This window comes from Aquarana catesbeiana, linkage group LG11, assembly GCF_042186555.1.
Source record: "Aquarana catesbeiana isolate 2022-GZ linkage group LG11, ASM4218655v1, whole genome shotgun sequence".
Lineage (NCBI taxonomy): Eukaryota > Metazoa > Chordata > Amphibia > Anura > Ranidae > Aquarana > Aquarana catesbeiana.
The window spans coordinates 83,279,139-83,546,336 of record NC_133334.1 but is presented as its reverse complement, the minus strand read 5'-3'; the positions used below and the strand labels follow the sequence as shown (position 1 = coordinate 83,546,336).

Below are 267,198 nucleotides of genomic sequence, written 5' to 3'. Positions count from 1 at the left end.
ATTTGATCATCCTGACATCATATTAAGCATGGTGTCGGGATGTTTTCATTGCCAGCACCAGCCATTCACCCAACAAATCACCCGCACCGCTGAATTCCCCGTCAAACCTGAGACTACACCCCCCCCCCTGGTCCTTGGCAAAATTGTCCCTGAATGGCAGTCTGGAAATGTGGTCACCCTACCGGGGGGCAAGGTGTCAATTTTCCCCCGGGTCGCTCTGACACCCCATACAAAGGCCGCACCGCTTCCCTCAGATCCATCCCAAACTCAATAAGTACCCATATTGCTCAAATGCGTATAGTTTTATATACTGTTTTTGTGCATGTTTGCAAAATTAAAGTGGGCTGCTCTGGGTGAAGTCCAGGGCCAAATTTTTGTCCCTGTCCAGCCCTGCATGTAATATACATGTTGGGAGGTTGTTTGGGAATGTCGCCCCCCTGGGGACACCTCAGTATTATTCTAGCTATGTCAACTCAAATATGACTCTTACTTCAGGTGGCATTAACACTTTTAAAGCGGAGTTCCACCCATTTAAAAGTCAGCAGCTACAAAAAGTGTAGCTGCTGACTTTTAATAAACAGACACTCACCTGTCCCACGGTCCAGCGATGCGGGCGCCCGAAGCCTCACTCCTCCCCCCCTCCTTTCTGCGGGGCCGGCATTGCAAGTGTGGGCGCCCGGCTGTGGCTTCACAGACGGGCGCACAAAGCGCATGCGCGAGCCACACTGCGCGTTGTGAATGGCTGGGCAATGTTCTGGGACCTGTGACGTGTCCCAGAAGATTTCAGGGAGGGAGGTGAACTTTCACTCTGCGCCGCGGCGCCAAGGGAGTAAGTAGGAGCTGGGTACCTGTGAAAACTAGGTACCCGCTCCCCCTCCCCAAAAATAATGACATGCCAAATGTAGCATGTCAGGGGGTCACAAGTACTTAAAGCGGAAGTTCCACTTTTGGGTGGAACTCTGCTTTAAGTTGGAAGTTCTAAGACGGTTATGGTAGCACACCCTTAGAGAAGGGCCGCACCTTCCTTTTCATCCTCCCAGCCAGAGACATGGTCTGTTCCTTCCTGCCCCAACGTATGACTTTAAAGCATTTTGAGAAAGTGTTACCAAGCAAGTATTTAACTCCACCAGCTTGTCTAACTTTTTAAATTTGCATCCTTGGCCATACCGGAAAGACTTAATACTTCACTTCACAAGGCCTTGCACACCATGACACCAAACTGGGTCCCTGGGTGGATCCTGTACTGAAGTGGGCTCCAATATGGAGCCCACTTCAGTATACTCCTGCTACTAAGTGGGGAACATGAAGTACAAAGCTGTTCCCTCACTACCTGTACACCTGTCACCTGCCACTGTCACTGTTTCCTCTGTCAACCAGTTGCTTCTCTTTCTGGTACTCTTTCTGGAACTCTTCACACACACTTTGTACATAACCTCAAGAGTTGACTGGTCACTCTCATTACTGTACATCTCACTTTTCTTCTTAACCTGGAGAGCTAAAAATTGTTTTAGCCCGGTTTCACACATGTGCGGTGCGAACTGAAGCTCGGGTTTCACCGGGGAGATAAAAATAACTTGTTCAAAGGTTCATCTGCGTTTCAGCTGCGGATCAGAGAGCAGGGAGAGGGGAGGGAGGGGGGGGGGGTGTAGTGAGGAGAAAATCCATGTTCAGAAAGCAATGCATCTGCGAATCAGATGCGTTCCCATAGAAGATACTGGGCTTGTAATTCGCAACGCAATGCCCAGAAAACGCACACGTTTTTTGTGCAATGCGCAGTGCGAATACAACGCACATATGTGAACCAGATGCATTCATATAAATATATTTTAAAATGTCCTGCGAATTGGATGCGTTGTAAGCCGCATCTAATTCACATAGGTGTGAACCCGGGCTTACTCCCTGTTGTCATTATGATTTAAAAAAGAGTAAACACAGTTGTTTGATAATAAATGGCCTCAGCCAAACACTAACCATGAGTGAAAGAAAAGTTTTTGTGTTATCATTCATATTCTCTGAAAAATGGCCAAGAAATCATAAATTCTGCCAGGGTATGTAAACTTATGAGCACAACTGTAAACTTTGCAGCTGAATTGGAGAAGATGCATGGATGAAAATAAGATGGCTACTAGGGGCTGTTTCTCAGACCTAATGGTCTAGACCCCAAGGATTATGGGAAGCTACAGTGGCTTTTAAGCAACAATCTATCTACCTACAGTAAATAATCTATAGAACTATAAGTATTCAAAAGAGCCACTAGATGGCGATATTACAATTTACTTTACATACTATTAGCATATTAAACAATTAACAGAAGAACATAAGAAGCACTTGCTGAAGGCATGACACTCCCAGTTCCCAATAATTGCTACACATTATTAAACCATTGATCTCCTCTTCCCCAGTAAATGACACAGACATCTTGTCCTTTGCATGAATACTCCATTTACTGTTTGGTTATGTAATTTACACTTGAGGTAGAACATTACAGTACAGAACGCTATGTATCTGAGTCCCTGATCTCTTGTTTCTATAGGCTTTATCAGATGATCAGCCGTATGGTAACCCTTATGAGTTTATGTTATTTGAATACTTTAATAGAAATCTATAATAAGTTGATCTCTTCCTTTGATACAAGTTTAGGTACGTTGGAGGGCCCTTTAGCACAGTGGTCATCAACCCTGTCCTCAGGGCCCACTAACAGGCCAGGTTTGCAAGATAACTGAAATACATCACAGGTGATATCATTTGCTGCTCAGTGATTGCAGTATTCTAGTCTGCATCTCCCCAAGGTAATACATAAAACCTGGCCTGTTTGTGGGCCCTGAGGACAGGGTTGATGACCACTGCTTTAGCAGACCTTGCCTCTGTGTTGTGGTCCTCACCCATTTTTACCAAGCCTTGCATTTGTATGTTCCCCGTTGTACACTTGGAACAGACGAGGATTGTTCGCTGCTCCACTAAATGATCAATAAAAACTATTGAAACAGAACATTACAGTACAGAGCATAATCTTCAAATACATGGCTGCACAATGCTTTCAATTGGCTGTGCTTAAATTTGGTTGTGCCTAGATTGGAATACCTTTCAATTAAAGAAGTTCTTGCAACAAGTCCATACATGTGGATGCCCTAACACATGCAGGGGAAACTATGTCACAATTTACATTTATCTCATTCCCCCTCTCTGTTAGCCAACTGCTGATACCAGACAACATCCACACATTGAATTCAATAAGTCAGTCAACCCATAATCTGCAATTGCGTAAAGGAGCAGTTTAAGCTGAACTCCAGTCTTACTTTCAGTCTTGCTCAGTTGTTCTCCTGTACTGAAATTTCTTTCTGTGATTCCACTGCACTCTGTGGGTATCTCAAAATAAACATCAGCTTTAGGTTTGAAGCTGTTCAAAGCAGGAGGCAGATCCTATTGGATAGGCTAATATAACTGCCTCATGTACAGATATGTGAAAGAAGTATACATAGAAACAATTTTATATATACATAGAAACAAGCTAAACCTAACTAGTCTTAACCCCTTCTCATCACTGCCTCCCGGCCCTTCAAGAGGTTCTAAATGCCAGGAGACGAAGGGGGGCATTCTCAGGGCCGTTTTTAAGGCAGGGCAAAAGGGGCAGCTGCCCTGGGCCCTGTCATTGTTGTGGGGCCCAAAGCAGCTGTCTCATACTTGCCAACTATCCTGGTTTAAATTCCCTCATCCCTTGAGGTTTTAGTCCTGTGGTGTGTCCCAATATCTCAGTGTGAAGTGCAGCTACTAATGCTGCCCAGCTCTGCCCAGCTCTGCCCTATTGTTGTGTAAACCAATCGCAATAGCTGCATGATCTGATTCAGTAAACTGATTTTGAGTCTAGCTGCTATTTATTCAGAGCAGGTGGAGAGCAAAACTGCATGGGGGGGCCCCAAGAAAAGTTTTTCCCAGGGTCCAATCAACATTAAAGATGGCCCTGGGCATTCTGATCATGAGACCGCTTTGATTGGCTGTCAAGTAGGCATCGGGAGCTTTCCCGTACCTGCCGGTGACTGCTGGGAGCGTGTAGGGCACATGCTCTCAACACAGAAAGGTTTACATTTTGGACACATATATGCAGTCTCTTGGTGTTAAAGCCCACCTGCCGAGAGGCCACATTTATGCATACAGCCGGCGGGAAAAGGTTAAAAATGCTCCCCCTCTCAACACCTATGCTGACTTACCTGTGTAAGAAGGAAGTATTTACTTACCTATTTTCAGTCCAGCCCATTCACATGATCCAGCTCCTCTGTATAAGTCATTGGCGACTGTAGGGCAGAGGAAGGAGCCCCAACAACAGATGGGTCATGGGAACCTATGGGTGACATCACCATCCCTAGGCATTCCTTGTCGAGCACTCTCTCCCCTGCTGCTGGCTGACACGGGGGATCCTGTAACAGGACCAGAGTGGACTTAAAATAGGTAAGTACAGTATATACATCTTTCTTACACAAGTTAGTCAGCATAGGTGTTAGGAGGGGGGAGTGAGCATTTTTAAAGCGGGGGTCCACCTATCTATCGTTTTGGGGTTTTTTTTAGTTCATTCACAAACTTTTCTTCTCAGCATTACATACTCACATATTGTGTGTAGTATGTCCGCCTGTCTCAGATTTCGTCGGAAAGAATAACTTATATTATTCACTGCAGGCGGTTTCCATCTTTATTGTGGGCATTTGAAGCCCACAAGCATTTATTTCCTGGATGTGGTGAATGCTGTGCTCCCAGCATTCACCGCTCGTTCCCGCACATGCTCAGTGGCATCCTGGGAAGCCTGAGACTAGCTCCCAGTAGTTTGGGAGAGGCTAGAAACACGCCTACTCCCACGGGAGGAGAACCAGGAAGTGCAAAGAAGAATAGAAAAATAAAAGGTAATTACGGCGATTTAAATTTTTTTAAATGGCATGTCAGCATCTAGGCAAGGAAGAGAATACATACAGATATTGTTCAAAATTTGGGTGGAACCCCGCTTTAAGATTAGTTAGGGTTAGCCTCAAATTCTACATTAAGGCTACATTTACATGACTGCACAAGGGCTGCCACTGGTTAGAATCAGTAGATCGTGCTGGCGGTACTAAACACTGCCTGCACACTCAGGGGTTGATTTACTAAAGGCAAATAGACTGTGCACTTTGCAAAGTGCAGTTGTACTCTGCAAGTGCAGTTGCTTCAGAGCTTAGTAAATGAGCAGAAGCTCTGCTGACTTCCATCATCCAATCATGTGCAAGCAAAAATGCTGTTTTTTTTTTATTTTCCTTGCACGTGATTGGTTAGTGAAAGTGAAGCTTTACCTCATTTACTAAGCTCTATAGCAACTGCTCTTGCAGAGTGCAACTGCATTTTGCAGAGTGTACAGTCTATATTTCTTTAGTAAATCAACACCTCTGTGTGTGACCAGCAGCATATATTTGTACTCTGTATAATTCAATGGCCAGCACTGCCGCTGTTTCATCTGAGTAGTTACATGCCAATAGAGCCTACCCCCGACCCTGGACAGATACAACATACATCCAGGGTCGGCATTTCTGTGGAGTTCTAGGCGCATACAAATTGGTTGCAGTATGTATGGGACCATAACACACCAGACCATAGCACATAGGGGCCTGTTTGCTAAAGGCAAATAGACCTTTGCAAAGTGCAGTTACACTCTGCAAGTGCAGTTGCTCCAGAGCTTAGTAAATTAGGTAAATCTTCACTTTTCAAAGAATACCCAATCACATGCAAGGAAATAAAAAAAAAAAAAAAAAGCATTTTTGCTTGTACATGATTGGATGACGGTAGTCAGCAGAGTTTCTGCTCATTTACTAAGCTCTGGAGCAACTGTACGTGCAGAGTGCAGTAGCACTTTGCAAAGTGCACAGTCTGTTTGCCATTAGTAAATCAACCCCATAGTGTTGCCATGTCCCTAGGCAGCGCTGAGCTGCCTCTGAAATGAGCAAATTCTCCACATCTATATGGCATTGTGATCATTGCCTAACATGCATTGATAACATAATTTAGACCTAGCTGATCTTTTATATACCGTATTTATCAGCGTATAACACACACTTTTTTACCCAGTAAACAGAGGGTAAACCGTGCCTGCGTGTTATTCGCTGATATCTGTTTTTTTTTACCAACGGGGGCAGAGATCGGGCGTTCCGCCCTGGGTGCCACCCGTTGGGAGGGTGTCGGGCCAGCCGCCCCGCCTCTCCTGGCCCTGGGACAATGCTGCCAGCATACTTTAAACTTCAGAAAACATTACTGCCAGCCCTTTCTCATATACCATTCCGTCTATGTCACTATCAATGTCAATTTAAGCCTCTAAATCCCTCTATTAATGCTGCTCGTTCTGGCCGCTCTCCTCCTCCCATTCCACCTCCTCCTGGAGTGTAGCTTTTGATTGGAGGAGGAGACCGGTCATGTGACCATCAATGAAAGAGAGGAGAGCAGTCACATGATCTGATCCACGGTGTTAATGGAGGTATTTAGAAGCTTTGATTTACAATGAGTGACACAGGAGGAGTAGTATATGAGAAGGGGTTGGCAGTGATGTTTTCTATACTTTAGAGTATGCTGGTAATGCTGTCCCAGGAGACCGGAGGTCTCCTGGAAGTGCAGAGGAGGAGGAGGGGGCTTTATAATAAAAGGGGGTCTGTGTGCTATGTGGGGGTCTGTGGACTATGCAGGGGGCTGTGTGTTATGCAGGGGGCTCTGTGTACTATGCAGGGGGCTGTGTGTTATGCAGGGGGCTCTGTGTACTATGCAGGGGGCTGTGTGTTATGCAGGGGGCTTTGTGTTATGCAGAGGGCTCTGTGTACTATGCAGGGGGCTGTGTGTTATGCAGAGGGCTCTGTTTACTATGCAGGGGGCTGTGTGTTATGCAGGGGGCTCTGTGTACTATGCAGGGGGCTCCGTGTACTATGCAGGGGGCTGTGTGTTATTCAGGGGGCTCTGTGTACTATGCAAGGGGCTCTGTGTAATATGCAGGGGGCTCTGTGTAATATGCAGGGGGCTCTGTGTAATATGCAGGGGGCTTTGTGTTATGCAGAGGGCTCTATATACTATGCAGGGGGCTGTGTGTTATGCAGAGGGCTCTGTGTACTATGCAGGGGGCTGTGTGTTATGCAGGGGGCTGTGTGTTATGCAGGGGGCTCTGTGTACTATGCAGGGGGCTGTGTGTTATGCAGGGAGCTCTGTGTACTCTGCGGGGGGGCTGTGTGTTATGCAGGGGGCTGTGTGTTATGCAGGGGGCTCTGTGTACTATGCAGGGGGCTGTGTGTTATTCAGGGGGCTCTGTGTACTATGCAGGGGGCTGTGTGTTATGAAGAGGGCTCTGTGTACTATGCAGGGGGCTGTGTGTCATGCAGGGGGCTCTGTGTACTGTGCAGGGGGCTTTGTGTACTATGCAGGGGGCTCTGTGTACTATGTGGGGGGCTGTGTGTTATGCAGGGGGCTGTGTGTTATGCAGGGGGCTCTGTGTTATGCAGAGGGCTCTGTGTACCATGCAGGGGACTGTGGAAAGTTTTTTTCCTGAAACTTCCCTCTTAAAGTTAAGGTGCGTGTTATACGCCGATAAATATGGTAATTATTATTATTATAGAAAAGACAAATCATTCCCTTCAAAACAACTTATCCATTAGTTTTATTCATCAGGCTGCAATATACACTGGAAGGCCGTTGGATGTGGAGCCGTGATCTGACCACCTCAACATTCAGAAAGCTTCATAAATATATACACTCAGATCTCCCAGTAAACATGTGTCTGTGATCATCTTAGTTCTTCAATGACCTCAGAAGTACTTTCAAAATTTGTGATGTTCATAAAATATTTAAGAAAGCAATGGTACTCCGCAACTGTGTTTGTTGTGTAAAGTCACATACATACATTGCAACTCTTCAACCAGAAAAATTAAAAATTATTTTGGCATATGCTTGCCAGTATTCATATTTTAATTCATGACAATGTATTCGTGATGTGTCCACTTGTTTGTATTGTTTTGCTTGGGGGCATGTGCCAAAGCTACAACAGCAAATAAAAATCATTGCATACCTAATCCCTGGAGGCTGCTTCAATACTTCAGTAGAAACCACAAGATGACAGAGCAAAGGGTTGAGGATTTGAAAATGTTTTTATTTTATTATGAAAGCATATCTGCAGTCACTTGATTCTGGTCACATCTTTTCAGTATGCAGCACTCTTTCAAGTGAAAGTAGCTTTCAAAATTAAACCTCTAATTTCAGGTTCTGTAGAAAGAAAGTCTTTAGAAAATGGCATCTGCATTACTATTAATTTTATTACTCTTTACCTTTACAGCAGTGACATTTCCCATGGGCATTTAACTACACAGGTTATAACACACAATAAACATACAAGAATTTGTGTTATGTTATTGACAATGAAATACAAGATTGGAGGCCATACTCTTGCTTACAATTTAAAGCTGACCATAAACAGTAAGATTTTGATTGGTTAATTCTACAAATGTCATTGGAATTTGTATAAAAGGAAGACTAGTGTTAAATTTTGTAAGATGGCAAACACCTTCCTTAAAGAGGAAGTAAACCCCGAGCTTTTACTTCCACTTTATTCCCCTGCAAAGTAAAAGCATAATGGGCTAGTATGCATCGCATTATGTTGCACTTACCTGCAAACAAAGCCTGCGATGTCTGCGATGTCCCCGCTGGTGGGCGCGTCCATCTTTACCTCTCTCCCTTCCGGGGCCGTGGACTCCGACTCTGTGACTGGCTGGAGTCGCGTGACGTCACTCTAGGGTTGCCACCTTTTCTTCAAGTCAAACCTGAACATTTTAGGGGCGCACAGCAATTTTTTTTTCTTTTTATAGTAAAAACTATACATATTGTATATTTTGCAATTAAATAACATTTCCAATCATATGAAGTTAATCACAAGAGCCCCCCATTACATCGGAGTCCACAGAGTTCACCTTTTACATCTGAATCCACAGGGGGGGATGGGGGACTCTGATGTAAGGGAGAACTCAGGGGACTCCAATATAAGGGATGCTCTGGGAACCCGGATTAAAGGGGGAACACTGAGAACTCTGATGTAAGGGAGGGACACTCTGGCCTCTGGTGTAAAGGGGAACTCTGATGTAAGGGGTGCTCTGTGAACCCAGATTTACCTTAGTGTTCTCACTCGAATACAGGTGAGAGAAGGGGGGTTATAGTAACAGACAGGGATGGATGGTGAGCTCACTCACCCCTTGGCAGTCAGCACCTCTCATCCAGATGTATCTGAGGCTGCTGGACTTCAAATTTCCGGCCCCTACTTTCCTTTTCTGAGGCACAGCGCCGGGGATTGGAGTGTGAGCAGACACAGAGGGATAGGGGTGGGAGGAAGAGGAGTAGATCTCCTCTTCCCTCTGCATGTATGTGGGGGGGAACTGTTAGTGCTGGCTTTGGGCAGTGTGAAAGACTGTAACAGACACTCTTGGCTTACACAACTGCGTTGTGTAAAATGAGAATCATGAGGTCAAAGGAACTGCCTGAAGAGCTCAGAGACAGAATTGTGGCAAGGCACAAATCTGGCCAAGGTTACAAAAAAATTTCTGCTGCACTTAAGGTTCCTCAGAGCACAATGGCCTCCATAATCCTTAAATGGAAGACATTTGGGACGACCAGAACCCTTCCTAGAGCTGGCCGTCCGGCCAAACTGAGCTATCGGGGGAGAAGAGCCTTGGTGAGAGAGATAAAGAAGAACCCAAAGATCACTGTGGCTGAACACAGAGATGCAGTCGAGAGATGGGAGAAATTTGTAAAGTCAACCATCACTGCAGCTCTCCAACAGTCGGGGCTTTATGGCAGAGTGGCCCGACTGAAGCCTCTCCTCAGTGCAAGACACATGAAAGCCCACATGGAGCGTGCTAAAAAACACCTGAAGGACTCCAAGATGGTGAGAAATAAGATTCTCTGGTCTGATGAGACCAAGATAGAACTTTTTGGCCTTCATTCTAAGCGGTATGTGTGGAGAAAACCAGGCACTGCTCATCACCTGTCCAATACAGTCCCAACAGTGAAGCATGGCGGTGGCAGCATCATGCTGTGGGGGTGTTTTTCAGCTGCCGGGACAGGACGACTGGTTGCAATCGAGGGAATGATGAATGTGGCCAAGTACAGGGATATCCTGGCCGAGGGAATGATGAATGTGGCCAAGTACAGGGATATCCTGGCCGAAAACCTTCTCCAGAGTGCTCAGGACCTCAGACTGGGCCGAAGGTTTACCTTCCAACAAGACAATGACCCCTAAGCACACAGCTAATATAACTAAGGAGTGGCTTCACAACAACTCTGTGACTGTTCTTGAATGGCCCAGTCAGAGCCCTGACTTAAACCCAATTGAGCATCTCTGGAGAGACCTAAAAATGGCTGTCCACCAACATTTATTATTCAACCTGATAGAACTGGAGAGGATCTGAAAGGAGGAATGGCAGAGGATCCCAAATCCAGGTGTGAAAAACTTGTTGCATCTTTCCCAAAAATACTCATGACTGTATTAGATCAAAAGGGTGCTTCTACTAAATACTGAACAAAGGGTCTGAATACTTAGGACCATGTGATATTTCAGTTTTTCTTTTTTAATAAATGTGCAAAAATGTCAACAATTCTGTGTTTTTCTGTCAATATGGGGTGCTGTGTGTACATTAATGAGGAAGAAAATGAACCTAAATGATTTTAGCAAATGGCTGCAATATAACAAAGAGTGAAAAAATTAAGGGGGTCTGAATACTTTCCGTCCCCACTGTACATGTAAGGGTAGGGTGAGTGCTACAGTAGTAGATGACACCGCCCTTATATGTTCCCCATTAACTCGTTGGGTGGCAAGTGTGGGTTACATAGGAGGCCTACCCCTGGTTGGGTTCTTTGGGCTATGTCCGGCGATGAACGGGGTCACCTTGCTCAAAGGTGTGCCCTCCAATGCCCGTGACCAGGCGAGGGCCACGGTCATGTGAAAGACAAACATTAAGGTAGTCCCCCAACTCATAGATGAGCCACTAGTGTTATGCGGAGTTCTTTCAAAGATATTGTCCATTGTCCTACACACTTGAACAGGTATATGTGTTGCATTAGGAGGGACATGCAGAGCCTATGTCCACTCCACGAGTCAGCGTACCTCGCTTACCTCACTCCCAGTAGCAGAATGGGTTTTCACTAAGCGCGGACCTCCTGCATGCTCCAATTAACCCTTCTTGTTTTGTACTAAGTGACCAGGTATTAGATCTTAGATAATGCTAATCCACTCCTGATGACTGAAGGAGACAGACACCTAGGGGTGGAGCTGAATGCCAATCTACCTCACTACTGGAGAACCTGCCAACTATTAAGGTATCACGCCAACGACCGGTTACTGTTCTTCCTTCTGGTTACTCATAGCAACTCCTTTGCAAGTTAACCTTCTGTTGTAGAGATGTTTTACAAACCCCAGTGTGCTAGTTCAAACCCATGTTCCTTTGAGAAATATAGCAGGATCCCACACGCACCCATTGAGTAACTTCAGACCAGGCTTTGAGCAGTGTAAACAACTTTACTAAACATTTGGCAAAGCATGTAATGCAATAATGTAATTTCCATAAGTTAACTATGGCTGCCCCAGGTTACCTGTACTGGTGTAGTATCTTTAGGAAAAGTCCAAACTGGCAATAACTCGAACATAGGAGATCATATCCTGGGGAGTATTCCAATGAGTCGGTGTTCCAACAAGCTTCTTAGGACATAATTCAAGGTCTCCATATGTGCATTCGAGCCTGTTCTAGGTTTCCCACTTTCTTGTTCTAGGTGCCCCCCCCCCCACCCCCCGGGCCTTTTCCCTTTATATCACACAGAAAGAAGGCTGGACCCCAGAGGAAAACCTGTGAACACACAAGGAAAGGCAGTACAAACATTAACCCCTTCCTTCCCAACCTGGGCAGCCAGGTACACTGACTAACCAAGAGTAGGCAACCTACCTACATACACCTTTACAGTAACTACAAGAAGTCTCTTAAGTTTTCAATTCCCGACTCCTTTAGGAGAGATAACTGTACAAAATCTAAGATCCTTGACCACCAGACACTATTGTACTGCTATTTCTGTTCTTTCAACTTATCTTTCTTTTGCAGTAGAGAAGACACAGCATTCAGCAACGTTTGTCCTGAAATAATTCCCAATTATCTCCCTCAAATCTTTCAACTAACTCATATGAAAAGACCTTTTCCACTGCCAAAACACTCTCCGAGACATAATTACAGCTCACAAAATGAAAGAACATTACATAATTTATTGTGGAACAAAATTAGCTATGTAGCAAAACCCCTGGTCCTTTAGCACACTGTTTATCAACTCCAGTCCTCAAGGCCCCCCAACAGGTCATGTTTTTAGGATTTCCCTTAGATGAAACGGCTAAGGTAATTACTGAGGCAGTGAAACTGATCTAATCACTTGTGCAAAATAATGAAGGGCCTGAAAACATGACCTGTTGGGGAACCTTGAGGGCTGGAGTTGAGAAAGACTGCACTAGCATCCTTGAAATGTTTATAGAAAGCCCCTGTTACATTGTAGGGTACTTCACTCTTTCGCGTGGGCGGGGAAGTTATGATGTGTAATATTTCAAGAAGGGAACGAGTCTCAGAAACACCCAGTTTAGGTGTGGGCAGTTTATTAGACCTCACTTATGAATCTTGATTAATTAGGTATTTGGGGGGTAGTGGGGTTAGGGATGTCTGGGCAAATGCTATAGATGTTAACATGAAATCTATGAAAAACAGAAGCAATTTCTGTAGCCTTGTAGGAGGCAGCACTTTTGCTATATAAGTCTGTGATTAGATAGACTGTAAATTAAGTCTTCCATATTTGTCTGCATGTTTGTACGTTGTTTGAACAATGCATTCTTTGTAAAGGAGAAATGGTTGGTCCAGAAGTGTTGAAATTTGACTGTTTTTGGGGGGCAGGAGGCGGAGCCTAACGGAGCAGACATGCATTGTTAGAGCTCCACACCGCTGAGGAGAGAAGAGAAGGACAAAGCGGAGCCTGCAGACTCAAAAGGTATCCATTTGAACCTTTTTGCCCCTGGGAACAAACTGTGAAAGTTTGGGCAGGAAATATGGTACTGGGAGGAAACCGTGGCAGAAATAAAAATCACCTCACAAAGAGCTCACAGGCACTCACTGCAGCTGAAGCAGCTCCAGTCACCTCACAAGATACAGCATCAGGGCGCTCTCACAGACAGAAAATGTCACAGCAAGACTCTCCATTTGAGTCAGATACAGAACAAATCCTCTCACAAACTTCTCCACAAGCCTCCTCAGTATCCCCAGTAATATTATTACAATTTGAAAAGATGCTTCATAAGGCTTTAAAACAAACCTCAGACCAAATAACAAAAAGCCTAACCAAAGAAATAAGAGAGCTGGGAAACCGCACCGCAGCCTTAGAAATAAAAATGGATGAAATTGAAATTACAACCCAAGAAAATATAACAGAATTGGAACAATTAAAAAAAGAGAATTTAATACTTCAAACTAAGCTCGAAGATTACGAAAATAGAGCCAGACGTTCAAACTTGCGCATAAGGGGAATACCTGAAACTGTGACAGACCTGCAATCTACTATTACTGCTCTATTACAAGAACTAAAGCCAGATATCCCTATTGAACGTTTAGAACTGGACAGAGTACACAGAGCCCTCACAGCCAAAAAGAAAGATGGACCCCCACGTGATATAATCACAAAATTTCATTATTACAGAACGAAAGAACAAATACTAATTGCTGCAAGAGAAAAAAAGGAACTTAATTTTCATGGACACAATTATCAAATTTTTGCTGACCTATCCCAACTTACTATTACTAAAAGACGATCCATGAAACCCCAACTAATGGAACTGCAACGCCACAACATTATGTATCAATGGGGCTTCCCCTTTTCAGTCAGATTTAACTACCAAGGTACAATTTACAGAAGCAGATCAGCAGATGAACTACAACAAACCCTTTTAAAATTAAATCTGACAGAACCCACAAGCAGCAACACTCCCACACGCAGAAAAATGGCATCATCTTCACCTTCAGGCAGCACTCAGAAAATTTCAGAACAAAATGGGAATCATCATTCTCACAAAAGAGGCCGTTATGCCACATCATCCATGGACCAAGAAGATTCAATGGACTGACATCCTAATTCCTGATATCTCTTCATTTATTATACTAAGAGATGGTTCTCTATAAAAAAAACTGTATTTATAACTGAATGTAACTGCATTCTGATAGTCACACACTGTGTGGGATCATGTTACATTCCAGTTATATTTCTTATTACTTCTGATTCATATAGCCTTTGAATATATAAGTGAAATAAGGAAATTCTTGTTCAGTTATATATTATCAGGTAATAATAATAGATTTATTACTTTTTAGGACAAATATGTTCAATAATCCAGAAGTAATGGAAGCTTTTTCTTTCTTTTCTTAAAACAAATATATTATTACCTAACTAGTTCCTAGAATTATGTTTTGTTTATTCTAATCTGAAGCAATACAACCTCAATTTTATGAGTTAACATATCTAAACAGTTACATATGAATAAAATATGTAATTATTTACTCTAAAAGGGTTAAAATCCCAAAATAATTCAAACTATCTTCATTAATACCAAAGTTATTAACAGTACCTTTCTAACTGAATTATTTAGCCTAGGGCAAGACTAACCATATACAACCACCCTGGAATAAATAATTTCAACAAAAACTATATTCTGCACTCCAATTAATGAAACATCATTTTGATGTCTTTTGACATAGCACTTCTCTCCTGTAAGCGGAAGATCCGTGTACCCCCATTAGCCCTCCTCATTCTCCCAACCATATTATGTGGGAGTGTGACGAAGGCACTTATTCCCCTGAGAGAGATATTTATTCTCTTTCACGGGTAAATTGTGATTACTTGCAAAAAATAATTTATACAATGTATCATCTAATCTCATATGTTTTTTGTTTACTCTTTACTCCAGAATTCACTGGTTTCTTTTCTATCTATTCATCTCTTCAGTCCACACAGGTTGATCTGCGCAGTCAGCTCTGCATAACAAAAAGTAAGTCAAAACTATTTGATCTATTGCCATGGCACCACTGAATATACTTTCCCTGAATGTTCAGGGAATAAATGTCCCTCAAAAAAGGACCAAAGCCTTCCGTACTTTCCATAACAAGAAGGCTCACATAGTATGCCTCCAAGAAACACACTTCACCAAAGATTCTACTCCAAAATATATTTCTCCTTTTTATCAACAAATTTACACGGCTTCTGCCTGTACCAAGCAAAGGGGAACTCTAATTGCATTTCACCGATCCACACCATTCACCTTATCATCAGAAATTAAAGACCCAGAAGGTAGATACCTGATACTCATGGGTTATATAATGGATACAGCAATCACGGTGATTTCCTACTACGCTCCTAACAAACAACCTACACCATTCCTCTCACATATATTACAAGTGATTAATACACACAAAATAGGAACAGTGATAATGTGTGGGGATTCGAACCAGGTCCTCCTCCCATTTCTAGATAAATCACCTTTTACACCATCCAAAATAACCTCTAGATTACCTTTTTCTCAACTTCTTTCCAAATACAATCTGGTAGATTCATGGAGAGAAAGTAACCCAATGAAAAAGAAATTCACTTATTTCTCGCACCCTCATCAAACCTTCACCAGAATAGATCATATTTTTCTAACAATAGGAATGATACCAGAAATTATTGCATCAGATATAATTCCGATTCCGTGGTCTGACCATAATGCAGTATACACTACTATAGCCTCAGCCATACCAAAAGCGCATGACCCAACGTGGTACTTACCGGACATAATGCTCAAACACCCACTACATCAGATGGCCATTGAACAAGCTTTAAAGGAATACATATCAATTAATAATACAACAGACATCTCCCCAATAACACTGTGGGAAGCTCATAAGCCTGTCTTGCGTGGTACAATACAAAGACAAATGGCACTATTTAAACGGGAACGCAAAAATCTAGCAAAAAAACTAGAACTCAATTTTAATGCAGCCTACATATCATTTCAAGATAATCCATCTCAGAGTACAAAATCTCATCTGGAAAAATCTAGATTGGAATACGATCTATTTCTCACTGAGTCAGTTGATAAATCCCTCAAACGCTCCAAACACAATTTCTACATGAATACAAACAAACCAGGTACATATTTGGCTCGGGCATTAAATTCAACTAACAAATCTTTCAAACCAATACGTTTGAAATTATCAAAAAATGTTTACACTTGTAATCCAGTTAAAATAGTCCATAAATTTCACTCACATCTCGCAACTTTATACAAGACAAACAATGAATTTAATCCTACAGAGGCTGAATCCTTCTTCTCAAAAATAACCTTACCTGAGTTATCTCAGAATCAAAAAAGCAGTTTGGATGAGCCTATAACTATAGATGAAGTTGCTAACGCCATAAAAGACCTAAAACTTAACAAAAGACCAGGCCCAGATGGCTACTCGGCTTTATACTATAAAACATTCTCAGAAATACTCTCTCCCATTCTCACTAAAACTTTTAACAAACTTCTAGATGGACATTCTTTTCGGCAAGAAACACTAATGGCAATTGTTTGTATGATCCCAAAACCCCTTTCTGATGATACTTCCTGTGTGAATTATCGGCCTATCTCTCTGTTAAACCTCGATATTAAATTATTAGCAAAAATAATAGCAAAACGCCTCAATAGCATTATAGGAAAATTAATACATAGAGATCAAGTAGGCTTCATGCCAAATAGACAGGCAGGCGATAATATACGCAGGGCAGTGTTATTGGCACATATTGCTAAAAAACGGAAAATCCCTTTATGTTTTCTATCTCTCGATATTAAGAGGGCATTTGACACAGTATCCTGGCAATATATGCAATATTCATTACAAAAATGGGGTTTTGGACCCCACTTTTTAACATGGATCAAAGCATTATATAATAAACCCAAAGCCTATATAAAATATGCTGGATACAAATCTGAAGCCTTTAATATCGAAAGAGGTACCCGACAGGGTTGCCCATTATCTCCCTTATTATTTGCCCTTATACTCGAACCCATGGCCCAATACATCAGAACAAACCAAACTATAACTGGCATTGAAGTAGGAGGTATTACACACAAATTATGTATATTTGCAGACGATATATTACTTTTTCTATCATCACCACAGGTCTCTGGTCCTAACTTAATACCAGCTCTTGATGGATTTGCAGCCCTATCCGGCCTTATGATTAATCCTAAGAAATGCCTAGTGCTTAATATTTCACTCACAAACATGGAATTGATCCCGGCTAGGGCTGCACTCCCATTCACATGGGCAGAAAAATCAATCCCATATCTTGGAATTCATTTAACAGCATCTCATTCTGATTTATTCTCAACCAATTATCCTCCTGTATTAAGACAGATCACAAATCTAATAAAACAATGGTCGCAACTTCCTTTATCCTGGATGGGGAAGATTACTGCAATCAAAATGACTATTCTACCCAAATTGCTTTATCTATTCAGAGTCCTCCCTATTTCAATTCCTTCCTATTTTTTGAGAATAGTACAAAAAAGAGCAACTTCGTTTATATGGGGCTCTTCTAAACCACGTATACCTATACACACACTACATCTTCCCAAAAATAAAGGAGGCCTGGGATACCCTAATTTTACTAACTACTACAGAGCAGCACATTTGGCCAGTCTGTCCAAATACCATGCAAAACAGGAAATCCCATTATGGGTATTTATAGAGGCTTCAGAAAATGACCCTCTATTAATATCAAATTTATTATGGCTTGATCCTAAAGACCGCTTTAAAATTCATAATCCCATAACTAAACACTTCTTATCTCTCTGGGATAAACTAAAAACCAAATATCAGTTACAATCTCCACACAATCCTCTCCTTTCTTTTATCAGAAATCCGGCCTTTTATCCGGCATGGATCTACCCAAATTCTTTTAAAGCTTGGACAACATCAGGCATTCAGACACTAAATGACTTCATAGCATCTAAATCATTCCTTTCATTCCCATCGCTTAGAGAAAAATATGATCTACCAAACTCTGAGATATTTAGATATCTCCAAATCAAAAATTTCTATACACCATTCCTAAAGGGGGATACACCATTATCCCAATTATCCATTTTTGAATCAATCTGTACAAAAGATCCATTTGCTAAAGGTACAATTTCATCACTTTATAATCAATTATATGGAGTAGCAAATCTTAATAGACCCTCTTACGTTCAGAGGTGGGAGGAGGACCTGGGACGAACTTTAGAAGACACGGACTGGTCTAACATATGGCTCACATCTAAGTCATCTTCACCCAACATCTTAGCACTGGAGACAAATTATAAAGTCCTAACTCGCTGGTACCTTGTACCCGCTAGAGTGGCAAAATATTCACCTAATACCTCAGCTCTTTGTTTTCGAGGATGCCCAGAAATAGGCACATATTTACACATATGGTGGACGTGCCCAGTAATCCAAACCTTCTGGAAGGAAGTCTTCGTGATTGCATCTAAAATATTTCAAAAAATAATACAACCAGATCCATATTTAACTTTACTTAATCTAAAACCGGAATGGTTAACACTCTCTCAATTCAAACTAATGATCCAACTAATAACGGCTGCAAAACAAACAGTGGCCAAGGCATGGAAATCTCCTACATTGGTACTAGCAGAAACAATTCACAGAATGAATAATACAATGTCCCATGCTAAGATGGTAGCCATCGATCAAAATCAAATTCCAAAATTTGAAAAACTTTGGCATCCTTGGATAAAACAACAGTTCCTGTCAAACTTCAATGACTCTGTCCTATTGCCATGGTAACAGATTAAATGACTTACAGAGACACCCATTCTAAGGCTTCAAAGAGAACTAAAAAGAATAATAAACTGACGACTGGGACAACCTTGTGGACCATACCTCTACCTTTCAACCCTTTTTCTTCTTTCTCTTTCCTTTTCTCCACCTTACGATTAAAGCTCATTATCAGAATTTATTTGACCTATATACACTCTACTTGTAAACAATATGTATAGTAGGTATAAATCATTTAAATACCTACAAAAGTAACTAAGGAAATTATATATATCTTTAATTTAGGTTTACGTGAACCCAATGTTTAATATTTGAAATTTCATGATATTTATCTATATAAACCCTACTGTAAAACAATGAGCTTACTTTATAGATCCTTGTAAACTTACTTTATGTATCTTTATAACATTGTATACTCAATAAACTTCTTTTGACAAGGAAATTTGACTGTTTTTGAAATAGGGTTTGATGTGGAGGGGGTTATGGTGGTGCTTGTGGACAGTTTCCAAGGTTTGCATTTCCTATAAAAGAAAGGAGATTTTTTGGTTAGCGTACCTGGATTATTGAGCTGTACCCAGCAATCTGAAAAGGTAAGCACAGTAACCTGCTATTAAACAAATTCATATTGGTACATAGTTACATAGTGTAACTATGTGTGAGATTATGTGTCAGTATTCCATTGTATATCCCTGTATGTTGTGGTTGTTCAGGTGCTTATCTAATAGTTTTTTAAAACTATCGATGCTTCCTGCTGATACCACCGCCTGTGGAAGGGAATTCCATATCCTTGCTGCTCTTACAGTAAAGAACCCTCTACATAGTTTAAGGTTAAACCCCTTTTCTTCTAATTTTAATGAGTGGCCACGTGTCTTAAACTCCCTTCTGCGAAAAAGGTTTATCCCTATTGTGGGGTCACCAGTACGGTATTTGTGAATTGAAATCATATCCCCTCTCAAGCATCTCTTCTCCAGAGAGAATCAGTTCAGTGCTCGTACCCTTTCTTCAAAACAAATATCCTCCAGACCCTTTATTAGCTTTGTTGCTCTTCTTTGTACTTGCTCCATTTCCAGTACATCCTTCCTGAGGACTGGTGCCCAGAACTGGGCAGCATACTCTAGGTGTGGCTGGACCAGAGTCTTGCAGAGCTGGAGAATTATCATTTTATCTCTGGAGTTGATCCCCTTTTTAATGCATGCCAATATTCTGTTTGCTTTGTTAACAGCAGCTTGGCATTGCATGCCATTGCTGAGCCTATCATCTACTAGGACCCCAGGTCCTTTTCCATCCTAGATTTCCCCAGAGGTTCCCCAGATCTTTTTGCAAGGTTTCCACATCCTGCGGAGAAGTTATTGCCCTGCTTAGCTTAGTATTGTCTGCAAATACGGAGATTGAACTGTTTACCCCATCCTTCGGGTCGTTTATGAACAAATGAAATATGATTGGTCCGAGCACACAACCCTGGGGGACCCCACTACCCACCCCTGACCATTCCAAATACTCCCCATTTATCACCACCCTCTGAACTCGCCCTTGTAGCCAGTTTTCAATCCATGTACTCACCCTATGGTCCATGCCAACGGACCTTATTTTGTACAGTAAACGTTTATGGGGAACTGTGTCAAATGCTTTTGCAAAATCCAGACACACCACGTCTACGGGCCTTCCTTTATCTAGATGGCAACTCACCTCCTTATAGAAGGGTAATAGATTGATTTGGCAAGAACCCATGGTGATTACTGCTAATGATACTGTTCTCATTACTAAAATCTTGTATATAGTCCCTTATCATCCCCTCCAACAGCTTGCATACTATTGATGTTAGGCTAACTGGTCTGTAATTCCTAGGGATGTATTTTGGGCCCTTTTTAAATATTGGTGCTACATTGGCTTTTCTCCAATCAGCTGGTACCATTCCAGTCAGTAGACTGTCAGTAAAAATTAGGAACAATGGTCTGGCAATTACTTGACTGAGTTCCCTAAGTACTCTCGGGTGCAATCCATCTGGTCCCGGTGATTTATTAATGTTAAGTTTCCCAAGTCTAATTTAAATTCTGTCCTCTGTTAACCATGGAGGTGCTTCCTGCGATGTGTCATAAATACTGCAGTTTTGGTTACTGAAGCCCCCCGATTCCCTTGTGAAGACTGAGGAGAAGAATAAATTCAATACCCTCGCCATCTCCCCATTCTTTATAACCAGATGTCCTTCCTCATTCTTTATGGGGCCAATATGGCCTGTCCTCCTTTTTTTGCTGTTTACATACTCAAAGAATTTCTTGGGATTTTTTTTGCTCTTCTCTGCTATTTGTCTTTCGTGTTCTATCTTAGCCGCCCTAATTGCACTCTTACAATTCTTGTTGCATTCTTTATAAAGTCTGAATGCTGATGATGATCCCTCAACCTTGTATTTTTTGAAGGCCTTCTACTTTGCTTTTATCTGAATTTTTACATTGGAGTTAAGCCATCCAGAACTTTTGTTCACTTTTTTTAATTTTCTTACCCAATGGAATGCATTAGCTAATGCCCTTATTTAAAATGCTCTTAAAGCAAACTCATCTCTCCTCTGTATTATTTGTTCCTAAGATTTTATCCCAATTTATGCCTTCTAGCAAGGTTCGTAGTTTAGGGAAGTCGGCTCTTTCGAAATTCAGTGTCTTTGTATTCCCCTTATGTTTCCTATTTGTGTGATTTATACTGAAGCCAATTGACCTGTGATCACTGTTTCCTAAATTGCCCCGTATTTCCACATCCGTGATCAGGTCTGTATTGTTGGGAATCAGTAGATCCAGTAACGCTTTATTTCTAGTTGGTGCGTCTACCATCTGAACCATGAAATTGTCCTGCAAGGCATTTAGGAACTGGTGAGCTTTAGACGAATGCGTGGTTCCCTCCGCCCAGTCTATGTCTGGATAATAAAAAAATCCAACATTATAACACTTCCCATCCTTGCTGCTAATCCAAATTGTGATAGGGGATCGGTCTCCCCCTCCTCCCTCAGGTTGGGGGGCCTATAGCATACTCCCAGTATTATTTTCCCCTTAGCTTCATACCTTTGGAGCTCTACTCATAAGGATTCCACCTCCTCCCTAGCTCCCTTAGTGATGTCATCTCTCACATTCACTTGTAAATTATTCTTGATATATAGGTATACCTCTCCCCCTTTTTTACCCTCTCTATCCCTGCAATAAAAGGTATACCCTTGAATGGTTGATAGCCAATCATGAGAGCTGCTGAACCAGGTCTCTGAAATTCCCACAAAATCCAAATCCTCCTCGTACAACAGAATCTCCTGGCATTGGTGAACATGCCACGTAGTTTAGACCGGTCGCATATTATCCTCTTATTGGGCGTTCCGAGATTGTAACTAGGACTTGTTACTATACTTACCTTGGGTTTATGTGCTTTAGTCAACCTACCACTAATGCCCCCAATACTACCCACTGGAATATGTTCCGCGCTGACTATCTCTACCTCTGGGCCCTCCCCCCGTTGCCTAGTTTAAAAACCTCTCTAACTTTTTTGGCCATCTTTACTCCCAGCTGATCTGCACCCTCCTCATTTAGGTGCAGTCTGTCCCTTCTATAGTACTGGTGACCAACTGAGAAGTCGGCCCAGTCCTCCAGGAACCCAAACCCCTCCTTACTACACCAGCTCCTCAGCCACTTGTTTACTTCCCTAATCTCCCTCTGCCTTTCTGGTTTTGCTTGAGGTAACAGTAGTATTCCTGAGAATACTACCTTGGAGGTCTTTTTCCTCAATTTAGCTCCCAGGTCCCTAAAATCGTTCTTCAGGACACTCCATCTGCCTTTGACTTTGTCATTGGTGCCAACGTGCACCATGACAGTTGAGTCTTCCTCAGCCCATCCCAGTAATCTGTCCACCAGATCTGTGATGTGCACCTGGTAGACAACATACAGTTCGGCACTTCAGGTCTTTGTTACAGATTGCCCTCTCTGTCCTTTTAAGAATTGAGTCCCCTACCACCAGAATCTGTCTTTCCTTTCCTTTCGCTTCCCCCCCACTCTCATAGGAGGAGTTCTTCCCTCGGCAGCTAGGAGAGTCCCTCAGCTCCAGCAGTGCTGGTCTCTGACTGGTTTCACCAATGTCACTCCATGGAGCATACTTATTGGGATGCTCCAGCCCTGGATCGGCCTCCCTGGCAATTCCCCTTCTACCCTTCCTGACTGTCACTCATCTATTCTTTTCTAGTGCCTGCACCTCTTTGTCTCCACCCGCCTCTGTGTTGGCCTCTGCCGGCACCTGCCGGGTACATTCCCGGCTCTCCTTTAGTGGAGGGTCTTCTCAGTGCTGACAGTTGCTTCCCCAGATTCAGAACCTGGGCTTCCAGGGAAACAATGTGCTTACATTTTGCACAGCAGTATTCGCCCTCAATTGGATGATCAAGGAACGCATACATGCCGCAAGATGTACACCGAGTCGCATCTCCACACCTGCCGGGCATCGTACCTACTAATTTATTGAGGATTGGGGATTATACCCTGTCCAAATTACCTAATAACTAGCTTCCTAACGCTAATACTCAACAAGATAATACACAGGTATTCAATAAGACAATACACAGGTACTCAACAAGATACGTACTTAGGATAAGTCCTTTATTACAAGCCCAGATGTGAAGATTAAACAAGGACTCCCAACAGTATTTGGGTCTTTCAGAGAAGCTACAAATTATTGGGCTTTGGCCCAGCTGTCCACACACCGGTTCTGACAGTGGAGAGCCATTCTCCTGGCCGCAGACCACTTGCTACCTATGTCTCATCAGGTGTGACCTCCCTGATACACTGAGGAAGGGAAGCAGAGAAACATATCTTCCTTGGGCGTGTCTAAGAACCCAGTGAGTTATGGGAAAACAATTTAAAGGGGCCTGTGCCTGCATCTGAGAATGGTCAGTAAATGTGCAAACCACTACACTGGTATCATTTGTTTTTGTCATCCAAATTGAAAACCTTGTCCCAGGTAGCCCCTACAGGGCTATGCCTGAGATGAAAGTCTCACCTTTCTTATTAATAGGAAAAACCTGTTTAATGAACGGAAAGTTTATTTTTCTTTTGTATCAGATAGAATTGTTCTATGTGATCTCCTTCTAAATTTCTTATTTGTGTTTACTGGGTACTTAGACAGTGCTATGTGAAATGTAATACACATTTCACGATTCCCAGGTGTCAATTCATCACACTGCTGCTACACTTCCCAGGAAATGACAATCAGCTTTAATGAGTTTCTGGGCCATTAGCAATGTGATTGTTCCCTCAGGTTGAATTACATATATTTTTTCAATATCTGTGCTCCATGCTCTACTAATTTTTGCGCATCCGATTTGTACCTAGACAAGGAATACATAAGTATAACATTTAATGAAAACAACAAGTATACAGTATAAGGGTGGAAAAGTGAAATAAAGTCACGTATCAAATTAATTAATTTCAGCCTCCTGGTCATAAAATAAATCCCCCTTCTGTGTTACTTTTTCAAGTGCAGTTTGGTATCCGCGTTTATGTATATGATATTTTGCTTCTCAACGCCTACACCAAGTGATGTTTTGCCCATAAATCTGGAATAATCATATTGTAATAAGATAGCATTATGTGTTTATTGCATGCTATAATAGTGGTTTATGATTCTGTTGTCTCCTGAGATTTCTCTGTTTATGTAAGTAATTAAACAACATATTAGCCGACTTACCCAGAAGGGGTGTAGCAAAAAATAAAAGGGTTCTTTTGAGAAAAACCTTTATGATGTCCTGTGGCGCAAGATTCTTGCTATCATTATTCTTATCCTGGGGTCTTTCTATGCACACATTTGTAGAGCTGTAATTGTAGTTAAAGGATATCTGAATCAAAAAAGTAATATATTGCAATTTACCAGTCCTATTCCTTAGATGTGGTGGCTACATTTTCATTTTTTAGGCTCAAAATATTTATATGGTGCAAGTGGCACCGCTGTGTGGATGTAATACAGCCTTCCAAAGTTTTTATTTATGTTTTGTTCAAGTGATAAGCACATTTTTGTAATGTTGTATATTTTGTAAAAAAAAAAGTTTGTAATTTTAACCTAGTGTTATGTCCTCTGATGGTACCAGGTAAAATGCTGTTGCCCCCCTTTTTCCTCTTTTTGTTTAAATGCTATCATATCTTAGGATGTACAGTATCTCACAAAAGTGAGTACACCCCTCACCTTTCTGTAAATATTTTATTATATCTATTCATGTGACAACACTGAAGAAATTACACTTTGATACAATATAAAGTAGTGTGTGTACAGCTTGTATAATAGTGTAAATGTGCTGTCCCCTCAAAATAACTCAACACACAGCCATTAATGTCTAAACCACTGGCAACAAAAGTGAGTATACCCGTAAGTGAAAATGTCCAAATTGGGCCCAAAGGTGTCAATATTTTGTGTAGCCACCATTATTTTCCAGCACTGCCTTAACCCTCTTGGGCATGAAGTTCACCAGAGCTTCACAGGTGGCCACTGGAGTCCTCTTTCACTCCTCCATGATGACATCATGGAGCTGATGGATGTTAGAGACCTTGCGCTCTTCCACCTTCAATTTGAGGATGCCTCACAGATGCTCAATAGGGTTTAGGTCTGGAGACATGCTTGGCCAGTCCATCACCTTTACTCTCAGCTTCTTTAGCAAGGCAGTGGTCGTCTTGGAGGTGTGTTTTAGGTCGTTATCAAGTTGAAATGCTGCCCTACGACCCAGTCTCTGAAGGGAGGGGATCATGCTCTGCTTTAGTATGTCACAGTACATGTTGGCATTCATAGTTCCCTCAATGAACTGTAGCTTTCCAGTGCCGACAGCACTCATGGTGCCCCAGACCATGAAATTCCCACCACCATGCTTGACTATAACAAGACACACTTGTCTTTGTACTCCTCACCTGGTTGCTGCCACACACGCTTGACACCATCTGAACCGAATAAGTTTATCTTGGTCTCATCAGACCACAGTACATGGTTCCAGTCATCCATGTCCTTAGTCTGCTTGCTTGTCTTCAGCAAACTGCAGGCTTTCTTGTGCATATCTTTAGAAGAGGCTTCCTTCTGGGACGACAGCCGTGCAGACCAATTTGATGCAGTGTGCGGCGTATGGTGTGAGCGCTGACAGGCTGACCCCCCACCCCTTCAGCACTCATATGTCTATTTCCCAAAGACAACCTCTGGATATGATGCTGAGCACATGCACTTGACTCGTATTAGGCAAGTTGAAATAAGGTTAGGGCGAGTGTGAAGCGGCATCGGAGGGGAGGGCGGGGTTGAACGGGAGCCAATTCTCCTTCCAGCCTCCTCCCTCTGTCATTCTCTTAGCAAGGCCTGGCCTACAGCGGGAGTCAGCAAAGAACTAGATGAGTTGGGGGCAAGGCGGGGGCAAGGCGCAGAGGGAGATTGGGCAGGAGCTGCCAAAATTTACTTCTATTAACAAGCTGGTGATTGGTTTCTGGGACCACTAGCTTGTTAATAGGAAAAGTTACCATTGGCAGCTCCCGCTCCCCTGTCCAGGGCTGTGCTCCGCTGTAAGTCTCTCTGCATCCTAAATAAGCGAAAGTGTGATTTATTGCTTTTAATTTTTTATAATGCTATATTTAATATTGCATTAAAATATTTACTTAACAGACAGTAATGATGTGTACAGTGCCCATATAGTAGCCAGTCATATTTTATCCTTATTTTATTTATCATGGTCAGATCAATGAAATATGCTTTATGTTAATATTGTTAAAGTTGTTGTTGTCAATATTTATTTTTGTAACTTAATTCTGCATAAAACATTTAACAGTGTCATTTCATGAGATCATTTACGAGGGGCGTGTTTAGTGGCAGAATTAGGGGTGAGGCACAGTAGGGATTGGGTGAGACAACTGATGGCAATTAACTCTTAAGACCTGGCTAGTAGCTCAGGACTTGAAATTTTGTCATACAGTAATGTTTTGGGGCTATGCAGAACTCCTTTTTCAAGGTGACAACACCTTCAAATTGTTGAAAGCCTCAGACATGCAATATGAACAAAACATATCCCAGTATAGCAGTGGCAGCCGGTGGTAATTTTTTTTTTGAAGGGGCGGCAAACAGTTTTTACATTAAACAATCAAAAGGTCAGCTTAACCTATGTCTAAAATGAAGAGGTGGCAGAATTTTTATATAATGAACATCCTCATCTACCCATTATGTGTGGACTGCCGAAAAAACACAAGGAGACTTCTCCGCACAGGGTCTGTCACCCAACCTCCTGATCAGATTATTGATTTTTAATTGCAATCATTATTTAAGACAGGGGTCACTAAACTTCCTAAAACAAAAGGGCCAGTTTACTGTCCTTCAGACTTCATGGGGGATGGAGTGTGAAAAGTGGGAGTAGATAATGCCTCAGGCTTTGTCACGAGGGCCACGTACCTGAGGTGAGACCTAAGTAGTGGGGAGGCCTCCCTTGCACCTCGGGTCCTTGAAGCCTCTGGAGATGGAGACAGAGACTTGGTGGACACCGAGTGGCATGGGTGCCAGGGGTGCAGAGCACTGTGTAAGCCTTAGTCTAAGATCCGAGCCAAGGTCAAGTCTAGTTTGGCAACAAAGTATAAAAGGGTTAATCAGAAGAAGAATGGTTGAGATCCAAGCCGGGGTCGGTTCCAATCAGGCAGCTGAGTACAAAAGGGGCAAAGAAGTAGAATGGTCAAGGTACAAATCCGAGGTCAATGGCAAGCAGCAATCAAGAGTAGTCAAATAGGTTTCCAGGTCACAACAAGTTCAGACAGATCACACACTACCACAGGAACAAGGGGGGGACTGAAGATAATCCAGCAATTTGGCAGTGTCTGGGCTGGACTTATATAGGGAAGTTTGAGGTCACTTCCTGTGCGCCTCCTGGGCATTTTCCCGCCTTTTTCCATCAGGTTGAGGTCACTTCCTGTGCACCTCCTGGGCATTTTCCTGCCTTTTCCATCAGGTTGAGGTCACTTCCTGTGCGCCTCATGGGCATTTTCCTGTCTTTTTCCATCAGGTTGAGGTCACTTCCTGTGTGCCTCCTGGGCATTTTCCAGCCTTTTTCCATCAGGTTGAGGTCACTTCCTGTGCGCCTCCTGGGCATTTTCCTGCCTTTTTCCTTCAGGTTGAGGTCACTTCCTGTGCGCCTCTTGGGCATTTTCCTGCCTTTTTCCATCAGGTTGAGGTAACTTCCTGTGCGCCTCCTGGGCATTTTCCTGCCTTTTTCCATCAGATTGAGGTCACTTCCTGTGCCCCTTCTGGGCATTTTCCTGCCTCTTTCCATCAGGTTGAGGTCACTTCCTGTCTGCCTCCTGGGCATTTTCCTGCCTTTTTCCATCAGGTCTTCTGCGCAGGTGCGGGTTGGCGCAATGATGTGTCTTTGTCGCATGCTCAGTTGGCACGGATTTCCTCTTGTGGCAACGAGCCATTGGTGCACGTAGTAAGCCCTGGACTCTTACAGGCTTGGTGGTCAGTGGGATTGAAAAACTATGTAGCGCCCCTGTGGTTAGGTGGAAGAGGAATAGTTCCCAATCATTGGTATTAGTGGGAGGAATAGTGCCCCATCATTGGTGTAAGTGGGAGGAATAGTGCCCCATCTTTGGTGTTAGAGGAAGAATTTATGTTTTATTATTGGTAAGAATAATACCCCACTGTTGATGTCACAGGGAGAAATAGTGTCCCAAGGGCTGGATAAAGGCAAACAAAAGGCCACTTTCAGCCCACGGGCCATAGTTTGGAGAGCACTGATTTAAGAGATTACCTGCATAGGTACAGGACAGAAATTACTTCCTAAATAAACTTAAAGCACACCACATCATTTAGGATGGTTGGCATTCAATTACACGCATTACTTTTTACCTGTGTTCTGAATGAAATTGAGCTGCAGGCAGTGCAACATTTGTTTAAAAGTTTATTGTATGTGGCATGATATATGGATTTTTGCTTGAATTTGCTTGGGTTTCTTATGTATTTTTTAATATATTTTTTGCTTTTAAAGGAACGCTATATATACAAACTCGTGGTACTGCCATGGGCAGTTCAGCTGCTCCCTTTTTTGCTAACCTGTTTGTTGGCTACTAGGAGGTGTGTTTAATCTATCCATTTACTACATTCAACAAACACTTTAAGACTTGGGTGCAGATGATAAATTCTTTATTTGGGGTGGGAATAAGTCAGATTTCAATACATTTGTAGACTTCCAGAACAATATTTTCTCTGAGATTGTGTTTAATTCTAAACTGTCTTCAATCTCGATAACCTTTCTATATATACAGATTACAAATTGTGAGGGTTTCTTGGGCCATATCTATTTATCATTTATTTACATGAAATCTACTATACTACTACTACTACTACTACTACTACTACTACTACTACTACTACTACTACTACATTATCAGAATGTCCATCCCAAATATCTTTTGGACAGTTTACCTGTTTTCCCATTTGTTGGAGTCTTATGCATCTACTCAGATGAGGTAACTAAAAGAGAGCAGATGACATTTATATATAGAAAGTACTTGGACATTGCTACCCCATTTAGGTGCTACAATATAGCTTATAGCTGTAGCTCAGAAAATGGTGGCTGAGGACATCAGCCTCAAATGCAGGATCTAAAGATAGACACATATTTGTACAAAGGTTCAACCTCAAATCCAATTATCAAGCAACTTAATTATTAAACACTGCCCCCTAAACTCAAAGTGCTGCAACTACATTTTTACAGGCACAACAGACTGGCTAGTGCAAGCTGACCCCAGATCTAAATATTTACAATGCTAGATTATCTGTGATGATCTGCCTTATGAACTGTTTCATATCAATAACCCTGGCAACTAGAGATGAGCTGAACACCCCCCCCCGGTTCGGTTCGCACCAGAACCTGCGAATGGACCTAAAATTCACACGAACGTTAGAACCCCATTGACGTCTATGGGACTCGAACGTTTGAAATCAAAAGTGCTAATTTTAAAGGCTAATTTGCATGGTATTGTCCTAAAAAGGGTTTGGGGACCCGGGTCCTGCCCCAGGGGACATATATCAATGTAAAAAAAAAATTAAAAACGGCCGTTTTTTCGGGAGCAGTGATTTTAATGATGCTTAAAGTAAAAAAAAAAAAAAAAAAAGTGAAATATTCCTTTAAATATCGTACCTGGGGGGGTGTCTATAGTATGCTTGTAAAGTGGCGCGTGTTTCCCGTGCTTAGAATAGTCCCTGCACAAAATGACATTTTTAAAGGAATAAAAGTCATTTAAAACTGCTTGCGGCTTTAATGTAATGTCGGGTCCTTGGCAATATGGATGAAAATCAGTGAGATAAACAGCATGGGTACCCCCCAGTCCATTACCAGGCCCTTTGGGTCTTGTATGGATATTAAGGGGAACCCCGCACCCAAATTAAAAAAAGGAAAGGTGTGGGGCGACCAGGCCCTATATACTCTGAACAGCAGTATACAGGAGGTGCAAATAAGACAGGGACTGTAGGTTTGTTGTTAAGTAGAATCTGTTTGTAATTTTGAACTGGTACATTTTTAATGTGTTTAGCTCCAGCAAAAAAATCTATTTTAAGCTTTTTGAAAAACATAGGGAAGGGTTATCACCCCTGTGACATTTGTTTTGCTGTCTGTGCTCCTGTTCAGAAGATTTCACCTCACTTTTTGTCCCAATGACAAATGTTTTTTGAAAATTTGGGGTTTTTAGTGAAACAAGGATTGGTGATAAAGCATCAGTGGAAAGGAGAAACGTTTTTCCCATATTAACTCTTACAGGAGAGAATTTCCCTTCCTAGGGGTAGATTTCATCTCACTTCCTGTTGTCTCCTTCCGTTTGCAAGTAGGAGTCGTTTGTAAGTTGGATGTTTGAAAGTAGGGGCCTGCCCTATATACTCAGCAGAAATTTGGGCCTTAGGTGTTGGTGTTGCCACAAAACTGTAAGCCCTCACAGGGCCCTGCTGTGAAATATTATATCAAGTATTGTAATTACATGCCCCTGTTGAACAGGGGCAGAAAAATTGGTCCTTTGGTGGTGGTAGTGGTGCTGGTGCCACAACACTGTAAGTCCTCACAGTTACTCTTGGTGGGGGCAGAAACGGGCCCTGCTGTGAAATATTAGATCAAGAATTCTAATTACATGTCCCTGTTGAACAGGGGCAGAAAAATTGGGCCTTAGGCACTGGTGCTGGTGCCACAACACTGCAACCCCTCACAGATACTCTAGTTGGAGCGCAGGAATGAGCCCTGCTGCAAAGAATTGCATCAAAAATTGTAATTAAACGCCCCTGTTAAACAGGGGCTGCAAAATTGGGCCTTAGGCACTGGTGCTGGTGCCACAACACTGCAACCCCTCACAGATACTCTAGTTGGAGCACAGGAACTAGCTCTGCTGCAAAGAATTGCATCAAAAATTGTAATTACACGCCCCTGTTAAACAGGGGCTGAAAAATTGGGCCTTAGCCACTGGTGGCGGCGCCCAGAACCAAAAATGTTCTTACAAGCTATCAGCATGATCATTGAGGAGGAAGAGGATAATTACTCAGCATAACAGGATAGTCACTCAGCATCAGCATAGGTAGTCTTTGAAGGGATCTGACATTTCAAAAAAAATTATTCGGTTACACCAGCATCAGGTGCTTGGTAGCTGGTGGTGATCCAAGACTGATTCATTTTTATGAAGGTCAGTCGATCGACCGAGTCGGTGGACAGACACACCCTGTGATCGGTTACAAAGCCTCCAGCAGCAGTGAATGTGCATTCCGAAAGAACGCTGGATGCAAGACAGGCCAGTAGCTCAATTGCATACTGTGCAAGCTCTGGCCAGTGATCCATCCTCAAGACCCAGTAACCCAGAGGATTTTCGGTGGGAAAGGTGTCCAAGTCAGATCTTGCCCCTAGGTATTCCTGCACCATGTAAAACAGACGCTGGCGATGGTTGCTGGAACCGATCATACCTTGGGGCTGCGGACTAAAAAATTGTCTGAACGCATCGGTCACGTGGCCACCTTCTCCACCGCTCCTTCTTTGACTGTCCGAAGCCTCAGCAACACGTTGTCCAGGAACAGGAGGTTGTAACCTCCCAGTCTCTGGGAACGCGTTGCACAGACCTTTCTGCAAGGCCTCCCGAAGATGTTTCATCCTTTCATCCTTCATCCATGCAGCGTAGGTTTGCTGAGGCATTCAGTCCGGAGTCCTCTGGGTCACTAAGGACGACATGACCCAGCCACCTCCTCCCAGCCATGTACAAGTACATGGGTTTCTTGGGACTGTAAATGATCCCTTAAAGACAGCTGCTGATGCTGAGTGCCAGGCTCCACCTCCATGCTGACACAATCCTCCTCCTCCTCCTCGTCCTCTTCCTGTGTGATCGGCGGGCACGCAGGAACACTGTCTGGATAAAGGGGGCCTTGAGAGCTAAGGAAGTCCTCCTCTTCCTGCCTCTGTTCTACCTCATGTGCCCTGTGCCCTGTCCATTATTCCACGCAGCGTGTGCTCCAACAGGTGGACAAGGGGGACAGTGTCACTGATGCATGCACTGTCACTGCTCACCATCCTCGTGGCCTCCTCAAATGGTGACAGGACAGTGCATGCATCCCTGATCATGGCCCATTGGCGTGGGGAAAAAAAACAAGCTCCCCTGACCCTGTCCTGGTGCCATAGTCGCACAAGTACTCATTGATGGCCCTCTGCTGAGTGTGCAGCCGCTGCAGCATGGCCAACGTTGAGTTCCACCTGGTGGGCATGTCACAGATTAGGCGGTTCTTGGGCAGGTTAAATTTCTTTTGGAGGTCTGACAGCCAAGCACTGGCATTATATGACCGGCGGAAATGCACACAAACTTTCTTGGCCTGCCTCAGGACATCCTGTAAGCCCGGGTATCTGCCCAAGAACCGCTGCACCACCAAGTTAAGGACGTGAGTCAAACAGGGCACATGGGTCATTTGTCCCTGTCGGAGGGCGGAGAGGAGGTTGGTGCCATTGTCGCAAACCACCATTCCTGCCTTAAGTTGGCATGGCGTCAACCACCTCTGAACCTGCCCCTGCAGAGCTGACAGAACCTCTGCCCCAGTGTGGCTCCTGTCCCCCAAGCACACCAGCTCAAGCACCACATGGCATCTTTTGGTCTGTGTACTTGCGTAGCCCCTTGAACGCCTACGGAGCACTGCTGGTTCCGAGGACAAAGCACAGGAAGAGGCCATGGAGGAAGAAGAATAGGAGGAGGTGGAGGAGAGAGGTGTGTCAGAATCACCAGTAGTGGCATTTTGGAGGTGTGGTGGCGGAACAACCTCCAACACTACTGCACCTTGTCCTGCATCCTTCCCAGCTGCCAGCAGAGTCACCCAATGCGCCGTGAAACTTAGGTAACATCCCTGTCCATGCCTGCTGGACCATGAGTCAGCAGTAATATGCACCTTACCACTGACCGCCCTGTCCAGCGAGGCCAAGACATTGCCTTCCACATGCCGGTAGAGAGAAAAAGTGGCGTTTAAGAACCTGCCACTGAGGAACTGCACATTCCACAAACTCTCGGAAGGGGGCAGAGTCTACCAACTGAAAAGGTAGCAGTTGTAGTGCTAGCAATTTTGCCAAGCTAGCATTCAACCGCTGGGTATGTGGATGGCTGGGAGCAAACTTCTTTCTGCGGTGCAGCAGCTGGGGCAGGGAAATTTGCCTGGTACAATCTGACGTCAGTGTACCGATAGCAGATTGCCCGCAAGTACTTGGCTGTGACACACCTAATTCTACACCTTCATTCCTTCATGGGTCTTTTATGTACGCTTGCCAACGAACTGCATGGCAGGTCAACATATGTCTGGTCAAGCATGTGGTGCCCAAGCGGGAGAAGTTTTGGCCACGCGAGATACGCTTGAGACATATGTTGCAAATAGCAGCGGTGCGATCTGATGCACTCATCTCAAAAAAGGCCCACACCAAAGAACATTCGGAGCTCTGCGGTGTGTGCTGCCCTTAGGCTGGCCCCTAGAGGGCATCCTGCCTTGTTGGTGATGTGCCCCCTCCTCCTCCTCCTCTTTCCTATCAGGCACCCACGTTGAGTCAGTGACCTCATAATCCCCTCCCTCCTCATCACTGGAGCAAAGCTGGCAGTATGCTGCAGGTGGGGGAACATGACTGCCAGATTGCTGTCCTTCTTGGGCACCCCCTCTGTCCATGCTCACGTTACTGCCTTCATCTAGCTCAGTATCATCATCAGAGCCTTCAAAACGCTGGGTATCCTCCTGGAGCATGTACCCAACACTGTGGTCAAACAGTTCGAGGGACTCCTCAAGAGGACATGGTGGGGCTATGGAAGGAGTCACTGATGCCATTGAGCCGAGGGAAGAGGCCGCGTTGGCAGCTGCTTTGCCAGACAAAGTACCCTGAGCCTGGGTGAGAAAGGATGAGGAGGATGAGGACGGCTTGGTCATCCACTCGACCAAGTCTTCCGCATGTTGCGGCTCAACACGGCCAGCTGCCGAAAAAAAGGCCAAGCGTGTCCCACGGCCACGTGCTGATGAGGATGCACCGTGTCCACGACCAGCACTGTTGCCTCTAGACACAGAGTCTGCTTGCCCTCTTTTATTGGCTTGTGACTGTCTGCCTCTCCTGGTTGGCCTTCCAGACATACTATTGGCCTGCAGTGAGCTGCACAAAACTGGGATATATATATATATATATATATATATATATATATATATATATATATATATATATACTGTATTTATTGGCGTATAACACTCACTTTTTCACCATGAAAATCGGGTGCAAATAGCGTGTGCGTGTTATACGCCAATACTACAATTTCAGCTGCGTCGGAGGCAACGGGGGGGGGGGGGGGCGGGACGAGTGCCATCAGATTACATACAGTGAGAATCTCCTGTTTACTTGGCGGCCTCTGTAATAGGAAGTCAATAGATGGCAATGGCGAGGCTGCTGCATTGATGGCAATGGCGAGGCTGCTGCATTGATGGCAATGGTGAGGCTGCTGCATTGATGGCAATGGTGAGGCTGCATTGATGTGGACTAATAAGGCTCTATTGATGGCACTTGTGAGGCTGCAGGTGGGCATTGATCAGGCTGCATTGATGGCAATGGTGAGGCTGCAGATGGGCACTGACCCTTATTTTGATTCAAAGTTCCTTATTTAAAATTTAAGTTTTTTTCCTGAAATTTCCCTCTTAAAATGAATGTGTGTGTTATACACCTGTGCGTGTTAAACGCAGATAAATACGGTATATATATATATATATATATATATATATATATATATATATATATACATATATATATATATATATATATATATATATATATATATATATATATATATATATATATACCGATTATACTGCAGCTAACAGAATCAACTGCCTGCCTGTAGTATTATTAGTATGATAACACCTGCACTTGTCTTCAGGTAGCTATACTGTAGGTGCAACTGTGAAGGGTACACAGTACAGTAACTGGAAATACGTCAAGAGCCTACACAAGCACCTGGCTGCAGGTAGCTGTACTGTAGGTGAGACTGTGCGGGGTACACAGTACAGTAGCTGGAAATACTTCAATGAGCCTACACAAGCACCTGGCTGCAGGTTGCTATACTGTAGGTGAGACTGTGCAGGGTACACAGTACAGTAGCTGGAAATACTTCAATGAGCCTACACAAGCACCTGGCTGCAGGTTGCTATACTGTAGGTGAAACTGTGCAGGGTAAACATATATATATATATATATATATATATATATATATATATATATACACAACACCTGGGATACATATATATACACAATACACTGTAACTGCAGCTAACTGACTCGACCTGCCTACTCTATCTAACTTAAATCAAATGACGCTGTCTGTCTCTCTCTCTCTATCTGAATGCCGGAACACACTACACAGGGCCGCCAAGAAGGCGGCCTTATATAGTGTGGGGCGTGTACTAAACCCCCAGAGCAATAATTGGCCAAAGCCTCCTTGGCTTTGGCCAATTAAGGCTCTCTGTTCAGACGGCGCTGTGATTGGCCAATTATAGTTATAGTGCATGTTTGGCCAATCATCAGCCAGCAATGCACTGCGATGCCGCAGTGAATTATGGGCCGTGACGCACCACTCGAATTTGGCGCGAACGGCCCATATCGTTCGTAATTCGGCGAACGACCGAACACACGATGTTCGAGTCGAACATGGGTTCGACTCGAACACGAAGCTCATCCTTACTGGCAACAAGTCTAATTTTTACCAGCCAGGGGAAACCAGTTTTAACTTAAAACCTTTATTGACCAAAACCATAGAAAATAGCAATTTAAAGATAATCATTTTTTTTTTTTATTAAATAGACCCTGCCACCAGACCATTCCTTTCAATCAAAAATCTTCCCATAAGATTATATATGCATGTAAGATATTTAATGCATGTTATTAATCTCCTCCTCCCATACTCTGGAATGCTCTACCTCAGTTTGTTCTGTTACAGTGCCTCGAAAAAGTATTCATACCCCTTAACTTTTTCCACATTTTGTCATGTTACAACCAAAAACGTAAATGTATTTTATTGGGATTTTATGTGATAGACCAACACAAAGTGGCACACAATTGTGAAGGAGAATGATAAATGGTTTTATTTTTTTTATTTAAAACATTTTTTTACAAATAAATATGTGAAAAGTGTGGCGTGCATTTGTATTCAGCTCCCCTAAGTCAATACTTTGTAGAACCACCTTTCACTGCAATTACAGCTGCAAGTCTTTTTGGGTTATGTCTGTACCAGCTTTGAACATCTACAGAGTGACATTTTTGCCCATTCTTCTTCGTAAAATATCTCAAGCTCTGTCAGATTGGACAGAGAGCATCTGTGAACGACAATTTTCAAGTCTTGCCACAGATTCTCAATTGGATTTAGGTCTGGACTTTGACTGGGTCATTCTAACACATGAATATGCTTTGATCTAAACCATTCCATTGTAGCTCTGGCTGTATGTTTAGGGTCGTTGTCCTGCTGGAAGGTGAACCTCCGCCCCAGCCTCATGTCTTTTGCAGCCTCTAACAGGTTTTCTTCTAAGACTGTTTGTTGGTCTTATAGCAGCACCATCTTGAATTTAAATGCATTTTAGGGTGTGCCCCCAAAATATGTTTTTGTATATTGTAATAGACCCTGACCAGGTTTTTTTGGGCTGGAGCACCCCTCCCCCTCCTAATTACCTCTTTATTAGTGGTCACCAGTGCATAGGAGGAATCCCTTCAGTTTTCCCACATAGAGGAGTTTGGCTCCCATGGTTGAGACGCAGGATCTTTCATTCTATTACTAGGGTAGGACCCACTAATTCGGGGTACTTTGTCGCAGTAAGTGGGCTTAGCACTATATGACCATATAGTGTGAGCAAACCCCCATATTTTTTGGAATATGTTCAGGTGTTTTTAACTAGCCTCGCAGGATAAATGTCATTCTTGAATGTGTACGCTGTAATGTTTTGTGCTGTTTGTTGGTCTTATAGCAGCACCATCTTGAATTTAAACGCATTTTAGGATGTGCCCCCCAAAATAGTTTTGTATGCTTTGATCTAAACCATTCCATTGTAGCTCTGGCTGTATGTTAAGGGTCGTTGTCCTGCTGTAAGGTGAACCTCTAACCCAGTCTCATGTCTTTTGCAGACTCTAACAGGTTTTCTTCTAAGATTGCCCTGTATTTGGCTCCATCCATCTTCCCATCAACTCTGACCAGCTACCTTTCCCTGCTGAAGAAAAGCTTCCCTACAACATGTAAAAATAACCAGAAACCGGGAAGACAATAGCAAGAGACCACCCGGTCTGGAAAAAGGATTTGTCTAAGAGGAACATGCAGGTAATAAAGAAGTATAAATAGAATTCTTTATTAACAAACAATTTCTTCCCACAGTAAGACTAATGCAAACGATACCTCCACCAATGGATAAAAGTGGTTATAAAGTAGACAAATTCCAGACATACACCACGCACGCACTCCTCATACATACAGGCTCCCTAGGGAGGCCAGCTACCAGTTGAGACAAAAAATACTGAAGGGCTATTGTTTAGCAGCTAGAAAACATTGTGAGCCACAAAAGTTTATGAGTAGATCCTCAGCTTAAGGTAGCAGTCACTGTTAGAAAATAGTTGGTGTCTATCCTGCCAGTATGTAGTGAAGTGGAGTGAGAAGAACGGGACAGCCAAAGGTAAATTCAAATTACGTCCTTAGGAGTCAAATTGCACACATTCTCTTGTTTGCAGCAGTAAAGGAGATCAAGAAAGTCATGTAAAGATAGCAGTATTATAACATCAGCGGTATAGTTGGAGTAGACGAGTACCTGTACTCCACTATGCAGAGGGCTGTCAGTACGTGGTGGAGATGAGCTTACCTCGCCTGCTGGCTGGAGATCCTAGTGAAATTGTGGAAATATCACCTGTGGTGAAGCGTCCCAAAGAGTTCCAAAGAAGGGGACGATTCCGTCGTTTGTTCCCAGCCAGGGGGTCCAGCCAGAGCGGTAAGGAGTCTTCGCTGAGCCCGGCACACACTGCTCTGTACACGCTTCCCACTGACACGCCAGGCTCTATTTCTTCAGAGGAGAGAGGTGCCTTAGGCATTAATATTACAATTACAATATTATAACCCTACCCTCCCCCCAGACTGACAATGCTGCTGTCTGCTGTGCCCCCTGGGCTCATTCATCCAGAGCGGGGGGCACTCTACAGGAGGAGTGGTACTTACCAGGTGGAGACAGATGGAGAAAAAGCCTAAAAAAAGAGGAAAACAAAGGCATCCACTACATCTAATGATTGGTAAGCTGCAATATATTTAATTTTTGGTTTGGAGTTTAATGCCACTTTAATGTGAAACTACAATCTACAAAAACTCACTTCCCCTAGCAACTTTACTGCCATCTTTTCCCTGCCTTCCACTGCAGTGTCTTCAGCAGTCTTGATTTGCCATTGTACATTCTAAAGGTTAGGAATAGGCAGGTACCTTTGTTTTATTGAGGAAGAGATATAGCCTGTTTCTTTTGTGATGTCTGCTTGCAATTTTTTACTTTGTCACTTTAATTCTGCTTTTACTTGCTTTTCTAAAAATATGATTGTGTTTGGTTAATATCTATTCCAAGTGCTTTAGAAAAATTAGACCTCATTCAGTTTCTTCGGATTCTGGCCTGTACAATCATAAATCCCCTTAGATCAAAATATAAGATTTTGAGACTCTTCTTGGAATTCCTGGGGAGTCTCCATGTGTTTATACCCTACAAAACGGTCACAAATCCTTTCAATTGTCAGCTTACCTACTTTACAAAACACTTGCAATACACATTTTACAAGAACATGATTAGGAGAAACTTATAAAAATATATTTCAATTTCATTCCTATGCTTTCTGGACTTCTGTCTTCATTAACCTCCCTGGCGGTATGATTATTTCGGATTTTAGGTGCTGAAAGCGGTACAATTATTTTGCATGGAAATTTGGCGTTTTATATTGTAGGTCTGTAATTCTTAACAATAACACACTTAAATCTGTCCAAACAAGAGTCTAGTAGATATCCCGGGTATGATAAAGTTTGAAACACAAAAACATAAATTATAATATAATAAATAAAAAAAAATAATTAAAAAAAAAAAAATAATAATAATAAAATAAATTTCCCCACGATTCACTATCGCTCAGTTCTGCAAGTGTTCTAATTTACTATCGCTGTTTTCTAGCTGGTCTAAAGCCACTTTTGATGTAAGGGACACTTTTTGGTTGCTATGGACAATCTCCAGTTTCCAGGCAGAAAGAACAGTATATATAACATAAAACTGCATGCAGGGCATAGGACAAAGCACTGGGGAGAAAAGGGATGTGAAATAATTTCATACAGTACTGTAATCTGTAAGATTACAGTACTGTATGTGTTATGATTTTACAATTTTTTGAATTTGCCGCCAGGCTCCGCCCCCGTGCGTTGCGCCGCTCGCAGGGAACGGAGCCTGGCACGGAGAGGCTTCAGAGGAGGACAGAGCCCGCACACACAGCGGGGGACATCGCAGGATCCCGGGGACAAGGTAAGTAAAGCCACACCAGGATCCTGCGATGTAATCCCAAGTGTGGCTCGGGGTTACCGCTAATGGTCCTGAATTTTAACCCCGAGCCACACTCGGGAAAACCGCCAGGGAGGCTACAGTGGTTGTGAACCTCAGACATGAAATATGAACAAAGCACATCCCTCCATAATTTGTACTTGTCTCAATTAAAAGCACTAAGTGTCATTTCTGTCTGCTGCTTTGTTCCTCTGCTATCAGTGTAATTCACTTCTGACAATTTTTCCTGACACCAAAAGAAAAATGGTGACAAGGGAAGATCTCCAGCTGATTGACAGCCTCAGCTCTGTTCCTGTGTGCTGTGTGGAGGGGGGCGTGTCCCTTCCTTCCAATCAGCTCTCAGATCTCCCTCACTGAGCTCTGCAGAGTGTAACTTCAGCTCTTTTCAATGCTGTATCCTGGCCTAGGCCGACAAGGCCCAGACCTAGGGCAGCACTTTGCAGGGGGGCAGCACATAAAGAGTCCCCGCCGCCTTGCGCTGTTAGTGTAGAGCCAGTCTTATGGGGCGGAACTCGGCTGAGAGGCAAATAACTCTAGCGCCCCCATAAAGTGGACGCACTGCTTCCGGTATGTGGGCGGCCGGCATTCCACAACTGTGGGGGGGGAGGGCGCCACTTCTAATTTTGACTGTCCTATCATCCTGGACCACAAACCTTCCTCACTGTGCTATATGTTTTCTGCTGCACCATTGGCATGGTTATCTCTTCTTAGTACTCTCCATAAAATTATCAGAAATTTGTGCTTAAAGTAGAACTATAGGCAACACTTTTTTTTCATTTTGGATAGAGTAAGGGAGGTTTATAACCCCAGTCAGTTTATTTTTTACCATCCCTGTCCCATTGCAGAGATTTCCCTTCACTTCCTGCCCCATAGCCAAACAGGGAATGAGAGGAAATCTATGCAAATTAAAGGAATCAATTCCCCCCCGCCCCTCAGAACTAGTGTCCCCACTCAAAAATTTCAGGGCGGGTCTTAAACAGGAAGGGGGGTGGCCTTGACAGGAAGGGGTAGGTCATATTTAAATTAGGGGGTGCACGAGCTTAGTCAGGCCTAGGGCAGCACAAAACCTAAATACACTACTGGCTCTTTGTCCCTTTTTTTTTAACTCTCAGACAAGTTTAGAAATTCAGCACTTTGAATGGATGTAGAGAAGAGAAGATAGATACAACTTATGTAGAAGGATTTGTTTCATCACCCGAGACCAGTCGCTTCACTGGGTATATGGAAGGGTTTAAAACCACTTTAACCACTTCAATAAGGCCCATTGCCATATGACGTCCGCAGATGGAATCTCCCATCCTGGGCGGGCGTCATATGACAGCCTTGGCTTCCAGGCGGCATCGGGGGTGCGCGCCGGGCACTCGCAATCGCTCGTGACATAGCAGGAACGTGGATCTGTGTGTGTAAACACACAGATCCATGTCCTGTCATGGGAGAGGAGACAGATCGTGTGTACCTAGTGTAGCAGGCATGTTGTAATGCAATTTCTCCTTTTGGCCACAAGATGGAGACAGAGAGATGCTGACTTGTCCAGAAAACTCAGAGACACAAAGTACACTGGGAAAAAAGGGGAGTTTTCAGGGAGTCCTGAGGTAAATGAGGAGAGGGAAGTGCTGAGGTGAGAGAAAAGAGTGAGAGAGACAGGTTTTCCACACAGCACTACAGAGAGAGTGCTGACAGAAGATCTGAGGAGGTCTGTCTGAGGAGAGTGAGGAGAGCGGTCTGAGGTATCAGCATCTGATTGAGGGGAGAGACACACGCTGACACCAGGGACTGTGTGACCCAAAAGAGGGAGAGAAAGCCACGTTTCTCTTGAGACTACCGGGGAGAGTTACCGTCAGGAGATGGGATAGAGGACAGGTGTGGTGAGGTGACGGGACTGTGTGGTGGAATTCCACCTAAGAGAGAGAGAGCCACACTGTACCAGCATCTGAGAGAGAGAGCCACGCCTTTCCCGAGACTGCTACCAAGAGACTGAGGATAAAAGAGCCAGGAACAGTTTCACCCACACGGTCCTCCACCTTTCAGCCCAGGGACCCTGCTCAGCAACTCAGCACCATCTAGCCCAGCGGAGACAACCCACACATCGCTTTGGAGATCACAAGACCCATCCAGGTGTCCTGTTGGCCATTGTCCCATCACCCTGCCAGTTTAGCTACCAGCCATCCTGAATGGCCGACAGGAGGTGATCCAGTGTCGTACAACATTGCCAGGAGCCTGGACCACCATTTGGGACTTCCATTGTGTCATCACCCAGAGGATTTGTGAGCGGGAGTAAACCCAACATCTTTCTTAGCACAGTACAGACACTGCATGCAGACACCTATTCCCCTTTCTAATGTCAGAGGATGCTTGTTTGGAGCTGCCACTTTTAGCCATTCTGTTCTTACAAACCACTACTTGAGGGGATTTCCTAGGGGATTACTGTCTCACTTTTGATTGATTAAACCTACTCTCTTTATAAAGGGCCCCAATGTTTGCTAGCAGAAGACACTGGTACCCTTCAACTCAGGACCTGTAGCATTACAGAACTCTGCTTACTGTACCTGTTAACCCATTTCTTCTTTTTGTGTTGTTACTTTCAGTGGTGTTTGTGGCCCAGAAGCAGCTGAGAAGTTGATAGATCTTCTCTCCTCCCTCTCAGCATCTGTGTTATGGGCATATAGATTACTGCTCTTTTCTAAATTTACAGTTGTTAAGTATTGAAGGTTGTCTTTTCTAATGTATTAATTATTTGAAGAAAGGTTTAACAGTGTTGTAAGCTTCCATATGTTGTGAAAATAATATAATATATTATTACCGTGATAATATATTCAATTTGTTGATCACTAGCAGGTGTGTGTCTGTTTTCTGTTTTTGGTGATAATCCACAGCCAGGATAACAGTATTTTCCACAAGTGTCTTTAAATGTGTTTGCAGTAATTTAATTTAACCAGGTGTGCCAGAGGGGCTGAAGTTATTCTTGGGGTTGTGGCGGAGATCAGAGAACCCAAATGTACCAAGCGGCTCCTTCGGGGGTGGTGCTACACTAGTATATAGGAACAGGTCTCCCCCCTCTTCAGTCCCATCCCCCCACAGTTAGAATCACTCCCTAGGTAACACATTTAACCCCTTGATTGCCCCCAAGTGTTAACCCCTTCCCTGCCAGTGACATTTATACAGTAATCAGTGCATATTTATAGCACTGATCGTTGTATAAATGTCAATGGTCCCAAAATAGTGTCAAAAGTGTCCAATATGTCCACCGCCTCCATTACTAGTAAAAAAAATAATAGTAATAAAAATGCCATAAATCTATACCCTATTTTGTAGGCGCTATAACTTTTGCGCAAACCAATCAATGTACGCTTATTGATTTTTTTTTTTAAATTGGGATATAGCAAAATGTAAAAAATATTGTGTTTTTTTCAAACTTGTTGTTCTTTTTTTGTTTATAGCGCAAAAAATAAAAACCACAGAGGTTATCAAATACCACCAAAAAAAGCTCTATTTATGGGGGAAAAAATGATAAATAAAATTGAATTTGGGTACAGTGTTGCATGACCGCACAATTGCCATTCAAAATGTTACAGCGCTGAAAGCTGAAAATTGGCCTGGGCAGGAAGGGGGTGAAAATGCCCTGTATTGAAGTGGTTAAGGAACCCATAGCAACTGACTTGGTTTAGATCATTTAGGAGGTGATGTCACTTCCTGGACTCAAAAGGAGATGCCTAAGCACTTCCAATCAATTTGCCTACCTTCTTAGCATGCTAAAGGTCTAAGTGAGGGTTTTTCCAATGTCTGAGGTAGGGTACATGTTCTGTATACAGTATATGGGCGAGGGACAGTCAGATTTCATTTTATTGGGCTTGAAACCACACTCATAGCTGTATTTTGCTGCCTGATGCCCCCAACCTATCACCTCAGGCAGAGGGTTGTCTTTACCTCAGGGCAAAAAGGGGCAGCTTCCCAGGGTCCTGTCATTGTTTTGGGGCCCAAAGAAGAGCTGCCGTTTAAGCCTGTGCTGCCTGAAAATCGGGATCCCCATTGGTGCTGCAAATCCACCGCTCAGAGTGACACAGGCAGCTGACATCAGTGTGCAGTGCTGCTGCATATTTTCGAGCAAGGAGAGGGCGGGTGGGGCCTTGAACTCCCCTGACGCTCTGACCCACCCCTCACTATATGTGCTGCCTGTACACTGGAGGCCTCGGGTAGGACCACGAAGTGGAGCCGATATCAGAGTGCTAGACTACAGCACTGGTGTGAGCCAGCCCATGGATGGTGATCAGAGATGAGCTGGCCAGGACCAGGTTAGTCTTTCTCCTCCACTGGCTCTCCAGGACCCCACATGTAGAGTTTCAAAACCCTGTCCAGGCTGTGGCTGTATTTATTACAGAGCGCACAGCATGGGCCAGGCCACAAGACCACACAGTGCTGTATACAGTATTTCACTGCTTGATGGGCTTATATTAAGCCTGGTTTACGTGTATTCGAGTTTGCACAAGGACAGCAGCCCACTCATTTGAATGGGCTGCCATGCCTGCGTTTCCTGCAGAAAAAAAGGTGCATGCAGCATTTTAAAAATGTAGTGGCCTTAAAATCCATTCTGCTTTTGCACCATGCATAAACCCTACAGTTTATGCACTGGCAAGCTTGCTGCATTTTTAGATGCATGGGCCACGCTTTCAAAAACAGTGCTTTTGTGTGTGCAGGAACTGCAGGTAAATCACATGGTGCAAAAGCAGGATGCGATTTCAAGACCACTACATTTTTAATATGCTGCATGCACCTTTTTTCTGCGGGAAATGCAGGCATTCAAATTAATGGGCTCCTGTGCCTGTGCAAATGTGGGTTGCCAAGCCACATACATGTGAACCAAGCCTACTGGTAGTAAAGTAATTTACAAATAAAATCACTGACATGAAAATGGCTGCAATGTAAAGGGGCACTGTGATGTTATAAGGGGTACTGTGATTTGTAAAGGGGCACTATGACGTGGAAATAGCTGCAATGTAAAGGGGCATTATGACGTGGAAATGGCTGCAATGTAAAGGGGGCGCTGTGATGTGGAAATGGCTGCAATGTAAAGGGAACTATGACGTGGAAATGGCTGCAATGTAAAGGGAACTATGACGTGGAAATGGCTGCAATGTAAAGGAGTGCTATGATGTGGAAATGGCTGCAATGTAAAGGGGCACAATGACATGAAAATGGCTGCAATGTAAAGGGGTGCTGTGTTGTGGAAATGGCTGCATTATAAAGGAGCCTTATGATCTAAAAATGGATGCAATGTAAAGGGGCACTATGATGTGAAAATGGATGCAATGTAAAGGGGCACTATGATGTGAAAATGGCTGCAATGTAATGGGGCGCTATGATGTGATAAGGGGTACTGTGATGTGTAAAGGGGCGCTTTTATGTGAAAATGGCTGTAATGTAATGGGACGTTGTGATGTGAAAAGGGGTACTGTGATGTGTAAAGGGGCACTATGACAGAGTAAAGGCTGCTATGTAAATGGGGCACTATGACATAGAAATGGCTGGGTTTTTTTTAGAAAATTTTGTATGTGTGTTTGTTTTTTGAGATGTTGGGGTGAAGAGCAAAATTGCATTGGGGGAGCAAGAAAATGTTTGCCCAGGGTCCAATCCACATTAAAGGTGGCCCTGCTCAGGAATGTCAATGCCAAAAGCCTACTTTTTGGTAGTGCTGAAGCTTTCCCATTCCTTCTTGTCTTACTAATGTTCCATCTAATTGTAGGAATAGGCCAATACAAACATATTAGAGCAGAAAAAAGCAGGAAATCTCTGACACTACCATAAGGCCTCATATACAGTGGATGTTAAAAAAATGCCAATAGCTTTAGTGAGTTTTGCCTCATTTTGCATTAGTGTTTTTAAGCGGTTTATTTATTTATTTTTTAATGTTCGCGTTTTTTAGCTTATGGGGGCATCTTTAACTTCCTTAGCAGGGGGCATAAATGCTGGTGATACACATGGATTGTGACCATGCACCTTTTATGATGTTTATCATTAAGTATATGGATGTCCTATTTTTATAATTTTTTGTACTAATAAAGAACCAAATACTTTTTTATCAAAGCTTGAGTATGCGTTGTATAAGTTGGTACCAAGAGTCCTTTTAAAAATTCCCCTTATGAGTGATCGGGTGGGGACTGATCTCCCAGTCTTCTTTCCTTCCAAATTGGATGATGGTACACCATACTTATTTTATATGTAATCTATGTCAACAGAGGCTTTAGTTTCTTTCTCTCACAGTTATTATACCGTAATCGTAAAAGATTGCCAGTAATAAGGCAATGCCTACACAAACAATGTGTGATTACACATACCACCCATCATGACCCATCCTCTGGGGTTTTTTACAACACAACTAAATAATGAGAGCTATGGATTACAGTACTAGGTCCATAAATGCACCATGAATTACTGCAATAAATAATAATAGTCTCGATAAGAAAGCATTAAGGCGTATTGGGTAAAATATGACTATAGAATGGATTTTTTTCATTCACATCCTAGAACTTTAGGTTTTGTCCTGTAGAAAGCAACAAAGCTATATGTTTACATTTGTACATGTAACTGGGTGCAGAGACGCTGGCGTAACTGCATTCAGTGCACCGATGCTGCCACTGTCTTCTCCTACTTGTTTACATCCATCTATCCCACTCACCAGGCTGTCTTCCACACATTAGGGGGAGCTGGAGAGACAGAAAGCACTAGAATGACTATGATGGAGACACATGGAACCCTGAAAAATACAGTTTGCAAGAAGAGCTGCACTGTAGAGGTGAAAGCAGCTGCGAACTACAAGAGTCACAAGGGCTGGGAACTCCTGGGGACCCCCTTGTTAAAGGGGGCTTCCAAAATTTAGATTAAGTCACCCCTGTACCACTACAACCACCACGTCAGGGTTGTGGGGAAGAAGCCCTAGTCCTCATCAACAGGGGTACAGGGTGCTTTGCTGAGGGGGTCCCCCCTATGGCATGGTAAAGTCCCACCCATATTGAGGGCATGTGGCCTGGTATGGTTCAGGAGGGGGGGGGGGGGGGGCGCTTGCTCGTCCCCCCTCCTTTGCTGGCCTGCGGGGCTGCATGCTTGGATAAGGGTTTGGCATGGATTTTGGGGAGAGGCCATTTTTTTTCTCTCTTAAAATCCATACCAGACCAAAGGACATGGTATGGACTTTAGGGGGGACCCCACTCTTTTTTCTTTTGGTATGGGGTCCCCTTTTAAAATCCATACCAGACCCAAAGGACCAAACCAAAGGGCCTGGTATGGACTGGGAGAATGGCAGCACGCCATATATTTTTAAGTCGGCTCTTTTATTTACATTCTGCTGTCATTGGAGATTATTTGTTGACATCAGCAGTGACAGCAGGAATGAGTCATTGGTTGTTAAGGAGCTGGCACCTGCTGGTATCCTAACAACGATGAGTCATCCCTGCTGTCTGTGGGGGATTCCCACTAACTGCTTGTTAGGACGCTGCTGAGTGCCTGCCCCTTAACAATCCATGATCCATCTCTGATGCTGACAGCAGGGATGAGTCACTGGTTGTTAGGAGCTGACACCCACAGGCATCCTAACAGCCAATGACTCATCCCTGCTGACTCCCAGCAGTGATGAGTTGTAGTAAACACGTATTTAAGGGGGGCGTGGCCTGGCGAGCAATGGAGTAGGTCGCAGGTTGAGAGAGCTCTGCTGACCCAAACTCTGTTTTCAACATCCTGATAGCATCCTAACCATCTGACACTCTACACTGCATCTGGGGACAAAATCCATCTTCTCTCCTGCTTTTGCAGCCTGCAGCCTCGCTGGAACGCTGAAGCGCCGCCCGGAGCCTCCAGACCGGTAATACCCATAGGAAAGGCTGCGGCTTCGGCCTAGCCTCTGGAGCGGCGGCCATCTTGCTGCACCCGGCGGCGGCCTGGACAGGTGTTTCGGGCCTCCTTGGTAGCCTAGCACTAGCCCAGCTACTAGAACAACCTCCAGACTGCCTGAGGCCCTGATTGCTGTACATCCACGTTCTCTGGTGCCCCAGGACAGGCCGCGGCTTCGGCCTACTCCCCGGAGCTGCGGCCATCTTGCTACACCCGGCGGTGGCCACAGTGTGTTCTCCTGACTTTCCTGTCCGGGCTGCGCTCCGCTCCATCTTAGAGGGGCCTTCAGATTGTCTGCACCCACAGCCTAGACATACCCACAGTCTGTAACTGTCTTGAAAGCGGAGCGTGGCTCCAGCTTAACCTCCGGACCAGCGGCCATCTTGCTCCACCTGGGGAGGGCCTGGGAATACACATCCCGGAGCAGCGAGGAAGCATGTCTCCACCGAAAAGGACCTCCGAAGTGGTGGATAAGTTAGCAAAATACCGCCATCAAGACCCACAGGCCAAGGATGGCAACGGCACGTGCTCAGCAATGGACCATCAAAGCACAGACACAGCTAAGGTCTTGGATGCTATAGCGACGCTGCAGGGGACACTCACCGCCAAAATAGATGAGGTCAAGATTGACATTTCCCTGCTGCGTCAGGACTTATCGAAGGTAAAAGACAGGGTAACCAAAGCCGAGACACGCATTGGAGCAGCAGAGGATATCCTGCATCCGCTGAGCCACACCACGGAAGACCTGCAGCGCTAGATCCACCAACTACACGCTCACCAAGATGATATGGAGAATCGTTTGAGACGATGCAACCTCCGTTTCATCAGTTTACCTGAAAAGGCTGAAGGTACCAACCCTGCTGGATATTTGGAATCCCTCCTGATCCAACATTTTGGAAGAGAAGGCTTCTCAGTCATGTTGGCAGTGGAACGGGCGCACCGCATCCCAGCTAAACCTCCACCGGTGGGAGCCCCCCCCCAGGACCTTCATTGCCAAGTTCCTCAACTTTAAAGATAGGGATAAAATCCTGCGGCTGACCAGAGTGAAAGGTAACATCGCCCTGGGCAACGGCCATGTTGCGGTGTTCCCTGACTTCTCTAATGAAGTTCAAAGAAAGCGAGCACAGTTCCAAGATGTCAAGAGACGACTCAGGGTGGCACACCTTAAATATGCTATGTTGTTCCCGGCCAGACTGAGAGTGGAGGATGGCAAGGCCTTATTATTTGAAGACCCGAAGGCGGCAGCACACTGGTTGGATCGGTGCAGACGCCCAGATGGATGATCGGATACTGTGAGTACTGTTGCCTTTGACAGAAGATATCAGGCTCCATTTTTCTTCTAACTGTCCCCCTTGCTGTGGAGGGGTAAATTCACCTCATCCTTTATTTTTTCACACAAAAGATCGAAAGCCCCCCCCCTCTGTTTTTCACCCCTCCCCCCCCCATCCTTACGACCCACGCATTACTGAATGTGAAACTGGAGACTCCCCCTCCTGAAGATAGAGGGTCCGTTCCCCTTGCAACATCTCTGGGGGGAACGGGGAAACCCTCAGTTTGCTGATATTCCTGTGTACACGGCTTTGGTCCTGCATATACTTGAACTACAGAGAGTATCACCCTGTCTATTGTACTGCCCCCACAACGCATTTATGTAGACACTATAGGGCTGCGGCTCCAAATATCTAGCACACCAGGATGACTACATATTCTTGCAGCAGGAGTCTCACTCAGACAGAGCAAGAGACACATAGGACATCCCTTGTGCCCTATCCATGCCTCACACAGTGAATAATCGCCCCCGTTTTGTATGCAACCCCTGTTTTTTTCTTCTCTTTTTTATATTGAACTTTCCAGCTCGTAATACCCTAAGTACTGCACCTCCAGCCAACGTTGACTGCTGGACGCTAAGTCATACAAAGGTTTCTGGTTTAAGTAGAACACCTCCAGTCAGTTTGGAAGGCTGGAAGAAAATTCGAACACTGGTTCATGGGTACAGTATGCTTTCACCAAGTTGGGGAGGTGAAAAGCTGGGAGGGAAGGAAAATGCCAGATCAGTAGATCAGAGCATTGGGAAATGTTGCACCGTTGTGCGCAAGTTATTGTGTTGGAAAAAGAGCCCGAAATTATACGGTTATTGTGTAAATTGTAGAGATATTCTTAAAATGAATAGGCAATATGTGTTAATAGGATACGCTACCCTGCCGGTATATGTACCCCCAGTAGGTTATGACCAACGGGACAGATATTAAATTTATGACATGGAATGTGCGTGGTATGCAAGATAAAATTAAACGAACAGCTATACTAAGATTTCTTAAAAGACAAAAGGCAGATATTGTTGCACTGGTGGAGACACATGTTACTGGGCATTTGCAGGCAGCGCTGAGGCGCCCCTGGGTGGGATGGGCATATCACAGCACCCATACGAACTTTTCCAGGGGGGTCACGGTGTTAGTGGCTAAATCCACCCCGTTTGAATTAATTGCTCTGGAGACTGACCGGCAGGGTAGATATATCTTTATGCATGCACTTGTTGGAGGAACCCCTTTGCTAATCATAGCCAGCTACATCCCCCCTCCATATAAATCTGATGTAGTTACAGAGGGCCTAGCGTTTATAGCGCAGCACCCGACAATACCAGCAATTTGGATGGGAGACTTTAACAGGACAATGTCTCCATATCTAGACAGACCGACACAAATAAGGGATCCCCTAGGTGCACCCATGCAGACCAGACTATCTCGCACCATGACAGAGTTTGCCCTAGTAGATGCGTGGAGGAACAACAACCCTACAACCAGAGCCTATTCATGCCATTCCACAAGCCATAATACCATGTCTAGAATAGACTTTATATTGGTGTCCCAGGTTCTACTGCCTAAAGTCACGGGGTCAGGGATTGCACCAAGGATGCTATCGGATCATTCCCCATGTTGGGTGACAGTATCTCTGGGGAATGCCCTCCCTATACGCACATGGAGATTGAACCCCCACTGGCTGTCGGCCCTTACAGACCATGACTCCATTGAAAGAGAGCTTAAATACTTCCTGGATAGACCTAGAATCCCACCCTCCCTCAATACATTCTGTGATGACTTTAAGGAACAGGCCAGATGGATTCTTACCACCAGAATAAATAGACTAAAACAGTCATCCAATCTAACACTACAACTAACATCGGATAAGTTACAAGAGCTGGAAACAACTTATAACTCCAATCCCACCCCTGAAAACCTAGACAGGGTAAAATTACAGTCCCACTTGGTAACGCAATTATGCACTGAAAAGGCCAAGTGTATTTTTCTGTAAGCAAAGAGTTTATGAACAGGGGGAGAGGGCAGGCAGGTTGTTAGCCTATCTAGCTCACATGGACGATAGGCCCCCGGTAGTACTCTCCCTAAAAGACACTGAGGGAAATATCATTACAGACCCCTCTCAAGTAGCATCCCAGTTCTTACAATTCTATAAAAACCTATATAAATCCCATACAACACATACACAAACGGAACTTCAGGTGTACTTAAACACCATCCAATTCCCTAGATTGAAACCAGAACAAGTGAAATTGCTAGATGCACCCATAACTACACAGGATATTATCGACACGATTGCCCAACTGGCCAAGTCCAAAGCTCCAGGACTAGATGGGCTACCCCTGGAGTTCTATGCAACATATTCGGATATGTTCATACTTAAACTCAAAGATCTCTATCAATCCATATTTGACACAAATTCGCTCCCTTTATCCATGTAAGAGGCCCAAATAATTGTACTCCCTAAACCGGGCAAGGACCCCCATTACCCTGAGTCAAATATTATTATTATTATTATTATTATTATACAGGATTTATATAGCGCCAACAGTTTACGTAGCGCTTTACAACTTGAGGGTAGACAGTACAAATACAATACACTTTGATACAGTAGGAATCAGAGGGCCCTGCTCCTTAGAGCTTACAATCTAAGAGGGAAGGTCAAAAGATACAAGAGGTAATAACTGTGGGTGATGTGCTGATTGAGAAGATAAATGTACAGTTGTTAGGTGGGGGCCAGATAGGCTTCTCTGAAGAGATGAGTTTTCAGGGATCGTCTGAAAGTGGATAAAGTAGGAGAAAAATGGACGGATTGGGGTAGAGCATTCCAGAGGATGGGGGAGGCTCTGGAGAAGTCCTGAAGGCGAGCATGGGATGAGGTGACAAGGGAGTAGCAGGAGGTCTTGGGAGGAGCAAAGAGAACGATTAGGTTGGTATTTTGTGACTAGGTTAAAGATGTAGCTGGGGGCCAGGTTGTGGATGGCTTTGTAAGTTATAGTTAGTATCTTGAATTTAATTCGGTGATTGAGTGGCAGCCAATGGAGGGATTGGCAGAGGGGTGTAGAAGATGCTGAGCGGTTTGTGTGGTGGATGAGCCTGGCAGCAGCGTTCATGATGGACTGAAGTGGGGATAGCCTATTTAGAGGTAAACCAATGAGGAGGGAGTTGCAGTAGTCGAGGCGGGAGATGACCAGGGAGTGGATTAGAAGCTTTGTGGTGACATTGGTTAGGAAGGGGCGTATCTTGGAGATGTTGCGGGGATTGAGGCGGCAAGCTTTGGATAGTGATAGAATGTGGGGTTGAAAGGTTAGTTCAGAGTCCAGGATTACACCTAGGACCCTGGCGTGGGGAGATGGGTTGATAGTTGAGCCGTTGATATTGACAGGGAAAGCAGGGGAAGTGGCACCTGAGGGAGGAAATATCATGAGCTCGGTTTTGGATAGGTTGAGTTTGAGGTAGTGATGTGACATCCAGGCTGATATGTCTGCTAGTAAGTTGGTAATGCGTGAGGAGACAGATGGAGAGAGCTGGGGGGTGGAGAGATAGATTTGGGTGTCATCAGCGTAGAGATGATATTGAAAGCCATGGGAGGCAATCAACTGACCCAAGGAGGTGGTGTAGATTGAGAAAAGGAGAGGTCCAAGAACAGAACCTTGGGGGACCCCAACGGAAAAAGGAAGAGGAGAGGAGGAAGTAGAGTTGTAAGTGACACTGAAGGAGCGGTGTGATAGGTAGGATGAGAACCAGAGAAGAGTACAGTCATGGAGACCAAAGGAGTGGAGTTTTTTGAGGAGGAGGGGGTGGTCCACTGTGTCAAAGGCAGCAGAGAGATCCAGGAGAAGTAGTACCGAATAGTGTCCATTGGCTTTAGCCATTAGTAGGTCATTTGAGAGTTTAAGGAGAGCAGTTTCCGTGGAGTGTTGAGGGCGAAAACCGGACTGGAGGGGATCTAGAAGTTTATTCATGGTCAGATGGTCCCTTAGTCAGATGTAGACCAGTCTTTCAAGAAGTTTGGAGGAGAAGGAGAGTAAGTAAATAGGCCTATATCACTCCTACAGGTGGATATAAAGATACTAGCTAAAATACTGGCCAATCGATTGAACACAGTTATACTTACATTAATACATCCTGACCAAACAGGCTTTATGCCAGGGAAAAACACTGCCATGAACATTAGGAGACTATATATGAACATACAGGCTCAACATGACGATTCCGGAACTAGGGTGGTGGTAGCACTTGATCCGTTGAATGGCCGTATCTGTGGGAGTGCTTACACAACTATGGCTTTGGTCCCCAGTTTATACAGTGGGTTAAGCTTCTTTACCAGACACCTAAAGCAAGGGTATTTGTTAACGGCTGGCTTTCAGAGCAATTCCCTCTGGAAAGGGGTACAAGACAGGGATGCCCCCTGTCCCCCCTACTATATGCCCTGGCAGCAGAGCCACTGGCAATTGCCATCAGAGCAGACACTAATATAAAGGGACTGAGAAAAGGTCATACGGTAGATAAAATAGGTCTATATGCTGACGACACAATTCTGTACCTGGCAGACCAAGGACCTTCACTACAGACAGCACTCGAAATTATTGAAAAAATGGGTAGCTACTCGGGATTGCGTATTAACTGGAACAAATCTCAAATCCTCCCACTGGACATCTCCCCCCCCCCCCTAAAACAAACCCAACTCTTCCATTATCCAGAGTATCCAAAATTAAGTATCTGGGGGTGGAGATCACCAGGAACTTGACGGACTACACACACCTAAATGTTACACCCCTATTTGACTTGATAAAGTCCAAAACACAGACATGGTCCAGGCTGCCACTGGGAGTAATGGGATGAATAAATATAATAAAAATGACTTTGTTACCCAAAATACTATATATGGTTTGGCATGCCCCTCTCTATATCCCTTTAAAAGTTTTTAAACAAATGGAAGCCATTCTAAACTCATTTGTATGGGATAATGGCAGACAAAAACTGGCTTGGCATGTTTTAAAGAACCCCACAGACAGGGGTGGAGTGTCCCTTCCTGATCTACAAGATTATTACCTGGCAGCTCAACTCTCCCATATATATCACTTTAATAAAGAGGAAATGCAAAGGTATAGATCCTTAGTATATAACAAACCGGGTCACCCAGCATTTACCCCGCTGCAAAGTATCCTTAGAGGGAAACAAATTACTAAAAAAAACCCAAGGTATAATATGGGAATGCTGCTCCATCATCAAAGAATATGGGAAATCACGCTGAAAAAGCAAAACACTGGGAAAATTCACACCCACACCCCACTATGGTTTAACAAACACCTACCAGAGTTAGAATACCTCTCAGACTCGACAGTATGGGCTACATATGGCATAATATACATCCATCAGGTGCTATATGACTCCAGACTCAAGCAGTTTCAGATGCTTAAGGAAGAATATACACTCCCTAACCAGATGGCCTTTAAGTACTTGCAACTTCGGCATGCATTAAAAACACAAACACCAAATATGGAAGTAGTGTCGGATTCTCCCCCAGTCCTGGATGTAATACTGGGAGAAGAACCCTCTAAACTTATATCGACTCTATACCTAAAGATTAGAAACCATAGTTCAAACGCCACTGCACAAAAGGCAAAAATGGAATGGGAAAAAGACATAGGCCCCATAGGGGAGGAAGACTGGGATGAAATATTGGAAGGGACCAGATTGACGTCCCCTAAGTTATCAGACAGACTGACACAAATATACATTATACACAAAGCCTACTTGACTCCCCTTAAAAAGGCAAAATTTCTCCGTACATATGACCCAACATGCCATTTGTGTCATGCAGCACCAGGTACATTCTTTCATCTCATATGGAGCTGCCCAAACATTCAGACATATTGGACGCAGATTGTCCAATTCTTACATGACAATATGGGATCCCCGGTGGTATTGGACCCCAAATTATGTCTTCTGGGACTTCTGCCAGATGAAGAAATTGACAAATACCAAGCCACATTTCTAAATGAAACTCTGTTTATGGCGCGTAAGGGCATAGCCAAGGTATGGATGCAGGCTCAGCCTCCCTCCATACATCAATGGAAGAGGGATGTTAATGATGCACTGCCATTTAAAAAGTTAGTTTATGCCCATAGAAAATGCGCACATAAGTACTCAAAGGTGTGGGATAGATGGTTAGAGGATGGAGAAACATGTGCTTAGAACAGCCCAATGCCTCGCAGACAGACCTACTTAGATAAAAGTAGAAGGTGACTGTCCTAATGGAGGTTTAAACCAGGTAAATCTTATTCAGAAATATATTGGTAGTAGAATGACATGAAGTCTCTTATATACTGGATGTATTCACCATCATAACCTTGTACCTTAATGTGTATGTATGAAGAATCTCACACAAAATGACTGTTAGAATGTACTGTTTATTATCTTACATACGTAACTACATTGTAAAATGACTTTCATTCAAATAAAGTTGGCTTTTTCCAATTAAAAAAAAAACACGTATTTAAAACCATGTCAATATCGAATCAAGTCAAACTGCATCTGGACTAGAAAATCACTTTGAAAATTTGGATCAAAATCGAACTGTACCAGTGTGAACCTAGCGCAATACATGAAATAGGGAAAAGATGGGGAAATTACTGTGCTAGACCAAATACGACAAAAAAGATGTTGACACCGAAAACAAACAAAGTCCCAACCAAATATGAAAAAAAACAAAGTGCAGCGCTAAATGTAGCAATATGACAGTAATAAACTGAAATGGTTAATATGTGAAACATATAAGCATTTAATGCAAACATGCAAAGTGCAAATCTAGTATTCCCATGACAAAAAAGGCAAATCAGTAAGAATAAAGTTCAAATTAAAATACACAAAATAAATGAACTTCCAAAAAAATGTGTCCATCAAATATGTGACTTGTGAGTCCTCAATAGAGATGGTGATGGTGCACCAATATAAGTCTGACTATGAGACTGTTGAAATAGGAAGGTCTTCTGTTAAAAAGATGTAGATAGGTAATCTTATCAGATAAGGTGGGCCCACTTGCCAGCGGCAGTGGATCAGTCAGGCTCATGTAGGCCAGACGCCTCAGGATTAAGAATTGCCTGGAAGATGGTCACTCTAAACAGGGTAGGTCCGCTCATCAGCAGTATAAATTCAGCCGAAGGTCCAGGATTCTGATAACTCTCCAGGAAAAAATGGGACTACCACCCAATGGAAGAGCCGTCCGGCAAATGAGCACCACCTCCTCTTTGCTCAAAGAGACTCACAAGTCACATATTTGATGGACACACTTTTTTGGAAGTTCATTTATTTTGTGTATTTTGATTTGAATTTTATTCTTACTGATTTGCCTTTTTTGACATGGGAATACTAGATTTGCACTTTGCACATTTGCATTACATGCTTATATGTTTCACATATTAACCATTTCAGTTTATTACTGTCATAATGCTACATTTAGCGCTGTACTTTTTTTCAATACATGAAATAAAATATATAGCTTTGGTCTGTAGTTTCTTTTCATCAGGAAGCTGTTCCAGAGCAATGATTTACAGCTGACATTGGCGCAAGCAGTGCTGTGTCTTGGCCTAGGCCAACAAGGCCCAGGCCTAGGGCGGCACTGTGTGGGGGGGCGGCAGAAAGCCGCCCGGCGGCACTGTGCGGGGGGGGCGGCAGAAAGCTGCCCCCCCCCCGAAAATGGCAGCGGCGCCCTCTTCCCGACTCCCGCACAGCAGGGAGTACAGCTTAGCAGTGCAGTACAGTGGCGTCCCGGGTGCCGTCAAGCCGCCCCTCCGTAAAGCTGTGATTCTGTCTCTGATTGGCCCTCTGCTGTGGCCAATCATGGGGAGGGAAACAGCGGTCAGGAAGCTGGGCGGCGGCACGGTAAAACCAATTAGAGCCGCTCTCTCTCTCTTCAGCTGACAGAAAGGGGAGGGGGGGCGAGCGGGGGAGTTCTCTGGCAAATGGAGCAGCAGATCTGTGACAGGGAGAGGAGAGATGCGGGTTGTCTGTGTATCTCCCCCGCACGCCCCCCCTCCCCTGACAACCCGCATCTCTCCTCTCCCTGTCACAGATCTGCTGCTCCATTTGCCAGAGAACTCCCCCGCTCGCCCCCCCTCCCCTTTCTGTCAGCCTAAGGGAGAAGAGAGAGAGAGCGGCTCTAATTGGTTTCCCTGCGCCGTCGCCCAGCTTCCTGACCGCTGTTTTCCTCCCCATGATTGGCCACAGCAGAGGGCCAATCAGAAGACTCTGGGGGGCATCATGGGAAAAGTAGCCCCCACAGACATGCTACAGCCCCCAGCATGCATGCACTCTGCTGAGGGGGGGTGTTAGAGGAGAAAAAGAGAGTACTGTGCTGGGGGAAGCCAAAGAGGGAGCCACGCTGTACCCGCACCACCAGAGAGCCACGCTGTACCCGCACCACCAGAGAGCCACGCTGTACCCGCACCTCCAGAGAGCCACGCTGTACCCACACCGCCAGAGAGCCACGCTGTACCCGCACCGCCAGAGAGCCACGCTGTACCCGCACCGCCAGAGAGCCACGCTGTACCCGCACCGCCAGAGAGCCACGCTGTACCCGCACCACCAGAGAGCCACGCTGTACCCGCACCACCAGAGAGCCACGCTGTACCCGCACCTCCAGAGAGCCACGCTGTACCCGCACCACCAGAGAGCCACGCTGTACCCGCACCACCAGAGAGCCACGCTGTACCCGCACCGCCAGAGAGCCACGCTGTACCCGCACCGCCAGAGAGCCACGCTGTACCCGCACCGCCAGAGAGCCACGCTGTACCCGCACCGCCAGAGAGCCACGCTGTACCCGCACCGCCAGAGAGCCACGCTGTACCCGCACCGCCAGAGAGCCACGCTGTACCCGCACCGCCAGAGAGCCACGCTGTACCCGCACCGCCAGAGAGCCACGCTGTACCCGCACCACCAGAGAGCCACGCTGTACCCGCACCACCAGAGAGCCACGCTGTACCCGCACCGCCAGAGAGCCACGCTGTACCCGCACCGCCAGAGAGCCACGCTGTACCCGCACCACCAAAGAGCCACGCTGTACCCGCACCGACAAAGAGCCACGCTGTACCCGCACCACCAGAGAGCCACGCTGTACCCGCACCACCAGAGAGCCACGCTGTACCCGCACCACCAGAGGGGGAGAAAGATGAAGCCACTGCCAGGGTACAGACATGCTACACTACTGACCAGAGTCAGCCTGGGCAACCCAGAGTGAGCGAACGTCCAGCCGGAGGGATCACTGTTGCGGTTTCACCGGGTCTGGTAAGAGAGCCTGTTGGCCATTATTCATTACTGTTCCCAGGGACTGAACCATTAGGAAGTGCCTAACCTGATATCCTCTGGGCCTTGTTGACCGCCACAATGAGCTCCAACGCTGGGCCTCCAGTCAAAAAATTAAGGGGGATGACACAATTTTTACAGCTCCAGGTGACACCAAACCTAGTGACGCCACTGTCCCAGAGCCCACAACAAGTTCCGGCACTGAGCTTCGGCAACTGGCAGCCAGAGTGCGCTAGCGTGGGCACCCAGGACATCTGCCACCTGGGGTCCCACAAGCGGCGATCGGCTTTCCGTAGCAGCCACCACCTCTCTCCCCACTGTCAGCCACACACACTCCTCGGCTCCTCCTCCTTCTCATCTCCAATGTTCTAGTGTACACAGCCAGGAGGAGAAGGAGCCACAGAGGAGGGACACGACTTCAGTGTAAAAGCCGCGCTTCTGCTCTGAGGTCTGTGTATAGTTTACAGTGGAGGGGGACACAGTAACCGGGAAGGAGGCAGATAACAAATGCACACATGGATGAGGGGAGGGGGGGTAAGGGGATATGTGCTGGGTGCTTTGGGAGGGGTCTGATCCTCCCCTCCCAAAGCAACCAGCACATATCCCCTTACCACCAAACGAAAAGATGCTGCATGCCTCTCTGTCCTCTTCCCGCGGCGTCCCTCTGTCCTCCTCCAATGAAAATGACAGGGCGGATCTTTAAAAGAAAGGGGTGTGGCCTTGACAGGAAGGGGTGGGTCATATTTAAATTAGGGGGTGCGCAAGCTCAGTCAGGCCTAGGGCAGCACAAAACCTAAATACACCACTGGGCGCAAGTAGTGCATTTAGATAGGAAGGGGCATGAAAGAGCACCATACTGATCAATTAATTCCTGTGCTCTCCCCTCCTGTAAGCATGTTCACACTGTAGACTGACAGAACTGTGCTAAGCATTCCTTTTTCCAATCTGGGGGCCCTGTTTAAAAGGGGAGAGTGGATACTGCCATCACCTCTCAGCTGGATCACACAGTATTACTTCATGCTGCAATCTAAATAAACTAAAAGGATTATATTGTATTATTCTCAGTAAAAGTGGAATCATATTTTATTCATTTAGTTGTGTTTTATTTGATGTCGATTGAGGACAAAACTGAAATTACCTAATTACATAGTGCTTCAAGTTGAAGAGCCTCTAGCTTTTGCATTATTTCTTTCCTCTAGGCTCTGAACCAGCCGTCAAGGTTAGGTGAACACAAAAAATGACTTTGACAGAGAACACACTATGTAACATACAATAAAGTCCACTATTATGAATTTTACCGTATTTTAGTAACCGTAAGAGATTAATATCTTTATTTTTTCCCCACCTTTACATGCAAGCCAAGCTGTCCAGCAAAAGTGACAAAGCAGGGGTTTGGACAAACCATTACACATATGGGGGTAATTACAGATATCACCCTTTATTCATATAAATTTAACCAGTAAATCACTTCTGGATTTTTTTTTTTTTTATCTTAACTGTACAGGACACAGGAATTGATTCTTAGATCTTGGAATGTCCACAGGCAAAAATTTGAGGGGTGGGCAACACATACCCCAAAACTAGAAATTCAAGAAGGTTCAACAGACCTGAACAGAGAGTTGAGAGCCTAAGCACTTTGCAGCTGAAGCACACATCAGCAGAGGCTCAAACAGCACTCCTTTTCAATAACTGTTCTGAAAACTTGAACAGAAGAACAGGTGGTGGCCCTGCAACTTGTGAGAAAAACAGATGTTAGATGCTGTAAAAAGCCCAAGAACCCCAAAATCTCTGGCAGAATGAGCTCAGGTAGGGAAGGAGGGACTTGTTCCCAGAGGGCAGAAGCCCTAGGAAAAAAAGGCAAAGTAACCATCCAGCTGGGTGCAAAAGGAGGAAAAGAATCCCCTAGAGGGATCACCCTGTGAGGAAACAGAAGAAGGGATCAGTCCCCAAGGGGAAACATGGTAGGTAGTCATAGATGACAGTCCTGACCCCATCCATAAGGCAAGCTGTAAATTGTCTGACATGTCTTTAAGGAAGGACATAGGGAGGGAGAATGACATTCCCACAGAAGATGATCAGAAGAGCACCTGGGAAGCAAGAAGGACTGACTTCCAGGATTCTTTGTTCCCATGTAACACAAGAAAAAGATGGTTCCCTCAATAGCAAAATAGAAGAAGCCAAGACAGAACTATGGCTGCTATGTATTAAAGAGAGAAAAGGTTTTATTCTTACAAAAGGACTTTTTAAGGTTATCAATACCATTTAAACACAAGGAGAGGGCTCAGCTTGTGCAAGAATACCTGAAGGAAGCCCCAGATGGAACCAGAAGGACTCAGCAGGTGACAGAGTAGCAACATCTTTCAAAGAATGCACAGGTAGTGTGAGAGTCAAGGTGTTAGGAAGAGGATATACAAGGCTGAACAAAGACTTGCAGGGCACCGAGGTCTAGGTGTTTGGTGATTCCAAACAGAATAATTTGCAGAATGAGGAACAGGAACAAGTTCTGGGATGCTGTTCCCTATCATAACACTAGGTAAGAACTACCTCACCAAGTAGATTTGCAGAGTGTGGAGGACGTGTTCTGCATGCCTGGAGGAAATAGAAGAACTCAACCTAGAGGCTGGAATGTGACTAAATGGTAAGTAGCTGAAGCTTAGCTACTGCAGACGACATTGTGGCAGGTCTACAGAGACCTTAAAGGAGTCTAGATACTGCAGTCATTAGGGACAAGCATCCCTAAACAGACAAGGGTCCCTGAGTAAGATTTGGAAAGTCCTTGCAAATCTTCCTAATAGGGAAGGAGATGACAAAACATTACCGGCCAGCCCTGCTACCGCAGGATCCCAGTATGGTTCCCAAGGTATGCCCTGAAGGTAACCAATCTGGGAATTGCTAGTGAGCCATAGGGCAAAAATTAGTTAGATCTTTGTAGAACTGTCAATCAAAGGAAGAAAAGAAATCTGGTGAAAATAAGAACAGCCTTCTCTAACAGAAGAAGGGGTCTATTACTTAAGGACACAACCAAAAACTGGAGATTCACAGTGGGCATGGTTATACTGATACATTGGTGGGGGGCAGTCCCAGCAAAGCTTTTGCCAGTGTTCAATCACAAAAGTAGCAGCATGTAACCCATGGTCTAGGAAACTATTCTTGTGATCTGTACTGTGTGAGTGAGATATACTGTTTGACCTGGAAAAAAATAGTCAAAGTGCAAGATGATCTAATGCACAGCTTCCTAAAGCGGTAGTAAACCACCATTAAAATAAAAATAAAGCGGGTCCCTCTGCAGGGTTAAGACATAATGTACTAGTATGCACTACATACTAGCACCTTGTGACAGACTTAACTGTAAAGCTGATCTCTCCCACGCAGCACTGTCACAAAGCCCTGGCGTTGCCATCTTCACCCGGTCTTCCTTCTGGTTCGCGGGCTCTGGCTGTATGAATGGCTGGGCTGCAGCACTGAGCTTTGAAGGTACGGCATGGGAATGCCGTCCCTTCAGAGTGCATGTGCTGGTGACGTCACTGGCAGCATTCCTTGTGCATTTCTCCTGAACAGTGCAAGTTTAGGAGATATTCAATGTAACTAATGGTAAGCCTTATTATATGCTTACCTGCAGGAACAAGTTCAAAAGTGGAGTTTACCTCAACTTTAAAGCAGAACGTGCATGAAAATGTAAGGCCCGCTTTTTTTTAAGTAATAATCAACAATTCCACATTTTCAAATGTGCACATGTAAAATTATGTATTTGACTAAAAAACAAGGTAATTGGTGCCTGATGTATAACCGTGACTTTAGGAATAAAGAGCCTTACCTACCAGTTAAACTAGTGCAAAAAACAATCAGCGCAGTCACCAACCAAAATTATTATAAATGTTTCACTAATCGTTAATGTTGCTAAATATCACAAAGTGCTTTTCAATATACTCCTCATTAGACATGTGCACAACCAAAAAAATTTGTTCATTTTCGTTTCATTAGTTTATTATTTTTTTCGTTTTTGGGGTCATTCGTTATGATCGCGATTTGTAAATTTGTTCATTCGTAAATTCGTAAATGAGTTCATTCGTACATTCGTTCATTCGTAATTCGTACATTCGTTCATTCGTACATTCGTACATTTTTACATTTGTACATTCGTAAATTCATACATTTGTAAAATCGTACATTTGTAAATTAGAAATTTCGGAAATTTGTAAATTCGAAGTTTGAAAATCCAAAAACCCGAAAATTAAAAAATCTGAAATAGTAACTAACTATTAAATTATAGGTATTGTAATTTCCTTTCAAACTTGACTGTCAGTGAACGTAACAAATACAAATTTAACCAAAGTTACGAATTATCCAAAACGAATGCTGCACCTAAACAAATGGAATGGAACAAATTATTAATCAATAATAATAATAAAACGTTGTTATTATTATTATTGTTATTTATTCATTACGTTCCATTCCGTTTTTTCGGATCATTCATAACTTCGGATAAATTTGTACGTTACGTTCACTAACAGCCAAATTTAAAAGGAAATTACAATACCTATAAATTAAAAGTTACTAGCAATTACTAATAGTTAAGTTATTATTAGTTAACTATTATTTCAGATTTCCGAATTTTCGAATTTACAAATGTACGAATTCACTCATTTACTAATGTACGAATGCACGAATGTACGAATGTACGAATGTAAATTGCGAATGTACGAATGCCCGAATTTACGAATGTCCAATTTTATCGAATTTACGAATATTCAGAAAAAATTCGTTAAATGGGTTTTCGTTAATTCGGATATTCCCGAATTAACGAATTTTTCGAAATTCGTTAAAAAACGAATTCGGAACTAAACGAATTGCACATGCCTACTCCTCATAAACCACATGAATACCTTGATGCAGCACAATGCACAATAATAAATTAACCGCCTGCCGACCAGCCGCCGCAGTTACACTGCGGCAGAATGGCACGGGCAGGCGAATCGCCATCATGCTATGTTGGCTCCAAAGGAGGCCACTAGGGGCGCGCGCGTGCGGCACCCGCTGCTCTCCCCCGGAGCCGATGTGAGTGCCTGGCGGTCTCGATGACCGCCGGGCTCACGCGATTTCTCGTGACACGTCGAGAACCGGGAGCTCCTTGTGTAAACAGAGCTCCCGTTTCTCTGAGGGGAGAAGTAACAGATCGTCTGTTCATACAAAGTATAAACAGCGATCTGTCATGTCCCCTAGTCAGTCCCACCCCCCCCTTCAGTTATAACACACATTAGGGAATACAGTTAACCCCTTGATCGCCCACTAGTGTTAACCCCTTCACTGCCAGTGACATTTTTACAGTAATCAATGCATTTTTATTGCACTGATCGCTGTATTAATGCCAATGGTCCCAAAAATGTGTCAAAATTGTCCGATGTGTCCGCCATAATGTCGCAGTCATGATAAAAATCGCAGATCGCCATCATTACTAGTAAAAAAAAAAGTAATAAAAATGCTATAAATCTTTCCCCTATTTTGTAGATGCTATAACTTTTGCACAAACCAATCAATATATGCTTTTTTGGCAATTTTTTTTACCAAAAATATGTAGAAGAATATATATCGGCCTAAACTGAGAAAAAAATAGTTTTTTTTTTTTTTTTTTAAAATGAGGATATTTATTTTAGCAAAAAGTACAAAATATTGTTTTTTTTTCAAAATTGTCGCTCTTTTTTTTGTTTATAGCTCAAAAAATAAAAACCGCAGAGATGATCAATACCACCAAAAACACTCTATTTGTGGGGAAAAAAGGACGTCAATTTTGTTTGGGTACAACGTCACACGACCGCGCAATTGTCAGTTAAAGCGACGCAGTGCCGAATCGCAAAAAGTGCTCTGGTCAGGAAGGGAGTAAAATCTTCCGGGGCTGAAGTGGTTAAACACTCCCTTAATTAAAATAAATAATCACAGAACATCACACAATATATACTGTATGTTAAATCAAGTTATATGTCCAAACTGTATATTGTAATCCAATGAAGAGAGTTCTCCACCAATGTGCTGTGAAATTCTATTCTCAATGTCTTCCTCTTGTTTTTAGTGCAAAAAAACCTCATAAAATGAAAACTCACATTAAAAAAACCACCCAAAGTGCTATGAATCGGGCATATCATAAAGGCATGGGTACATTAGGCATCTTCCTTCATACCACAGAGCATAGAACACACCCCCTGCCACGCCCCCTTAAAGGAGAATTATGCAAAAAAAAATAGTTAAAAGTGCTTTTTACCACTACTTTTCCTTTATATTGGCTATTGAAATTTACAAATGCAGCAAAATAGAAATTGGATAAAAGGTTTAGCACTGGGAAACATATTTTGATAGATCAAAAGTGCATTTTATATATAGATCAGACCAAAATGAGGGACAAATGAGGAGGAAAGTGGGATAGAGGGACTTTGTTCCAAATCAGGGACAGTCCCACGAAATCAGGGACTGTTTGTATTAAAAAAAAATTTAATAATGTATTAGGGCCCTTTCACACTGGCAGAGTCCGGCAAAGGATCTGCCTGCTCAGCGGGGGATCTCTCCATTGATCCCACCTGAGCAGGTGGATGACAGGTCCTGCATCAGCAGAATGGACATGGACACAACCCACTTTCCTCTATGGGCGGTCAGAAGTAAACGGACCATCCAACTGTCATCCAATCCGATCCACCAGACAGACGGGTAACGGATCCCCCATCGATCGAATTAGATGTTGGCACTCGGCAGGTGTTAACGAACATGTCCACTGACATCCGTCGCTCCCTAGAGGGCAATGAATGGTCTGATCGGGTCCGCCTAAAAAACTGACAAGTAGGCCTGATCAGTCTGCTTGTGTGAAAGAGGCCTTACTGATCACAGAGTTGCATTCATTTGTGTTTTTTATATCTTCTTAGATATAAGAAAAATAGAAATAAAATGTGTGAACAGAAGAAACCAATCACCAAACGATCAGTTCAAAAGTCCATGTATCCTTTATACTTGATAGAAGTCACAACCAGATGAAACATAGTAGTCATTGCATTTCAGGGGTCAAAGAATTCCCCTTCATCAAGGCTAAAATACAAAGTCATATAAATGATGGATGGTGCAAATAGAATGCATAAATAATTTATAAAGTATAGGATGAAAAAAAAATATTTTAACACTGGTCAAATGATACAACATATAAAAAAATAATCTTTCAAAAAAATTAGGAATTTACTAGACTGCATATAATGTAAATATGATGTGTTCTATAAACTCAACTGTAGATGTCACCAAATATGAAAAAAAAAGAAAAAAATATAATATATGGAAGTCCACTAGAGGGTGCTCACATTGTTCTCAATGAATGTCTCAAAATGATACATAGTAAACAAAAGTATTTTATTGTAGGAAATCCGTCCATCCGTCTTGGTGGCTACATTGTTTACATACACAGATTTATAATGCAATTCGTTACAATTTTCAAAGCAGAATTAATGCTACTCCAGGGCTTCAAGGCTACACAATACTGTAATCCTATTTTGACCCTATTTTAAGTGTGATGATGTAGTGTGACTTGTTTGCAACTTGGTTGCATTTTGGATGTGGTTTTTATATTATTTGGGGCTAAAATTGTGCTGGAATCAAATTAAAGTAGTACAGGACCCTTTCCCAAAGTCACGCTGTGCTGAGTTGCATTGATGTGAATGGACACCATTGAAAACAATGTGTCATGAGGTCATGTGTGAAGGAAATTTTGGCCCCACAGGGACCGATTTAATGGCAGCCAATTTTCCCAGGGACGGGGGGGGGGGGGGGGGGGGTTGATTTACGGGTCAGGGGAAAGGATGTTCATGGAGTCTGTCCTCAGCTCCCTTCAAAACACAACTCCCCTTTACAGCACAGTCGTCTCCCCCGTTATAATTGTATCCTCAGTTTCCCTTCACATGACAGCCTCCCTTTACATTGCAGTGCCCCTTTACAGTGCATTACCCTTTACATCACCATGCCCCTTTGCATTAATGTAACAGGGACAGATCTGTAGAGGGGACCACTGTAATGTAAGGGGGGGGGGGGCTGTGATGTAAAGGGGACTGCTCTGTAAATGGGAACTGTAATGTAATGGGGGCTGTGATGTAAAGGGGACTGCTCTGTATAGGAGAACTGTAATGTAAAGGGGACTGCACTGTAAAGGGGGCACTGTGACATAAACGGGACTGCACTGTAAAGGGGCACTGTAATGATTACAGTGCCCCTAGCAATCACAGACTCCTCCATCTCCCATCTGCCCCCCCCCCTTTCCTCTCTCCCTATTCTAATATCTGCCTACCTTTGGCAGGTTGTGCTCAGTCCGTGTGTCCTCTCGCCCGCCTGACGATCTCATCCTATTAGCAGGGCAGGGGGCGGGAGGGGATCTCCGGTCCGATCTGCAGCTCTTCCGGCCCCCTGCTCTACTAGTAGGATGACATTGTCGGCCAGGCAGGCGGAGGAGCTGGGAAAGGACACAAGGGCATGGGCGCACAGCAGGTGGTGAGCAGCGACCGTGGTCTGTGATAGCCCTGTGGGGACCACAGTTGCCACTCTCCGGTTATCAACAGGGGACCCCTGCCTCATAGTTTCTTTGGGATTGGTATTTCCTCTAGGGTAGGTTTTACTAGAAGTTGCATAGTTCTGTAAAGATTTCTTTTCAATGTGTATCATTTAGAGACATTTATTGAGAATAATGTGAGCACCCCCTAGTGGACTTCTAGTTAATTAGCAGTTCTGATTTACGCAGGTGACATTTTGTCTGCTAGTTAGGTTAGATCAACTGCACAAATATGAGTGAGCTGTAAGCAGACATTTAGCATATATATATATATATATATATATATATATATATATATATATATATATATATATATATATATACACACACACACACACACATACATACACACACACACTACTGTGCAAAAGTTTAAGGCAGGTGTGTAAAAATGCTATAAATTGTGAATGCTTTCACAGATAGAAGTGTTAAGGCTATGTTTCCACTAGTGCGTCCCCAAAGTCGCGCGATTTTGCCGCGATTTTTTACCGCGATTTTACCGCGACTTTTTACCGCGATTTGAAGCAATGCCTGTATCTATGGACCTCAAGTCGCATCAAAGTGGGACCAAAGTAGTGCAGGGACTACTTTGAAGTCGCTGCGACTTGAAGTCGCACAGATATGAACGGTACTCATTGGAAATCATGGGAAACAATTTGTCATGCGACTTTTCAGTCCCAAGTCGCATGAAAAGTCGCACTAGTGGAAACAGAGCCTAATAGTTTATTTTTTTAGCAATTAACAAAATGAAAACTAAATAAACCCCAAAAAATTTAAATCAAATCAATATTTGGGGTGACCACCCTTTGCCTTCAAAACAGCATCAATTCTTTTGTGGATGTAGGCTGCCTCAAATCCCTCTGTCTCTTCATGTGATCCTAGACAGACTCGATAATATTGAGATCAGGGCTCTGTGGGGGCCAAAACATTACTTCCAGGACTTCCTTGTTCTTCTTTATGCTAGATAGTTTCTAATGGCATTGGCTGCATGTCTGGGGTCGTTGTTCTGCTGCAGAACAAAGTTTGGGCTACTCACATGCCTCCCTGATGGTATGGCATGATGGATAAGTATCTGCCTGTATTTCTCAGCATTGAGGACACCATTGATCCTGAGCAAATCTCCAACTCCATTTGCAGAAATGCAGCCCCAAACTTGCAAGGAACGTCCATCATGCTTCACTGTTGCCTGCTGACACATATTATTGTACCGCTCTCCAGCATTCCATGAACAAATTGCCTCCTGCTACAGACAAATATTTCAAATTTTGACTCATCAGACCAGAACACCCGCTGCCATTTTTCTGCACCCCAGTTCCTATGTTTTTATGCATAGGATGTGTAAACAAAGTTAAAAGGAGTCGTAAAGGCAGAAGTTTTTTTTTATCTTAATGCATTCTATGCATTAAGATAAAAAACCTTCTGTGTGTAGCAGCCCCCCCAGCACTCCCCTTATTACCTACTGAGCTCCTTCCCTCTCCAGCGATGTCCACGATCCCCTCAGCCATCCAGGACACTCCTGATTGGATGAGACAGAGCAGCGGCACTATTGGCTCCCATGGCTGTCAATCAAAGTCAGTCAGCCAATCAGGGGAGAGAGCGGGTGGGATCAGGTCGGGCCTCTGTGTCTGAATGGACACACGGAGCTCTGACTTGGCTTGGGTGCCTCCTGTAGCAAGCTTCTGACTGAGGGGGCACTCAAAGGAGGGAGGGGCTAGGAGCAACAAAGAGGGATCTGAGAAGAGGAGGATCCGGGCTGCTCTGTGCAAAACCAACTGCACAGAGGAGGTAAGTATAACATGTTTGTTATTTAAAAAAAAAACAAGCCTTTACAATCACTTAAACAACTCAACTATGCACAAAAACATATAAAGAGTTCTGTCCTCAGGACAAAAACATTGTCACCAGGACAGGAAACACCCTTCATTTTTAAATGCAGTATTCCTCATCAGTTAGATTTTTATTGGACTGCCAAGCGAGATCTAATTCCTAAAGCTAGTGCTTTAGATTTACCAAATGTTTAACAGAGAATACTTACGTTGCTTGTGCTCTGGTGGTATTTGAATCCTGTATCGATAATTGTGACAATGCATATCTCCCAACTTTTTGCAATAGGGATACCTATTAGCAAAAGTATGCAGGTATAGGACACACCCCTGCCATGCCCCCTTAAACCAAAATTATACAAAATAAAAATGATAAGTTAAACCCACGAGTGCTTTTTTTAACCATTACTATTCTTTTATACTGACTTTTAAGATTTACCAATGCAGAAATTTAGAAATTGGATGAAAGGTTTAGCACTGTGAAACACTCTTTAGGGGACAGTTCACACCACATGCAGTCCAGTGCGATTTTGTTCTGCATCAAAAGCGCATGGAAAGTATGTTATATGGTTTTTAATGGCATAGTTCACACCAGGGCTTGCAGTTCCAGTGCGTTCCATTCCCAGAAAAAAAAGTAGAACATGCTGCAACAGTTCCTGCACTGGACTGTGCTGGAACGCTGTAAAAAGCATCAAAAACACACTGGAACACACATGTCCTTATTTAAGAAGGAGGGGGGAAAACTGCACTGGACTGCTTTAAAAATGCACCAAAAACCCGCATGCAGAAAAGCACCTGGAACGTATCCGGACTGTGTTTCTACTGTATAGTGTGAACTGGCCCTGAAAGATAAATAGTGTATTTTATAACTAACAACTCTAAATCAAGAACTTCCAAATCAAGGACAGTTGGAAGCTATAAGTATGGTCTGAAATCACAGCAATATTTAAATGGTGATATGCAATGCATATGTTGACAAATGAGAAAAAAACTAAACTTGATTGTTAAACCCCTTTCACACTAAGGCGCTCAAAAACTGCCATAAAACGTTGGGCGTTGTTGTGGACTTTTGCGCTGTTAGCAGTGTGCTTTTTTTAAGGTCACATGACAATGAGACCTTAAAAAAAAAAGAAAGAAAAGCCGTTTCGCTGCACTTTTGAGGCGCTTTTGAAGCGCTTGCCATTCATTTCAATGGACAGGGGCGTTTGTGATGCATTTTTTAACGCGCTCCAAACATGCCCCAAAGATGCTGCTTGCAGGACTTTTTGCACCACCCCGCCAGCGCACCGCCCCAGTGTGAAAGCCTCCATGGAAATGAATAGGAAGCCGTTTTCAGACACTTTTTAGACCCTATTTTTAGCGCAAAAGCACCTGAAAAGCGCCTCAGTGTGAAAGGGGTCCAAAATTGTTTGTTCAAGCGAGAAAGAGACTGATAAAAGTAGTGCAACCTTGCATTAGAAATTGTGGTCTCTTCTCCAAACTACAATGTTGTCAATTACCCAGAATATACCCAGAGCACTCCAGCTCCCCCTGCTGATTGGAGTTGATAGCACATTGAAGTTCAGCTTGTCTGTTTGCTCCCAATACACAGAAAATTGCAGATAATGTCATAAATTACTCCCTGTGGCCTAGTATTCAGCTACATATGGAAATAAGCATATTAGACATACCGTGAAGGGTGTGTACACAAAATTACTTTAATATACACACGCACACATAAAAAAGGGGGAGTAAGCTGATGGGATGGTCATCACATCCTCTATGTTTCCCTCCTCGTTAGGTGCCAAGCAAGCGTCACATGAGAGGCCTAACCTGGGTGGGTTCTTCTGGGGTGGGTTCTTCTGGGCTACACTAGTCACTTTGTAAAGAGTCACTGCCTTACACACGGGGTACCTTTACTTGAGCAAACGGGTGGACTCTAGTAAACTCTCTTGATGTACTTTACATCACTATGGTCAATTGTGCAATTAGGAGGGACACGCAGAACCCTTGCTGTCTCCACCTGTCCTGCGTATCACCGCCACCTCACTCTATGCTTGCACTTCACTTGATTATTTGTCTTCCGTACCTGTGTACAGGATGAGGGCCCTGGTGGGGCAGATCTGCTCCCGTTGCTATGGGAGGTGGATCGCTGCAGAAGGAGTGCTGACAGCATCTCCCTCGCTGTAAGAGGCTATCTAACCTGTCACATGTACATGCTTCACGGCAGACTGCTAGAGAAACCTTTGTTACCCTTAGTAACCACTTGTGTCTTCATACTCAGTTCGCCATGGCGTTACAAACGCTCCTGAGTCGCACGGCTCACCTGGAATATCCCACTGTGGTCGTCCCGGTACAACCTATGTTGCAGGCCGACCCTGCAGCTGCGCCAGTCTCTGTGCAGGCACACGCCTCGAGTGTTACCTCTATAAGAGGTATGTCTGGTTCTGCTCCGCTTCCCCAGCGATTTGGGGGTGATCCAGTCCAATGCAGAGGGTTTCTCAACCAGGTTGAGATATACTTTGAGATGCTGTCCCAGGCGTTTCCCACGGACAGAAGCAAAGTAGGTTTCGTGATATCTTTGCTTTCTGAGAGAGCCTTGGCCTGGGCAAAACCTCTATGGGAGACGTAAAAACCTGTTGTCTTGAGCTACCCTGAGTTTGTGGGTTTGTTTAAAAGGGTATTTGATCCTGCACGCTCCGCTTCTGCTGCCAAGTGCCTCATGTCCATCGAACAGAATACGAGAACTGTTGCTGACTACGCCATTGAATTCCGTACTCTGGCAGCAGAGGTTGCGTGGAACAATGAGGCCCTCGTGGCTGCTTTTTCAAGAAATTGTCACCTGTGGAGTGCAGTTACGAGATTGGTGACAGAGAGCTGTTGGCGATCATTTTAGCCCTGATAGAATGGAGACCACTCCTCGAAGGTACCATTGTGCTGGTTCTCATTCTTACTGACCATAAGAATCTCACTTGTCTGAGGCTAAACGCCTCTCTCCCAGAAGGGCGCGATGGGCTCTTTTCTTGTCGAGTTTCAATTACATTGTCTCATTCTTACCCGGTACTAAGAATGTAAGGGCTGACGCCTTGTCACGACAATTTTCCTCCACTTCCAAGTTGGAGTCAGTTACGGTTCCTGTGATTCCTCCTGATCGTATTCTGGCTACATTTCACACCAGTCTCATCTCTCCTTTGGGTGACAAAATTCTTGCTGCTCAGGTCCATGCTTCGCCTAAGAAACCTTGTGACCGCTGCTTTGTCCCAGAGAGTCTCCGTAGTGCCATGCTCCAGACATACCATTCTCCCAAGGCTGCTGGCCACCCTGGGAGGAATCAACTCGTTTGGGCCATTTCCCAACAATTCTGGTGGCCTAGTCTATGTGCTGATGTAACTGCCTTCATAGCTGCCTATTCCATGTGTGCTCAGAGTAAGACTCCACGACACCTTCCAGTGGGCCTCCTACAACCCACACCCAATGGAGAGAGGTCCTGGACCCACCTGTCTATGGATTTCATTGTGGAGTTACCCAACTCCCAGGGCAACACAGTTATCCTTATGGTGGTTGACCGGTTCTCAAAGATGTGTCATTGTATTCCACTTAAGAAGTTGCCCACTTCTAAGGAACTGGCTTCCATTTTTGCTCAGGAGATCTTTCGCTTACATGGGCTAACCAAGGTGATTGTCTCGGACAGGTGTAGTCAGTTTGTGTCCCGGTTCTGGCGAGCCTTTTGTGTACAGTTGGGAATTCAGCTTGCTTTCTCCTCTGTGTATCACCCACAGTCTAATGGGGCAGCGGAACGAGCCAATCAGTCCTTGGAGCAATTCCTACGTTGCTATATTTCTGACCATCATAACAACTGGTCAGACCTATTACCGTGGGCAGAGTTTGCTCACAGCAGTGCCTTGAATTCTGCTTCCTGATTGTCCCCATTTATGGCGAATTATGGTTTCCAACCTTCCATGTTGCCTGACTTGTTTGTTCCGCAGAGTATTCCTGTGTTAGAGGAGCATCTCCGTAGTCTTCGTTCCACTTGGGCACAAGTCCAGGAGGATTTGCGTCATGCTAATGATAGGTACAGACTCCATGCTGACCGCAGATGCCTGCCTGCGCCTTTCTACCAGGTTGGGGACAGGGTCTGGCTGTCATCTCGCAACCTCCAACTTCGAGTTCCCTCACTGAAGTTCGCACCCCGGTTTATTGGGCCTTTCCGTATTCTTCGCAGGATTAACCCAGTGGCTTACGCATTAGACCTTCCTTCTAATATGCGTATCTCAAATGTATTTCATGTCTCCTTATTAAAACCTTTAGTATGCAACCACTTGGTGCCACGTCCTCTCCCTGCACAGGTTGAGAACCATGAGGAGTATGAAGTTCAGTCCATTGTTGACTGGTGCATTGGAAGGGGTACGGTCCGGAGGAACGCTCTTGGGTCTCATCCTTGGAGGTACATGCCCCTGTCCTCCTCTGTGATTTCCATAGACGTTTTGCCCTCAAGCCTGGTGGTCCTCCGAGGGGGAGGGGTCGTTGAGGAGGGGGTACTGTCAGGGCTGGGATCACCCTTCCTTCTCTGAGCTGGCCGCTCACCTGTCGGCTAATTGCCCATCTCTCTCCACAGTTACTCAGCTGTTGATGATATCCTGCTTGTCAGTCCTGCCTACTTAAGCCGTCCAGTCCAGAGGGTCTCTGCCTTTTCCTTGGTCAACATCACAAGAAACAGCTCCTGCATTCCTGTTTAAAGACTGGCTTTGCTGACATCCCTTCTGGCTCCAGATCCTGCTTGCTGTTCCACTACTGTGATCCCTGACTTCTGGCTTGGCTGACTATCCGTTCCGGTTACTGAACTCTGGCTATGTTTTGACTACGTTTGTTCTTTTTACTTTTATTATTATTATTAAACAAGTGTGATTTAAATGTACTTTTGTCTCAGTCTGATTTCATGGTTTCTGACACATCCCTACAACTGAGCACAAAAGATGGCTGCCTCACCTCCAATCTGCGCCAATAGCAATATGATCAGCACTTTGAGCACCCAGAGAGAAAAGATCTATAGAAATATTAATACTAGTCTTATTTTCTACCAAGTTCAAAGTAACATTGCAAGTGAATATAAATTTATGGACAGTAAAAAAATACTGATGTGTCCATGCTTTTACCTGCAATATGTTAAGCTGGTGACAGGGTCTCTTTCAATTTTGTATAAAGTAGGGAAGAGTTAGAAGTTGCATAAGATGTAATGTTGTCCAGGTCCTTCTGCCTGGGGGATTTTACCTTAATTCTGTCAATGGGAGATCCAGAATGTCAGGACATGACTGGGTGTCACCACTAGGTATGAGCTTAGACATGTTTGAATATGAGCCCTGCCTGAGCTATCCTGCTAGAAAGCTAGAAAGCTGCCAGTGCAGACAGCCAATCGTAGGTGGTGGAGGCATTCTCATCCTTGCAGCAGCATGCGTGCAAGGGGGGAAGTGTATATTTGCAGCTGCAGGGCAGGGGTGCTTCAGCCAACATGATTGGCTGTTTGACAGCTTCCTGCCGGGATAGCTCAGATGGGTTCATACTCGTGTCTGAACCCACCCAGGCCCATCCCTGGTCAACACTGTAAATAAAGGGAAAACCTCACCAATAGGGACTCAATGCAATGAATATAGCATAGGCTGTTTAGATTGCATTTATCTCAGTGTGGCCACAAGTGTAGTCAACTGAAACCTCCACTAGAAGGTGACCTAGGATCTGAATATAGTGTACCTTTGTGTATATATTACATTATTCATTGTTCAACTCTTGTGTTTGGGATGAGTCTGCTGAGTTGGTGCTGTTATCACAGCTCAGCGGATTTACTTCTTGCTTTGTACAATAACTTTTCCTATTTGATTCAAGTAAAACATTTTGGAACCTTATACTATTGAGTTGCTTGATTCTTGCTTTATAGTATTAACAGGATGTCTGAACCCAGAGTGTTAGGTGGGTTGGAAGGTTCACTTGGTCATGGCCAAGCAGATGAGCAGGTAATTCTTAACAGTCCTCAAGGGGGCAGTGCTACATTAAAAAAACAAGCTGATTGCTCAGCTTTCAGTCTGTATGATTCTTCTTCATATCAGGATAAGATTTGGTACACACTGCCCAGACAGCTGTTGCAGACAAGTGTGTGGCAGCTGTCCATTCCAGCTGTAGTGAGCCCATTGTAGTGGCAGTGTGGTGCGTGTTTTAGTGCATTACACAGTTCCCCCCCTTTTTTTTTTTGACTCAATTGTATTTGATGTGTACAGACTGACACTTCCCATTTATGACACTGCACTGCTGTACAGTGACATGCAACCCTGTCCTGTGTGCTGCAGTAAAGCGCAGCATGCTTGTATTTTATCACAGATCACTGCAGTGCAGCTCCAGGGTGCATTGCAGTGTGAATAGGTTACACAGAAAACTATTGATAACTAAAAAATCTTGTGAGCTACCTAAACCAATAAAATAAATATCTAAATATTTTCCAGCTGCTGGCACTGTTCACAGTCTTAAATAGTTGTGCTGCATAAATCTTTTAAATCAAAGTGCCGCAATGAATATTAGTGAACATACAGGTTATACCATACCTTCATGTGCAAATGCATGTTACAAAGATGAGTATAGCATACATACAAATAAAGTGCAACTGTACTATTAAACAAGCAAAATTATATTGTGAATGTTCCAAATACAGTGAATAAGAAAAAATCCTTATGCTGGTGCTCCAAACTTGATAGTAAGTGCCAGCACACACGTACCCCCCCCCCCCCCCCCTTTGTAATTATCCTCACCTCAGGGCGTGTGACCGCACAATCAAGTTTGGTCAATACACGTAGTTGAACATCTCTTGGGCTCTGTGTAGTATATGTGTGTTGGTTTACCATGGGGTATGATAATTATCATATAATGTGTTTAAAGGAAGTTAGTGATGGGCTAGGTAATATTATTGATTATTGTTTGTCAATTTACCAATAAATTTGCGCTTATATCCATGTATGTACAAATTATGTGATGCAAGGTTATATTGTTTGTTTTAATAGCATATGAAGGTGTGGTATAACCTGTATGTTCACTAATATTCACCGCGGCATTTGATTTAAAAGACATAGAAAACTATTGTTTTCTGTTTGTCCTAGCCGGTACTGGCATTCTTCCAGTACAGAAAAAACACCAACTTCCGATATGCTCTGAAAAGTCTGAAAATAAATGAACAGATGAAGTGCAGCATCCCACATGACCAGGGGGCATGGTGTTGTTTCCCTGGGCTCCATTTTGAGTGCTGACAGGAGCAATAGGCTGTGTATGCAGAATGAGGGCAGAGTGGTGTCTCAGTACTGTGTGCAGATGGGGGGCTTCAAGTTCAGGTGACAGCTGTTATCATTGCTGCCCTCCATTGATATGCTAGTAAGAATTAATTTAATTTTAAAGAAAAGTTTAACATGACTCTGTGGGTAGCTGCTACACCTCAATATCTACTGTATGCCTAGTGTAAACGGTTTTGTGGGTCATGTTCCCCTACGTCTATATGTAGCTGCCACAAAATGATTAGAATGATTAACCACTTGGCGACCGCCTAATGCAGATATACTGCGGCAGAATGGCATGGGCAGGCAAAATCGCGTACCTACTACGTGATTTGCCTCCCGCGGGTGGGGGGCGCTACGCGCCCCCCCCGGTGCCCGAGGCGGTCAGCATCAGTAGGGGAGTGATCCGAGGTGAGGGGGAGGCCACTCATTCGTGGCCACCCCTCGTGATCGCTCCCAAAGAATGACAATCTTCCCCTGCCTCCGTAATGTAAACAGCGGCAGAGGAAGTGATGTCATCTCTCCTCAAGTCGGTCTTTTTCGTTCCGGCGCCGAGGAGAGAAGACATCAAGTAAGTGCACCAAACACTACACATACAGTAGAACACTCTAGCCACACTTTTCACCCCCCATCACCCCCGACCACACCCCGATCACCCCCTGTACCCCCTGTCACAGTGACACCAATAGCATTTTTTTCTGATTATTGAATTGGTGTCATTTTGTGACAGGTGTAAGTGGTAGGGCAGTTAGTGTTAGCCCCCTTTAGGTCTAGAATACCCCCATAACCCTCCCTAATAAAGGTTTAACCCCGTGATCACCCCCCGTCGCCAGTGTCACTAAGTGATCGTTTTTCTGATCACTGTATTAGTGTCACAGGTGACGCTAGTTAGGGAGGTAAGTATTTAGGTTCGCGGTCAGCATTTTATAGCGTCAGTGACCCCCATATACTACCTTATAAAGGTTTTAACCCCCTGATTGCCCCCTAGTTAACCCTTTCACCAGTGATCACCGTATAACTGTTACGGGTGACGCTGGTTAGTTAGTTTGTTTTTTATAGTTTCAGGGCACCCGCCGTTTATCTAATAAAGATTTAACCCCCTGATATAAGTTAGGTTTTAGGGTCTGCGTCTCCCCAGGCAGCGTCAGGTTAGTGACAGTACCGCTAACACCCACACACGCAGCATACACCTCCCTTAGTGGTATAGTATCTGTACAGATCAATATCTGATCTGATCAGATCTATACTAGCATCCCCAGCAGTTTAGGGTTCCCAAAAACGCAGTGCTAGTGGGATCAGCCCAGATACCTGCTAGCACCTGCGTTTTGCCCCTCGGCCCAGCCCTGCCCACTCAAGTGCAGTATCGATCGATCAATGTCACTTACAAAACACTAAACACACATAATTGCAGCGTTTGCAGAGTCAGGCCTGATCTCTGCGATTGCTAGCAGTTTTTTTGGTAGCGTTTGATACAATCCCTAACAGTCAGGAGCTTTTTTACCTGTGAGTCTCACTAGTGTACCACTAAATTTAGAGCCCAAAATGGCAAATCAAAATGTACACTAGTGAAGAGGCCTACACATTTCTGAGCATGACAGTGAAGAGGAAGTCACTCATCTGTCAGATTCAGGCTCAGAATACGATCCTGTAGATGACAGCGACTCCATGACAGATAGCTCTGACAACGGAGTTGTGGTCCCTGCCAAGGTCAGGCGTACCAGACCCCGAACTTCTTCTTCTGTCCTTGATGTGCAAGAACCACAGGTCCCTCGTATGGAGCAGAGAAGTACTAGCGCCGCTATTCCTTCTGGTGAACTGGCAAGCACCAGCGGCCTAGTACACCCTGGTCGTACATCCAGCACTGCAGTAACACGTGGTGAGTCCCATAAGTGCAGTTCAAGCTGGTGAGGTGGCAAGCACAGGTAGTGTCCCGCTGCCACCAAGAAGACAAACACAGGCCCGTCGTGCCCATAGTGCCATTCCTGCTGCATTCGCCAATCTTAATTGGGAACCCACCACTTCTGCAGCACCCGTACTTCCCCCATTCACTGGCCAACCCGGCATTCAGGTGGAAACAGTTGATTTTACGTCACTTGATTTTTATTCGCTGTTTTTCACCGAAGATCTCTATAGATCTATTGTGGACCAAAGCAATTTGTACGCTGGTCAACACATTGCCACTATTCCCCAGTCCTCCCTTGCCAGAGATTGGAGACCAATTACGGTCTCCGAATTTGAGGTCTTTCTGGGCCTTTCCCTCAACATGGGCATAACTAAAAAGAGTGAGTTGCGGTCATATTGGTCCACTGACCCAATTCACCAGATGCCCTTGTTCTCTGCCTCCATGACCAGGACACGATACGAGCAGATTTTGTGGTTCATGCACTTCAACAACAATGAACTCTGTCGTCCTCGTGGAGACCCTGAATACGATCGGCTCTACAAAATTCGGCCCCTCGTAAACCACTTCAACCAACGTTTTGCAGACTTGTTTAGGCCCCATCAAGTTGTCTGCGTTGATGAGTCCCTGATTACGTTTTCTGGCCGCTTGTCATTCAAACAGTACCTTCCCAGCAAGCGTGCCAGATACGGGGTCAAGATGTATAAGCTCTGTGACAGGGCCACAGGCTATACATGTAGTTTTATGGTTTACGAGGGAAAAGATAGCCACGTAGAGCCGACAAACTGCCCTGACTACATAGGAAGCACTGGCAAGATTGTGTGGGACTTGGTGTCACCCTTATTCGGAAAGGGGTACCACTTATATGTGGACAATTATTACATGAGCGTGCCACTTTTTAGTCACTTGTTTGATCAGCAGATTTGAGCATGTGGCACCGTGCAACCTAATCGCAAGGGCTTTCCCCAGCGGCTTGTAGATTCCCGTCTTAGGCTGGGGGAGAGAGCCTGCTTGCAGTATAATAATTTGCTCGCTATGAAGTGGAGGGATAATAAGAATGTTTTCGTTCTTACCTCCCTTCATGCAGACACGACAGTCCAAATTACTACGGCAACTGGTGTTGTGGAGAAACCCCTCTGTGTCCACGAATATAACCAAAATAACCTCAACGACCAGTTGTTGGTGCCATACCTAATTGCCCGTAAGGCCAGACGCTGGTACAAGAAAGTGTCTGTTTATTTATTTCAATTGGCTTTGCTGAACGCTTATGTGCTATACAGAGCTTCAGGATGGACTGGATCCTTCCTTAAATTTCAGGAAGAGATCGTCAGAGCCCTTCTGTTTCCAGACGGTGCTCCACCTCACCATCCCCAACCAAATGCAGTAAGCCGGCTGCATGAGAGGCATTTTCTTTGTCCTCCCTAGTACCCCTACCCAACGAGCCCCCCAAAAAAGATGTTGTGTCTGCAGCAAGCGCGGATATAGGCGTGACACCCGCTATTATTGTCCCTCCTATCCTGACAATCCTGTTCTTTGCATTGGTGAATATTTTGAACGCTACCATACACTAGTTGAGTATTAGCGTAGGGTACAGCACTGCACAGACTAGGCACACTTTCACTGGGTCTCCCAAGATGCCATCGCATTTTGAGAGACCCGAACCTGGAACCGGTTACAGTTACAAAAGTTACAGTTACAAAAAAAAGTGTAAAAAAAAAAAAAGTAAAAAAAAATAAAAACACAAAAATATATAAAATAAAAAAAACAAAAATAGTTGTCGTTTTATTGTTCTCTCTCTATTCTCTCTCTATTGTTCTGCTCTTTTTTACTGTATTCTGTTCTGCAATGTTTTATTGTTATTATGTTTTATCATGTTTGCTTTATATGTGAAGCGCTTACCCCCCGAAGGAGCGGCTGAATATTTGCTATATCCGTAATTCTCGTTTACTACTCAACCCTCGCAGCCCATAGATTTAAAAGTCACAGTCCTTAATACTTTTTATTAAGGCTTTATACATAAACTGGGATGGGAGAAGGACTTCCTTTGAGATGCTCTTCTGTTACATTGTCATCTTTCATGAATCATACAAGAAAATCTGAGTACAATTGCGGACAGTAAAGAAATCATTTCTCAATGATCTCTTCAATCAGGGACGATGAAAGTAAATTTGATAGAGAATGAGTTGATAAAGAGTCCACTCTGAATAACTTCTTCATCCGGATAACTTTAAAAGAACGATCCATATCTCTACATGTGTGCTTGCAGCTTCACCGCTACCTTTTTACCACTACTTCCCACCGACATGGTACTTCCAAATTAGGCTAAAGGAGAGCAAATCTGAATAACTCCTCCCGCTTGACTGATTGGAATCCCGGGGCAATGCTGAACTCAAAGTCATAGGCCATCACTGCCCATCTCACTGACTTGTGCACCAACAACCCTCAGTCTCTGGCAGTACCTTTCCCTTGGGCTTTCACTAATGTGATCGATAGTCCATGTGCCACTCATAAACGATCAATCGCCCAGTTTCCTTCCGCTTTCTTGCTACTTCATCCGCAATGTTCCTCAGTTTCCTTTATCTCTTTGTGGCCCGTTCCCCTCCCCGCAGGGGCGGCCTACGACATCCACGACTACACGCGGCAAGATGTCGTCTGTTCCTCCATGAGGACTGGATCTCCACCCTTCTCGCTAGGGTGAAGCTCCGTTGGCTCCCCGGAGGGGAAAACCTCCAACTTCCCCTCCGGGAACCGGGCTGGCTCTCTCGCTCCTCAGAGCAGGACTGCACTGCAACACGACCTCCCGGGCACCATGTGACCCCCCTTTTATATGAGAGTCCCGGGATTACCAAACAAATTAATGATTGGCCGAGACCAACACATAAACACCTGTCACTCAGATAAAGAAATCACACAATACAGGCCTGCTGCAAATAGCATCAGCCTGTCTAAATTTACCTGTATCAGAAAGCTATCAAGAAAAGGTCACCTACATAAAAGTAGGTGCCCGCTACACATGTATGCAATTTTTTTATACTTTACTGTTTACTGTGTTTTATTGTTAACAATTTTTTTGTTTTCAGGTACGCCATTCAGCTGCAGAGCGGATTTATTTATCTTGACAGCAACAGCGTTTGCTCCCACGATACATAAAGCCATGACTCCAGTGCTGTCGGAGGTGATTTCACCACCACAGTTAAAAAAAGAGCATATATGCCGAAGCATGGGGGCAGCAGGGGCGGAGGAGCGATTTGCTCCTACCCATAGGCGTGCACACAGAGTGTGCCGATCGCCATGCTGTCCCCCGAGATTCACTGTGAAATGTTCCATCCAAGCAGTGTGTGGCCCGCGCTGCCTGTGAATCACTTTCACATACAGCAGATCCGATCGTGAGCCGCTCACTGTGTGTAAAACTGCTTGCAAGGAGAGAGATAGGAGCTGTCAAAACTCCGGTGTGATGTCGGGGGTGGGCGGGATCGAACAGCCATCAAACACCAGCCAATGGGATGTGGTCTGGGCGGGCCGCTACATGTATGTGGCACCACCCCCTTTCTTAGGCAGCCCGATCATTGGCTGTTTGATAGCTGCTCGGTCCCGCCCCTCCCCCCGACACCACCCCTGAGTTGGAACAGCTGGTCTTCTCACTGCATGCAGAATACAACAGCCAATAGGATGTGGTCTGGGTGGGCCGCTACATGTATGTGGCCCCGCCCCCTTTCTTAGGCAGCCCGATCATTGGCTGTTTGATAGCTGCTCGGTCCCGCCCCTCCCCCGACTTCACCCCTGAGTTGTGACAGCTGGTCTTTTCACTGCATGCATTTCACAATACATTGCATCATGACAGGTTCACACACCGAGCAGCTCTTGCCACAATCTACTGCATGTAAAACTCCTCTCCTCTGTCAGTGTCCATGAGTGCTGCTGCATATTAGTTGCAATTACTGCTGTCTATCAGTGCCAATCAGTGCTGCCCATTAGTGCCAATCAGTGCTGCCCATCTGTGCCAATCAATGCTGCCATCAGTGCCTATCACTGCTGCCCATCAGTGCCCATCACTGCTGCCCATCAGTGCCAATCAATGCTGCCAAATAGTGCCCATCACTGCTGCCCATTAGTGCCAATCAATGCTGCCAATCAGTGCCCGTCAGTGCTGCCCATCAGTGCCAATCAATGCTGCCAATTAGTGCCCATCAGTGCCAATCAATGCTGCCAATCAGTGCCCATCACTGCAGCCCATCAGTGCCAATCAGTGCTGCCTATCAGTGTCAATCAGTGCTGCCTATCAGTGTCAATCAGTGCTGCCCATCAGTGCTGCTATCAGTGCCAATCAGTGCTGTCTATCAGCGCTGCCTATCAGTGCCAATCAGTGCTGTCTATCAGTGCCAATCAGTGTTGTCTATCAGTGCCAATCAGTGTTGTCTATCAGTGCCGCTATCAGGGGCAATGAGCACTGCCTATCAGTGCCGCTATCAGTGCCAATCAATGCTGCCAATCAGTGCCCATCAGTGCCAATCAGTGCTGCCTATCAGTGCCAATCAATGCTGCCAATCAGTGCCCATGAGTGCTGTCTATCAGTGCCCATCAGTGCTGCCTATCTGTGACGCTATCAGTGCCAATCAGTGCTGCCTATCAGTGCCAATCAATGCTGCCAGTGCCCTTTAATGCTGCCAATCAGTGCCCATAAGTGCTGCCTATCAGTGCCAATCAGTGCCCATGAGTGCTGCAAATCAGTGCCGCTTAGTGCTGCCTATCAGTGCCTCCTATCAATGCCCATCAGTGCCAATCAATGCTGCCAATCAGTGCCCATCAGCCCTGCCCATCAGTGCCAATAAATGCTGCCAACAGTGCCCATCACTGCAGCCCATCAGTGCCAATCAGTGCTGCCTATCAGTGCTGCTATCATTGCCAATCAGTGCTGTCTATCAGTGCTGCCTATCAGTGCCAATCAGTGCTGTCTATCAGTGGTGCCAATCAGTGCTGTCTATCAGTGCCACTCTCAGTGCTGCCTATCAGTGCCAATCAGTGCTGTCTATCAGTGCCGCTATCAGTGCCAATGAGCACTGCCTATCAGTGCCACTATCAGTGCCAATCAATGCTGCCAATCAGTGCCCACGAGTGCTGCCTATCAGTGCCAATTAATGCTGCCAATCAGTGCCCATCAGTGCTGCTATCAGTGCCAATCAATGCTGCCAGTCAGTGCCCATGAGTGCTGCCTATCAGTGCCCATCAGTGCTGCCTATCCGTGCCGCTATCAGTGCCAATCAGTGCTGCCTATCAGTGCCAATCAATGCTGCCAGTGTCCATGAGTGCTGCCAATCAGTGCCCATAAGTGCTGCCTATCAGAGCCAATCAGTGCCCATGAGTGCTGCCTATCAGTGCCTCCTATCAGTGCCAATCAGTGCTGCCTATCAGTGACGCCTATTAGTGCCACCTATCAGTGCCCATCAGTGCTGCCAATTACTGCCCATCAATGCTGCCAATCAGTGCAGCCTATCAATGCGAATCAGTGCCCATCAGTGCAGGAATGGGGAGATGAACTCTGCAGCCAGGCACATTGTTCATGGGGGGGGGGGGCACAACTGAAATGTGTTGATGTTTATTAATGCCACATGCCGAACTTAAGTATAATAGGTAATCACCACACTACAATTTACAATAAACTAAAAAAGTGTCAGTAAAAGGTCTGCCGCTAAGCACTGTTACGTGTTCTCAAACCACAAAAAAAAAGTGCAGTGCTAACTTACTGATTAATAACTTAACAATAATGGTGGAACCCTCTAATGTATAGAAATCTCAATAAACGTCAATATTACCACAATACTGGTCTCTGTGATATGTAACGTCACATATAATACACATCAAGCTGAAAAAAGACAGAAAAAATGAAACTTAGCAGGGATGGTGAAAACCTCTGCTATAGATATTTGCCATACAGATTAACTTCAACTGCAATAATTCCAGTGATTTGTGATTTCACATGTAATACACATCAAAATGAGAATAAGACATTTTTTTTTTTAACTTAGCAAGGATGGTGGAAACCACTCTAGGGATTAATGCAATACAAATTAAGTTCAAGTGCAACAAATTTTTAGTTGGGAGGTTCACACCATTACCATTCACACCATTATAGCACTTTGGAATTTTTATTTTTTAGATTATTACACTTTTTATGTTTTAGTTACTATTATAATGTGAATTTTTGCACTTGAAGTTAATTTTCCATCACCCTTGCTAAGTCCATGTCTTATGGACCTTGCTTTGTGCTCTGGTGTGCAGTCATGTTGGAACAGGAAGGGGACATCCCCAAACCGTTCCCACAAAGTTGGGAGCATGAAATTGTCAAAATGTCTTATTATGCTGATGTCTTAAGAGTTCCCTTCACTGGAACTAAGGGGCCAATCCCAACCCCTGAAAAACAACCCCACACCATAATCCCCCCCCCCCCCACACCCTAATCCCCCCTCCACCAAATGATTTGGACCAGTGCACAAAGCAATGTCCATAAAGACATGGATGAGCGAGTTTGGGGTGGAGGAACTTGGCTCTCCTGCACGGAGTCCTGACCTCAACCCGATCCTTTGGGATGAATTAGAGTGGTGACTGTGAGCCAGACCTTCTCATCCAACATCAGTGCCTGACCTCACAAATGCCCTTCTGGAAGAATGGTCAAACATTCCCATAGACACACTCCTAAACCTTGTGGACGGCCTTCCCAGAAGAGTTGAAGCTGTTATAGCTGCAAAGGGTGGGCCAACTCAATATTGAACCCTACAGACTAAGACTGGGATGTCATTAAAGTTCATGTGCGTGTAATTTTGACATTATAGTGTGTATGTGTATATATATATATATATATATATATATATATATATATATATATATATATATATACACACGCACGCGCGCATGTGTGTTTTACCTCTGGGGTGCACACCCTAATGCAATAGGCTGCGCACGCTTATGTTCCTACCTTTTGCGGGAGGATGTCCCCATGCTTCGGCATATATATATTTTAGGCACAGGTTGCGTTAAAAAATGTTTTATTTTTTTCTATGTTTTTTTTGTATATAGGGCGGGACTAGGCGTGTGACTGTGAGCGGAACTAGCCTAGTATAGCCGAGTACACTCGGCTGGGGCCCACGGGGCCCCCTATTGGACGGGGCCCATGGGCTTGAGCCCAGTCAAGCCCAATGGTAAGTCCAGCCCTGCCTGTCACTACCTATTGCTATCATAGGGGATATTTACATTCCATGAGATAACAATAAAAATGATTTTTAAAAAATGAAAGGAACAGTTTAAAAATAACATAGAAAAGCAAAAAAATTAAAAAAATTAAAAAATAGAAAAAAGCACCCCTGTCCCCCCCTGCTCTCGCGCAAAGGCGAATGCAAGCGTCGGTCTGGCATCAAATGTAAACAGCAATTGCACCATGCATGTGAGGTATCACCGCGAAGGTCAGATCGAGGGCAGTAATTTCAGCAGTAGACCTCCTCTGTAAATCTAAAGTGGTAACCTGTAAAGGCTTTTAAAGGCTTTTAAAAATGTATTTAGTTTGTCGCCACTGCGCGTTTATGCGCAATTTTAAAGCATGTCGTGTTTGGTATCCATGTACTCGGCCTAAGATCATGTTTTTTATATCATTAAACATTTGGGCAATATAGTGTGTTTTAGTGCATTAAAATTTTAAAAAGTGTGTTTTTTCCCAAAAAAATGCGTTTAAAAAATCGCTGCGCAAATACCGTGTGAAAAAAAAATGAAACACCCACCATTTTAATCTGTAGGGCATTTGCTTTAAAAAAATATATGTTTGGGGGTTCAAAGTAATTTTCTTGCAAAAAAAATAATTTTTTCATGTAAACAAAAAGTGTCAGAAAGGGCTTTGTCTTCAAGTGATTAGAAGAGTGGGTGATGTGTGACATAAGCTTCTAAATGTTGTGCATAAAATGAACCCATTTTGGAAAGTAGACACCCCAAGCTATTGCTGAGAGGCATAGAATATTTTATATTTTGACACAAGTTGCGGGAAAATTACAAACTTTTTTTTTTTTTTTTTTTTGCACAAAGTTGTCACTAAATGATATATTGCTCAAACATGCCATGGGAATATGTGAAATTACACCCCAAAATACATTCTGTTGCTTCTCCTGAGTACGGGGATACCACATGTGTGAGACTTTTTGGGAGCCTAGCCGCGTAGGGGACCCCGAAAACCAAGCACCGCCTTCAGGCTTTCTAAGGGCGTACATTTTTTATTTCACTCTTCACTGCCTATCACAGTTTCGAAGGCCATGGAATGCCCAGGTGGCACAAACCCCCCCAAATGACCCCATTTTGGAAAGTAGACACCCCAAGCTATTTGCTGAGAGGTATAGTAGTATTTTGCAGACCTCACTTTTTGTCACAAAGTTTTGAAAATTGAAAAAAGAAAAAAAAAAAATTTTTCTTGCCTTTCTTCATTTTCAAAAACAAATGAGAACTGCAAAATACTCACCATGCCTCTCAGCAAATAGCTTGGGGTGTCTACTTTACAAAATGGGGTCATTTGGGGGGGGGTTTGTGCCATCTTGGCATTTTATGGCCTTCAAAACTGTGATAGGTAGTGAGGAGTGAATCAAAAATTTACGCCCTTAGAAATCCTGAAGGCGGTGATTGGTTTTCGAGGCCCCGTATGCAGCTAGGCTCCCAAAAAGTCCCACACATGTGGTATCCCCGTACTCAGGAGAAGCAGCAGAATGTATTTTGGGGTGTAATTCCACATATGCCCATGACATGTTTGAGCAATATATCATTTAGTGACAACTTTGTGCAAAAAAAAAAAAAATTGTCACTTTCCCGCAACTTGTGTCAAAATATAAAATATTCCATGAATATTCCATGGGCTCAAGATGCCTCTCAGCAAATAGCTTGGGGTGTCTACTTTCCAAAATGAGGTTATTTGGGGGGGGGGGTTGTGCCATCTGGGCATTTTATGGCCTTCAAAACTGTGATAGGTAGTGAGGAGTGAAATCAAAAATTTACGCCCTTAGAAATCCTCAAGGCGGTGCTTGGTTTTTCGGGGCCCCGTATGCGGCTAGGCTCCCAAAAAGTCCCACACAAGTGGTATCCCCATACTCAGGAGAATCAGCAGAATGTATTTTGGGGTGCAATTCCACATATGCCCATGGCCTGTGTGAGCAATATATCATTTAGTGACAACTTTGTGCAAAAAAAAAAAGTTTGTCATTTTCCTGCAACTTGTGGCAAAATATAAAATATTCCATGGACTCAACATGCCTCTCAGCAAATAGCTTAGGGCGTCTACTTTCCAAAATGGGGTCATTTGGGGGGGTTTGTGCCATCTTGGCATTTTATGGCCTTCAAAACTGTGATAGGTAGTGAGGAGTGAAATCAAAAATTTATGCCCTTAGAAATCCTCAAGGCGGTGCTTGGTTTCGGGGCCCCGTACGCGGCTAGGCTCCCAAAAAGTCCCACACATGTGGTATCCCCGTACTCAGGAGAAGCAGCAGAATGTATTTTGGTGTGTAATTCCACATATACCCATGGCATGTTTGAGCAATATATCATTTAGTGACAACTTTGTGCAAAAAAAAAAAAAATTGTCACTTTCCTGCAACTTGTGTCAAAATATAAAATATTCCATGGACTCAAGATGCCTCTCAGCAAATAGCTTGGGGTGTCTATTTTCCAAAATGGGGTCATTTGGGGTGGAGGGGTTGTGCCATCTGGGCATTTTATGGCCTTTAAAACTGTAATAGGTAGTGAGGAGTGAAATCAAAAATTTACGCCCTTAGAAATCCTGAAGGCGGTGCTTGGTTTTCGGGGCCCCGTATGCGGCTAGGCTCCCAAAAAGTCCCACACATGTGGTATCCCCGTACTCAGGAGAATCAGCAGAATGTATTTTGGGGTGCAATTCCACATATGCCCATGGCCTGTGTGAGCAATATATCATTTAGTGACAACTTTGTGCAAAAAAAAAAAAAAGGTTGTAATTTTCCTGCAACTTGTGGCAAAATATAAAATATTCCATGGACTCAACATGCCTCTCAGCAAATAGCTTGGGGCATCTACTTTCCAAAATGGGGTCATTTGGGGGGGTTTGTGCCATCTTGGCATTTTATGGCCTTCAAAATGGTGATAGGTAGTGAGGAGTGAAATCAAAAAATGTACGCCCTTAGAAATCCTGAAGGCGGTGCTTGGTTTCAGGGCCCCGTACAAGGCTAGGCTCCCAAAAAGTCCCACACATGTGGTATCCCCGTACTCAGGAGAAGCAGCAGAATGTATTTTGGGGGGTAATTCCACATATGTCCATGGCATGTTTGAGCAATATATCATTTAGTGACAACTTTATGGGAGAAAAAAAAGTTTGTAATTTTCCCGCAACTTGTGGCAAAATATAAAATATTCCATGGACTCAACATGCCTCTCGGCAAATAGCTTGGGGTGTTTACTTTCAAAAATGGGGTCATTTGGGAGGTTTTGTGCCATCTTGGCATTTTATGGCCTTCAAAACTGTGATAGGTAGTGAGGCGTGAAATTAAAAATTTACGCCCTTAGAAATCCTGAAGGCGGTGCTTGGTTTCGGGGCCCCGTACGCGGCTAGGCTCCCAAAAAGTCCCAAACATGTGGTATCCCCATACTCAGGAGAAGCAGAGAAATGTATTTTGGGGCACAATTTCACATATAACCATGGCATGTGTGAGCAATATATCATTTGGTGACAACTTTTAGTAAATTTTTTTTTTTTATCATTATTTAATCACTTGGGACAAAAAAATCTAATATTTAATGGGCTCAACATGCTTTTCAGCAATTTCCTTAGGTGTCTACTTTCCAAAATGGGGTAATTTGGGGGGGTTTTGTACTGCCCTGCCATTTTAGCACCTCAAGAAATGACATAGGCAGTCATAAACTAAAAGCTGTGTAAATTCCAGAAAATGTACCCTAGTTTGTAGACGCTATAACTTTTGCACAAACCAATAAATATACGCTTATTGACTTTTTTTTACCAAAGACGTGTGGCCGAATACATTTTGGCCTAAATGTATGACTAAAATTGAGTTTATTGGATTTTTTTTATAACAAAAAGTAGAAAATATAATTTTTTTTTCAAAATTTTCGGTCTTTTTCTGTTTATAGGGCAAAAAATAAAAACCGCAGAGGTGATCAAATACCATCAAAAGAAAGCTCTATTTGTGGGAAACAAAGGACGCAAATTTCGTTTGGGTACAGCATTGCATGACCGCACAATTAGCAGTTAAAGCGACGCAGTGCCAAATTGTAAAAAGTGCTCTGGTTAGGAAGGGGGTAAATCCTTCCGGGGCTGAAGTGGTTAAAAAAAACTGTGCCCCTTTACATCAGGAGTCCTTAACATAGCCCCCCCCTTAAAGGAGGGTCCTCATCAGAGTGCCTCTGTACATTAAGGCCCCCATCAGCGTGCCCCCTTTCTTCAACTGTCACCATTAGATTGCCCCCTTACATAAATTGTCGCAATCAGATTACCCCCTTACAGAAACTGTCATCATCAGATCACCACCATACATCATCTGTCTCCATTTAGAGTGCCCCTTTATCAACTGTTCCCAACAGAGTGCCTCCTTCCATCAATTGTGCCCTAACATCAGTTGCCCCCATTAAAGTGCCAGTTACTTCAAATGTCTCCAACAGAATGCCCCCTGCATCAATTGTCCCCCCATCAGAATGCCTCCTTAAATCAAAATTGCCAGTGCCTGGCTAGTAGAGGGCAGGAGCCAGGAGCTAGAGCAGGCCGCAGGTTTTGACAAAGGAAGTTCCAATTTTGCCCTTCTGTAAATGCTGGGGTAGGAGTGTGCCTGTAAAGTAATTGTTAGGATCCTGGTGATCCTAGCAATCAACCACTGCAGAGGTAGGATGAGAGGGAACCTGCGATTGGGCCTGTTGACTGAGTCACAGATGGCTGACAGGGGATGCATTGGTCTGGAAAACCTGGGGGGGCACGTTTAAAATATGGGGGGGAGCAGCCCACACCAGCACTCCTCTAGATCCCGGCCTGCCCTCCCCCTTTGCTCTCAAACCCTCCCCCCCTTCTCCCACCCTCGCTTTCCCTTACCCTGTTTCCTTCCCCCTCTTGCCCTCTCACTCTTACCCCCCACCACTTTTTCTCTCCCCTTTCATACCATATGCAGAGTGACCTGTGTTAATCTGCACACGTCAATACTGGCTCACTGCTGGGGCACATAGAAAACACCCCACCTCCTGTCACCGACCCACCGCCAGTCGCACACATCTCTGCTGCGGTGTGTAGGAATGAATAAAATATAATTTGTGACATTTGAAGAAAGTTAAAAATAAAAAGTAACCAGTGCTTTGTGTTGTAAACTTAGCAAGGCACCACCTGTACACAATGGATACCAACCTACACTATGAAAAAAGCTAATTTAAGCGTGTTGCTGGTGTGAATGAGCACTAAATATAGTTTGGCCCGCCCTCTTCCCAGACATGATTCATATGAAAGGACCATTAGGCACCTTGCACACTGGGAATTTAGCATTTAGCTGCAGGCTTGAACCATCCAGCCCTGTTGCCAGCAGCCTTTAAAGTATGCACTGTACTAATGTTTAGGGAAGTACGAGCCCAGGGACAAATGCCTGGAACGCAGACCTCTTGGGTTTACAGGGTGCCAGCAGCAGGGCTGGATGGTGCATTCTTGCCTTCGTCTCACACCTAAACCTGGGATCCTCATGCATTGGGGCTAAATAGCGCAATTGGCTATACAGGGATTCTGCCTGGGCCACTGAAAGTTCAGTGGACAAGGCCTGAGCATTGTGAATATTTCTCAGAGCACCAAAAGCGGCCATGAAAGGGTAACTTAAAGGGTAACTTAAAAACCATCCCATTTCGGGGGATAACTTGAGACCGAGGTATATTCTTTCCAGTAATGGGTAACAGCATTCATCGACAGTCATCAATTCAAATATAAGGAGATAGATTGTGGGTTTTAAATGTAGCACACCCCCTTAAGGGTTGCATATAAACTGGGATCCCCCACCCCGCACAGCCAGGCACACCAAATTTTCACAGGCACTCTTTGTGGTTTTTGAGGGTTAATAACTTGGATGGGAATGGGAAGTTATGGAATGCCCACTTGACTTCAGCAACAGAACTTTAGCAACGTCTTTAGGCACATCTGCAATGCAAAAAATATTTCAAATGTATCTAAACATTTTAGAACAGTTCATGGTGGTAATCTGGAGTCTTTTACTTTTTGCTGTCTGGAACAGGTAAGAAGATCTGTTAGGGGGGGGATACACGCCATACCCTACTTCAGTGGGAGGTGTGGTGGACAAACAGATTGAATACTCAATTTCCTAGTGGAATGAACAGTAGAATGAATGTGAACTTGTTTTTAAAATAATATAATTTGATTCCACAGGGGATTAATAATTGTTTGCACTAGAGTTTTCAGTCTGTGTTTCCATTCTTTCCCTCCCCCTTTTCTCTGGTTCTACCAAACTCACATGATTTTAATTGTTAATTGATTTTAAATTGGATTGTACCGCCCCCCCCTTTTTAGAGGAATGAACACCTTTTCCTATATAAACGTGATTTTATTGTAAATCTGTATGCTATGAGGAAGGCTTTTGCCGAAACATGTTAGCGTTTTGATGTCGCAGTGCTGTTTGTGCTCAATAAAGAATTAAGAAGAAGCAATCAAGTTGCCGGAATCCTTTTTGCAACATTACATACTATACATTTGATTTGTTTGGTTTAATTCTCTGTGCTGCACATAGTCACATAATTGTGTGTCTAAGTGGAGTTTAATGGTTAAAGCTTTTGTTAACCCCCCAAAAGATAAAGATCCTGTTCCTTTAAAGCATGTTATACAGCACAGTACTGTATAACATGTATTTTGGCCCCTTGTATCACCTGAAATACCTGGCTTAACCTGCCAGTTTCTACCCTTCCCTCCGTATGCTGACTCTGATATATCAGGGATGCTGAGCCCTGACACAGTTGTCAGCATACATGCTTCCGTCATACTCTGCTAGCCTATCTGCAGCTCTCCTTTGTCCCCCTCTGTCTTCCTCCTCCCCCTCCCCTCCCTGCCTGTCATCTCTCACTATCTCTGATCTGCTCCTCTCACTGCTGCTTCAAAACCAACTGATCTGTATGTTATTCCCTTTGTCACATAAAAACCTGAGACCTAACGATTTCTACCTGTTTTAACAGGGTCTTACAGTGATCACGTGGCTCCAGGCCCTCAGCTCCTCTCCTCCCCTCCTCCCTGGCTGACATCAGCAGGGGAATCTCGGCCCTGCCCACTAGCGATATCATGGGAAGGGCTGAGAGCCTGGAGTCATCTTATCACTGGGAGATGCTGTTAAAACTGGTAGAAATTTTTTTTTTTTGATAAAGTACAGGCACTAGGATGCAGCTTTTTATCTGACAGAGGGGATGATATAAAGATGAGATAATGGCTTATCAACCACTTTAATGGGCTGTGTAGTGACTGTAGGGTCAGCTAACCAACCGGCGTTTATTCTCCACAAATGGATCAAGGCACAGTAAAGCCGCCACAAACAGAAGCGTAGCAGGGTTACCAAACACCAGATCAATTCAGAAGAGTGTTCCATAAGGATGAGCGCACAGTTCGAGCCGAACGTAGGTTCGACTCAAACATCGGGTGTTCGTTTGTTCTAAAACGAACCAAACATATTTGGGTCGTTCGCAGAAAATTTGAGTGCAGTGGAGCGCCCCATAATGCACTGTGAGATCACAGTGCATTGCTGTATGATGATTGGCCAAAGCATGCACCTGACCTTCATGCTTTGGCCAATCACAGCGTGCTCTTCTGAGAGAGACATCATTGGCCAAAGGCAGGGTGCCTTTGGCCAATCATGGCTCAGGAGGACTAAGTCCACGCCCCACACTATATATATATATATATATATATATATATATATATATATATATATATATATATATATATATATATATATATATATATATATATATATATATATATATATATATACTCTGCATTCAGTGTAGCATATATCTTCAGTGCATTCCATGGTGTACAGTTGTTAACACAGTGAAGGTGGTGTACACAGTATATAATATAGTGTGTACAGTTTCTACTACAGTTCTGGTCAGGGCTTTTTTTCTCAGACAATAGGTACAGGAACTCCCCCTTTCCAAGTCACCCCCTTTCTCCGCCCATACCCACCTCCCAGTACCGTCCCTTTTAGACAATATAGAACCTAGTATCATTTTGAGGTGCTAAGTAATTTGTATGGAATTTGGTAATGATATCAAGAAAAGCAGTAAAATAGATGCCCTGCAGCCAGCAACATTAGATCAATCCCACACAACAATGGACCAACCACAACAAAATTTCCCCGCCAGCAACAATAGACTCCCAGCAGCATCAACAGATCTCCGCACAGCCAGCATTATTAGTCTGGCTGCCATTAACAATAGACCCCTCCCCCAACAGTAGATCTCTTTCAGCAACAACTGACCCCCCAGGAACAACTCACCCCCCCCCCCAGCAACAATAGGTCCTCCACCAGCAACAATAGACCTCCCCAGCAACAATAGACCCCCCTTGCAAAAACAGAGCCCCAGCAGTGAGCATTAATACCCTGCAGCACACCCCAGCACCCTTTGCCATTACATACAGTCAGTCCAAGAGGTGCCGGAACTGCGTTCCCCCGCGTTCCAGCTGAAAAAAAGCCCTGGTTCTGGTGGTGTACACAGCATACAATACAGTGCAGCCGTTGTACAGTTGCTAATACAGTGCAGGTGGTGTACACAGTATCTAATACAGTGTGTACAGTTTCTACTACACTTCTGGTGGTGTACACAGTTTACAATACAGTGCAGCCATTGTACAGTTGCTAATACAGTGCAGGCAGTGTACACAGCATTTTATACAGTGTGTACAGTTGCTAATAGATGTCAGGCTGTGTATTATTATATATATATATACAGTATATATATATATATATATATATATATATATACTCTGCATTCAGTGTAGCCTATATCTACAGTGCATTCCATGGTCTACTGTTTCTAATACACTTCAGGCAGTGTACACAGTATCTAATACAGTGTGTACAGTTTCTACTACACTTCTGGTGGTGTACACAGTATAAAATACAGTGCAGCCGTATCTAAAACAGTGTAGTGTGGTGTTGCAAAACAAAAAATACATCATGTCCGGAAGACCACCAGGGAGAGACAGACACTCACGGGCCACTAAAAGAGGACAAGCAGCCTCTGTGTCTACAGTCAACAGTGGTGGTCTTAGACATGGTGCATCCTCTGCAGGTGATTGTGAGGCACACTTGTCCTTTTTTGCCGCTGGCCGTGTTATTGAGCCACAATATGCAGAAGAGTTGGTGGAGTGGATAACAAAGCCGTCCTCATCCTCTGTCACTCAGGCTCAGAGTAGTTTGCCTTCCAACACAGCTGCCAAAGCGGCCTTTTCCATCGGCTCTGAAGGGTCTGATATGGATTTTGGGGGGGACAGCCACTCCATTTTTTTGTATTTTTGGTATTTTTATCTATATTGCCAGGATCCAACAATACATTAAGCCGCGAGCTGTTTTAAATGACATTTTTTCCTTTAGCAAATATCATTTTGCTGTGGCACTGTTATAAACATGGGAAAGATGCGCTACTTTGCAGGCATACTAAGGACACCCCCAGGCACGACATTTGAAGGAATATTTCATTTTTATTGTTTCACTTTAAGCATTATTAAAATCACTGCTCCCAAAAAAATGGCTGTTTTTAAAACCTTTCTTTGCAATGATACATGTCCCCTGGGGCAGGACCCGGCTCCCCAAACACTTTTTATGGCAATAACTTGCATATAAGCCTTTAAAATTAGCACTTTTGATTTTTCACAGTCGCGTCCCATAGACTTTAACGGTGTTCACGTGTTCGAACAAATTTTTTTCCTGTTCGCATGTTCTGCTGCGAACCGAACCGGGGGGGGGGGGGGGGGGGGGGGGGTGTTCGGCTCATCCCTAGTGTTCCATGTGAGTCTAAGGCAGGCCATGCATGATTCATGTTTTTTCATTCAACCAGCAGCCAATTCCCCCATCCATATATGCAATGTCGGGAATCCCTGAGCTATTGTATTCTGCCAGCAGGAAGCCTTTGCATCTGTATTCCTGGACAGCCTGCTGAGCAGTTTGCAAAATTCAAAGACAGATTTATTACTGAAGATAAGACAGATTTCTACTGTAAACAGATGCATAATTGAAGTATGTGTAAAGTCACACTATGACTTTACAGGTATCCTCTCTGGACTATGCAGTTACCAACAACAGTGTGTGGGTTTTTTAAAATGAAAAGGCTAAATACCTTTTCTCACATCACAGCTGTGCGGTCACGTGATCCCCTTTCGAACTTCTTCCTCGATCTATACATAACATCGGGAGGGGCTGAGATTCACTTGTAACATCAGCTGGCCAGCAGAGGCAAGTCACTTGACCGCACAGTGGTGGTGTAGGAAAAGGTATTTAGCGTTTTCATTTTATAAAAACACACACACTATAGTTAATAACTGCACAATCCAGAGGGGATACAAGTATTTTGGCTTGCAGCTGAATAATGGCAGGAGGGGTGGGGAGGAGAGCCCCTCTCACACTGACAGGCAGGGAGGGAGGGGGAGAGGGGAGAGACTCACAGCAGAAAGCAAGATGAGAGAGACACATAAACTGAGCATGGTATCATGGCTGAGCAGCCATGATTACTGTGGTCAGCACAAACAGGGACACACAGGAACAAGCAGGATCAACCAGGTATATTACAACATAGCAAGGGACAAATTACATGGCACAAGCACTGTGCTATAGATCATGCCTTATAGGAAGCCTGTATTAGGGTTACAACCACTTTAAGATGCTGTCAGTGTCAGGTTTCATTCAGTAGCAACTGTGGCTTTAGATTAGTCAGCAGAAATGTATGACTCAGACTTTAGCCCTGTAATAAATCTGCTGTTTAGCATTGCTTCACCTTGGGACAGGATTGATAAATGTTTCCCCATGTATTTTTTCTCTAGTCAGAGAAAAAAGAGAGTACAGGGGCAGGTTTTACAAAGTGATAACTGTGATAGCCAATCACAGGCTATCACAGCAATCATGTGATCGGGAGTGTGAAACAGAACTGCTGGCAAACCATTTACCTTCATTTGGGAACTGTTACAAGCTAAAGGCATGAGACACCCCAGCATAGCTTAATAAAATCCTACAAATAATCAAGAGAAATGCTATTGTGACTTGTTGCAATGCCATGTATTTATTGGATAGCTGATGGGAGTTATATGCCTAGTCCAACTGTATTCAGTCAACTGAATTGCTAGATATGTGAATTGTCTGGTCTGATTTTTGGGAAGGCAAAGTGAATGAAATTGATGATGAGGGTAGTCTCTTGTGCAATTCCTTTCCAAGACCCCCTGCAAGACAAGACATGGTCTGCAAGGGTGATGGAAGGGCACAAGTGCCAGAGTGCAAACAGTGAAGAATGGAACTTGGAAGCGTTGGTATTGAATGAGTAGGGCTACAACTGGTGGAACATTGTGGATACACCAAGTTCAATTATGATCAGATTCAAGTTACAAGCTGCGTCCGGTAACAGCTGAGCAAAAGGAAGGCCCCAAATCGTAGACTGTATTAGAGTCAGGAACAAGTAGAGCTTGGAAACGTGCAGACAGCGAGGTACCAAGGTTAATAGGCAGAATCCTGGTCAGAAGTCCGAGCTAAGGTCAGTGACAAAGATAAGCAGCAATTATAGGCAGATAAGGATAATCCAAAAGCAGATCTGGTGAAAGCCAGGTCAATAACAAGATCCGCTTAAGTTTCAAGATCAATAATCACAGAAGTACAGGTTGAAAGACCATTCAGCAATGATACTTTGCACAACTCGGGTTTAAATAGCCCTCTTGGCTCCAGTATCTGTGGCGGATGTGCCCACACATGTACACTATGATGTGTGCAAGGTCGCATGTCTAGTAAGGCTTCTATGCCCATAAACATGTACTTGTTTGTGGATGTGAACCCATGCTTGTGCATATGCTGTTATGTGCACAAGGTCGCACATCTAGTTATGCTTCTATGCCCATAAATATCTGATGACTTGTTCCTGACACTTAGCTCCCCTTGCAAGCCCCTTAACCTGGAGCTTGTGTAGGATATTATTGTCAACTTTACAGTACAAACCTGCATTTAGAAATGTAATGCATCTGTCTCTTGATAAGTTGCTGGGGTACAGTTGTCCCCTCATCGGTAGTGTGTTTTTTTTTTTTTTAATGTGTTGGTTGAACTGGATGGACTAGTGTCTTTTTTTAACCAGATTAACTATGTAACTATGTAACTGAAGTCAAGTGGGCATCCCTCTGTGGCATAATTTCTGATAGCGAAGGCAGGTCATGTTCTGCAGCTGTCCAGGTCCAGTGACTGCTTTTGTTGCAGTCCCTTGTGTCATGATGTCATGCATTGCCGATTAAAGTTTTCAGTATTCTATGAGGTCCCCTCCGATGGAACTTGTAATGACCCAGCCAATGGGCAGCACTCTTATTATCAGGGAATAACAGCGTGAACACATAAAGAAGAGCCCTCCAACACTGCCGTTTAAAAAGAGAATGACCCAGTCTGTCACATGACTGTAGATTTAGGTAAGAAATTGTATTTAGAATTTTTTTTAATGGAACCTAGCTGAATTTTGGGTCCCCGTATTCCTTCACAGCCAGGCAACACATATTTTCCAACTTCTATACAGAGTCAGTGACTAGTCCATGGGCTTGCTATTTGGTTGTTTTATTGAGGGAAATCAACTTGGATAGGGGTGAGGGATGCCCAACTTGAGCTTGGTAGAACAATTGAAGGACAAACTTCTTCTCTATGTACAAAAAAAAACAGATTCTGGATTGTAGTCCTTCCGGAATAATGTCTTTAAGGAGTCAATAAAAAATGTACTCTTTCAGGGGCTCCATGTCCCCTTGGTGAAACTCACAAAGTCCCAACTGCTTGCATGAGCTCTATGTCCCAGAGCAAGGGATTTAGGTTAGCTGTGAAACCTATTGAAAGCTTGCTAAATGTTCTGTCTGGCAGCCTTCTCCCTAATTGGCTCTAGGGGTGATCAGGTAGAGGTACTCACGCTGTCCCCTTGGTTCCTGCTGGCTTGGTTAAGACTGCTGTTCAGGCCCCCTGCTGTACAGGTCTTCCCATGCTAGACAGGGTGTTTCCTGGATGAGATCGAAAGGTGGTGAAGATCCCTCTCTTCAGCTAACTCTACTTCCTTCCTCAGCCTGGAGGCTGAGCCCCCCAGCCCCAGGATCCCCTCTCGGGCCTCACGGCACTTAGCTTAACTTCCCATCCAACCAGCAACAACCCATACTGGCCAGGCTCTTATATATTTAAGGGCCATCTCCCCACCTTCTGGGTCATCCTTGCCCAGGGATTGTCAGAGATCCCTTGAATTTTCAGGCTTCTCTTTCCATACCCCCTCCCACTAAGTTCTGGAACTTTCCAGAAGCTTCCAGAAGCCAGGGGGAGGTACTAGAAACCCAGTCTGCAGAGCCTGCCAGCTGACCTGTATCTGAACCGGCAGCAATTACCCAGATTCACTTAAGCTACTGTGAGTTAGTTACATTTTCCCAACAAACACTGTTGTAACGAGCCCCTTGCTCGCTCGGTTCCACCCTCCCGACACTCCTCTGCAGCTATTGAATCAGACTGCAGATCGCACCATCTGATTGCTCGGTCATCCAATGCTCCGGGATTAGAATTACAGCTATGTGCCATTCTAACCCAGTTGTGATAGCTCAGAACAAACACCAGGCAGGCTGTATGTAAGTTCAACCAGGAATCTCTCTTTATTGACAAAATACAGGCTTTTATACACTCAACGTGGAGGTGCAGACCTCTTGCTCATATTACTCTAACAATACAGCTGTAACCTAATTAACCTAATTAACATGAGTTAATTAACTAATCCCTTTAGACAGCCTAGATGACTCAGACATGACCATTAGGCCAGACTGGCCATCTTGTAGTTCAGAAAATTCAGTCAACATTATCACAATCAACATAGACTCTTCTTCACACAATAGCAGAGTTAATTAACACAAATAACAATGGGGATCTAATGACTCTTAGATCCCATAGTAGACTTATTTACAATATACATTTTAGCAGACAATAGACAGACAGGTGTTGGAATTTACATCAGCATCTCCTAACAGTATCTGTCCCAGCATTATGAATCAGCCACTATTCCAATATGGCAAATCCAGGGTCCCCAGACATACAGCTCACAAAGAGAACCGTTCCCCCAAATGCAAGGGCCCCCAATCCATCGGCAAGAGGCTAGCATACAGTCCCCTCCAAAAGTCTCTTTCCCGGCTAGGTCTGTCACATTTCTCCCCTTTCGGCAGGAGACTAACACAGGAGGAGACCCCAGACGGGTTGACTCCGAAGTTAGTCAGTAGTTCCAGTCCTCTAATGCCTGTACCCACACAGTACCCCAAACGAATTGTTCCAAACAAAGTATTACTCACCCAGCCAACCTCTGCCTCTCTCAGGAGAACATATCTCCCGCTGGGGAGAGGCCTGGACTGGCCCTTCTCCCTGGAGCCCTTTCTGCCGCTGGAGAGAAGACAGGGTGTCTGGGCTCACTCCATCATGCTGTTGTGGATCTGGGCCGACTGCCCAGCATCCCTGGGGTATACAGGTGGAGACTGAAGTCCCATCCACCTTCACAGGACATCCATCCTCTGTTAGTTGAGGGCAGAGTCCAGCAGGACTAGGCCCTGTTGCCAGCCCTTCTGCTGGAAACCCCACACCATCTGCTCCGGCTAACTGTTGGGGAGGGACGACGAACACCTCCTCTCCCTTCTCCCCCTGTATCCTGACCTGCTGCTGGGAAGTGACCACCTCCTTCTCACCCTGAGCCTCCGGAACCGCCGCAGGTGTAGGGCAGAGATCTTGGACCCTCTGTCCGGTTGCCAGCGCTTCAGCTGGGGAAGTTCCTTGTAACTTCACAGATACTTCTGTTGGTGCTGGGCAGAGCATAGTGAAGTTTGGCCCTAATAACAGCTCCTCTTCTGCTGGAGGCTCACCAGGTTGTTTTTCCTCAGCAGAAAAGTCTATCAAATCCCCTGACTCTGCAACTGGTGTCTGGGGATAAAGGTTCACCATCTCCTGTCCCTGGAACCCAGAAGATGCTATCAGTGCTGGGCAGAGCACAGTGAAGTTTGGCCCTAATAACAGCTCTTCTTCTGCTGGAGGCTCACCAGGTTGTTCTTCCTCAGCAGAAAAGTCTATCAAATCCCCTGTCTCTGCAACTGGTGTCTGGGGATAAAGGTTCACCATCTCCTCTCCGTGGAACCCAGAAGATGCTATCAGTGCTGGGCAGAGGTTAGCAGAGCTCTGCCCTGTTGTCAGCACTTCAGGTTTGGGGACGGCAATCTTCAGATTTTCCACTGCCGATTCTCTGGCATTCTGCTGAACAGGCACATTCCTCCATCCAAGATCATCCAATGCAGAAACAGGTTCATCAAGGTCAGTCAGCACTTGCTGCATCCGCCATAAGACCTCCGCCTCCATAGCTGCGGGGGCAGGTTGGCAAAGTACACCGTTACTCTGCCACATTGTCAACTCTTCAGCCAGGATTTCAGAGTTGTCAACTGGCATTTCATGATAGTCCCAGGCAAAGGGAGCACCACCCTGCTGCTGAGCAGAGTGTAACAGCTGTTTGTAGGCGATCTCCAACTCCCATTCCTGAACGGCCAGAAACTCCAAATCTTCCAGTGCCCAGTGCACTTCTGAGACATTCAGTCTCCGCTCTCTGTGCTTCATTATTTCCTCTAAACGCCACTCCCGATCACTTCCAAAGTCAGGGTCCCTGGACAGCCTCCAGTATAACAATCCCAGGCCATCGTAGTCAAAGCCTTCCGTGGGGCTGTCATCCGCTGTCCATGGGCACACTTGGGCTACATACCACTGGAGGGCTCTGTAGCTCTCGTCCAACCGCATTTCTGCCCGGAACAGCCTGCTTAACTCGGCTGTCCACTCCTGGTTCGCATTCGCACTTCATACTGCGACCAGTACCTCACATGGACAGAGGGGAGAACTTTTCCCTGGTGTCGCTGCTCACGGGCTAGCGCTTCCTTCCAGAGCTCACAGCGGACAGAATCAAACCATCCTAGCAGGACCTGCTCTGATACTGGTCCTCTGTGCTGTATCTCCTCTCGCAACCTCCTTCTGAATTCCTCATCCATGGTGGCTGGTATTTCTCCTCTCCTGCTATCCTGCTACCTTGGATCCAGGTGATGGTTTGGATGTGTTCACGGCAAGGAAGCACGATCCCACCATTCCCTCCACGGCTCTCAAGTAAGTCTTTCAGCGTGGCTCTCCTGCAGGCTGGTTTGGAGTGTCCCAGTAACTGGAGAGCAAATCCCACCGCTGCCAACCAATGTAACGAGCCCCTTGCTCGCTCGGTTCCACTCTCCCGACACTCCTCTGCAGCTATTGAATCAGACTGCAGATCGCACCATCTGATTGCTCGGTCATCCAATGCTCCGGGATTAGAATTACAGCTATGTGCCGTTCTAACCCAGTTGTGATAGCTCAGAACAAACACCAGGCAGGCTGTATGTAAGTTCAACCAGGAATCTCTCTTTATTGACAAAATATAGGCTTTTATACACTCAACGTGGAGGTGCAGACCTCCTGCTCATATTACTCTAACAATACAGCTGTAACCTAATTAACCTAATTAACATGAGCTAATTAACTAATCCCTTTAGACAGCCTAGATGACTCAGACATGACCATTAGGCCAGACTGGCCATCTTGTAGTTCAGAAAATTCAATCAACATTATCACAATCAACATAGACTCTTCTTCACACAATAGCAGAGTTAATTAACACAAATAACAATGGGGATCTAATGACTCTTAGATCCCATAGTAGACTTATTTACAATATACATTTTAGCAGACAATAGACAGACAGGTGTTGGAATTTACATCAGCATCTCCTAACAGTATCTGTCCCAGCATTATGAATCAGCCACTATTCCAATATGGCAAATCCAGGGTCCCCAGACATACAGCTCACAAAGAGCACCGTTCCCCCAAATGCAAGGGCCCCCAATCAATCGGCAAGAGGCTAGCATACAGTCCCCTCCAAAAGTCTCTTTCCCGGCTAGGTCTGTCACAACTGTACACTAGAGGGAGCTACATAGCAATTAGTTGAGGGGGAGAAATAATGTTCAGTGAGAGGGGTTTGACCCAGGATTAGATTTAAATCTCTGTCGTGTTATGTATTGCTGCCTGTGTGTTTTTTGTGACAATTATTTCCTGTCTCAATGACTGTAGGACAAGACAGGGGAATGTCCAAGACTGGAATCCTAGAAAAAATGAAGGTTGGGCTGAAGTGTGACTTTAATGTTTTTCTAAGTTTTTGGATGGATTGAATAAAAGTAAAAACTACTGTAAAATGTTTATTTATGTCTGTGGACTTACTGGGGAGGGGTTTCACTTCACTTTCAATCTCTCAAACACCATGTGACAACAAGACAAAAAATGACAGAAGCGGTTGTCACGGGGCAATAAGTCCCTGACAGAAAGGATAATTTGCAATCTGCAACAAAGTTAGTTAAAATCCTTGCAATGCACATTTATCACCTAAAGAGGAATGTTTTTTTCTTAACAAAAGTGGAGTAACTCTTTAAGTCTTCCCCATACTGAATAATTGTGTTTTGTTGTAGACTGTTTTCCTACTGGTAATATTTCCCATGATTTCCTGTCTTGACTGGAAGTTGGGGAAAAATAGAAACAAAGAATGCAAGAAAAACTTGACAGGCGTTCTATACCTTCTTCACTTTGCACAAAGTTTGAAAAAAAATGTTTGTCTGAAGTTAACAGGTTAGCATATTTAAAAAAATGCTCAACACGCTGGTCTCGAAACCCAACTTGAACAGCAATCGCTGCAATATACACAGATTCATCACACAATTCCAAAGTTGTTAGATTTAGGAAGTAGTATATTTTTAGCACTGCACCATTCTTTATTCAATTTTCACGGTTTATTTTTTTACTAGGTGTGAGAGGCGTAGATTTAGGGTTCTGAGTGTGAAGGGTTCCTTTTGCCAGTTTACAATAATAGGTATCTGACGCAATTCTAAAAAGCTGCTGATCAGAGAAGGTTTGTCCTCTTGAAAATAATCTGTACTCCATTTTAAACTTTCAAGAGTAAAAGTTCTAGTTAAGAGCAGGCCCCACACAATGCCCGCTCCTACCTATATTAACCAAAAAGCTTCATCTGTGCTTCTATGTGACTTCTCTTACTGGGACCTACCTCTCCCCTACTTTATGGCTAAGATCCAACCTTTCCCTTACTTCAAGATCCACCAATTGCCAATCCTGTATTCTATGAAAGTGCTATTACTGGCTACTGGAACAGTTTAGCTGGACAGTAGAATGACAGTTGGCATCAGGGGCGCACCTAGAGCATTTGGCACCCGGGGCAGATCCCCAGGTGGTCCTAGCAACCAATCACCTGCTGGTTAAAGAGGAGTTCCACCCATTTTTACAACTCTTCAGCATCCCTCACTAAACTGCGCACTGTAAACAAATTGGATATTTTTAAATTTTTTTTCTCAGCACCTACTGTATATCGGCTGTATTCATTTTTCACTTCCTCCTCCCTGGCCGCGGCCCATCGCATCATTTCCTGTTTGCAATGCCTTCTGGGAAGGGGCAGCAACTTCCTCTGACACTGCTGTTGCTATGGAAACCTGACCTGAAACCTATTACACTGCTTGTGCTGCACTGAGCATGTGCGAGATCTGCAAGGATGAGATCCAGGAAGAAATACAGTCTGGCTTCAGATGCCCACACTTAAGATGGCCACGGCCTGCTGTAAGTTTATAAAATAACAAACTACTGCTATAAACTAACAAAATAGACCTTAGTTTACAGACTAACTTTACTAGAATACATTAAGCTTGTGTATTATAGGGGTATTTTTATTTAAAAAGTATAATTTCGGCCGGAACACCACTTTAACTTGGAAAGTTAACTCTGGCAGCTCTTGCTGTCTATTCAGTGCTGCTGTTTCTCTCTCCCATTCTGCCTCCTGCTCCCTGCTCCACTCTCCTGTGTTAGTGAACTGTAGAGGCAATCTGGCGACCGGCCCTGGGTGTCACCCCTAAGTGGCACCGGCCTGACGCCCCCCCACAATGTGTGGCACCCGGGGCAGACTGCCCATTGTTGGTATGCCACTGGTTGGCATATTGCTTAGCTTGGTAAAATGAAGTGTCAGGAAGGGGCATAGAAGGAGTTTTTATGGATAATAAAGTTAGCAGTAGGCATTTTGAGTTGCTCAAATTTGTCCAGCCAGAAGGGGCGGGAGGAGTTACAGCATCCCTTTCAAGTGCAGAAGAGAGAGACCCACATGGAGGGTGTAGCAAGATGGAGGAGCGTGTGTTGATGCCGCCAGGAAACTTCCTTAACCTCTAGAGTTTTGGAGCGGAGGGACTGAACCAGAAGGCCGAAGAGACCAAGCGCATTACGGTCAAAGGTGTGCGGTTGGTGTATCGGGGCAGCATAGCTCTGGGCACTTCCCGGGAGGCTGAACATCTGTGTAATATACACGGAAACTGCCAAATACCGACAGCAGAAGTGAGAGTGTGGAGACAATTTGGACATTGTAGAGATCAGCTGCCGCCAATGTCCTATGCCAGGGATTGTAGAAACATCATCTCCAGTGGAGGAGAGGCTGATCACTGGGAAAAACACAGTGGAAAAGCCTGCTGCAATAATAGTAATGCCAGCACTCAGCATTACTGAGGAACTGTTAAGGGAGACTGAGTCAGGAGATCAGGAAAGTAATACAGAGACTGACTCAGGGTCATTTTAATTTATTACGGAGTTGAGTGAAAGAGATTTAGCTGAGTGAGACACTTTAGGAGGGTCCTCATCAGAGTGGTCTTGGAGAGACCATCAAAGTCTGGAGGTACAAGAATTGCCAGTGAGGCTGAAACTATACTTACAGAGTCAGAGACTTTGTCCAAACAAGTGAATGATCCTAATGTGGCAGATCAGGAACACGACCGTCAGAGATTATAGTATGCATCAAGAATGGAGTTCAGCCAAGAGTTTTAAAGTTGCTGCTTTGACTTGTCACCCCCCTTGCATTTGGTCCAGGGCAGTTGCCCAAGATGAAGGCCATTATCACTTGATAAAAAGAGCTTAATTAATGTTAAAAAGAGCTGGAGTTTGATCCATAAGGACAAGTTGATCATCAGAAAGTTAGAGATACAGGACCAGGAGCTCTCCATGAACATTTGGACCCAGATGGGAGAATGGTTCAGGTCCCAGACCCTGCCTTCTACTTGTGAACATGCAGTACATGGTCAACAGTGTGTAACCCTACTACTACTTTCTTGGATCCCTGTTATACCACTGAAAGTTACTGTTTGTTCTGAGTCCTTATGGTGGGACCTTTTGTCCAGTAGGCTGCCTATCTGTGGGGGATCCCATTTGATACTACCGAACATTGTTTACCAGATGGATTACCAAGCTACCCAAGAAGAAGAGTTGCTTAAAGCGGAGTTCCACCCAAAAATGGAACTTCAGCTTTAAGGAAGGTGACCCGCTGACATGCCACATTTGCATGTCATTTTTTTGGGGGGGAGCGGGTCCCAGCTCCCACTTCCTCCTGGCGCACCGCGGCACTGGAAGGGAGATCAGCTCTCTTTCCTCCCTCTCGGCAATCATCTGGGACACGTCAGGTCCCAGATGATTGCCCGGCCAGTCACGGCGCGCGGCTCGTGCATGCACAGTGGGTGCCCGGCTGTGAAGCCACAGCCGGACGCCCACAGTTACAATGCTGGTGCCTCAGAGAGGAGGGGGAGATGAGCGAGGGTTCCTACACCCACATCGCTGGACCCTGGGACAGGTAAGTGTCCAATTATTAAAAGTCAGCAGCTGCAGTATTTGTAGCAGAAGCAGAACTCCGCTTTGATATTGTTTCTTATGGACAGCCACTGTCCAGGATTGGTTGCCTGTTTGCTACAGAGTTACTTTGCCCCTAGAGCACTTGTTAGACGTTCTATATTGAGTTTAAGTATTTTTGCTGGCAGGAGGGGAATGTTGTACAGTTCGCAGTGTAAATATGTTGTTTAACCTGCTTCTTTTACAGGAATGTAAGAAGATAGCACCTCGGCTGAAGCACCTTGCTGTTGATAATGCTGAAGATGTGTTAAAGCAGACCTTCAGTCGTTTTTTTCATCTTTCCATCTATTAAATCTTCTGCCCTTATTGTTTTAACTTTGGATAGTAAAATTTTTTTTCTGCCAGTAAATACCTAGTGTGGTATTGAGGAGAATATACTCAAACAGTAGGTGTGTTTACAATGAGTAAGTCCAAAACTTTTAGGGCATGGCAGCCCACTTTTATTAAATGGGAAGATTTCATGCACATTAGTTGCCCATGCAAGGGTTTCTTTCACACAAAATCCAAACAATGAAAATGCTAGCCACCTGGCTTGCTTTTTGGCAGCACCACTGCTCCTCTTACCAGTCCCTCTGATTGTGTTGTCCAGCTCTCCTGGTTATCTTTGGCTCTCTTAGCTTTTAGTCACAGTGCCCTGTTGTGCAGCCTACTTCTGGCCTATGGATTGAGGTTCTCCTGACACCCCTATAGGAGCTGACCTAACCCCTGGAATGATACCTCCCTTATCCTGACTGCTAGCTGGGGCAACTCTGACTGCATGGTGAGGCCCTCTGTCTCTTGGCTAAGACCCTCTGTCTCTTTACTTCTGGATGGGGCACCTCTGACTCAGCGGCGGCCTGTCCATAGGGGGCGCCTGGGCGCCGCCCCCCCCCCCCCCCCCTCCAGGCAGCAAAAAAAAAAAAACAAAAAAAAAAATTTTTTAATACTGGCCCTTTAAAAAAAAAAAAAGGAAAAAATAGGTCCTTAAGTGCACTGTGTTCGGACGCCGGATACAGTGCGACGCCGGACACAGTGCACTTATAGGAAGCGCCACGTCTATGCAATCACGAGATTGCAGACGTGGCGCTGCATTTGCGGGCGTTTAGCCCGCCTTGGGGCGTTTTCTGAAGCGCCAAGTAGCTTCCGCCCGGCCATAGTAATACATACTACAGGCGCCGGGCGGAAGCTACTTGGCACTTCAGATTTGATTGACATCTGCCCTGAGTCAGATGTCACTTCCTGGTTCTCTCTCTCATTGCGCCTGAGAGAGGAAGCAGGAAGAATGCTGGTGCCAGTGTGAGGAGGACACCGCAGGAGACCCAAGGTAAGTACCTCTGTGTGGAGATGGGGGGACACCTGCTGTTGGGGGGCTCTGATGGGGACAACTGCTGTGGGGGGCTCTGATGGGGACAACTGCTGTGGGGGGCTCTGATGGGGGACACCTGCTGTGGGGGGCTCTGATGGGGGACACCTGCTGTGGGGGGCTCTGATGGGGGACACCTGCTGTGGGGGGCTTTAATAGGGGACACCTGCTGTGGGGGGCTCTGATGGGGGACACCTGCTGTGGGGGGCTCTGATGGGGGACACCTGCTGTGGGGGGCTCTGATGGGGGACACCTGCTGTGGGGGGCTTTAATAGGGGACACCTGCTGTGGGGGGCTCTGATGGGGGACACCTGCTGTGGGGGGCTCTGATGGGGGACACCTGCTGTGGGGGGCTCTGATGGGGGACACCTGCTGTGGGGGGCTTTAATAGGGGACACCTGCTGTGGGGGGCTCTGATGGGGGACTCTGATGGGGGACACCTGCTGTGGGGGGACTTTGATGGGGACACCTGCTGTGGGGGGACTCTGATGGAGACACCCTGCTGTGGGGGACACCTGCTGTGGGGGGCTCTAAAGGGGACACCTGCTGTGGGGGGCTCTAAAGGGGACACCTGCTGTTGGGGGCTCTGATGGGGACACCTGCTGTGGGGGGACTCTGATGGGGACACCTGCTGTTGGGGGGCTCTGATGGGGACACCTGCTGTGGGGGGCTCTGATGGGGACACCTACTGTGGGGGGCTCTGATGGGGGACACCTGCTGTGGGGGGGCTCTGATGGGGGACACCTGCTGTGGGGGGACTCTGATGGGGGACACCTGCTGTGGGGGGACTCTGATGAGGGACACCTGCTGTGGGGGGCTTTGATGGGGGACACCTGCTGTGGGGGGCTCTTGTGGGGGGCTCTGATGGGGGACTCTGATGGGGGACACCTGCTGTGGGGGGCTCTGATGGGGACACCTGCTGTGGGGGGACTCTGATGGGGGACACCTGCTGTGGGGGGCTTTGATAGGGGACACCTGCTGTGGGGGGCTCTGGTGGGGGGCTCTGATGGGGGACTCTGATGGGGGACACCTGCTGTTGGGGGGCTCTGATGGGGGACACCTGCTGTTGGGGGACCCTGATGGGGACACCTGCTGTTGGGGGGCTCTGATGGGGGACACCTGCTGTGGGGGGCTCTGATGGGCGACTCCTGTTTTGGGGGGACTCTGATGGGGACACCTGCTGTGGGGGACACCTGCTGTGGGGGGCTCTGATGGGGGACACCTGCTGTGGGGGGACTCTAATGGGGGACACCTGCTGTGGGGGGACTCTAATGGGGGACACCTGCTGTGGGGGGACTCTGATGGGGGACACCTGCTGTGGGGGGCTCTGATGGGGGACACCTGCTGTGGGGGGCTTTGATAGGGGACACCTGCTGTGGGGGGCTTTGATAGGGGACACCTGCTGTGGGGGGCTTTGATAGGGGACACCTGCTGTGGGGGGGGGCTTTGATAGGGGACTCCTGTTTTGGGGGGACTCTGATGGGGACACCTGCTGTGGGGGACACCTGCTGTGGGGGGCTCTGATGGGGGACACCTGCTGTGGGGGGACTCTAATGGGGGACACCTGCTGTGGGGGGACTCTAATGGGGGACACCTGCTGTGGGGGGACTCTGATGGGGGACACCTGCTGTGGGGGGCTCTGATGGGGGACACCTGCTGTGGGGGGCTTTGATAGGGGACACCTGCTGTGGGGGGCTTTGATAGGGGACACCTGCTGTGGGGGGCTTTGATAGGGGACACCTGCTGTGGGGGGGGCTTTGATAGGGGACACCTGCTGTGGGGGGCTCTGATGGGGACACCTGCTGTGGGGGGCTCTGATGGGGACACCTGCTGTGGGGGGCTCTGATGGGGGACACCTGCTGTGGGGGGACTCTGATGGGGGACACCTGCTGTGGGGGGACTCTGATGGGGGGCACCTGCTGTGGGGGGCTTTGATGGGGACACCTGCTGTGGGGGGCTCTGGTGGGGGACACCTGCTGTGGGGGGGCTCTGATGGGGGACACCTGCTGTGGGGGGGCTCTGATGGGGGACACCTGCTGTGGGGGGGCTCTGATGGGGGACACCTGCTGTGGGGGGACTCTGATGGGGGACACCTGCTGTGGGGGGCTTTGATAGGGGACACCTGCTGTGGGGCGCTTTGATAGGGGACACCTGCTGTGGGGGGCTCTGGTGGGGGCTCTGATGGGGGACTCTGATGGGGACACCTGCTGTGGGGGGACTTTGATGGGGACACCTGCTGTGGGGGGGCTCTGATGGAGACACCTGCTGTGGGGGGGCTCTGATGGGGACACCTGCTGTGGGGGGACTCTGATGGGGACACCTGCTGTGGGGGGACTCTGATGGGGACACCTGCTGTGGGGGGACTCTGATGGAGACACCTGCTGTGGGGGGACTCTGATGGAGACACCTGCTGTGGGGGGGCTCTGATGGAGACACCCTGCTGTGGGGGACACCTGCTGTGGGGGCTCTGATGGGGACACATGCTGTGGGGGGGCTCTGATGGAGACACCCTGCTGTGGGGGACACCTGCTGTGGGGGGCTCTGATGGGGACACATGCTGTGGGGGGACACTGATGGATGGCAACTCTGATGTAAGGGGACAGAGGCTGTATTTGGGGGGGGGCAGAGGCTGCATTTTGGGGGGGGGACAGAGGCTGCATTTGGATTTGGGGGGGAGACAGAGGCTGCATTTTATGTGACAGAGGCTGCATGTAAGAAGGGACTGCTGGGGACACCTGATGGCATCTGGTTGTAGGCGACGTGGCTAGTGACACACTCGGGGCTCCCACTGATTCTGCATTATGGTGAGTTGAACGATTTCATTTTATATTACAATGTAATAATGAGCTTCAATCATCCTGACACCATAACAACCATGGTGCCGTAATGATTGAAGCGCTAACACCAGGTGTTTGGAGTATCTTTATCTTCTGATTGTTAAACTTTGTAGAATACACATTTCTTTTGTTGTGTAGGATCTAGGCCTGCTGTCCCTCTCTCCCTCTCCCTCCATCCCTCGTTCATCTCAGACACTAACCACACCACCTTAGAGCCACGCCCACTATTTCGCTGAAACCACGCCCATTTTCACCAAGTGGGAGGGGTCAAAAAGGAAGGGCGGGGTCTGGCGCCCCCCCATCCTAAAACTTCACCAGCCGCCACTGCTCTGACTCCTCAGTTGGACCCTCTGTTTCTTGGCTTCTGGCTGGGGCCCCCTGACCCCTGGGTGAGACCTCAGTCTCCCACACTGGGAGCGGTCTCCAACTGGGATCTCTGAGCTATCCTCAGACCTGAGTATATAATGACTCTGCACACCTGTGTACTCACACAGATTGCAGGCACCTGGTAAATCCTGGACACAGGATTGAAAGTTCCAATCCAGAACTACAGATAGCGGAGAAAGCTAAAAACAGTTTTCTCCGTTCAGAAATTATAATCCTTAACCACGCATTAACCCAAAATGTGAATCCTGTGTCACATGTTCCTATATTCTCACAGTGACAGGGCCTAAGTAAAGTAAAGTAAATAGTTTGGACTGCACAGGCAGTCCAACTCCAGGATTGCACATTCATACGTGCCATTGCCAGAAAGTTTGCTGTGTCTCCCAGCACAGTCTCAAGAGCATGGAGAAGATTCCATCAGACAGGCAGTTACTCTAGGAGAACTGGACAGGGCCATAGAGGGTCCTTAACCCATCAGCAGGACCGGTATCTGCTCATTTCTGCAAGGAGGAACAGGATGAGCACTGCCAGAGCCCTACAAAATGACCCCCAACAGGCCACTGGTGTGAATGTCTGACCAAACAATCAAAAACAGACTTCATGTGGGTGGAATGAGGGCCCAACGTCCCCTAGTGGGCCCTGTGCACACTGCCCGGCACCGTGGAGCTTGATTGGTATTTGCCATTGAATACCAGAATTGGCAGGTCCTCTACTAGTGCCCTGTGCTTTTCACACTTGAGAGCAGGTTCACCATGAGCGCATTTGACAGACGTTTAAAGGATCTGGAGAAGCCATGGAGAACGTTATGCTGCCTGTAACATCGTTCAGCATGACCGGTTTGGCGTTGGGTTAGTGGTGGTCTGGGGAGGCATATCTATGGAGGGGCGCACAGACCTTTACAGGCTAGACAATGGCACCCTGACTACCATTAGGTGTTGGGATGAAATCCTTGGACCCATGGTCAGACCCTACGCTGGTGCAGTGGGTCCTGGGTTCCTCCTGGTACATGAAAATGCCCGGCCTCATGTGGTGAGAGTATGCAGCCAGTTCCTGGAGGATGAAGGAATTGATACCATTGAAGGGCCCCCACACTCGCCTGACCTAAATCCAATAGAACCACTTGGGACATTATGTTTCAGTCCATCCGACACCTCTAGGTTGCACTTCAGTCTGTTCAAGAGCTTAGTGATGCCCTGATCCAGATCTGGGAGGAAATATCCCAGGACATCATCTGTCATCTCATTAGGAGCATGCCCCAGCGTTGTCAGGCATACATACAAGCACGTAGGTACAAACTACTGCGTACCATTTTGAGTTGCTGCAATTATATTTCAGCAAAACATACTAGCCTGCCACATCATTTTTTTCACTCTGAGTTTCAGGGTATCTTTGAATTCAGCCCTCTGTAGGTTGATAATTTTCATTTCCATCAAACAATGTGGCATCCTTTCATTCCTAACACATTACCCAGTATAGATATCCAGCATGATATTTTTCCCCATTGACATCTGATGTTGTGTTTTCAAAGTGTTCCTTTAAATTTTTTGAGCAGTGTATTTTTTCTTTAAAGGGTAAGTTCACCTTTTCAGAAAAAATGTAAGGGTGAACTAACGCCATATAATTCTGGACATCCCCCCCACATACACCTACACATAGCGGCCATGATGTCCCATGTTGCCAGTATAGAAATCTATACACTGTAATACACAGCCCTGGAATACGGATCTATCATGATGCTCGTCTGGCAAAGGCAATTGGTCAGCGCAGTCACGTGACCATGCTGACCAGCAGATCAAGGGATAGCACAGCTGCTATTTGCAGTGGGATTCGAAGGGGTGGGTAGGCTACTAGTCCCCTGCTGTACTCTGTGGTTATTCTGGCTACCTGGCCCCCAACTGTGTTCTGAGGTTCCTCCAGCTACCTGGTCCCCTGCTCCATGGCTCCTCCTTCTGGCCACTACATCATGACTGGGTCAGGTCCTGTGATGTAGCGGCTGGAGGAAGAAAATGTGGAGGGCATCAACTGATCAAGTATGTTATACACCCCAAAATATCAGATATCACCAGATTTTGCACTCTCAACATTTCAATAAAGTAAAAAAAAAAAAAGGAAAATCGTGTCTTGAATTAAAAAAATGCAAAGCAACACTTGTACAGGATGGGCATCAACCCGCAGGCTTAAACAAATTGTTTTCACGTGAAGATTGGTATAAATGAGCCATCAAATCAATGAAAATACATGAACCTGTTGTATTGCGTGTCAACACACATCCTAGAGCATTGATGTACATCGATGTGTGCTAACATGTCATCCCATTGATTAAAAGGCATAGGTGTGAATCTGGCCCCAAAACCATCCCCGAAGCCTGGAGACCGCAACAGACATAACTGTAATGACGCGTGAAACCTGAATATCCATTTATTTTCTATAAATAATAACATTGAAGGTTCCGAGAACTCGGATACATAAAACTCTGAATGTATAACATTTATGGATCAGTCAATCACACCTTTGTGTGCATTGACGCACGTTGTGCACAGGCAACACATTCACTATGAATAGACTGTCAGCACACCTCAGTACGTAATAACGCACCTTCAGTATTTTTGGCATCACAGTGCAGCAATATGTACAAAGCATTCACATCTGAGTGATGGGGTGTGCTATACACAGTGTATAGGTCCACTGTATATGTGCACTGGGCTGCCATTCAGAATGAATGGCAATGTTCATTACTGCAACACAAAGATTGTAAGCGAGGTTAGGGCCCATTCACACTATGTACAGGCATTGCGAACGGCACCCCAACGCATGTACATTAGAGCACATCACACAACACATTGCACATACTGCATGTTGTGGTATGCTGATAAAGAAAAGGGTTATGTGCATTGGCAGCTCATTCATAACAAATTAGCTGCTTTAAAGTTGTTGTAAAGGCAGAAGTTTTTTTTCTTAATGCATTCTATGCATTAAAGGAGTTGTAAAGGCAGAAGGTTTTCTTTATCTTAATGCATTCTATGCATTAAGATAAAAAACCTTTTGTGTGTAGCAGCCACCCCAACACCCCCTAATTACTTACCTGGGACCCATCTCTCCTCAGCGATGTCCACGAATGTCTAAGCCGTCCTTGACACTCCTCCTGATTGGCTGAGACACCGTGTCAAGCCGTCCTTGACACTCCTCCTGATTGGCTGAGACACAGCAGAGGCGCCATTGGCTCCCGCGGCTGTCAATTATTATTATTATTATTATACAGGATTTATATAGCACCGACAGTTTACGCAGCGCTTTACAACATTAGGGCAGACAGTACAAGTACAATACAATTCAATACAGGAGGAATCAGAGGGCCCTGCTCGTTAGAGCTTACAATCTAGGAGGGAGGGTCAAGTGATACAAAAGGGTAATAGCTGCGGGGGATGAGCTAATGGAGAAAATAGTGCAGTTGTTAGATGGAGGCAGGATAGGCTTCTCTGAAGAGGAAAGTTTTCAGGGATCGCCTAAAAGTGGATAAAGTTGGAGACAGTCTGACAGATTGGGGTAGGGAATTCCAGAGGATGGGTGAGGCTCGGGAGAAGTCCTGGAGGCGGATATGGGAGGAGGTGATGAGGGAGCTAGAGAGCAGGAGGTCTTGGGAGGAACGGAGATGGCGATTAGGTTGGTATTTTGAGACTAGGTTAGTGATGTAGCTGGGGGCAGAGTTGTGGATGGCTTTGTAACTTATTGTTAGTATTTTGAATTTAATTCGTTGGGCGAGTGGTAGCCAATGGAGGGATTGGCAGAGAGGGGTAGCAGACACTGAGCGGTTTGTAAGGTGGATGAGTCTGGCAGCAGCATTCATGATGGACTGAAGGGGGGATAGTCTGTTTAAAGGTAAGCCAATGAGGAGGGAGTTGCAGTAGTCAAGGCGAGAGATAACCAGGGAGTGAATCAGGAGCTTTGTGGTTTCATTGGTTAGAAGGGGACGTAGTTTAGAGATGTTGCGGAGGTTGAGGCGGCAAGCTTTGGAAAGTGATTGGATGTGGGGCTGAAAGGAGAGTTCAGAATCCAGGATAACACCTAGTACCCTGACATGTGGGGACGGGTGGATGGTTTTGCCATTGCTCTTGACAGAGAAGTCGGGGGAAGGGGAACGTGGGGGAGGAAATATTATAAGCTCGGTTTTGGACAAGTTGAGTTTGAGGAAGTAGTGTGACATCCATACAGATATGTCTGTTAGTAAGTTAGTGATGCGTGAGGAGATTGATGGGGTGAGTTGAGGGGTGGAGAGATAGATTTGTGTGTCATCAGCATAGAAATGATATTGAAAGCCGTGAGAGGCTATCAGCTGACCCAGGGAAGAGGTGTAGATTGAAAATAAAAGAGGTCCAAGAACAGAACCTTAGGGGACCCTGACAGAGAAGAGAAGAGGAGTGGAGGAAGTAGAATTGTAAGTGACACTGAAGGTGCGTTGGGATAGGTAGGATGAGAGCCACTGAAGAGCACAGTCACGGAGACCGAGGGAGTAAAGTTTTTTGAGGAGGAGGGGGTGGTCAACCGTGTCAAAGGCAGCTGAAAGATCCAGAATTAGGAGTACAGAATAGTGTCCATTGGTTTTTGCAGTTAGTAGGTCATTTGTGAGTTTTAAAAGAGCAGTTTCTGTGGAGTGTTGAGGGCGAAATCCAGATTGAAGGGGATCAAGAAAGTTGTTTTTAATGAGGTGGTCACTCAGTTGGTTGTAAACCAGGCGTTCAAGGAGTTTAGAGGAAAAGGGGAGCAAGGAGATTGGGCGTAGGTTGTTAAGATTGGTAGGGTCCAAGGACGGCTTTTTGAGTATGGGGGTGACCAGTGCATGTTTTAGAGCATCGGGGAAGATGCCAGAGGTGAGGGAGAGATTGAAGATGTGGGTTAGAGAGTGTAGGATGGGGTCAGAGGGTGACCATAGCATTTGAGAGGGAATAGGGTCCAGGGGACAGGTGGTTAGGTGGGCGATAGGAAGGAGTTTAGCAACTTCATCTGTAGTAGTAGATTTGAATAGGGGGAGTGTCAGTTGTATCTGTTGACATGGGGTCTTAGCTGGGGGATGAAAGTCAATGAAAGTCAGTCAGCCAATCAGGGAAGAGAGGGGCCCCCCGGGGCTCCGTGTCTGAATGGACACACAGAGCTGTGACTCGGCTCCAGTGCCCCCATAGGAAGCTGCTGGCTATGGGTGCACTCAAGGGAGGGGCCAGGAGCAGCAAAGAGGAGGATCCTGGCTGCTCTGTGAAAAACCAACTGCACAGACAAGGTAAGTATAACCTGTTTGTTATTAAAAAAAAAAAAGAGCCTTTACAATCACTTTAAGATAAAAAAAAGCCTTCTGTGTGCAGCAGCCCCTTCAGCGCCCCCCCCCCCCCCAATACTTACCTGAGCCCCATCTTGATCCAGCGATGTTGCACGAGAGACTCGGCTGTCTGGACTCATTGGCTGAGACAACAACAAAGCGCCATTGGCTCCCGCTGCTGTCAATCAAAATTGGGGAGCCAATGAGGAGAGAGAGGGGGCAGGGGCTGGGCTGCGGCTCTGTGTCTGAATGGACACATGGACCAGAAAAGAGGAGGATCTTCGTTGCTCTGTGCAAAACCACTGCTAAGAACAGGCAAGTATAACATGTTTTGTTGTTTTTAAAGGAGAAAAAAAAAAACAAGATTTTAGTACAATTATAACTTTCAAGATTCTTTTTTATTATTCAAGTAACAAGACAATGTCTTAGAAAGTACATTCAATGAACAATAAAGCTTATAAATGTGAAATTAAGCATACGCATCTGAATGTCCTTCCATCAGGATATGCAGAAATATAACACCTCAGAACATTAAACCGAGAAATTTCAATATAAAACATATTTGGTGTAAATATTGGTGAGGTTGACAAGATGAAATAAGAAGGATATAAATTGTTAGCAGCAAGGTCATGAAACATGTTTCTGATTCGTTGGGGACTAACTGACTTTAGTATCATTTTAAAGCAGAATCTTACACATAACAACTTGATAAAAAATAATGTTGTTTAGCAAGGAACATAAGTGTGATGATGAGACACCTAGCTAACAGGTGGGTAGCCTCACTTTCGTCATTCAGTGCATGCGCTGCTAGTAATACGGAGTCATGTCAGAGCTTACTGAGTTTCAAAGAGGGCAAACTGTGCCCATTTATCTGGTGCCTCTGTGACTGAAGTTGCTCATTTATTTGTGGTGTCACAGGGTACAGTGTCAAAGGTTATTACACCATATACATGTAGCGCTACCCACGCAGGAGCCGCTTGAATATTGTTGGTTCTTTACTCTGCCTTCTCAACACCAAGAACAGACTCAACCCCACTGACACACCTGGCTGTAGTGTAGTGTAAATACCACAGTAAAAGACACAGGTTATAGTGAAATCAGACAGTAACTTTTACTGTGAGCTTGTTTAAACAGGGCAAAACAAACAGTCACAGCACTATAAAGCAGTAAGGAGATATAATTAAATATGCAAAGACAAACTTACAAGAAAATTTACATGTTCAAAATTAGTCTTCTCTTAGAAGACTCCCTTAAAGCGGAGTTCCATCCAAAAATGGAACTTACGCTTTTCCGACCCCCCCCCCTTCTGGTGTCACATTTGCCACCTTTCAGGGGGGGGGGGAGCATATACCTGTCTAATACAGGTATTCTGCTCCCACTTCCGGGCATACATACCCGAGCCACGCGCAGGAATCTATGCCCCTCCCCCCGCTGTATTCTGGGAGACACACGGGTCCCAGAAAACAGCAGGGACCAGTGGGATAGTGCAGCGCGAGTCGCGCATGCACAGTAGGGAACCAGGAAGTGAAGCCACAAGGCTTCACTTCCTGATTCCCTTACCGAGGATGGCAGTGGCAGCACCCGACAGCCGAGGGATAGATCGGCTTTGGGTGCCGACATCGCGGGAGCCCTGGATAGGTAAGTGTCCATATTTTAAAAGTCAGCAGCTACAGAATTTGTAGCTGCTGACTTAGAAAAAAAAAAAAAAAAAATGGCGGAACTCTGCTTTAAGTAAAACAGCCTAAAGAGCAGAGGTAAACACGTGATGACAAGTCAAGAAATCGTAATATTAAATTCAATAAAGCATCTGACAACCCCAAACAAATTGGGCTATATGAGTCCAGGCAGAAGGAGGGTAAAAGAATGACCTTATCTTTGTTTGTTAATCCTTTCCCTTCCTCACCCCAGCATCACCGTCCCAGCAGGCCTGCTTAACTTCAATACCTGACCCAGTGCACTGAATCAACCCCCAGTGTGGATCCACCTATAATTGACCAATGTCCTGAACTTAGATAGGGCCTTTTAAGATTTTTAGTTTACAGTGGTGCACTTGTTGATCTCTAGTAATGAGGTGAACACAGCACATCCAAAGGGTTTGATAAGCAACCAGTATTGTAATCCTATGGGGTAGTGAGCAAGTACTTTCAATGCCAGGCAAAGTGTAACAGCCTCAATGTTCTGTGTAACTAAGAGAGGCAGAGTGACAAAGATAATAGAGTTCTGACTTATGCCCCGTACAAACGATGAGATTATCGGACGAATGATCGTCCGTTTTTTTTTTTGCATGCTAATCTCAGATCGAATCTGATGAGTTTACTAAAGTCACGAAAATTCCCGTACGACAGAAAAAAAATTTGGAAGTGATGTCATGTGTTGTAATGCATTTTCTAACGATAACTGTACTGATTGAATGAAAATCGTACAATCAGGCATCGTACGAAAAAATTGTTCGTGCACGTCTGATAGAATAATATCGGATGAACTGTCATGATCGGCTCTTGAAAGCTCTGTACTAACGATCCGATTACTGTACGATCACTTCGAAAGCGGTATTTTCCGTACAATTTTCTGATCGTGTTTACGGGGCATTAGGGAGTATTGGGCAAAAACCCTCTCACAAACTCCTGTGTCTAGGGCCCAGAAGAAGATGCTACAGTGCCAGTCTTTACAAGTGTCCAATTGACACCACCTCAGGGGAACATCACACACTGATCGGGACATCTGAGGATGTCCTCGGAATCCTCCTTTAGCTCCGGATGCCCGCCGCTGACTCCCCGGCTGTAACGAACGTGATCCCCCAGATCTAATGCTCTGTACACATGACCGGTTTTGCCGTTGGAATAAACTCTGAAGGTTTTTCCGACGGAGTTCCGACGGAATTCCGCTCAAGCTGTCTTGCATACACACGGTCACACCAAATTCCGACTGTCCAGATACACACGGTCACACCAAATTCCGACTGTCCAGATACACATGGTCACACCAAATTCCGACCGTCCAGAACGCGGTGTCGTACAACACGTACTAGAAAACGGAAGTTCAATAGCCAGTCGCCAATAGCTTCCATCTCTTACTTGCTTCCGAGCATGCGTCGTTTTTGGTGCGTTGGAACAGCATACAGACAAGCGGTTTTTCCGATAGTAATTTGTTCCGTCGGAAAAATATAGAACATGTTCTCTATCTAAGTCTGTCTGAATTTTTGACGGAAAAAGTCCGATGGGGCATACACACGGTCGGAATATACGATGAAAAGCTCCCATCGGACGCTTTCTGTCGGAAATTCCGCTCGTGTGTACGCGGCATAAGGCCGCAACATTTTTTTCCCACGTCCAGACTCTTCTCTCCTCATGGCAGCTCTGTCTTTTTCCCAGAAAACCTTTTTTAGTAAATCCTCCTCCACACAGCAGTGCCTCTTGGGAATTGTAGTTCTCTGCTGTTCGATTTCAATCAAAAGGTCTGTGCTGGGAACACACATGAGGGACAGACCATCCTCCTAATAAACAAAAACTTGATGGACTTTGAATTTGCCAGCATGACAAACATGTGACCTCAGTGGGCGGAAGTCTGGGATTGTATTTCTATTCTATTGGTTTTTATGTGATTAAAGCTGGTCAAACACTAAGAGATTTTCATCAGGAGACAGCTGAAATTTGCTCCATGTGTGGCCCTGTCTCCACCCTCCTACCCAACATTCTTTGATTGAAAATGTTTGGACCAACAAAGACTGGATGCAGCTACTGTTTGGGTATTCTGAAGGCCATCACCAGCAGCTGTCAGAATACACTAGGAGCAGAAGGATGGATGGGGAAGCTATTAAATGTTATTATTATTATGCCTCAGAATTGCTCAAGTGATCTCCAAGTTTGCATTTTACATTGAGGCTCGGTTCACACATAAACCGGCCGCGAATCGGGTAGCAATGCTGTCCGTCCCTGTTCTCAATTTCAGGGCAGAATCTTTGCCTGAATTCGGCCCTGAAACGGAGCCAAAGACGCACAGCGTTTCTGAGCAGTGCGTTCCGCAGCTGCAAGATATGTTAACCGGCTCCATAGGGAGCTTGCTATGCAAATTAGATGAGGGGAAACCCACATAGGTGTGAATCCGGCCTTTGTTCACTTTAGGAGGGTTTGGCATTCACAAACAAGTCTATAGGAATGTAAAAGCTGTATAAAGCAGGTCAAATGCAGGTCAGAAGGAGGCCAACTGCAGGTCATATATACCCGTCAATGAATTCTGAATCATTTCAGAAATCTCTTGAATTAATACTGATGTCATAGGCACAAGCCCAAAATCCATTTACACAACCCCCTTGACAACAGTTTTTCCTTTTTTTTTAATCGGCCTAGTTTTTCCTGGTGGTACAAAACCTTTATTGTACTTGTCCATGGTGGAATTGTCTCCTGCTCAGAGCAGAGTGTAGTCATTTACTGCTCTGCTGTATGAAGTCTACGATGTTTACAATATCATCGCTCCTTACCAATGAGATAATCGATTCGCTGGATCTCTGACAAAATGGGGCTGACCCAGGAAATCACAGGGAAATTCTGTGCTTACCATTGTTTCCACTATATATACTTGCTGCTTGGAAATAAAATGTTGAGTTTTGCGTATTAACCTTATATACTATATACCTGTATGTCCTGTCATTCTATTGTCTATTACTAATCTCACCAACACTTTCCTTTTCAGGTGCCTTTCTGATATGAAGTGGAGTTGGCAGGACGCAGACGCCATCCTTAAAAAGATGAAGGTAAGACTTTCAGTATATAAGGGGGGCATTTAAAAAGTGCAGCCATGGGGTTGTGAGAAAAAATAAATTGGGGGACAGCTTGGTTATTTGACCGGTCGAACACACATGACCAGCTCTCCTCCAATCATAGAGCAGCTCAATGAACTACCATAGAGTACACACCGTGACCCCCACATTGTAAGTTAGCTATAAAATGTGGACCATGGTGTGCATAGCCCTATGGAGTATAATGGAGAGCAGATAGCGACATCTGCCTTCTGTTATAAATAGGCCCCTAAATTTACTTCTGTCCAAAATAGCTTCTGCCTCAGTTTTTTTAATTGTATTTCATTTTTCGTGTTCGTGTTTTGCAGATAGAAAACCAGATTCCGGTTTTCCTAAAAGTCTATTGCCAGTTTTAGTTGTCTGTTCATTATGTTTATATGTGTTACTTATCTTTCAGAATCTTGGAGGATGCCCAGTGGAATTACATTCAGGCAAGGCATGACTTCACCTATATTAAAGGTAAGAGCATTCAACTAAAACTAGATTTGATTTTTCCACAATACTTTATCACCCAGTAAGCCCTGGTTTATATTGATGCGATTTTGTATGCATTCCAGAACACGACATGACAAGTGAAATAACACGACTTTCTATGGTGACCACTCCAAAAGCAAAGTGTTTTTTGTTAAAAAGGTCCTGTGTGTGTGTTGTGATGCAATTTTTATCTCTATATAGTCTAATGGAAACTGCATGGAAAACGCATAGGTGTTCAAAGACTAAGTGATTCCAGTGCGATTTCTAGCAGGCTATAGTGTCTTTCTGAGCTGATTTTCAGAGAGAGAGAGAGATAAAGAGAAAATCGTAACTGTATCCAAATCGCATTGGAATTGCACCTAAATCCGCATGAAGTCACATTAGACATTAACCTTGAAATCACTCTAAAAACCTCAGTTAATTCGTACTGCATAAGTGTAAACCTAGGCTAAAGCCTCGTACACACTATCGGATTTTCGGCAGGGAATTGTGTGATGACAGACTGTTTGCCTAAAATCCGACCGTTAGTACGCTCCTTCAGACAACTGTCCAACTTTCTGCCAACAAATGTTGGATGTGAGGCTAGTAAATTTTCGGCGCACACCGGTCTGTTGTCAGATTTTCATATAGTGTGTACACAAGTCTGTCACACAAAAGTCCAAAGTACAAACCCGCATGCTCGGAATCAATGCTCGCCAAACACGACACTGTCAGAAGGTGCCCAAAGGGTGACTCTCAAGAGCTGAAATTCCACATAGTATGTCACTATGTTCGTGTTTGTTGGCCGGCAATTGTGTTCCGTTAGTATGCAAGACAGGTTCCAGGCACGCGCCCTTCGGACAAAAGTCTGACGCTACGTTGGCCAACAATCGGATCATGTGTACGAGGCTTAAGGGCTTGTTCACACAAGCAGTGTTGCCCAACACAGTGTAAATGTAAGCACAAGGAAAATAACATGTTTTCTATTGTTTCAGATCACACTTATGCCCTCCATTGGTTTGCGCTGTGCTGAAAAAAAAAAAGATAGGACATAGTAATAGCATACATTACAAAAAAAAGAGAAAGGGGTACTAAAATGCACTGGAACACCTGCAAAAAATGCATAACAGTGCGACTTAAAAACACATGCCAGCATGCACGGTAACAACCATAACTTACTCACTTTCTTTTTTATAGTTTGCAGGCACACCAGGACATTCCAGAAGATGCCTTCATTCCTTAGATCCATTGGAGGAGTTTTGTACCCTGCTTTTCAGAGACTTTTGATGGAAACAGCCAAGCTTCTTATCCTGTTCTACAGAGACTTTTGATGGAAACCGACAAAGCATATTGTACCTTGTTCTACAGTGTGTGTTTTGTGCATGTGTGTAGTGTGTGGTTTATAGTGTGTGTTCTGCGTGTGTAGTGTGTTGTATGTGTGTATATAGAGTACAGTAGTGTAGGGACTGGCCAGAGGCATTACCTTGACAGTTGGCTAGCTTAAACATGTATTGCAATGCATGTGAACCAAAAATCCTTGTTTTTATGTAGTTTGCAAGAAATGTATAAAAATGTATAGCAGTGTGCAGAGGATTGATGCACAGGATGGGTTATGCATACAGTATGTGTAAAGCTATTTGGATTTGAACAAAGACATATTTCTATTTCTGTTCTACAGAGAAGTTAGATTGATAGAAACCACCAAATGTATGTATCCTGTTCTACAGAGAATGTATATTATCTAATAAAAAAATCATTTTGACCATTAGCATAGGGTTGTGAGAAAAAAAAAAGTGGGGGACAGCCTGGTTATTTCACTTGTCTAACACACATGGCAAGCTCTCCTCCAATCACAGAGCAACTCCGTGAACTACCATGCCGCTGTCCACATGTAGCCGCACACCGAGCGTTTACCTGTGGATGTCTGAGCTGGACACAGCTGACTTCATCAAGGCTCAGATATCCGCAGGTAAACATGCGTTGTGCGGCTATATGCGAATAGTGGTGGCCACTGTCAGCCTGTCATTAGTTTAAAGAAGCTGACCGGCCGCTGCTATTCGCATTACCTGGTCCTTCCTAAATAACTAAGGGGCGGGGCCACTCGGAAACATCACCTGGTGGCACTGCCCCCTGCCATGTCACCAACCCAGCATGCACCGGTCGTTAATATCACAGGGGGCAGTGCCACCAGGTGATGTCGCCAGAAGGCCCCCGCCCCGTAGCTATTTAAGAACTGTCACACAGCACGTGCAGACTGCAGAGCTTTTAGCTTTCGTCATGATTGACAGTGCATCCACACCGGGGGACATTTTTTTGTTTTAATAAAGGAATGGTCAAAAACTGTGTCCATATCTTTATTTCTTTTTGACACTTTTTTTGGTGAATGAGTAGGGGTGCAATGTACAAGTGGTGTAACTAGGTTTACAACCACTTTAAAGCTTGTAGGAGGAGTTTTCATTCTCCCCTGATCCTTTGTCTGGACAGCGCTGTTTGACCCTGTGCTGATTACATGCAATTTCCCTAGAAAAAAAAAACAAAAAACACTCTAGTAGCACACACCAAACTGAGCATGTGCAGCCTGACTCCTAATGCTGTGTTCTATCGCGAGCTTGGTAGGAGTCAGTTAAAAAAAAAGGAGGAGGATCAGAGAAGACAGGATCAAACAGCCTTTAGGCTGGGTTCATACTGGAAAATGCAGCTGATCACAGCAGGAGTCTGGTGTGTCTCCATTCACCGCTTTAGGTCAGATTTCAGCCCTAAATTTGGGCTGATTTGGACATGAAAATGGACCAAAATACACACAGGGCTCCTGTGCAATTTGCACTGGAGCTGCTGCTGACATGTGTAAACCGGCTCCATTGAGAGCTGGTCACAATCTCCTCCTATGCGAATGGGATGCGGGGAAATCAGCATCCAATTCACATAAGTGTGAACCCAGCCTGATACACAATGCAGAGGATTAACCCCTTAGATTCCAGTGAGTTTAACAAGCATGCTTTACTGCATATAAAGACTGATTTACTGTTGTGGGTTTAGCAGCACTTTAATTGAATAAGCTGATTGGCTACCATGCACACAGCTGCACCAGATTCTGAGCACACCAATTTTAGAAAATCCCCCCCTCCCCCCAATGTGTAGGTGTGGTGCTGTTCTTAAAAGCAATCCTATGACCAGGAATCTAAGTGCCCCAATATCGCACTCTAATCAGTGACTTATATATAACTTAACTAGTAGCCGCCCACCATTAAATGACAGCGGGGTGGTGCGGCTCTCGTTCTGGGATGCCGTTTTCCAAAAGTTTTATTGAGCATGTACATGCTATGGGAGCATCTTTTCTCTACATGTGGATGAAACGGATGAACATTTAAAAAAGGAAAGTAAGGAGAGGTCTCTAAAGACGTGGATCTGGGATCTGCCGCACCGTGGCAAACACTGTGAATGTGAAATACCCCTTCGAGGGGAGAACATTTCCGGTGAGTGCAATACCTATAGGGGGCACTATAAGAAAGACCAGCACAAAGAGAAAACACAATTGAAAAACGCCTGTCACTTTTTTTAAAAGAAGACTTTGTGCTTATATAAAAGGATTGTGTATATCAATTGTTCGCAAAAGCATCAGTCACTTTATTCAAGCTTGCACTTTTGTCACTATATGTATTTGGATTCATTAATTTGCCAGATAACTAGCCAAATTTAAAGCACGAGTCACTTCTACTTGCACGAAGGAATCAATGGTTTCAATCCAATAATTACCATATTCTCCACTCAGGTGCTTGTATTAGTCGGGGCAGCAGTTCCATATATTCATTTTTAGCCATCTGCGCGGGACCACCCACGACTTCTTTTCATCTCCCCCAATCTGTGGTTTTCATTCGTTCCTGGAAAGCGCAAGTGTGAACGGGGCCTCGTATTGTACAAATCAATGGCTGATCACATAGAACGGCTCATCCGGACGCACTCTGGACGCAAACAGTGGAGTTGATTTACGAAAACCGAAGCGTGCAAAATCTGGTACTTCTAATAACTTTACCTTGATCATTTAGGCAAAAAAAGGAAGAAAAAAAAACCTGGAATCTGATTGGTTTCTATGCAGAGCTGCACCAGATTTTGCACTCTCCAGATTTAGTAAATCATCGTGCGTCCAACATCGTTGCTGATCGTCCAATCTGTAGCTTTGTCCAGAGGCGTTCGTTCGTTCGTCCATCGATCGATCAGCACCCATGTAGATTGATCCAGACTTAGGAATGGTTTGTCATGCACACACATCCATAGAGCAGTGATGAGAAGCCTCGGGCTGTCTCCATCCTCTGTCGGTAGTCATCTATCCACTGATATTGCTCAGACGATCTCCGGTACGATCAGAGCAGGAAGCCCCTCCATCCTTCATAACAAGGTGTCACTGAGATTCCCGGCTCCGTCACGCCGGGCTGCGCAGTTACCATGGTTACCGCCGGTGCCAGAGGAGGTTCCGGAAGTGACGCCAGATCCCGCCCCGGTGCGGACGTGCCGCTGCGCCGGGTTCACGGAAAGAAGGAGAGAGGGAGAAGGTGGCATGGAGCCCCCGAGAGGTGAGAGGGACTGGGGGGCTTCACACGGGGGTGCAGGAGGGGCTCCTACAGCTGGGAGCTCCCCTTCTCTATACAGGCAGAGCTGGGCAGCTGTGCACACCGCTGACTGGTGACATCATCGCTGATTAATGACATCATCACTACACCCAGCGCGTGTCACCTGTGTGTGCCCGGATGACAGCTGTCACCCTGACATCCCCGGGATCACCAGATTCCTCATGTACCATTTCTATGCTGTGTGTGAATGGGGCACAGTGATGTGTGAGGATGGAGAATAGTGATGTGTGAGGATGGAGAATAGTGATGTGTGAGGATGGAGAATAGCGATGTGTGAGGATGGAGAATAGCGATGTGTGAGGATGGAGAATAGCGATGTGTGAATGGGGCACAGTGATGTGTGAAGATGGAGAATAGCGATGTGTGAGGATGGGGAATAGTGATGTGTGAGGATGGAGAATAGTGATGTGTGAGGATGGGGAATAGCGATGTGTGAGGATGGGGAATAGCGATGTGTGAGGATGGAGAATAGCGATGTGTGAGGATGGAGAATAGCGATGTGTGAGGATGGAGAATAGCGATGTGTGAGGATGGGGAATAGCGATGTGTGAGGATGGGGAATAGCGATGTGTGAGGATGGGGAATAGCGATGTGTGAGGATGGGGAATAGCGATGTGTGAGGATGGGGAATAGCGATGTGTGAGGATGGGGAATAGCGATGTGTGAGGATGGGGAATAGCGATGTGTGAGGATGGGGAATAGCGATGTGTGAGGATGGAGAATAGCGATGTGTGAGGATGGAGAATAGCGATGTGTGAGGATGGGGAATAGCGATGTGTGAGGATGGGGAATAGCGACGTGAAGATGGGGAATAGCGATGTGTGAGGATGGGGAATAGCGATGTGTGAGGATGGGGAATAGCGATGTGTGAGGATGGGGAATAGCGATGTGTGAGGATGGGGAATAGCGATGTGTGAGGATGGAGAATAGCGATGTGTGAGGATGGGGAATAGCGATGTGTGAGGATGGGGAATAGCGACGTGAAGATGGGGAATAGCGACGTGAAGATGGGGAATAGCGATGTGTGAGGATGGAGAATAGCGATGTGTGAGGATGGGGAATAGCGATGTGTGAGGATGGGGAATAGCGATGTGTGAGGATGGGGAATAGCGATGTGTGAGGATGGGGAATAGCGATGTGTGAGGATGGGGAATAGCGATGTGTGAGGATGGGGAATAGCGATGTGTGAGGATGGAGAATAGCGATGTGTGAGGATGGGGAATAGCGATGTGTGAGGATGGGGAATAGCGATGTGTGAGGATGGGGAATAGTGATGTGTGAGGATGGAGAATAGCGATGTGTGAGGATGGGGAATAGCGATGTGTGAGGATGGGGAATAGCGACGTGAAGATGGGGAATAGCGACGTGAAGATGGGGAATAGCGATGTGTGAGGATGGAGAATAGCGATGTGTGAGGATGATGAATAGTGATGTAGGACTTGTAGATGATTATTATGGGACATGATCTTGGAAAATGGATGGGATGATTGGTTTAAGTTCTGCACATAGTCCAGGGACAGCGCCGGACGGTCCTCAATCTAGATCAACCATCGTATTTAAAGGTATTGTCTGCCTTTTGCTTAAAAAAATATATATATATACCATCCATGCTCCCATACCGCTTCATAAAAATGTGCCGTTATTCATTGTATTGGGTTGGAGCCTGCAGAGCGCTGCATCTGTGATCAGGGGATGGCGGGTGCCGTCTCCTGCAGACTATTCCTCCAGCCGCAGGTTGAGATGTGGGCCTGGAGGAAGTGTGATTGGGTGACCTCACCACCTGCTCTATGGTGGAAGATGGGACTTGTAGTCTTATTATTCTCACAGAGCTCTGTGAGTGGATGATGCGGTAAAGTGGGCGGAGCCATGCATAGTCACGTGAAATTCAAAAAAATGACAGGAGTCAGCTTGAGGAGGAACCCCTTAGACTCTGTAAGGGGGGAAGGGCAGTTTGGGGGTGAGGGGATGGAGACTGTGAACTTAAAGTGTTTCTAAACCCTCAATAGTAAAATCAGTCTGTATATGCAGTAAAGGATGCTTGTTATACTCACTGTGAAACCTAAGGGGTTAATCATCTGCATTGAGTAAAAAAAGGCTGTTTGATCCTGTCTTCTCTGATGCTCCCCTTCTTGCATTGTGCCCAAACCATCACCTGATTGTAAAGAGCCTTGGGGACAAGCTGCACATGCTCAGTTTGGTGTGTATTGCTAAAGAGATTTTTTTTTTCTTGGGAGAATGGCCCTGTGCTGATCACATGCAATCAGCACTGTCCAGACAGAGGGTCAGGGGTCCTGCAGCCTCATAGCACAATCAGTGGAGAATGAAAACTCCTCCTACAAGCTTTAACTAGACACTGATAGAAGTCACAAGACTGCTCTAACTGCTGATAAGAAAAGGTATTTAGCAGTTTATATTTACTAAAAAAAAATTGCATTTCCCTGTTCTGTGTACTGTGGGAGACCAGATATAGTGAATGCAGGGTCCTGGGTTTAGTAACACTTTAAAGCAGAACCATACTTGCCTCGGCTTCAGTGATCTGGCTTCCCCGAGCCCAGGGCTGCTGTTAGAAATCACAGCCCCCCTTTCCTTTTTGATGTCTCATGTTTATTACAGGTAAAAGGACTGAGGATAGAGATTCCCCAGTTTCTTTCTCTGCTGCCTCAGCTGCACTGGACAGTGAATGAATGAGAAGTGCTCTGTGCTGAGCGGCTCCCTGTTCATTCACAAACTGAAGCATGGTAAACACAATTTACTATGCTTCAGTGATGAATGGGTGCAGTGAGTGATCGCTGCCAATCGCTCACTGTATTCTTACAGGAAAGGAAGGGGCTGGTAAGTAGGACATATTTACTGCACACCCCCACTCTCCATCCTGAAACATCCCCCTGTGTGCCCTCAGCAGATGCTAGCAGGAGAGAAGGGAAGCTGGCAATGCTGCAGGGAAGGGGTCCCACAGGAAGGCCGGGGGGGGGGACGACGACACCGATGGCAATCCCCCTGCAGTACATCCGGTGTAATAAAAAGGAGGAGAAGCTGGCAGAGCTGCAGGGGGAGCCACAAGTGTCAGCAATAATGCAGTACAGCCATCGCTGTACACCTTAGAGGGATATGCTTTGTTCGTATTTCATGTCTGAGGTTTACAATCGCTTTAATGCAGAAAAAACAAAGCTTGTCTCTTCTGCATTCAAATTCTGCCTATTTTTTACTTTAGCCTGAAGTTTCACTTTAAAGTGGAATTAAACCCTCCTGTCCTTTCCAGCCAAGGAAGCTGCCATCTTGGCCTTTTTGATCTTCAGCTGCCATAGTACCGCACCTGTCATCAGTTATGACACAAGCCATAATTATGGCCACAGCATGTGTATACCCCTGTCTATAGCTTTTGCAGCTCAAAGTGGAGGTCCGCCCATGACTGCAAAAATTAAAAGCCAGCAGCTACACATAATGCAGCTGCTGACTTTTCATAATCGGACACTTACCTGTCCTGGAGTCCAGCGATGTCGGCACCGTAGATGATGTTTCCATCAGCTGTCGGGTGCTGCCGCCTCCATTGTGAGTAAGGGAACCCAGCTATGCAGCCTTATGGCTTCACGCTGGGAACCCTACTGCGCATGCGTGAGGCTCCGGTCCTCTCTCCTACTGGCCCGGCGGGAAAGGAGCCCCAGTAATGACGTAAATACCCACGACTGAGGCTCCCAGAAGTGGGGAAAGCATACCTGTAAAAGAAGTATCCTATCCCCCTCCCCCCCGAAAGGTGCCAAATGTGGCACCAAAGGGGGGGGGGGAGGAGTGGGTGGAACTCTGATTTAAAGAGGAGTGGTAAAAAAAGATTCTCAACGGCATGTTTTTACCACCACCCCCTCAATCTGAAAGTGTAAGGTTCCATTCACACCCGATGCCATGGAACTGCATTGGGCAGCTGTTCTGGCGCCGTTCCGCCACAAGACACGGCAAAATGCTCCTCCTTGTCTCCTATGTGCCCGGTTCACACCACCTCATTACAACAAGCCATACTTTTTTTTTTTTCAACATAGTGCCTTTGCATGGCATGGCAGCCAATACAACTTAATAAAATGTCTCTGTGTGACATTTCAAAAAGGTTAGCTTAAAAAAAAGTCAACAGTGTGATGTGCTGTGATCAGTGCATTGGCACTGAAGTGATCCCACTGTAACCAGCCACTATGTTGTAACACAGCGTCTGGTGTGAATGAGCCCTAAACCCAGCCTTAGTTCTGGTAAAGCACAGTGGAACATAAGTAATTGGCATTTAGTAGAGCACTAGGTAAAGGAAAAGCCGGGGCCTGCGCTCAGCACTGTGTCGGCTTCTTATGTCCTGTACACACGATCCGATCCGAAAATTGGACGACAGATTGTCCGTTTTTTTTTTTTTTTTTTTTTGCATGCTAATCTCATAAAAAATGGAGAAGTTACTAAAGTTACGAAAATTCTTGTTTGACAGAATAAAAAATCGGAAGTGATGTCATGTGTTGTAATGTATTTGTATTGTATTTTCAGACGACAACTGTACTGATTTAAATGAAAATCATACCATCTGTTATCATACGAGAACATTTTTTTTTGTGCTTGTCCTATCGGATGAACTGTCGTTGTCGGCTCTCGAAATTTCTGTACTAACGATCCGAAAGCGGTATTTTTCGTCTGATTTTCAGTTTGTGTGTACGCCCATTAGGGAAATCAGAGTACCATAGTGGGAGCAGGGAGAGGATGATCTCTGTCAACTTGAGGTACACTAAGGCTGGATTCACACATATGCATTTTTGGTGCTTTTTGCATTTTGCAGATTTGCACTACAGTCGACTAAGCCAGCCTAAGGGGGGTCCCTGGAGTGGGGAATGAAGAAGGATGAGAGTGCCACTTGTCTGTTTATAGTCTTCATCGTACATGACAAACATTTCTGAGAAAACGCCAGCATGTTTCAGGCTCACAAATCCCCTTCATCAGGGAATACCTGAACAGCAACTTGTACCATTGCATCTAATCCCTGATGAAGGGGGTCTCTGAACCTTGAAACATGTTGGCTTTTTCTCCTGAATTCTTGTCACGTACACTAAAGACTTCCTGGACTATAAACAGATGAGTGGTGCTCTCATCCTTCTTTTCATTTAAGTGAAAAAAATATACTTTTTTTAAATTATTTGCTGAATCTCAGTGCTGCTAATTTAGTGCAAACATTTCCTGTCTACATGTAGACTAGCATACCTCCCAACATTTTGAAATGGGAATGAGGGACACCTACTAACAAATGTATGTAGGCATAGGACACGCCCCCTTAAAGGAGAATTAACCCAAAAAAAAGGTTAAATAAATCCACAAGGACTTTTTTTTTTACCACTACTATTCCTTTATATTGGGTTTTAAAATGTACAAATGCAGCAATTTAGAAATCAGATGAAAGGTTTAGCTCTGGGAAATACTTTTTGAAAGATAAAAAGTGCATTTTATATACAACTATATAGATCAGACCAAAATGAGGGGGAAAGAGGGACAGAGGGACATTGCTCCAAATCAGGGACAGTCCCTCCAAATCAGGGACAGTTGGGAGCTATGGACTAGTGAGGGCAGCATGGTATTCCTCCTGATGGTGACCATGGTGGACTGTACCTGGGTAATGTGTGTTGGCATGGGCACTTGTAGGCTCTGTTGGACGCCTGTGTGACAGGGTGACAATGCAAGGACCCATATGTGAAGTGGGGACAGATTCTTGCCACCCTTTGACAGGAAGTGCCTGAAGATGGATCTTCATGGCAGGATCACCAGGTATTTTTTGAATGAATGCTGCAAATATACACAGATTGAAGATGACAGCTGCTGCATTTGGGCAGTGCACTCAGCAGTACTACCAATTAGGGCAGTGTGCACTCAGGGATGAATTCCTGCAACGTAGACTGCTTGTGTTCCTGGCATTTGTCCCTGGATGCATACTTCCCTAAATGTACATACAGGTGCACCGCCCAGCCCTGCCCCGCCACAGCAGCTGTCAGAATCTCATAGAGCAGGCCTGGCCGGTATGCCTGTGCCCTCCAGTCACAGCTAAAAACCAGATCGTTATGCAGCAGGGCTGAGCGCCCGGTGTGTGTCTGGGGCCTAAGCTGTTCTCACCCAGCATTGTCTGTTTCATTAATTACAGCTCTGCATAAACTGATTATATGAGATATTATTCCGATCACAATTATCTATCCCATGGGGCATATCTTGTGGTGCTTATTGGCAACTTGTAATTTAATTTTGTGATTTAAAGGGTTAGTTCACCTTTTTAAAGTAACGTTTTCAGTGCATTCCAAGCCGTCACAGTTTAGAAATGATTGTGCATTTTACAGAAATTCCTTTAAAGTCTCGTACACACAGTCAGATTTTCCGCAGACAAAGCGCCAGACTTTTGTCTGAAGGGCGTGTGCTGTGAACTTGTGTTGCATACAAACGGTACACAATTGTCGGCCAACAAACACAAAGGTGGTGACGTACTGCGTGGAATTTTAGCTCTTGAGCGCCACCCTTTGGGCACCTTCTGCTAATGTCGTGTTTGGTGAGCATTGACTTTTGTGTGACGGACTTGTGTACACATGATAGGAAAATCCGACAACAGACCGTTGTCCGTGGAAAATTTATATCCTTCCATCTAAAATTTGTCGGCGGAAAGTCAGACAACAATTGTCTGATGGAGCGTACAAACGGTCAGATTTGCGGCCAACAGTCTGTCATCACACAATTGCCAGCGGAAAATCCAATCGTGTGTACGGGGCTTTAGTCACATGATCATACTGATCTGTACGCCCGTGGAAAGGGTCGGTTTAAGCTACACAGAATGTACAGGTGTTCTGTGCAGGGGCATGCAGGCAGTCTGTTCAAACAATGACAGGTGGCTGGCTGCATGGATCATCAGAGTGTACATGTGTGTGGGTCCAATGCATGGATCATCAGAGTGTACATGTGTGTGGGTCCAATGCATGGATCATCAGAGTGTACATGTGTGTGGGTCCAATGCATGGATCATCAGAGTGTACATCTGTGTGGGTCCAATGCATGGATCATCAGAGTGTACATCTGTGTGGGTCCAATGCATGGATCAAATGCACATTGCCACATTGCATTTCAACACACCTGCTCCCTGTGTGGTGTCATTAATTGTGGCGCTCCCACGTACTTTGCAGTAGAGTGCAGTGCACAACAATGTATTGTGGAGCCGTGCGATTTGATAGAAGGGTGTGTGTGTGTGTGTTTTTTCATCCTTTGTGGTGTGTTTACAGCTTATTCATAATTAATGAGCTGCCTTAATGCAGGACGCATGCGTTGACACATCGCAACAGATTGCTTTGGTGCGAAAGGGCCCTCAACTCTAGACACTGCTGTGCGTTCACAATGCAATCAGATATGTCATTCGGCGAGGTGCATTGTGCTGCATAAAACGCAACTCAAAATAGCACGTAGAAAACCAAAGGTGCTCTTGCATTGAGCTTGCATCGACTACAGATCAGTGCAGCTCAACGATCATGACATGAATGAGCCCTTAGGTTATATACTTTTAAAGAAAAAAAACCCAAAAAAACAGTCATACTCATGTAGCATTGGTCCAATGCTGCATCTGTCCCCTGCCGCCTCTAAGACCAAGAACAGAGCAATCAAAGACCGCTGATCACTCAATTCTCAGTCATCGATGAACAGAGAGCTGGTGACTGTCAGTAAGCAGCTCTCTGCTCTGCCCCTCCAGGGCTCACTTGAGAGACGGTGTCTTGCCAAGAAAGTTCCCCCGGCAGATAAGGACCCCCCAGTACTGCACTTGCGCAGTACCAAAGTCTACGGAGCCACCGAAAATAGACAAACGAAGATGAACAGCTGATCATCAGCTGTACACGGCGCCTGCGTACTACATTCTACCCTATGTCCACGTTAAAGCCCCACCATTCAAGTGGACATAGAGTTAGAATAATAATATGCCGAGCGCAGTGAGGCTGTGCCCGAAGCGTGGCGAGCGTAGGGAGCCCGCGAGGGGCCTGTTACAAACGCTTTTTTATTAAAATAGTGTTGGCATGCAGGCGCCGTGTACAGCTGACTCGGGTCTTCAGCTTCGGCTCTTTTCGGCGTCTCACTTATTGTTCCTGCTGCGCCTGCGCAGTAGAGGGGGGTCCTTATCCGCTGAGGGGAACTTTCTCGGCAGAACACCGGGATGTGGAGGGGGCGGGAGCAGCTGGCTCAGCCTCTCAACGGCTTGCTGAGAGGCTGTGCCAGCTGCTGATCCAGGCATCTAGGTAGATTGCAACATTAAAGTCGGGATCATTCCAGAGCCTGGATGGCTGAGTCACTTTAGCTGACAGTGGACTTTAGCCCGCTGTCAGCTGAATCTGGGTCACAGGAGTGCAGAACTAAGTGCTTTGGCCCTACTTCTCCTTTAGCCTCGGTTCACACAATGAGGCGAATATGAATCGCACAGGAACTGCACCGCATTCTTGTGCAATTAAAATGCGATTTAGTGCGTTGGAGTCTATTCAATTTTGAATGGGCTGCAATCGCACAGCATTGCAGTAAAATCATTCATGCCCCAATTTTAGAACCTCACTACAACCGGATCACACAGTCGTTGTGTACAATGTGATGTGGTGCAGGCAAACGCTTGCATTTGGGGTGTTGTGCAGATCGCAAGGGCAGTGCGATTTTAATGCAGTGCGGGAAGCGCGCACGGATTGCAGGTTTCTCACACCGTATTCTCGTGTGAATCTAGGCTCAACTTTGTAAACATGACCGTCAGATGGACTTTATCGCAGCACAAAGTCCAGAAAACAACTGGAACAGATGAAATCCTTCTATTGTTTTGCTTTCGGGAAGGTTCTCTGATAAATGCTGTAGTAAAAGAAGAAAGGTGTGTTTGGGAGATGGTTGTACTTTTCCTTTTGCTGGAGGGGATGCTGCATATGACGGGCGTGTTAAGTGATTGCTGGTTGATAGGAAGTTGACGTGGGAGCTGTGCAGGTTATAACATGTGTCATTTACAAGGTGTTCCTCTTCAACTGACCTAAGGGCTCTTTTATACAATCATTCAGTCTGGATCCATCTGTCTGTTTTTCCGACAGCTCCAGACTGAACCACATGGATGTCTACGGGCGGGCAGCTGTAAAGGGACCGTTTACATTCGCTTACATTCGAGTCCTCTCACTTATGTGGACATAAATGAATGTAAACGGAAGCTGTCTTTTTTTTGCATGAAATATACTTTTTGTTATACTTTTATGCTTTCATCACCTATGACGATTTTCCTTAACAGCTAATGGGCACACTGGGCATAATCCAAAAAAAAAAAAACTAAAATCAGCCCTTTATAGTACAAAAAGCGCAAATAATCGCTACTGTAAATATTACTTTCATTGTTCCACAGTAAAAAAAAAATTAACCCCTTACAGTAGCGATTATTTGCTCTTTTTGTACTATACAGGGCTAATTTTAGTTTTTTTTAACCCCATTATGTTACTAAATGTCTTAGGCCTGGTTAACATCTATGTGTTTTTGGTGCCTTTTGCAGAAACACACTACAGTTCATTTAACATGGTTTCCTATGGGACACGTTCACATCGAGGCTTTTTTCAGCTGCTGTGTATTTGGAAAGGGTCAGGGGACTTTTTTCAATGCAAAACGGTGCTTTTTTGGTTCAATGTACTTTAATGGAGAAGCTGCAGAAAAGCACGTAGTGCGTTTTTGCAGCAATTTCTGTTTTTTTTTTTTTAATCTGTCCAACAACAAATTGGCCAAAAAAAGGCATTAAAAAAAAGAATGAAAAAGCACAAATCACAGCAAAATCACGTGCGCAAAAATCAAAACGCACAGCAAAAAGCACTGCAGAAACAGATCAAAAGCAAACTGCATTGGTGTGTACCGAGCCTTATGCTGGTCACACGGATCAATATACATTTGCTGAATGTTTGAAATTTTCACTTGTTTTTAACATTCTGTTTTAAAATGAATGTAATTTCTCAATGAAAACCACATACACTGTCTGAAAATTCCCTTGACCAAGTTTTCTATTATTTCTAAATTTTCCCTTCACTGTGGTTGAAAACGAACATCGATTTGACCCCACTAATGATTAGAAAATCGAACAAACGTTCTTAAAATGATATTTTTTTTGAAGGAATTGTTTTTGTATGGCCAGCATATAATATATTATGGTTCTGTTTGAAAATCTGCAAAACAGTCTTTAACTTTTTGTTTCTATAAATAAAAAAATTTGACCTCTGAGTCTGATGATATTTACCAAATTCAACCTCCTAATAGTACATTATTATTATTATTATTATTATTATTATACAGTATTTATATAGCGCCAACAGTTTACGTAGCGCTTTACAACTTACATACAATATATCTCTTCTGTCTGTTATTCTCAGAGTGGATTAGAGATTTTGTTCCCTAACCATATAGTTGGTTATTTATATTTACCACTGCATAGAGATATTTAAGAATAAATTGCCTTTTTTTTAAAAAACGTTACATATTAACTAAATTATAAACAACACTTTTTTTTAAGGTTATTAACCGATGAATCAAAACAATAATCGGCCAACTAATCGATTCTGAAAATAATCGTTAGTTGCAGCCCTAGATGAGACCATAAGAAAGCTGGTTCTAGTTTTGTGCCCTGGCACTCAGAGTGTTGTGGGCACAAGGAAGCACACTATTCTCATGTGGCTTACCGGATCTTGCAATACCACATTCCTGTTTGGCTGCCAAGTATACTTGTCAGAGCGTGAGAGGTTGAAAAGAAGCTGGACCCCTCCCAAACATTGTGACTCTTCTTGATGTCGCTGGCATGGCCTTAAATTGTTCTTGAAAGGTCCAGATAACCTGCATGTCTTCGGGCTCATTCACACCACATCCACTGACCTGCGATTTTCTGCACTGGATAAACGCTGGTCACTGCAACAGTGCTTGTCTATGTGCCTCCTTCATACCACAACATTGTATACATGTGCAGTGTGTTGTGTTAAAATGCACATTAGGCAATGCACATTAACATATGTCAACGCAATGGAAGTGGATAAAAAACGTCTTTTTTTTTTTCTCTCAAGCCTGATTCACACTTATGCATTTTTAGTGCTTTTTGCATTTTGCAGATTTGCACCACAATCCATTTAACATGGTTTCCTATGGAACACGTTCTGTACTGCAAATCTGCAAAATGCAAAAAGCACTGAAAATGCATAAGTGTGAATGGGGTATAAGGCCCCTTTAGGCTCGATTTACACCTATGCATGTTGCTTTTGAGTGTTTTTGGTGCACTTGCGTTTTTGATGCTGGTCCATTGAATTCTATTACATGCAAAACGCTGCATTTTGCATGAAAAAAAAGTCCCCGACCCTTTCCAAAAATGCAGAGGTACAAAAATGCATTGATGTGAACATGTTCCATAGGAACCCATGTTAAAAAATTCCCATGCATTTCTGCAAAATGCATCAAAAAACACGCTAGTGTGAATGGAGCCTTACACAGGCTTTCCGATCAGGTCCGCCTGTCAGTTTTTCTGTCAGACCTGTTTGGACGCTCCATGCACTCCTATGGAGCGGCAGATGTCAGTGGTGAGATGCCTGCTGACACCCGCTGCTATCCGATCCGATCCTGTCTGTGAAATCCAGATGGATGAAAACCCTTGCTTTTATTTTCCATCCGTCTGGAGAATCGGATCGGACAGGCGGTCCGTTTTCATCCAATCTCCATAGGGGACAGCGAGGCTTTGACAGGTCCGTCTCCGCACAGGGAGTCTCTACACTAGCGAGCCCGTGTGAAAGGAGCTTAACAGGGAATGATGTAAAAGGCTCAGAGGGCTCTTACAGACAGGCGTTGAGTTCTAACGCAGCCCTAAAGCATATTAACGCACCTATAGGCTACTTTCACACTGAAAGCGCCAGCCGTTAGCGCTAAAGTGCCGCTCGCTTTAGCGCTGTTTAAGCGTCGCTTTTGCGCTGCTTTTCAGCCGCTAACAGGATGCTTTTTACCCCAAAAAAAGGGTAAAAAATCCAGTTTTGCAACGCTTTGAAAGCGCTGCCCATTCATTCCAATGGGCAGGGTGTTATGGGAGCGCTAAATACAGCTCTCCCAACCCGCCCCAAAGATGCTGCCTGCAGGACTTTTCGGAACATCCCGTAAATGCACCACCTCAGTGTGAAAAGGCACACTGGAATTAATGGGAGGCGGTTTTTAGGTGCTTTGCAGAGGCTATTTCTAGAGCTAAAGAGCCTGAAAACCGCCACAATGTGAAAGGGAGAATAGTGTAGTGTTAATGAGTGTTTTGGATGTGTTGTACAAGCATTCATGTTGTGTCAGGCAACACTCCTCAAACGCCTTTTGAGATTTTTTTTATGCTAAAATGGGAAATTACCACTTTTGATGCTTAGCAATCTCACGTTAAACGCACTGTAAACGCCACAGCGAGCTTGTGTTCAATAGAAGTAAATGGAGGCAGTTGCAAAGTGCCAAACTCTGCAGGTAGCGTTATTTTTGCTTCACTGCAACTCTAATGCCCTGTACACACGTCGGAGCTTGTTGTCGGAAATTCCGACCGTGTGTAGGCTCCATCAGACTTTTTCCATAAGAATTTCGGACACACAAAGTTTGAGAGCTGGATCTAAAATTTTCCGACAACAAAATCCGTTCACGTAAATTCCGATCGTGTGTACACAATTCCAACGCACAAAGTTCCACGCATGCTCGGAATCAAGCAGAAGAGCAGCACTGGCTATTGTGCTTTGTTTTTCTCGACTCGTCGTACGTGTTGTACGTCACCGCGTTCTTGACGTTCGGAATTTCTGACCAACTTTGTGTGACCGTGTGTATGCAAGAGAAGTGTGAGCCAACATCCGTCGGAAAAAATCCCATGGATTTTGTTGTCGGAATGTGCGATCGTGTGTACAGGGCATAACGCTGCAATGTGAACACCTCCATCCACTCCCTATTTTTACAATTTTAAGTGCCATTGATAGGTGCTTGGGAAGCATTAAAAACGCGACCCAACTGCCTATTTTCATAGCCTGTGTGAAAGAGCTCTTAGACCTTAAAAATGCTCATCAATGGATGAACATTATAATAGAGTAGCACCGATATATTGGCCGCCAAAAATAATTGAAAATAGAGTTATCAGTTATCAGAGCTATCAGTAGTTATCATAGAAGAAAAAAGGTGCCGATAATGCATGCTGCTCCCTATTGATTTCAATGCACAATCGCATCCCATTGACTTCAATATAAACACACCCCCTGTTGACCTTTTGTGCAAAATCGCGTCCCATTGACTTCAATGCAGAATCACGTCCCATTGACTTCAATGCAAAATTCTGTCCCCATTGACTTCAATGCAAAAACACCCCCTATTGACTTCAATGCAAAATCGCTTCCCATTAACTTCAGTGCAAAAACGGGCGGGCACATTTAATTACATTTTAAGAATTTTGAAAAAAACTGTCCATTTCGGTTTTGGTTTTCGGCCAGGTGTATCCTGAATTTTCAGTTTCAGTGCACCACTACATTATAATGCTTGCCAATACATATAAATGCAATGCAACATACATAAAAATGCATACAAATACGTGTTACTGCATACCGCACACGCATTTTCCGTGTGTTGTAGTGCATTTTTATGTGCAGTATGGTGTGAAGAGACCCTTAGTCTAGGTTCTGTGTATTTGCTGTGGTGGACCATGAATGGGGAAACGCAGGGAAAAGCCCCCCCGACCCTTTTCTGAGACTTCAGCCATGCAGAAACTGCATAGTGCTTTGGCACCGTGTGGTTCCATGTCTTTCCACGCATGGGAAAACGTGCTTTATTTTCAGATGCATGGGAGTGCTATTAGGTATTTATGGCACCCTGCTTGTCTGCTGAACAGCAGTGCGTTTTGGCTGCAGGTGCGATTTACACACATTCCCGCACCCACAATAATGTGAACCTATGAGTCCTGCCGGCATATCTGCCTGTCCATTTCTAACATAGGCCTCTTTTACCTTACATAGCCTGCTCTTTTAATCACAGCCGCATATAAACAGATTACCTTTAATCTGATTACAATTAGTGCTCCTGAAGATTAGCCCTGCATTAGGGCCCGTTCACACCCCCTGCATTGTGCTGTGCTGCTCCACGTGGACCCTAATACCAGAACACTTGTTGGGGGGGGGGGGGGGATTGTATTTTGCCTCCTCCTGTGAATGAAAACGTATCAGAACCATGCGTTTTGATGCATGTCAGGTGCGTTTAGCATGTGTCAGTGCATACTGTTCCAGGTGGTGTGAATGCCCTCATTTCTCTCTCACTGGACTATATAGGTATGAATAGGGACAGTCACTTTCCCAAATATATTTGCAGCTTGTGTATGACGTATAGAAGAGTGAAGTGTGTGTGTGGTATAGAAGAGTGCAGTGTGTGTGTGGTATAGAAGAGTGCAGTGTGTGTGTGGTATAGAAGAGTGCAGTGTGTGTGTGGTATAGAAGAGTGCAGTGTGTGTGTGGTATAGAAGAGTGCAGTGTGTGTGTGGTATAGAAGAGTGCAGTGTGTGTGTGGTATAGAAGAGTGCAGTGTGTGTGTGGTATAGAAGAGTGCAGTGTGTGTGTGGTATAGAAGAGTGCAGTGTGTGTGTCGTATAGAAGAGTGCAGTGTGTGTGTCGTATAGAAGAGTGCAGTGTGTGTGTCGTATAGAAGAGTGCAGTGTGTGTGTCGTATAGAAGAGCGCAGTGTGTGTGTCGTATAGAAGAGCGCAGTGTGTGTGTCGTATAGAAGAGCGCAGTGTGTATGACGTATAGAAGAGTGCAGTGTGTGTGTGGTATAGAAGAGTGCAGTGTGTGTGTGGTATAGAAGAGTGCAGTGTGTGTGTGGTATAGAAGAGTGCAGTGTGTGTGTGGTATAGAAGAGTGCAGTGTGTGTGTGGTATAGAAGAGTGCAGTGTGTGTGTGGTATAGAAGAGTGCAGTGTGTGTGTGGTATAGAAGAGTGCAGTGTGTGTGTGGTATAGAAGAGTGCAGTGTGTGTGACGTATAGAAGAGTGCAGTGTGTGTGACGTATAGAAGAGTGCAGTGTGTGTGTGTGGTATAGAAGAGTGCAGTGTGTGTGTGGTATAGAAGAGTGCAGTGTGTGTGTGGTATAGAAGAGTGCAGTGTGTGTGTGGTATAGAAGAGTGCAGTGTGTGTGTCGTATAGAAGAGTGCAGTGTGTGTGTCGTATAGAAGAGTGCAGTGTGTGTGTCGTATAGAAGAGTGCAGTGTGTGTGTGGTATAGAAGAGTGCAGTGTGTGTGTGGTATAGAAGAGTGCAGTGTGTGTGTCGTATAGAAGAGCGCAGTGTGTGTGTGGTATAGAAGAGTGCAGTGTGTGTGTCGTATAGAAGAGTGCAGTGTGTATGACGTATAGAAGAGCGCAGTGTGTGTGTCGTATAGAAGAGCGCAGTGTGTATGACGTATAGAAGAGCGCAGTGTGTGTGTCGTATAGAAGAGCGCAGTGTGTATGACGTATAGAAGAGTGCAGTGTGTGTGTCGTATAGAAGAGTGCAGTGTGTATGACGTATAGAAGAGTGCAGTGTGTGTGTTGTATAGAAGAGCGCAGTGTCATGTCTCGGGAAGTCATCCATGGGTGAGTATATCTCTTCCCAGCCATGGATCTATCTATGGTTGTCCTAAGCCATGCTTACCTTGTATAATCTCTTCCTTTAATTACAGATCGACATAAACAGATTATCTGAGATCTTATTACATTTACAATTACTACATGTGAAGATAAGCCCTGCTTAAGTCCAGGCAGATATACAAGAAGCACATGAATGCAGCCCTGTATACAATAATGTATTAGGAAATGTGTTTTTAAATGCAAGCAGTGTAAATATCTGAATCGGAGGTGGTATCAGCCTTTTGCAGTCCCTGTACAGCAGAGCTAAGATTGTAATAAGGAAAAGCAGCAGAGGAAGCCAATCAGCTGTGCTTGCTGACAGGAGGAGAGAGCAGAGTGACCACGAGATGAGATCATCAGTGTGCTGCTTCTCCTTTCACTGTCCAGTAAGATTGGAGGAAGGACAAAACCTGTAAATGTTACTTAACTGCAGCCGAGACAAAGCAGGCGTACTTTTCTGCCAGACAGGGCTGTGCTATGTGACAAAACTGTGTAAATCTCAGGACCGGATGGGCAGAAATGGAAATCGGTTGGCAGCTCAGACAGCTTCCTTAGGCTTCATTTACATTTGACGTTTGAGGGTCTCAGACATACTCACTGCCCGCGATCCCATATGGCACTGCAATCGTAAAATGCATATTCAGGAGTCATTCATTTTTAATGGCACCTAAACGCAGTGTGCTTTTGCCACAATCATCGCACGGCAATCGTGGAAAACTGCAGGGAGCTTGTCGCCCAAAAGAAGCACCTGATCCTTTTTGGGCAACAAGCTTGCATGTTGCGGTTTGCTGCTATTGCCCCATGATTAAGGCTGGGTTTGCCCGCATTCCAATTCGCATGTCAGGAGATTGTGACCGGCTCTCTATGGAGCCGCTTTACACATCTCCAGAGCGGCTCTGGTGCAAATTACACAGGAGTCCTGTGCGTTTTGTGGTCCGTTTTCAGGTCCGAATTCAGCCAAAAAGTCGGACTGAAATTGGATCTGAACTGGTGAACGGGGAGGCACCCCACCCCTGCTGTCAGCCACACCGGGGGAACCCAGCCTTATTGTGTGATAATCGTGTCATTGAAAATGAGTGGCGTCTGAACGTGCATTTTGAGATTGCAGTGCGATTTGGGATTGTGGGCAGAATCGTATTGTTTCTGCCCGAGATCCCAAAACTAGAGATGCACCAAAACTCCAGTGGCCACAACGTATCAGCTGAAAATGGTGTTATCAGCATTTTGCCGATAAGAGAAAAAAGTGCCAATATTGGCGTGAAAAATTCATGCAGTTTTGCTGCGATTTCACCCTCATTTTACTGCCCTTATGGTGTGCTTTTCATAGGTCATGTGACTCAAAAACGTAACACGGGTGTGTTATTGATGCGTTCTTGCTGCATTTTCAATGTGTTTTTGCTGCGTTTTTTTTAACTGACCATAAATGCAACAAGCAGTATTTTTAACACCACAACGGAAGCGCAATGGACTGGTGTGAAGACATACATAGAATTTAAAGGGATACATTTTTCTTGAGTTTTTTTTTTTGCGCTAAAGGTTCCAATAATGGGCGACATTGAATTCATATTCATTTAAATTTATGATATTAATTAAAAAATGGAATATAATAAAAAAATATATATATATTTTATATTTATATATATATATATATATATATATATATATATATATATATATATATATATATATATATATATATATAATATAAAATATATTTTTTTTTAGATATATATCTATATTTTTTTTTTTTAAACGGTAATTTTCAGTTTTCAGTGCATTTTCGGTTTTTGCACCAAAATCTCAATTCGGTGCACCTCTACCCAAAACGCCAAATGTTTTTGGAGACTAAGCCCCCATTCACACAGGTGTCTATGCAAGTCGCACCTGAAATCGCAAAAAAGACTGCAGAAAGTTATTTTTCAAATCGGTGCAGCACTGCAAAGTCGACATCACACTGATTTGAACAGTTCCATTGCCAACAGTAGGCTGCGACTTGTCATGCGATTTTATCTGTCAAATCGCATGACAAGTTGCACCGGTGTGAACGCAGGCTTATACTGTATGTGTTTAGCTGTTTGCCTGGAGTTCATGCAATGCCCACGCCACTTGCTGAAATCTCATGTCTTTCAGTGTGCCTCACTCATAAGGGATGCAGACAATGTCTGTGCTTAATCAAGGAGAGACGATCAATAATGGTGTCCATGCAGAAGTATTGACATTTGAGACGGGTGGGCCTCATTTACCAAAGTGTCTTAGGAATAATTGCCTAAACTTGCATTGCTTACAGCAGCCAATTACATTTATCTTTAATTGTCTGGGTAGAATCTGATTGGATGCTGGCAGCACTACAGACTGTTCAAGACAAGTTATTTTTCCACACTGTGATAAACAAGAAATGCTGCCTGAAATGTGCACTGTCTGTGTCGCTTTTCCTGTCATTCTGTGATATTCATTGGAAGAATGACTTTACTGGGTTGGATTTTACAGTCCATTGGAAATCATTGTAGCACATTCACATCATTTGGACCCGGCACAGATTTCTTATCCAGCTGACCAATTTTGCACCAGGATCATTTGCATGTCATGACGCTCCTCTAGTCATAGTGCTGAAGGTTGCCCATCCTGATCTTTCCACATGAATGTTTTCCGGAACGAACGGACAATTGGAGTTAAATGGCTTGTAATGAGGCAGGCTATGCTTTTTTACTGCATTTATTTTTAGGAAAAGGCGAGCTTTGCCATTCGCTGCTTTCACAACTCGTGTTTACATATTTACATCTATTGTGTTTTTAACATTTTGTAAAAGTTCGGTGATCGGAGTAAGCCCTCGTTCACATTGGAACGACCTGTCATGCAATTTGACAGGTCAGATCGCATGACAAGTCGCACCTTATTGTCTGCAATGGCATTGTTCAAATCAGTGCAACGCCAACTTTGCGGTGCCCCATTGATTTGAAAAATCAAAAGATGTAATATATTGCAGTTTAGCAGTCCTTAGCTGTGGTGGTGGTTTGCTTTATTCAGGCTTTATTGCATTTATTTTCAGCTGTGTAACACCCTTCCTGTCCTGGACTGACAACACTCACTGATTCTACTATATCTATGATGGAGCAGTGTTGTCACCCTAGGCTGCTTTTCTGATTTCTGACTGTTTGCTTTTTGGAATTGGACCATTGATGTCCAACTAGGAGGAGTACAACTGAGGGAATCAATAGAGGAGAAGGATCTGGGTGTTCTGGTAGATCATAAGCTTAAAGGGTAAGTTCACCTTTACAGAAAATCTGTAAGGTGAATTTACACTGTTTCAAACACAACGTTTTGGGGAAAAAATACAATGTAATTAATTTAAATAAAAAAACAGTAAAGTTAACCCAATTTTTTTTGTATAATATGAAAGATGATGTTACCCTGCAAAAATCGTGAGAGAATCATGATCTTTATTCTAAGCAAAAAAATCGTGATTCTCCTTTTAGCCAGAATCGTGCAGCTCTAATAGGAGGCATTCCAATCAGAACCTGCCTAGCCCGTCCTGTCAGCGGGGGAGAAGAAGAGAGAAAGCCGCGGGGATTTCAAATCCCCGGACCGGTGACGTGGTGACCCTGTGTCTCCTAGCGGGTGATCGCCGACCTCAGGTACAGCGGGACTGGGGGGGGGATGGGGAACGGTGTCCAGTGTAAGTTCACCCTACAGATTTTCTGTAAAGGTGAACTTACACTTTAATAATAACATGCAATGCCAAGCTGCAGTTTCCAAAGCCAGCAAAGTCCTTTCTTGTATTATGAGAGTTGTGGATGAGAGAGAGAGAGATATCATTTCCCCCTGTACAAATCATTAGTAAGATCTCATCTGGAAAATGCAGTTCAGTGTTGGGCACCAGTTCTCAAAAAGGATATCGGGGAGCTGGAGAAAGTGCAGAGAAGGGCAATCAAACTGATAAGAGGCATGGGAAAGCTCAGCTTTGAGGAAAGATTAGAGGAACTGAATCTATTCCCTCTTGAGAAGAGGAGAATAAGGGGGGATATGATCAACATGTTCAAATATATAAGGGGTCCATATAGTGAACTTGGTGTTGAGTTATTTATTTAAGGTCATCACAGAGGACAAGGGGGCACTCTTTATGTCTGGAGGAGAAGAGCTTTTTATCTCCAAATACAGAAAGGCTTCTTTACAGTAAGAGCTGTGAAAATGTGGAATAGACTCCCTCCAGAGGTGGTTCTGGCCAGCTCAGTAGATTGCTTTACAAAAAGGCCTGGATTCTTTCCTACATAATATAATATAACTGGATACTAACATTTATAGGTATAGTTGATCCAGGGAATATCGGATTGCCTCTTGGGGGATCAGGAACTATTTTATTTTGCCCACTGGAGCAAACTAGATCATGCAATTATTGTTTTTTTGCCTTCCCCTGCAGGTATAGGATTGTATACAGTATATGTAGGTTTTCTATCTGTGTGTGTGTTTTTTTTTTTTCTCCCCCTCTGTGGCTTGAACTGGATGTTTTTTTTCCAACCGAACTATGTATATACAGTGGATATAAAAACTCTACACACCCCTGCTAAAATGTCAGGTTTCTGTGCTGTAAACAATTGAGACAAAGATAAATAATTTCAGAACTTTTTACACCTTTTAATGTGACCTATAAACTGTACAACTCAGTTGAAAAACAAAGTGAAATCTCTTAGGATGGGGAATTTAAAATAAAAAATAAATAAATAATGGGGTTCCATAAGTGTGCACACCCTCTTATAACTGGGGATGTAGCTGTGTTCAGAATTAAGCAATCACATTCAAACTCATGTTGAATAGTCAGTACACATCTGCCATCATTTAACGTGCCTCTTATTAACCCCAAATAAAGTTCAGCTGTTCTAGTAGGTCTTTCCTGACATTTTGCTAGTTGCATCCTACAGCAAAAGCCATGGTCCGCAGAGAGCTTCCAAAGCATCAGAGGGATCTCATTGTTAAATGTTATCAGTCAGGAGAAGGGTACAACAGAGTTTCCAAGGCATTAGATATACCATGGAACGCAGTGAAGTCAGTCATCATCAAGTGGAGGATATATGGCACAAGAGTGACATTACCAAGAACTGGACGTCCCTCCAAAATTGGTGAAAAGACGAGAAAAAAACTGTTTAGGGAGGCTGCCAAGAGACCTACAGCAACATTAAGGGCACCTTCACACTGAGGCGGGCAGGCGTCGCCGGTAAAGTGCCGCTATTTTTAAAAATAGCGGCGCTTTACCATAGTTTCTGCAGCGCTTTTCGCCCGCTAACGGGACACTTTTAACCCCCTGCTAACGGCCGAAAAAGGGTTAAAAGCGCCTGCAAAGTACCGCTTCAGTGGCGCTTTGCCGGCGCTGCCCATTGATTTCAATGGGCAGAGGTGCTTTAGGAGCAGTGTATACAGCGCTCCTAAAGTGCATCAAAGATGCTGCTTGCAGAACTTTTTTAGCGTCCTGCCAGCGCACCGCTCCAGTGTGAAAGCAGTCAGGTTTTCACACTGGAGTGTGTGGAGAGGCGCTCTACTGGTGCTTTACAGGCGCTATTTTGAGCGCTATAACGCCTGTAAAGCACCTCAGTGTGAAAGTAGCTTAAAGGAGCTGCAGGAATATCTGGCAAGTATTGGCTGTGTGGTACATATGAAGAACACGGGAGATTGTTGTCACATGTCTGGGCTTTGGGGTAGAGTGGAAAGACGGAAGCCTTTTCTTATGAAGAAAAACATCCAAGCCCGGCTAAATTTTGCAAAAACACATCTGAAGTCTCCCAAAAGCATACAGTCTGATGAAACCAAGGTTTAAAGTGTTTGTTAACTCAAAAAAAAAAAAAAAATGTTGATTTCCTGGTCCCTCAAAGCAGATTAAACAGCACAGCGCTTGTGCTGTGTAATCTGCCCCCCCCCCCCTAAACTGTAAACCTGACCACCGTGGTCTGACTGCGTCACTTCGTCATACGCTGGTATTCCCTCTGCTCTCTCCCCTCCTTCCTGCCTGTCAGCTTGTGTCTGTGTTTCTGCGCCCCCCCCCCCCCCCCTCCGCCGCTATTAGTAAAATTTTAAATTATAAATGCACACTGCCAGCCCCTCTATTATATCCTGGCGTACCACGCTTTGGTAGTCTCTCTTTATAAAAACGAGTGCTGTAAATACCAGTTTAGTGCGATCTTCAGGCAGGTCACGTGACTCTCGGACGGTTTCCAGGGCTACTACAAGAGAGGCTGAGGGGCCATGTGATCCCCGGCTGACGCCAGAGGGAGATCACGCCTCCTGCAGAAGCAATCCATCGGATGTATACAGCAGCCGCAAGTCATGTGACCGGCCTGAAGATCGTTGTAAATCGGTATTTACAGCACTCGTTTTTATAAAAGACTAATGAAGTGTGCTCTGCCAGTCTCTAATAGAGGGTCTGGCAGTGCTTCTTCTTTTATATGGCTTAACAAACACTTACATTTTTTGGCCATAATTCCAAAAGATATGTTTGGCGCAAAATCACCAAAAGAACACCATACCCACTGTGAAGCACGGTGGTGGCAGCATCATGCTTTGGGGCTGTTTTACTTCAGCTGAAACGGGGTCCTTAGTCAAGGTAGAGGCAATTATGAACAGTTCCAAATACCAGTCAGTACTGGCACAAAACCTTCAGGCTTCTGCTAGAAAGCTGAACATAAAGAGGAACTTCATCTTTCAGCATGACAACGACCCAAAGCATACATTCAAATCAACAAAGGAATGGCTTCTTAAACCATTAAGATTAAAGTTTTGGAATGGCCACAGCCAGAGACCAGACCTGAATCCGATTGAAAATCTGTGGGGTGATCTGAAGAGGGCCGTGCACAGGAGATGCCCTCGTAATCTGACAGATTTGGAGTGTTTTTGCAAAGAAGAGTGGGCAAATATTGCTAAGTCAAGATGTGCCATGCTGATAGACTCATACCCAAAAAGACTGAGCGCTGTAATAAAATCAAAAGGTGCTTCAATAAAGTATTATTTTAAGGGTGTGCACACTTATGCAACCATTTTATTTTATTTTTTTATTTTTACTTCTCTCGACCAAAAATACTTCAGTTTGTGGTTCAACTGATATGTACAGTTTATAGGTCACATTAAAGGTGGAAAAAGTTCTGAAATGATTTATCTTTGTCTCATTTTTTTACATCACAGAAACCTGACATTTTAACAGGGGTGTGTAGACTTTTTATATCCACTGTATGTCATAGCCGTATTTGCATGTGAAGTTGTCATGAGAGGAATGTGAGGGTTGCCCTTTCTGATCTCTTCTTATGAAAAATGTTTGTTGCCTGACTCATACAGACCGCTGTGGTTCAATACTTAAAGGGGTTGTAAAGATGTTTTTTTTTTTTTTTTTTAAATAACAAACATGTTATACTTACCTTCACTGTGCAGCTCGTTCTGCACAGAGTGGCCCCGAACCTCGTCTTCTGGGGTCCCTCGGCGGCTGTTTCAGCTCCTCCCCGCAAGCATTTACCACCTTCATGCGAGCTCCCTCGCACGGTGGTGAGTGCTTGCGGGCGCGCTCCCGTGATACAGCCGGCGGCTATAGCCGCTCGCTGTATCACTCGGCCCCGCCCCCCGGCGCGCCGCGTCATCGGATGTGATTGACAGCAGGGCGAGCCAATGGCAGCGCTGCTTTCAATCCATCCACTGCAGCCAATCAGCGACCAGGCTGAGCTGCAATGAAGCTGACGAGGACGAGGAGCGAAGATTCGAGGCGTCAGGTAAGTAAAACGGGGGGGCTGGGGGCGGCGGTACTGTCAAAAGTTTTTTCACCTTAATGCATAGAATGCATTAAGGTGAAAAAATTTTTACCTTTACAACCCCTTTAACCACTTAGGGACAGAGCCTCTTTCTGAAATTTGTTGTTTACAAGTTAAAAACAGTTTTTTGCTAGAAAATTACTTTACATTATCCTTTTTATTTTCTAACACCCTAGAGAATAAAATGGCGGTCGTTGCAATACTTTCTGTCACACCGTATTTGCACAGCGGTCTTACAAGCGCACTTTTTTTTGGAAAAAATACACTTTTTTGAATAAAAAAATAAGACAACAGTAAAGTTAGCCCAATTTTTTTTTTATATTGTGAAAGATAATGTTATGCCTAATAAATTGATACCCAACATATCATGCTTCAAAATTGCGCCCGCTCGTGGAATGGCAACAAACTTTTACCCTTGAAAATCTCCATAGGCGACGTTTAAAAAATTCTACAGGTTGCATGTTTTAAGTTACGGAGGAAATCCAGGGCTAGAATTATTGCTCTCACTCTACCAATCGCGGCAATACCTCACGTGTGGTTTAAACACCGTTTTCGCATGTGGGCGCTACTCACGTATGCTTTCGGTTCTGCATGCGAGCTTGTCGGGACGGGGTTTTTTTTTTTTTTCATTTGTTTTTTACCTTTTTATTTTTTATTTTTACACTGTTTAAAAAAAAAAAAAAAATTGTCACTTTTATTCCTATTACAAGGAATATAAACATCCCTTGTAATAGAAAAAAGCATGACAGGACCTCTTAAATATGAGATCTGGGGTCAAAAAGACCTGAGATGTCATATTTACACTAAAATTCAATAAAAAAAAAAAAATGTCATTTAAAAAAAATGATTTAAAAAAAAAATGGCCCTTTAAGAGCTGTGGGCGGAAGTGACGTTTTGACGTCGCTTCCGCCCAGCAATTGTATGGAGACGGGTGGGGGCCATCTTCCCCTCACTCGTCTCCATACCCAGCTACTGACAGGATGCGATCGCCTCCGCTGCTGCCGACGGCTCCGGTAAGCGGCGGAGGGCATCGGATCCTGGCGGGAGGAGGGGCCTCTCCCGCCACCGATAAAAGTGATCTCGCGGTGAATCTGCCTCAGAGACCACTTTTATCTTGTACCGGACCGCCGGCCGAACACAGGGATACCGGGCTGCCATAACAAAGATATCCTCCTTCAAACAGCCACCATGTAACGTCGGTTTAAGTGGTTAAAAGTGTATCTAACCCTTTGAGCAAAAAGTCATAGTATTGCATCTTTCCAGTCCTGCCATTGAGGCATGCCCTGTCCTAGGGAGACAACCTTACCGAGCAACATTGTCACCCTAGAAAAAGGAGTGTGTTAGGACTACATAACGCTCTCTCTCTTTTCTCTCTCTCTCTTCTCCATAACAGGGGGAGGTGTTTTGTAGTCCACTGAGATAGCAGAGCACAATGCTAACTGATAACAGTCCCGAGGCAGAGAGTACAGGAAGTTTTCAGCTTCAAGATTTCTGGCTGGATGATCATGCACATGTTGAACAGATATAAAAAATATTTTAATGGTATATTTAATATGCCAAAAGGGAGCAAATAAGATACATTGCTTGTTGGAATTTACATACACGTGTCACTGACCGGGAAAAATACACAGAAAAGAACTTCAGACTCTCCTTTGACTTATCATTTGGGCCTTCTTGCTTTGAGTCAGTGTCTCGGGAATCATTGAAGCTATCTTTAAGGATATGCATGCTTTAAATCAAAGTGCACATATCCTCTCTTGCCCTCCCAAAGTACCCTACTTCCCCTTCATAGATGCTTACTTACCTCCATTCCTCTGGCCATAACCTCCCCCTGTGTTTACAACTTTTCCTGAAAATCTTGGAGCTAGTCTTGTCCAGGCAGTAGATCCTCATAGATTTCTATGGGTCTTTCTTCTGAGCTCCTTTGGCCTCAGGAGTCATTTATGGGCATGAGGTCTGCACAAAAAAATGGGATGGTTGTGGGATGGCAGTATATATGCATTGGGGGTGGGGCAAAATGGCTGAGTACACTTTGTACATGCACTTTGTCAGCCAGGAAATTAACATTCTCTGCCCCCATCTTTCCCTCAGGGCACGTTTACTTTTAACCAGTTCCCGACCGTCTCATGCAGATATACTTCGCCAGAATGGCTCCCCTGGGTGAAATCCCGTACGTGTATGTCCTTCCCTTTTTCGGCCACCAGAGGGCGCGCGCCCCGCTGTGCGTGGCCGGTGGCACGATCGCTGCCGGCCACGCATGATCGCGTGCACGAGCACCAGCATGGGGATTTGTGTGTGTAAACACACACATCCCTGTGCTGTCAGGGAAGAGGAGCCATATCGTTTGTTCCTACTAAGGAGGAAAAACGATATGTCTCTTCTCCTAGTCAATCCTATCCCCATACAGTTAGAACACACTGAGGGAACACACAATTAACCCCTTGATCGCCCCCTAGTGTTAGCCCCTTCCCTGCCAGTGATATTTACACAGTGATCAGTACATTTTTATAGCACTGATCGCTGTATTAATGCCAATGGTCCCAAAAAAGAGTCATAAGTCTCCAATCTGTCCGTCGCAATGTCGCAGGAAAAAAATCGCTAAAAATCACAGATCACCGCTATTACTAGTAAAAAAAATAAATAAATAAATAAAATCTTTCCCATAGTTTGCAAGACACTATAACTTTGCACAAACCAATCAATATATGCTTATTGTGATTATTTTTTTTAACCAGAAATATGTAGAAGAATATATATTGGCCTAAACTGATGAAGAAATTTGTGTTTAAAAAAAAAATTGGGGATATATACTATAGCAAAAATTTAAAAATATTGTTTTTTCAAAATTGTCGCTCTTTTTTTGTTTAAAAAGCAAAAAATAAAAACCGCAGAGGTGATCAAATACCACCAAAAGAAAGCTCTATTTGTGGGAACAAAAAAGGACGCAAATTTCGTTTGAGTACAGCGTCGAACGACCACATAATTGTCAGTTAAAGCGACGCAGTGCCAAATTGTAAAAAGTGCTCTGGTCAGGAAGTGGGTAAAATCTTCCGGGGCTGAAGTAGTTAAAGCCCAACTACTCAGGGATGGAAAAAAAAAAAAACATTGCAGTGGGGCTTTCCTCTTCTGTCCTACGCCTTAGGCCCAGGGGTAGGCAACCTTTGAGAGATGGAGATCTACCTGGACAACATTGAAGAGATCAAAGATCACTGGGGTGCAACGCTCCTCCTTTCTTTTTTTCTTTAAGACATTAGCAAGCCCCCAATAAAAAATAAAGACGGCATGAATAAAACCTAGAAAAATCTACTAAAATGAATGTCGACTAAAACAAATTTTTAATTTTAATCGCAAAGATACAATTGAAAAAGGGCATCGTCACTAAAATATATGACTATTTAATTGGCCAACTCCAGGGAAAGTCTACCTGTCAAACTAGACAGGGACAGGCACCCCAGATGTTTTGGAACGACATTTCCCATGATGCTCATGCACTCTGCAGTGTAGATGAGCATCATGGGAAATGTAGTTCCAAAACATATGGGGTGCCAAGGTTCATCATCACTGACCTAGGAGATCTAACAGAGGAACAATGACAAAATATTTTGGAACAAGTACAATCAGTATCAGTTTCACCCCAGCAAACTTTAACACAATTATACATACGGTAATTCATAGGGTGTATAGGACCCCAGTTAAATTGCATTACTGGGGTAGACAAGATACATCTGAGTGTCCTCGGTGTAGGAGAACCTCAGCTGACCTAATACATATGCTATGGAAATGTCCCAAAAAGGTACTGGTAAAAAATAATTGATCCTGTCAGACATCCCAAGTCTTCCGCAAGGTGCGGGAGCCTCCCGCATTTTGGGGGCGGCTCCCGGACACCTGCAAGTGCTGCCGATATCCCGGCTGCGGGGCTGATCCTGGATGGTCCCCTGGTTCACAGTCAGGGATGATCGGTGCAGCAGGAGGGACAGCTGTGAACACCGATCTCCCTGTATAGCTGACATCCGCTTCTCCTTCTCTCCCTCCCGCGGCTGTCAGCTAAAAAGCTAAACAGGGAGATTGGTGATCACAGCTGTCCCTCCTGCTGCACCGATCATCCCTGACTGTTCCCTGTATCCTCCTCCTCCAGCTCCCCTCTGTGTCCATTCTTCTATGGCTCCCCTCCTTGTCCTTCACCCCCTCCCCCCTTCTTCTCAGGCTCCCTGTTCTCCTCCTCCTCCGCACCCCTCGTCCCCCGCAGCCGGCTTTTCTCCTCTCCCGCCAGCTGCTGTGGGGATCTGTCAGGATGGTGAGCGGAGGAAGGGACCGGTCATTTACCAGCCTCTGCCTTTTATGAATTGGACACAGTGAGGAGATCCCTCTTGTGTACTGTGAAAACTGAGCAGAGTACCTGTGTGTTATTCTGCTCAGTTTATGAATAGACAGGAGCCGCTGTCTCAGAGAAAGATAGGTGGTGTATGTGTGTTGGCCTCTTGGTTTGTTCACTATTTTTTGTTTTATTTTATTTATTTATTTTTAATGTGTATTTAGTTATTTTTGTTCTAAATGCTGTAAACTAAAATTGGTGTTAATAAAATTATGAATTGGGACTAAAACACATTTATCATGTCTGGGGAGTAATTGGCCACCCCCACAAGCAGAACATCTGGTACTGCAGGCTGATTTTCTCTACTAATTTCAGGCCTGGCTATCTACTCTGATTTTTGGCCAGTGTAAGTAGTATGTAGGGCTGCACCCAGGGCTCAGTAGTATGTAGAGCAGTGTACAGAGGTCAGTAGTATGTAGAGCAGTGTACAGAGGTCAGTAGGATGTAGGGCAAGGTACAGAGGTCAGTAGTATGTAGGGCAAGGTACAGAGGTCAGTAGTATGTAGGGCAGGAATCAGGAGGGCAAGGTACTGGGGTATCAGAAGGGCATGGTGCAGGGGAGGTCAGGAGGGCAGGTTACCGGGGGGTCAGGACCGCTGGAGTGTCAAGAGGGCATGGTATTGGGGGGGATCAGGAGGGCTGGGGGTGTCAGGAGGGCAGGATGCTGAGGGTCAGGAGGGCTGGGGTGTTAGGAGGACACAGATTTTTTTTAATGCAGAGTGGAATAGGGAAGGTGCAGTGGCAAACCCACATGTCTTGGCTCTGATCCCTGCCAGCAATCCTATGTCGTCTTCTCATCTGGCATCACCCACAAGCCTCTTGGATCAGGGAGGAGGGTAAGTGGGGATAAGCCCAGAGGGGGAAAAGCTTGGCATGTTCAGAGAAGAGCCTGAACCCGCCCGAGCTATTCTGGAGGCTTTTCCCGCAACGCAGCCGCACGTAATCAAGGGGCGGGGGCTGCCTGTGCAACCTAGGATTGGGTGAGCGTGTGCCTGCGTTGCTCTGGAGCTCTCAGTAGAAGATAGGGTCAGCAACACTGGGACATGTTTGTGAGCTACCTGTCGGCAGTTGACAGGTAGCTTGTGATCGACAGGTTGTCGACCCCTGCCTTAGGCTGCACACGGTCCCTCAGTGTCATCACAAGTAATGCAGGGCTATTAGCATGGGAAAAGGTAAGTGTGCATCCTGAGAGTGCCTTTGAGGGGAAGCTGATGGAGGGAGCCTGCCAGAGTTGGGAATAAGGTAAGTATTATGCCAGATCTTTACAACCTCGGAGATCCACACTACAAAGAACAGAAGCAACGAGCAGGGGTCCTGGGAGGGCAGTGCAAAGCAGGTGTACCCAGACTGGGAGTCATACGCTGTTACACAACAAGATTGCCATAATAGCTTAATTAGGCCAAAATTTGAGCTGTGGGTGGCCCTGCAAGCAACACTCGGCATGACGAAAGTCTTTGTAAGAAGACCTAGTTGAAATAGAGAGGAGTGCAGCTATATGGTAGATGATGTTCAATGTGGGAAAATGTAAAGTAATGCATTTGGGTACTAAAAATACAAATGTAAGTTACTCGCTAGGGGGGAAACCACGGGGGAAATCCAGGATTGAAAAGGATCTGGGATTCCTAGTAGGCTCAGCAATAACATGCAATGCCAAGCTGCAGCAAGCAAGACAAGCTTACTATAAGCATGCAATAATAAGGGAATTTACTCAAGCGAAAAACTGTAATTCTACCGCTTTGTAAAACTCTGGTTCGGCCACATCTTGAGTGTTTTCCATCCAGTTCTGGTCACCAGCCCTCAGGAGGGATGTACTGGAACTGAAAAGAGTCAAGGGAAGGGCAACAAAGCTAATGAGGGTACCAGAGGACTTTGGTTATGAAGGACTGCAAACATTGAATCTATTCCTCCTGCAGAAGTGAGGCAAGGGGATATGATAGCGATTTTACACATATTTAAATGGGGACTCTAGCAATGGGAAGAAACTTTTTAATCTTAGGACTCTAAAAATTTGGACGAGAAACAGTTCCATCTTCAACTGCAACTGGGGATGTGAAACCCCCGTCCACAGTTGGTGGTGTCAGTGGGGTGTTTAGAGGAGTTCAAATAACTTAACAAAGTACAGGAATATTCAAAACCGTAGACCTACACACACTCTCAGGGTGAACTGGATGGACCAGTATCTTTATTCAACCCGAACAACTATGTAAAAAGTAGTTTAAAATATCAACTGGACAAAAGTTGGCCAAACAGTGACTCCAAAATATCACATGCAATTAATCTTTGGCAGTACCATTGTATTAAGGTCAACCACAGGTTTTGAGTTTGCTTAAATAAAATACCCGGCATTGGAAATTCCTCCATCTATTCTGTTTAGCTTGTGACTGACCAGCCTAAAGCTCCACTTGCCGGCTGAATTGAAGATTTCATAATATTCATACAGCGGGTAAAATAAGTATTGAATACGTCACCATTTTTCTAGGTAAATACAGTGCATTCGGAAGGTATTCGCAATGCTTCACTTTTTCCACATTTTGTTATCGTATAGCCTTATTCCCAAATGGATTAAATTCATTATTTTCCACAAAATTCTACAAACAATAACCCATAATGACAATGTGAAAGAAGTTTGTTTCGAAATCTTTGCAAATTTTATAAAAAATGACATGTACATACAATGGATATAAAAAAATTACACACCCCTGTTAAAATGTCCGGTTTCTGTGTGAAAAAAATGAGACAAAGATAAATCATTTCAGAACTTTTTCCACCTTTTTAATGTGACCTATAAACGGTACAACTCAATTGAAAAACAAACTGAAATCATTTAGGGGTGGGAAGAAAAAAGAAAAAACTAAAATAATGTGGTTGCATAAGTGTGCACACCCTCTTATAACTGAGGATGTAACTGTATTCAGAATTAAGCAATCACATTCGAACTCATGCTAATTAGGAGTCTGTGCACACCTGCCATCATTTAAAGTGCCTCTGATTAATCCCAAATAAAGTTCAGCTGTTCTAGTAGGTCTTTCCTGACATTTTCTTGGTTGCATCCTACAGCAAAAGCCATGGTCCGCAGAGAGCTTCCAAAGCATCAGAGGGATCTCATTATTAAAAGGTATCAGTCAGGAGAAGGGTACAACAGAATTTCCAAGGCATTAGATATACCAGGGAACGCAGTGAAGACAGTCATCAAGTAGAGAAAATATGGCACAACAGTGACTTTACCAAGAACTGGACTTCCCTCCAAAATTGATGAAAAGACGAGAAGAAAACTGGTCAGGGAGGCTGCCAAGAGACCTACAGCAACATTAAAGAAGCTGCAGGAATATCTGGCAAGTACTGGCTGTGTGGTACATGTGACCGTAATCTCCTGTACTCTTTATATGCCTGAGCTATGGGGTAGGGTGGCAAGACTACGAACAAAAACATCCAAGCCCAGCTAAATTTAGCAAAAACACATCTGAAGTCTCCCAAAAGCGTCTGGGAAAATCTGTTGTGGTCTGATGAAACCAAGGTTGAACTTTTTGGCCTTAATTCCAAATGATATGTTTGGAGCAAAACCAACACTGCACATCACCAAAAGAACACCATACACACAGTAAAGCATGGCGGTGGCAACACCATGCTTTGGGGCTGTTTTTCTTCAGCTTGAACAGGGGCCTTAGTCAAGGTAGCGGGAATTATGAACAGTTCCAAATACCACTCAATATTGGCACAAAATCTTCAGGCTTCTGCTAGAAAGCTGAACATGTAGAGTAACTTTATCTTTCAGCATGACAACGACCCAAATAATACATCCAAATCAACAAAGGAATGGTTTCACCAGAAGAAGATTTGGAATGGCCCAGCAAGAGTCCAGACCTGAATCCGATTGAAAATCTGTGGTGTGATCTGAAGAGGGTTGGGCACAGGAGATGCCCTCGCAATCTGACAGATTTGGAGTGTTTTTTGCCAAGAAGAGTGGGCAAATATTGCCAAGTCAAGATGTGCCATGCTGATAGACTCATACCCAAAAAGACTGAGTGCTGTAAAAAAATCAAAAGGTGCTTCAATAAAGTATTAGTTTAAGGGTGTGCACACTTACGCAACCATGTTATTTTAGTCTTTTTATTTTTACTTCCCTCCACCTAAAAGATTTTAGTTTGTTGTTCAACTGAGTAGTACAGTGTATAGGTCACATTAAAGGTGGAAAAAGTTCTGAAATGATTTATCTTTGTCTAATTTTTTTACATCACAGAAAGCTGACATTTTAACAGGGATGTGTAGGCTTTTTATATTTACTGTAAGTATTCACAGACGTTTTCTCAGTACTTTGAGCATCTTTGGCACCAATTACAGCCCCAAGTCTTTTTGAGTTTGATGCTACAAGCTTGGCACACCTATTTTTGGGCAGTTTTTCCCATTATTGTTTGCATTACGTCTCAAGCTCAATCGGGTTGGATGAGGAGCGTCGGTGCACAGCCATTTTCAGATATCTTCAGAGATGTTCAATCGGTTCAAGTCTGGACTCTGGCTTGACTACTCAAGGACATTCACAGAGTTGTCCTGTAGCCACTCTTTTGTTATCTTGGCTGTGCGCTTAGGGTTGTTTTCCTGTTGGAAGATGAACCTTCGCCCCAGTCTGAGATCCAAAATGCTCTGGAACAGGTTTTCATCAAGGATGTATCTGTACATTGCCGCATTCATCTTTCCCTCAATCTTGACTAGTCTCCCAGTTCCTGTCGCTGAAAAGCATCCCCACAGCATGATGCTGCCACCACCATTCTTCACTATAGGGATGGTGTTGGCCAGGTGATGTGCGGTACCTGGCTTCCTCCAGACATGACGCTTGCTATTCAGGCCCAAGAGTTCAACCATTGTTTCATCAGACTAGAGAATTTTGTTTCTTATGGTCTGAGAGGCCTTCAAGTGCCTTTTGGCAAACTCCAGGCGGGCTGTTATGTGCCTTTTACTGAGTAGTGGCTTTTGTCTGGCCACTCTACCATACAGGCCTGATTGGTGGAGTGCTGCAGAGATGGTTGTTCTTCTGGAAGATCCTCCTCTCTCCACAGAGAAACGCTGGAGCTTTGTCCGAGTGACCATCGGGTTCTTGGTCACCTCGCTAAATAAGGCCCTTCTCCCCCAATCGCTCAGTTTGGCTGGGCAGCCACCTCTAGGAAGAGTCCTGGTGATTCCAGTCTTCTTCCATTTAAGGATAATGGAGGCCACTGTGCTTATTAGGACCTTTTGATGCTGCAGAAATTTTTCTGTACCATTCTCCAGATCTGTGCCTCGTAACAATCCTGTCTTGGAGGTCTACAGACAATTGCTTGGACTTCATGGCTTGGTTTGTGCTCTGACATGCACTGTTAACGGTGGAACGTTATTGTTGCAAAACATACTGATGGCATTGGTTACAGTTGATTTTCTAAACTTCTGAGTGTTCTAGTGAGCACTGTTAGAGCCATAATCTGAAAGTGGAAAAGAACATAATTTTACTATAAACCGGCCTCCTCGCAAGATTTCTGACAGGAGTGAATAGAATTATCAGAAGAGGTGTCCAAGAGCCAAGGACCACTTGTGGAGAGCTTCAGAAAGACCTGGAATTAGCAGATACAATTGTTTCAAAGAAAATAATAAGTAATGCACTCAACTGCCATGGCCTGTATGCACGCTTGCCGCGCAAGACTCCATTGCTGAAGAAAAAGCATATTGAAGCTTGTTTAAAATTTGCTGCACAACATGTAGACAAGCCTGTGAAATACTGGTCAGATGAGGCCAAAACCTAACTCTTTGGATGCCTTAATACACACCATGTTTGGAGGTCAAATGGCACATCACCCCAAAAACACAATACCAACAGTGAAGTTTGTGGGAACATCATGGTGTGGGGCTGTTTATCAGTATACACTACTGGCTAACTTCATGTCATTGAAGGAAGGATGAATGGAAAAATGTACCAAGACATTCTTGATAAAAAATCTGCTGCCATCTACCAGTATGATGTAGATAAAACATGGGCGGACATTTCAGCAAGACAACGATCCCAAACACAAAGCCAAGCTAACTCTCAATTGGTTTCAAAGAAAGAAAATAAAGCTGCTTGAATGGACCAGTCAATCACCTGACTTGAATCCAATAGAAAATCTATGAAAAGAACTGAAGATCCAAGTTCATAGAAGAGGCTCACGGAACCTCCAAGATTTGAAGACTGTGGAAGAATGGGCAATCACACCTGAGCAATTCATGTGACTAGTTTCTCTACACAGGAGGCGTGCTGAAGCTGTCATTACCAACAAAGGATTTTGTACCAAGTATTGTTGCAATTTTAGTTGGTGTGATCAATACTTGGTGGAGCCTATTTTTACCAATGCAAGGTGATGGCTTTTCTTGCATAAAAAGGCACTGAGCTGCTTTAACTAGTATTTGTGTGGTCATGCAACGATGTACCCACAAACAAATTTATAGAGCTTTCTTTTGGTGGTATTTGTTCACCACTGGGTTTTTTTTCTTTTTTTCTTTTTTTTATTATATAAACGGAAAAAAGGCGCAAAACTTTGAAAATAGAAACAACTTTCTGCTATAAAACATATCCAATAAAAAAATGTTTTTAAGTCTAATTTCTGAATTTGTGGTCAAAATGCACTGTGCTACATGTCTTTTGGTAAAAAAAAAAAAAAAAAAAAAAATCCCAATAAGCGTATAGTGATTGGTTTGTGCAAAAGCATCTACAAATTATGGGATATATACTGGAATTTGTATTTATTTCTTTATAGTAACAATGGTGGCAATCAGCACCTTATAGTGGGATTGTGATATTGCAGCAGGCAATCTGACACTGACGGTGTGGGGGGAATCTATACAAAATCACAATACATTCCCTCTAATAAGAAAAGATTCAGGAACGCTTGGCACTAGCTGCGTTTTTTTTTTTAATTTTTATTTTAGGAGCATTAGCTTTCTGGCTTATGGGACCCAATCTTGGATTAAAACGATCTGTACATGAATATGTTGCTCTACGTGTATGAGTACAATGAGTGCTGTTCATCTTAAATACCATATGTTTTGTTTCCAAGAGTGATCCAACTTAATCCAAGATTATCCACATAATGCTGGAATGAGCTGTATTTCTGACATTATCCCCGGCAGAGACATATCGCCTTGCAAGATGTGTACATCTATAGTCTAGTAAGTGTATAGAAATACCAGGAAGACTCGTGCGGGGAATATGATAGGAAACGGTTAAGCTTGCTGCAGAAGTCAGGGCAGTTTGCCTATTTACACCTGCTTCACCAAGCAAAGATCAAACTGTCAATATTGATTTGAAAGTCAATAGTCCAGACAAAGCAGAGCTGAAAGAAGGACAGATGGGAGGTCGTAGCAGGTACTGGTCAGAAGCTTACACTATGGGCGATGTAGACTGGAATTGACACTCATTCGAATATATCCGGTAGTGCTGTCTTTTAAAGATGTTTGCAGCCTCCAGCCCTTGAGAAACTACAAGTGCTGGCATACTGAGACTTCCAATCACAAGCTTGCAGAAAAAACATTTGCCTTACGGCTGCTTTATTTTGCTGACAGGGATTTCCAGGCATGGTAGAGGACGCTGAGATTTGTCAGTGCCTGCTTGTGTACATTATTGCAGGTAGGTTATGGTCTAGGCCCAGGGGGCCTTTAAACAAGGGGCTACTTTACTGTCTGTCAGGCTTTAGGGGGGCCAGACTGTGGCCAGTGTGAGCAGAAAATGTCCCAGGCATCAGTGGGACTAAACACTGCCCCATCATTGGTTTTAACAGGAGGAATAGTGCCCCATTGATGGTGTCAGCTGGAGGAATAGTGCCCCATTGATGGTGTCAGTGGGAGGAATAGTGCCCCATCGATGGTGTCAGTAGTAGGAATAGTGCCCCATGGTTGGTATCAATGGGAGGAATAGTGCCCCATTGATGGTGTCAGCTGGAGGAATAGTGCCCCATTGATGGTGTCAGCTGGAGGAATAGTGCCCCATTGATGGTGTCAGCGGGAGGAATAGTGCCCCATTGATGGTGTCAGCGGGAGGAATAGTGCCCCATTGATGGTGTCAGCGGGAGGAATAGTGCCCCATTGATGGTGTCAGCTGGAGGAATATTGCCCCATTGATGGTGTCAGCGGGAGGAATAGTGCCCCATTGATGGTGTCAGCGGGAGGAATAGTGCCCCATTGATGGTGTCAGCGGGAGGAATAGTGCCCCATTGATGGTGTCAGCGGGAGGAATAGTGCCCCATTGATGGTGTCAGCTGGAGGAATAGTGCCCCATTGATGGTGTCAGCTGGAGGAATAGTGCCCCATTGATGGTGTCAGCGGGAGGAATAGTGCCCCATTGATGGTGTCAGTGGGAGAAATAGTGCCCCATTGATGGTGTCAGTGGGAGGAATAGTGCCCCATTGATGGTGTCAGTAGGAGGAATAGTGCCCCATTGATGGTGTCAGTGGGAGGAATAGTGCCCCATTGATGGTGACAGTAGTAGGAATAGTGACCCGTGGTTGGTATCAATGGGAGGAATAGTGCCCCATCGATAGTGTCAGTAGCAGGAATAGTGCCCCATTAATAGTGTCAGTGGGAAGAATGGTGCCTCATCATTGGTGTCAGTTGAAGGAATAGGGTCCCAAGGGCTGGATTGAGGCAAGCCAAGGGCCGCAGTTTGGAGACCACTGGTCTACACTATAGATTGTGCCAGGGGGTGCTTTTATTAATCTCGTTGCTATCACATTAGTCCTTCTCTGACTTTGCAGTTATAGCTATATAAAAACATCTATTGCTAAATTGGGATTATCGTAAATGTGGCCATAAATAGGACACTGCATTTCTGGTAAGATCAATGGTTATTTTCTGTATATGTTAAAAATGTTCTTAGCCTGAAATATAGACGAAGATGAATGCAACCATCGCATCTAAGGGCTGGCACTGTGCAATATATTACATTTTTGTTCCCGGGTTTAGTTCTACTTTAATCGTACATCTATAGTACTGTTTAGTGCTGCTATGCTTATATAAAAAATACATTTGCAAGTTCTATAATAACTTGTATTTAAACAATATTTCCATCTACTTAGCTTTCTGCAATCTCCTGTTCAGCTGCATTCAAAATGGTAAGGGAAGAAGCAATGTAAGCTATTCAGGCTTTACAGCAGTTTAAATGTGTTTTAACCTAACAAATTACATTTTTAGTGGAAGAGAAAGGGCACAGAGATGACCTAATTAAGAAATTAATTAAGAAAGCTCCTATTCCTCGACTAACCAATCACAGTCTCAACCTGTATTATTTTAATGGCAGTGAAGAAATAACAATAGCCCTTCATCTTGTCTGAATTAGAAAACTAGCTTAACCACCTGAGACCAGGCCTATTCTGACACTTTGTTTACAAGTAAAAATCAGCATTTTTTTTATTTTTTTGCTAGAGAATTACTTAAAACCCCCAAACATTATATATATATATATATATATATATATATATATATATATATATATATATATATATATATATATATATATATATATATATATATATATATATATATATATAAATTTTTTTTTTAGCTGAGATCCTAGAAAATAAAATGGACATTGCAAATTTTTTGTGTCACGCGGTATTTGCACATCAGTGTTTCAAACACAGTTTTTTGGGAAAAAATACTCTTGAATGAATTTTAATGTAAAAAAACTCAATATATAACTTAATTTTTTTGGTAAAATATAAAAGATGTCACGCCAAATAAATAAATACATAACAGGTCAGGCTTTAAAATTGCGTGTGCTCGTGGAAAGATGACAAACTATAATACTTTAAAATCTCCATAGGCTACACTTTAAAAAATGTGTACAAGTTACCAGTTTAGAGTTACAGTGGATGTCTTGTGCTAGAATTATCGCTCTAACTATAACGTTCAGGGTGATACCGCACATGTGTGGTGCGAACACTGTTATATATGCGTGTGCGACCTACATATGCATTTGCTTCTGCACGTGAGCAGGGAGGGATGGAGACACTTTAAAAAAAAAAAATAGTATTACTTTATTTTATTTTTATTTATTTTTTTGTACACTGTCCCTTTTAATGTTCTTTTTTTTTTTTTGTTAAAGCTTAATTGAACAAGCTGAAGTTAGAAGCTAATTGGTTAGCATGCACAGCTGCACCAGATTTTGCACTCTTCAATTTTAGTAAATCAACGCCTGTGTGTCTTTGCTATTGCTGCCTCCTAAGATATATAATGTGGATATCCCATGAGGCCGCTGGAGCAGGGAGAGAATGGGTGCAGGGCCCGACAAAAAATTAGAAAAATAAACAAATGGAAAAATATTGTTTTTTATATTGCGTATTGGGGTTAGAGTGAAGGGAGGTAATGTGAGTCTAGGAAGTGAAAAGGTCTGCTTTAGCTTTGGGTCTTGCCTGAAAGAAGTTTAATCATGAACCAAGAATCTTGCAAGGGTCTGCTTGTGTATTTCTGAAAAATTAAAATCTTCCTAGTAAATGGGCAGATTTACTTTTTGAGACTTTTCATTTGTTAGTGAAAGCACATTTTGTGACTACACTAACAGACATCTTTATAAATGGCTATCTACCCAGAACTGATCTTTCTATGATGGGTGGGCTGAGTCCCCCATTACCTACTTTTATTTCTTTGACAATTTAGTGACATCTGTCTTTGCTTCCTCCTGCTGAATTCTTCACAAAGTAAAATAACTGGAGAATCATACAAATAGAAAAATATAACTAATAATAGGTGGAGTAAGTTGAAGGACCTGATTTTGGAGATTTCAATTCCACTTCACGCCTTTGTGACCACTCGGTCAAATGTTTGTTGACGCCAGACCATTACACCTATAAGAACTTGTTGGACCTCTCATTCCAAAACCATGGGTGTGAGGTTTCCCTCCACCCTCTTTGCTGATAAAGCATCCTTAACTCTTTTTGGAAGGCTTTTGACAAGATTTTGGAGTGGAAATTTGATCCTATTCAGCCAAAATCACATTTGTGAGATCAGGTATTGATGTTGAATGAGGAGGCCTGTCTCGCAGTCACCTTTTCGATGAAAGAAAGTCCTAACTAATAGGGCTGAGGTCAGGGCTCTGTGCAAGCCACTTGAGTTCCTCCATACCCAACTCATCAAATGCTGGCTTTGTGCACAGGGGCACAGTAATCCTGGAACAGAAAAGTGCCTTCCCTGAACTGTTACCACAAGGTTGGAAGCACACAATTATCTAAAATGTCTTTGTATGCTGTAGCATTACCAGTTTTTTTACCATGAAAGCACCTGAACTCATTGATTTGGAGGGGTCTGCACATACGTTAGGACATATTGTGCAGTTCAGAGCCTTCACGACTCTATCCAAAACAAGAATAAAGTGTTAGATGGGTTCCCGTTTGTCTAGCTTTGTACTGTAATACTAAACATAAAGACAATAGTTCTAGTGAAAATGTCTTGTTAGACAGGTATATACAGATCTTGTCTGCTGGCAATGTAAATATTGCATTACAACAAACCTGGTTAACTGTCCGTGTTTGCTCATGGTTAATAACAGAGCTCAAAGTAAATATTCTGTTAGGAGCCTAAACTGGAGTTATGAGTAAGAAACATTAATTCACCGTTTGTCGACCTTTTTACTCCAGAGGAACCCCTAAAGTATTTTTCAGGTCTTCGGGGGTACCCTTACTAAATCAAATTAATTGGGGGTCATTTGCAAAAGTGCCCCCTTACATTAGTGGTCTCTGGGAATAATGCAACCCTTACTGTGGTAGTCAGAGTGCCACACTTTCAAATAGCTGTTGGATGTGAAAGTATCCAGACAGATGGGAAGTTAGCCAGCCACAACTTGAGGAACCCCCTAGCAACCTCTTGAGGAGCCCTAGAGTTCCACGCAACCCTGGTTGAGAATGGCTGCATTAGTTGCTTCAGTGAAAAATAATAAAGTGTATCTTAAGCCAAATCCTTTTTTTAGGTTTGAAGAAAGTGTGGAATAGTTAAACAACTCAATTGTTTTCCTTTCCTGTTGAAGAGATACAACAGGAAGAAATGTCTCCACAATGAGGGAAAAGTTTTTGTCTCAAGATATGCTAGTGGTTACTTCGTTATTTATCAAAGTGTAATTTTATTTGCCTTATGACTGTGGTTGTTGGGCGTGTTCAAAGACTTATGCCGTGTACACACGATCGGATTCTCCAACAACAAATGTTGGATGTGAGCTTGTTGGTGGAAAGCACGACCGTTTGTATGCTCCATCGAACATTTGTTGTCGGAATTTCAGCCAACAAATGTTGGCTAGCAGGTTCTCAAATTTTCCGCCAACAAATTTTTGTTGTTGGACTTTCCGATTGTGTGTACACAAGTCCGTTGCACAAAAGTCCACGCATGCTTGAAATCAAGTGTGAGCCGGAAGCGCTCCGTCTTGTAAAACTAGAGTTCCTTATGGAGATATCACATGACTATTGAACTTCCTTTTTATCGGCTCGCCATACATCTTGTGCTGCATTACGTTCGTAATTGATGGGCAATATTTTTGTGACAGTGTGTATGCAAGACAAGTTGAAGCCAACAGCCTTCGAACAAAATTCCACGGTTTTGTTTTCGGAAAGTGCGATCGTGTGTACGGGGCATTAGACAAATAAGTTATATTTTACAATCTATCAAGGTGCCATTTGTAAGATAAAAGCTACAAAACCATAGACCTCTTGAACCAGGCTCTCCCAGAGTTAGGCCAAATCTACCCATCAGTACCAAGTTGTTGTTGGAGATGCTCTGAGGAACAGGGCAGTTATCTGTTATCTGCCGACTGTTATCCCCTTTTTCCAATAAACGTTTTCTCCAGCTACAACAGCATGTGTATATCTAATACTCTGGCTTTTCTTGGGTGTCCTTTTATGTGAGTGGTACCGAGGCCCCTCTGTAAGATAAAAAGAAAAAAAAAGTATCCAGGGGCACAGTCACTTGGCTGTCAGTGTTGCCATCTCCCAATACTGGAAATCTACCCGTTCTCCCTGCCTTGTGGAGTGGGCACAGATTGTAAAGGACATAATGACTATGGAAACCCATGTGGCATCTGACCAAAATAAATTCAAGGAAGCCTTCTCGACTTGGTCCTGCTAGCTGGCTCACAGGGACTTGAAAACCTCTAAATCCCAACAAAACTCGAAGTCTGTTACCTTTACAAAATTTTCAGGGGTTTGTTTCACCTGCCTTTTTTCCTTTCTTCCTTCTGCATCCTTCAGATTGTAACTTCTCACTTTGATATGTTGATGCTTTTTATATTGTGTCCACCTATATCTGAGGTCTCCAAACTTTCTATACAGGGGGTCAGTTTATTGTCCTTCAGATTTTAGGGGGGCCTGACTCTGGACATTGGGAGTACTAAAAGTCCTGATGTCAGCGGGAAAAAACAATGCCTCAACTTTGGTGTCCGTGGGAGGAATTGTGCCCCATCGTTGGTGTCATTGAGATGAATTGTTTCCTATCATTGATGTCATTGGGCCCAATTGTTGGTATTATTGGGAGGAATTGTGCCCTATCGTTGGGGTCATAGGGGAGGATGTGTACCCCTTCACTGGTCTCAGTGGGGGGGGGATTATGCCCCATTGTTGCTATCACTGGAAGAAATAGTGCCCCGAGGGCCAAATAAAAGCAAACAATTTGGCCCCCAGGCTGCAGTTTGGAGACCACTGACCTTAGATGTATTTCACTATAATGATTAATGCAATTCCTAATTTCCTGATCCTCCTTCCTTTCCCACCGCCCCTCTTGTTTGTTACCATTTTACCTTCTATTACATTTTTACCTCTGTATTGGCATCTAGTAATGAGCCGAACACCCCCCTGTTCGGTTCGCAGCAGAACATGCGAACAGGCAAAAAATTTGTTCGAACACGCGAACACCGTTAAAGTCTGTGGGACACGAACATGAATAATCAAAAGTGCTCATTTTAAAGGCTTGTATGCCCCAGGGGACATGTATCAATGCAAAAAAAAAGTTTTAAAAACGTCCGTTTTTTCGGGAGCAGTGATTTTAATAATGCTTAAAGTGAAACAATAAAAGTGAAATATTCCTTTAAATTTCGTACCTGGGGGAGGGGGTCTATAGTATGCCTGTAAAGTTGCGCATGTTTCCCGTGTTTAGAACAGTCCGAGAGCAATATGACATTTCTAAAAGAAAAAAAAGTCATTTAAAACTACTCGCGGCTATTAAATTGAATTGTCGGGTCTCTGCAACACACATAAAAGTCATTGAAAAAAACGGCATGGGATTCCCCCACAGTCAATTACCAGGCCCTTTGGGTCTGGTATGAATATTAACCACTTGACGACCGCCTCACGCCGCTGTACGTCGGCAAGGTGGCACGGACAGGCAAAATCACGTACATGTACGTGATTTGCCTTCCGCGGGTGGGGGGTCCGATCGGACCCCCCCCCGGTGCCCGAGGCGGTCGTCTTTTGTTCCCCGGTGATCGGAGGTGAGGGGGAGGCCATCCGTTCGTGGCCCCCCCCTCGCGATCGCCGCCGGCCAATGGGAACATTCCTTTGCTGCTGTATGCTAAACAGCAGCAAAGGAAATGATGTCATCTCTCCTCGGCTCGGTAGTTTCCGTTCCAGCGCCGAGGAGAGAAGACATCACTGTGAGTGAAAACACACACACACACACAGTAGAACATGCCAGGCACACAAAACACCCCGATCCCCCCCCCCGATCACCCCCCAATCACCCCCCCCCCCCCCCCCCGATCACCCCCCAATCACCCCCCCCCTGTCACAAACTGACACCAAGCAGGTTTTTTTTTTTTTTCTGATTACTGTATTGGTGTCAGTTTGTGACAGTTACAGTGTTAGGACAGTTACTGTTAGCCCCCTTTAGGTCTAGGGTACCCCCCCTAACACCCCCTAATAAAGTTTTAACCCCTTGATCACCCCCTGTCGCCAGTGTCGCTAAGCGATCATTTTTCTGATCGCTGTATTAGTGTCGCTGGTGACGCTAGTTAGGGACGTAAATATTTAGGTTCGCCGTCAGCGTTTTATAGTGACAGGGACCCCCATATACTACCAAATAAATGTTTTAACCCCTTGATTGCCCCCTAGTTAACCCTTTCACCACTGATCACCGTATAAGTGTTACGGTTGACGCTGGTTAGTTTGTTTATTTTTTATAGTGTCAGGGCACCCGCCGTTTATTACCGAATAAAGGTTTAGCCCCCTGATCGCCCGGCGTTGATATGCGTCACCCCAGGCAGCATCAGATTAGCGCCAGTACCGCTAACACCCACGCACGCAGCATACGCCTCCCTTAGTGGTATATCGATCGATCACTGTCACTTACAAAACACTAAACGCATAACTGCAGCGTTCGCAGAGTCAGGCCTGATCCCTGCGATCGCTAACAGTTTTTTTGGTAGCATTTTGGTGAACTGGCAAGCACCAGCCCCAGGCAGCGTCAGGTTAGCGCCAGTAGCGCTAACACCCACGCACGCACCGTACACCTCCCTTAGTGGTATAGTATCTGATCGGATCAATATCTGATCCGATCAGATCTATACTAGCGTCCCCAGCAGTTTAGGGTTCCCAAAAACGCAGTGTTAGCGGGATCAGCCCAGATACCTGCTAGCACCTGCGTTTTGCCCCTCCGCCCGGCCCAGCCCAGCCCACCCAAGTGCAGTATCGATCGATCACTGACACTTACAAAACACTAAATGCATAACTGCAGCGTTCGCAGAGTCAGGCCTGATCCCTGCGATCGCTAACCGTTTTTTTGGTAGTATTTTGGTGAACTGGCAAGCACCAGCCCCAAGCAGCGTCAGGTTAGCGCCAGTATCGCTAACACCCACGCACGCAGCATACGCCTCCCTTAGTGGTATAGTATCTGAACGGATCAATATCTGATCCGATCAGATCTATACTGGCGTCCCCAGCAGTTTAGGGTTCCCAAAAACGCAGTGTTAGCGGGATCAGCCCAGATACCTGCTAGCACCTGCATTTTGCCCCTCCGCCCGGCCCAGCTCAGCCCACCCAAGTGCAGTATCGATCGATCACTGTCACTTACAAAACACTTAACGCATAACTGCAGCGTTCGCAGAGTCAGGCCTGATCCCTGCGATCGCTAACAGTTTTTTTGGTAGCTTTTTATTGAACTGGCAAGCGCCAGCGGCCTAGTACACCCCGGTCGTAGTCAAACCAGCACTGCAGTAACACTTGGTGATGTGGCGAGTCCCATAAGTGCAGTTCAAGCTGGTGAGGTGGCAAGCACAAGTAGTGTCCCGCTGCCACCAAGAAGACAAACACAGGCCCGTCGTGCCCATAATGCCCTTCCTGCTGCATTCGCCAATCCTAATTGGGAACCCACCGCTTCTGCAGCGCCCGTACTTCCCCCATTCACATCCCCAACCAAATGCAGTCAGCTGCATGAGAGGCATTTTCTTTATGTCCTCCCGAGTACCCCTACCCAACCAACCCCCCAAAAAAGATGTCATGTCTGCAGCAAGTGCGGATATAGGCGTGACACCCGCTATTATTTTCCCTCCTGTCCTGACAATCCTGGTCTTTGCATTGGTGAATGTTTTGAACGCTACCATTCACTAGTTGAGTATTAGCGTAGGGTACAGCATTGCACAGACTAGGCACACTTTCACAGGGTCTCCCAAGATGCCATCGCATTTTGAGAGACCCGAACCTGGAACCGGTTACAGTTATAAAAGTTAGTTACAAAAAAGTGTAAAAAAAAAAAATATATATATAAAATAAAAAAAAATAGTTGTCGTTTCATTGTTCTCTCTCTCTCTCTATTCTCTCTATTGTTCTGCTCTTTTTTACTGTATTCTATTCTGCAATGTTTTATTGTTATTATGTTTTATCATGTTTGCTTTTCAGGTATGCAATTTTTTATACTTTACCGTTTACTGTGCTTTATTGTTAACCATTTTTTTGTCTTCAGGTACGCCATTCACGACTTTGAGTGGTTATACCAGAATGATGCCTGCAGGTTTAGGTATCATCTTGGTATCATTCTTTTCAGCCAGCGGTCGGCTTTCATGTAAAAGCAATCCTAGCGGCTAATTAGCCTCTAGACTGCTTTTACAAGCCGTGGGAGGGAATGCCCCCCCACCGTCTTCCGTGTTTTTCTCTGGCTCTCCTGTCTCAACAGGGAACCTGAGAATGCAGCCGGTGATTCAGCCAGCTGACCATAGAGCTGATCAGAGACCAGAGTGGCTCCAAACATCTCTATGGCCTAAGAAACCGGAAGCTACGAGCATTTTATGACTTAGATTTCGCCGGATGTAAATAGCGCCATTGGGAAATTGGGGAAGCATTTTATCACACCGATCTTGGTGTCGTCAGATGCTTTGAGGGCAGAGGAGAGATCTAGGGTCTAATAGACCCCAATTTTTTCAAAAAAGAGTACCTGTCACTACCTATTGCTATCATAGGGGATATTTACATTCCCCGAGATAACAATAAAAATGATTAAAAAAAAAAAAAAAATGAAAGAACAGTTTAAAAATAAGTTAAAAAAGCAAAAAAATAATAAAGAAAAAAAAAAAAAAGCACCCCTGTCGCCCCCTGCTCTCGCGCTAAGGCGAACGCAAGCGGCGGTCTGTCGTCAAACGTAAACAGCAATTGCACCATGCATGTGAGGTATCACCGCGAAGGTCAGATCGAGGGCAGTAATTTTTGCAGTAGACCTCCTCTGTAAATCTAAAGTGGTAACCTGTAAAGGCTTTTAAAGGCTTTTAAAAATGTATTTATTTTGTTGCCACTGCACGTTTGTGCGCAATTTTAAAGCATGTCATATTTGGTAACCATGTACTCGGCCTAAGATCATCTTTTTTATTTCATCAAACATTTGGGCAATATAGTGTGTTTTTAATGCATTAAAATTTAAAAAAGTGTGTTTTTTCCCAAAAAAATGCGTTTGAAAAATCGCTGCGCAAATACTGTGTGAAAAAAAAAAATGAAACACCCACCATTTTAATCTGTAGGGCATTTGCTTTAAAAAAATATATAATGTTTGGGGGTTCAAAGTAATTTTTTTGCAAAAAAAAAAAACTTTTTCATGTAAACAATGAGTGTCAGAAAGGGCTTTGTCTTCAAGTGGTTAGAAGAGTGAGTGATGTGTGACATAAGCTTCTAAATGTTGTGCATAAAATGCCAGGACAGTTCAAAACCCCCCCAAATGACCCCATTTTGGAAAGTAGACACCCCAAGCTATTTGCTGAGGGGCATGTCGAGTCCATGGAATATTTTATATTGCGACACAAGTTGCGGGAAAGAGACTATTTTTTTTTTATTTATTTTTGCACAAAGTTGTCACTAAATGATATATTGCTCAAACATGCCATGGGAATATGTGAAATTACACCCCAAAATACATTCTGTTGCTTCTCCTGAGTACGGGGATACCACATGTGTGAGACTTTTTGGGAGCCTAGCCACGTACGGGACCCCGAAAACCAAGCACCGCCTTCAGGCTTTCTAAGGGCGTGAATTTTTGATTTCACTCTTCACAGTTTTGGAGGCCATGGAAAGCCCAGGTGGCACAAAACCCCCCCAAATGACCCCATTTTGGAAAGTAGACACCCCAAGCTATTTGCTGAGAGGTATAGTGAGTATTTTGCAGACCTCACTTTTTGTCACAAAGTTTTGAAATTTGAAAAAAGAAAAAAAAAAATGTTTTTTCTTGTCTTTCTTCATTTTCAAAAACAAATGAGAGCTGCAAAATACTCACCATGCCTCTCAGCAAATAGCTTGGGGTGTCTACTTTCCAAAATGGGGTCATTTGGGGGGGTTTTGTGCCACCTGGGCATTCCATGGCCTCCGAAACTGTGATAGGCAGTGAAGAGTGAAATCAAAAATTTACACCCTTAGAAATCCTGAAGGCGGTGCTTGGTTTTCAGGGCCCCGTACGCGGCTAGGCTCCCAAAAAGTCCCACACATGTGGTATCCCCGTACTCAGGAGAAGCAGCTGAATGTATTTTGGGGTGCAATTCCACATAGGCCCATGGCCTGTGTGAGCAATATATCATTTAGTGACAACTTTTTGTAAATTTTTTATTTTTTTTTTTGTCATTATTCAATCACTTGGGACAAAAAAAATAAATATGGGTTCAACATGCCTCTCAGCAATTTCCTTGGGGTGTCTACTTTCCAAAATGGGGTAATTTGGGGGGGTTTTGTACTACCCTGCCATTTTAGCACCTCAAGAAATGACATAGGCAGTCATAAACTAAAAGCTGTGTAAATTACAGAAAATGTACCCTAGTTTGTAGACGCTATAACTTTTGCGCAAACCAATAAATATACGCTTATTGACATTTTTTTTTACCAAAGACATGTGGCCGAATACATTTGGCCTAAATGTATGACTAAAATTTAGTTTATTGGATTTTTTTTATAACAAAAAGTAGAAAATATCATTTTTTTTCAAAATTTTCGGTCTTTTTCCGTTTATAGCGCAAAAAATAAAAACTGCAGAGGTGATCAAATACCATCAAAAGAAAGCACTATTTGTGGGAAGAAAAGGACGCAAATTTCGTTTGGGTACAGCATTGCATGACCGCGCAATTAGCAGTTAAAGCGACGCCGTGCCAAATTGGAAAAAGACCTCTGGTCCTTAGGCAGCATAATGGTCCGGGGCTCAAGTGGTTAAGGGGAACCCCGAACCAAAACAATAAAAAAAAAAATTGTGCGGGGGTCCCCCTAAATTCCATCCTTCACGTCTGGCATGGATATTAAGGGGAACCCCGCGCCAAATTTTTAAAAAAAAAATGGCGTGGGGGTCCCCCTCAAAATCCATACCAGACCCTTCAGGTCTGGTATGGATTTTAAGGGGAACTCCGCGCCAAAATAAAAAAAAAAAATTTTAAAAATGGCGTGGGGTCCCCCAAAAAATCAATACCAGATCTGACAACGCAACCTGGCAAGCCGCAGGAAAAGGGGGGGGACGAGAGAGTGCCCCCCCCTCCTGAACCGTACCAGGCCACATGCCCTCAACATAGGGAGGATGTCCCCATGTTGATGGGGACAAGGGCCTCATCCCTACAACCCTTGCCCGGTGGTTGTGGGGGTCTGCAGGCGGGGGGCTTATCGGAATCTGGAAGCCCCCTTTAACAAGGGGACCCCCAGATCCCAGCCCCCCCTGTGTGAATTGGTAATGGGGTACAAATGTACCCCTACAATTTCACAAAAAATGTGTCAAAAATGTTAAAGCCGGTTTTTGACAATTCCTTTATAAATGTTCCTTCTTTCCCCGCTTCTTCTTCCATCTAATTCTGGTCTTCGTTTGGTTTTCTTCTTGTTCTTACCCCGCTTCTTCCTCTATCTTCCTCTGCTTGTTCCTCTGGTCTTCTCCTCTGGCATCTTTCTCCGATCTTCTCCCGCATCTTCCTCCGGCTTCTTCTTCCCCGCTTCATCCTCCGGATGATCCACCTCAATGGGAGTCTCCCGCTGTGTGATGCTTCTGTTCTTCTGACAGCTCTTATATAACTGAGGGCCTGTGGCTTTCCCCGTGGTGTCAGAGGGGGGACGGGGTGACCCGTTTACATAAACGGGTCACCCTGCCCCCTCTGACGCCTCAGGAAAACCATAGGGAAGTCCCCGTGTGTCAGAGGGGGCGGGGTCACTGGGTGGCCCCGCCCTCAGTTATATAGGAGCTGTCAGAAGAACAGAAGCGTCACACAGCGGGAGACTCCCATTGAGGTGCAACTCATGTTCGACTCGAACAGACAGCACATCCCTATTGGCATCCTTATATAACACTCAAATAAAGATTTATTTGAACGGATATGTGACTTCTCAAGCTGTTTTTTATGTAAATCTTGTAAGGAGGAAATCTGGGAAATGCATACTCTGAAGCAAGTTCTAGAAAGGAGCAGTCTGCAGGAGAGGATGTGGGGATCACTAGTAGCTGATTGTGGTTACAGAAGAAGATTATGAAAGTGAGAAGTGGTTCTGTGGCTCTGCATTGTGGTTTTACAAGTTTGCAGTATTAAAAAAGCAAAACATTTCCAGTAAAAGTCAGAGCGGGTGAGGTTCAGTGTGACACAAAAAGACACGGGACAGAGTTATGCTCTATAGCAGGTATATGCATAGACAGAAACAAGCTGAGGAGGAGAAGGAATGGACGTTGGTGGTTGCTGAGCAGAGTGGGAACAGAAGCCACTTGTTAGGCTGTGGCGTCAGAGCTAGTAAGTTTACTGTACATTCACTATTGTTCAAGTCATGGCCTAGGGCAGCAGAAACAAGGACCCCATATTCGTATTCATGCTAGATGCAAAGCAGCAGACCGATGAACCAGCTCAGATTGTAAGCTCTGCAGAGCAAACAGATCTTCTAGTGTCTATGCTGATGATGTAATGTCTACTATGTATTATTGATTACTGTTCACTTGCAGCACTTTAGTTCATGATGACCAGCTGTTTTATCTGTTGGCTTCAGTTTGGTTTTCTGTTTTTCAGAAAGAATTCCCGAGTAAGGAGTTTCACAGCCAGTATTTTTTCTGAGCGATTAGTAAAATTGTGTAATAGATCAATAAACCGGTTAAAGACAATTCATTTGTTTTGTGCAAATAAAAAAAGAAATGAAATCTTGATGTTCAGTGCAGTAGTTTGCATCTAGTTTAATTTATTGTTGTCACATGACATTCTTATCCACATGCTATATTGTCATATTTGATCATTTGTTTCCTTTTTTTTCAGACAATAAAGGCAGGCCGCGGTGACACAGTGCTTGCTGCTCACCATGCCGGGGATTGTTGTATTCCGCCGGCGCTGGTCTGTGGGCAGCGATGATTTGGTGCTGCCAGGAATCTTCCTTTTTGTACTACACAGCACCTGGTAAGTGGTATGGTGATCTGATTCAAATTATACCATTATCCAGAGATTTATTTAATACAAAGATTTTGGTATTGCACAAAAGTTTGAGCTCCCTAATCTTACCTTACCTTTAAAGAGGTTGTAAACCTCTGGGGAAAAAAAACCCCCTGCAAGACAAAGGCATAATGAGCTAGTATGCCCTGAATTGGCGTCGGCACTCCGAGTACACGGCGAACTTCTTCCACCGGAGTTACTTCCGGGTTTGCGGCTCTGGCCAATCACTCCACCGGAGCCCTGAACACGGGAGCCGCCGGTCACAGCATGAGTCCTGAAGAAACAGCACCAGGGGCCCGTTTCTTCAGTGCGCATGCGCTGATGATGTTGGCAGCAGCGCATATACTGAATATTTACTAAACTGTGCAAGTTTAGGAGATATTCAAGGTACCTTTAGGTTAGCCTTGTTATAGGCTTACCAGTAGGTAAAAGTGGTGTAACAGAGTTTACAACCACTTTAGGAGATAAGGGTGTCTCCATACATGCATAGAATTCCTTCTTTCAGCCTGTGGGCTAAATAAAAGAAAACTAGCAGATTCCTCGATTCACTCTCAATGTCATGAATGGGCAGATTTCTCCTACTGGCTATTGTATTCTTATACCTGCTGTCAAAATGCCAGAAAAGTTGCTGCATGTGATTGGATGGGGCCACTGTTTTTTCACCCAGCCCTGTTGTCAAAAGTTTAATAAAACAGTTGACATTTGTCGAGCTAGACTATGCCAGCGGGAGCACCTATGGGTCAAATTTCATCCAATTCAATGGGAATTACCCAAATTAGTGTATGGCAGCATTAAAAGAGAAGTATGGGAATGTTATTTTTGGAATGATAATTGCCTAGGTAGATGCAGCATCTGTCCTCCTCCAGCTCTAAGACTGAGAAGAGAGAAATCAAACACCGACAATCGCTCGGTTCTCAGAGCTCAGTGAACAGAGAGCTGGTGATTGTCAGCTTGCTCTGCAAGCAAGCTTAGGCTGTATTTCTCCTTTAACCGCTTTGTGACCGCCTCGCGCAGATATACTGCAGCAGAAAGGGCACGTACAGGCAGATTAACGTACCTGTACGTTGCCCTTTAAGAGGCGGCTTGTGGGCGTGCGCGACCGTTATCGTCTCATGGTGAGGAAGAATGGGGAGATGCTAATGTAAACAAGTAGCTCCCCATTCTGCCTAGTGACACTGTCACTGATATCTGCTCCCTGTGATCGGGAGCGGCAATCAGTGTAGTGCCACACACAGCCCCTCCACCCACAGTTAGAAACACTCCCTAGGACACACTTAACCCCTACAGCGCCACCTAGAGGTTAACCCCTTCATTGCCAGTGACATTTTTATAGTAATCAATGCCATTTTTTAGCATTGATTGCTGTATTAATGCCAATGGTCCCAAAAATGTGTCAAAATTGTCCGCCATAATGTCACAGTCACGATAAAAATCACTGATCACCGCCATTACTAGTAAAAAAAAAAATTATTCATAAAAATGCCATAAAAATATATTTTGTAGACGCTATAACTTTTGCGCAAACCAATCAATAAGCGCTTATTGCGATTTTTTTTTTTTTTTTTTTTAACAAAAATATGTAGAAGAATACGTATCGACCCAAACTGAGGGAAAAAAAATGTTTTTTTATATATTTTTTGGGGATATTTATTATAGAAAAAAGTAAAAAATAATGCGTTTTTTTTCAAAATTGTCGCTCTATTTTTGTTTATAGCGCAAAAAATAAAAACCGCAGAGGTGATCAAATACCACCATAAGAAAGCTCTATTTGTTGGAAAAAAATGACGTCAATTTTGTTTGGGAGCCACATCGCACCACCGCGCAATTGTCAGTTAAATTGACGCAGTGTCGAATCGCAAAAAGTGCTCTGGTCTTTGGCCAGCAAAATGGTCCGGGGCTTAAGTGGTTAAAGAAGAAGTATGGCCAAAGCTTTTTTGCTCCTATGGATCACAGGAGTGCAGTTAGTTCTGCACTCCTTTGACCTGTTTTCAGCTGACCGCGGGCTAAAGTGGCGAGACGCTGGGAGACTGCGCCAGCTGCTCTCACCCCCTCCGCAGCCTGGCGCTTCAGGAAATGCTGGAGGGGGAGAGCAGAGAGACATTGATTGACTTTCTTCTCAGAGCAGAGGGGAGAACTGAGCTATCAAACACTGCTGCATTCACCTAGGTAAGAGTGTGTGTGTGTGTGTGTGTGTGTATGTGTATATATATATATATATATATATATATATATATATATATATATATATATATATATATATATATATATATATATATATATATATATATATATATATATATATATATATCTCTTAATCCAAGCTTCTTTTATATGTTTTTATATCGAAAGTGGTCATCCTGTCCAGCCCACACTCCTACCCCAGATGATGTACTTACCTGAATCAGACAACCGCACCTTTAAGAAAATTTAGAGCCTCCAGTTGAAATCTTCTTTTCCCCTAGCCACACCTGCACATAGACATTTTCTGAAATAGAGCAAGAAGGAGGGGTTGGATGCAATTTCTCTTGAATTGCATTCATCCGTGAAAGTGCACCTTTACATTCCACAAGCATGTGAACATAGTGACTCTCATAATACATAACTTGAAGAACAATGTCAGAGAAAGCTTTGACATGCAGGATGTTATTGACAGCCTGCTGTCATCTTTACTATGCTACGTGAGAGTCAAAATGGTAGCCCGTAAAGAGGGAATACCAGGGTACACAGGAGTAGGGTTTTTGTCCACAAATTTTGCACTATTTAAATTTTTATTGGCTCATATTTGACAGGGATTTCTGTAAAACCCTGGAACACGAAAGGGATCCTTCAATGGAGGAGTTGCGGATGACCATCACCCATCTGCCCTCCTCCAATCTCAGAACACCTAGTATGGAATGAAAAGAATGCAAGACTTTTTGTGAATTGAGGAGATGCACAGGGAACGACCCGCTATGATCAGTGTAGTAGAGCTGGGGCAGCAAGATTCTTTGCCGAAAGTTTAGCAGTTACAGTGGTGTCCTGGATGAATAAAAGTAAGAATTTAGAAGATACTAATTGCAGAAGTAGACAGTAATGGGACACCCACTATGGCTTTATGACCATATACTGTATATGGCTAACAGCAAAAAATAAAAATAAAAAAAACTTTTTTCTTGGAGAACAGCTTTAAGCTGGCTATACACTGTACCAAATTTGGCTGGTCCAGTACGGAACGGCTGAGTTTCAGTCAGTGTATGAAGGGACAGAATTTAGAAATATTTCAGTTGATCGGGGTTCTGCTGTCAGAATTGAATGTCCTTCCTGATTCCTCCATCCATCTAATTTGTGTGGATGGTGGAATCTGTTTTTTTTTTTTTTTTTGTTTCTTTTTTTTTTTTTTCTTTTTTTCTTTCGATCAGCCACTGGCAGAGCAAAAAAACAGTAGATGTGTATGGCCATCTTACCCTAATGCTGGCCATGTAAATAGCAGTTTTCTGACAACTGCAAGTTTTTGTAAAAATGATCGAAGCGTTATTTGAAACCCATCACCAACAATATATGGCAGTGGTAGGTTACATTTATCCAGCCAATTGTAACAGACAGCCGTACTAAAGGGGATTTTAAATGCATGCCAACTGATGAAGTAGTGCCCAAAAGGGGCTCCTATGATGTCAAGTTTATGGATTGGAGGCAGCCTCTGATAATAAACAAAAAATGTGTAGCACCACTTAAAAATAAATGCAAATTACATAGAAATATTAATTGATCTGCAAAATCAGTCAGTTCATGAACCACTGAAAATGTCCCAGTGAAACAATGTTCTCCATAAATGGAAAAAGTAGCAGAGAAAGTACCCCCAAACAGGCAATTATAAAGTCATCGTATTAGGATAGATGAATTACAGTACTTTATTACAATATATAAAAAAAATACATACAAGAAATAGTACGTGTAATAAAACCTATCAACATTGACTGAGTACTCTATAAAAAAGCTGAAGCTTGGTGTAAATAAACAACCTATTGAACCCGACGCGTTTCAGAAATGATTCATTTTTTTCATCAGGGGTAAGGTAGAGGATGGATGGCAGAGTTTTTTCTATAATATAGTTGGCATTCGTAAAAATACAGTAAACATTCCAAGCACTGCATACATTAGATGTTAAGTAAATGACATAGCATACAAAAGATATACCATACCAAACACAGCCGTTATAAATGGATGAAACAATTATCCCACCTTCAGAAGTGAAATCACTCTTCTTTAAGTGTTCAAAGACCAGTCACCATTCCCCTGTGAAGTCAGCACTCACCAGAGCGGATTGCTGCCATTACAAACACATGTACGCCTGTGACTCATGTCAGAACTTCCCAACGTGGGTGCAAAACTTCACAATCCTCTGCATCCATTGGCACCTCCAGATGAAACTGAGCTGAGATAAATGAAGCTCACCTGGAGCCAGGCATAATCTCAAGTAGTGTAGTAGTTTAATAGAACAAAATGTAACAGCAATGCACTTGCATAAAAGCCACTGCCGACCTGGGATCATGCAGCAGTGTGACATCAGCACCAGTGACCCCACCCCTAATAAAACATTATTAAGGGGTCCTCTGATAATGATTGCTGTTCTGTACTTTTAAAGGTTTTGACAGTTATTTTGACTAGTTAGTTATACCAAAGGCTTAGAGCATTTTGGATTCCTATGGAACCTCTGTAGTCAGTAAAAAGGTGGTTTATAGTAACCAATGACAACCTGATCTGTTTTGATAAGCCTAACCGTGCTGACTTGTTGAAAGCTTTCCTGTCATTTAATATGATGTTATTCAAAAAATATATTTTGCCAATGTCTTGCCAATATATTTTTACAATATAATTTGTAAATGGTGGGGGTGCAGATGTAATGTTTTCCCCTGCAGAAATTGATATTTTTCTACCCAAACATCCTAATTGTCGGGAATGCAGTGTCATCATTCCCCTGTACTTATGACAGGGGCTTGTAGGTACCTCCAGGCAACAAAAACTTTAGCTTGTATTTGCATGCAGTATTCCAGCAGGAAAAACAGGTTGCAGCTTAGTTACGCGGAGATGGGCAGAGATAGGAGAAAGTGTTTAATTATATTACAGCCAATGTTGATTAAAGGAGACATACAGAAAAAGCTTGTTTGGTTGTACTTCTCCTGTGGATCACAGGAGTGCAGTTTGTTCTGCACTCTTGTGAAGCCCAATGTCGGCTGCCTCCACAGAACCGATCCAGGCTGGGATAGATTGCGACCATATGGTCGGGATCCGCCCAGATCCCTGGACTGGCATCCGGCTCAATCTCTCAGCCGGTGACTGACAGTCAACAGCTCTCTGCTCTCGGAGCACTGAGAACCAAGCGATCAGATGTGTTTGATAGCTCTGTTCCCAGCCTTAGAGCCGGTGGAGCTAGGTAAGTGTGATTCTGAAAAAAAAATCCTCAACTTCTGTTTTAAGTCATCACATACTTTGGGAGTCCGGACTTTCAATATATCAGTTTTATCAGCCTGAAGAAGGGAGTGACTTCCATGGAAGAATTTGGCAACATCAACAGGTTTATTAATTTATACAGAGTACAAACACTCAGCACATTTTAATTGCCTGTGAGCACTCTGACATATGGCTTTTTAATTTTTGCTCATACATACACTTACAAAGCAGTAATAAACTCAGCTAACAATTTGAATAAATGGTCCCGTGTATTGGTCTTGCCATAACTAGCACATTATGGCAGACTTGCCTGTCAGTTAAAGCCCTCAATCAACGATATGTCAATGATATGCTGTCTCCGTTTCAGGTGCTTCTATCTTCACCCGGTTTTCCTTCCAGGTTCACGCTATCCGACCATTTGAATGGCCAGGCCACAATTAAGTCACTCCCAACGCTTGTGCGTGGGAGTAACGATCACAGCACTCTCTGCATTGACGGCATACTCAGTGTGCCCAGAATACATAGTGAACGGCACATCCACAGTGCTGTAATCGGCTCCTGCCGATGTGAATATCTCCTCTAAACAGTGCAAGTTTAGGAGATATTCACTATAATAAGGCTTACCTGTAGGTACAAATGAAAAATCTGACTTTTCTATGTTAAAGCGGAGCTCCATCCAAATGGGGAAGCTCCGCTTGTTCACACCCCCCTCTAGTGCCACATTTGGTACTTTTTTGGAGGGAGGAGGCAGCGAGTACCTGGTTTTGACAGGTACCCGCTCCCACTTCCAGGTAAGATTGCTGCATGGCACTCTGACATTTCCGGCCCCAGAAGACAGCGGGACCATTCAGAAAGCGCAGCACGACTCGCACATGCATAGTTGGAAACAGGCTGTGAACCCGCAAGGCTTCACTTCCTGTTTCCCTTACTACAGATGTTGGCACCCGAAGCCGATTGATGAATCGGCTAGGGGTGTCCTTATATTAAAAGTCAGCAGCTACAGTATTTGTAGCTGCTGACTTTTAATTGTTTTTTTACAGACTGGAACTCCTCTTTAAGTGAACTTGCATTAAACCCTTTCTAAACCTAAAAGCTTATAGAAGGTGCCTTCTGTTGCCTCTGATATCTAGAAAAGCCCCCAGTGTATCCCTCATCAGCTTCCTTCCCTGTGTGGAAACAGTGCACCTACAGCCACCGCAGGGCTCTGCGTCCCGAGCCCACCCTTCTTTGAAGCCTATTAGAGCCTCTGGCTTAAATCACGTGCTTCAAACCCCCCCCCAATTTGAACTCATGCATCCGGCCTCCTGCATGGCGCCAGACGCATGAATAGTGGGGGCGGCGCCAGTGCGCCCCTAATGGACAGACTGCCCCTCCCCTGCCGGCCAGTGCTGTGAATGCTTTATAAGGCAGCAAGCAGAGGTGCGGGAGAGTGGGCGAAACTGCTGCAGGTGGGTGGAGCCAGTACCAGTTTAGTTCTTCCATAGAAAGATGTAAGAAATGTGTGGTGATAAATTTCACAAGGTTATTTTTGGCTCTGCGCTTTGCAAGTTTGTTACATTTCCCTGGATGTTTGCAAATGTATCCATTACTTCTTGGTTGTGTGGACAACTCAGTGGTTATTGTTACATGAAGAAGTTCCATGGAGAAATAATTCTGTTCTATTCTATTGCATCAAACCTCACTTCTTTATTTTCTTATATATCTGGCGTAGTATATTCTTCATTAAGGACAGCGCTATGAGAAAATCATACTTGGGTACACTGTGAGTTGGTAGAGTCTATTCTAATGATGCAAACAGGAAACATACAGCAAAAGCAGCCATTCCCACATCTAGTGAAGGTCACTGAGATTTACAGAATCATTTTTTTATTAACTTTTAGCCTTTTTGCACTGTACAATGATGGCCTTGTGTGTCAGTTTGGCCTTTGCTCTTGTGTCTGTGTTTGGATGGCACATACTTGTATGTCAATATTTAATAGCAGGAAATTGCTTCCAGCCAGTGTTCATTGTTAGGCCTCTTGCACATGGCTACAACAGGGCTGTACAGCATACATCTGGGCATATTTCTCTGCCCTGGATTGACAGGTGGATCATGCAGCTACCCTGTACAAATCAATGACAGGCTGGCTAAAGCTGCAGCTGTACAAGTATATAAGCTACTCAAATTGTTTATATGTGTACCAGGATTTAATCACTGCCCCAAACACAGATCCTCTGCGATCAGGACAGTGATTACTGTATTTATTGGCGTATAACACCCTGAAAATCGGGTGCTAATATTGTGTGAGTGTTATATGCCGATACTGCAATTTGAACTGCCTAGGAGGGAACAGGAAGGGGCGGCGGGATGAGCGCCGTCAGATTACATACAGCGAGAATCTCCTGTTTACTTAGTGGCCTCTTTAATAGGAAGTCCTGTTTCCTGGGTCAGCATTAGACCAGTGTTCTGTCTATCATAGAAGCCGGTCCAGGAGGTGGGACTTTGTATTAAAGAGGCCGCCGAGTAAACAGGAGATTCTTGCTGTATGTAATCTAATGGCGCTCATCCCGCCCCCCGCCCTGTCCCCTCCGAGGCAGCAGTAATCTGAGTTGAGGCTGCAGATGGGCACTGCTTAGGTTGCATTCATGGCAGTGGTGAGGCTGCATTGTTGAGGCTGCATTGAGGGCAATGGTGAGGCTGCAGATGGGCATTGATCAAGCTGCATTGATGGGCAATTGTGAGGCTGCAGATGGCATTGATCAGGCTGCAGATGGGCAATGCTGAGGCTGCATTGATGAGCACTGACCCTTATTTTGCTTCAAAGTTCTTACTTTAAGATGTTTTTTTTTTTTTTCTGAAACTTCCTTCCTAAATGAAAGTGCATGTTATATGCCGATAAATACAGTAGTCCCTTTACAGATGTAAACAATAGGATTTGTGATTGTACCCTTACAGCCCCTGTGTCAGCCAGCCTATCATTGATCTGCCCACCTGTCACTCCTGGCAGAGAAATACACTGCAATGTACGCTGTGTGGCCCTCTTTGGGGCTGTGTGCAGGAGGCCTTACATTTCATGAAAACAATTTTTGTTGTGATTGTTATATATTGCAACTTCCCACATGGATGTGTAAATTGTCCCTGGAATGCCTCCTGTGTGAATCAGTGTGTGAAAATACAGATTTCCCCTCAGGGTGGGACTTTAATGGCACAGACTGTGAAACAATTTGATTAAAAAAAAGATTTTTAATAGTATCAAAAAGTGGTTTACACATAGACAAAAATGTATATAAAAAACAATAGAAATACTGAACCAGCATATATGGATAAGCAGCATCAGATCATGTATAGATTATAAAGCATAATCGATGTCGGCAAGTGATGCTGAATGCATACACAATACCTACGTGTTTCTGAGTGACTGCAATTAACACACTAAGCTAATAGGTTTTTATTCATTCTGTGCAGGCTAGGTGTTTGATAGGACCGGTAGTGCACACAAAAACACAACCTATGTACATAATTAGCAAAAATGCCTGCCCCCTTTTATACAAAACAATCTAGTTATCAGATTTTTATTCTTAATACTGAAGGGTATGTTTAACCAATTGCCGGTCGGCAAAGTGGCACGTTCCTGCAAATTGCCTTACAGGTACGTCTTCCCCTTTAAGAGCTGCCGGAGGCACGCGCCCGGCGGGCGAGATCGCCACCAGCCACCTGGGATTGCGGGAACGAGAGCTAGAATGGGGATTTATAAACACACAAATCCCTGTTCTGTCAGGGTAAGTAGGAACAACGATATGTCTCCTCCCCCAGTCAGTCCTATCCCCATACAGTTAGAAACACTAACTAGGGAACACACATTTAACCCCTTGATCGCTCCCTAGTGTTAACCCCTTCCCTGCCATTAATATTTACACATTAATCAGTGCATTTTTATAACTCTGATCGCAGTATAAATGTCAATGGTCCCAAAAATGTCCCAAAAATGTCTCAAAGTGTCCGATCTCTCTGCCGCAATGTTGCAGCACCGCTAAAAATCTCAGATCACCGCTATTACTAGTAACAAATAAATAAACAAATAATAAAAATGCCATAATTCTTTCCCATAGTTTGTAGACGCTATAACTTTTGCGCAAACCAATCAATATACGCTTATTGCGTTTTTTTTTTTTTTTTTTGTTTTTTTTTTTACCAAAAATATGTATGATCAAATACCACCAAAAGAAAGCTCTATTTGTGGGGGAAAAAAGGACGTCAATTTTGTTTTGGGTACAATGTCGCACGACCGCGCAATTGTCAGTTAAAGTGACACAGTGCCGTATCGCAAAAAATGGCCTGGTCTGTAAGCAGTTAAAAATGTTACAAATTTCACCCAGGATTCCCACATTTTCCAGCTGAATCCAATTACAAAAATGAATGTTGGGAGAAAGTTGTATGAACCTTTCCGTGAAAACATTTATAAATGGAACCCTTAACCATTTGACCTCAGGGGGCTTCATAACCAGGCCACTTTTTGTGATACAGCGCTGCGTTACTTTAACTGGCAATTGTGCGGTCATGCAACGCTGACAGCGCAGAAGTCTTCCCGCTGTCAGAATACAATGACACAGTGGGGAGGATTCCCCCATCTTCATCAAGTGTGTGAATGGGGGAGTGAGGTCAGATTTTTTTTGTTCATCCCACTGGTTGAACGGAAAAAACAGACTCATCTAAGGCCAGCTTTAGTGCATGCTTTGATAAGAAGACAGCAGGGTTGGTTGATTCGTTTAGTAAAGGAAAGTAAGCAGGGCTGACACCACTCTATCCACAACATTGTTGTGTGTTGTCAGCTCACAAAAGGAATTTAAGAGCTGAGAACATTAAAGGATAAGTTCAGCTTTAGTGAAATGTTACGCCTGTATTTTGGGTGTAACATGTAATGTGTTGCTATGCAGCATCCCCCTTCACCCCCACGACCCCTTGTGACAGCGGGCAGGGGTTCTTTTCCCCCCGCCGCTGTCACATTTTAAAATCGACGCAGCTGTGCAGGGCTCTTCCCGCACAATCGCGTCATTCTTTCATTGAGGTCTGTGAATGGATAACCTACATGTCCCATCTGCCACCACGGCAGATGGATTTTTAGTTTTAATGGACTGCGAACCTGCTGATCAGCGTGCTTGTAGTCCCTCTTTTTGTAGAGCTGAAACTAACAGCCCATACAGAGGTACAGGCACAGAGTTTCCTTTTTTAGTGTTTTTTTTTTTCTTTTATTTTCACCTGATGATCTAACCAGTAGTCTACCTCCTGTCTTTGTTCACATATGTGGCCAGGGGGCAGTAAAACCAGGCAATTGAACCACCCGTCTGAACGAGGTCACACTCAAACACAGGTTGAAAGAAAGAAAATTTTCTCCGTTCCCTCATCAACACAGAGCTATTGTATTCTGACAGAGGGAGGTTTCCTAGCCGTCAGAATACAATGGTCACTGCTAACGGCTATAGCCACCGGCAGTGATCGCATGAGCAAAATCCGCCCGGTTGGTTGCACGGAAGTCAATCAATGAATGGACTTCTGTACAACCAGCCTACCCATACATGGATTGAAATTCAGCTGGCGCCTGTTGAACCAGTCAAATTTCAATCTGTCTATGGCCGGCTGTAGTCCCGTTTGTAAACATCCAGAGTTGTCCAAAATAATCACTCAGCTTCCAGGTTGTAGAGGAAATACCTGTAATCTCCATGGTGTAAAAAAAACTCTAATAATGCAGCTATTGGCAATGTATTTGCTAAGTGTAACTTTATTGCCAATAGTAGTATTAATAGTTTTTTTACACCATGGATTGCAGGTATTTTATTTTGCTGGTTCTTCATGTTATTGTGACAGTTCCACTAAATACAGCTATGTGAATACTGTGTTCTTTGCTTTCTTCCAGGTTTGTAATCCTCTCTGTGGTCCTCTTCGGTCTGACCTATAACCCCCATGAAACATGTTCCCTGAACCTGGTGGATCATGGACGGGGGTACCTGGGCATTCTTCTCAGCTGTATGATTGCAGAGGTAGCCATCATCTGGCTGAGTATGAGAGGAGGAATTCTGTACACCGAGCCCAGGGACTCCATGCAGTATGTGTTATACGTGCGGCTTGGTAAGTGAGCACTACATTTTTTTTATTTGCCATAAGGAAAGCAGACGCCGGTTTCACCTAATATATATTGTTTTTTCCCTGTAGCAATTCTGGTGATTGAGTTTGTTTACGCAATCGTGGGTATTGTCTGGTTGGCTCAGTATTACACATCTTGCAATGATGTCACAGCGAAGAATGTTACACTTGGTAAGTGAATCCTGGGATCTTATATGGCGGATATGGTTAGTTTTTTTTCCACAAAAAAAAATTATTTTTTTGAAAAGTTTCATAGGAAATATAGAAAGTACATTGCAGAACATATAGAAGTAAGTACATTTGGCATCGAGAGGGCATTATAATTCAAACAGTTGTAAACAAACGAACCAACATTTAGTGCCCCTCACATTCCCTCCCTAGTAGATCTGGTAGGAAACTAGCCCCTTGTTTCCTAATGATTGTGGCAGGCCCTCTTTGAGTAGGGCAGTGATGCTGCAGTGCTCTATAGCTTATTAGTGTTACTGTGTGTTGAGGGCCAGTAAGGTAGCATAAGGCAGCGTTTGGTTGTACCATTAATCCTATGTTGAGGGAGGGTAGCGTCCGACTCTAGGTCATCTCGCTACCATAGCTCTTTCCTAGAAGTAAATCAATGTGGGGGGGGGGGGGGGGGTAGTGGAGGTGCAGACTGCCAGGGGATTGTGTGGGGAGGGGGGTGTAAAAAATGTACAGGTTCTATTTTTCTTTTGGGTCCATATCACCAAAGGGGTATAAACCCGAATTACAAAAGTCAAGTGCTCTCCTGTGTCAGCTTTTGATATCGTTGTGAGTTCCGGTATTCAAGCCAGGGAGCCCATGTAGTCGAAAAATGCAATATTCTATCCCGTGCGACGTGAATCAGCTCCTCTATCGCTGCTATGTGGTTGATTCGGAGTGTCCATTCCTTCATGGAAGGGGGTAATTTGGACTTCCAATGGACCTGTAAACATAGCCTAGCTGCATTAATCATATGCATGGCTACCGATTTGTAGTATCTTTTGTGGGGAATTTTGGAGAGATGCAAGAGGTATTGCGCTGGCGTGAACTCTAGGGGGAGCGAGGTTGTCTCGGTAGTTATTGCATGGACCCTTCTCCAATATGGCTGGATCATTGGACATGTCCACCATATATGGAGAAGTGTACCTAGATCTTGCTCACATCTCCAACATCAGTCTGAGACCATAGGGATGAATTTGTGGAGTGTTTCCAGCGTTCTATACCATTTCATTTTAATCTTATACCCGTTTTCCTGTGTGTGTACATTGAGGGAGCCTTTGTGGATATACAGGTGAATTCGGTCCCAACTGACGTCCTCTATCACCCTATCTAGTTTGGTTTCCCAGTAGGCGTGTTCCGAGTGCAAGGAAGCATAGGATTCCCCGAACATTGCGGCATAGAGCACTGAAATCAAGTGACTCTGGGGGAGGTACACAGTGATTCCAAGACTGTTGGGGTTTTCCTAAAGCTGTCTCCGTTGACGGGGCTGTCAAGGTAGTGTTTTAATTAAATATAGGCCCAGAAGGGTAACGACTTGGTGTTCGAGATTGCTTCAAGTTCACCCTGTCAGAGGAATCTTCCCCTTGTGAAGAAATGTTGAGCTTCCATTTCCAGGTGTGGCCATTCAGCCACTAGGTAGGTCTGTTCCATTCCAGGAGGGAAATCTGGGTTGCCTTTAAGAGGTGTGATTGCGCAGGTTTTTTCTGAAAGTGAGTGTACCCTGCATGCCTTGTCAAAGGCACTCAGGGTCGCACCGATAAGAGGAGGTGCTTGAGTGGCTGCCGCTATGTATTTTTGTGGGAGCCAAGGAGCTAAATGCAATTCAGTCCCCGAGATCAGTTGTTCTAGCAATACCCAGCCCTTGTGTCATTTATGGAGTCTCTAGTCTACTACTTGGGTTAGGTGTACCGACCAGTAATACCTCTGCAGGTCCGGGAGGCCGATTCCGCCTCTTGGAGGCCCAGAAGGGGAACGACTTGGTGTTCGAGATTGCTGCAAGTTCACCCTGTCGGAGGAATCTTCCCCTTGAGAAGAAATGTTGAGCTTCCATTTCCAGGTGTGGCCAATCAGCCGCTAGGTAGGTCTGTTCCATACCAGGAGGGAAATCTGGGTTGCCTTTAAGAGGCGTGATTGCGCAGGTTTTTTCTGAAAGTGAGTGTACCCTGCATGCCTTGTCAAAGGCACTCAGGGTCGCACCGATAAGAGGAGGTGCTTAAGTGGCTGCCGCTATGTATTTTTGTGGGAGCCAAGGAGCTAAACACAATTCAGTCCCCGAGATCAGTTGTTCTAGCAATACCCAGCCCTTGTGTCATTTATGGAGCCTCTAGTCTACTACTCGGGTCAGGTGTACCGACCAGTAATACCTCTGCAGGTCCGGGAGGCCGATTCCGCCTCTTGCTTTTGACAGTACTAATTTAGCCCATCCAATACACGCTATCTTGGTTCCCCAGAGAAAGGCCCTACACATTTTCTTATAGGTTGCGAAGAAAGAGGGTGGCAAATGGATCGGGACAGTTTGGAATTTATACAATAAACAAGGGGGTACCATCATCTAGAGAATTGCAGCCCGACCAAACCATGATATGGTGGGGGCTTCCCATCCATTGAGATCCTGCTGGATCGTTCTTAATTCTGCTTGGAAGTTTTTTTGTACAAATCTTTAAGTTTACTAGGGAGTTGTATACCTAGATAGGTAAGGGCATCTGCTTTCCAGTGAAATGGGAAGTTATTCTGACATAGTTGAACTATTGTGGGGGGTAGTGAATGGATTACATTGCACAGAGCAGGTAAGTATGACGTGTTTGTTATTTAAAAAAAAAAATAAATAACTTTTACAGTCACTTTAACTATGTGCCTATCAATGTATAACGTGTACTGTCTGTCTGTTTTTTTTTTCTCCCTGCTTTTCAGGGAGAAGAAACAGACAGATCACTGTTCACAGAATAGTGTTCTGTGTTTTTGTAAACACATAACTCTTGTGATTGGCCACAGCCAATTAGCTGACTTCAGCCAAAATCATTGGCTGAATTTAGCTGCCAAACTTGGGCTGTGTCCAATCATTTTGCGTGCATGCGTGCCCTGAACCCAGAAGAAAGGCCGCAATGCACAGGTATATCGCCTGGAGATGCTGCCTGCTGGCAGTACAACTACTGTGGGCAGACGGCAAGCCATTAAAAATGAATGAAATATCGTTTTTGGTTTGTAGTGCTCAGATGCAATTTTAGTTCCGCTGCAAACAAAGTCTGTTACAATTTACAATTTTAAGTGAAGAAAAATATGCTGTGAGGCACACTTGTTGGGGTGCCATTCAAAATGAATAGCGCCACAGACTGTGTGCTACCATGAGTTGCGGTAACAAGAAGTAAAAAGTGCATTTTCCTGCATGTTAACTCAATGCATAGCTGTGGGTCCAGCCTAAAACTGGCAGTTAATGTGTAAAGAAGACAAAGCCAGATGCCTGAACATGTCCAAATACTGGGGCACACTGACCACCAATCCTGTCACTAAATAGAACCCATGGTTCCTACCTTATACACAGTAGAAATCTACCCAAATCTTTTTATCCATTTTTGTTCATGTTGGATAGAGCAGGGTTAACACCTCTGCCAGTTTTTTTTTTTTTTTCCCTGTGTCCTCATTTGGCAAGGTTTAGTGTGTTACCTGTCCCAGGTGGCACCAGTAACTGGAACACACAGGGAGAAAGACATTTAAAGAGAAATTAGGTTCTAACTCTTTCTCATCCTTCTGTTGCAATTATAGTGGAAGATTAAAGTAATACATAGGAACAATGAATTATAGCTTTTGCTTGTTCTGTATTCTTTGGGGCTAGGAAGAAGGAGAGCTAAGTGAACCTGTTCAGGGGAAAATCAAAGTTTCATGTTAAAGTGATACTAAAGTCTCGTGTTTTTTTTTTTTTTTTCTAAAATTACCAAACATGTTATACTTACCTGCTCTGTGCAGTTGCCTTTGCACAGAGCAGCCCAGATCCTCCTCTTCTCAGGTCCCTCACCGGCTCTCCTGGCTCCTCCCTTCTGTCAAGTGCCCCCACAGCAAGCAGCTTGCTATGGGGGCACCCGAGCCGAAGCTCTGTGTGTCTATTTAGACCGGGAGCCGGGGTTCGGCCCCCCCCGCCCCCTCTCTCTCCTGATTGGCTAACTGACTTTGACAGCAGAGGGAGGCAATGGCGCCGCTGCCATGTCTCAGCCAATCAGGAGGGAGAGTCCCGGATGGCCGAGGCAGACGTGTACATCGCTGGATCAAGAGGAGGCTCAGGTAAGTATTAGGGGGGCTGCTGCACACTGAAGGTTTTTTATCTTAATACATAGAATTCAATAAGATAAAAAACCTTCTGCCTTTAGAATCACTTTAAAGCTGAACTCCAGACAAGCAACAAACAAACAAGCAATTGAGATATATATTTAGGAACTGTCTTAATTGGCAAAATATATGTAATTCTGTTCAGCCAGCTTGTTATTCAGGCACCTGCTATAATACAGCACAGCCTGTTTGCCTTTCTATGTGACATATAAGTAATAGTTTGGTCTACAACTCCTCTTCATACTAGCTGTATTTAAGGTGGTTGTAAACCCTTACATATACCCAGTGAAGTGACTGAGCTCAGGTAGTACACAGAAATTAAACAAATCCTCTTGCATAAGTTGTACCTGTTTATCTGCAGCAATCACTATGCACAATCATTCAAAGCATACCGTTTACACAGCATTTCTGATGGTCAGATGACAGGGGCGGGGATCTGAAGTCACACACTGCACAGCATAGAGCAGGGAGCTGAGTGTAATGTGGGACCTGAGTAAAGGGAATGGACACGCTTGTCCTTAAAGGGGAGGTTGTATCTGTAAGACTATATAAAGGTACCTACTCTTTATCATGTTAGAAAACTATCAATTATTACTGGTTTTAGTAATAACTTAAGTAAGCTGTGAAGGACCGCTGTAGACCAGCACAGGGTCCACTCACACTCCTGTAGCAAATGATTCATGTCTGAAAAGCAGTGTGTTATCCACAAGAAACTTTATTTGAGACTGCTCAGAGAGAACATAGTTCTGCTATGGAGTTCTGTCTGGGCCATCTTTAATAAAGTTTCTTGTAGATGATACCAGCGGTGTGTGACCCTCCTTTTCAACTGGCATAGAATTGTATTATCTTCATGATAATTATAAGCAGATGTCCAGGGCTTCATTTCAGTATAATAATGCACTACACCCTTCAGGAAGGTATGTTGCTGTATGGTTCTAGATGGGTAAATAAAGTGGCTTTTAAAATAGCTATTTTTAAAAATGGGAGGGGGGGAGGGGGGGGATTAGTGCCACATCTCTGTACACATCACAATTGAGAAAAAAGGAACAAAGCTACCATTTGGGACATTGGAGGCACACCATGTTACATTCAAATATTTCTTCTTTATTAATAGATCACACATAAAAGCAATATACACTCACCAGCCACTTTAGTACACCAGTTCAATTGCTTGGTGACACAAATTTCTATACAGCCAATCACATGGCAGCAACTCAATAGATTTAGGCATCTAGATGTGGTGAAGATGACGGACTTGCTGAAGTTCACACCGGTCAGCAGAATGGGGAAGAAAGGGCATTTAGATGACTTTGAAGGTGGCATGGCTGTTGGTGCCAGATGGGCTGGTCTGAGTATTTTCACACACAACCATATCTAGGGTTTACAGAGAGGGGTTCAAAAAAGAGAAAATGTCCAGTGAGCGGGAGTTGTGTGGACGAAAATGCCTTGTTGATGTCAGAGGAGGATGGGCAGACTGGTTTGAGATGATAGAAAGGCAACAGTAACTCAAATAACTACTTGTTACAACCAAGGTATGCAGAATACCATCTCTGAACACACAATACATCCAATCTTGAAGATGGGCTACAGCAGCATAAGACCACACTGGGTGTCAGCTAAGAACAGGAAACTGAGGCTACAATTCGCACAGGCTCACCAAAATTGGACAATAGAAGATTGGAAAAACGTTGCCTGGTCTTATGAGTCTTGATTTTGGCTGCAACATTCAGATAGTAGGGTCAGAATTTGGAGTAAACATGAAAGCATAGATCCATCCTGCTTTTGTATTAATGGTTCAGGGTGATTGTGTAATGGTGTGGGGGGATAATTTCTTGGCACACTTTGGGCCCCTTAATACCAATTGAGCATCATGTAAACACCACGACCTACCTGAGTATTGTTGCTGACCATGTCCATCCCTTTATGACTACAGTGTACCCATCTTCTGATGGCTCCTTCCAGCAGGATAATGCACCATGTCACAAAGCTCAAATCATCTCACCACTGGTTTCTTGAAGATGATAATGAGGTCACTGTACTCCAATGGCCTCCACAGTCATCAGATCTTAATCCAATAGAGCACATTTGGGATGTGGTGGAACAGGAGATTCACATCATGGATGTGCAACCGACAAATCTGCAGCAACTGCGTAATGTTATGTCAATATGAACCAAAATCCCTCAAAACCAAAAACACCTTGTTGAATCTATGCCACAAAGAATTAAAGTTCTGAAGGCGAAAGGGGGTCCAACCCTGTACTAGCAAGGTGTACCTAATAAAGTGGCCGGTGTATATTTTTTATTGTATTCTACATAAACGTGTGAGATGTCCAAATAGAGACATTATAATCAACCTCAGATCAGGTAATGCATTTGTATCATGAAATATTGACCTTTTGTGGCCTGACGGATTTCATGGACATTGTTTACTTCTTCAGGTGCCAGCAATGTATAGTATTTATACAACACGGTATACTCATATTAGGTTGTCACCTTACATGGAGAACTTGCTTTTAGTTCCCGGAAGGAAGATCTGATGTTTTCTAGATAATTCAGTAAGCACATGCCAGGTTGTACAATCTGTAGTTGGTAAGTTGGGCTTGATTTGGAATTTTGTAAAAATCTAATGATAGTACAAGGTTACTGTACATAGTTCCTGTATTTTATGATGTATGATTATATCTTCACTGAACGGTTTCTTCTTTTTCCTTGTGTAACTGTTTTTATTAAATAATTCTTCTCCCACAAGGGTGTTTTTTTTTTTTTTTCCTGCAGACTGCTCATAGTCTTTTTGTGATTGTTTTTTTGCAGGAATGGTGGTATGTAACTGGGTAGTCATACTCAGTGTCTGCATCACAGTACTTTGTGTCTTTGATCCAACTGGAAGAACTTTTGTGAAGTTACGAGCAACAAAGAGAAGGCAAAGGAATTTGCGCACATACAACTTGCGGTGAGAAAAAAATCCTATTCATCCTTAAATGTTTTAGCATTCCCTATAGGTTTACAGTTCCATTGTCTTCTGCACAGTGTAGCTCATTCTTCAGTATACCCACCTGAATAATCCCTTCTCTCATAGGCACCGTCTGGAAGAAGGCCAAGCCAGCAGCTGGACTCGTCGTCTGAAAGTCTTCCTGTGCTGCACTCGCACTAAGGACTCTCAGTCTGTAAGCTTACAAACACGATGATTACTTTGACAGATTGGTTAATGCTGCGTCTGTATAGCCTAGTGCAGGGTTCTGATTCTTCCGCATCAGATGAAATTGCACATTCAAATTTGTGAATGCTTTTAAAATGCATAAACAAATGATGTTTTAGAGCACTTTTTTCTTTATTGGAGTACTAAATGTATTTAGGGAAAATTTAGATGGTGCTTTGTAGGAAATGTATGCAAATAAGCCACCATAGAAAAAAAAAAAAGACTTCTGGGTAATTGGCACAGAAGTGGTTAAGTGGTGTTTGGAATATTCTAAGTCAGGGATATGCAATTAGTGGACCTCCAGCTGTTGCAAAACTACAAGTCCCATCATGCCTCTGCCTCTGGGTGTCATGCTTGTGGCTGTCAGAGTCTTGCTATGCCTCATGGTACTTGTAGTTCTGCAATAACTGGAGGTCCGCTAGTTGCATATCCCTCTAGGTAATGCTGCTTGGAAAGATTTGCAAATAACCCTCTGCAGACCAAGAACCCCATTTCTAAATAATAGCAACTTTATATTGTGTGTTTAAACATTTGATGGGTTTGTGATGTTACCCTGTAAGGCAGTGCAGAAAATCCATAACAAACACGCAGTGGTTAAAGGAGTTTTAAAAGATGTCTCATATATCACTGAATGGTCATTGCATCCCAGTTCCCCATCAGTAGAACTGAGAGTTGTAGTCTTACATTATACCTACAGTATCAGTAAACCTAGGTTCACACCACTTGTTGTTAAGTAGCTGGAACCTTTCGGCTTCCTAACAATGAGTAATCCATGCTGTCAGCGGTTGTTGTCTCCTAACAACCAGCACAATTGGTACTGTAAAGTGGATCAAAAAGAATGCAGATGCAATTTTGTACTTCCAATAGAACTTGCATCAGTGTGAACCAGGCCTAAAAGGGAATGTCAGTATTATGGCTTGTTTGTTCAAATATAAGGCTACGTTTTGATCCATGCTGTGTCTGAATGGATGGATTATAAAAAAAATCCTCAGGGTAACCAGAAGTACACATTTGACATATATATAGAGATAGGCAGAGATATATTCTATATCTGGATAATATTCTTACTGAGTTTTATAGGGTATCTGTATTTTAAAACACGTTAGACCTTTTTTTTTTTTACACAGGGAAAACAAGCAGCTTCGCAAATAGTGCATCCAGAAAGTATTTACAGCGCTTCACTTTTTTGTTGTTACAGCCTTATTCCAAAATGGATTAAATTCATTATTTTCCTCAAAATTCTACAAACAATACCCCATAATGACAACATGAAAGAAGTTTGTTTGAAATCTTTGCAATTTTATTAAAAATAAAAAAACAAAAAAATCCCACTTACATAAGTATTTACAGCCCGTGCGAAATACTTTGTTGAAGTACCTTTGGCACAATTTACAGCCTCAAGTCTTTTTGAGTATGATGTTACAAGTGTGGCACACCTATTTTTGGGCAGTTAATTCTATTTTTCTTTACAGGAAAAATACTCAAGCTCCATCAGGTTGGATGGGGAGCGTCGGTGCACAGCCATTTTCAGGTATCTCTAGAGATGTTTAATCGGGTTTGAGTCTGGGCTCTGGCTATGCCGCTTAAGGACATTCACAGAGTTGTCCCGTAGCCATTCCTTTGTTATCTTCGCTGTGTGCTTAGGGTCATTGTCCTTTTGGCAGATGAACCTTCACCCCAGTCTGAGGTCCAGAGCGCTCTGGAACAGGTTTTCATCAAGGATGTCTCTGTACATTGCTGCATTCATCTTTCCCTCAATCCTGACTAGTCTCCCAGTTCTTGCCACTGAAAAACATCAACACAGCATGATGCTGCAACCATCACGCTTCCCTGTAGGGATGGTATTGGCCAGGTGATGAGCGGTGCCTGGTTTCCTTAAGACATGACACTTGCCATTCAGGCCAAAGGGTTCAATCTTTGTTTTATCAGACCAGAGAATTTTATTTCTCATGGTCTGAGATTCCTTCAGGTGCCTTTTGGCAAACTCCAGGCAGGCTGTCATGTGCCTTTTACTGAGGAGTGGCTTCTATCTTGCCACTCTACCATACAGGCCTGATTGGTGGAGTGTTGTGGAGGTGGTTGTTCTTCTGGAAGGTTCTCCTCTCTCCACAGAGAAACGCTAAAGCTCTGTCAGAGTGTCCATCGGGTTCTTGGTCACCTCTTTGACTAAGGCCCTTCACCCCCAATCGCTCAGTTTGGCCGGGCAGCCCGCTCTAGGAAAAGTCCTGGTGGTTCTAAACTTCCATTTACAGAGGATGGAGGCCACTGTGCTCATTGGGAGCTTCAATGCTGCAGAAACTTTTCTGTACCATTTCCCAGATCTGTGCCTCGATACAATCCTGTCTCGGAGGTCTACAGACAATTCCTTAGATTTCATGGCTTGGTTTGTGCTCTGACTTGCACTGTTAACTGTGGATCCTTATATAGACAGCTGTGTGCCTTTCCAAATCATGTCCAATCAACTGAATTTACCACAGGTGGACTCCAATTAAGTCGTAGAAACATCTCAAAGATGATAAGTGAAAACAGGATGCCCCTGAGCTCAATTTTGAGTGTCATGGCAAAGGCTGTGAATACTTTTATATACATGTGATATTTTTTTCATTTTTTATTTTTAATAAATTTGTAAAGATTTCAAACAAACTTCTTTCACGTTGTCATAATGGGGTATTGTTTATAGAATTTTGAGGAAAATAATGAATTTAATCCATTTTGGAATAGGGCTGTAACATAACAAAATGTGGAAAAAGTGAAGTGTTGTGAATACTTTCCGCATGTACGGTATTTCCTGTCAGCACAGGCTCTTCTTTCCCTGTGCTTTGAAAGCACATGTCCACTTCGGAAGAAAAGATTTTTTTATTCACACTCAGTCTGTACTAAAAGACATGAAGAGCTACTACATGTTTGATTAAAGCAGAAATTCAGCCACTTTGTAAAATGTGCTGACATGCTATATAGTAAGGCCAGCGAGGTGCATGCCACCTTGTGGACTTATCTCTTTAATTTACATCTGACAAGTTATGGAGCTCCAGGAGCACAGCTATCGCTACACTCCCAGAGCTTTGACAGGAGAGAAGCTGCTCTCTCATAAAGCGGCTTTTGTGCCTACCCCTCCCCTCTGCTGTTCATTCACAGAAGCCTTTGTATTTGTATTTTGTTAATGCATTCATATATTAGATGGCATTCTGTGATTGGGCAGGGGGAGGAAGGGGTGGGCATCGGAGCTTCATGCAGCGCTGCAGTGGCTGAGAGCAGAAGATCGAGCGTTGGAGAACCAAAAGTAAAGTGATGGCTATGCTGCCGACACTCCGTAAAAATTGAAAATTAAAGAGATAAGTCCACAAGGTGTCATGAACCTTATTGGACTTAACTTCTAGTAAGCTAGCACATTGTACAAAGTGGCTGAATTCTTAGATTTCAGCTTTAATTATCTTCAGTTCTAAACTCCTAAATGGTGATGTCTTTATTCCCCTACCCTCATCATTGGAGAAACAGATTGCAAACTGGTAGGAAAAGGCGTTCCTTCGTTGGAAGCCCACTGCTCTCTATACAGGTTACATATAAACTGTGCAGTGGGCTTGTATTTTTAAAATACGGCTGTCTTATTGTGTAAGTGCTGTCGGTTTAAATTGGCACATTGGAGGTAAAATAGCATAGGAACTGCATCTAGTTCAGTATATTTTTGTACAGGCAGTATTAAGAAGTGTAACACTTGAAGTAGGTTAATCAGTAAGTGTTGTGTTATTCACCATTACGCTTCCAGCGTGTGACCCAAATATGTCTCTTTTCCCAGGACGCCTATTCAGAGATTGCCTATTTGTTTGCTGAGTTTTTTCGAGATCTGGATATCGTTCCTTCTGATATCATCGCTGGGTTAGTCCTGTTACGCCAGAGGCAAAGGGCAAAAAGAAATGCAGTATTGGATGAGGCAAGTCCAGTCAGATTTTATGGTATTCTTGAAAAGATGGGCCTCATTTATGAAAGTGCGTGCGGAAAAACTCTGGCTTTTTCTGTAGCAAAACAGCAGCCAACCAAAACCTTTATTCACCCAGTGTGGGATTAGATACTGAAAGGGACAACATCTCCATCAGATCACCCGTTTCACATGTACACTCCTTAAACAGAATACAGACTGGCCATTTCGCCTAACCTCATTTGAAAGCAAATGCAAAAATGACCCACATTCAGCAGGTCTAATATCTCTTATACAGTACATGACCCTCACATCCCCCACGCAGGGCTTCCCGGGATCCAAGGGAATCTTTAGATGTTTTAGAATGGAACAAAATTTGGCCAGCAATGGCAAAATGTTCTACTACTTTCCTGATGAAGGGTAGGACATCCGTGAAGCCACAAATCACACAAAACCCTCATGTAAAGAGTGGAAGCAGCCTCAGCCTAGACTCCTTCCAGGCCACGCTCCCTAAATATTTTGCCGTGGGCAAGATGAAACATGTTGGGGATGTGGCCTGGACAGAGTCTAGGCTGAGGCTCCTTCAACTCTTTGCATGGGGGTTTTGTGTGATGTGCGGATCCTCAGACTTCTTACCCTTCTTCATTGACTTCTATGGAACTGAGTAATAAAAAACTAGAAGTGGGTGGCTATCAGCGCTAAAATCAATAAAACACAAAGAGGGATGAAATAGCAGCCAGCACAGTTTGTTGATCACCAAACTCCGTAAAATATAGTCCAAAGATGCAGCGCTTATTCAAATAAAAGTTAATTCATTGAAGATGTAAACTGTATAATAGTAAGAAGAGCCTTCCACCGCTTCCAGTGTGTAAAGAAAGAAGCACACAACACCCAGGTGTGTCAAATCTGCTTACCAGATATCAAATAAAGGTGAGCATCATATCAATATTCCATGAAAATTCAGATGCCACTCTCCAACAGGTAAAATTAATTCACCCAAGAATCAATCAAAATAGCCGTCATTTTAAGACAACATCTCAGGCCAGGAGCAGGAGCAGAGGAACTTCAGGCATCAGCAATCCAGCATATACACATTACATGCAAGGCAAGAGCAAGGCAACAAAAAATAGTGAAGCCCGTAGGGTAAAAAGGCACACATTTATTGTAGTACACTTACAGTTATGAAGTCATAAACGAACATCAAGAAAGATATATAAAATCCGCGATCATCAGCGTGCTTGCATCAGCCAGCCTGACATGTTTCATCCGAGAGGGATATCATCAGATGCGTCTGATGATATGCCGGCTATTTTGATTGATTCTTGGGTGGATAATTTTACCTGTTGGAGAGTGGCACCTGTATTTCCATGGAATATTGATATGATACTCACCTTTATTTGATATCTGGTATGCAGATTTCACACACCTGGGTGTTGTGTGCTTCTTTCTTTACACACTGGAAGCGGTGGAAGGCTTTTCTTACTATTATACAGTTTACATCTTCAATGAATGAACTTTTATTTGAATAAGCGCTGTATCTTTGAACTATATTCTATGGAACTGAGACAAGCTCTTTCCCTGCCCAGCGGTTGTCAGCATATAAGAACCTACTAGAGTCTGAAGCGGCACCCTCAATTTCTTTGTATGGGTTCACAGTGTACTAATTTCCTGCCCCAAGAAAATGCCCGCACACTACTATTTTGGTGGTATAGAACACATGGCCAAATTCACACTTACAGCTTCTCCACTTTGTTTCTGAGGATGCGGGGTACAAGGAACACTACAACACATCTGGTGGCAATGCCCAAAGTCCATAAACTGCCAATATGGGTATATAATTAAACCATTTTCCATAAGAATCTACTCAGCAACCCCCAGGAAGCTGTAAGCTGGCCTTGTATAGGTAGGCTGATTGTGTTGATGGGGAAATCGAGCGACTTTCTTTCTTCCCCCCTGGTGGAAGGAAAGAAAATCAATCATCTATGGATTGCCTTAGGCCCCTTTCACACGATCGGACCGTTCAGGTCCGCCTGTCAGTTTTGACGGCGGACCTGAACGGGCGATCCATGTTAGCCTATGGAGCGTCGGATGTCAGCGGAGACATGTCCGCTGACATCCGACCCCGTCCGATCCGCTAAAAGCAGACGTATGGCTCTACGTCCAGATCCGTCGCTGGCGGATCGGATCGGGTGAGATCTGACAAACGGACACGCTGTCCGTTTTCGTCCGATCCCTCCATAGGCGGCAGCGGCGCCTGACAAGCCCCTCCCCGCTCAGTGAGCAGAGAGGGACCTGTCATCCGCCGGCTCAGCGGAGATCAACGGACTGATCTCCCGCTGAGCCGGCGGACCGAGGCGGGCTCCGTAGAAACGGAGCCCGCCTCGTGTGAAAGGGGCCTCACTCAATACACCAATTTCTGATCTTGCAGTTCAGGAAAAAAAGCTAACATTTTTTTATTTTTCTAGCTACACATCAAACCTTAGCTAAAGCTTGGAGACAACCCTTTCTGAACCTTATGAGGGTAAAGCCGCAAATTATGGGCACAGTGATCGTAGAGAAACTTACTTCTATACTAAAAAACAACCTAGATTCTAAGTATGGTCTCTGTGGTCAAACGTTTTGAGAATGGAACAAATATTAATTTTCACAAAGTCTGCTGCCTCAGTTTTTATGATGGCAATTTGCATATACTCCAGAATGTTATGAAGAGTGATCAGATGAATTGCAATTTATTACAAAGTCCCTCTTTGCCATAAAAAATTAACGTAATCCCATTAAAAACATTTCCACTGCATTTGTGAAGAAGGCTTTAGAGCACCCAAAAAGTCCAGCAAGCACCGGGACCGTCTCTTAAAATTGATTCAGCTGTGCAGGGTCGGGGCACAACCAGTGCAGAGCTTGCTTAGGAATGGCAGCAGGCAGGTGTGAGTGCATCTGCATGCGAGGTGAGGCAAAGACTTTTTGGAGGATGGCCTGGTGTCAAGAAGGGCAGCAAAGAAGCCACTTCTCTCCATGAAAAATATCAGGGACAGACTGATATTCTGCAAAAGGTACAGGGATTGGACTGCTGAGGACTGAAGTAAAGTAATTTTCTCTGATGAATCCCCTTTCCGATTGTTTGGGGCATCCAGGAGAAACCTTGTCCGGAGAAGAAAAGGTGAGCGCTAACGTCAGTCCTGTGCCATGCCAACAGTAAAGCATCCTGAGATCATTCATATGTGGGTTGCTTCTCAGCCAAGGGAGTGGGCTCACTCACAATTTGGCCTACGAACATAGCCATAAATAAAGAATGGTAAAAAAAAAATCCTCCAAGTGCAACTTCTCCCAACCATCCAAGAACAGTCTGGTGACAATGCCTTTTCCAGCATAATGGAGCACCTTGCCATAAGGCAAAAGTGATAACTAAGTGGCTTTGGGAACAAAACCTCGAAATGTTGGTCCATGGCCAGGATACACCCCAGACCTTGATCCCATTGAGAACTTGTGGTGAATCCTCAAGAGGCGAGTGAACAAAAAAAAATCCCACACATTCTGACAAACTCCAAGCTTGATTATGCAAGAATGGGCTGCCATCAGTCAGGATGTGGCCCAGAAGTTGATTGACAGCATGCCAGAGAGAATTGCAGAGGCTTTGAAAAAGAAAGGTCAACATTGCAAATATTGACTCTTTGCACAAACTAATTGTAATTGTCAATAAAAGCCTTTGACACTTATAAAATGCTAGTAATTATACTTCAGTATACCATAGTAACATCTGACAAAAATCTAAAAACACAGAAACAGCAGACTTTGTGAAAATTTATATTTGTGTCATTCTCAAAACTTTTGGCCACAGCTGTACAACCGCAAACTGAATCTTGACCACTCTTTAGTCTTGCTTTGAAAAACAATTAGGCTGGACAAACTGGGAACTTTTGACCAGGCTCCTGTTCTCCCCACCCCCCTTTTTTTTCTTTTCGTTTCTCTTACTGCACTCCAAATATTACTGTCTCCAACGCTTAGGCTGGAATTACCTTTTACTCTTCCCCTCTAAACCCATCTAAATATTAATTATTACAATGCCCTGTACCTTGGGCAGGTACATTTAAGAAAATACCATTTGCACACTTCATAGGCCACAGACATGTCCACAGTCACCCTCCCCCTCGTTTTCCCACCCAGCCCATGAACCGCCGTATCCTCTGGCTTCTTTTGCTGGGTTTAGCCTATATTGTCATTTTGAATAAAAACATATGTCTTTCCTATTTGTTTACTTCTGTTTAGCACCTCTGACATTCCATACTGCATGTTATCAAATATATAATATATGCATGCTTCGTTCTGATTTGTGTGAAAACGATTAAAAACAAAATATATGTGGGGAAAAAAAAGGGACAACACTATTGGGGTTTTTACTTTATTAACATTTGTTAGCTGACACACTTTTGACAAAATAGGTCCAATGTGGTGTACTTTTATATTTTTTTTTTTTTTTTTTGTGGCGTGAAACGTCATCTGACTATCACTGTTCTCTGCTTTCAGGCTAATAATGACATATTGGCTTTCCTTTCTGGCATGCCAGTCACCCGAAAAACAAAATATCTGGATCTAAAAAATACTGTGAGTATTCATGTTTTGATTTTAAAGAAGTATATTTTTAGAGACTTTTCCACTCATTGAAGCCTTTCTCTTCCCTCTCTCAGCAAGAGATGCAACGCTACAAGGAGGTTTGTTATTACATGCTCTTTGCACTGGCAGCTTATGGCTGGCCCATGTACCTCATTAGAAAGCCAACATGTGGCATCTGTCGATTGGCGGGTGCATGCTCGTGAGTAGTCCAGTCATTTCTTGAGACTGTGCTTCCTTTATGTGTTTCTTGCTGTTAACATTTGTACCTTTGCGTGTTTTATATTCATTTGCTCTTCATTTTATTTGTAATTGAGCTTTTGTCTACGTTGGATATATTTGTGTCAACTATGATTGTCCTTTCTGATGTACACACTATTTGTATCTGCTTTTGTTTCCTCTTTGTTGTTTTTTTTCTCCTTGCGCCTATTAGTAGCTGCTGCTGCCCCTGTTCTTCCCGTCCTCGCTTTGCCCCTGGAGTTACCATTGAGGAGGACAATTGCTGTGGTTGCAATGCAATTGCTATAAAGCGCCATTTTTTGGATGAGAACATGAACATGGTGGACATTGTATATACGTCATGTCATGATGCGGTTAGTTCTTTGACTTTTTGTGCCTTGTACCAATGTTATGAATCCAAGGCAGGTATAAAAGACACAAGTTAATTCAGCTCTATCTCCATTAATACTGTATTAAAGGACAACTGTGCCTTTGTGCAATAAATAAATTCCTTCCACCCCCCCTAAGTGCATTCCACTAGGTCAAATACTTACCTTTAGCCCAGATCCAGTGATCTTTACTGTGCAACCCTGCTCAGAGCCACACAGCCTTTATCCAGAAAATTGCTGCCTTGTACTTTGCATGCCTGTCGCAACCCCAATAATTCCTATGGGAAAGTTGTACTCATGGCGGCCTCCAGTGGTCGCTTGAAGTGCAGCTTTCCTATAGAAATGAATGACTCAAAGCACACATGCACAGCACAGTATGAAGCAGCAGTTTTTTTGGTGGAGATCATGGATCAGAGCTGAAGGTATATGTCTTAGTAGGATGTACTCGGAGGGGTAGAGGGAATTTAGTTAAAGAAAATTGTACAGTGCATGTTTAAATGCAAACAGTGTAAAGTAGCCCATAGATGACTCGATTTTTCTTTCCTTCCATGGGTGGAAGGAAAGAAAATCGCTTGATTTCCCCATCAACACAGTCAGTGTTGATTGGGGGAATGCCTCCTGCAACAATATTGTGTTATGCCAGCGGGGAGCCTTCCCAGCCAGCAGAACACAATAATTACTGCTTACGACTATAGTTGCCAGCAGTAATCACATGCAAAAAATTTGAGAGGCTGGTTGTACCCATGTCGATCGATGGATGGACTTGGATACAGTCAGCCTGTCTATATATGGATCAAATTTTGTTCGGTCCCTGCTGAAAGTATGACTGACTCAAGTCTGTATTTGACTTGGTATCAGCTTCTTGCAGTCCCTGTACAGCAAAACTCGAAATGGGAAAGTGAGAAGCAATAAGCCAATCAGTGTCCATTCACATGCCAATAAGTAGCTTACTATTATAAGGAGGGAGCAGAATGACAGAGGGGCTAATCTGTGTGCTGCTTCTCTATCACTGAGCTTTAGTAACATATATCTTGCCTCAAGCATTCATAGCTTCCAATGATGGGTGGAAAAGATTTTAAAAAATAACGTGACTTCATTGTACTCCCCAGGTACCCTCCATTAAACAGTTAAAATATCTATTTTTTTTGTTACAAAACTTTGTGATCCTACGTTTTTTTTGAACCAAAGTAATGGAAAGCGTAATCACAATATGTTTATTGCCCTCCAGAGCCATTATATTTGTGTAACCTGGACTTTGCCTAGCTGCTGCCTCCCAACATAGTTTTTCACACTTTGCCCTGCCAAGAAAAGCTGCAATCAGTGATGAGTGTTTTAAATCAAGACTTTTAATTAGTCATGTCACATAAATCTGCTTTTTTAGGTTTATGAAACCCCGTTCTTCGTGGCTGTAGATCATGACAAGAAGAAAGTTGTGATAAGCATACGTGGAACACTCTCTCCAAAGGTAAAACAAAAGTACATCATGACCTGAAAAAAAGTTATTTTTTCAATTCTGGCATAAGACCTTAAAGAAATTCATTGACTGTTTACTTAGGATGCCTTGACAGACCTCACAGGAGATGCCGAGCGCCTACCAGTGGAAGGACACCATGGAACATGGTTAGGCCACAAGGTAAACGGCTGTAAAATTTAACTTTAAGTGCACCTTGTAATGTAGTTGTCAGTGTAATGCTGTGAAAGGGGTGTTTGTGTGTGTGTGTGTATATATATGTGTATGTATATATATATATATATATATATATATATATATATATATATATAAATATAATACTACACACACACTTTGTGCACAATTGTTCGGCAAGTGAGTTTTTTGAGCAAATCATTTTATGCATATGGCCCAACTCCAAACTGTATAATCTTACATGTTTATTGGATTTAAGCATATCAGGTGATTTGTATTTGTGTAATGAGGGAGGGTGTGGCCGAAGGAGATCGACACCCTATCAAAGTGTGCATAATTATTAGGCAGCTTCTTTGCCTCAAGCAAAATGGGCCAAAAAATAGATTTAACTGACTCTGAAAAGTCAAAAATTGTAAAAAGTATTTCAGAGGGATGCAGCACTCTTGAAATTGCTAAGATATTGGGGCTTGATCACAGAACCATCAAAAGTTTTGCTGCAAATAGTCAACAGGGTCACAAGAAACGTATTGAGAAAAAAAGATGCAAATTAACTACCAAAGATTTGAGAAGGATTAAACGTGAAGCTACCAGGAACCCATTATCCTCTTGTACTGTCATATTCCAGAACTCTAACCTACCTGGAGTTGCCAAAAGTACAAGGTGTTCAGTGCTCAGAGACATGGTAAGGGAGGCTAAAACCTGACCACCACTCAACAAGACACATAAGATAAAACGTCAAGACTGGGCCAAGAAATATCTGAGCACAGATGGACTGATGAGATGAGAGTGACTCTTGACTGACCAGATGGATGAGCCTGTGGCTGGATCAGTAGGGGGCACAGAGCTCCACTTCGACAGGTGGGGTACTGGTATGGGGCTGGTATTAATAAAGATGTGCTAGCTGGACCATTTCGGGTTGAAGATGGACTCAAAATCAACTTCCAAGCCTACTGCTAGTTTTTAGAAGACACTTTCTTCAAACAGTGGTACAGGAAAAAGTCTGCATCTTTCAAGAAGACCATGATATTATCGCATGGATCGAAGTACTCCACTGCATGGCTAGCCAGTAAAGGATTTAGAGCGTTTGTTACCCTAAAAAAATAAAAATGGGTCCTGTTCCTCTAAAGCATAAATAACAGCACAGTGCTTGTGCTGTGTAATTTGGCCTTTGTATCATCTAAAATACCTGGCTGATCCTGCCTGGTGCTGCCCGCCCCTCTGTAAACTGACCACGTTTATCATGGCTACTGAGCCCCTGACACCATGGTCAGTTAATGTGCCTCAGACATCCGCTGTCACTCCTCTGTCCTCTCCCCCCGCCTGTCAGCTTGTGTCAGTGCCCGTCCCTCCCCTCTTGCTGCTAACTTTGTCACTATTGCCAGTGAATGTTTTTTATTTAAAAAAATGCCACTCTATACCTTATTTCAGAGCGCTGCTCGGCACTCACGTGATGGCCCGCCGCTCTCCTCCTGTCCTCCCCTTCTCCTGACTGACGTCAGTGGGGGATTCTCAGCCCCGCCCGCTGTAGCTGTCAGATCGGGAGAGGGAACAGCGGGCGGTCATGAAAATTACAAAGTGGCTTTACAACCACCTTAAAGTTGAAAGAATAACAACATGGTCCCCTTCCTCACCTGACCTAAACCCTATTGAGAACTTTTGGGCCCTTCTTAAATGGGAGATTTACATAAAAGAGTACACCTCTCTGAACAGTGTCTGGGAGGCTGTGGTTGCTGCTGCACAAAATAATGATCATCAACAGATCAAGAAACTGACAGACTCCATGAATGGAAGACCTATGACTGTTACTTAAAGTGGAGTTCCACCCAAAAATGGAACTTCCACTTTTTGGATTCCTCCCCCCCTCCGGTGTCACATTTGGCACCTTTCAGGGGAGAGGAGGGAGCAGATACCTGTCTAATACGGGTATTTGCTCCCACTTCCTGGCGGTGCTTGCGGTGACCTATGCCACTTCCGGCGCCTACCCCGTCCTCCCCCGCTGTATTCTGGGAGAGACACAGGTCCCAGAACACAGCAGGGACCTGATAGGACACGCTTGCGCAGTAGGGAACCAGGAAGTTCAGCCGCACGGCTTCACTTCCTTATTCCCTTACCGAGGATGGAGGCGGCAGCAGCCGAGAGCAGAAGGACGGATCGGCTTCGGTTGCCGACATCGCGGGCTCCCTGGACAGGTAAGTGTCCATATATTAAAGTCAGCAGCTGCAGTATTTGTAGCTGCTGGCTTTTATTATTTTTTTTTCAGCGGGCCTCCACTTTAAAAGAAGGGTGGCTATATTGGTCACTGATTTTTTTTTAGTGTTTTTAAATATCAAAAATGTTTATTTGTAAATTTTGAGTTGTTTGTTTATTATTCTTATTTGGGAGATGGGAAAATTTAAATTTTTCTTTTAGTTGCATAATAATTCTGCACGCTAACAGTTGCCCAAAAAATGTGTGCACACATAGATATTCTCCTTAGAAAGCCAAAGGCCCCTTTCACACTTGTACGACACCACAGTCGTACGACTGTGGATCCGAATTTGCCCTGCGACTTGAAGTCCGACATGCGTCGGACTTCAATGAACAGGGATCCGACTTTGATCCCTGACAATACCAGGCACTGTCTGGTATGAATTTTAGGGGGAACTCCACGCAAAATGTAACAAAACACCGGCATGGGTTCCCCCTCCAAGACCATACCAGGCTTCAGTCTGGTATGGCTTTTAAGGGGAATCTTCATGCCGAAAAAACTGCGTTTGGGTCCCCTCCAAAATCCATAGCAGACCTTTATCCAAGCACACAGCCCGGAAGGTCAGGAAAACGGGTGGGGACGAGCAAGTACCCCCCCTCCTGAACCATACCAGGCCGCATGCCCTCAACATGGGGGGATCGGTGCTTTGGGGCAGGGGGGGCCCTGCGTCCCCACCCCAAAGCACCTTGTCCCCATGTTGATGAGGGCAAGGGCCTCTTCCCGACAACCCTGGCCGTTGGTTGTCAGGGTCTGCGGGCAGGGGCTTATCAGAATCTGGAAGCCCCCTTTAACAAGGGGGCCCCTAGATCCCGGCCCCCCACGCTATGTGAATTAGTATGGGGTACTATTGTACGCCTACCCATTTACTAAGTGTCAAAAATAAAACACAGTACACAGGTTTTTAGGGCCCTTTCACACTGGGGCAGTTTGCAGGTGCTATTGCGCTAATAATAGCGCCTGCAAACCGACCCAAAACAGCCGCTGCTGTCTCTCCAGTGTGAAAGCCCCAAGGGCTTTCACACTGGAGCGGTGCGCTAGCAGGACGGGAAAAAAAGTCCTGCTAGCAGCATCTTCGGAGCGGTGAAGGAGCGGTGTGTATACCGCTCCTTCACCGCTCCTGCCCATTGAACTCAGTGGGACAGCGTGGCTATACCGCCGGCAATGCGGTGGTTTTTAACCCTTTCTCGGCCGCTAGCGGGGGGTAAAACAGCCCCAATAGCGGCCGAATACCAACGATAAAGCGCCACTGACAATAGCGGTGTTTTACCGCCGACGCCGCCCCCACCCCAGTGTGAAAGGGCCCTTAAAGTAATTTATTAGGCAGCTCCGGGGTCTCTTCCGACTTCTTCTCCACTCTCCGGCTCTTCTCCCTCTTATGGCGACGTCTTCTGCCTCTTCTGGTTCTTCTCCCCTCTCTGGGTCCTCTTCGCTCTCCACTGATGTCTTCTAGCCTTCTCCGGTTCTTCTCCCTCTGTCTTCTACCTCTGCCAGGTCTTCTCCGCTATCTTCTCGATCTTTTGCCGGGTCTTCTCCACTGTCTTCTCCCTCTTTTCTTCTTCCGATGTTGACTCAAGACTCTCTCCTGCTCTAATGCTGGGTGCACGGTGTGCCACTACTTATATTGGCATGGGGCAGGGTCACCAGAGGCCCGCCCGCTATGACGTCACCACCCATCATGCCCTGAGTGGTGACATCATAAGGGGCGGGCCTCCGGATAACGCCACCCAGTGACCCCCACCCCATGCCAATATAAGTAGTGGCATACCGTGCACCTAGCATTAGAGCAGGAGAGCGTTGAGTCAACATCGGAAGAAGAACAGAGGGAGAAGACAGCTGAGAAGACCCTTCAAAAGAGCGATAAGATAGCAGAGAAGTCCCGGCAGAGGCAGAAGACAGCGGACAAAGGGAGAAGAACCAGAGAAGGCTAGAAGACAGCAGTGGAGGGCGGAGAAGAACTAGCAGAGCCAGAAGATATCAGCAGAGGAGGCAGAAGATGTCGTCAGAAAAGGGAGAAGAGAGAAGAAGTCGGAAGAGACCCCAGAGCTGCCTAAAAATTACTTTAAAAACCTGTGTACTGTGTTTTATTTTTGACACTTTTTTTTAGGTGAGATGAATGGGTAGGGGTACAATGTACCCCATACTCATTCACATAGGGTGGGGGCCGGGATCTGGGGGCTCCCCTTGTTAAAGGGGGCTTCCAGATTCCGATAAGCCCCCCGCCAGCAGACCCCGACAACCAATGGCCAGGGTTGTCGGGAAGAGGCCCTTGTTCTCATCAACATGGGGACAAAGTGCTTTGGGGTGGGGGGCACAGGGCCCCCCTGCCCCAAAGCACCCATCCCCCCCCATGTTGAGGGCATGTGGCCTGGTACGGTTCATGACCTTCCGGGCTGTGTGCTCGGATAAGGGTCTGGTATGGATTTTGGAGGGGACCCCCACGCAGTTTTTTTTTTGGCGTGGGGGTTCCCATTAAAATCCATGCCATGGTCTTGGAGGGGGAACCCATGCCATTTCTTTTTACATTGTGCGTGGAGTTCCCCTTCAAGATCATCAGAGCACAAGTCGCATGCCAAAGTCGGATCAGTTAGGGCGGTGATCCGACTTTGATCCAACTTCAGTGATATTCAATGGGCTGAAGTAGTATCAAAGTCGGACCAAAGTAGTGCAGGGACTACTTTGAAGTCATACTAATATGAACAGTAGTCATTGCAAATCATGGGGAACAACTTGTCATACGACTTTGCAGTCCCAAATCATAGGACAAGTCGTACAAGTGTGAAAGGGGCCAAAAACCTCACTTTTACTTTCTTAAAGCGTAAGTAAACCCTCCTATCGTTTTCAGCCAAGGAAGCTGCCATCTTGGCCTCTGTTTAATCTACAACTGCCATGATGCTGCACATGTGATCAGTTTTAACACCAGCCATTGGATGGTTTGACAGTTTGGTCGAGAGCACAACCAATGGGAGTGTTACATTTCCGGCACGTGCCATACATGAAAAATGGTTTTATGGATGGGTTTACTTCCACTTTAAATATTCAGGTTTAACCTTTTGGATTGACTGAGATCACTAATCCTCAAAAATACAAATTGACTAATAATTGTGCATACAGTGTGTGTGCATATATATAAATATATATATATATATATATATATATATATATATATATATATATATATATATATATATATATATATATAATGTGTATATATGCACACAGTATCTCACAATACAGTATACAGTGGGGATCGAAAGTTTGGGCACCCCAGGTAAAAATGTGTATTAATGTGCATAACGAAGCCAAGGAAAGATGGAAAAATCTCCAAATGGCATCAAATTACAGATTAGACATTCTTATAATATGTCAAAAAAAGTTAGATTTCATTTCCATCATTTACACTTTCAAAATTACAGAAAAAAAAATGGCGTCTGCAAAAGTTTGGGCACCCTGCAGAATTATAGCATGCACTGCCCCCTTTGCAAAGCTGAGACCTGCCAGTGTCATGGATTGTTCTCAATCATCGTCTGGGAAGACCTGGTGATGTCAATCTCAAAGGTTTTAAATGGCCAGACTCATCTGACCTTGCCCCAACAATCAGCACCATGGGTTCTTCTAAGCAGTTGTCTAGAAAACTGAAACTGAAAATAGTTGACGCTCACAAAGCTGGAGAAGGCTATAAGAAGATAGCAAAGCGTTTTCAGATGTCAATATCCTCTGTTCGGAATGTAATTAAGAAATGGCAGTCATCAGGAACAGTGGAAGTTAAAGCAAGATCTGGAAGACCAAGAAAAATATCAGATAGAACAGCTCGCAGGATTGTGAGAAAAGCAATTCAAAACCCACGTTTGACTGCACGATCCCTCCAGAAAGATCTGGCAGACGCTGGAGTTGTGGTACACTATTCCACTATAAAGAGATACTTGTACAAATATGGTCTTCATGGAAGAGTCATCAGAAGAAAACCTCTTCTATGTCCTCACCACAAAAATCAGCGTTTGAACTTTGCAAATAAACATATAGAGAAGCCTTAAGGCATTTTGAAAACAAGTTCTGTGGACCGATGAGGTTAAAATAGAACTTTTTGGCCGGAATGAGCAAAGGTACGCTTGGAGAAGAAACGGCACAGAATTTAATGAAAAGAACCTGTGTCCAACTGTTAAGCATGGGGGTGGATCAATCATGCTTTGGGGTTGTATTGTAGCCAGTGGCACAGGGAACATTTCACGAGTAGAAGGAAAAATGGATTCAATAAAATTTCAGCAAATTTTGGATGGTAACTTGATGCCATCTGTGAAAAAGCTGAAGTTAAAGAGAGGATGGCTTCTACAAATGGATAATGATCCTAAACACACCTCAAAATCCACAGGGGATTACATCAAGAGGCGTAAACTGAAGGTTTTGCCATGGCCTTCACAATCTCCTGACCTCAACATTATTGAAAATCTATGGATAGACCTTGAAAGAGCAGTGCGTGACAGACAGCCCAGTCATCTCAAAGAACTGGACGACTTTTGTAAGGAAGAATGGGCAAAGATACCACAGACAAGAATTGAAAGACTCTTGGCTGGCTACAAAAAGCGTTTACAAGCTGTGATATTTGCCAAAGGGGGCAGTACAAGATATTAACTCTGCAGGGTGCCCAAACTTTTGCAGACGCCATTTTTTTTTGTTTTCTGTAATTTTGAAAGTGTAAATGATGGAAATAAAATCTAACTTTTTTTGACATATTATAAGAATGTCTAATCTGTAATTTGATGCCATTTGGAGATTTTTCCATCTTTCCTTGGCTTCGTTATGCACATTAATACACATTTTTACCTGGGGTGCCCAAACTTTCGATCCCCACTGTATACAGTATCTCACAAAAGTAAGTACACCCCTCACATTTTTGTAAATATTTTATTCTATCTTTTCATGTGACAACACTGAAGAAATGACACTTTGCTACAATGTAAAGTAGTGAGTGTACAGCTTGTATAAAAGTGTAAATTTGCTGTCCCTCAAAATAACTCAACACACAGCCATTAATGTCTAAACTGCTGGCAACAAAAGTGAGTTCACCCCTAAGAGAAAATGTTCAAATTGAGCCCAAAGTGTCAATATTTTGTATGTCCACCATTATTTTCCAGCACTGCCTTAACCCTCTTGGGCTTAACCCTCTTGGGCTTGGAGGTCACCAGAGCGTCACAGGGTGCCAGTGGAGTCCTCTTCCACTCCTCCATGACGACATCACGGAACTGGTGGATGTTAGAGACCTTGCGCTCCTACGCCTTCCATTTGAGAATGCCCCACAGATGCTCAGTAGGGTTTAGGTCTGGAGACATGCTTGGCCAGTCCATCACCTTTGCCCTCAGATTCTTTAGCAAGGCAGTGGTCATCTTGGAGGTGTGTTTGGGGTCGTTATCATGATGGAAAACTGCCCTGCGGCCCAGTCTCCGAAGGGAGGGGATCATGCTCTGCTTCAGTATGTCACAGTACATGTTGGCATTCATGGTTCCCTCAATGAACTGTAGCTCCCCAGTGCCAGCAGCACTCATGCAGCCCCAAACCATGACACTCCCACCACCATGCTTGACTGTAGGCAAGACACACTTGTCTTTGCACTCCTCACCTGGTTGCCGCCACACATGCTTGACACCATCTGAACCAAATTAGTTTATCTTGGTCTCATCAGACCACAGGACATGGTTCCAGTATGCCATGTCTTTAGTCTGCTTGTCACCGGCAAACTGCGGGATTTTTTATGCATCATCTTTAGAAGAGGCTTCCTTCTGGGACGACAGATCAATTTGATGCAGTGTGCAGCGTATGGTTTGAGCACTGACAGGCTGACCCCCCATCCCTTCAATCTCTGCAGCAATGCTGGCAGCACTCATACGTCCATTTCCCAATGACAACCTCTGGATATGACGCTGAGCACGTGCACTCAATGTCTTTGGTTGACCATGGCGAGGCCTGTTCTGAGTGGAACCTGTCCTGTTAAACCGCTGTATGGTCTTGGCCACCGTGCTGCAGCTAAGTTTCAGGGTCTTGGAAATATTATTATAGCCTAGGCCATCTTTATGTAGAGCAACAATTATTTTTTTCAGATCCTCAGAGAGTTCTTTGCCATGAGGTGCCATGTTAAACTTTCAGTGACCAGTATGAGAGAGTGAGAGCAATAACGCCAAATTTAACACATCTGCTCCCCATTCACACCTGAGACCTTGTAACACTGAGTCGTATGACATCGGGGAGGGAAAATGGCTAATTGGGCCCAATTTGGGCAGTTTCACTTAGGGGTGTACTCACTTTTGTTGCCAGCGGTTTAGACATTAATGGCTGTGTGTTGAGGTATTTTGAGGGGACAGCAAATTTACACTGTTATACAAGCTGTACACTCACTACTTTACATTGTAGCAAAGTGTCATCTCTTCAGTGTTGTCACATGAAAAGAAATAATAAAATATTTACAAAAACGTGAGGGATGTACTCACTTTTGTGAGATACTGTATATACACACACGCACACTATATTACCAAAAGTATTGGGACGCCTGCTTTTACACGCACATTAACTTTAACCACTTCAGCCCCGGAAGGATTTACCCCCTTCCTGACCAGAGCACTTTTTACAATTTGGCACTGCGTCGCTTTAACTGCTATTTGCGCGGTCATGCAATGCTGTACCCAAACAAAATTTGCGTCCTTTTCTTCCCACAAATAGAGCTTTCTTTTGATGGTATTTGATCACCTCCGCGGTTTTTATTTTTTGCGCTATAAACGGAAAAAGACCAAAAATTTTGAAAAAAAATGATATTTTCTACTTTTTGTTATAAAAAAAAATCCAATAAACTCAATTTTAGTCATACATTTAGGCCAAAATGTATTCGGCCACATGTCTTTGGTAAAAAAAATGTCAATAAGCGTATATTTATTGGTTTGCGCAAAAGTTATAGCGTCTACAAACTAGGGTACATTTTCTGGAATTTACACAGCTTTTAGTTTATGACTGCCTATGTCATTTCTTGAGGTGCTAAAATGGAAAATGGCAGGGCAGTACAACCCCCCCCCCCCCCCAAATGACCCCATTTTGGAAAGTAGACACCCCAAGGAAATTGCTGAGAGGCATGTTGAGCCCATTGAATATTTTTTTTTGTCCCAAGTGATTGAATAATGACAAAAAAAAAAAAAATTACAAAAAGTTGTCACTAAATGATATATTGCTCACACAGGCCATGGGCATATGTGGAATTGCACCCCAAAATACATTCAGCTGCTTCTCCTGAGTACGGGGATACCACATGTGTGGGACTTTTTGGGAGCCTAGCCGCGTACGGGGCCCCAAAAATCAATCACCGCCTTCAAGATTTCTAAGGGCGTAAATTTTTGATTTCACTCTTCACTGCCTATCACAGTTTCGGAGGCCATGGAATGCCCAGGTGGCACAAACCCCCCCCCAAATGACCCCATTTTGGAAAGTAGACACCCCAAGCTATTTGCTGAGAGGCATGGTGAGTATTTTGCAGCTCTCATTTGTTTTTGAAAATGAAGAAAGACAAGAAAAAACATTTTTTTTTTCTTTTTTCAATTTTCAAAACTTTGTGACAAAAAGTGAGGTCTGCAAAATACTCACTATACCTCTCAGCAAATAGCTTGGGGTGTCTACTTTCCAAAATAGGGTCATTTGGGGGGGGGGGGGGGTTTGTGCCACCTGGGCATTCCATGGCCTCCGAAACTGTGATAGGCAGTGAAGAGTGAAATCAAAAATTTACGCCCTTAGAAAGCCTGAAGGCGGTGCTTGGTTTTCGGTGTCCCGTACGCGGCTAGCCTCCCAAAAAGTCTCACACATGTGGTATCCCCGTACTCAGGAGAAGCAGCAGAATGTATTTTGGGGTGTAATTTCACATATTCCCATGGCATGTTTGAGCAATATATCATTTAGTGACAACTTTGTGCAAAAAAAAAAAAAAAAAAAAAAATTTGTCTCTTTCCCGCAACTTGTGTCGCAATATAAAATATTCCATGGACTCGACATGCCTCTCAGCAAATAGCTTGGGGTGTCTACTTTCCAAAATGGGGTCATTTGGGGGGGGTTTGAACTGTCCTGGCATTTTATGCACAACATTTAGAAGCTTATGTCACACATAACCCACTCTTCTAACCACTTGAAGACAAAGCCCTTTCTGACACTTTCTGTTTACATGAAAAAAAATATTTTTTTTGCAAGAAAATTACTTTGAACCCCCAAACATTATATATTTTTTTAAAGCAAATGCCCTACAGATTAAAATGGTGGGTGTTTCATTTTTTTTTTTTTTTATACAGTATTTGCGCAGCGATTTTTCAAACGCATTTTTTGGGGAAAAAACACACTTTTTAAAATTTTAATGCACTAAAACACACTATATTGCCCAAATGTTTGATGAAATAAAAAAGATGATCTTAGGCCGAGTACATGGATACCAAACATGACATGCTTTAAAATTGCGCACAAACGTGCAGTGGCAACAAAATAAATACATTTTTAAAAGCCTTTAAAGGTTACCACTTTAGATTTAGAGATTTAGAGGTCTACTGCTAAAATTACTGCCCTTGATCTGACCTTCGCGGTGATACCTCACATGCATGGTGCAATTGCTGTTTACATTTGACGCCAGACCGACGCTTGCGTTCGCCTTAGCGCGAGAGCAGGGGGGGGGGCAGGGGTGCTTTTTTTTTTTTCTTTATTATTTTTTTGCTTTTTTATCTTATTTTTAAACTGTTCCTTCCATTTTTTTTTTTTTTTTTTAAATCATTTTTATTGTTATCTCAGGGAATGTAAATATCCCCTATGATAGCAATAGGTAGTGACAGGTACTCTTTTTTTTTGAAAAAATTGGGGTCTATTAGACCCTAGATTTCTCCTCTGCCCTCAAAGCATCTGACCACACCAAGATCGGTGTGATAAAATGCTTTCCCAATTTCCCAATGGCGCTGTTTACATCCGGCGAAATCTAAGTCATAAAATGCTTGTAGCTTCCGGTTTCTTAGGCCATAGAGATGTTTGGAGCCACTCTGGTCTCTGATCAGCTCTATGGTCAGCTGGCTGAATCACCGGCTGCATTCTCAGGTTCCCTGTTGAGACAGGAGAGCCAGAGAAAAACACGGAAGACGGTGGGTGGGGGGCATTCCCTCCCACTGCTTGTAAAAGCAGTCTAAAGGCTAATTGGCCGCTAGGATTGCTTTTACATGAAAGCCGACCGCTGGCTGAAAAGAATGATACCAAGATGATACCTAAACCTGCAGGCATCATTCTGGTATAACCACTTAGTCGTGAATGGCGTATCTGAAGACAAAAAAATGGTTAACAATAAAACACAGTAAACGGTAAAGTATAAAAAATTGCATACCTGAAAAGCAAACATGATAAAACATAATAACAATAAAACATTGCAGAATAGAATACAGTAAAAAAGAGCAGAACAATAGAGAGAGAGAGAACAATAAAACGACAACTATTTTTTAAAATTTTATATATTTTACTTTTTTTTGTAACTGTAACCGGTTCCAGGTTCGGGTCTCTCAAAATGCGATGGCATCTTGGGAGACCCTGTGAAAGTGTGCCTAGTCTGTGCAATGCTGTACTCTACGCTAATACCCAACTAGTGAATGGTAGCGTTCAAAACATTCACCAATGCAAAGACCAGGATTATCAGGACAGGAGGGACAATAATAGCGGGTGTCATGCCTATATCCGCGCTTGCTGCAGACACGACATCTTTTTTGGGGGGTTCGTTGGGTAGGGGTACTCGGGGGGACATAAAGAAAATGCCTCTCATGCAGCTGACTGCATTTGGTTGGGGATGTGAATGGGGGAAGTACGGGCGCTGCAGAAGCGGTGGGTTCCCAATTAGGATTGGCGAATGCAGCAGGAAGGGCACTATGGGCACGACGGGCCTGTGTTTGTCTTCTTGGTGGCAGCGGGACACTACTTGTGCTTGCCACCTCACCAGCTTGAACTGCACTTATGGGACTCGCCACGTCACCAAGTGTTACAGCAGCGCTGGTTTCACTACGACCGGGGTGTCCTAGGCCGCTGGTGCTTGCCAGTTCACCAAAACGCTACCAAAAAAACTGTTAGCGATCGCAGGGATCAGGCCTGACTCTGCGAACGCTGCAGTTATGTGTTTAGTGTTTTGTAAGTGACAGTGATCGATCGATACTGCACTTGGGTGGGCTGGGCTGGGCTGGGCTGGGCCGGGCGGAGGGGCAAAACGTAGGTGCTAGCAGGTATCTGGGCTGATCCCGTTAACACTGCGATTTTGGGAACCCTAAACTGCTGGGGACGCTAGTATAGATCTGATCGGATCAGATATTGATCCGTTCAGATACTATACCACTAGGGGAGGTATACGGTGCGTGCGTGGGTGTTAGCGCTACTGGCGCTAATCTGACGCTGCCTGGGGCGACGCATATCACCGCCAGGCGATCAGGGGGCTAAACCTTTATTCGGTAATAAATGGCGGGTGCCCTGACACTATAAAAAATAAACGAACTAACCAGCGTCACCCGTAACACTTATATGGTGATCACTGGTGAAAGGGTTAACTAGGGGGCAATCAAGGGATTAAAACCTTTATTAGGTATTATATGGGGGTCCCTAAAGCTATAAAACGCTGATGGCGAACCTAAATATTTACCTCCCTAGCTAACATCACCAGTGACACTAATACAGCGATCAGAAAAATGATAGCTTAGTGACACTGGCGAAGGGGGGTGATCAAGGGGTTAAAACTTTGTTAGGGGGGTATCCTAGACCTAAAGGGGGTTAACACTAACTGCCCTTCCACACTAACTGTCACAAACTGACACCAATGCAGTAATCAGTAGAAAAAAAAAAACTGTTTGGTGTCAGTGTGAGGGGGGGGGGGGATGATTGGGGGAGTTATGTGTTCCTGGTATGTTCTACTGTGATGTGTAGTGTGCACTCACATTGCAGTCTTCTCTCTCTCCTCTGTGCCGGAACGGAAAATACTGAGCCGAGGAGAGATGACATCATTTCCTCTGCCTCTGTGTACTGTACAGAGGCAGGGGAATGATCCCATTGGCTGGGAGGGGGGGGGTCATGAATGGATGGCCCTCCCCCTCACCTCTGATCGCCGGGGGACAAACGCTAACCGCCTCGGGCACCGGGGGGGGGGTGTCCGATCGGACCACCCGCCCGTGGTAGGCAGATCACGTACAGGTACGTGATTCTGCCTGCCCGTGCCATTCTGCCGACGTACATCGTCGTGAGGCGGTCGGCAAGTGGTTAATGACATCCCAGTCTTAATCCGTAGGGTTCAGTATTGGGTTGGCCCACCCTTTGCAGCTAGAACAGCTTCAACTCTTCTCGGAAGGCTGTCCACAAGGGAGTGTGTCTATGGGAATGTTTGACCATTCTTCCAGAAGTGCATTTGTGAGGTCAGGCGCTGATGTTGGATGAGAAGGCCTGGCTTACAGTCTCTGCTCTAATTCATCCCAAAGGTGTTCTTTTGAGTTGAGACCAGGACTCTGTGCAGGCCAGTCAAGTTCCTCCACCCCAAACTTGCTCATTCATGTCTTTTATGGACCTTGCTTCGTGCACTGGTCCAAATTATTTGGTGGAGGGGGGATTATGGGGTGGGCTTGTTTTTCAGGGATTGGGCTTGGCTCCTTAGTTCCAGTGAAGAATTCTTAAGGCCTCAGCATACCAAGACATTTTGGATAAATTCATGCTCTCAACTTTGTGGGAACAGTTTGGGGATGGCTCCTTCCAGTTCCAACATGACTGCGCACCAGTGCACAAAGCAAGGTCCATAAAGACATGGATGAGCGAGTTTGGGGTTGAGGAACTTGACTGGCCTGCACAGAGTCCTGACCTCAACCCGATAGAACATCTTTGGAATAAATTAGAGCAGAACAAAAGAAAGAAGGACGGCACCCTCTAAGTGCAGCGTGTTTTACAATAAATTTGTTACAAGTGGATTAAAAACACTCACATGAGAGTACATATATTCCAGCATATTTGGCAATAAAACAGGTTCATTTGCATGTTCCCGAGTGATGTGGGTCTCACGGGCTGGTGGAGGGGATATAGAGTATAGCCTGAAGGAGCACGCATGCTCCGAACGCGAAGCACCGCCCGCCAATCCCGTTCCCGGATGTGACTACATCGCGGAGCATCCAACATCTGCATTCCAGCCACCCGGAATCGCTGTGCGCAAGCAGTACCGCCTTCTACAGGACACAGGATCCCCTCAACCGGCCCATGAGACCCACATCACTCGGGAACATGCGGATGAACCTGTTTTATTGCCAAATATGTTGGAATATATCTACTCTCATGTGAGTGTTTTTAATCCACTTGTAACAAATTCATTGTAAAACAATCTGCACTTAGAGGGCACCGTCCTTCTTTCTTTTGTTTTGTTCCAGAGCTCCTAGCTTTTACTGACTGGCTGCCTTTTATACATTCAGCATTTAATTAACCTTACATGGAATGTTTGGACTTGTTTTGAAACAATGATATTTACTATCAAGTTCTCCCATTCCCCCCCCCCCCCCTTCACCCATCATTCCTACCCCCCCCCCTTTTTCAGTTCTGTATATATAGGTATATCCAGAGCGTGCCATATTAACCCCTTGAATGTTTATAAAATGGAGCAGAGACTGCGATCCAGGCCTTCTCATCCAACATCAGTGCCTGACCTCACAAATGTGCCTCTGGAAGAATGGTCAAAAATTCCCATAGACACACTTTTGACAATATAGTGTGTGTGTATATATATTTATATATTCCCATATACTTTTGACGATATAGTATGTTTGTGTGTGTATGTATATATATTTATATATTCCCATATACTTGTGTGTGTGTGTGTGTGTGTGTGTGTGTGTGTGTGTGTGTGTGTGTGTGTGTGTATATATATATTTATATATTCCCATATACTTTTGTGTGTGTGTATATATATATTTATATATTCCCATATACTTTTGTGTGTGTGTATATATATTTATATATTCCCATATACTGTGTGTGTGTGTGTGTGTGTGTGTATATATATTTATATTTATATATTCCCAAATACGTTTGACAATATAGTGTGTATATGTATGTGTATGTATATATATATATATATATATATATATATATATATATATATATATAATATATTATACAAAGAGAGCGAGAGAGAAAGAACGAACACAGCAGAAATTGGAAAAGTGAGAAACAGCCTTCTCACTTCTACATAAATAAACAAAACAACAGTCTGCGCTAAAAAAATTTATGGTCCAAAACAGAGAAAATTGAGTACTGTCCGTGATACTTTTTTTATTTGCACTAACATACAATTTTTCAGGACAAGCTTTCGGGGTATGTCCCCTTCTTCAAGGTCCAAGCAGTACTGATTCACAAATTTTTAAGCAGAATGTTAAAGAAGAAGAAAAAAAAAAAAAAAGAGAAAACCAAACACATACAAATCAATGGTAATAAAGATAGCAGCAGAGTTAGTGAGATAAGACAGAGGGAGAGCTAGGGGGGAATGCAGGGGGGGATGCTAGTCACAGAGCGGTCGTGGTCCAAAACAAAAACAAACTGACCAAGGGATTCCCCAAGGGAAAGAGTTAATGCAAAAGTCTATCTGACACCACACTCCTTGCAGCTCCATGTTCAGCGGGAGACTGATAGCTGTGAAGACATAAGAAAAATATGAGGGCACAGGCTCATGGTGCAAGTAACATCTGTTTATTGGAATATAATAGATAAAATCGATACACTTCCAAACTTAGGTGAATCACAAGCGTCAAAAGTTCCTCCAGTATGGAACCCTGAATAGGGTCACATCCGAACACCGGGGTTAATAAAATATCCACAGGATGGATGGATGCACTGGCTCCACAGACACTGGCTCATCAAGCAGCTGTCGACAGGCTGCGAGCGAGCCACTCACTGACTCCAAGATCGGCTGGTCAGGACAAAGCTGTGGGCACCTCCAAGACTTAGCCCAGGGAGAGCTTAGATGTAACAAGCTGTCAGGGGACGCTGTGTGGTTGCCATGACAACGTGTTTCAGAAGGCGTGGTCTCCTTCCTCAGGCCCGCCCTGTGTTGTCCAGGGAGCCCTTTTGTAACCCTTTTGTAGCTATGGTCAAATGTCCAGGGTTTTAACCCTTTACTCTCAAATCATTAGGCATTAAAAATGTTAAAAAATTATTCGATAAAAAAGCAATCTGCTAAAAATCCATCTGGTAAAAAGGAATCTACTAAAAAGAAAACAAATGAACAAACTGCATAACAATAAAAACATATGAATATATTATTTTTATTATTGATTTTTATTAATATTATTTTTTTATTGTTTTTTTATCTATATATTTTTGAATATACAGTTGTGCTCATAAGTTTACATTAGCAGAATTTATGATTTCTTGGCCATTTTTTAGATAATATGAATGATAACACAAAAACTTTTCTTTCACTCATCATTAGTGTTTGGCTTTTAGCCATTTATTATCAATCAACTGTCTTTACACTTTTTAAATCATAATTATAACAGAAACTACCAAAATGACCCTGATCAAAAGTTTACATACCCTGGTGATTTTGGCCTGATAACATGCACACAAGTTGACAAAGGGGTTTGAATGGCTGTTAAAGGTAACCATCCTCACCTGTGATCTGTTTACTTGTAATTAGTGTGTGTGTATAAAAGGTCAATGAGATTCTGGACTCCTGAAAGACCCTTGCATCTTCTATCCAGTGCTGCACTGATGTTTCTGGATTCTAAGTCATGGGGAAAGCAAAATAATTGTTGAAGGATCTGCAGGAAAAGGTAGATGAACTGTATAAAACAGGAAAGGGATATAAAAACTTATCCAAGGAATTGAGAATGCCAATCAGCAGTGTTCAAACGCTAAAAAAGAAGTGGAAAATGAGGGGTTCTGTTGAAACCAAACTACGGTCAGGTAGACCAACTAAAATTTCAGCCACAACTGCCAGGAAAATTGTTTGGGATGCAAAGAAAAACCCACAAATAATTTCAGGTGAAATTCAGGTCTCTCTGAAAACATGTGGTGTGGCTGTTTCTAAATACACAATAAGGAGGCACTTGAAGAAAGATGGGCATGGTCGAGTCGCCAGAAGAAAGCCATTACTACGCAAATGCCACAAAGTATCCCTCTTACAATACACCAAACAGCACAGAGACAAGCCTCAAACCTTCTGGCACAAAGTCATTTGGAGTGATAAGACCAAAATTTAGCTTTTTGGCCACAACCATAAGTACTCCATTTGGAGAGGAGTCAACAAGGCCTATGATGAAAGGTACACCATTCCAACCATGAAACACGAAGGTGGATCGCTGATGTTGTGGGGATGTGTGAGCTACAAAAGCACAGGAAATTTGGTCAAAATTGATGGCAAGATGAATGCAGTATGTTATCAAAAAATACTGGGGGAACATTTGCATTCATCAGCCAGGAAGCTGCGCATGGGACGTACTTGGACATTCCAACATGACAATGATCCAAACCACAAGGCCAAGTCGACCTGTCATTGGCTACAGCAGAATAAAGTGAAGGTTCTGGAGTGGCCATCTCAGTCTCCTGACCTTAATATCATTGAGCCACTCTGGGGAGATCACAAATGTGCAGTTCATACAAGACAGCCCAAGAATTTACAGGAACTGGAGGCTTTTTGCCAAGGGGAATGGGCAGCTTTACCATCTGAGAAGATAAAGAGCCTCATCCACAAATACCACAAAAAACTTTAAGCTGTCATTGATGTTAAAGGGGGCAATACACGGTATTAAGAACTGGGGTATGTAAACTTTTGATCAGGGTCATTTGGGTAGTTTTCTGTTGTCATTATGATTTAAAAAGAGTAAACTCAGTTGATTGATAATAAATGGCTTCAGCCAAACACTAACCATGAGTGAAAGAACAGAACAGTTTTTGTCTTATCATTCATATTCTCTGAAAAATGGCCAAGAAATCATAACTTCGGCCAGGGTATGTAAACTTATGAGCACAACTGTGTTTATGTGTGTGTATATATAGATATATATATCTAGATATATAGATATATATATCTAGATATATATATATTTTTTTTACATAGACATAATGTATGTTGATTTTTTTACGATATGTAGTTGCCATATATTAATCCATGTATGTTTCCAGTGAAAGCTTAATGATTTGAGAGTAAAGGGTTAAAACCCTGGACATTTGACCGTAGCTACAAAAGGGCTCCCTGGACAACACAGGGCGGGCCTGAGGAAGGACGCCACGCCCTCTGAAATGCGTTGTCCTGGCAACCACACAGCGTCCCCTGTCAACTTGTTCCATCTGAGCTCTCCCTGGGCTAAGTGTTGGAGGTGCCCATAGCTTTGTCCTGACCGGCTGATCTTGGAGTCAGTGAGCAGCTTGCTCGCAGCCTGTCGACAGCTGCTTGATGAGCCAGTGTCTGTGGAGCCAGTGTATCCATCCATCCTGTGGATATTTTATCAATCCTGGCACTTGGATGTGAGGGTTTCGTACTGGAGGAACTTTTGACGCTTGTGATTCACCTGAGTTTGTAAGTGTATCGATTTTATCTATTATATTCCAATAAACAGATGTTATTTGCACCATGAGCCTGTGCCCTCGTATTTTTCTTATGTTCTCACTTCTACATGAATGCCTTTATGGTCTTTCAGAAGCCATATGGCAAAGAATATGTATAGGTTTACAGTTTTACCTGTCAAAAGATTTTTGAAGAAGAACTCCAGAAAAAAAAATGTTTTGCAAATTGCAGGCAAAGTAGGAGTTACAAGCAAAAGGTTTAGTCCACCTTCTAGAGATCTCCACTCTTGCAGTATAGCGAAATACTATAGACGCTCAGTGAAACAGTAAATTGTCAAAAGATAAGAGACATACACCTCCTTACACTTACCTTCTTTTATGCCAGCAGGATTTAAATGCTTATTTTTTTTCTGTATCCCTTTTTAAAGCATTGGGATTGACATACATTTTCCACACCACACAGTGGGATAGGTGGCATTCGGGGCCGGCGCCAGCATAAGGCGGCTTAAGCATGCTCCCTAGGGCGCCAGGATGGGGGGGGGGTCAAACTGAACCCCAAGGGGGCATGTCCGGCCTTCAGAGCTAATGGTCACATAGATTTGAGCTCTTCTCTCCCTATCTTGGCTCAGTGGCAGGGCAGCGGCTCCAGAGGTACCTTAGCCCACTTGTAAGAGCTTGGCACCACACACTTGACTGGCATATCCAGCGTCACAAGAGAAGTAGCCGCCAAACTGACATACTTTTTCCCGGTGGCCGCTCCACACTGCACCCAAGATGGCACCAGCGCCAATCCAAGCTGCATCCCAGCACTAGCTTTCCCCTCTGACAGGCCCTGCACAGCAGCTCCAATGTCCAGGAAATCACATTGAGTTCTCTTCCCCTCTCCTTTCCCACCACAAGAAGCCCATCTTAATCTAAATTCAAGAAAGCAGAGGATCCCACAGATTCTGCACCTAGCCCCATAGCTATTGATGCAGAGCAGCTTGCAGATGTTGTTTACGCTAAAGGGTAGGTTAGCACTATTGCAAGTGTTTGCAGGTGCAGGAATCACAGCTGTTCCTGCACCCACAACCACCCTCAGCCAAAATGCGCTGTGCTTTACAGACGCACAAGGCTGCCATTCATTCTTAATGGTACCCCACACATTTAGAAGCGTAGCACGTTTGCGGGTGCAGGGACCGCTGAAAAAATTTCTCGGCCGCTGCGGTTTAGAAATGGTGCATTTTAATTTTTCCTACATGAAACCCAGCCCATTCAAATGACAGCCCATTCAAATGAATGGGCTGTACCTGAGCAAATGTGCCTTGCAGAGCCGCAGTAATGTAAACCTAGCCTAAATCCAAATCCCCAGCCACTTGCTGTGGATTCAGACTTTTAAGATACCTGTTTTCTGTTCCACTAGCAGAGCTTGAGGGGTTACGAGGGTCGCAATGGCAATCTAACCCATGCTCCAGGAGGCCAGTGTGGACTTTGAGATTTTAGACAGTGGAAGCAGTACCACTATACTACTGCAGAGCACTATTGACCTGTTCTTACTAGTGAGGTCCATTTAAGCAGGTGAGAGGACACCCATAGGTGGAGTGAAGGGCACTGGGGTGTGTGTTTTTTGTTAAAGTGGATGTAAACCCGATTCATGAAATTTGAGCTGGGCACATATATCTGCAGTGTTTTTGTATCTCTCTTTTTAAAGCACTGTGTGCCCTTGCTTTCTCCTCCTCCGTTCTTCTGTTATCAGCATGATGACTTCTGACAAGTTCTCTGTCAACTGTGATAAAACCAGCCAGAAATTTGTGTCAGGGCGGGTGCTATAAATAGATTAGCAAAAAGCTGGACCATTCACAGCACAGCTCTGCAAGTCTCTGCCTATGAGAAGAGGGGGTGTGTACCTTTCCTCCAATCGCCTATCTCACAGTGTATGGCAAGAGAGGGTTTACGTTCACTTTAAGCCAATATCTGTTCTGGTGGATGGAATTGCACAGTCACGAAAATAAACTATATTGGATTTTTATGGACTTTTTCTCTTCATGAACTGATGTTTATGATTTATATTATTATTATATTATTATACAGTATTTATATAGCGCCAACAGTTTACGTAGCGCTTTACAACTTGAGGGTAGACAGTACAAATACAATACAATTTGATACAGTAGGAATCAGGGGGCCCTGCTCCTTAGAGCTTACAATCTAAGAGGGAAGGTCAAGAGATACAAGAGGTAATAACTGTGGGTGATGTGCTGATTGAGAAGATAAATGTACAGTTGTTAGGTGGGGGCCAGATAGGCTTCTCTGAAGAGATGAGTTTTCAGGGATCGTCTGAAAGTGGATAAAGTAGGGGAAAATCGGACAGATTGGGGTAGAGCATTCCAGAGGATGGGGGAGGCTCTGGAGAAGTCCTGAAGGCGAGCATGGGATGAGGTGACAAGGGAGTTTGAGAGCAGGAGGTCTTGGGAGGAGCGAAGAGAACGATTAGGTTGGTATTTTGTGACTAGGTTAGAGATGTAGCTGGGGGCCAGGTTGTGGATGGCTTTGTAAGTTGTAGTTAGTATCTTGAATTTAATTTGGTGACTGAGTGGCAGCCAATGGAGGGATTGGCAGAGGGGTGTAGCAGACGCTGAGCGGTTTGTGTGGTGGATGAGCCTGGCAGCAGTGTTCATGATGGACTGAAGTGGGGATAGCCTATTTAGAGGTAAACCAATGAGGAGGGAGTTGCAGTAGTCAAGGCGGGAGATGACCAGGGAGTGGATTAGAAGCTTTGTGGTGTCATTGGTTAGGAAGGGGCGTATCTGGGAGATGTTGCGAAGACTGAGGCGGCAAGCTTTGGATAGTGATAGAATGTGGGGTTGAAAGGTTAGTTCAGAGTCCAGGATTACACCTAGGACCTTGGCGTGGGGAGATGGGTTGATAGTTGAGCCGTTGATCTTGACAGGGAGATCAGGGGAAGTGGCACCAGAGGGAGGAAATATCATGAGCTCGGTTTTGGATAGGTTGAGTTTGAGAAAGTGATGTGACATCCAGGCTGATATGTCTGCTAGTAAGTTGGTAATGCGTGAGGAGACAGATGGAGAGAGCTGGGGGGTGGAGAGATAGATTTGGGTGTCATCAGCGTAGAGATGATATTTAAAGCCGTGGGAGGCAATCAACTGACCCAAGGAGGTGGTGTAGATTGAGAAAAGGAGAGGTCCAAGAACAGAACCTTGGGGGACCCCAACGGAAAAAGGAAGAGGAGAGGAGGAAGTAGAGTTGTAAGTGACACTGAAGGAGCGGTGGGATAGGTAGGATGAGAACCAGCGAAGAGCGCAGTCATGGAGACCAAAGGAGTGGAGTTTTTTGAGGAGGAGGGGGTGGTCCACTGTGTCAAAGGCAGCAGAGAGATCCAGGAGAAGTAGTACCGAATAGTGTTCATTGGCTTTAGCCATTAGTAGGTCATTTGAGAGTTGAAGGAGAGCAGTTTCCGTGGAGTGTTGAGGGCGAAAACCGGACTGAAGGGGATCAAGAAGTTTATTCATGGTCAGATGGTCGCTTAGTCGGTTGTAGACCAGTCTTTCAAGAAGTTTGGAGGAGAAGGAGAGTAAGGAGATGAGACGTAATTGTTGAGATTGGTGGGATCCAGTGAGGGCTTTTTTAGTATGGGGGTGACTAGCGCATGTTTTAGAGAGTTTGGGAAGATGCCACAGGAGAGGGAGAGGTTGAAAATGTGAGTTAGAGAGCGTAGAATCGAGTCAGAGGGTGAGCGTAGCATTTGCGAGGGAACAGGATCCAGGGGGCAAGTGGTTAGATGAGTGCTAGATAAAAGTTTAGCAACCTCAGTAATAGTAGCAGGGTTGAATGAGGGAAGTAATGATTGTGTCTGTGGACATGGGGTGTTGCATGGGGGAGGTTTTTGCGCATTGGCGATCTCCTCGTGAATTGATTATATGCATTTTTATATTAATTAATTATAATTATAATTATTAATTAATTATATGCATTTTTCACATAATATGCTGTGTGTTATTTATCTGATGGTTATGCATATATTGTTTTAAGCACTATAGTAAGATACACTTTTATATATATATGTAGCAATAACTCTCGGAGCTGCTGGTTTAAGCGGTCTTGTTACCTTCACTCTCCTTCCCTCTGTTTCACCGGCACCGGGTCTAGGGTTTCGTTGAGTTTACCTCTGGACGACACACGCACCAACACTTGAGTACGTTTTCAATGCTTTATTAAACCATCAAAGAAGGATTGAGCAGGAAAGAGGCAGAAGGAGAACTGCAGAGGAAAACTCAAATACCTTTTTAGTAAGATTCTTGACAAATGTCCTTGGGGCTGGATATTTCAGTAGAATGCACTCCCTTGGTGGAACACACTCCTTGCACGCCTGGATAGGCCTCTCTCACTAGCCTAGCAGCCAGTACGTAGCACGAACAAAAGTCTCTGCCACAGACTTATTTGGGATGAATCCTCTGCCACGGGATGTATTGGTTTTCTTGTGGTGAACGTCAGTCACAGTGCTTGAACCTTTAAGCCAACCCGGCAACACTATGCTGTATAGTTACTTTAGGATACGTCCTCCAACCGAGTCACCAGGCCCCTCTCCAGACCAGCACGTTGCATGATCCTTCCATGACAGGTCCTCCCCTGGATTTTCCTTGGTTGTCCAGCTTCTTCCCTTTGGATAGACAGCTCAGGACCATTCCTCGGCCGCTGTGGTAGGCTCCAGACAAGCTTCTGGGCTCACCCCTGCGCCGCAGCAACATGGGCCTCCGGAACGGAGGACCACGAGATAGCTCTCTAATGCATACCTGTCGGCCAGGAGGGCCAACAGGTGGCTGTAAAACGAACCCCAAAATATGGCGTCTGTACCATAAATACCCTCGCCCAGAATGCAACTCGGAGGACCACCTCCACGAGTTGTCTCCGGGACAGAAGAGCATCCATACACTTAGACACGTTGCTCTTCCAACACTAGCCACCGGTAACAGCGACACCCACGGCTCAGTATGGAAACACACGCAATGTCAGCCAAGCTGAAACAGAGGCAAATCTAACCTTCCTAACGAACAAGTTACTAAATTTACCTATCAGATGGTAGATCGCAAATCTACCAGCGCTACATATAATTTAAAAAAGGTTTTTCCTTTTATATATTTTTTCTTTACACGTGAGAGGTAAGCACTGTTTTTTATGAAAAATACATGTAATTTATTTGTATATTTACTTGTGTGCCTGATGTTCCAATTGAAGTGCTTAGCCAAATTCTTGTTTAGTATAAGTTAATCATAAGGACGGCTAAAAATGAGCATGCTTTTATATTTTGCACAATTTTTCCTGAGGAAGCCAGGATCAGGATGACAGCCCAGGAGCCTGCACTTTTTAAAACGGTGGCAGCTGTCATATTTCTGTCCTCACAAGTGACTTTCAAGGCCTGTTCCAAAACAGTGTGCCTTTTATATTATTTTTGTGGTAGCATGGCAGCACTGGGAGATTCAGATGTGGAATAGCTAGATGTATCAGGATCTGGTATGTTTCAGCATCTTTACACATCACTATATACCGTAATTTACCAGGCTCTCTTATCCTACCTATCCTACGTCAAGTGCTGCATTGGTACCTTGCATATAACATTTTTTTAAAGTCTTTTCTAAGCTTTTTTCCCTTCTCTTTTTCAGCATATTATTTGTAGGAAAAGGGCCCACTTTTCATTACCTTTTATACGCGATAACAAAAGTTAAAGTTCCTTTCCATAATTCCCACTACCTGTACACCCTCAGGCTGTTGCACTTGTGTGTGATTAGATGGCACACACAGACATTCCTACAATCCCTACAGATCATATTTACAGGGTAGTTCCACAATCTCTGTATTGGTCTTATTTGAGTGACGTCATGCATATTGCATCATATATTTGTTTCTCCATCTTGTGTGTTTTTCCATCAGGGGATGGTTCTTTCTGCTGAGTACATTAAGAAGAAGTTGGAGCAAGAAATGGTTCTTTCCCAAGCATTTGGCCGAGATCTGGTAAGGTAGACTGATTTTGGAATCACAAATCCACTACGGAAATAAATTTGTATCAGATTTTATTAAATTGCGTTATTGTTAAAGTGGTACTAAACCCAGGACCCTGCATTCACTATATCTGGTCTCCCACAGTACACAGAACATGGAAATGCAGCTATTTTAGTAAATATAAACCCCTAAATGCCTTTTCTCATCAGCAGTATATAGCAGTCTTGTGACTTCTATCAGTGTCTGGCCGAGCACTGGTTAAAGTTTGTAGGAGGAGTTTTCATTCTCCCCTGATTGTCCTATGAGGCTGCATGACTGCTGACCCCAGTGGTGGCCCGGCTGCGCCCCCTCTCTCCACGCCACCCCCTATATGACTAATGGATAGATTCATGCATTGCATGGCCGCCGCTGCCACCCCCTATTCAGGCATCCGGCCCCTTTCAGGATGCTGGGCGCCTGAATTGCAGCTGCAGGGTTTTTTTTTTAAGCACCTGATTAGAGCCATAGGCTCTAATAGGCTTCAAAATATGTGGGCTTGTGGCGCAGAGCATTGCACCATGAGCCCACCCAGGTGTTAAAACAGCGAATGAACATTTGCTGTTGTAACACTGATCCTCAATCCGGCCAGTCAGAAGCGGGTGTGAAACGTTGCCCGTGGAGAGCAGGAAAACGGGAGAGCCGCTGCCGCCGAGAGCCCGGGAGAAGTGCTACCTAGATGGGGTATAAGCGACGGGGACAGGGGGGGGGGAGTGTTACCGTTTACCGCTCCCCCCCCCCCAAAGAAAATGACCACTGGCTGCCACTGATTGGCCCTGTGCCAATCACATGCACCCTCCCAAAAAAAGAAAAAATTTCTAGCAATCCACACCAAACTGAGCGTGTGCAGAGTGCCCCCAAGGCTCTATACTATCAGGAGATGGGTTGGGGACTGTGGAAGAAGGGGAGGATCAGAGAAGACAGGATCAAACAGCCTTTTTTACACAATGTGCAGGATTAACTCCTTAGGTTCCACAGTGAGTATAACAAGCATGGTTTAATGCATATACAGACTGATCTTACTGTTGTGAGTTTAGTAACACTTTTAAGGAAAAAATCTCACTAAACGCTGTATGTGTCCTATTCTCCAGGGGACAAAGTGCAAGTAGCACTTTGTTCTGCTTTGATTGGTGCAGTAGATTCAGAGCTAGTATGGTAGGCAGTGCTCCCCTTTCCCGCCCCCCATTAATGTCCGACCACTCTGCTCTATAGGAGGCAAATGTTTAATAAGCGGTGATTGACAGCCCTGGTGGGACTGTTCATTTGCCTGAGACCATCGGCGTCACAAGGAAAGCAGAGGGGCATGTCAGCCAGGGGAGAAAATGTGGTGTGCAGCTAGAATCTTCAGTTGTTCTATGGGGAGAAAGGCAGAACACCTGCGGCTAGAGGGAGGGACATCACAGCCAGGGGGAAGAAACTGCTGTGTGTAGCCAGAATCCTTACTTGCTCTCTGAGGTGCAAGACAGAGCAACCATAGCCAGAAAGATGTATTTTTTTTACAGATAAATACAAGCATTTAAACATGAAGCAGTAGACTTCCAGTTAAGTTTTTATTCCTGATGAGACTTCTTTAAATCAGGGATTAGCAGGTTTACTTAAAGTGGAACTTTAGTCTGAAAATTAAGTCCTGCTAGATACCTTTAGGTTGGCCCCTTTTACAGGTATAGCTATGGAAAACATTAAAAACAAGTGCCTGTATTGTTTACAACCCAGTAATAGACTGTCTCTCCCTGCTCTGCGCATGCTCACTTGCTCTCGATTTTTAAGCATTGTGCCAGATTTGTAGAGGTCGATCTGCTGACAGCCTAAAGATTTAGTGCTGTTCAGGGGCTCTGGGCTTCAACAAAATGGCAGCCTCCAGCAAGAAGAAACAGGAGCAATGCTGGAGGCAACTTACAGCACACACTTATTTTGGTAGCGTAATTATTAATGTAGAATGTATGTTCCTTGCTAAAGAATATTATTTTTTATCCAGTTGTTGGATAAAGTTCCACTTTAATTAAACTCTGTACTCTTTGTTTATTTGTCTGATGGATGTCCAAATAGAAAGTTGGGGGAAATCCCACAAACAGGGATGCAGCAATGAAAACAAAAAACACTTTCAAGTAGAGTGAGGAAGGGGAATGCAATGATGCCTAGTGCATTCATAGAGTTAAAGCGGAGCTCCAGGCTCCTTCAGAAAAAGCGGTGTCTGCCTTGCGGCTTCACAGCCGATTCCCTACTGCTCATGCGCAAAGCTTTTTCCCCTTTTGAATGGCCCAGCATCAGGGAAAGGAGGATGGGGGGCCGAACTTCACTGCGGTGAGATCAGTCTGTCAAAACCAGGTACTCACTCCCCCTCCCCCCCCCCAAAGGTGCCAAATGTGGGTAGAGCTCTGCTTTAAGGTCTGCTTTAAGCTGGAGCTTTTCAGCTTTGCACACAAGTTTGTCAGTATACTTTTGAGATTAACCTGGTAAACATGTAAGAGGACGCTTAAAGCAGTAGTAAACTACTGAAAAAAAAACAATCTGCAAGACAATGGCATAATGTGCTAGTATGCATGGCATAGAACGAGGCCTAGAACGAAGCCCTTCCAGCGGCGCCCGCTCACCGCTGAGAGGGCTGACCTCTTCTCCTGTCCTTTCTTCCAGGATTGCGGCCTCTGGCACTGTGGCCGGAGCCATGATGACGTCACTCCTGCGCATAAGCGTGGGATTCACGGTTCTGGCAAGAAGGTATGCCCGACCTTCAGAGCGCATGCGCAGCTGACGTCAGCAGCTGCATGCAGGGTGATTATCTCCTAAACGGTGCACATTTAGGAGATATTCATTTTACCTACATGTAAGCCTTATTATAGGCTTATTATAGGCTTACCTGTAGGTAAAAAATAACAAAGCAGGGTTTACAACTACTTTAAAGCTCCACCTACTGTCTGGAAATGTAAATATAACATTTCTTATGTAATATTTCATATTTACTTTACTATTTAAAATCTTTTATATTTTTGAAGCCACTAACCTAACATTGTAATAAAGTATATACACAAATCCTAGGTATTCTCTACCGAATTGTATTTCATATTTTGTCTTGGTTTTCTTATGTTGAAGTGGGGGTCTTACAAACAGTATTTTTATTGGTGGTTGTTTATAGTTTATTACTGTTTTACGTACAGGGACGTGGCACAAAACACTATGGCCTAATAGTGGTGGGACATTCCCTTGGAGCTGGGACTGCTGCCATTCTTTCATTTCTCCTACGCCCGCAGTACCCTTCCCTGAAGTGTTTTGCATACTCTCCACCAGGGGGCCTCCTAAGGTACCTGCCAACTATTTGCACATGAAATGTCAGTTATGACTATGAAGTATGTTGATTTATTTCATTTAATGTTTTCTTTGCAGTGAGGATGCCATGGAATATTCAAAGGAGTTTGTGACATCTGTGGTGCTTGGAAAAGACTTGGTTCCTAGGTAAAATATGCAATTTGGCCTTTGTGTGGTCTGTTTTGTACATGATTCATTGCCCTCACAGCTGTTTTCAATTTTCTATAGGATTGGATTATCTCAGCTCGAAGGTTTCCGTAGGCATCTTCTAGATGTTCTGCAGAGGAGCAACAAGCCAAAGGTTAGCTGTCTAGCTGCATATTTTCCAATGATTGATCATTCTTTCCCAGTAGTAAGCATGTTTGTGGAACTACTCCACTTATATACACTTTTCAGGAGCAAGTCAAGGATATAAGCCATGCAGGAGAGAAGCTCTGTGTTCTTGGCTTCAACTTCCCAAACAAATTTATTATGAGCCACAAGATTCTATGTTGTAAAATAAATGTCTTCATAAATATGTATTCTGCTACATGTTTTTGGGAAAAAAAATCTCAATAAGCGTATATTGATTTTTTTCCGCAAAAGTTATAGTGTCTACAAACTATGGTATATATTTGTGTATTTTAATTTTTTTATATACTAGTAATGGCAGGCGATCAGCGACTTATAGTGGGACTGCGATATTGCAGCAGCCAAACTGACACTTCTGACACTTTGTGGAAACCAGTGACACCAATAAAGTGATCAGTGCTAAAAATATACACTGTATATAATGTAATAATGACACTGGCTGGGAAGGAGTTAAACATCTAGGTTTCATATCGTGTATTTTTTGTACTGTATATGCTGCTTTTACTAGGGGAAGAGATGGATTTTAGTCTCTGCTTTGCAGGAACACAAAATCCATCCCTTCCCCCCTGTCAGAACAGAGTTCTGCCTTGTTTACATAGACATTCAGATCATTCATCTCCATTCTGAGTCTCTGCCCAATGATAGGCAGGTGCCGATGCCCAGCACCTGCAGATCATCTTCTGCTGTGAATAATTACAACAGAAGTGGCCTGCTGGTGTGGCGCGAGCGCCCTCTGCAGGCGAAAGTTCAGGATCGCGTATATATAGGTAATCCAGCACAGAGCTGCCACCCAGTAGCAGTAAAACTGCTATAGGGAGGTCAGCAAACCAAGTTTGCTGTGCATGTGATAATCACACTTTTCTACCAATTTATTTTATTCAGGTGTAGCAGGGTTTACAAAAAATGAGAAACCATCCCTACAAAAGAACAAAGTCTCTCCCTCCCCCCAACCTCCAACAAAACTCCCCCAAAGCAGGGTATCGCCCACAACAAATCGTTATAAACAAAACGAGTGCTGGCGAATCTTAAAATGTTGGAATAACATGACATAAAATAATCTATTTAGAGCATGCAAAAAACGATCATTTAAATAATCTGGTCAAAATAATTGCAACTCGGACTAAATCAGACAAAGCAGCAAAAAAGCGTTTCTCAACTCGATAGAAATGGTTTGCAAGCAGGATTAAAAATGCTACAAACCCACATTAGCCATTCACCAATATGAAGAGAAAAAATTGCAGGAGTGTTATACATTTTTTGTGCGTGTGAAGGCAGAAATGATGTGTCTTGCATCATATAACAGAGTATATTGTTGCATATTAAGGCCTCATTTACATGGGCATACTGTTCCATACAACCATGAGAAGGCCTATCTTCACCCACACGGGATGTACAAGTGTTCCATGTACACCCATGTTGGACCAATGCACAGATTAGAATGCAGACAGACTGCTTTCTGATCCATGCATCAGTCCCATACAGATGTGCACTCTGGGATGTGCTTGGAGATCTATGCAGGGTGAAGATGGCCCTTCGCATGGGTGTATGGATCGGTACACTCGTGTAAATGAAGAGAATATGTTCACAGATCAGTTGGTGAACAGTACCATATTCACTCTACAGCTGGTCATAAGTGCTTCTCTTCTTTCTTGCTGTTTGTATAGTGGCGGATCATCCTGGGGGGTACAAAATGTATACCTAAATCAGAACTTCCTGATGAGTGTGAGGGGATAACTGTGCCCAATAATCGGCTCTGGACTCACCCCAGTGATCTGACCATAGCGCTGTCTGCCAGCACACCTCTCTACCCACCTGGACGGATCATTCATGTAGTGCACAACCATCCTGAGGAACGATGCTGGTAAGTGTTTTGGGATTGTCATACAGGATATTATTAAAAGCTGCGATTACTGATATTCACCATACACACATTTCCTGTAATACTGGGCTTACCTTTACCTTGTGAAGTTTCTGGGATCAAGAGGAACCAACATACTTTGCCATTTGGGGGGACAACAAAGCATTTGAGGAAGTCATCATCTCTCCAGCCATGCTGCATGAACATCTCCCTCACGTTGTGATGGAAGGTCTCAATAAGGTAAGAGAATCTGGTGCTTAGGGATATGTTACATGTTGCACCCTAAATTCCTGAAGGTAAACTTAGCCTTTAAAAACTATTGAGATACTGTATTTTTTCAAGTAACGGTGCCAGCCCTGTTGGTTAGCAAGAAAGCCTCAAATACTCCCAGGAATCTTCATTATATATTAACCCACCACCCCAAATGCAAAAGCACTAACATAAATCTAAGCAAAATAATCATTTGAATCATTTGAAATGTCACCAGGCCTTATAGTTCTTTTTTACCTTTTTGTTTTTTGAGGTTTCAGAAACAAACCATCATACAAATGATAAAGGTGTTGACATAATTTGAACATTAACATATTTCCCAAAGAGCAGATCTCATGTGTCTCATGCCAGGTAATCATTTTGTAGGAACGTTGAAGGCAGGATAAAAGAAAAGGTACTGTGAGGAAAGAAGGAGTGATTTACAGAGCTTTCCATTTTAGGATCGTATGACTTATAGATATAGTGTATAGGATGTTTAAGTTCATTGCTCTAATGTCTTTTTCTTATGGTAATGGGAACCACAGTGAGGGCAAGGGCGGATCCGGGGGGTGGGGCAACTGCTCCCCCCGAGAAAATAATGAGCGGGTGAGCCGGCGGGTGATTGAGCAGACCAGGCCGGCAGGTAAGCGAGCGGACAGGCAGGCTGGTGAGTGAGCAATCATGCTGGCAGGCGGTCAGGCTGATAAGCGGGCTGGCGTGTGACTGAGCGAGCAGGCAGGTGTTCTGTCAGGAAGCGGACATCTTTATACACCCACCAGAGTCTTGCTTTTCACTGTTATTTTTAACAGTAAACTCAACTTATATTTCACTAAATAAGCTGAGTTTACTGTTAAAAATAACTGTGAAAAGCAAGACTCCAGTGGGTGTATAAAGATGTCTGCCTGCTGACTTTTAACTCTAGGCTTACTGCGGACAAGTGGGGGTGTACCAAGATGGCCACAATGCAACATCACTTTGGTTGCATATTCTAATGAGTAGCGGATTTCTGACATCATCTCTCACCCTGCATCACCGCAGCTCAGCTTCTAACAGAACACGGCCATCACTGTGCAGGCGCGGGCAGCAGAGAGATTACATTATCTCTCACTGCCCGCCCTCACTCTGGGACACAGCCACTGGCAAGTGACAATCCGCATCTTGTGGCAGGCGACATTGGCAAGTGACAATCCATATCTGGTGGCAGGGGATATGGCAAGTGACAATCCGCATTTGGTGGCAGCCAACGGTGGCAAGTGACACGCTGCATCTGGTGGCAGGCGACGGTAGCAAGTGACACACTCAGGGCTCCCAATGATTCTGCATTTTGGTGAGTTGAACTATTTAATTCTATATTACAATGTAATAACAGAAATAATGCACTTCAATCATCCTGACACCATATCAACCATGGCGCTATGATAATTGAAGCGCCAACACCAGCCATTGCCTCGACAAATTGCCCACAAAATTTTCTGGATACTGCTGTCTCTACCAGTGAGGACAGCCCTCATACAGCCAAGGCTATCATGAACTTCGCTGGATCAGAGGGGGCTTAGGTAAGGATTGGGGGGGGGGGGGCTGGAGGGGAGGTGCTGCACAGAATGCATAAAGGTAAAAAACCTTTAGCCTTTAGAACCATTTTAAATTCACCTTATCTGGCATATAGTGGGCCAGGAGGGACTGCAGTGTTCAGTAATTTATATAGGCAGTGGTAAACTTTTTACGTGTTTTGTACACCCACATAAGCAAGTGTAATGCCGCGTACACACGAGCGGACTTTTCGACCGGACTGGTCCGATGGACCGAGTCCGGCGGACAATTTGACCGTTTGTGGGCTTCATCGGACCTGCAGCAGACTTTTTCGGTCGAAAATCTGACGGACTTTAGATTTGGAACATGTTTCAAATCTTTACGTCGGAACTCCGCCGGACCCAGTTCCTATCGAAAAGTCCGCTCGTCTGTATGCTAGTCCGACGGACGAAAACCGTTGCTAGGGCAGCTATTGGCTACTTCCTTATTTTAGTCCGGTCGTACATCATCACGTACGAATCCGTCGGACTTTGGTGTGATCGTGTGTAGGCAAGTCTGTTTGTTGGGAAAGTCCGTTGGAAGTCCGTCGGATAGTCCGTCAGACCAGTCCGGTCGAAAAGTCCGCTCATGTGTACGCGGCATTAGGTCTTTTGATTTTTATTGTGCTTCTAGCATTTACTAGTATGATTGTTTTCCTTACCAGGTTCTGGAGAATTATAACAAAGGCAAGACAGCTCTGCTCTCTGCTGCAAAAGTGATGGTTAGTCCAACAGAAGTTGACCTAAACCCTGAGCTGATCTTCCACCAACCACCCCATCTGTCTCCTCCCATCCTAGAAGTGATACCTGCCATCATGCCCGGGACAAATGCCAACAGGAGGAACAGCAGCACCAAGTAAGCAGTGGGATGTTGAGTGGTGGCCATAAAGATTTTCAGTTAGTCAGTGGTCATGGCCACATACCATATTACCCCTGAAGGCCAGCAGGGCCCATATTCCATCATTGTTTATATTTGCCCATTATTGCTGCCCTGATACCTGACAAAGTACTTTAATTCAGTTTCATAAAAATAACATACTCCCAAGTAACTTCTGTTTTGCATCCAAAACTTGTCATGATGTGTGGATGTGGATGCATGGTTGAGCGATGAATTGGTGTTGGCTGGCATGATTTAAAATGGGTTTTAATGTAGGGAATGTTGGAAAGTATGGAACCTATTGCAGGTTATTTTCCAGAAATTACTTCAATGTATTCCACTCCTTAATCTTCGTCCATCTGTCTCACATTTCCTTACGCATGTTTCTTGTCCTTGTTATTTAGGAACCTGTGTGGTGTGATCTGATTTCTCTTTGCTCGTCTGTGTAATGGACAACTGTTCTGTCCCTTTTTCTTGCATTACCATGGCCTGTTTGTGTCGTGATTTGTAATCTCATCTGTGAGTTTTTTTCAGTCTTTTTTTCACCCCGAAACATATCATATCAGTTTGTAATGTGTCTTTTATTGTTTATTCACTAGTTGTATCTAGTTTGGTACACTATGAAATAGCTTTTTCTCCAGAGATGAACTAGTGTAGTATGGATTCCATACGCACTGATTATTTTTCAGGAAAGAACGGCTATGACATTAGTGGGTGGTTAGATGCAAAGACATGGTCCAACTCCCTAAAATTTCAAATGATTGTAATAAACATGCCAGCTTGAATAACCTGAGTGTGAATGATAATATACCAATGGGAGGAGATGTTTTGGCTGGAGGTTTCCAAGGCCAGCTTATCGTAGTGAAAATTTAGAGGGGAATAATAGCACTTTCAAGTTATCCTGTGGTTAAATAAAAGCCATGAAACCCAAACTTACTATATAGTGAAGACACTTTCAAAGACCTGAATGTCTAAATAAACTACAACCCCCATTTGTGTTTTTTTTATTATTATACATGATTTATATAGCGCCAACAGTTTATGCAGCATTTTACAATATAAAAGAGAGACGGTATAGTTACAATACAGTAAAATATAGTTACAATACATTAAAATACAAGAGGGTTAAGAGGGCCCTGGTTATAAGAGTTTACATTCTAATAGGGTGGGACAAGTGGTACAAACGGTTTCAACTATGGGGGATGAGCTGATGGAAGTGATAAAAGATTAGTTGGAGGTGTGTTAGACTTCCCTGAAGAGATGAGTTTTCAGGAATCTCCTAAAGGCAGCCAGAGTAGGAGATAGCCGGACAGACTGAGGTAGAGAGTTCCAGAGAGGGAGATGAGAGAGGCTCTGTAGAAGTCCTGGAGAAAACATTGGAGGAGGAGACAAAGGAGCTGGAGAGCAGGAGGTCTTGAGAGGAGCAGAAAGGACGGTTTTGGTGATATTTAGAGACAAGATTGGTGATGTAGCTCGGGGCACAGTTGTGAATGGCTTTGTATTTTGCTGTTAGTATTTTGAATTTAATTTCCTGGGCGATTGGAAGCCAGTGTAGGGATTGGAAGAAAGGGGTGGCAGATACTGAGCGGTTGGTAAAGTAGATAAAATCTGGCATTCACATTCATGATAGACTGAAGAGGGGATAGCCTATGGAGAGGTAGGCCTATGAGGAGAGAGTTGCATTAGTCAAGGCAAGAGATAACAAGGGAGTGAATAAGTAGCTTAGTGGTTTCATTAGTTAAAAAGAGGCGAATCTTAGAGATGTTACGGAGGTGAAGTCTACAAGCTTTTGACAATGAGTGGATTTTGGGCTGAAAGGACAGGCCAGAGTCTAGGATTACACCTAGTACACTGGCATGAGGGGAGGGATTGATGGTTGCATTATTGACCTTGATGGAAAAGTCATAGAGGAGGGCAACGGGCAGGGGGCAATATTATCAGCTTGGTTTAGAGAGATTTAGTTTTAAGGAAGAGGTACAACATCCATGCTGATATGTCGGTTAGTAATGAAAGAGGAGACCGAAGGAGTGAGGTGAGGAGTAGACAGATAAATTTGGGTGTAGAGATGGTATTCAATTCCCATTGGGTGTATAGATGGGAGGTTTATCAAGTGACCAAGGGAGGAGGTGTAGATAGAGAAGAGAAGGTGTCCAAGAACAGAGCCTTGGGGGACTGTCACAGAAAGAGGAAAGGGAGAGGAGGAGACAGAGTTGGTAGGCAACACTGAAGGAGTGCTGTGATAGGTAGGAGGAGAATCTTGGAGACCAAGGGAACAGAGTTTAATAGCTCAGTCTTCCTTGCTATTTGCCCATTACTGTCATGTGCAGCCTCATAAAAGTAGAAGTATAGCCAAAGCTGTTTTGTCTATACTTCTCCTATGGATCACAAGAGTGCAGTTCGTTCTGCACTCCTGTGACCCGTTTTCATCCAACAGAGGGCTAAAGCCATTGTCAGCTGATGTCACTCTTCCAGTCCAGGCTGGAGAAAGATTCCAACTTTACAGTCGGGATCAACCCAGATGCCTGAACCCGGAAGCTCGCTCAGCTTCCCAATGAGCCGGTGGGAGACTGAGCCAGCCGCTCCCACCCCGCCACAGCCTGGTGCTCCAGTGAGCACTGGAGGAGCAGAGAGCCAGTAACTGGCATTCACCTGCTTTCTACAGGCTGAAGACCGAGAACTGAGTGAGCAGCGGTTTTTGATTGCTCAGTTCTCTGTCTTCGAGACAGTGGGGGACAGCTGCAGCTGGGATCGGTGCTGCATCTGCATAGGTGAATATGACTATTTATTTTTTTTAAAAGCCATACTTCTCTTAAACATTAGTGGGGCTCAGGAATAGGCAAGCAGAGCTGGTAAACAGAAAGCTGGCTGAATCTGACCTGATTTTTTTACATATTAGGTACTGGTTTCATGGCATTTATATAGTCACAATTTTCTTTTAGGTCCCTGGTGCCCAACTCTTGACCCTCCAGCTCTCTACAAGCTGCTCATGCCTTCTTCAGCTGTACTGGCTGCATTGAGGCAGAACATCACATGTGGGCAATACGGAGAAAAAAGCAAAACAAACAGCAATGGACGTTTTTTTATGCTTTCTTTAGGAGGGCCAGATCAATCCATACCTATATGACAAGGTCATATGGCTGTGTTTTGGGGCTATCTAGGGGTGAACACAGCGTTCATACTCCCCTGATCCTTCGATCCTCTGGAAAACAATGCTCCCCCACATCCAGCGGTGGACTCTTCCTAATCTCTTCATGTCCATAGCCAGTCTATGGGCGTGATGACGTCAGGAACAGTCCACCGCACAAGACCACTGGACCACAGGGGGGGCAAGAGTGGCAGGCACCAGTCTCAGAGGATCAGAAGATTAGGTGAGTATATCTTGGCTCTCCAATCACCTAAAAAAAACAAAAACAAGCAGTTAACCCATGCAGTGCGGGAACAGCCCTACTGCATAAAAAATATTTTTCCCAGAGTTTAGATTTGAAGAATAATTCCAAACATTGGCATGTTATACATATTTACGTTGGTCCAGCTTGGACCAATGTAACTATGCATATACTATAACAGACCAATGCCCCTGGAAGCTGGAAATCACTGAAGTAGACACTGCCTCTTCACCTCGTCTAATCAAAGAATGCTTTACAATCATTCGGAGAATGCAAAGCATTCTCTGAACAGTGCCCATGCTGAGTGGCCAACCTCCTGTGTTCACAATGCATGAAAGCAGCCTTTGGGCGAGGGACCCGGGAGAAAGTGGAGATCACTGAAATAGTAATGTCTTGCTCGTCCCCACCCCCTTTCCTGACTGGCCGGGCTGCGTGCTCGGATAAGGGTCTGTTATGGATTTGTTTTTTCGGCGTAGGGGGTTCCCCTTAAAATCCATACCAGACTTAAGGGCCTGGTATGCCCCTGGGGGGAACCCATGCCGGTTTTTTATTTAAAATTTGGCGCGGCGTTCCCCCTCATGATTCATACCAGACAGCTGTCAGCACTGCCTGTCGCTCATCGCGAAAGGAAAAAAACAGTTTTCCTTTCCCGATGAGCAAGCCAGCTCGGTGCTGGCTCCCGTGACGGGGCTCGCAGGTGTCAAATCTCACTGATAACAGCAGCGAGATTAACACACTATTGCAGTAACCTACTGTAGAAGCATGTGAATCTCAGAATTGACTGAACGGAATCTTAAATCCTTTGCTGTTCACATACATATTTCAGATGTGTAATTTGCTATTTGTCTTGAGTTCTGCTATAAGGCCTTGTTCACACCTATGCATTTTTTTAGTGCATTTTCAGTTTGGCAGAAACACACTACAGTCCATTTAACATGGTTTTCTATGGGTCATGTTCACATCTGTGCATTTTATGGAAAGGGCCAGGGAATTTTTTCTATTTCTTTGGTTCCATAGACTTTAATGGATCAAAATGTTTATTGAAAAATGCAAAATGCACCTGGAATATGCAAACTGCAACCTGCATAGGTGTGAACCAGGCCTAAGAGTACCTGAGCAGTTTTTGTTATCCCAAGATCATTTTTGCTGGTTCACATTCAGAGGAAAAGCTGTTTCATTGGAGGGAGTGACACTTGCATTTGTGAATGGCATTTCCTAGCTTGGATTTCAACCCTTTCAGTTAAACTGGTCAGTGGGAAAATTTAAAGAGAATGTGTTGCAAAGCAAGATGTGTGATTAGGTCTTGATGCACTTGTTCACTGCTTATTAGTTAGAATGTGTAACATTGAACCTTTTCACTGAATTGCTAGCTTAGAACTAGTATGCTACAGGAGTTGGGCAATGGTTTTGTACCTTATTCTCTTACACAGATTGCATGCAATACCCATAGCTGAATACATCCTACGGGAGCTAAATTTTACAGCTGAGAATAAGAATAAAGTGCATCTAAAGCCAAAAGTTTTTTTTTTTGCTTGTTTCGTACAGAGTGGGGGAAGCAATTAAAAACCTTTTCAAGTTTTTATTGAAATGTTTTGGGAAGATTCACAGGGTTTATCCTGGTGACAAAGCGAGGAAACCAAAACATTCAGGCCTCATGCACACTGGACGTTAAAATAATGTTATAAAACCGCCAGTAGCTTTGCAGTGACTTTTTCAATGTTTTTGCAATAGCATTTTTTTAGCGTTTGTAAGCGTTTTTTTTTTTTTTTCAATGGGATCAAAAATGTTTAAAATAAAAACGCTGCTGAGCTGCATTTTTGAGCGTTTATCTGCATTTTTCAGAGTTTTTGGGTATTAGAGCATTTTTACAACTGAAAAACTCCTCTCGGAACCTGGTAGTTTTGGGGTTTTTTTTACAGCCTAAAAACGCCCCATCCAAAAACAGTTGATAACAGCCTATGTGTGCGTGGACACATAGGATAACATGTTGGAGAGTTTATTGACTGTAGAAAAAAATGCCTGAAGCCAAAAACAGTAGCTGTAAAAACGTCCAGTGTGCATGAGACCTAATGAGGGAATGCATGAAATGTGGATTTTTTTTTAATAGTTTTGGGGCGATTTCTGTACTTCCTGTTTTGTCCGCAGGACAGGAAGTAATGAAAATCTCTCAAATGGGACACAAATGGCAAAATTATGCCTGACAAGTGTTTTTTAACTTTTCTCTACTATATCAAAAAAAAAATTAAATTAAAAGAAGAGCTTTAGATATACTTTTAACACATTCTTTTGTCCCCTGAGTTTTATTGTATAGGTGTAAATATCTGAAAAATCTGACATTCAGAAATGCAAGTGCATTTGGCTCTATATTGCACATATAGATATATATCTATATGCGTTGCATGTTTTCATTCCTGTTTTAAGTTACAAGGTATTATAATGATAGGACCATTTAGAATTTTAAAAATTCAGTGGGACCCTGGCCTGCAAGGTTTGTTAAGAAGTTAGCATGTAGCCTCTTTGCCTAGATTGCAATCAATGCTATGTACAATGTAATGTATACTGACTTTGGTGGCTATTTTTTTGCGCTCCTTAATCTTGCATTTGCATTAAAAAGAGACTTGTTTTTATTTTTCCGCTACTGTAGGAGTAAACAGTCTGAGATTAGCCTTGAAGGATTCTACGATTCTCGACTTTTGTCCCCAGTATTGAAGGATCCTGTTGAGTTATTGTTGATGAGCACCAAGGACTGCCTGGCAGTTTCCCTGCAGGACCGTAGAGCTCCATTGGCTACAATGGAGAGCCTGTCAGACAATGAGTCTGTATACAGTTTTGATTCAAGGCGTTCCTCTGGGTTCCGAAGCATTCGTGGTTCCCCCAGTTTAAGAGCTGTACTGGAACGTGATGAGTCGCACTGTTTTTTCATTGATCCCACCATTCCAGAGGAGAACCCATCTCTAAGCTCTCGCACAGAGCTTTTGGGGGCAGATGCCCTTTCTAAACACTCACAGGAAAGCCAACATACTGAAATTGTTCATAACAGTGGTCGGTCATCTCCAGGAGACCTGCCACCCTGGGAGGAAGAGATCGTAGCAGGAGCAGAGACCACAAGGGTGCAAACACCTGCACAGGAGGAGCTGTCTTTACAAAATGGCCGCCTCACAGAAGTACCCAGCCCACAAGTATTAGAATTTGCAGAATTTATAGACAGTCTGTTCAATTTAGACAGTAAAAGTGGGTCTTTGCAAGACCTTTACAATATGATGGTGTCAGAAGGAACAGACCGCGAAATGGCCAAATCAGTAAGCGATCAGGAGATACTTCTAAGAGCACAGTTTGAGCCAAATTTGGTGCCGAAGCCTCCCCGTCTCTTTGCTGGTTCAACTGATCCATCCTCGGGCATATCTGTGTCTGCCTCTTTTCCTCTCAGCTCTTCGGGTGAGCTCATGGACTTGACACCCACAGGGATGAGCAGCCAGGAGTGCTTAACACCAGATCCAACACGGACTGCTACGCCCACAGGGCCTATACATGCTAAACAGGAAGAATTGCTAATTTCTGCTCTATAGCAGAGCACACAGAGAACATTAGGTAGAATATATATGGAGGGAATGCAGCTTTGGTAATAGAAATCTGCCAGGCTACTGTAGGAAGAAATATACCAGAGCTTAGTTAGCAAAGGTGATTGAGATGGCAGAGATAGCTGCCATCCTGCCATTAAGGTTTATACCTATGGTACCAATATTTTGTAAACCATGCGGCAGCTAAAATGTATGTTGGAATCTTTGAGAAGATGATAAACCAAGGAAAGTGAATTGTTGCACTATGAAGATGCCACCACATGGCAGTCTTGCATGGCTTCTACTTTACCAGCCAAGGCTTCATACCACCCTGTGTCATTGGTCTGTTGGAATGTTGAAGTTTATAAGAAAACTGACTGGGCATTTTGGGTTGCTCTACCACTTTCTGTCCTAGGGTATTTAGATAAGGCCATATTTCTACCTTTTGCTCTACAAACGCATTACACTACATTCTGTCAACCACTGTGGGGCAAACAGGGACACCCCTCTACCCTTTGCCTTCATTGCTTATGTCATTTATGTGCCATTATGTTTCCTGACTAGATTACATGAAAGAATGTATGAGTGGCAAATTTGTGTAATAGAATATGAACTGGAATATTAGGGATGTTTAAGCATTACCTCTGTGCACTGCACTGTGGCAAAATCAAAGTGACATGTACTATGGGAAACATTTAAGACTATATGCATTTTTACTGTTGGTGATGTCTTTTACTTCAGTCAAAATTATGTGCATAAGTCTACCATGCATGAAGCAATAAGAAACTGGTTAAAGGCTTGCTCTCTCCAATATTAAAGTATGTAGACAAGCCATGTGGTCATGGCTGCATTAATGTGCTGTTATAGCAAAAGACTTGGCCTCTCAATACAATTTGAGTCAGTGGCCATGCACAAAGCAGACAGTAGAACCAGTTCAGCTTTCATAGATGTGGTCATTGCACCACTGAAATATCTGTACCATCCAAAATACCCCTCTGGTATGTGCCATGCTGATACTAGCAATACTGCGCTTTATTATACGCATCTACTAAAAGCACCCTTTTGGGTCCAGTTACGGCATTTATAAGCCTGATGAAGGGAAAGTGTCTGGCTGTTCATGTTGTCTTGGTATGAGCAAACACTAATGTACAAAGCTGTTGGATTCTTAGGTCTTTGAATTGGTGCTTTCATTAGACCTTTCACAAGTAAAGCTAAAAGTGTTTGTTCACTTTAAAAGATATTAAAAATAAATGAACATCCTAAAACCCCCCACCCCAGTCCCCGATGTACTTTCTACCCATTGGTGATGAGCTGTTCGTGCCCACGTAACTAGTAGAGCTGTCCAGGGATATGAAATTCATGCTGTTCTGCCTCTACTCTGTGCAGCACCTCCGTGGCAGATCAGAGCGATTCTGATTGGTCAGCCTCGGTACAGAGCATCGCTCTGATCCATCTCTGAAGCTCTGCACAGAGAAGAGGGAATTTTAAATCCCGGACCATTGCACTGGCTGCATGGGCACTGATAGCTCATCATGGAGGTAAGTACAGCAGGGACCAGGGGGGTGGGGAAGGTGTATGGTGTTAGTTCACCTTTTCATTCTTTCTGAAAAAGTGAACTAACCCTTTAAACATTGGGTCCCCTAGATAAAGGGCACCCTGTTTTTGTAGAGAGCCGTCTCATCAGAGCTACAGCACTCCATATGAAATCAGTTGCATTTACTTAAACCATGAGATGCTGTTAAGTTGAATCCAGCGCCTCTGATATATATGTTCCGTCTGAAATGCAGTATATGTGTTAATTCACGGGAACCGGCACCTTTTTGTAGTGCCACAGTATTTGAGCATTTGTAAGACTATCTTTTAGCACTGTTGTAATTTGCTTGAACAGAAGAACCAACCTATGTGGTCAGAGTCTGGGTTCCCATCAGTGTCACATGAAGGGGTGCTTGTTTTAGCATTTCGTAAACACTTCAAGGAGTGTCCATTTGGTCAGCAAAGTGTTGATGAGTATTGAAATATGTACTAACCATAGGGATCTGGTATTTCTATGATATTGAGTTGATTTACTAAGGGAAAATAGACTGTGCGCTTTACAAGTGCAGTTGCTCTAGAGTTTAGTAAATGAGATAAAGCTTCACATTACAAAGAATGCCCAATCACATGCAAGAAATAAAAAAAATGTGCTTGCATGTGATTGGATGGCGGAAGTCGGCAGAGCTTCCCCTCATTTAGTAAGCTCTGGAGCCATTGCCCTTGCAGAGAGCAGCTGCACTTGCAAAGTACACAGTCTATTTTCCTTTAATAAATCAACCCCATATGTTCACTCTTTGCATGTGTGCCATTACGTTTTGCCACATAGGCAAGGGTGGGAGCATCCATTAATGCTCATTTGTGTAAGCTCTTATACTTGAACAGGTCAGCTTGCAACATGGTGTACACTAACCACTCCTGAATATTGGATGTTACTATATAAAATACTTAGAGAAAAATAGATGCAAATTTTAAGAAAAATACAGAATAACTGCGTAAAAAGATGGTTATCTTCATTACATTTTTTAAAGGTTAATATATGTATTGTGTTATGGAATTTAAGTTTTATAACAAGCTCCAAAAATCGTATACATTTTTACATGCGCCTGCGTTCAGGAATTTTATTACCAAAGATAGAACTTAAAAAAAACAAAACACGAACAGTACAAGCTTCTTGCAAAACTCAAGTCTTTTTTTCAGTCACATTCTTATTTTTTAACTTGGAATAAGAAGGGAGCTTGGTAGCCTTTAAAAGCATCACTTCTAATACCCTGTACACATGACCGGTTTTCCCGTCGGAATAAACTCTGAAGGTTTTTCCGACGGAATTCCGCTCAAGCTGTCTTGCATACACACAGTCACACCAAATTCCGACCATCCAGAACGCGGTGACGTACAACACGTACGACGGGACTAGAAAATAGAAGTTCAATAGCCAGTAGCCAATAGCTTCCGTCTCGTACTTGCTTCAGAGCATGTGTCGTTTTTGGTACGTTGGTACAGACGATCGGTTTTCCCGTCGGAAAAATTTAGAACATGTTCTCTTTCTAGGTCCGTCAGAATTTTCAATGCAAAAAGTCCGATGGGGCATACACACGATCAGAATATACGAAAAGCTCCCGTCTGACTTTTTCTGTCGGACATTCTGCTCATGTGTACACAGCATAAGAAGGCTAGACAATCCTCAGAGCCAGCTAGGATGACACTTAACTACTGTTTTCTGTTATTGAAATGTGCCCTATACAATTCAACTGGTTCCTCATCTGGTTTCACTTCCTCTTGTGCACAGCTTGATTCAACATGTAGGAATTGATTTTTTTTTTTTTTTCATTTTCAGTGGACCTACATTGGAGTATTAACATATAGCTACAGTATACGGCCAAAAGTCAATGAACGGTGTTGGATAGTGTAATTTGGACATACAATTGCAAAACCATGAGTAATAATATGGAGCTGTTGCCCCCCACCTTCCTCAGTTATAACAGTGTACTGTTCTAGGAAGGCTCTCCACAAGTTATTGGACTATGTCTGTGGGAATCTGTGCATATTTAGCCAAAAGCGTATTTTCTGAGGTGAAGTACTGATGTTGGACAAGACCTAGCAGTTGGCATTTCAGTTTATTCTAAGGGTGTTCAATAGGGCTGAGGTCAAGGTTCTGTGGGGGCCACTTGAGTTTCTCCACATCAAACTCCCTAAACCATGTCTTTATGGACCTGTCTTTTATGGACCTGTCTATTGTGCATAGGGCACAATCATGCTGGAATTGATGATAATGGCTTCCACCAGACTGCTGCCACAAGGTTGGAAGCGCACACGTTGTCTAAAGAGTTTTTGTATGTTGTAGCATTAAAAGAGAAGTATGGGGGCCTTTTTTCAGAATCATACTTATCTAGGTGGATGCAGCATCGGACCAATGCTGCATCTGTCCCCCGCTGGCTTTAGGACTGAGAACCGTGCGATCAAATACTGCCGATCACTTGGATCTTAGGGTTCCCTGAGCAAAGAACTGGTGACTGTCAGTCACAGCTCTCTGCTCTGCCCCCCCCCCCCCCAATCGTTCACTGGAGCTCTGAGCTGTGGAGGGGGCAGGAGCGGGCGGCTCAGCCTCTCAGTGGCTCACTGAAAGGCTGAGTCGGGTGCCAGTCCAGGCACTTCATTGTCGTAAACTTGCTCAAGCCTGGACTGGCTCTGTGATGTCAGCCGAATACTGAATGAACTGCACTCCTGTGATCCAGGAGAAGTACAGCCAAATGAGCTTTGGCTGTACTGCTCCTTTAATGCCCCATACACACGGTCGGACATTATTCGGACATTCCGACAACAAAATCCTAGGATTTTTTCCGACGGATGTTGGCTCAAACTTGTCTTGCATACACACGGTCACACAAAGTTGTCGGAAAATCCGATCGTTCTGAAAGCGGTGACGTAATACACGTACGTCGGGACCATAAATGGGGCAGTAGCCAATAGCTTTCGTCTCTTTATTTATTCTGAGCATGCGTGGCACTTTGTGCGTTGGATTTGTGTACACACGATCGGAATTTCCGACAACGGATTTTGTTGTCGGAAAATTTTATAGCCTGCTCTCAAACTTTGTGTGTCGGAAAATCCGATGAAAAATGTGTGATGGAGCCTACACACGGTCGGAATTTCCGACAACAAGGTCCTATCACACATTTTCCGTCGGAAAATCCGACCGTGTGTATGGGGCATAACTACCCTTTACTGGAAATAGCTGAACTAATTCAGAGAGTGTAGGAATGATAGTTACGTGTCCATAAACTTTTGGCCATATAGTGTATATTAACTACTACATAAAGGGCAAAAGAAGTATCGGGATACTTGCCTTTCTTAAGAAAATGCATTTCCAGAGTTCCTCTTGTTTTGGTTTTATGACCAAAATCTAGGCATTTGGTCATAAAATCTCTTTTTAAAAGGGAAAACCAGCCAATCTAAATGCTGATAGTAGATGAAAGTGTATGGAGTCCCTAGTAAGGCCGATTTTCCCTTATTTTTAGAAATTACATCTTCAAATACCTGAGGTTTTGGTCATGTAACCAGCACTGGATGCAGCTTATCTATGATCCTAGAATATCGTCGATCAATGCATTCTGACAGCGTTGAAGTCTCCGCGCTGTAAGAATACAAAGGTTCAGTGGGAAGGATTCCCCCATCCACCTTGAATGTGTGGATAGGGTAATCGATTCCTTTTTTTCATTCAACCTGCAAGTTGAACAAAACAAAATGAATAATATATGGGCAGCTTTAGAGGCTGACAACACTTTTAAGAACTTGTAATTATACATTATTTGTATCACTGCCCATCTTTCCATCCGCCTCTTGGCTAAATTGTGACTGGTAATATCACATTTAACTTTTTTTCATATTCTCTACTTCTCATGAGCTGAAAAATGATTTCATGACTTTTAAATTATTTCTTTAAAAAACCAAAAAGGGTATTTTTTTTATATCTGCCTGGCTCTAAGCATTTAGTTGGAAACAGCTTTTATGAAAAAATGCCTATAAACGAATTAACTGTCTTTTGACATCTGCTTTATTTTTCTTTGAAGTAAATTTTCTAAAATGCTTAACATCCAAATAGGATTAGTGCAGACTTTATTGGTACAAATGAGATAACGCTCAAGCTTTATAAAAAAATATTGTACATCCCCTTATTGTTACTTATATTTCCTTTTGAACTGCTAGTTCCTTTTTTTCTAAGAAGTAAATTTGGTTCTTAGCCAAATTTGTATAAAGCTTGTGCCAGTAAAGTCTGCACTAATTCTATTTGGATGTCAAGCATTACAATTTTTGGATGTGGTACAGAGGTGGTGGCTTATTTTTATTACATTTTATAAAATAAACCCAATTATTTTCAGGAAATATAGAACTTAGCAACAGGTCATCTGCACCTGCAAGTCTTCCACCCACCAACCTTTATTTGTCACTTTTGTTCCACTTCCTCCAAACTTTGGACATGCACTATTCATTTCCCTGCCTGTAACTACATGAAGCGTTTGTAAAATTGCCACTAACATGAGAATATTTGTCTCCATCTTGTTCAAGTAGAGTAATCTATAAATTAAATCTACCTGTTTATGTGCAGTCAGATGCGTGTTTTAGTGCATCACATAGTTCCCATCGGAGGTATGCATATATGCAGCCTCTCGATGGGTAGACTTTAATCCCAGGAGGCTGAAATTATACATCCCTATGTAAACATATTTTGGTGCTGAGAACGCGCTCCTAGCACAGTTACCGGCAGGAACCGAAAAGCTCCTGATGCATACTTGTAATCGGGAGCTTTCTGATCATATGACTGCTGTAACTGCCAACCACATCGGCCACATGATTGGAATGCCCGCCTCCGCCTGCATTTAGAACTTCTTAAAGGGCCGGGAGGTGGCGACGGGAAGGAGTATTTGAAGTGCACAAAATTACACTTCTTTCGTGTTTCTACACAGCAGTGTGGTGTGTTGCACTGCTGTGCGGTGACTTGTGGTGCCTACCTGTGCACTGAGATAAAATGGAGCATGATTTCTGCACTCACACATTTAAGAAATTCACATTTCAACTGATAGAGAATCACATGGTTTACAGTTTGATTCACTCAACTGAAAAATAGGTAATGAAGTGATGACATCACCAAGCAGTTTTACAAGCCTGAAGTGTATTTAGGAATATGCATGTTTTAAATGTTTACCCATAAAATCATGTCACATGTTGGTAAAACTTAGTTAAATCTCTAGCACATAATCTGTAGATCGCAATAGCTAAGATCTGCTTGCTGGAAATCATAATCATATATTTTGGGTCATTTAACACAATCTTATGTAAAAGTTATACACTAATGGTTTGGCATACTGTACTGCATACTTGGGGTAATCAGTTATTTGATACAGGGTTTCTCAGTCTGGACATTTGTGGTCAGTATACTGCTGTTTCTGCAGCTCATATCAATGATCACTACAGAGTTTATTAGCCTAAAACATGCACAACTTGAGGCTTGAGATATGGTACCAGAGTTTTAGGCATTTTTAGAAGTAGCGGGAATTGGCTTGACTTATTGAAAGAGGAACTTCACTCCCCCCTCCTCCTGTCCTCCCTTACCGGTTAAGCTGGGCTTTCTTTACAAACATACACATCTGCCTAGTAAAACCAGTAGTGATCTGCTGATCGAGTGTCAGAGCCTAAAGCCCCTTACACGTGGGACAGGCTCCGTTGGAGTCCTTCTGCTCAGCAGACACAGACACAGCCCGCTCTCCTCTATGGGCAGTGAGATGTAAATGGACCGCCTGTTCATTTAAACCTGACTGTCATCCAAACCGCCAGAAGGATGGGGATTGGGTCCCCATCTGTCTGTTTTTAATGGATCGGATGTCGGTGGGTGTCAACGGACACATGCCCGTTGACACCCGTCACTCCATGGAGGAGACTGGAGGGTCCGATCGGGTCCAACTGAAAAGCAGACCCGATCGTTCCACCTGTGTAAAAAGGCCTTGCGTCCCACACCACCATCTTGTTCCTTTTAAGCAGGCTACCTATTCAGGGTTCAGCCCAATGAAGCATGACACATCATTCTGGTCTAATCCAAAATGGCAGTGGAGGGTGTGGTCACCTGAAAAAAACGAAAAAAAAAAAAACACTGACTATTATGCTTGCAGGGGAGGGGACTTGGCCAGAGTTATGGTCCACAGTTTATTTTGCATAGTAAAGGTCCACTTTACTAAAGACCTGGAATTTGCACTTTCTTGCATAGTGCTTATTCTTAACACCATTAACCTAGATATAGTAATATTGTAATTAGCTGATTATACTATCATGTAATTTGAAGACCACCTAATTAGTAGAGCTGCACGATTCTGGCTAAAATGAGAATCGCAATATTTTTTTTTTGCTTAGAAGATAGATCACGATTCTCTCACGGTTCTCGCGGCGTAACATCATCTTTCACATTAAAACAAAAAAAAATTGGGCTAACTTTACTGTTTTTTTGTTTTTTGTTTTTTTTTTCATTGAAGTGTATTTTTTCCCCAAAAAAATTGCTTTTGAAAGACCGCTGGGCAAATACAGTGTGACATAAAATATTGCAGCAATTGACATTTTATTCCCTAGGGTCTCTGCTAAAATATATATAATGTTTGGGGGTTCCAAGTAATTTTCTAGCAAAAAATATTGGTTTTAACTTAGGAAACAAGTGTCAGAAAAAGATTTAGACTTTAAATGGTTAAACTTCCTGCATTTACATGTTGTTTAAAAAATTGGCAGACTGAATGTTTTCTTTTGACAGCTGAGTGAGCAGATAAGTCTCTCCACCTGTTATATGAAAGAATCGGCAAACTCTGCAATAGAGATCGTCAGGGGGGTTGAATCGAGATCACGATTTTTTAACGATTAATTGTGCAGCTCTACTAATTTATGTGCATAGGACAGACCCACCTAAGCACCACAAGCTTGTTTTGCAGAGGACATAAAAGCTGTTTGTATGGTCCATGTTGGTCCTGTATCCTCCATTCTGAATAGCAATGAAACCAGTTCAGGCAAGTCAAGCAATATTTACATGGCCTAGGACACCAGGACCCTCTGATACCAAAGGTGATCCATCATGATGATTTTCACTGCAGCTGACCATTCTACTGTAGCCATTTTCAAGTGGAAGGAAAATGACAATTCTACTACACACATAACATTTACTCTGTGGCACAGCAAAAGATGGTGACATCTGGCATTGAACATCTGTTCTCATATAGTTGATTTTCAGATATGCACAACTCTGCCCAGCTTTAAGGTACTCATGCATGGGCTGATGTTCCGGAGTGGTGCAAGAGATCTCAGTATTCCTTGTAGTAGTCCCTTGACTAGGTGTATCCTTGTGAGCAATAACCAGCACTGCCGAGCATAAAAATGCTCCTCGTTATTACTTGCTGAGATTTTATAATGTGGTAGAAAATCTCTGATTGTAATCATTCCATTTTCTCCAGGGTGTAAAGGGAATTACATTGTGTGTTTGTCTGAATTGTTAAAAAAAAATAGTGGTGTGCTTAATGGAGCGATTCCACCAATAATGGGAATGGTTATTGATGATTGTTACTCCCATGTATGACCAACCTGAACCGTGTCGGCTTCAATCTGTCAGAAGCTTTTCTCAAGGAAAATGTCTACATACACTCAGTTTATACTGGTTCTGAAGCATATTTTTAGTTTAATTGGAGCTTGCTGCCAAACCTGATTTAAGCCCAACTGTCACAGTGCAAGTGATAGTTTGAGGCTTCTCTATGATGTATGTTAGGATGTAAATAACAGAATAATGCATGTGTTAACTGAAAAGTTAATTAAAGATGTTGAATTGGAGACAAATGTCCTGCTACATTAAGAGGGAAAGTGCCAAGTTGAATAATGCTGTCTTTGATGGCAGCCCATAGCTGTTCTGCTAGAGAATGTGGAGAGCCTGTAGCTGGCTCTGAAACAGAGGAATCAGGACTAATTGACTCCAACAGCCATAGTGCTTGGCAATGTCACTTTTCTATCAACAAAATGGAAATCCAAAGTTTTCTGATAATTTTTGTTTTTTTGTATGGAAATGAGATTGCATCAATTTATCTGTATTTAAACAGTAAGAAGAGCCGTGTTATCCACTCATGGAGAATGTTTACAGCATGGTACATTTTCACTTAATATGAATTATTTGAAAATGCCTCTATGTGTCTAAATGTCTAAGAAGTCGGGAGTTAGGTGTCCTAGGAAGGCTTGCACAGCCTGCGATTTTGCACTGAGGTCCCTGTATCCCGGCTTTTTTTCAACAGCTTTTATAGTTATGTTTCAATGGTTTGCCTTTTTCTGTATATTTATTTTACCCTCATGTTCCCTTGTTCTTGTATGTTCCTGTTTTCTTTCATTTGTTGCTGTGGTCCTCCTAGGGTTACCCTCTCCATGCCTCCACCCAGGCTGGCAGAGACATCTAACACTGGAGTTATTCTAAGTGCTTTGCACAGTATTGGTTTCATAAAGTTGTTCATGATCAGAGACCATCATTATTGTTTTTTTAGAACACAGAGTTTTGCCAATGAATGAATAACCACTAATACTGACCCCTGTGATCCTCTCTTTGTTGAGGTACTTTTTTGTGCCATGAGTGCAGAGTCTCTTGTGAAGAGACTTTGCCTGTCTTGGGACTCCCAGTCTTCAGCATGTTTTGATGCCTAAATCTAGCAATCAAACATTTAGTTGACAAACCTAGAGGCCTGTTTTGGTCCAAGTGTGCTGAATCACCATGGATTTCATTTGCTTTGCCATCTCGTAAGATAATTTGTATGTATTATAAACAGTAGAGCTGGTTCTGTAGAGTTGTACTGTGAACTGGTACCTTGCACAGCGATGTCACTGCTAGGTCAGTGGCAAACATTTAGTTGACAAACCTAGAGGCCTGTTTTGGTCCAAGTGTGCTGAATCACCATGGATTCCATTTGCTTTGCCATCTTGTAAGATAATTTGTATGTATTATAAACAGTAGAGCTGGTTCTGTAGAGTTGTACTGTGAACTGGTACCTTGCACAGCGATGTCACTGCCAGGGCAGTGGGCACTCAGGACTACTCTTACAATATGAGGGACTTTTACACCACCCTCTGCCTGAGTGCCTTATGTTGACTTCTGAACAGTTGCATGAACAACCTTTCTGTGCAAATAAGAATGCCTTAATTTTCAGGAACCTCTATGCCCAGTTCTCACCTATAGACCCTTTCCTTTTTGGTCATCCTCTCTAGGCTGGTGCCTTGTGGCATAGCAAAGAAGGAATGATGCTTTAGTAGGACACAACTTATTGTGCATGTTATACCCCCCCCCCCCCCTACTCTTGCTTCTTTGTCTTGTGCCATCACCCAGATCACTTGTAGTTTATGTAAAAAGCAAAACTTAATATTGTAAAGAAAAATTACTAAAGATATAGCATATCTTATAAATATATAAATATATACATATGTTTTTGTATATTCTATACAGACTGTACAAAGGGACGGGCTGTTCTATGCCCTTGGTGGATGTACAATCCCCGTCTTTTCAGGCTGTATATATTCACTACATTACACAAAATCTCACAGTGCAGGTTCAGAGCTTCCTTGGCAGAGTTCCCAAACTATAAGCGCCATTTGGTTAGTTGGGTTGTGCCAAATCATCTTCATATCTCATCTGTCCTGAGGCAATCCACTGTGCTAGCTGAACCAATATGGAAATGATGAATTTGAGAGAAGTTGAGTATGAATTATTCAATGCATATACCGGTTCAGCCCACACAGGGCTTTATTTAATAATACCATGCAAAGAGCAACAGTGTAAAGTAAACAGCCAACCCTAGATCAGCTTTCACTATTCTACATGACTGAAACTAAGCATTCTAAATTCCAAGAAAATGGAAGAATGTCATGTATTGAAGCTGTAATAGCTTGATGTTGGTGCCAGTCTAACATTATTTAAAAGGCCACCTATGAGCAGGAAAAACATAGTTAAAAACTAATCTTTGATTGGCTGCCTTGTAAATTACTGCACACTGCTACTGCTTGCCTCCATGTCATTGATCAATCCTGCACATCTGTTTGTGTGTCTAATGCCAATCTATTGTGTTAAGTGAACAATACCGTGGTCACTAATGGCACAAGTTGGATTCAAATTGCACATTTTGCCATTGGGGCTATAGGTCTTTAAATGCCATCCTATTTTTTTATCTGGTGTACCCAAAGCTGTAAGAAAGAGGTATTAAATTATATTTACACCACTAGACATAACTGTCTTGTAGATAGTGTAGCTGTTCAACCTTCGACAGCGATTTTATTAACAGACTCTTTTTTTAAATGAAATGACGCCATGTTGCACTGCTGCACACTTCGCTTGGCAAGCTCAATGCAGCAGTAAAATAGGATTGTATTGATTGATGTGTGAAAGGTGCCATCTAGTACATATTGGGGCATTTGTGATTGCCAAAGTAGTTAAATCAATGCTTTGCACTATGTATTGGTTGGGCGCAGTCCTTAGTTTCTTCAAGTCTTCGTTACAGGTGCATGTAGCCTTGTAGGAATGCACCTTTAGAGACTTCCTTGTACTTAGGAATGCGTATTTCTTCAATATGTAACAAGGAACAGCCCACTATAGCTGTCTTTTAAAGGTGCAATCTTGGATCCCAAATAGATTGTATTTATGCACAAGTCTGCACTCACCAGTTTCATGCGTTTTCTTCTAGGAACCAAGGGGTGCAAGATGGTGTCTTAACAAAGGGATGTTTACGAAATCCTTTTAAATAATAATTTGCACAAACTAATTTGTTTTAAAAGTTTTTTCATTAACAGCAGACTGAAATTAACACAATAAACCCACTTATTAAAGACACGGAAGGTTTTGTGATGCACTCATGTCTCCCTCATCTGTCTGCAGTGTTAGCAGGCCTTCTGTCTGCACATTTATACAAGGCCATCCTATTATGTCAACACTTTAATACTATGCCTGCGTGTGATTTCCCTGTAATATGGACCGTTGTTTTATAACCTCCCTGGTGAGCCTGCCAAGAGATGGGAAAGTAGCTTCCACCGTTCCCTGACTCACTATGTAACACTTTAAAAAAAAAAACAAGTTTGCATTTTGGAATGGCACTGAAAATTAATTAAAAAAAAAATCAAACTTGATTTGTGTTTTCCTGAGTTTTATTATAGCTTTAAAGCAAAACTTTACATAAATGCTTACCATATGGTCATGAATGTGCATACATAACTTTGTTTTAAAGAAGCTATCCATTGTAAAATGTTATCATCTTTCAGACTTGAGCATGAAATGTGGTCCTTGCTCACTTTTAACTTTCACTTTTTGTGTTGATTTTATAAATGAGGCTTTGGTTCACAAATTCAAATTATAATTACAAATCTGCCTGATCAGCAAAGAGATGAAAGCTTGAAAAGAAAAAAGAGGGCAAATTATATTGGGAAAATTAAGATTTCGATAAATTATATGTTAAAGGTAAAAAGGTTTGCAAATCTCCCCTTCCTGTTAACGCCCCGAAAGCGGCATGCAAAATATCACTTCCATGTTTTTGTGTCACTTTTTCCAGCTAGTATTTGTGGGGAAGAGGCTAATAAAGCATGATCTGTGCTCCATGAGATTCATTGAAGAACAGGTGAGACATCTGGGGTCCTCGGATGTCTCATTAAAACGGAGCTCCACCCAAAAGTGGAAGCGCCTCTTATCTGCCTCTCCCCCCCCCCCCCCCCCTGTCCGTTACCACATTTGGCACCTTTTGAGGGGAAATGAGTACCTGGTTTTGACAGGTACACCCACTTCCAGCTCAGTTCCCCTCCCCCTGTAGCTGCTGACTTTTGGGGGGGCGGAACTCCTCTCTAACTAGTTACCAACCGTCCGCCGCAGTTGTACTCCAGCAAGTTGGCTCCCCTGCGCGAATCGCCATCATTGTACGGGTGCATACATGGCGATTTTTGGGTGCACCTGGACCCATTCACAAACGGGGAGCCAACCAGCGGGTCTGGCGGACTCGCACCAGCGATCGCTCCAGAAACAGGCAGAATGGGGATCTTTCAGTGTAAACAAACAAATCCCCATTCTGTCAGGGGAGAAAAGACAGATCGTCTGTTCCTAGTGATTAGGAACAGCGATCTCTCTCCTCCTCCAGTCAGCCCATCCCCCATACAGTTAGAAACACCTCCCTAGGGAACACTTAACCCATTGATCGCCCCCTAGTGTTAACCCCTTTCCTGCCAGTGACATTTATACAGTAATCAGTGGCTATTTTTAGCTCTGATCACTGTATAAATGTCAATGGTCCCAAAAAAGGGTCAAAGTAGCCGATCTGTCTGTCGCAATGTCGCAGTCCAACTAAAAATTGCAGATCACCACCATTACTATTAAAAAAAAAAATAATAATAATAAAAACGCCATAAATCTATCCCATAGCTTGTACACGCTATAACTTTTGCGCAAACCAATCAATATATGCTTATTGCAATTTTTTTATCAAAAATATGTAGAATACATATTGGCCTAAACTGAGGAAGAAATTTGTTTTTTTTACATTTTTGGGGGGATATTATAGCAAAAAGTAAAAAAAATTTTTTTCAAAATTGTCGCTCTTTTTTTGTTTATAGCGCAAAAAATAAAAACTGCAGAAGTGGTCAAATACCACCAAAAGAAAGCTCTATTTGTGGGGGAAAAAGGACACAAACTTTGTTTGGATACCTCATTGCATGACCGCGCAGTTGTCAGTTAAAGCGACTCAGTTGCAAATTGTAAAAAGTGCTCTGGTCAGGAAGGGGGTAAAATCTTAAGTGGTTAATTAAGTCACTTGCACATATTTAACCACTTCCCGACCGGCGCACGCCGATGTACGTTTGCAGAATGGCACGGCTGGGCAAATGGACTTACAGGTACGTCCACTTAAATTCCCCGCCGTGCCATTGCGTGCGCGCGTGCCAGCCGGGGGCTACGTGAGTCGGGTCGCGGGTCCCGCGGACTCTATCACCGCGGGGATACCCGCGATCGCCTCGCGGAGAGGACGAACGGGGAGATACTGATGTACACAGCATCTCCCCGTTCTGCCTAGTGACAAGTGTCACTGATCACTGCTCCCTGTCATCGGGTGAGTAGTGACACACACAGCCCATCCCCCCTACAGTTAGAATCACTCCCCTAAGACACACTTAACCCCTCCCCGCCCCTAGTGGTTAACCCCTTCACTGCCAGTGTCATTTACACAGTAATCAGTGCATTTTTAATCGCATTGATCGCTGTATAAATGACAATGGTCCCAAAAATGTGTCAGACATGTCCGCCATAACGTCGCAGTCACAATAAAAATTGCTGATTGCCGCCATTACTAGTAAAAAAAAAATTATTAATAAAAATGCCATAAAACTATCCCCTATTTAGTAAACGCTATAACTTTTGCGCAAACCAATCAATAAACGCTTATTGCGATTTTTTTTTTTTTACCAAAAATTTGTAGAAGAATACGATCGGCCTAAACTGAGGAAAAAAAATGTTTTTTTTATATATTTTTGGGGGATATTTATTATAGCAAAATGTAAAAAATAATGCGTTTTTTTCAAAACTGTCGCTCTTATTTTGTTTATAGCGCAAAAAATAGAAATCGCAGAGGTGATCAAATACCACCAAAAGAAAGCTCTATTTGTGGGAAAAAAGGACGTCAATTTTGTTGGAGAGCCACGTCGCACGACTGCGCAATTGTCAGTTAAAGCGACGTGGTGCCAAATCGCAAAAAGTGTTCTGGTCAGGAAGGGGGTAAAATCTTCCGGAGCTGAAGCGGTTAAACATTTACCTGTACATAGACTGCATTATTAATACAAGAGATTACCATGTTTCTATGTGTTTATTATTCTATAAGGAGTGAACCTTTTCTAGTTAAATTCACCATACTTGTATAAATACTATTTTATAAAGCATTTCCTCATCACTAAACTTTAACAATATGTACGGTATGAGACACCTGGTTCTGAACACGTACAGTAAGATTTCATCATGTAATAGTTCCCAGTCACCAGTTAATCGTGTTTAATATATTTAAGTAGTCCAGTCAATAAGCTATACAAAATGAGACATATGTATATATACAAGTTGTACAGCACTGGATTCCTAGATCTAATGATATAATCACTGGCACTAAAGACATCATAATTAAAAATGTATAAAGTAATAAATGTGAGGTTTCGCCGCGACCAGTAGAGCGAGAGCAATCATTCTAGCCCTAGACCTCCTCTGTAACGCAAAACATGCAACCTGTAGAATTTTTTAACCACTTGACCACTGGGCACTTAAACCCCCTTAATAACCAGACCAATTTTCAGCTTTTGGTGCTCTCACATTTTGAATGACAATTACTCAGTCATGCAACACTGTATCTATATGAAATTTTTGTCCTTTTTTTCACACAAATAGAGCTTTCTTTTGGTGGTATTTAATCACTTTTTTTTTTCACAAAATTGTCATATTAGCAGGATATTTCTCACACACCGCATATGCATACCACAAATTACACCCCAAAACACATTCTGCTATTACTCCCGAGTACGGCGATACCACATGTGTGAGACTTTTACACAGCGTGGCCACATACAGAGGCCCAACATGCACGGAGCACCTTCAGGCGTTCTGGAGTGCCCAGGCCAATTCTGACATTTCTCTCCTACATGTAAAAATCATCATTTATTAGCTAGAAAATTACATAGAACCCCAAAACATTATATATGTTTTTTTAGCAAAGACCCTAGAGAATACAATGGTGGTCATTGCAACTTTTTATCTCGCACGGTATTTGCGCAGCAATTTTTTTAACGCGTTTTTTTGGGGAAAAAAACTGTTTTGTGCTTTAAAAAAACCAAAACAGTAAAGTTAGCCCAATGTTTTTGCATAATGTGAAAGATGACGTTACGCCGAGTAAATAGATACCCAACATGTCACCTTTCAAAATTGTACGCGCTTGTGGAATGGCGCCAAACTTTGCTACTCAAAAATCCCCATAGGCGACGCTTTAAAATTTTTTACTGGTTACATGTTTTGAGTTACAGAGGAGGTCTAGGGCCAAAATCATTGCTCTCGCTCTACTGATCGCAGCGATACCTCACATGTGTGGTTTGAACACCGTTTTCATATGTGGGCGGGACTTATGTATGCATTCGCTTCTGCATGCGAGCACACAGGGACAGGGGTGCTTTAAAATTTATTTATTTTTTTTTTTTTATTGTCCATTTTACTTTATTTATTTTAGTTTGATGCTTTTTTCCCAAAAAAATTTTTGACCACTTTATTCCTATTACAAGGAATGTAAACATCCCTTGCAATAGGAATATGGCATGACAGGTCCTCTTTACAGTGTGATATGGGGTCAATAAGACCCCACATTTCACCTCTAGGCTGGGAGGCCTGAAATTAAAAAAAAAAAAAAAAGCAGTGGAACAGCTGCTATGATCGTTCTTATTGTGTAGGGAATCGCTGGCTGAAAAAGCTGTTATCTGAATGATGCCTGTAGCTGTAGCCAACATTCAGATATCCCCACACAAAGTCAAGAACGTTGTATGACAGCCGGCGGGCAGAAGTGGTTAAAACGCATTTTTTTTTTTTTTAACACAAAGTTGTCCATTTATACAATATTTCTAACACATAACATGTACATACCAAAAATGACACCCCGAAATAGATTCTCCTACTCCTCCTGAGTACGGCGATATCACATGTGTGAGACTTCCACAGCCTGGCCACATACAGAGGCTGAGTACAGCCGAGCATGGCTGGGTATGGCGGGGTATTGCAGAGTATGGGGGGTATTGCAGAGTATGGCAGGGTATTGCCGAGTATGGCTGGGTATCACAGAGTATTGCAGAGTATGGCTGGGTATGGCAGAGTATTGCGGGGTATTGCAGAGTACTGCGGGATATTGCAGAGTACTGCGGGGGTATTGCAGAGTACTGCGGGGGTATTGCAGAGTATTGTGGGGGTATTGCAGAGTATTGTGGGGGTATTGCAGAGTATTGTGGGGGTATTGCAGAGTATTGTGGGGGCATTGCAGAGTATTGTGGGGCATTGCAGAGTATTGCAGGGCATTGCAGAGTGGTGCAGGGCATTGCAGAGCATTAGGGATGGCTGAGCATGGATGGCCGGATGTCACTGTGCAGTGCTGTGGGCACTACACATACAGCCCACAGCGCTGCAGCCATCCATCCCCCTCTCCGCTCACAGTGTACCGATCGGTACACATGAGATGACGCCGGTTTGTTTACATGTGATCGCTCCGTCATTTGACGGAGCGATCACATGGTAAACGGCCGCGATCAGCGGCCATTTACCGGGATCCGTGATGCGCCGGGTCCGGTCACGGATGTGTTCGCTTGCGCGCCCCAGGGGGCGCGCGAGAGGGGAATTCTGGGAGGACGTCCTCCCAGAGTTAAGCAACCGCCCTGCAGCCGTCATTCGGCTATGGGCCGGTTGTTAAGTGGTTAAACGTCGCCTATGGATATTTTTGAGGGTAAAAGTTTGACGCCATTCCACGAGCAGGCACAATTTTGAAGCGTGACATGTTGGGTATCAATTTACTTGGCGTAACATCATATTTCACAATATAAAAAAAATTGGGCTAACTTTACTGTTGTCTTATTTTTTTATTCAAAAAGTGAATTTTTTCCAAAAAAAGTGCGCTTATAAGACGCTGAGCAAATACGGTGCAAAATAAAGTATTGCGTTGACTGCCATTTTATTCTCTAGGGCAGTGATGGCGAACCTTGGCACCCTTGATGTTTTGGAACTACATTTCCCATGATGCTCGACTACACTGCAGAGTGCATGAGCATCATGGGAAATGTAGTTCCAAAACATCTGGAGTGCCAAGGTTCGCCATCACTGCTCTAGGGTGTTAGAAAAAAAAAAAAACAATATATAATGTTTGGGGGTTCTAAATAATTTTCTAGCAAAAAAACCTGTTTTAAACATGTAAACACCTAAAATCCAAAACGAGGCTGGTCCTTAAGTGGTTAGGGAGATTGACCCTCTCTATTTGTCCTGTTTACTATTATCTTCAAAAGTAAAAGAAAATCACAAATTTTGGGCTGTCCCCAGAACTGTAAAATAAGGGAAATCTTCGAATAGAGACACTTGTTCTGGTAGCAACCAGGAATTCCCTCACTTTTGTATTGGCTATAGGACAGGAAGTGAAGGGAAATCTCCCGAACAGGACACAGGTACTGGGGGGAAAAAAACTTAAAAGGGGTTATAAACCTCCCCTACTCATTTTAAAATAAAAAAAAAAAAGTTTTCCCTTTGGTTCTACTTTAGTTTTCCAAAAACTACAGGCTTGAAGGAGAGAGATCATCCTGGCCTTTGACGTAGTTTGGGAACCATAAATGTATTGAGCCTGAATCCAAAGATGATCAGCCAAGCCCAGGTCAGACATCGCAAGATATGACCTTCACTATACAAAAGGAAGTAAGAGTGATTAAGGAAGTCTGTCTTACATTGCTCTTCCAGTGTGGTGTCATCTGGATATAGCCATTAGCGTACAAAGTGGTCAATGATGTTGGTGAAATTATGCTTTTACTAATACGTGCTGAAAGGGACACATGAGTAACTGGTGACTGGGAACTACTACATGATGAAATCTTACTCTGCGTGTTCAGAAATCAGCTCAGTGTGGATTTTATCAGCACATACCAGGTGTCTCATACTGTACATATTGTTAAAGTTTAGTAAGATTAAGAAATACTTTATAAAATAGTTAAGAGCAAGAGGCTTGTATTTGTACAGGTATGGTGGAAAGAAAAAGTTCACCCCTTATAGTATAATAAACACGTAGAAACATGGTAATCTCTCGTATTAATAATGCAGTCTATGTACAGGTGTATAAATATGTGCAAGTGACTTAATGACCACTTCAGCCCTGGAAGATTTTACCCCCTTCCTGACCACAGCACTTTTTACAATTTGGCACTGTGTCGCTTTAACTGACAATTGCGCAGTCATGCAATGCTTTACCCAAACTAAATTTGCGCCCTTTCTTCCCCACAAATATAGGCTTTCTTTTGATGGTATTTGATCACCTCTGCGGTTTTTATTTTTTGCGCTATTAACAAAAAAATTTTGAAAAAAAAAAAACAATATTTTTTACTTTTTTCCTATAATAAATATCCCCAAAATATTTTTTAAAAAACAAATTTCTTCATCAGTTTAGGCCAATATATATTCTTCTACATATTTTTGGTAAAAAAAATCGCAATAAGCGTATATTGATTGGATTGTGCAAAAGTTATAGCATCTACAACAAACTATGGAAAATATTTATGGCATTTTTATTATTTATTTTTTATTTTTTACTTGTAATGGCAGCGATCTGTGATTTTTAGCGGTATTGCAACGGATAGATCGGACACTTTTGACACTTTTTTTTGGGACCATTGACAATTATACAGCATCAGTGCACAGTAATGCATTGATTACTGTGTAAATGTCACTGGCAGGGAAGGGGTTAACTGTGTGATCCCTCAGTGTCTTCTAACTGTGTGGGGATGGTAGTGACTAGGAGAGGAGACATATCGTTTTTCCTACTTACAGTAGAAGGAACAAACGATATGGCTCCTCTTCCCTGACAACACAGGGATGTGTGTGTTTACACACATCCCTGTGCTGGCTCTTGTGCAAAAAAGATGCATACATAGAAAAAAAGTATATATACAGTATCTCTGTTAGACCTGGCTAAGTGCCTTCAGCAACAGATGTGCCGTATTCTCTCTTTAACCGGCTCACGCAGATATACTGCGGCAGAATGGCTCCCCTGGGCGAAATCCTGTACGGGTATGTCCTACCTTTTTTCGGCCACCAGAGGGCACGATCGCCGCCGGCCACGCGCATCGGGTCACCCACCGTGCAGCGCGCACCCTCTGGTGGCCGAAAAAGGGTAGGACGTACCCGTACAGGATTTCGATAACTGGTGTGGAAGTACTTGGGTGCCAACATTCCAGAAATAGTCTGTCCAACAAATAGTATCATGGGTGTATGGGACTTTCCCTTAGCACCAAATAAATACAAAAACAGAAAAAAAAATATTTATATATATATACAGTATCTCACAAAAGTGAGTACACCCCTCCCATTTTTGTAAATATTTTATTATCTCTTTTATAGTGACAACACTGAATAAATGACACTTTGCTATAATGTAAAGTAGTGAGTGTACAGCTTGTATAATTGTGTAAATTTGCTGTCCCCTCAAAATAACTCAACACACAGCCATTAATGTCTAAACCGCTGGCAACAAAAGTGAGTACACCCCTAAGTGAAAATGTCCAAATTGGGCCCAGAGTGTCAATATTTTGTGTGGCCACCATTATTTTCCAGCACTGCCTTAACCCTCTTGGGCATGGAGTTCACCAGAGCTTCACAGGTTGCCACTGGAGTCCTCTTCCACTCCTCCATGACGACATTATAGAGCTGGTGGATGTTGGAGACCTTGCGCTCCTCCACCTTCCGTTTGGGGATGCCCCACAGATGCTCAATAGGGAGACCTGCTTGGCCAGTCCATCAACTTTACTCTCAGCTTTTTTAGCAAGGCAGTAGTCATCTTGAAGGTGTGTTTGGGGGTCATTATCACGTTGTAACACTGCCATGCGGCCCAGTCTCCGAAGAGAGGGGATCATGCTCTGCTTCAGTATGTCACAGCACATGTTGGCATTCATGGTTCCCTCAATGAACTTTAGATCCCCAGTGCCGGCAGCATTCATACAGCCTGTAAGGAAACCAGTGGAAATCGCCTACAAATGCCCGTGTGCGCTTATGCGCGGTGCTGGGCGTTCACGCGCAGAAGCGCGTCCCTAGCGCCAATTGGCGCCAGATGGCCTACATAAGGGGGGCTCCAACCACTGATCTGTGCTGACTGGTCTTCAGCTGTGCTCCTGTTATCCTGAAACCTGTGTTTGTTCAGTCTGATTCCCGTTGCTTGGCTCCTGTTGACCCTGCTTTGGACTCTGCTATACTTGATCTCTGGTTCCTGATTCCGGGTTCCCATCTGACTCGTCTCTGCCTGATGTTCCGGTACCGTGCTGCCCACCTATTAACGCACCCGGCTATCCCTGTGACCTTGCTCCGGTGCCCTGCTCGGCTCAGCACTACTATCCGAGTGTCTGCCACTACAGTCCTGCGAGCAGCTGCAACTTCCTGCTCTGCAACTACACTCCTGCAACCAGCTGCGACTTCCTGCTACAGGTTTCCGGGTCTTCATCTGCAGGCACTTGTGTGCATCCTGTCCCTCGGCTCCTTCTGTTTTACTCTCAGCGGGACCTGGGCTGGAGAAACAAGAGAGCCCAACCTTGTCATTTCAGTCTCCCGTCAAGTACGTGACACAGCCCCAGACCATGACACTCCCACCACCATGCTTGACTGTAGGCAAGACACACTTGTCTTTGTACTCTTCACC

The 267,198-nt window shown here is 43.9% G+C and overlaps 1 protein-coding gene and 2 long non-coding RNA genes across 5 annotated transcripts; 2 read left to right on the top strand and 1 right to left on the bottom strand.

Annotated features, from left to right (window-relative positions):
• The first annotated feature begins 106,973 nt into the window (after positions 1-106,973).
• LOC141112151 (uncharacterized) lies at positions 106,974-123,353 on the top strand. Its single transcript, XR_012236532.1, has 5 exons — positions 106,974-107,350; positions 110,092-110,193; positions 120,605-120,665; positions 121,108-121,169; positions 122,361-123,353. It is a non-coding gene; the product is annotated as an uncharacterized lncRNA (long non-coding RNA).
• A 2,238-nt stretch (positions 123,354-125,591) lies between these two features.
• Positions 125,592-257,908, top strand: DAGLA (diacylglycerol lipase alpha). 3 transcript variants are annotated; one of them, XM_073604664.1, is made up of 20 exons: positions 125,592-125,731; positions 175,250-175,387; positions 186,739-186,950; positions 187,035-187,136; positions 194,088-194,226; positions 194,353-194,440; positions 198,266-198,400; positions 202,907-202,984; positions 203,068-203,192; positions 203,424-203,583; positions 204,980-205,063; positions 205,154-205,231; positions 229,962-230,042; positions 233,219-233,361; positions 233,445-233,513; positions 233,595-233,667; positions 235,382-235,578; positions 235,686-235,815; positions 238,058-238,248; positions 244,300-257,908. In XM_073604664.1, the coding sequence occupies exons 2-20, from the start codon at positions 175,293-175,295 to the stop codon at positions 245,219-245,221; spliced, it is 3,102 nt and encodes a 1,033-aa protein (XP_073460765.1). In that variant the 5' UTR covers positions 125,592-125,731; positions 175,250-175,292; the 3' UTR covers positions 245,222-257,908. The 3 variants fall into 3 exon arrangements, with proteins under 3 accessions (XP_073460765.1, XP_073460767.1, XP_073460766.1); XM_073604666.1 differs by lacking the exon at positions 125,592-125,731 and adding an exon at positions 160,874-160,933; XM_073604665.1 differs by lacking the exon at positions 125,592-125,731 and adding an exon at positions 160,942-161,194.
• Positions 156,321-177,909, bottom strand: LOC141112150 (uncharacterized). The gene is made up of 2 exons (XR_012236531.1): positions 177,817-177,909; positions 156,321-159,020 (listed from the first exon to the last, which is right to left on the bottom strand). It is a non-coding gene; the product is annotated as an uncharacterized lncRNA (long non-coding RNA).
• Positions 257,909-267,198: the final 9,290 nt, after the last annotated feature.

What these genes read in the sequence shown, in the direction of transcription:
- DAGLA (XM_073604664.1), top strand. Translation starts at nt 175,293, where the DNA reads ATGCCGGGGATTGTTGTATTCCGCCGGCGCTGGTCTGTGGGCAGCGAT. An exon ending in AGCGAAGAATGTTACACTTG is followed by an intron (nt 187,137 to 194,087) that starts GTAAGTGAATCC and finishes GTTTTTTTGCAG; the next exon opens with GAATGGTGGTATGTAACTGG. An exon ending in GCACTAAGGACTCTCAGTCT is followed by an intron (nt 194,441 to 198,265) that starts GTAAGCTTACAA and finishes CTCTTTTCCCAG; the next exon opens with GACGCCTATTCAGAGATTGC.